The 288,358-nt window shown below is 41.5% G+C and overlaps 2 protein-coding genes across 22 annotated transcripts; one reads left to right on the top strand and one right to left on the bottom strand.

The window, feature by feature from the left end:
• Positions 1 to 27,775: 27,775 nt before the first annotated feature.
• On the top strand, positions 27,776 to 35,907 carry CCKAR (cholecystokinin A receptor). Its single transcript, XM_036278354.1, has 5 exons — positions 27,776 to 28,071; positions 28,756 to 29,007; positions 31,797 to 32,058; positions 34,138 to 34,265; positions 35,141 to 35,907. Exons 1-5 carry the CDS (start codon positions 27,897 to 27,899, stop codon positions 35,677 to 35,679), a joined length of 1,356 nt encoding a protein of 451 aa, XP_036134247.1. The 5' UTR covers positions 27,776 to 27,896; the 3' UTR covers positions 35,680 to 35,907.
• Positions 35,908 to 65,793: 29,886 nt separating this feature from the next.
• On the bottom strand, positions 65,794 to 268,178 carry RBPJ (recombination signal binding protein for immunoglobulin kappa J region). 21 transcript variants are annotated; one of them, XM_036279732.1, is made up of 16 exons: positions 141,441 to 142,211; positions 137,908 to 138,033; positions 136,369 to 136,470; positions 135,369 to 135,404; positions 120,152 to 120,334; positions 103,238 to 103,276; positions 100,390 to 100,559; positions 92,310 to 92,405; positions 85,781 to 85,946; positions 81,496 to 81,670; positions 77,368 to 77,505; positions 77,101 to 77,213; positions 72,395 to 72,535; positions 70,988 to 71,143; positions 70,529 to 70,632; positions 65,794 to 70,373 (listed from the first exon to the last, which is right to left on the bottom strand). In XM_036279732.1, exons 7-16 carry the CDS (start codon positions 100,392 to 100,394, stop codon positions 70,058 to 70,060), a joined length of 1,410 nt encoding a protein of 469 aa, XP_036135625.1. In that variant the 5' UTR covers positions 100,395 to 100,559; positions 103,238 to 103,276; positions 120,152 to 120,334; positions 135,369 to 135,404; positions 136,369 to 136,470; positions 137,908 to 138,033; positions 141,441 to 142,211; the 3' UTR covers positions 65,794 to 70,057. The 21 variants fall into 21 exon arrangements, with proteins under 21 accessions (XP_036135625.1, XP_036135628.1, XP_036135634.1 ...); XM_036279697.1 differs by lacking the exon at positions 100,390 to 100,559 and adding an exon at positions 137,195 to 137,363 and having other exon boundaries at positions 69,892 to 70,373; positions 136,360 to 136,470; XM_036279692.1 differs by lacking the exon at positions 100,390 to 100,559 and adding an exon at positions 137,195 to 137,363 and having other exon boundaries at positions 69,892 to 70,373.
• Positions 268,179 to 288,358: the final 20,180 nt, after the last annotated feature.

The raw sequence follows: 288,358 nt of genomic DNA, 5'->3' as shown, positions 1-288,358 counted from the left end.
GCCTGGTACTGGCACAAGAACAGGCATCTAGACCAGTGGAACCAAACAGAGAACCCAGAAATGGATCCAAGACATTATGCTCAATTAATATTTGACAAAGGAGGCAAGAGCATACAATGGAGTAAAGACAGCCTCTTTAATAAATGGTGTTGGGAAAATTGGATAGCTATATGCAAAAAAAATGAAACTAGACCATCGACTTATACCATACACAAAAATAAACTCAAAATGGATAAAAGACTTAAATGTGACCCATGAATCCATAATTCTAGAAGAAAATGTAGGCAAAATTTTGGACATCATGTGCAGCAGAGTTTTCACTGATACATCACCTAAGGCAACAGAAACAAAGGAAAAAATGAACACATGGGACTATATCAAACTAAAAAGCTTCTGCGCAGCAAAGGAAACAACCACCAAAATGGAAAGGCAACCCACCGGATGAGAGAGCATCATTGCCAATGATACATCAGATAAGGGGTTAATTTCCAAAATATATAGAGTTCTCATATAATTCAACAAAAGAAAGACAAAGAACCCAATTAAAAAATGGGCAGAGGAGCTGAATAGACACCTCTCCAAAGAGGACATACAAATGGCCAAGAGACATATGAAGAAATGCTCAATGTCACTAATCATCGGAGAGATGCAAATTAAAACAACAATGAGGTATCACCTCACACCTGCCAGAATAGCCACCATCAACATATCATCAAACAAGTGTTGGCAAGAGTGTGGAGGAAAGGGGACTCTAGTACACTGCTGGTGGGAATGGTGCAGCCACTATGGAAAACAATATGGTGTTACCTCAAAAAATTAAAAATTGAACTGCCATTTGACCTAGTGATCCCACTTCTAGGAATATACTCTAAGAAGCCTGAAACAACAATCAGAAAGAATATATGTACCCCCGTGTTCGTAGCAGCACTATTTACAACAGCTAAGATCTGGAAACAGCCCAAATATCCATCAGTAGACGAATGGATAAAAAAGCAGTGGTACATATACACAATGGAGTACTATGCAGCTGTAAGAAAGAAAGATCTTTTATCCTTTGAGACGACATGGAGGGACCTGGAAAGTGTTATCCTAAGCGAAACAAGCCAAGCAAAAAAGACAAATACCACATGATCTCACTTATTTGTGGAATATAATGAACCTAACAGTCTCAGGAATAGGGTAGATCCAGAGATGTGGAAGTAGGGTACAGACTGATAACCCTCAGAATAGGGGGTGGTGGAGGGAGGGAAGAGATAAACCACAGAACTTATATGCATGTACGTATAACCAATGGACATGGACAACAAAGCTGGGGATGGGGTGGGGAGAATAGGGAGGAGGGTGTCAATGGGGTAAAAAAAGAGAAACATCTGTAACAAAAATTAAATTAAAAAAATAAATAATAATAAATGTAAATATTAAAAAAAAATACCCATCTCATGACAGTCTCGAGAGGATTAAAGTAATGTAAACGAAAGCACTTGTAATTTAGAAAGCACTATTCAAATATAGGATGTGAATATCACTGCTGACCTTGAATAATAGAAAGAAAAAACCAAAATGATCAGAGAAAAAAGGCAGAGAGAAATGAACTCATCAACAGGTATGTCTTTCACAGGAGAAATGAATATGGCGGCAGAGAAAATGACCCGAGGCCACAAATTGAAAAATAAAGGAATAACATGGCAATTTGTTGAAGAATGAGTTCGGACACTGGCAGAGGAATACTCTCTCCGGAACTGAGAGCGAGAAAGGCTGTAGATCCCGCCGATGAAGAGGAGGGCTGTCTTGGCAGCCAGGGACTGGGAACAGCCGTAGCAAACAGCAATGGGACCCCCAAAAGGAGCTCCAAAGACAGATGTTAGCATTCTTCTGTAGGCAAGAAAACGTAAATGTAAATAAAGCCTTACTCTGCCTGCCTCTGTTCCTGGCTCCCTGGATGGCCTTGGGCCGGTACCACACACATTTAGAAAGATAAAGGCATTAAGGTTTGTTGTATGAAAAGCAAACATTTGCCCAACATTTAACGTGGTAAGGGCTGCGTGGGCAGGGTCATTAGATAACACTTATTTCTCCAGAGTGCACAGGCCTTTTCTCCCCAGTGAGAGAATATGGTGCCTCCACAGGGCAGCAGCTTTGCCGGCCAACATCTGGTTTAAATCGCACCTCTACCAAAACTTTGTTAAGTACTTCCAAGACCTCTCTGCTCCCTTTTCCTTATCTTTAGAATGGGCTAACACAGATACTTGCTTGATGCGTATCGTCTAACCATTCAATGCATTAACACACAAAAACTCCCAAAGTGCAAAGAACAAATATTAGCTAAGCTCATTATTATCATAACTAACCAACATCATGTGAATTTAGGGGATTGTTCATTTATGCATGTGTGAAATCAGGATTGCAATGAAATAAAAAAATGTCCCTTTGGTGGTATTATGTCCTAATCTGAAATGCCCCCTGAGATTAAGAAAGGAAGATAAGAAAACCTCTTGTTAAGATCCACAGGGCCAGGACTATATCCATCCTGTTTATTGATGCATTCCCAGCACACAGAATAGTGACAGGTACATATTAGGTGCCCAGGATGTCGTGTGTCAAACAATTCCACATGAATTGCTTTAATCATTCCTTGTGTTAAAAGGTAGATGTTCCTTGCCATTTTACACATAACCCAAATAAAACAAGACCACCTTACACGAAGCAAAAATCTAACCTGTTGGCAATGAAAGCAACATAAATCTGAACATTGTACTCAGGGAGAGCAGGGTGGGGACACACGTGATGGGAAAGAAGAAATTAAGGCCCAGCCACTGCAGACCCTCCTCCCAGAGCCCCAGCTCCACCTGCCCATCTCTCGTCTGCTCTCCACTACGGAACCTGCTCAGCCACCTCACGTTCCCGAGCTCGCCTCCCTTCTACTTCCAAACCTTTTCTCCCTGTGGCCGTCCAACAGCTTTTTCTTTCCCCAAAATATTTTTGTTTATGCATTATATCGTATCAAGTTGGTTCCAAGTGAAACAATAACATAAATCCTTAGGTTCACGGTGGATTAGGGACAAGCCCTGAGGCGTCTTCCCAGAGAACGTTGGCCCTTCCCCCCTACACGCCTTGCTCGTACTTGCTTCTCTGCACCGTTTCTGACACTAACGGAGACATTTCCCTTCCATTCCACAAATTTCCATCTTGACTCTTGTCCTCATTGGTTTTCTCCCCAGAGTCAGTTCCCATCACTACCTACTCTAACATCACAGGTTCCTCGGGCCTCCTCCTCGGCTTCTGTTTCCCCTCATCCCCAGAAATCAGCGGCCTCTCGCTGCACACCAGGACTGCTCTCGTCTGGAAGGTTTTCATTCCAGAGTAATTCATTGTTCAGTGTCTCCTCGGAGCCATTTAGAATAGACTCGTAATTTTATCCATTAGCGATGAGCTCGTTGATGATGCCTATCGTACATGTCATTAAAAGACAGCCCTTTAAAAGTGAATGTAACCAGCTTTCCTTATCATGCAGCAGTTGGCTCTCTCCTTGTTGCACTAGGACCTGAGGCCTATTTTTAACCACGGCCTCAGTTGATTTGGGCTCCAAGATGAAAATCCTCAAGATCCCTCTCTGTAAGGCTTTATTTATCAATATTCTCTGTGAACTGGTAATGAAAACTATGTATGTACATAGGTGAATGGATTGCTTCACATTTCTCATGCTTTGTTCGCTGTGTATTCAAATTACTCACTGGCCCCGTGATTTGGATTTCCCCTCCGTAAGAATTCCCTGCTTGTCAATGAATGTGAGCTACAGCAGAAGACGTTGCCGAATCCAGAGGTTTCCCACTGCTGTAAGTGTTCTGATGCTAAATCAATGATATGTATACCTAAAATAAGTTCCACTTTCATTCCCCAATATGAATTCGCCGAGATGAGTAAAAGTAGTAGCGGCTAAAGGTGTTCCCACACTCTTTATGTTTATAGGGCTTACTCAGTGTATGAATTGCCAATATCTACATTCATTACTTACATGAGGTTTCTCGTGCATGTGAATTTGGTAATGTTGAGAGTTGTTTAAGCCCAGCCCAAAGGACTTCCTACAATCATTGCATCCATATGGCTTTTCTCCAATACGAATGATCTCACCTGAGGCAAGAGTCATGGCTGAAGGCCTGGCCTTTGGTGTCACTCTGTTCATAGGTTTCATGTTTATTACTAATTCTGTGGGGTCTAGTAAGGTCGGAGCATTTGCTAAAAGCCCCACCCTCATCACACTTATGGGCTTTTCCACAATATGAGTTCTCTGACAGAGTAAACACGAGCCTGGCTCAGAAAGCCTTTCACGTTTATTATATCCACATCTTTTCTCCAGCATCTACTTCTCCTTGATGTTAAACAAAATAAGAGCCATGGCTAAAGACCTTCCCACGTTTATTAAATTCACAGATTTTGAGTCCATTATGAATTCTGTGATGTCGACAGAACTTTGAACATTGATGAAGGCCATCCCATAATGCTCCCTCTCAACAAGTTTCCTCACAGAATGTAAGTACAGCTCTTAAGCAAAAGAATTAAATCCCTCTCAAATTCACTGCACTTCAAGATTTTTTTTTCTTTTATAAGCAGTTTTATGCTTTATAAATAGCTTTCTCTTGAAATTTGGATCATGTGGATGATATTTACGTGTTTTCTTTGTGGGTAAAGGCTGCTGAACAAAAACAAACAACAGATAAAAACTAACTTCCTATGAGAACATCCCCCAAACTTGTTACATTTGTGTGTGTGCGTGTGTGTGTGTTTTCACAGAAGAAATTTTGTTCTAGCTACCTCTGTCCTTAAATTGATCGTCCTTTCCTGTTTTTACTTGAACAGAACATCGTTAGGACATGTCTTGTAAGATTTTTCCGTTGTTAACTCCCTGTGCAGTTCTTGGTAAAGGTCCAGCGTTGGAGTTCACGTCTTTGTCACACAAGCAGGCTGCTTCCCTCTCCACTGATGGCCGGCTCTGTGGGCTGCGTTTCTGCTGGGACACATCATCAGAACTGAAGACTCACAGCCACTGTGACAGGCAAACAGTGGCTCCCGAGATGTGCACGTCCTCATCCCTGAGACCTATGAATATACTGCTTTTACACAGCAAATAGGACTTTGAAGGTGTGACTAGGTTAAGGACCTTGCAATAAAAGGTTATCCTGGATGACAGGTAGGCCCAATGTAACCACAAGGGTCCCTAATAGTGGGGGGGGGGGGGGAGAGCAGAAAGGGAGGGAGAGTGACTGCAGAAGAGAGGTCAGTGAGGAATGTAAGGACTCCACCTGCTGGCTTTGAAGATGGAGGAAGGGAGCCTTGAGCCCCAGAACCTGAGGAAGACAAAGAAACAGATTCTCTCCTGGAGCCTCCAGAAAGAAGCCCAGTCCTATGATATTTGCCTTTAGCCTACAAAGACTCTTGTCAGACTTCTAATGTCCAAAACTGTAAGATAAAAATTTGGGTTGCTTTAAGCCAATGAGTTTGCAATGATTGTTACAGCAGCAATAGAATACTAACGCATCAACTGGGCAGCCGTGGCGGTGCCTAGGGTAGAGCCATCTTCACAGAGTGTCCGTGGCAGCATGGGAGCATGCTCTCTAATCTCCTTCAAGAAGAAGCTGCTGTGAGGAGTGTAGCCGCTGACAGCCTTGAGCTGGGGCACCTTTGGGACCCATCACAGATTCAACAGCAAGGACACCCTCTCCCTGGGTGGCTCCCAGCCAAAGAGGATGATGAGGGTACCAGAGCCCAGCCATTCCCACCTAAGAGGGGACTCCTCTGATGAGAAATCTTTGATCTGGGCTCCCCATCAGCCTGGCCAAGACTTCCTCAGAGCTGCACTATAGATGGACAGTCTTCTTACTCAATTCTCCTTCCTTTCCACTCTTTCTTCACAGCTGTCAGTCTTTCCTCTGGCTCCTCCTGATTTCTCTCTCTTTTATCCTACAGACATTTCCTCCAGTGAATCTCTGTATTCCTAATTCCCTCTTGGTGCCTGCGTCTTGAAAGATCAAAACTGAAACACCTAAGGCCCAGCTCCAAAGCTCCTGTGTCCTGGTAGTTAGCCATAAAAAAGGATCCCACTGCATCTTTTCTGGCTCACTACTGCCCCTTCATATTTTTCTTAAATAATGTCATCTAGCTCTCTTGGTCTCTTTAATTCCTCTCTCCACCTCTTACCTAGGATGGAACCCATCCAAAGTGTAATAATTGATTAGGCAGGTAAAGAATCCTTGCTCATGTCAGCTGTGATGTATCATGGTGTGTGTGTGTGTGTGTGTGTGTGTGTGTGTGTACAAGTGCAAATATTCATAATCTAATAGCTTTTCTTCTTTCTCTGTCACATGAAAATAAGAGACCCAAGACTCAGAAAGATTGAGTAACTTGGCCAAGGTCACACACTAGCACATGATGAAATCCCTTTCAATGACAGATCTTGCTGACAGCAAGGCCCATGCCACTTCACCCAAGCTGTGTACACTCCGTGTGTGCAAGTTTACTTGTGGAGATTCCCATGGGTGTTTACTCTAGATCCAGATGCATCTGGTAGACCAGTGGGGAGAATCATACCAAGACCTTATCTGCATGAGGAACCGAAGGTCCTCCTGGGAAAACACTCATCCCAGGCTAGAGTCAAGTGTGCAGAAGTGATCCCAGCCTGGCGGGATTAGCATGATGGGAGGGCTGGAGCCCAGCATGAGATTCCATAGTCGTGTCCACAGTCTGCCTTCTGACCCAGGCCCCACGGACTTGCACCAGAGTTCTGGGAAGAAGGATTTATAATAACAAGCTGGATTATAAAATATATATTAATAAAGATGAAAACACCCAGTGTTCGCACATCCAGTTTTAATGAGGCGAAGATTAAAGGCATCCAGAGCACAGAGTGTGGAAAGCGTTCATCACAAAGAAAGCCCGTCTCGATGCAGCCAGAAGCAAGAGCAGGCTGGTTGGTCTGCGGAGTCAGTTCCTGCGAGAGAGGCAAACTGCCAATAAGACGGCAGCAGGAGGAGGACCCCGGAATAGCGAGGGAAACATTCGCCAGAGCAGCTGCTCCCCACCCCTGCAGTGCTGACCACACGGAGGTCAGGCTCTGGAATATTCAATGCCCTGGAAATGTTCTCTATGCTCTGCAAGGGACAAGGATCGTTCCACCTCTGTGCCTTGCTCCTGCTTTACTTTGCTTCTCGTGTAAAAGGGAGGTAGTGCTTCCTAGGTTTTGAGAGCCTTGTTTTTTAACCCCTTGAGTTAGCTCAGCACAGGGCCTGACATGAGGACTGTGTTTAAGAAACAAATGAGAGTCAATTTAAAATAAAAGTGGCATGTGCGCTCTAGACAGTTTGGAAATTAGAGGAAAGGGGACCGTCCCCACTGTAAGCTCCTCCGCTGCAGGAAGTACCAAATTTTCCAGTTGGTCTGAAGGCCTGTGCACATGCTCTTGTTTCCTGGCTGAGGTCATCCCCTGGATTCTACATTGGCTGTTAAGAAGAGCTAGCTCTGCCCTGGCCGGTTTGGCTCAGTGGTTACAGCGTTGGCCCTCGAACCAAAGAGGGCCCCCACCATCCCGGTTCGATTTAGGCCAAGGGCACATACCTAGGTTGCGGGTCGTCTCCAGGGCCCCAGAGGCAACCAATCGATATGTCTTTCTCACACTGTTTCTCTTTCTCTCTCTCCCTCTCTCCCTCCAGCTCTATCTGAAGATATATGGAAAAATATCCTCGGTGAAGATTAAAAAGAAGAAGAAGAGCCAGCTCCTTGAACCATTCACCCAGGGCAGAGGCAGCATCAGCAGAGATCTGAGGAAGGACAGGGCTCCCAGAGACCTTTGGGTGATTCATTAAATCACTACTGGACTGCAGTGGTGCCTAGATTTTTCTTTTGATCCCTAGCGTCAACTTTGATCTAGGCCTCCTGGGACCACCACCTCTAATTCAGAGGACTCCAAAGTGGGTACGGGAGGCAATTCATCGATGGCTAGGAGGTTCTACTTCTTTTTTCATCTTATCCTTTAAATATTCCTACATAATTTATAAATAAATTAATAGTCCTATAGTGAGGGTACAGGCACAAAAAGTTTGGCTGATGAGGGAGTAATGACACAAGTTTGGACACCAGTTTTAATCTCTTGTATTTTGAACTTTCCAGACCCTTTAAGGTTATTCCTTTTTCAATCTTTCACTCACCATAGATTTACTGAGAGCCTACTTATGGGCGACCCCTGTTCCGGGTTTGGGAATACAATATTAAGATGGAAAATGTCGTTGCCCTTATAGAACTAACTGGGACATATAGACAGTAAAAAAGTTATTTAAAATATTTAATATTATATAGTAATAAGTACCATTTAAACATTAAGCAGGTCTAGGGGCTAGAGATAATGGGAGGTGTTATTTCAGATGAGGTGGCGGCATTTCTTCTCTGAGAAGGTGGCATTTGAATACAAATTTTAAATAAAATAAAGGCACAAGCCAAGCAAGGATGGGATACAGTGCCATGAGAGAGAGAGAGCCCACAATACAGCTTCCTAAACAAGTTCGACACTTATTTCTCTCTCACCGAACAGACTAAACAGAAAGAATTCAGAGCTGATATCACAGGAAGCTAGAATCTTTCTTTGGCTTCTCTGTCATCCCCTAGAGCAGAGGCCAGCAAACTTGGTCCACTGTCTGTTTTGGTCAATAAAGTTTTATTGCAACACAGCCATGGCCACGCCTTTACATGTTGTCTTGGCTTCCTTCGTGCTCCAGGTAGAGTAGAATAGTTGTGACAGAGAACACATGGCCCGCAAAGCCAGAAATACTCACTATGGGCAGAGACCTCATTGGTCTGTCTCTTGCTTTAACAGTATTTGGACAGGACAAACCCGGGGCGCCCCTTCTTCCAGCCTCTGATCACACTTCAACCTCTTTCCAGTCCCCACCTTTGGAACCACCTCGGCCATCCTCAGCCTCTGAGACCAGCCAACGCTGTTTTTGAACCTTAACTCCCATCGTCAAATAACCAGAGCCCCAGATTCGTCTGAATTATTCCACTGGAGTGGAGGCTGCGTCGATCACCTGGTCACCCTGCATCTGTGGCCTCTGGCACCTACCTCTCTCTGGGCTTCTGTTTCCACCACGACGAAGGCGGAGAAGAAGCACCAGGGTGCTGAGCGTCTCTTAAAGATGCACAACCAGAGCGGTGGCCACATTCTCCTCTAGGACATGCTGAAGCCTTCCCCACAGGACTGGGGTGAAACTCAGGACGCCATGGAGGCCTCCTGGCGAAGAACCTGAACCAGGCCCTTTGGGATCCGCGTGCCTGGGTTCGACCCCAACAGCCCCTCAGCTCTGTGACTTCCTGGAGAACCACGTCCTGGATGAGCAGGTGAAACTCATCAAGAAGATGGGCGGCACCTGACTCACCCCCTCGGGCCAGCCGCCCCCAGGCTGGGCCGGGCGTGTCTCTTCCACAGGCTCACCCTCAAGCACCACTCGCAGCCTTGAACCCAGAGGCCTCTGAGGGGCCCCTCTGCACCCCCTGGTGCTAGGCTTCTGCCTGCGCCTCTCCCCAAAACCAGTAGCCATCCTTTTAACTACCTCCGAGCCCTCTCCCATGCCTTGGACCAAATGGAAAGAATAATGCTTTCTGCAGCAAAATAAAAACACAAACATTTACTATGTGCCCCTTTTCTGAAAAAGCCTCCTGATAGCGCTTTAGCTCACAGTGTGGAGAACACACGTCAGTGTTACCGTGGCCCCAGGAGCAGTTATCGTGGAGCAGGAAAGAGCCAGAGAGAGGCAGGGATGCTCTCCTGGTCCTCACTGTCCAGCTCATTCAGAAACACTGAGATTCAGAGCACACCGTGGATTCTGTAGCCCGCATGCCCTCTCTCCCGCCCTCCCCAAATGGGATTTTTGTGTTGTGACCCCACCCGACTCACATCCCCAGAAACAGCCTCATCTCACACCCTGGTCCTCCCTCCTCACTGCTCTCTGGTGTGCACACCCCAGGGGAAGGCCCCACTGGGGGACAAAGGGCTCCTGATCAGTGTAGGAGGGATCATAGCACCGAGGACGCTCTGAGCTATGAATCTTTGAAAAATTGCTTCTGGAAATGAGGAAATGCCACAGGCAGCTGGGGAGGAGGGCAGAGATGGGCACGTGGGGCGACCTGAAACAGGACTTCCACTGGGCAAGCACCCCAGACCCGCCCGCGGGGCCCCCCCAGATCCACAGAGACAAACTTGTTGTGGGCTTCACTGACGGATCGCACCACCCAGGAGTTGGCCAAAGGCCCGTGAGAAGAATGTGGATCTGCAGTGTGTCAGGATTTCACAGAGAGAGAAAGACAAAAGGAGCCTCTTCTTTCCATCCCCTGTGTTTGCGGAGTTTGTCAAGATCGAAGCAACTCAAATAACATCATGATTGGTGTCCGTGAGGCTGCATCATCCTATTTCATTGCCAGGGCTGTGTTTAAATCACAGATGAAATAAGGAGCACGAGACTTGAAATACTACGTGTAGATCATTTCAAGAGGTGGTGGTGCCTCTTCCACAGTTTTAGGAGGCAGGACTGTGTTCCATCTCACAGCCTGTGTGATATCAGGACTCCCTGCCCCCCGCGTGGTGTCGAATGAAGAGGGATGCATAATTAGACCCAAAGAAAGAAGCCAGGATGTGAGATGCCAATATACTGGGGGCTTTATCGTTAGTTCAGCTAAAAGCATGAGATTGTTATGCCAATCGAACTAAGCCAGTCAGAGAAAGACAAACACCATCTGATCTCACTACTATGTGGAATCTAATGAACAAAATAGAATCAGAGGCATGGGTACATGGAACAGACTGACAGAGGTCACAGAGGAAGGGGAGGGAGAATTGGATAAAGAAGGTGACAAGCCCTGGCCGGTTTGGCTCAGCGGTTAGAGCGTCGGCCTGCGGTCCAGAGAGGCCCGGGGTTCGGTTCCCGCTAAGGGCATGTATCTCAGTTGCAGTTTGTCCCCGGCCCTGGTTGGGTTGTGTGGGTGGCAACCACTCGATGTGTCCCTTTCACATCGATGTTTCTCTCTCTCTTCCTCTCTCTCCTTCCCACTCTATCTGAACAGAAAATGGAAAAATGTCCTCAGATGAGGATAAAAAATAAATAAATAAACAAGAAGGTGATGAGAGTAGCCAAAGAACACATATACATAGCCCATGGACACAGACAACAGAGTTGTGAAGGCCAGGGTAGGGATGGGAGGGGTTGGGTGTAGGTGGGCAAAGGGGAGAAGATGGGGAAAACATAAATAAATTGGTCTCTTTTAGATTGGTTCTCTATGCTAACAGAGTGGTATGAAAGGTTGGAAGGAACCAATAGTGCTGGGTTCACCATGACAAGTGAAAAAGGTGAACCAATAGAAGTGTATAGGAGTAAGATGGAGTGGGTGGTGGGTCTCCCTGGCCCATTGCCAAGAGTCAGCGTGTAGGTGAGCAACGCTGTCCCAGGACAGACAAACCGCGTTGGGCACCCTCTGCCTTCCCCTAATTCCCTCCGGAGGCCCAACCCCTCCTGGTTGCTCCATTTCCAGCACCCAGTTCATACTTAGAAAAGCCCTAAATGTGGTTTGTGCTAAGGAGAATATAACTGAAAAGAGCCCACATGGACCCAGTCCCGACCATCTGCTTGTTAACAAGGATGGAAGATAGATTCTGGCGCTGATATTCGAAAGCGAAGAGGGAGAGGCCCGGAGGGGGCACCTGCCCATGCCGCGTACTGCACACCCGACGGACGGTTGCCCCTGGGCCCGGGAGGACAGGCAGGCACCTGGCGTCCGAAGGCTGCAGACAGGGGAGTTTGGAGGGACAGAAGCCTAGGAATGGCATCTATCCCCAGAGAGGAAATAAAGAAGAGTTTTTGGTTTTTTTTAAAAGTTGTATGGTATGAAGGCGAGAATGCTTAATATAACCGCTCTTTTTTTTTTTTATCCTTACCTGAGGACAGTTTCCCATTTTTTTGTTCAGGTAGAGTGGGAGGGAGAGAGGGGAACAGAGAGAGAGAGAGAAACATCGATGTGAAAGGAACACATCGAGTGGCTGCCACCTGCACGACCGACCAGGGCCGGGGACAAACTGCAACCGAGATAGCGCCCTTAGCGGGAACCAAACCCGGGTCTCTCAGGACCGCAGGCCGACGCTCCAACCGCTGAGCCAAACTGGCCAGGGCAATATAACCACTCTTTAAAATTTCTTTAAAGTTAAACAAATACTTCCCATAAGATTCAGCAATATCATTCCTGAGAATTTTCCCTAGAGAAATGAAAACTTAGGTTCACATAAAAACCTTACATGCGTGTTTATAACAGTTCTACTTATAATTATCCCAAATTGGAGACAACCTAAATTGTCTTCTATAGGTGAATGGATAAATGCCCTATGGTACAGCCACACAAAGGAATACTGCTCAGCAATACTAATAATTAAAAAAAAAACCACTATTGATATACACAACAATTGAGTGGATCCCAAATGCATTATACTGAGTTAAAGAAACCCGGTATGATTCCACGTATGTGACATTCTCAAAAGATGAAATGTGGAGAACAGACCAGTGGTTGCCAGTTAGGGTAGAGAAGGTTTTAACTATAAAGGGCAACATGAGGGAGGATTTTTGTTTGTTTGTTTGTCTTTTCTGATGATACAACAGTTCTATCACTTGATTGAAATAGTGAGCACACAAATCTATACATGTCCCAAAACTCATAGAAATCAATATACACACCCCCAAAATTAATTGTACTGTATGACCATTTAAGACATTAAAAGTTTTAAAATAAATCTTTAAAAAGAGTGCTTGATATGGTTTATGGAGACGTGAGTACCAATTCTTAGCAGGTATGACATCCATCCATCCATCCACCCATCTATCCGTTGTTTCATACCTGCTGGACAGGAATTAAGGATGCACACAGAGAAAGCAGAGTTTCTGCTCACAAGAAACTCATCTAGTAGAGACAGCCAAGGCTATTCTGCATGACTGAACATAGTCTGGTAGAGATGTGTGCACGGTGGGACGGCGATGCCTAGGAGGAACCCTAAGTCAGACGGAGAAGATCATGGGTGGCTTTGTCCTCAGAGCCTCTTTCCCCACTTGGAAGTTTGGAGGAAGTAGGTCTTCCTGCCTCAACTATTTTAGAGTTTTTGGGGGAGGAATCAAGTTCATAAAAAGGTCTGTAACCTGCAAAGCATGGTCATACGAAGAGTCTTACGATCACTCAGATTCAGAGGAACTGTTTGGTCTCTCAGAACTAATGTGTGGTTTTAGGAAAAATGATTTTGTAGGTGATGTTACAGGGGGAAGAGGAAGACAAGGTGTCCCTGCATCTTTGCCAGGCTGTTATGAAAATTTTTTTATAAATTTGCTTTAAAAGTTTTTTTCAATGAAAACTGAATTTTACTTCTATTCAGGCCTTCTCCTGCTGTGCTAACAATTTGATTTCTACAAAACTGGCTAGAAGTGAAAAAAAAAAAAAAAAAATAGACCTATTGTAGGAATGATAAACTAAAATCAGATGTGATGTTTTTTTCTACTAATTCATTCTTTCAGACTTTCATTTTTGTTTCCTGTAAAAAGTAGATCTATAGGCAATGGGTTTACGTTGAAGGTAGACATTATTTTGGCTCATATATGGAAAAATCTTTTAAAGATTACAACAAATAATAATTACTTTTTGAGCACTAACTATATGGCAGGCACTGGGCCAAGCATTTTATAGTCATTATCTCATTTAATTCTATTAACAACCCTAAAGGTAAATGCTTACTTTCATTTTGCACATGAGAATTCTAAAGTCCAGAGAGGTAAGTATTTATTTAAGTCTTTCAGAAAATCAAAGTTAGTGCCAGGATTCCAATACAATGTATATATTACAAGCACAAGAGATAGATTGAGAGGAAAATATATTTAACATAGTTAATAAATGTCTAGTATCAGAATATAATAGAAATCTCAGAAAATGCATGGGAAAATGAGCAAAAAATGAGTAGGTAATTCACACACAAAAAAATACAAGTGATTAACAAAATACAAAAAGATGCTCAATATGACTGGTAATAAAAAATGCAAACAAAAACAAAATGCCATTTTTCTTCCATCAGATTGGGGACAATTGGAAAGATTGATCAAAGTAATGGTTGCATGTGGATAAATATGGATCCTGCACGATGTGGGAAGAAAAAGATTGGCACTTCCATTCTCCCGGAAAATGTGGTGGTGTATTTTGTATTTTTTAAAAATGCACATATTCTGAGCATCAACCCATGCACCAAGAGGTCGCCAGTTCAATTCGCAGTCAAGGCACAAGCCCAGGTTGTGGGCCTAAACCCCAGTGGGGGGCATGCAGGAGGAGGCCAATCAAAGTTCTCTCTCATCGATGTTTCTCTCTCTCTCTCCCCCCCCATCCTCTCTGTCTAAAATCAATAAAGAAAAAATATTATAAAAATAATAAGAGCTTTTTAAAAAAAATGCTATGCTATGCTATGACCCAGCAATACCAGAGTTTTGGTGTTCTAGACAAACACCGGCTCATGGGCTTAAGAAATATATGTAAAACCACAAAAAAGTGGTTTTGTCTGCAGGAGTAAAAATCTAGAAACAAACCAAAGTCACTTAAGAAAATGGTAATAGTGTGGCATATCCCAGATACAGACTACTACACAGTAATTTAAAAGAACATGGCAGCCCTGGCCAGTTTGGCTCAGCTGTAGAGCGTCGGCCTGCGGTCCAGAGAGACCTGGGTTCGGTTCCCGCTAGGGGCACATACCTCGGTTGCAGTTTGTCCCTGACCCTGGTTGGGTCGTGCAGGCGGCAGCCACGCGATGTGTCCCTTTCACATCGATGTTTCTCTCTCTCTCTTTTCCTCTCTCTCCCTCCCACTCTATCTGAACAAAAAATGGAAAAAATGTCCTCAGGTGAGAATAAAAAATAAATAAATAAAAGAACGTGGCAGATTTGCTCTGCCGGTGTGGCTCAGTGCATTGAACATCATCCCATGGATTAACAGGTCACAGTTCCATTTCTGGTCAGGGCACATGCCCGGGTTTCGGGCTCGATTCCCAGTAGGGGAATGCAAAACAACCAATTGATGTATCTTTCTCATATCAATATTTTTCTCTCTCTCTCTTGTCCTCTCTCTCTAAAAAAAAATCAATAAAAACATTTTTTTAAAAATAAAGAACATGGCAGATCTATATGGGCTGAAAAACCTCCAAGATGATTCTTAAGTGAAAAAAAGCAAGTTGCAGGGAAAAAAGGATGCAATGCAGCATCATTTTCGTATATACAATCATACCAAATAATTTCCATAGGTAAGTAGATAGGTATTTAATGTACAGAAGAAGGATATCGCATAAACTGATAACAATGATCACTCTTAGGAACGGTCCTGGAATTCACTGGCCAAAGGGAATTTAGACATTACCTCTACTGTTTGGATTTCGCTAAAGAATATGTGCTCCTTTATTATTTAATTAATGATTAATACTTTTTAAAAAGAGAAAGAAACCAAGTATATCTGATTCCAGAGCCTCAAGACATTGTCTCATTGGTCCTAACCTATTATTTCTGGTTAGATGTCAGCAAGTCCATAGTCTTCCTGAAACTGTGTGCATAACTGTGTGTTTTGAGGAGTGTCCATTTCTTCTCAGGTGGAGAGTCATAATATTAGATACCTAAGAGGGAGTCAAGACCCAAAGAAGGTCAAGAACAGCTTCAGTGGAGCATACGTTCCTTTGTGGCCTTGGGAACTATTCAGCCTCTCTGGAAAATGAGGGTCATGGCATTTCCAGTTCACGGGTGGATGTGAGGGTTACGTGTCAATGTGTTACAAAGCTCTTGAAACAGAAGTCAGTACATTTTAGCTATCGTTATTTTGTTGTTGCTGCTGCTATTATTAATGGTTTGGAAAGAGCACGTCATTCAACAAACTTAAGTTCTCAAAAACAGTTATATCACAAGTAAAATAAGGGAGATGATTCCATCCAGTCTGGAAAATCCCACCATTTCAGACATCTAAATTTTCTTCCATCTATAAGAATGGTAAAAGGACATCCAATGACATCAATCGTCCATCTGTTCAGCCTTTTTACACAGCAAACACTTAGAGAATGTTTCTAATGCACTAGACGTTGTAGGAACAGCTGGAGCCGTAATTGCAGCAAACAGGGCTGGCGCGCCTGCCCTCCGGGACGGTGCTCAGGTGGAAACAGACCGACTGTGAATTACATCACAGAGGAAGCTCAGGCTGGCGGCTGGGTGCTGCAGTCACTCTGTGACCTGTTAGCGCCTGTCTAAGGTAACCGAATTCCAAATCAAAAATGTGATCATTGACAAGCATAGAAAGTATCATTTTGAATCCTTAAGTCTGACATTTCTCCTTCCATGTATTGGTCCGTGAAGGGGGCTGAGATCGAGTCTTGTTCTGACTCTACTTTCTGCAGTAATTAGGCCAGATCAGCATCATGGTGCTTAAACATTTCAAGGCACTTGTGCTTCCAATTGCTTCCACTTTTAGTCCAGTTAATGGATTTGGTAGCTGTTACTATCCCAAAATAGCAAGTGGACGCGGGTGGGTCAGATGCCAGTTGGGCACAGCTCTCTAAAAGGTTCCCGTAAGAGTGATGTTGCTGGTTCCCCACACCTCCAGGCATGTGAACCCCGGTTTTTTGAGTGACCTAACAGTGTGCCACAGCCTCCTCCTGGCCTAATCACAACACATTACTGAACCATGATGATAATGATGATGTAGTAGGACGTTTGGCTGGCAGAGGTGAGACCCCGACCTCTTCGACACCTCCAGAGAGGTACGTCCAGCTCCCTGCACACACTGATGTTCCTGAGGAATTTTGTCTTGCAACTTCGAGAGGAGAAAGGCACTGGCTGAGGGGGCGCAGCAGGACAGCAGGGGCACGGAGAGCCAGGTGGGCCTTTGGATGGGCTGAGGACCAGAGCCAGGGGAACTCTTCATGGGAGGCTTTCTGAGGTGCTGGCCCAAGAGCCATCTGGCTACTCGGTTCCCACCTCTGCATGCTGATGCCCATAAACTGACCATGGTGGTGAGATATGGAAACAGTGTCCTTTCCGTGGACTGTGACATTCTCACGAAGGGATTCCAGTGGTTGCAAGGGTAGCACATGTCCACGGTGGGACCCAGGGTGGGAGATAAAGTGAAAGGTGTTGCCAGGGAACCAAATGAGAGAATAGCCTGTAGGTGTGCGTGAGGCCTGCTTTGAGCTCTCCCGCACGTAACCGAGGATGCGCCCTGGTGGGGCAGCAGATCCAATTCTTGGGACTCTTAGTTTCCTCGTGGGTAAAATGGGATCACAAAAGCCACCTCATGAGGTTGCATGAGGAATAGAAACGACAGAATAAAACATCTAAGGGAGTGTTTGTGTTCAATAAACGGTGCTTTTATCACTCCCACATCTCTCTAGAGTTCAGACAGAACTTTCACACACATGCGCCATCACATTTCCCTGTGAGGTTCATATGATGACCTGTACTTCAGACAAGGAACTGGGGAGTTCCTTCCATCAGAAAGATGGAAGTCGAGGGTCACATCAGATCGTGGAGGTGGCTCATAAGGACACACACTGGTGTCTTTGCGTGTTCACCACACAGCAGTTGCCTCTTGGTGTCCTGCTCTGGGTGCTCCTTGGAGACCCTAAGAAAGAGTGGGAAAATTCTAAGCTATTCCTTTTGTCTTTCTGCTGACTCTCAAATCACTGCAGCCTCCCTCCTCCAGTGTCTCCTCCAGTGTCTGTCCTACATTATAAAGTTCCAATCTGCGATTCATGCCCTTGGGTCTTAAAGATACACACACCACCACTCCTACACTGTGCTTAGGACCAGACAGGAGTGGGAGTAAGAAAGTTGTCAATCTCTGTTCCCATCAGACTCTGGGAATAGTTATGGTGGCGTTTATGCTGCAGTGTGTAATGAAATAGGCATCGATATTGGCACCAATCTGACTTGGGTGTAAATACTGATGCTGCATTTACGGTTTCCTTAAGACTTATCTTCCTCATCTGCAAAAGGAAATTGTAATAATAAATAATATGGACATAGAGGTTTTAAGGGAATGGTGCTGGCTGCTCACATTGAGGAGTCACTACAGTAATCTGCCAAACAGACATGGCTCTTGTTTTCATGACGCTTCAGGCTCGTGGGGAGAAGATAATGACACAGCAATCACACAACTGCAACATTACAAACCACAGTAAGAGCTATGTACGTGCAGAGTTGGCGAAAGAAGAGACCTGGGAGCCATGTGAACATCCGACAGGGAAGTTTGTTCTCGTCTGGGTCCGAGGAGAGGTTTCCCTGAGAAGGTGGCATCAGCGGGTAGGGGTCAGTGAGAGCGAGAAAGCAAGCAGAACAGCCCCGGCAGAGAGAATGATGTATTCAAAGCCTCCAGGGGGTGGGCCAGGAGCAGGGGCCAGGAGCAGGGCACAGGAGGGGAGACACTATGTCTGGAACACACAAATGGGGAAGAGTGCAAGATGAAGCCATGGAGGGAGCAGGGCCCTCCAGGCAGGGCCTCCCTGGGCTGTGCGGGAGGGTTTCAGGTGGGCAGTGACATTCTGGGCTATGTTTTAAAACACCGCTTGGGCTGTTGCATGGAGAAGAGATTGGAGGAGTCAAAGGGAAAGTAGGGAGATCTGTTAAGAGGGCACAACATCTCTCCATGTGAGAGATGAGGGTCACATGGACTAGGGGTACAGCAGTGGAGATAAAATTTAAAAACTGAAGATATATATATATGTATATATATATATTTTTTAGAGAGAGAGTAGAAGGGAGGGAGGGAGGGAAAGAGAGAGAAACATCAACGTGAAAGAGACACATCGATTGGTTGCCTCCCACACTGGGATCGAACCTGCAACCCAGGTATGTGCCCTTGACGGGAATCAAACCCACGACACTTCAGTCCACAGACTGACGCTTTAACTACTGAGCCAAACCAGCCAGATTGAAGACATTTATCTTCATCGCAAGAAAAAAACAAGACATCAGTCTCGGCCACATAGCAGATGTGAACGCCAGGCAGGGCAGTGCACACTGACCTTGGAGCCGTGTGATGGCAGCCCTGACGTCACTGAAGTACACCAGATGCCAGGAAATGTGTGTACGAGGGAGTTCCGCTCAAGTTGGCCCATAGATAAACTGCACTTGGAACCTCCCACAACAACATCAAAATTACAACTAAAGTACAGAACAATCATCATTTGAAACCACCTGAAATACAGCTGAGCAGATGTCCTATAACCAAGGACATAAAGAATAGGCCACAAAGAAACTGTTGGGTGGGATGGAGACGTGGAATGGGCTGGCCCCACAGCCACATGTGGTGGTGAAAAATCAGGAGGGATATTTTAGCTGCAGAGGTCCCTGCTAAGGAGCAAGGGTTTCAGCCCCACACTACGCCCCCCAGCTTAGGGTTTCAGTGCCAAGAAGACAGGTCCCCATAACTACTAGTGGTCAAAACCAGTGGGGATTTTGGCTGAGTGAGACAGAAGTCTCTGGAGTCCCAGACATCCTCTTAAAGAGCCCATGCACTGACTTACCTGGACTCACTCTCTCTGAGCTCCAGCGCTGGAGCAGCTACTTGAAATAAACCAAGGACATACAAAGAAGAACAGAATTATCAGGCATCAGAACAAGATGTGGGGGGAGCAGCTTTCTCCCCAACAGAAGTGCTGGCAAAGTCCATTATTCCTTTGCTGAACCTCTCACCCACAACAGAAACAGCTGACAGGTGCCATATCTGAGCTTCCATCAACCTGGCTAACACCATCTGCCCTCTCCTGGTGATTCTGAGACCCTGGCTCACCCAACTTTCAGGCCCACCCAACCCGTTTCCAATGACTTTTTCCTGCAAACAGCCTGTCTTGGCTCATGATATAAACTTTCCTGAAGTCTCTCAAACAAGCAACATCTGGCCTTGGCATACCTCCTGCTAAGTGGCCCCAGGCCTGGCACTAGCAGCAGCTAGCCTTGGTTTACAGCTTGGCCTCTCCTAGGCACCTCCAAGTCCACCACAAGTAGCAGCCATCTGAAGATTGCTTCATAGTTCATGCTGGGTGGCCCCTGGTAGAACACAGGTGGCTAACCTTGTTCTGCATCTCCAGGGAAGCCCCAGAGCCAGTGTACCTGGTGGAAAACTTCAGACCACATTGAAGCACTACCCAACAACCTCCACAAGTGACACACTCAAGGGGCAGACACAGTGGGCACCAGAGTCCCACTGAAGTAAGTCCTGCTCTATGGAGTGAGCTGCTGCACAGCTGATCCTCCACGGTGGCAAGAAATATTTAAAGTGATGAAAAGCAAAGACCTAAAACCAAGATTACTCTACCCTGCAAAGCTATCATTTAGATAGGACAGTTGAAGAGTTTCCCAGACAAGAAAAATCTAAAGAAGTTCATCACCACCAAACTAGTACTATAAGAAATGTTAAAGATACATCAGATAAGGGGATAATTTCCAAAATATATAGAGTACTCATACAACTCAACAAAAGAAAGACAAAGAATCCAATTAAAAAATGGGCAGAGGACCTAAATAGACACCTCTCCAAAGAGGACATACATATGGCCAAGAGACATATGAAGAAATGCTCGATGTCACTAATCATGAGAGAGATACAAATTAAAATGACTATGAGGTATCACTCATACCTGCCAGAAGAGCCACCATCAACAAATCATCAAACAACAAGTGTTGTCGAGAGTGTGGAGGAAAGAGGACTCTAGTACACTGCTGGTGGGAATCAGACTGGTGCAGCCACTATGGAAAACACTATTGTGTTACCTCAAAAAATTAAAAATTGAACTGCCATTTGACCCAGTGATCCCACTTCTAGGAATATACTCTAAGAAGCCTGAAACACCAATTAGAAAGAATATATGTATCCCTATGTTCATAGCAACACTATTTACAATTGCTAAGATCTGGAAACAGCCCAAGCATCTATCAATAGATGAGTGGATAAAAAAAAGCTGTGGTATATATACACAATAGAATACTATGCAGCTGTAAAAAAGAAAGATCTCTTATCCTTTGAGATGACATGGAGGGACCTGGAGAGTTTTATGCTAAGCAAAATAAGCTAATCAGAGAAAGACAAATATCACATGATCTCACTCATTTGTGGAATATAATGAACAATACAAGCTGATGAACAAAATAGATCCAGAGACATAGAAGTAGGGTTCAGACTGACAAACCTCAGAAGAGGAAGATGGCGGGGAGAAAAGAGGTAAACCCCAGAACTTGTATGCATGTGTGCATAGCCAATGGACATGGACATCAATGCCAGGGGAGGGAGTAGATCGGGAGGAGGGTGTCAATGGGGGGAGAAAGGAGAAACATCTGTAACAAAAATAAATTAATAAAAATTATAAAAATAAAAATTAAAAGATCAATAGAAACATATTTTAAAAAATGTTAAAGGTCTTCTTTAAGAAGTAAAAGAAAAAATATGAATAATAAAATGGCAATAAATACATCTCTGTCAACAATTACTTTAAATGCAAATGGATTAAGTGCCCCAATCAAAAGATATACAGTGGCCAAATGGATAACAAAACAAGACCCTTACATATGCTGTCTATAGGAGACTCACTTCAGATGGAAAGACACACACAGACTGAATGGAAAGAAATGGAAAAAATATTTCATGAAAATGAAAACAAACACCCAGAAAAGCTGGGGTAGCAGTACTTAAACCAGATAAAATGAGACTTTAAAACAAAGCTTATAACAAGAGGCAAAGAAGGACTCAGCAATTCCACTTCTGGGTATTTATCCAAAGAAACCCAAAACATTAAATCAAAAGACATATACATCCATACGTTTATTGCAGCATTATGTACAATAGCCAAGATATGGAAACAACCTAAGTGTCCATCAACAGATAAATAGATAAAAAAGAAGTGGTGCATATATACAATGCAATGTGACTCAGCCATAAAAAAGAAGGAAATCTTGCCATCTGCAACAACGTGGATGGACCTATTGTGCTGAGTGAAATAAGTCAGACAGACAAAGACAAATACCATATGATTTCACTTACATGTTGAATCTTAAAAACAAAATAAATGATCAAGAAGAACAGAAACAGATACAAAGAACATTTTGATGGTTGCCAAATTGAGGGGTGGGGTTAGAGGGGGTCGGTGAAAATGGTGAAGGGAATAAGAAGTACAAATTAGTAGTTACAGAATAGTCATGAGACAGGGAATACAGTCAATATATTATAATAACCATATATGGTAGCCATGGATACTAGATTTATTAGGGTGACCGCTTAGTTAGTTAATAAATGTCTAATCATGGGGTCATACATCTAAAACTAATATGATATTGAATGTCAACTATAATTGCAAATTTGAAAAATACTTTTTAAAGAAGTGTGCACAAGTGTTCACTACAGTGTCACATAAAATCAGAGGCTAAAAAGAATGTCTAAATATCCAACTGTATAGAAGTATTTTAGTAAATTGAACTGCATACTCTTAATGAAATAACATCTGTAACAAAAATAAAATAAAAAATTAAAAATAATAATAATAGACATAACTAACATGATAGAAAAGTACTGAAATGTAATGATGAAATCATACTAAGTGAAAAAAATAACCACACAAAAGAGTACCCATGTCAAACATGTTTTAAATCCTCTGGATGATGAGGTTGTAGATGATTTTGCTTTCTTCTTTTTAAAAAAAAATAAACACTTTTTTTTCAGAATGCTGCTAAAGCTATACATCTCAGTTTGAGGGGGAAATTAACTTAAAAATACATTTTCAAAAAGTCGTAAGATAAATATCATAAATAGAGTATGATTCCAAATTTGCTTTTTTAAAAAAAAAATGTAGTTAGAGGAAAAGGCTGGAAGGATATTCACCAAACCTTTAATAAATGTTACCTTGAAGCATTGGTGTTAAGGATGATTTTAATGTTCCTATCAACATGAAACATGGTAAAGTGTCATCATCATCCTTTTCTGAGGCCGTATGACATGCCAAACCCTCCACTGGGTGCTTTACACACATCGTAACATGCACCGTCCCAGCAGCCCGCGGAGGTAGGTGGTAGGTGTTAACCCATTTCCCAGGGAAGGAACTGCAGACTGAGAGACACAGCTCCTTGCTCGAACCCAGCTGGGGCCTGCTAAGTGACAGCCTCGTCAGACAGACATGGAGCTTGCTCTCCTCTCTAGCAAGGAGGGGTTTTTTAATTAATCAGAAATAATCCATTATAATGTCTTCCAAAAGGGCAGCCAGTGGGAGAAGAACTCCAGGGGGCAATCACACACAGTCCTCCATGGGGAGCAGGGGTGCCCCAGAACCTCAGCTTGTCCCCCTCCAGAGTAACCCAGTGTGGCCAGCGCAGGGGGAGGGGGGAGGGAAGTCCCGTCGGTCACTTCCCAAAGTCTGAGGCAGTCAGAGGAAGAAAAAGAGGAAGATGCTAACAAGCCACAGTCTGGGTGAGTCTGGGAAGAGAATGGAGAATAAGGAACTTAGAGAGCAACAGTCTGAGCTGCAGATGGGGAGAAATTGCCCAGGAGGATGTTTAAAAATGTCAGGCTGCCCTGCAGTATGCAATTACTTACTAACTACCGCTGACTTGTGGACTGTGTGTCTCTGAAAATGGTGCCACATGAAGAATAAGTCACGTGCAGCATGGATGGACCCAGAGGGTATCATGCTAAGTGACATGTCAGACAGAGAAAGACAAGTACCATGTGATTACACTTATATGTGGAATCTAAGGAACAAAATAAACAAGCAAAACTGAAACAGACTCATAGATGCAGAACACAGACCAATGGTTGACAGAGAGAGGGGGTTGGGGGGGCTGGGTAAAAAAGGTGAAGGGATTAAGAAGTACAAACTGGTAGTTAGAAAATACTTACAGGAATGTAAAGTATAACGCAGGGAATTTAGTTAACAATTAATAACTATGTATGGTGCCAGCTGGGTACTGGAAACATCAGGGAAACACTTTGTAAAGTGCATGATTATCTAACTACTATGCTGTTCACCCGAAACTAATACAAACTAATATTGAATGTCAACTGTCTTTGAAAAATTAAATTAAAAAATAAGTCAAGTGGAGCCCTGAAATTTGTGTTATATTTATACTTATATACTTGTCATTTCAAAAAAAAGTTTGCAGTGAGCATGTGATTCATGTTATAATGAGGAAAACACACATACCAATCTTGTAGGTGTCTTTGAATAATTGTTTTTTAAGATGGAGAATGGTTTGAGGAGCAGCTACAAACTTCCTTCGCCAGGAACCCACTGACATTGCTTGTGTTCTGTCCTTCTAGGGTAGTAGGGGCCAAAGATGCATCCCCAACACCCAAGGGGCTTTTGTAGACTGGAGGAGGCACCGGGCTCACGCTCCACCCAGAGCTGAGTGTCCTGGAGAGAGAGGCGGCACTAACATCATTCCAACTCCATTTAGTAACTTTTTATCACTTTGCCTGGAACAGTGCCCAGTCAGAGGACAGGGCTCCGAGGCGAGAAGGGCACTTCCATGCTGCCCAGTCTACATATTGCCAGTCTCCGGCGGTGGACTGAGAATGGCATGAGGGCAAGATTTCCATCTACTTTGCTCATGGCTTACCCTGAGCACCTGGCGCCATGCCTGGCCCTAGGTGTTCGGTAAGTGTGTGCTGAGGAGTGAAATAAGTCCAACATCCCGGAAAATGCATCACCTCTTCCCTTGAAAGCCCTTGCGTTTGTCTTCGGCATTCTCTCCTTTCCACTGTAAATCTATAGTAACCCTGGCTCAGAAACTCCGTGAAAAATTTAGAGTTGGCCAGGAAAGAAAGCCAATGCAATAATGTTATAAAAGGGTATAATAAGCAATGAAATATTGGCTCTCCTAATATTTTGTCCTTTATTCATTTATATTTTCCCAACACATACCATATGCCAGACACTGTGCTAGGGTTCTTAACCTGGCCGTGATCAAGGGAGTAAACAGAGCATTCCTAGAATTAATCTTAATCCACTAAGAATAACAATTTTGTGCTGTGTTCCAGGCATAGCTGCACTTTCCCTATGTGACTTGGTGTACAGGCAGCACTGAGTTAAGTTCCAGACGTTCTGCAGATGTGCAAGCTGAGCCTCAGAAAGGTGAAGCCATTTGCTCATGTCCCATGGCTGGTGGAAAAAAACAGGCTTAGGGTCCTGCTGTCTGACACCTGTGCTCACGCTTGAATGACTTCCAGGGAGCTTCCTGAAAGGTGATCCTGCGATCACTGGCTCGAATCACGGCATCACCGGGGATGCAGGGTAAACATGCAGACTCCGTGCCTCTGGATGGGGAGCCTGGACACCCACATCCTGTAACCACTAACCGGGCATTCACATGTGCACTAATGCTTGTAAAGCAGAGCACACACATGTGCACACGCTCCTTGTGAGTCTGCAAACCTCTACCACCGCCCTCCTACATTCCCCCTCCATGCCTGCCCACCCATCAACAGAATGGAATTGGAATGTGAAGAGAGGAAAGGAATGGAGAGAAGGAGGGAGGGAGGAAAGGAGGGAGGGAGGAGGGCAGAGAAGAAAGGGAGGAAGAAACGTTCCTAATTGAGCTGTTTCAGTTCAGGGCACGGGGAGCCTGAGTCCTCTGCATCTCTGTTCTTGGACCCGCAGCAGCAGGCTCCCCACAGCTGTGGAAGCAACTGCTGATGGCTTGATGACTGTCCCTAGGAGGCCCTCTGTGGAGGTGATGGCTGCCCAGATGAAGCAGTCAGCCGCTGGGAAGGGCAGTGGGTGAAATGTAGCTGCACCTGAATGTTTATCCCTCCCCAGAGAAGGACGGTGCTGCACTGTGTCCCCTCCGAGTGGGTGGAGTCCGTATCCAGCTGCATACTGGGAAGATTCAGCCAACAGGACAAGAGGCTGGAAGGAGACACAGAGACAGGAATCCTGGCTCCAAGCTGCCTACACGATACTAGAATAATGAAGGCACCTCCACGCCGCAGGAGGTGGTGTGAGGACAGGATTGGCCAGTCCACACGGGGCATCCCCTGCTGGTTCTCACCAGCCAATCACATGGCCACTCTGAGTCTCAGTTTCCTTGTGCATAAAATAAATAATGATTACTATTAGATGGCTATTAATATTATCTGTGCCTTATTGAACACTTTCTGTGTGTCAGGCACTGCCCTGACTGAGGCCATCAATCTCCATAACAAATATCTATGAAGTCATTTTTGTCCCCATTAAATAGAAGAAGAACATGAGTCAGAGAAGTTAAGAAAGGTGCCTGGTTCCCAGCAGGTAACCAGTGAGACCTGATTTTATCACAGGCCTGTCTAACCCTACAACCTGTCCCTTAATAACCACTGACTCCTTCTCCAATGTTCCTTCCACTTCTGGTTCCCATGACTATGTGCCTGGAACATGAGATATTCATGGTTACAAAGAAAAGGGGCAACACTCTGGCTCCCAGCCCCGCATCTGAGCCTTGATGTGAAAATGTCAGTAAGTCCATCTGTGTCTAGCAGGAAATCTGATAGGGTTGTCAGTACATAAGAGGACCCAGAGGACCAAGCAAATAGACCGAGCTTCAACCCAGCCAAGCAGATGTCCACAACAGGAGTTCTACTGTTGTCTGCTTTCCCAGAGGGAACTGAGGGGCCCCTCTGTAGGATGGGCACTATGGGACTTTCAAACACCACAGAGCATCATGGAAAACCCAGACCCCTGGGTCCATCCCCCCCTCTAATCTCATCTCCCACTATTTGACCCTCATTCAATCCTATTTCTATCCCTTCCTCAAACAGGCCAAGCTTATTCCCACCTCAGGGCCTTTGCACTTGCTGTGACCTCTGCCAAAAATGCTGTTCCTCCTGCTTAGAAGATGCTTTCTCCAGATCTTCATGAGCTTCCTTCTCCTTGTCACCAGGTCTCAGATCACAGCCCTCTCCTCCAGGAGGCCTTTCCTGACCCCTCCATCTAAATTAGTACCCTCAATCCATTCTTCTCTATCACATCTTCCTGCTTTACTTCCTTTGTGGTGCTTAACACTCTCTGAAATAATCTTGTTCATTGTTTGCTTATGTGCCTAGAAAAGTGCTTGGCGAATGGTTGACTCTCAATGAATATGTGCTGAATGAATGAACCAGTAAATACATAAATAAACGAATGGGAAATCTTGCAAACTTTTTTGTAATGAGGATCCAGGAACCTATATTTAAAAGTAACCCCTCCTTTCTGTTAACAAACGCAGAGAGCGCAAGAAGTAACACTGTGGTTGGTAACGACTTAACAACCAGCCGGCAGTTATATGCACACACATTGCTGGGCATGTTTCCAAAGCTAAAAAGGCACTAATTGCTTTTCTATAAGGAGGTAGAAATGCAGTCCCTCTGTGTCCTTTAGTCTTGATGGTCTGCATTATCATATCTGTTACCCTGTTAATTGTTCCTGTCTCGCACAGCCGGTGTGGGCCTCATTCTGCCCGTGTCTGGGATGGTGACAGGTTCCTATGCAGGGAAGAGAGGGACCGGGGGAGTGTGTGTGCTTGTGTCCATGCATGTGTGTGTCCACGTGTGTGTCAAAGCAGCGACACTTGGGAAGGGTTAACTCACCGTCAGGTTGCGCTCGGGGCCCCACGGCTGGCCCAGGAACAGGAGGGGTGGGCCTGGAAGGTGGAGTGGGCTTGGCTTACATTGGCTGCCTCTTCCAAGTCAGGAGTGCAAACGCCTCGCTGGACCGAGTGCAGAGAACTCAAGTCTCCTTTAGGAATGGCTGGAAAAGCCCACACCTGGAGAACCCTCCCTCCCTGCCCCTCCACCGCAGGTCGCATCTGGGAGACGCTCCGGTCATTAGAGGAATGAGTGACAGTGAGCAATTCACCAGCTCGCCAGCACTGGGTGGAGAGCAGCAGGCAAGAATGGATGTGGGGGACAGCCTTCTCGTGAATGGAAGCGACATCCCTCCTCCCTGCGAGCTGGGCATCGAAAATGAGACGCTTTTCTGCTTCTTGGATCAGCCCCATCCGTCCAAAGGTAGGCAGCAGAGACTGTCATTTTAATTCAGAAAACTAGTAAGTTGAGGGAGAAATCAGCAAAGGCAAGGCTGCTAGAGAAAATATAACCACGTCTTCATGAGACCAGGCTGGATAGAGTCATCTGTTCAGAAGTTTGGATAAGAGATCAGAAAGCAGAACTGAGTCAAATATTCACAGTGTTCGCCCGGGGAGCATGGGGATTAACGTCCAGGACTTGGGGGAACAAAAGCAGTGGGAGGAGGCGCTGAAGTGTAGCAAGAAGGCACCACAAGCAAGTGCGGAATCCCCAACTTACCAGCAGTGCAGAAAAGGTGCTGTCACAGTCTAGCTGTCGCCTTTTCTCGGGGCAAATCCGGCATGAAGAAGTGGTTCGATAATGCTTAGCAGCTAGGAAAGAAACAATCACTACTCACTGGAGCAGCTTTGTTCTTAAGAAAAAGTGGTTCCCCGAGTGATCCTTTAACAAACCCACCTCTGAGAAGCAATGGAATCACTCTGCTCCCCTCAGTTTGTTTCTGCAGAATATTGTCAGTTTGGGAACAGTTGGGTTCAATGATTACACCTCTGTGTGTGTGGGGGGGGGGGATCAGGAGGAAATAACCGTTGGCTTCATGTGCTAAGGTTTTAACATTCTGCTCTCGTAACTTCCATCTCTCCGTCTTCTGCCTGTTACTCTTTGCAGAGTGGCAGCCAGCTGTGCAGATTCTCTTGTATTCCTTGATATTCCTGCTCAGCGTGCTGGGGAACACGCTGGTGATCACGGTGCTGATTCGAAACAAGAGGATGAGGACTGTCACCAACATCTTCCTGCTGTCCCTGGCCGTCAGCGACCTCATGCTCTGCCTCTTCTGCATGCCTTTCAACCTCATCCCCAACCTGCTCAAGGATTTCATCTTCGGCAGCGCTGTCTGCAAGACCACTGCCTACTTCATGGGTGAGTTGCTGCGGGTGGCTATATCTGCAGCTCGCCCCAGACCCCACTCGGCCCCAGACCTCCCCAAGCCCCTGGTAGCCTCAGCGGAGGGGCCCTGCTGAGTGTGAAAGACAAGACATCTGGCTGTGCAAGGCCACGTGCGAGGACATGGGTGCGGGATTTAGGGTAGTTCAATCCCCGTAACTCCCCAGAAGTTCGTCCCAGTCATACGTTTCAGAGGTCTGTTTCTCAGAGTGGAATAAGTCGATGAGAAACCACAGAAGAGGTTTGTTTTGCTGGTTTCTGGTAGAAAGAGAGATACAAGCTGCTTTGTCACTTTCTGGAAGCTGTTGATTGACCCAACCTGAGTCATGGCTTTTGGGGTTGCGAGGGAGGTAGAGAGGGGCTCTTTGTGTTGTTGCTTAAACAGGGGCTGTTTGAAAGCCGCTGTTATCACAGCTCTAGACTCCCTGGTCAGGACTCGCTTCCCAGTCCGTTCCCCCAGAGAGCGGCCTCTGCTCCTACATGGGAGCTGAATTTGCTCACAAGGGCTGTGGGGTCACTAAGTTGACCCCGATTAACTGAGATATGTGACTCTCTGCCTATGCCAATCAAAATGATGATGATGATGAATCACAAGAACTAATATTTTTAGAACATTTTTTGCACCTGATGTTATGCTAAGTACTTTTACTTCTGTGATCTTATTTTATAGACCAAACATGCTAAGTACAGTTATTTTTCACTGTCTCCCTGAGGAGGGAACAGGGGCACAGAGAGGTTCATAATGTGCCCAAGGACACACAGGTGGTAAGCCACAGAGCTGGGACTTGAACCCAGATCAGTAGGCGCCACAGGGTAAGTGAGCACACTGCCTCCCTGCCAGCTGCCTGGCCCCCCTGAGCTGCGCACACACGTCTCTGGGTCCCTTGTCTGCACAATTGCCTTGGACCCTGATGTTCTGAAAACGAATTGGGAGGAGGAGGAGAGGAGGAAAATGGGAGGGAGCTGGTTTTTGTTCTGACAGAAGCCTTGCAAAATACGCAGAACCGAGTTGGGCTGGGGCAGTCTTCAGTGACCAGAAAGCTCAAAGAGCCGTTATTTCTCCCAGTTGAGGAAGCAGGATCCGGCACTAACAAAATGATGATGAATTCCTGGCCTGCGTGCCACGGACAAGTAACCCGGAAAGTGTCACTCTGTGTCCGAGTCCTCGAAAATAAAGATAGATTACAAAGGAAAAAGATCACTGTTAAACAATGAAGCAATAATAACAACTAGCATTTCATAGCACTGTAGGCTTTAAGGGCGGTCAGTATATACCTTACAATAATATTATTTCAGAATCTTAAGCCAGAATATGTGAAAGGAAATTTAAAATGTGTTAAATGCCATAAAATGGTTAATTTTATGTTATGTGAATTTCACCTCAATAAAACATGTGTGTAAAAACAGCTGAAATAAAAAGCAAGATAATTCTGAAAGTGCTTACAATAGTGTAATGGTTTTGTTGAATTTCTGATTTCAGTGATTTCAATTCTTCCCTTAATTCTGAATTCTCTTCAAGCTACTGCTAACAGTTAACATTCGTTCAATTCCTGCTATGTAGTCAAAAGATGGAGTGCTCGCCTGGGGGTGGGTCTGTAGTCACTGTGGACCCATTGTACACACGTGACTCTGAGGACTTCGGGCTACACGCTCTAATCTAAATGTCATCGCCTTCTTAGGTCCAGGAACCACCGCAAAGCCTGTCTCCAAACGCAAGTTTTTATTTTATGGTTTGAGGATTGCAGTTTTATTTAGTTTCTAAGAAAAACTATGGCTATTCTCCCTAGGAAACGAACACTTTTATACATAGTCTCAGGTCATTTATGTCCATAAAAGGCCCCAGGCTAAGAACTTCTGCTCCCAAACTCAGATGAAGCCTTAGGCTTAAAATGTCATTGTAAAATATAATCAGAGAATTGACAGACTTCATGGGTGAAGAATTAAAGGGAATTGTAAGGGGATAAGACATTAGAATAAGTACAAAAATAAAAAACACAAAAAGTAAGGAAAATTAAGCTTTTTTTTTTACTATACCTCGGTACATCACTTTAAATGAGATGTTTTGATGTCTTCTGTATTGATGATTCATACTCATTCTACAAAATCAGAAATGCAAGAAGAATAAGAAGGAAGAAACTAGTCCTCATCCAGAGAAACCTTTAGCTATAGGATGGAGTATTTCTTCTTCATCCTATTTTATTATGGGTTTTCATCAACAAACTACATTTTGAAATTTAGAATGTTTCACTCTTACAGTCTGTACTAGATATTTTTAGAAAGAGTTTTAATGCCCTTAGCTCAGACCCCAGTGACCTCTTGGAGTCACAGTCCTTGAGAATGTGGGTGATAAGGTCAACTTAACTATGCAGGTCGTGCCCAACATTAGCGCTTTTCTGTGGGTTACTCCAAAGTCTCCTACGTGGGCTAGAAACATGCTTAATGGGCCTAGTTATTAATTAATGAGCAATGAGCACAGTCAGCCTAAGAAGAGGTTAGGTTGTAATCAAAGTCCAATATACTTATCTGAAAATTGGCAATAAGATGTATTTGCAAATACATTTCTTTAACTGCTTCCTTAAATCCTTTTTTGGAACAAAGCTGGAAATAAATCATTTTTTAAAAAAATATACATATATGAGATTGCCTTAGCCTCTGAGCAATTTCCTTTGATATCAAACGCGTGTAGATCAGATATGCTTAAGCTAATATGCAAATAAACTTTGGATTTCAGACCCGACAAAACCGACCTCTTTGTTCCTCCCCAGGCACCTCTGTGAGTGTATCCACTTTCAATCTGGTCGCCATATCGCTGGAGAGATACGGTGCGATTTGCAAACCCTTGCAGTCGCGGGTCTGGCAGACGAAATCCCATGCTTTGAAGGTGATCGCCGCTACCTGGTGCCTCTCCTTTGCCATCATGACTCCATATCCAATTTATAGCAACTTGGTGCCTTTTACCAAAAATAACAACCAGACTGCGAACATGTGCCGCTTTCTGCTGCCAAGTGATGTTATGCAGCAGTTCTGGTAAGGTTACCTCGTGTTCGTTTGTTTGATATAGCTTGACATGATTTTGAAGTTTTTATAAAATCTCAAATGTATTGTCCAGAGTGGCTGGGGGGTCTGTTTCCTGAAAACATTTGGAGAAGGATCAGTCTAAGCTCTTTCTAGGACAATAGTGATAACAGACTCCTAGAGTGCTTGTTTTCAATGCTATATGTATGTTCACTCAATGAATCCTCTCAAAACGTAAGTGCTGTTATTGTCCCCATTTTACAGATGAGGAAACCGGGACGCGGAGAGGTTAAGTAAATCGTTCAAAGTCACGAACCGAGAAGAGATAGAGCCTCTGTGTTTCCTGATGATGTAGTGCAGGTTAGGGCCAAGTGATTTGGGGGCTATGACTCTCCAAGAATTGAAGATAGAGTGAGGATGAGTCCTAGACCCCATGTGGTTTTTTGTAGAGCTGCAGCGATGATACTTGCACAGCGCACTTGACTGGAGATAAAAAGGCCAGATTCTAACACCTGTTTCTTTGCTGGGTAGTGGTAGACAAGTTCACTTAAGCTCTCTAAGGTAGAGTTCTTTATCTATACAAGGGTTTTAATACAATAGATATTTTTAATCTGCCTCACCAGGTGGCTTAAGATTCAAATGAGAGTGTGTGTATAAAAATGTCATTAAATATCTTTTAAAAGGCTGTACAAATGCAGGGTATTATGTTTACCAATTTGAAGCATGTTTTATAAGCAGGGAGCTAGACATTGAAAAATGCTCAGAACTGAGATAGTCTGCTTTCTTTGCCTTACCTTTTCTTTTTCTCTCATTTCAACCCTGTAACACACACACACACACACACACACACACACACACACACACACAGAATTATGTTGCAAGTGAGAGGAACTTGAAAAGGAATCTTATCAAAACATGTCCAATCAAAATGAGAAATGGCCCAGCCACCTTGAGCCTCTGACAATTTTATGGCCTCATTGCGTACACATCCAGGCTACAAAGTGACTTAGGGGCCAGTCTCATGAAAGAGGAGGCTGTGATGGTTCAGGACTCCGATCTGTTTAGAGAACGCATAGTTCTGCCCCACCAGGCACCGGAGTGAGCGTGCCCCTTGCCAGTGCGTCACAGGCAGCCGGAATGCCAGGCTGGGCAACACCAAGGAGGCTTGCCATGGTTTCTGCCTGTGCTTTTGATTAATCTGTTTTCACAAAGTCAACAAGTGGCATATTGATATACTTAACAACACAGGTTCTAGAATCATGTCACCTGGGTTTGAATCCCACCTTTGCCACTAGCTGTGTGACTTGAGACAAATTATTTACATCTCTTTAAGTCTCAGTTTTCTTATCTGTAAAGTAGACATTATGGTAACAGCCCCTACCTCACAGGTTATTAAGGGAGTTTAATGTAGTAATATCTATATAAAATGCTTACCCTGGCCCTGGCCAGTTTTGCTCAGCCGTTAGAGCATCAGCCCACAGACCAGAGTCCCGGGTTCGGTTCCCACTAAGGGCATGTACCTTGGTTGTGGTTTGTCCCCAACCCTGGTTGGGGTTATGTGGGTGGCAACCATTCGATGTGTCTCTCTCACATCAATGTTTCTCTCTCTCTCTCCCTTGCTCTCTCCCTCCCATTCTATCTGAAGATAAATGCGAAAATGTTCTCGGGTGAGGATAAAAAAATGCTTACCCTGGTGTATAACACATTTAATAAGTCTTCAGTGAATGTAAGCTCTTGTTTCTGTGGGGTTCTTTTTTTTTTTTTTTGAGTAACAGCTTTATTAAGATAAAGTTCACATATTCTTATTTTTAAGCTCTCATTAGTTGTATATGTAGACTTGTTTCAGGCACAGAATCATACCAAACTCGTCCTTCATAAGAGACTTCATCTGAGAGAAAAAAAAAGAAAGAAAAGAAGTAAATAACTTCTAATTGTTGAACCTCCAGACATGGAATTTCCAAGGACATTAAATGCTAGTAATTACTGTGCTTGCTCAGACCAGTTTGAATGGAGATGAACCCTATTTATTCCATCCCATCTGAGTTTGAAATACTGAATAGCTGATTATTGGATTTCTTTTTATTTTATTAGGCACACGTTCCTGTTACTCATCCTCTTTCTTATTCCTGGAATCGTGATGATGGTGGCATATGGATTAATCTCTCTGGAACTTTACCAAGGAATAAAATTTGATGCTAGCCAGAAGAAGTCTGTGAGAGGTAACTATCTTTTCACTGTATGTTTATGCCAAAGATCAAACAACTTGTTTTCTGTAACTAGATACACCCACAGTATATTGGAGATTTTTAAAAATATTATCAGACTGTGTCATGATTTCCTCATCTGTGCGATGGAGTAATCATTCCTTTCAAAAAGCTGCCGAGTAGGATAAAATGAGATGATACACACAGACCCCCGTTGGAAGGTGAGGGCCTATGTGTACCAGACTTTCTGTATTGTTGTGTTCAAAGGGACCCGCTTCAGCAACTGAAGCTAATTGCAACTCCAGTCCCTGGTCTGTCTCCCCCCTTCACTGTCACATTGCAGCTGTCACAAGGGCTCACCCCATCCCCAATCATCACAATCCACTATCCACAAAGTTTACCCCAACACCTCTGTTGACATAACTTTTTCCCTTTCTCACCCCATCTCTTCACCTGGTTCTTTATCAGGTACACAACTTAGTCCCTGCAGCTTCGTTGGTTTCTGTCCATTTTTGCTCAGTATCTCATCCTCATAGTCTGGAGCTTACCGAGCAAGCAGGAACCTGTTCCCCGGGGAGCCAGGGAAGAGAGGAAAAGCGTGTGAATATGCATGCTTTAATCATTTTTAATCCTTATAATCCACATATATACAGCGTTGTTTTATTTTTATATAGGATGTATGTCATAGAGCATACGTTACTTATTAGTTTCAGTAGCTTTTCGTTTGCAGGAAAAAGTAGCATAGGTCAGTGCTTAGCCTATGGCAGGCGGAGGCTGCCTGCCAACCCAGTCCGGGTTGGATCGAACCCCTTGCTGAGGGGGTGGCGCCCCGTGCCTTCTGTGTGGCACGGCCCGTCCTGAACAGTAAGCGATGTCGCTTGCCCTCCCAGAAAGGAAGCCGAGCACCGGCAGCGGCAGCGGCAGGTACGAGGACAGCGACGGGTGTTACCTGCAGAGGTCCCGGCACCCACGGCGGCTGGAGCTCCAGCGGCTGTCCAGCGGCGGCGGCGGCGGCGGGGCCGGCCGCATCCGGAGCAGCAGCTCCGCGGCCAACCTGATGGCCAAGAAGCGGGTGATCCGCATGCTCATGGTCATCGTGGTCCTCTTCTTCCTGTGCTGGATGCCCATCTTCAGCGCCAACGCCTGGCGGGCCTACGACACGGCCTCCGCCGAGCGCCAGCTCTCGGGGACCCCCATTTCCTTCATCCTCCTGCTCTCCTACACCTCCTCCTGCGTCAACCCCATCATCTACTGCTTCATGAACAGACGCTTCCGCCTGGGCTTCATGGCCACCTTCCCCTGCTGCCCGCACCCTGGGCCCGCGGGCGCGAGAGCAGAGGCCGGGGAGGAGGAGGAGGGCAGGACGACCGGGGCCTCTCTGTCCAGGTACTCCTACAGCCACATGGGCGCCCCGGCCCCGGCCCCCTGAGCTGCCGGCCCTGGGGCAGAAGGAAGGAGGGGGCTGAGGGAGGACAAGAGAAGAAAGCGGGAGGAAATAAGGAGCAAAGTGAGGGAGAAGAAGGCTCAGTTCCCAGCGGGAACTATTGTCTGCTGGTCGTCCTTCACGCGGGTCCCAGGAGGGCTGCCGGGGTGCGCCCCGACTTGGTTCAAGGCAGTCAGTTCAAGGCAGGACATTTTCAATAACATCCACGGTCAGAAACACCTTATCAGGCCAGTAACTGGAGTCCAGCAGGGTTCAAGCTGCAGATGGAATGGCCAAGCACATACTCCACTGGGCATGTGAGCCCTACTGTGCTTTAGAAGGGCCTGGATTGTCCAGGGTGGGCTTGCACTCCAGATGACACACTTCTGCACTCTGCTGCTGCCCATGCGGTGTTGTGGCAGCTGCCTTGCCCCTGGGGAGTCTGTCACTCAGGTAGTCGGCAGTCGCCCCCTCATTGTGACCACAAAAAGGAAGAGGAGGAAAGCCCTCTCCTGGCGATTTTCTGTAGTAAGAGAGTAGCTTGACTTTTTCTTCTTGAGGTTGGTCAAGGACATGCAGAGACATGTGTATGTCATCATCAGAATAGCATAAGAAACTGTCTCAAAGATGGAATGTGGAATTTATATTTCCAAAATAACAAAATAGCTGGAGCACATGGGACCCTACTCTAAGGAATATTAAGTGCCAGAAGGTGCACAGAAATTGTTTTTCTACTTCGATGATATATATCGCTTAACTCCGCATTTGTATGGTGATATTAAACCCCATGGCTTCTTTGCCTCAAATTAAGTTTTCATACTCATCTGGCACTTCCTGTTTTCCAGAAAAACCTCCAGGTGCAAAGGAGAATTGTAACTTACACGTACCCGGTCAGGGGTGGAAAAACTAGTAGTCGGGCCCAGAATGAAAATGGGCATACTTGGACTCAATGAACAAAATAGCTTTTGAATGTCAAAGCTGTCTATGCCTTTAAATACAATCTATGTATTTGCTAATACTTGTATTGGCTTTATGTAGATGTGTAAACCAAACATACATGTTATTTATATATAAGTATATTCTTTGATGTGTTTTCAAAAAAGAAAAGCGAATGGATGTTGGAATCCAGCAAGTGTTATCATTTCACACTTCTTTACATCAGTTGGAGTTTCCTGTCAACTTCTTGTCTTTGCAAAATGCGTGTTGAAATCTCTCCCCTCCAACCTACAAATCTCAAAAAATAAGATGTGAGCTTATTATACATTTATACATTTAGATAATGAGACATGCGTTTCTAGCCTAGAATGTATCAATCCAGTCTAGCAGTACTTCTTTCTTTTTGGGGGGAGTTGGGGATCTGCTTAAATACACGAACACAGACATTTTTGACTAAAACAAGTTTACATGCTAGTGTAGGAAATAAACCAAAACACCAAGTAAACTGTAGCTTCCATGTTTCCAAGCATCTAACAAGTGAGCTTTTCTCTTTCTTGTTTTCATGGGACAATGAGACCATGACCATGCATTGATCCAGGTCTGACACTCTTCAGAGCACATGAGGGCCAGTGGCTTCAATTTTTTAAAAAAAATTCAATGTGGAAGAGAGAAAGGGGAAGAAGAATGGCAAGAAGTGATAATGAATGGGGAAGGGACATTGTATAATTTAAGAAGATATGAATGTCACCATTTGTTTTGGGAGCTGGGAGGATGGTCACATACTAACGGAAAGACATTTGAGGACATGTCTATTTATTACAGAAGAATTTTCAAGTCAGAGGTTCGTTTTTCTAGTCCTCTGACTGCAGTATAATGTTAATATTTATAACCAGTCATCTCAAAAATTTCAAAGTAAAAAGTCAACAACTCAAATGCGCACAGTGAAAATGGTAATGATAAAAGGCATAAGAAATTGAAAATGTCTTCAATATTTGAGTAGATCCTACAAAATCTACAATTTCTCTGCTTGAAGAAGAAGCCGTCCCCTCTGACAGTGTTAGCGTATAAATGAAGATAAATTAGGCCTCTACTCTTGGGAACCTCTGGAAGTTCCAAAGGTATAATAATCTAAAGATAGATTGCCAAACTTAGCAAATAAAAACACGAGATGTCTGGTTAAATTCTGATTTCAGATAAACAACAGATTTTTTTTGGTATGAGTACTCATGTTTCATGCACTAAATACATTCCTATAAAATAATTTTTGACTCACATACAACTATAAACAAGATTTTCCAGATATAGACCAATAAAATACCTCTCTTCACTAAATTTCTTGGAAGGTCTTTCACATAATGGAAGTTTTATTTAAAAAAAAAAAAAAAAGAAGAAGAAAAATGCTATTAACTTTCAGAATCTGTGCCTGACCTTTGGGAATGTTAGTATCAACAGGAAGATTTTACTCTTAAAAAATTTTTTTTTTAAATATAAATCTATTCTAGTATTTTGTTGAGTCAACTGCCTTTATTTCATGCCAAAGTGTATTACCAATTTGAATTTGAAATCAAGTGACCAGTCGTTAGGAAAATAGCCACCAGGTTTCTGGTCTTTTCTAGTGTCTTCCGGTAACTCCCACTCACCAGCAGGTGGTAAGTTACAGCTTGAGTGTACCTTCGAGCTTTTTAACCATGTGTCCCAGTGGCTTCTCGTCGCAGTTACTGAGGAAATCTCTCACTGTACACTTGTAGTGATGAACGCACAGTGCATGCATCTATATGGCTGTCTACGCGTTTGTGTATGTTTAACGGGTGTCCCCTCCAGTCAGTTACAATGTAATCTTCACGAGGACAGTGATAATAGCTGTTAAACCTCCCCCGTGTTCCCTCCAGTGTTTTGCCCAGTACTCTGCACACCGTGAGTGCTCAATAAACCTTGTGCTGGACCTCTGCTCTGCCTCCTGTGCTTTTGGGGGACCCTCTTCCCATCCATAGTGGTGATTCTCAGCATGGAGGTCACATTCTTGGGGGAGGGGACAGTATCAGAATTTCTAGAGGGCTTTTTTCAACTTCCTTTGTATCCCCCCCGCAAGATTCGGCAGTGTGAGCCCTGGCGCCGGCTCTCCCTCCCCGTGTGTGTGTGTGTGTGTAAAGTGTTGGGGAAAAGGACAAATTCTGTATGATTCCACTCAGTCAAAATATCAGAAGTCATCAAAATCATCAAAACAAAGTGGAAAGGTGGTTTCTAAGGTCGGAGGTGGGAGGAAGAGGAAGTAGTATTTAGTGAGCGCAGAGTTTCAGTATGCAAGATGAAAAAATTCTAGAGACCTGTTGCACAACAGTGTGAGGATACTTAACACGACTGGCCTATACACTTAACATTGGCGAACATGGTCATTTTTATATTATGTTTTTTATCACAATAAAAAGGGGGGTGCTCGGGTGGGAACCACTGGTCTATAGTACCCCTCTGCTGTGCTCCTCCCTGCCCTCTTTCCCTTTGCCACAGTAAAACACCATGACCACCTCCCCGGTCCATGCTCAAGTACCCAATCACTCAGGAGTGCTGGTAAATATCACCGAAGCCCACGTGACCCGTGGCTGTTCCCGTCCTTCGCTGCCCTGTAGGACCCCTCCACCAGTCGGGGAGGTGTCTTTGCTTCCTTGGATGGGACATCTCTGGCTCCTTTGGCTTGCTGGCCACCCTCGAGTGGAACATAGATTCCAGATGTCCTAAACCAGCTTCCACAGCTGGAGGCCAGTCCCACAAGTCCACACCGCACCCTCGCTCTTAGAAGCCCAGCCTGGGAGGACTCACAGGTCCTCCTGCTTGCCCAGGAAGAGAGGTCAGACAGGTATAAATTGCTCAGCACCTGGCATTGGTCATAGCACATAGCAGGGACTCAGTAAGTGTTTGGGGACAAGTGAGGGAATGCAGGAAGACATGTGGATGGAGCTGCTCCTGAAGGCCAGGCCTTCCTGGTCCCTTTGGGGAGGGTACGCCATCCTAACCAGAGGCATCTTTCGTTGAATGTGCAGTGGTGCCGGACAAAGGGGTGCTGACAGGGCATCCCCATTCTGTTTCTGGTCACTGACCACAGACATCTCCTCTGAGGGGAACGCGGATATACTCTGGACTGAAAGCCCAGAACTCTGTGTCCCAGCCTTAGCCTTGTCACTAACTTGCTGTGTGGCTCCAGGCACGTCATACACCCTCTCTGGGTATCTCTTTCTTTATGCAAAATGAGGGGGTTTTGCTTCATCTCTGATACTGTGTGGTCAGTGGGTCAGAATTTACTCTGTCCCTTGATTATTCCAACATCCCCCTTAATTCCATTGGCTTCCCATCAACGTTGCCATCAGAGAAGCCCCCTGACAGCCAAGCACAGCGCCCTCTCTGAGGACTTGCCTTCCAGGACAGCCCCGGGAGGAGGCGGCCCGTGTGCGAAAAGCGAGCGCCCAGGAGACACCTGACGACATCAGAACCTCGGGTCACAGCCACCCAGAGCGACCTCGGGGGGCTGGTCTCCGGAACACCAGCTGCTCTCCTGTGGAAATGTAGGCAGCAACATTCACTCCCACCTTACATTTGGTCTAGGTGAGAGGTATCCACATTTATCAAAGCCTGTTTGTGTGCTGTGCCAGGCACCAGTGACAGCAGGTGACGAGAAACCCATAGAGGGGATGAATGAACGTCGGCTCTGTGTGGTTTCTGATGTAATTCTCCAAGCGCAGCATCATTTCCACATCTCACAGGTAAGGAAATTAAGGCTCAGAGAGCTGGTACTGTGCCCAAGGTCAGGTAGCTGGTAAATGACAGAGACAGGATCGGGCCCCATTCTAATGCCAGCAGGCTGCCGTCAGGGTCAGGTGGCGTTTAGTAGTCTAAGTAATCAATGGCGATGTCCCTTCCTACAGCGCTTCACAGCCCCTCGTCCTTGTGCTGCAGTGACCCCAAGGAAGAGAAATCCGCCACTGTCCCCTCCACCCCCCTCGGAGGATCTCAGGGCTGGTTTTCTGCTCTTGTGCCCTCCATGCTCCGATCTCAGTGTTTATTTTTAGAAGGAAGATAACAAACACTTTGCCACCTCACTGGGAAGCTAAGAGATCCTATCAGTCAACAAGCTTTCACCTCTTTGGCAAATTGTCGGCATTATTAAGGTGGATCTATTTCTTCCAGAATCATCAGAGAGGAGACACGTACAGGCCACCTGTGCATCGGCCTGAGGTGCACGGCTCCCTGGTCTGCCCTTCCACCTGTTACCTTTCCATCAAGTCCCCCTTCCCCATGAGATGTGCAGATTGTCATTACCTGCAGGCCACTAGGATGCCCGGATGTCCCTGCAAACCCCAAGCTCATCATATCTGAAACAGAGCTGTCATATCCCAAAGCACTGCTTGTAGCGGTACCCCCGCTCTCTCTGATGCTCAGGCTTGAAGTCTGGCTCACCTGTTGAAGGGTGGTATCAGGAGGCGGTGGAGAACACAGACTTCGGATCAGAAAGGCTTGAACCCACACCCCAGGCCCCGGGCTCGCCAGCTGCGGGTTAGCTACGATCACTCAGCCCCCTAGATTTCAAATCTTCCGCTCAGCATGCATCTCATGGGGTTTTTGTGAAAACTAAATGAAAGAATATGAAAGGATATTAATAACATTACATTTGAAGTGGTATTTTAAGGCTATTAAGGGGCCTTTCCCGGACTCAGCCTGTGTCCGTGGCCGGGTGTGGGAGCTGTGCCGCGGGAGCAGGAGCTGCCTGCAGAACGCATCGCCCGCGTCCGAAAACCGCACAGTGGAGGCCCAGCCCCGGTGGGTGCATGGCCGGGAGGGCCAGGAACACCCACAGAACTGCCCCCGGGGAAGAGCCAGCTCCAGCCCGTCCACCACCGACCCCTGAAGAGGAGCCTTCACCACTAAGCCCTCCTGCCCTCCTCAGGGGAAATGAGGCAGGACCGGGGCATCTTCCTCTGCACCGTAGCTGTCTGGATGGGGACTCTCTGACTTCCAGGAAAGAAGTAAGCTGCACACTGGATGTGAGGTAAAAGGTTTGGTTTATATCACACTAAACGCCAAAGATGAGGTGTTCTAACGGAGAGATGGAGAAGCTATGGGTCTACCCAACAGATCATCGAGGGGGCAGGAACCATCTAACAGATAAGGACTGAAGACGGAGGTGGGAGAAGAATAAAGCTGTTCCCTAATTGTTCCACATCTCTGAATGGGTGTGCTGCATGCGAACAGTGTCTGGCACACAGTGGGCACCTCGTCCATGGCAGCCCTCGTAAGCAATGCTAGTCATTAACCCAGTCTGGCTGGTCTTTTCCAGTTTTATCAGAATTTGTTTTGTTAGTGATCACCTAGAAAGTCAAAGTAGTTGGTCTCGCAACTCCCAATTCACTTCCACCTCAGTGCCCGCTGCACTCTTGTGTCAGATCGGCCTCCCCGCCCAGGAACGGAGCCATCCACTGCCCGAAAGTCCCCCTCCCTTAGCTTGGCATCGAAGTTCCCAGCCACCGGGACTCAGCCCTCCTTATGGTTCCATTTCCTCCTCCTTTCAGAACAGACGGATTTGCTGTTCCCCAAGCCCGTCCTTGCGCCCATGCCTCCCTCACCTTGGGATGTGCCCTTCTTCTCTAGCTCTTCCTGATAAAACCTCCTCGTTCTTCACGGCTCAGCTCACCTGTTAGCCTCTCCATGACCTCCCCAACCCTCCACAAGAAAGGACTTCTCCCTTCTCTGAGCGTGCATAGCACTCTTTATACTTCCCTGTGTCCACCAAAAGCTGCCCCCGCCCACTTTTCAGTGTTTGCATCATATACTGACATTCAAGGTATTATGTTTAGGAAGCAGGTGTTGGGGGGCGGGGTGGAGTTTCGATCCGAGGAGTGAATCATGGTGCGTCTGTGCTAGACATAACAATCTCATTCCCTCTTGTTAGTTTTTGGTTTTTGGATAAGTTTGTGTCCCAGTTCTAGCCAGTGATGTTCAACAGCGTGCCCTCCAATTTTTTTAAAAGCCTTAATTTGTAGAAGTTTGCTGATTTCCGTGGTGCAATTACTCCATGGCCAGCCAAGTTCCCAGTGGGACATTCCTGAATGTGGGGCTGGGGAGAGAGGCCAGTCTGCACACCATTTTATAGTATCATTTCCACCGTGCGATACAACGAGCACAAAGAGCATGGAGAGCATCAAGAATGGCTAAATGTCATAAAACAAACAGAAACTGGTGCATTTTGAATATTTATTATCAGGTTTCATAAAAATTTAGTAACTGGCTCTTACAAGCCAATAAAAGCCAACTCTAATATTGCTATACACAGATCATTGGTATCTCCTCAAAATTCGTATGTTGAAATCTAACCCACAATGTGATGGTTGAAGGGGAAACCTTTGCGGGGGTGGTGATCACACTGTGAGAGCAGCCCTCGTGAGTGGGTTAGTGCCCTTATGAAAGAAACCCCAGAGAGCTCCCCCACCCATTCGGCCACGTGAGGACACGCTGAGAATACGGCCACTTGTGATGAGCCACGAAGCAGGTTCTGACCAGACACCAAAGCTGTCAGCACCTTGATCTTGGACTCCTCAGCCTCCAGATCCGTGAGAAATAAATATCTGTTGTTTAATCCACCCAGCCTGTGGTATTTTTGTTACAACAACCCAAATGGACCAAGACACCAGTGAAATGTAAGAAGTCTGCATAGGGTTTCTGGATTGATGGGTCAGTTTTGTTTCATTCAATAATAAACAACCCCCAGATCTAGTACAGAGCAACCTACATGAAGGTTTTCAAAACCTGTTTAATGAATGAATCCTTCACCTATAAAATAAAATATTTGGATTAGACTAATGGTTTTCAAATTTTAAGACAGGGAAACCTCCTTTTCTTCCTTGTCAGCAATTCTATATGGAAGCCCAAAATGGGAAAGAGATAGTAGCATAGCTGTTCATGTTGAAGAAATGGGGGCTTTGAGACAGTTCCTTGATATCTTTGTAGAATCCCTTGGGCTATAGAACATGGCTTAGCAACCACTCACTCAGCTCCATCGCAGGACCAATCATCTGCGAGCCTGGGACCTGCAGAGTCAGCCTGCTTCCATCACAACTACCCAGGAACATGGCTTAGCAACCACTCACTCAGCTCCACTGCAGGACCAATCATCTGCGAGCCTGGGACCTGCAGAGTCAGCCTGCTTCCATCACGACTACCCAGGAACCTCAGTGAAGCTTGGCCGCACAAGTTCAGGACCTTCGTTTCCAGACTCGCTGTGCCCTTGGTTTTGAGCACTCCTCACTTTCCATTAGGTTCTCAATGACAAGAGCCCTCGTGCATCATTCAGGCTCAACCCACCAGACTCTCCCTGCGTGGTTTCCTGCCAGCAAGGCACCGGCCCAGTGAGGGCCAGCTGGAGCCAGGGGGTTGTCTCCCCTACACCCAGAATAACTCCCTGCCCCATTCTAAGAGTCAGCCTTTTCTAGACTGGCTTGTCCCAGCAGCCATGTAGGGATCCTAAAACGATCTGGGATGGCTGGAGTTTTTCAGTCTTTCCAGCTGAAAAACTGAAGTCCCTAACTGGGCTCTACCCCTGCATTAAAGGTCTGTGATTCCTAGATTCCAAATCTCCCCGAGGACGATAAGCCACCTCTAACCCGAGGTCTATCCCCAACTCCCGCCGTGGACTCCTCGGCCGTGATGGAAGCTTTCAGAAGGCCTCTTCCCACTGATTTCCGCACAGCTCAGCTCATCAGCAACAACCAGCGTGCCTTCCCAGGCTGGGTTCAGCCAGGGCCGCAGTGTACACCAGTTTATACAGCTCGCGTTTACTGCCCGGGGGGGAAGGGCCCCCTGGTCTGTCTGATGGAGGCCCTGGGGGAGGAAAGCATGAACTTCCTCCATGGACCTCAGCATCTAGCCATGAGGGGACCTGCCCAACATGTCTCGCGTTACAAATTGTGTCTCCCTAGAATTCATGTTAAACTCTAACTTCCAGTCCCTCAGGACGTGACTGTATTTGGAGATAGGACCTTTAAAGAGGTGATTAAAATGAGGCCGTTACGGGGGCCTAATTCAACATGGCAGGCATGTCCTAAGAAGAGGATGGGACACAGAGGGCCTGAGATACGAGCACAGAGGTGACCGTGTGAAGAGCCAGCAAGAGGGTGGCCGCCAGCCAAGGAGAGGCCTCAGAAAACTCCGACCCTGCCGGCACCTGGATCCTGGACCCACAGGCTGCAGACTGTGGAAAGATAAGTGTGTTGGTTAAGCCTCCTAATCTGTGGTATTTTGTTATGCGGCCCTTGCTGACACCTCCCCTCCCTGAAGGGTGCAGGGCTCAGAGGGCCACTGTCATTCCCAAGACCCGAAACCAACCCGAGCTGGTCAGAGAAGACAGAGCCCCGGAAGTGCCGCACCCATGGCATGAGCCGGATGGACTGAGAGGTGGGGACGCAAGCTGAGTCCTCCCACCTGCTCCCCATCCCTCCTCCCTCCGCTGCTTTGTCCCCCCCCACACCCCCCTCTGTCTCCAGACTCATCCCTCAAGCCCAGAGCAGCAGCTGCAGTAAGCAAACAATCAGTCAGGGAGCAAATAAATGAGATGGGCAGGTGAGAACTCGGATCGTGGCCGAAGGGGTTTCAGCTGAAAACTTCCCCCGGAGTGGGGCCAGCAGAACCCAAGACCTAATTGGGCAGGTGTTTTCCTGGGCACCTTCCAGGTATAGGGTTGCCAGATAAAATACAAGCAGCCACTTAAATTTGGATTTTAGATAAGCAATGAGTCATGTTTTCGCAGAACGTGTCCCGTGCAATGTTGTACTTTTATTGGTTAAATCTGGCCACAGCATCCCCGGGCTCAGTGGAGCAGAGCTGGGGCCAGGAAGGAAGGTCAGGAAGTGGACGGAGAGGTGAGAAGACAAATATGATCAGGAGCAGCACACACGGGACAGGGTGGGGACTGGCACACAGCAGGTGCGGAACCGGTTCGGAGAGGGAGAGGACAGCCTCTGGGTGATGTGTCTCCAGCTGGGACAGAAGGGGCTGGAGACTGTCCCCATCCCTACAGCCCCCCATTTAGAGTCAAGTCAAAGAATCCCAGTTGTCGTTGTTTCCTGTTGCTTAAAACAACACAAATGTATTCTCTTACAGTTCTGGAGGTCGGGAATCTGAAATGTGTCTCCCCGGGCTAAAATCAAGATGTTAGAAGGACTGTGTTCCTTCCGGAAATTCTAGGGGGGACCCACTTCTTCCCTTGTCCAGTGTCTTGAGGCCTCGTGGCCTTTTCATCTTCAAGGACAGCAGTGCAGCATCTTCGCATCCGTCTCCGCTCCCTTCCCCTCGCGCTTCTCTTTTTGCTTCCACCATCCCAGCTCCTTCTCTGACTCTGACCCTCCTTCTCCCTCTTGTAAGGACCACTGTACAACATTGGTCCACCTGGATAATGGTAGCTGCCCACAGGCTCTAGGGATTAGGACGTGGACACCTTTGGGAGCCATTCTTCTGTCTACCGTGGTGTTTCTCCCGTGACACCTGCCACCTAGCTAAGGCTGCAGGGAGGAAAACAGCTTGCCCGGGGTCCGTGGCTCCCATATAGACCGGGACGGTGCTGGCAAATTCAGGTGCTGACTCAGGCATGCACCTGAGGGCTGCAGGGAAGGCGGTGGTCCCAGCAGAAGGATTGTCGAACTGCAGCTGAAATAAACACACACTCAGGCCCGTCTCTTCTGAGCACGCTGCTCAGCCTACCCTGAAATACTGCTTTCAGCCACGTGCACTTGGTTTGGGCGGAGAGAGCACGACATCCTTTCTCTCAAGATCACAGCCCTGGGGAAGCCTTGGGCCCGGCGCCATCCCAGCCACAGCTTCGCTGGCAGACCCCTGGGGACAGACTCTGGTCCCTCAGAGCAGTGGCTGTGTTCATGTATGACAAAGCACCACAACTCGGAGACTTAAACAACAGACATTTACTTTCTCATGCCGTTCTGGGGGCTAGAAGCCCAAGGTCAAGGTGTGGGCAGGGTTGGTTCCTCCGGAGGCTGTGAGGGAGAACCTGCTCCGGGCCTCTCCTGGTTCTTGGTGGTTTGCTGACTGTCTTTGGCATTGCTTGGTTTGCAGACTCATCACCCCATCTCTCTGTTCGTCTTCACATGGTGTCCTCCCCGTGTTCGTGCCTCTGGGTCCAAATTTCCCCATTTTACAGAGACAGCAGACATTGAATTATGGCCCACCCAATGACCTTGTTTGAACTAATTACACCCGCAATGACCTCATCTTCAAATAAGCTCACGTTCTGAAGTACAGGGGGTTATGACTTCACATATGAATGGTGCTGGCTGCTCACATTGAGGAGTCACTACAGTAATCTGCCAAACAGACATGGCTCTTGTTTTCAGGACGCTTCAGGCTCGTGGGGAGAAGATAATGACACAGCAATCACACAACTGCAACATTACAAACCACAGTAAGAGCTGTGTACGTGCAGAGTTGGCGAAAGAAGAGACCTGGGAGCCATCTGAACATCCGACAGGGAAGTTTGTTCTAGTCTGGGTCTGAGGAGAGATTTCCCTCAGCTCACGTCAGAATGCACTTTCTGATGTGCATTTCCCACCCTCATGGCTCCTTGAGATGGGTTTTATTAACCTCATTTTATAGTTGAGATTCAAAGAGACTGAGAGACTCGCCCAGAGCCACAGCGCTCCAGAGCATGTATCCACGGGCCCCTTCAGAACAGGGCCGAGTCAGTAAGGCTCCGGAACAGGCCTCACCAAGGAATGTCCCCAGCAGAGAACTGAGTCTCCTGTAGGGAATCGAACAGGTGCCTGGGTCTGGAGGTTTCTAGCAAATTCTCTGCATTTGGTACAAGAAATGCTACCCAGCAGGGAAAAATTTACATGCATTGGTACATGGGAAATGTGAACATATGTGAGTGACAGAGGAACCTACATCTGTAATTATAGAAGGAAAATAAGGTCTCAAGACACACTGACATGGACACAAGGACTTGACATTTGCCATTCAAAGCTCCCAGATACCACTCCACCCGGCCCTTTGAAAGTGCAGGTCTTCACAACTAGATAAATAGAGCAACTCCCTCAGCCCAAAGCAGGGATGTCCTGGTAAAAAGCAAAGGAAGCAAAACCTTGTTCGCAAACAAGAGTCTGCAGGAGAACCTGGAAAGACTAGTACAAATGCAGGTTCCTGGGCCTCATCCCTAGGGTCCAGCATGGGGCTCAGGACTGTGCATCACTAATAAACACCCACAAGGTATTTTTGCAGGTGGTTCATGGGGTGCGCTTTCAGAATTTCTGTTCCGAAACTGCCTGTACTTTAGAAGGACTTATGGGGCAACAGATCTTACCACAGCCCCATGCCTGTGAGCCACTGGGGGACAACTGGGTCACAGGCTGGGACTGAGCAAGGAGCAAAGTGGTCCAGGGCAGAAAAAAGAATTTTGCACAGACCTTATGGAACAGACGAAGGAACTGTGGCATTCCCAGGGAGGGCTACGCTGGCTGCTTAGCATGTCCAGGCTAATTGAAGAGTGTTCCTGTGCGGACCGTCAGAAAGGTGGCACAGTGTCGTGTAGCAACTGCAAGCAAGACTACCAGGGTTCATCTTGGACCCTTTGCCTTGCTAGCTGTGAGCCATTGGCAAGTGGACAACCTCTCTGTGCCTCAGTGCTCTTGTCTATGAATCGGGGAAGGAGGGCAGTGTCCGCCTCGGAGGGAAGTGCCGAGAACAAAGGAGGTCATCTTTTTAAAAGCACTTACCATGTCAATGGCACTCAGAGGTGTCAGTAAACAGTTCACCAGTGAGTCTCGATGGGATTCGTTATTTGTGCTTCTGGCAAGCTCATGAAGAGGAAAGTGCACCCATGATTAGATGCTCAATAAACATGTGTTGGATTCCATGCGGGACGCACCCACCACCACCTGACCACATTGCTTTGCGAATATAAGCCTCACTCAGGTGCTGCTCCTATCTCCAGCCTTAGATCCAAAGCCGGGGAGGGCAGGCCTAATGCCCTTGATCTTCTCCAGGGTTCTCTGCCCAGGGTTTGCCCAAGGGAGGTACCCATGACGCGGACTAGCCCCCAAGTCACTTGAACAAAAGCCTAGACAGAGATGGATCCCATGGGCCAGTTACATCCTTTCCCTAACCCCTCCCCTCATCCTTCAAAAGTGGACTCACCCGGAGGCATTGCCCATGAAACCGGAAAGGCAATGCGGCTAATTCTTCATTCCGAGGCTCCTTCACTACCCTAACGACTCACTGATAAACACATGTGGCCCTCACCCGCCTTTCTCAGCCATCCCCACGTGGTGCGCACAGCTGCCCTGGGAGAGGGAGGGGGCAGGGAGTGAGCACGGAAGGCAGGTCTCCCTGGGTGATTTTTTTCCGTAACCTGACCGGGTCCTGTTGTTTCACTAGCGTCTGAGACCGGCAGCAGGCGTTCTGCTCTTGCCCACGGTAATCAGGAACCCGCACCACCTGAGGAAGAAACACGCTGCTGTCCCGCAGCCCTTGACCTTCCCAGTCCTTTGTTGACCCAGGTGGGGGCCCAGCTGTCAGCCGATTGCAAGATCAAAGCCAAAGGTGAGAGGCTCTGCGCATGCGCGCTGCCGAGCAAACAGGAAAATGCGTTGAGGTCTGCCCTTGTCAGTTCTGATCTGTCAATTTCTTATTTTTAGCTCAGCAATGACAAAATACACTGATTATGAAAATAACGATTGATAGTGAATTTCCTGTACGAAAGATCATCTCCTTAAGGTGAGTCTGAAGCTCCTGGCCCCCTTACCCCTTGTTTTTACAAGGGGAATTTAGAGAAATTTGGGCATACTGGACAATGGCTGAGTTTCTACTGGGGAGGGTAGTGTTTCCCCCCACCCCCCAGCCAAGTCTCTGAACCAGGGATATAAAGGTCCAGACAGGGAAGTGGAATCTGATTAATTTTGCCCCAAAGAAGTGAAGTGAGTGGGGCCTGGAGCCCTGAAATTTGGGGCAAGTGATGAAAAATCCTTCACAGAATAAATTATGGTGCATGAGAGGGTAACATGACCTAAAGACCCTGGTCCCATTTAAGATTGTCCTAATTCTGTAAGGACCCAATAAAACTGAAAGGGATTCATTCAATGTGAGGCACCTTGTGAGGCTGGTAAGTGTGGCCTTTGATACCCCGGCTGCCTGTGGAAGATGACATTATTGTTCAGCAAACATCCTTCCTCTTGACACCGGCACCTCTCCATGGGAGATACTGCCCGAGATACTGGGATTGATTGTGTAACTTCTTTGGCCAAAAGAATATAGAGGGGTAGAAGGTGGAAGTGATAGGGAGCAAGTTCTGAGCTGAAGAGACACTAGATGTTTCCATGCACGCCTCAGTTTACAGCTGGTCCAAGAAGAACGAGAAACACGTGGAGCAGATTGGGGACCTTACCCAGCACTTAGAACCGAGACCAGCGGAGACTAGCACGGAGCAGCTGGACCCAAGCTGACCAATAGACACTGGAGCAGGAAATAAATGCTTAATATATGTCCCTGAGTTTGTGCCTGATTTGTTACACGGCATCACTGTAGCCTTAGCTGGCTGACACACTGCCCTTTCCTCGTTTCCTATTACACCTTTTGCTTTTGGCTTCTCCCTATCAAAATCTTTCAACCTAAAGGTCTGAGGTACCCTCTTACCTCTTAGACAGAATTTCAATGACAAACTTTTCCCTCCCAAATATATGTCCTTTTTTCAAGTCATTTGTGTCTTTGCAGAAAGACAGATGTTGCTGTTAAGACTTCAGGAATCAGCAAGTGAGTGAGAAAGGCATTTATAGACTGGGGACATCATTCTTGGGTCTCCTGATTTCATATTCCTAGCAGCCTAGGGTGAGGCAGACCCCAAAATTCTGCCTCAATTTTGAGGAAGACTCAAAATTCTAACTGGCTGGAAGAAGGGCTTAGCAACAGACTTGCATCTGTTTCACTCTAACATTTGTTCTGCAAAAGTTGAAGAATGGGTTGGCAGTTCTAGCTGGATGTGTAAGAACCTCCCCTCCTCCCCACCCCTCCCTTCAAGTTTGGCCAGATCCCCAGTCCAAATAGCAGTGTGTGTTCGGGCGGATGATGAATGTTAGCAGAAGGCTCCAGAGAATCTCTCAGGGCCCTTTTGTTTATTAAATATAAAAACCCATGTTTAAATGTAATGTCAAAGGTATGACACAGACCAACACAATCCAAGACAGACTGTTGGCTCTAACCTTCAGTAACTAGATGTTCTTCAAGTTTTGACTTCTGGGCTTAAAGCCTCTAATGATTTTCTGGGAAGGCACATCCTACTCAAGGAAGAGGTCAGCAGAGGCCGACTAAGCCCATCTTTTTCTTTCCATCATCTGTCCTTAATGGCAGAGGCTGTGGCTGTCATGTTGGGGTATAGTCCATAGTTGGATCAAAATTATTCTTCATAGAAGGCAGCCATTCCTGACTGCCCGGCCTGGGCTACAGAGCATGACAGGTTTCTCCATAGAACCCTGGCTTCAGGTCATTCATTCATTCCCTGAAAGAGTCATTGAGAGCCTGCTGTATGCCAGGCTCAGCTTCAGGACCTGGGGACACATGGAGTACAGATAATGCCCAGGTCCCCTGGTTAGACTCTGGAGGTAGAGAGACCTACAATGTACAAGTAAGAACGTGAGTGGTTTGGTAACCAGGACCACGAAGAAAATAAGACAGGGTGCTGTGACATATGTGACTAGAAGGGGGTACATCACAGTTAGGTAGGGTGGCCAGGAAATAGCAAGTGGCAGCTTCCATGCTGCTATCCTGGGACAGATGCTATTCTAATACTTCATGGGTTTTACCTCATTTAATCCTTATAGAAACCCCATGGGGTGGTACTGCTATCACTCTGACACAGACGAGGAGACTGAGTCTCGAGGAGTAAAGGGACTTGCCCTGTAGCACAGCTGATGGGTAGAGACGCTGGAAGGCAGGCCCAGTGTTGGTTCCACAGTCTATACTCTTATCTGATATGCAGAATATTGCCTCAAGGAGCAGGTCACATTGGAGCTGCTGCCTGAGAAATAGGAAAGGGCCAGTCATGTAAAGATCTGGGGAAGAGTGTCCCAGACGAGGGGACACGAAGGTCATCTCAATGCTCTAGACAAGAGACCAGGGAGGCATGGACCACATGGCAGCAGCCGGCACAGTGAGAAGTGGCAGCTTTGGGGACTGCGTTTACTCTGTGGTGTTTCTCATTGAAATGTCACCTTTCCTGCTGACATACAAGCTCCGTGAGGGTCAACACCTCATCTATTTTGCTTACTTTATGTCCTAATGCCTCGTACAGTGCTTAGTTCATAGACATAGTTAATAATTCTTTTTTGGATTAATGAATTCGTTGACTAATGAATATGCATTGGACCAGTCTGATGTTGGTTTGAGTCCCCAGTGCTCCGCCTGTTACATCTTCATCCTTGGGCAACTGACCAAACCTCTCTGATCCTCATGTTCATTTTCCATACCATGGGGATAGTAAGACAATCATGAGATTGCACGTTGAAAGAATTAAATGAGATACCTCGTAAAAACTAATGTCACCATAGACTAGGTCCCACAGGAATGGTGGTGTCTGACTTTCCCTACTACATACAAACCAGAGTCGTTCCAGTGACAAGAGCCCATTGTAGAATCTAGCATCTAAAGGGACTCTGGGCCCTTGTTGCTGAAGTGTGGTCAAAGGACTAGCCCATCGGTATCCCATGGGAGCTTGTTAAACATACAGAAACTCAGGCTCCACTCCACTGAATCGGAATTTCTGTGGGAGGGTCCTTGTTATTTAATAAGCATGCCCTCCCATCCCAAGCGATTCTTATCATTAAAAAGACAATTAAGATAAGTTGAACCTGCTCTAGGCCAGGGTACCATCTATTTTATATTGTTCCAGATACATGGACCCCAACCCACTACCTAAGGTTCTTGCTGCCTGAGCCTCTGAACATCGCTGCTAGCCCGTTTCCCTGCCATGGCTCGGACACCTGCCGCTCCTACTGAGCCCCAGCGAGCCGACCACCACTAGATGTGCATGTTGGACCAGCCAGCTGAGCTTGGGAGGGTGCAGCAGCATCACACACAGCGGGAGCCTGGCCGACTGAACAGCGTCACAGCTCCGGGGAGAGGCGCCTTCTCCCCTTGGTAACCTCCCGCCTCACCTGCTGCACCTCAGGAGAGGTAATGGCACAGGATTCTGAATGGCTCTGGAAGGCAGCCTCCTTTCTGAACCATCAACCACACAAACAAACCCTAAAGACAGAAGTCCCAGAGAGGACACCTTCTTACTAGCCGATCAAACAGGTTGCAGGTCGGTCTATGCTCATGGCTCATTAATCAACTTTAAGCCCTGATGTTATAAAATTTTGTTTTTTCATTTCTAAGACATCAAACCTTCTATAAACTTTTTTTTTTTTTTTTTTTTCCTCAGTGCAGAACTCACTTTAGTAAGGTGTGGAACCTGCTTTGCGTTCTCGGTTGTGCTCATCTGGGGTTGTTAGGCAAGCTGAAATGGATGCCTTGCATAGATGCCTGCCCGGAACACCTTTGTTTTGCACCTCAACGCACTTGCTCTTAAACATCACTGAGAGACCATCTGCGTCGGGACACTGGCTGCAGAAGTCGCATACCTTCGCGAGGGTGGAGGCCCTGTCTGCTATGACCTCCCTTCCGGGCACAACGTGGGTGTTCAATCTCTGTTTCTTAATAAATGCCATAAAGCATGGAGATGTAAATGGACTTTACAAAGATCCATCCAGATGAGGACGGGAGGCCACCTACAGTTCATGTTTTCATCCTGCGCTGTTTGCCTGTGTGCCTTTTCGGGCTAGGGCTGACTGCATGCGGCCACACCAAACCGTTTCCCCGGTCACGTTCAAACTTGCTGCCATCTACTGGCCAACACGTGACATTGTCTTTCTCTCCACAGATCTCAATTTCAACTAAGCCCATGTGGAACTTAAAACATTGGTGGATAAAGGGTGGCTTTTCCTTCCTATTGTGAGGGTTTGTAGAAGAGAATCTTCTGTAAGAGGGTGTCCAGCTGACACGAAAGAAAACCAAGGACCTCGAGTGTGTCTATGTGGGTCCAGGGAAGTGTGTGTGTTTTCTCTTACATGACTGTGGGGAAACTCAGTTTCATTTTAAATTCCTCTCAACTTAGGCTCATGTGTCCTAATTACCGGCCCCTCTGTAGAGCATGGGAACTTTGTGCACCCGTGTCTCCCTGCAGGTGAGAACGTGGCAGACCGATGAAGAGGGTGAGGGGGTTCTGGGGTTCCAGAGGGTGGACAGACAGAGCCCGTGGTTTTCTTTCCCAAACGTCCCAAGACAGTGCCTGGGTCTTACTGTCTGTCTTCTCCTAGAAATCAGGGTTTCTGAGATCAGTGGCATAGTCTGTCTCACACAAATCTCCCCAGCACGGGCCCTGGCAGGCAGGCGCTCCGTAGATAGGTGTCACGCCGATATGTGATGTGTTTATTAGGATCTTCTGTTGCGAGGAGAACATTTCTGGTTTAAGCCAGAAGAAAATGTCTTGGCCGGGTGATGGAAGAACTGGGAACCTGGTTTGGCTTTCCCCCCAGCGGACCCGGGGCTCCCTGATGAACCCAGGACTCGGCGTCCCCCACGGCTGAGCTCAGGCTTCCCCGCATTCACTTCATTCCCAGCTAAGAGGGTGGCAGCAATTCGGTCCCCACCCAACCGCCCAAGTTCACACGGCTCAGAGAGGAGAAAGCCAGCTGAGCCGTTGCCAGGTCCTGGGAATCACTCTGGTTGGACCAGCTTACCTCACCTTACCATCCCCGACCCAATGTCCGTAGGCAGAAAAAGGGCTTGTTTTGATTGGCTTATATCTGGGTCATGTGCTCCACCCCAAATCCTTGAAATGCTTTCCCACGCTGACCACGAGGATGATGAGCAGAGAGGGAGGGAAATACACCTCTAAAAATTGGTTACACTATTGAGGAGAATGGGGGAGGAGTGTTGGGGGGAAACTCAAGGAGGTGGTAACAACAGTAATGATGACAAACGTGTGTACAGGACTAACTTCTCCTGGATACCACGGTAAGCACCTTGCAAGTGTTGATGCCACCCTCGTAACAGTCCTATGGATTGGTTGTATCCTCAGTCCCCACTTCACAGGTGAAGAAGCACAGAGAAGTTGAGTAATTTGCCCAAGTTTACACAGCCCCAAAATGGCAGAACCAGGAACCAGACCCAGGCATCCAACCATTAAGTTCATACTCTTTTTTTATCCACTCATGTAGAGCATATGTAAAAACTGCTGAGAAAGCCCAGAAAGGGGACAGATTAGGGGGCAGCATTGCAGCTGACACCCAGAGTCAAGCAGAACCCCGACACATAGCAAGTGTTCCATAACCATTTGTCAAATGGCATTTCTAGGAAAACACTTCACACTGCTTCGGCATCCTCCCAGGCTGGAGGTTCAGAGTAGGGGCTGCCATTTTTATTTTTAGGGGGAAATGAGTAAGTGATCATGATTGGAAGAAATGTTCTCTCCTCCCCACCTCAAGGAGAATTGTCATTCTTTCATCCACCTTAAATTTTCACCCTGGGCAGTTCTTCTAGAACCTACTTTTCTGGGTGATCTTTATAGCATTTCCTGTACCTGCTCTTCTGGGAGAGCTTTCCTCAGAGACCCAGTCTGTGCCACATGCCAGCAGTGGGCGCGGGCTGCCAGGTCCCACATGCTGCAGGCGCACAGATCCAAGTGGGCCCCTGCAGGTGAACGCCCGGGATCCCGAGGGTGTGGGCACAGAGAAAGTGGTTGGTCTGGAGCTAGTCCCTACCCCGGCCAGGGTGTCTGCTGGGCACCAGGTGGGCATTTCCCAAGCTTGAAATTCACAGCTCTGCTGGGTGATACGTCCCCTCTAAGTAAGTTCTGTGCTTGGGTCTGAGCTGGGCCGCTAAGAGTCAGAGTGGTACACACAGTTGTCCCTCATTCATTCATTCATTCATTCATTCATTCATTCATCTATTCACTCACTCACTCAGTCACTCACTCATTCCCATATCATCATTTCACGGACATTTAAGCAAGTGCTGGCCACTCTTCCGGTTGCCTGGGGCTGGAAGAGAGAGACAAGACCCTTGTTCCATAAGACACCTGCACAGTCTATGAAGCTGAGACTCTGTTGGGGGACCAGGAATTAAGTAAATAATCATGCACAGAGGGGCAGAGGACCGGCAGAGGGAGGGCTGGCACTGGGCGTGGGGGTGACAGGGAACAGCTCCCAGAAGAAGTGGTATTTGGACCGAGCTCAGCAGAGTGAGTGAGTTCAAGGTGGGGTGTGCTGAGGGGAAAGGCCCGCAGACAGAAGGAGGAGACAGGGAGAAGAGCTGAAGAGGGATTGACGAGGCAGCGTGGGCGGTGCAGAGGTTGGGGGGGGGGGGAGATGTGGCCGGACAGACGAGCAGGTCCTGACCATGAAGGGTTTTATTGGGTTTGCTGGGAATTTGTCTTTCATGCCAGGACACTGACAATCCAGCAATGACTAATGGGTTTAAGAGGAAGAGATGTGATGCCATTTCTCTTTCAGAAGGTCCGAGGGGGGAGTGGAAAACCAGAGGCTAGGAGGGAATCACTGGGAGGCGCCTGGACACGTGCCCACGGGAGACGATGGAGGCTTGGACAAGAGTGATGGGCTTGGGAAAGGGAAGCAGCAGACAGAGTCAAGGAAGGTTTCAGACACAAAAAACAAGACAGCTACATGACCAGAGCAGGTTCACCCCCATCCAACCCCGCACAACTGGGAGACTCCACGGGCCCTGGGCACCTGCTGGTCCTGGAGCCGCTCCCCCATTCATATAAAGTAGCCACACCCCACATGAAACACGGTTTTATGGTAAAACATTTTTTTGAGAAGATTTTTACAATTTTGCCTTTCAAATTAGCTACATGTGTATCTAATACATTTAATTTGCAAATGGCCAGTTTCTTGGCAATCACCAGGCATACCAAAAATTCTAAGCAAAGGAGAGAATCTAACCTACGAAGTGTTTCCAAATAGGACTGTGTCTGGACAGCCCGTCTCTGCCTCAGTCCTCCCTGCCTCCCCTCCTCCCTCTGCACGTCTCCTACAAGGACGCTTGTCGGCGATTTGGACCCACCTGTATACTCCATTACCTATGGATAGAACACATATTGTTGATTCTTCAGTCAGTTGATGAACATTCGAGTTGTTTCTAATTTGGGGACATAAATACAGCTGCTGGAAACACCCATATGACTTTGCACAGACCTACCCTCTCCTTTCTCTGGGGTGTGAGATTGGGGTTATTTCTTTACTTTGTAACACACCAGGAGCTTCAAACACTGGAAGTGGCCCAACCCCCATGTCCATCTCAGTGGCGTGGTCTGTGGATCGGTGCCCAGATGTCACCCCAGGCTGCTCTGCCTGGTGGCCCCTGTACCCTCCCCCACACCCCTGCACGTTGAGAGTCCAATACTTCTACATAATGGGCTCTCAGAGAGGAAGGGCTTGGGCAGGGAAAGGGGACCTCTCGTTTCCTGGGCCTGCTTCCCTGTGCTCCAGGCTCCAGGCTCCGACGTGGCGGTTTCTGTCACGGGCCCTGGCTCAGGAAGCCACAGATAGATGAGTTTGCTGGGGTGCGTGCCCCTGCCAACCCGCTCTAGGGTCACAGCCGGGCTGGCCCAGACAGGCTGATGGGTGACCCACTGAGACGCAATTTTATAATCATCCTGTAATTTGATTATCTCAAAAAAAAATCAATACTGCTAATCTCCCACGGACTCCCCCCGCCCAGACAGGACCTGAGCCTGGCTTGTGTTTGGCAATACATGTCCTCCTGCTGGTTCAAAGGAGTCTTCAGTTTAATGTCAACATTTGCTTTTGAACTCTTTGTGTTTTTTCCCCAATATTTGCTCCTGCTTGTCCTTGCCCAGCGTGAGAACACCCGGATGCCCGGGCCCGTGTATTCTCGCTGTGGGCATCTGTGGGACCCTGCACACCTGTGTGATGCTTAAATACCGGTTTATCTCACGCTGACTAAGGCACCTTCAAACTCCTGGAGGTAAAAAAAGCCAATGAAGTTGTTCAGAGAAATGGCTGGCTGGTGACCTCAGCTGTTCCCCAGGGAAGGCGGCCTCCTACCCTGTAGGTGAGCAGGCTCTCACCCCTGACCTGTGAGTCCTGACTCGGTTTCCGGGGCCCATTCCCGACTCAGAGGCTCCCTGAGCTCGAGGCCCTTGCCTCTGGCCACTTTGCAGCACTAAGCCTGTCCCTGCCCTGCAGAACGCGGCTGCAGGCTCCCCTCCAGGCTGCAGCCCTCCAGTAAAAAGCCCCTCTCTGGCCCTGGCTGGTTTGGCTCAGCGGTCAGAGCGTTGGCCTGCTGACCAGAGAGACCCGGGTTTGGTTCCCACTAAGGGCACGTTCCTCGGTTGTAGTGTGTCTCGGGCCCTGGTTGGGGTCGTGTGGGTGGCAACCAGTCGATGTGTCTCACGTCGATGTGTCTCACGTTGATGTGTCTCACGTCGATATTTCTCTCTCTCTCTTCCCCCCTCTCTCCCTCCCGCTCTATCAGAAGATAAATGCAAAAATGTCCTCCAGTGAGGGTAAAAAAAAAAAGCCCCTCCCTGGCCATCTGTAGATTGAAATGCCTCTGGGTTTTGCAGAAATTCAAAGTCCTAGCACGGCTTTCCTTAAGCAGAGGGTGAGCTTCTCTGGCAGGGAGGGAGAAATCTGCCTGACTTCTCCCGGCTCAACTTTCATATTCTCTGCTACGCCGGGCAACTCCTACATCTGTAGCTCCCTTCTCCACGACAGACAGTTTCTGGGAGGCTGGGAATGGTGGCGCTCCCCTTGCTCCCCTTCCTTACCAGAGAATGCAGAGCGCTGCTGACACACAGTGAGCCGCCCTCACCGCCACCTGCTGCTAAGTGCCAGTTGGCTTCAAACACAACAGGTCTGCCCTTTCCCTTCAAGCAGCCGCCTTCCTCCTAAAGCTGTGGCTGAGTCTCCACACGCCCCAAATCACACTTCGCGTGCATGGAAGCCTACTGTGTGCCAACCACTTTACATATGCAATTGACTTTTTATCTTTTTCCACAACCTCAGTGAGGCAGGTATCATTACCCACATTTTACAGATGAGGACTATTATTTAAACACTGACCAATGGTTTAGCTCTGGCAGGTCTGGCTCGGTGGTAGAGCGTCGGCCTGCGGACCAGAGTCATGGGGTTAATTCCTGGTCAAGTGCGCACACCTCAGTTGCAGGTTCAATCCCCAGCCTGGTTGGGGTCGTTTGGGAGGCAACCAATTGATGTGTCTTTCTCACATCAATGTTTTCTTTCTTTCTCTCTCTCCCCGCCTCCCTTCCACTCTATCTTAAAAAAAATCAATAGAAAAATATCTTCAGGTGAAGATTTTTAAAAATATTAATAAAAAAACAAACACTAACCAGTGGTTTAAATGAAAATTGTATTTGGAGGAAAGGAAGAGAGAAATGGGCATAAAAGTATAAACAAGCAAAATCCTCATCTACCATAGCGAGAAATTGGCAGACACTGCTCGTTGGCAAGTCAAGAAACAGAGTATACACATATCACGTACAAATACAGAGGTAAATGCCAGAAAACCGAGTTGAACATCGTTAGCTCTGGGAAGTGGAAAGACAAGGAAGGGAAGCGGGATTTTCATTTGGTTTTTAGTACTCTGTGGTCTTCTTAAACCTTATGGTGACAGTACTTTGCTAAAAAATAAAAACTTCTAAAGTGAGGGAGAAGCCCTGATTTAACTGAGTAGCAAATACTGGGTTAAACCAAAGAAATCAGTTATTCACAAGTGCAGAGGTTCCCAAACGTCCTTGAGCATCTGGTTATTTTTCATGGCTTCCCTAGGTCACAGGAAATACCTGACTGTAATGTGTATTAAGTAATTACGTAAAAACACTTACTAGCCCTGGCTGGTTTCCTCAGTAGTTAGAGCGTCAGCCCTCAGACTGCAGGGTCACATGTTCGATTCCAGTCAAGGGCACATACCTGGGTTGCAGGTTTGATCCCAGGCCCCGGTTGGGATCCTGCAGGAGGCAACCAATCGATGTGTCACATCAATGTTTCTCTCTCTCTTCCTCCCTCCCTTCCATTCTATCTAAAAATCTATGGAAAAATATCCTCAGGTGAGAAATAGCAAAAAAAGAAAAAAAAAAACCCACAAAACACGTCACTTAATAGTAGTAGCATACACGGTGTTTGACCGACATCACTGTGTTCCACAAATTTAACAGATCCCATGGTGACAGCCAGAAAAAATTCAGCTCCTGGCTTTCCCATTTATTGTCTGCGCTGAGCCTGCGTCTCATCTGAAATAGGGGAACAGCATCCTTCTTTGTATTGGTGAGGATTCAAGATGACAATCAGCCCTTAGCTGAGTGTCTGGCACATGGCACACACATACGCAGCACCATTAGGTATACAACATCCTGAATTGTCACAGGACAGGCTGTGTGATCCACCTCCTCTGAAAACAGTTACAAGTCCTACCCCCCAGATTAATTGCGAATGAGTTAATATCCTAACAAACTATCCCCTGGGTAGTGGATGGTCCTGCCCACTTTGTTTTACCTAATAACAGGAAACTTCATTGGAAAAAAAAAGACCACATTGGTTTTTCACCATCCCATGTTCTTGGCTGCCTAGAATCCCTCCACTCCCAGTGTTTATGTTCTTGTGTCTGCACTGTCTCTCTGCTCTTGCATAGTTCCTGTCTCTTCTGGATGCTCCATTCTTTACCAAGCTCCTAGATTCAAGCAGGGATCTGGCTGGCGAGGTACACTTGACACACCATTGATGGTGTGACCAGAAAACAGTCATGCATCTGGCAAGCGTTTATTGCGCTAGGGTCCGGGGGCACTGTGAGGAACAGTCCCCGGTCTCAAGGAGCTTTCAAGCTGGTTGGAGACAGAAATAAACACATGGACCAGTAAATCCACCACATGTCAGGTGGCGATAAGTGCTGCAAATAAAAGCAAAGCAGGCCGAAGAGAAAGGGGCGTGGTGGGAGCAGGAACACAAGTTGCTGGAGATGTCCAGAGATGGCAACCCACAGGAAGCAGGGGCAAAGGCCCTGAGGCGAGAGCAGGTTTGGTGAAATCATGCAGAGACAAGGAAGCCGGTGGAGCTCAGTGAGCCCGGGAGAGGAGGGAGAAGAGGACTCCGTGGTAGCAAGGCAGGTGGGGGCACAGAGGGGACTTTGGATTTTATCCAGAGCAAGATCGGGTCCATGGAGGGCTTTCGGGGGCACAAGGACACACTTCCAAAGACTCGCTCTGGCTGCTGTGGAAAATAGGCTCTACACGGGCAGGGGGAGGCTGGGGCAGTCCCAAATCTCCTGCGACAGTCACGTTCAAAGCAGTTGCTGACTGGCTTGATGGTGGGCATGTTAAGTGGGGAGACACTTGCCTGGCATGTGGAGTGAGAGCAAGATATGAATCAAAACTGCTTCTGAGTACTGTGCCCAAGCAATTGGAAGAATACAAACACCATGTGCCCAGAGGGGAAGGCTGGCTGGGTAAGGGAGCCCGAGGGGCGTAGAGCAAGGGAGGGCGGTTTCAGATCGAAGTGAGAGATACGTCTTACTCCAGATGTTGAGTAAGCAGTTCTCTCTTCAATCTGGAGTTCAGGTGAGAAGTCTGGGCAGGAAACAGGAGCTGGGGAGTCAGCCCAGGGAGCCAGGAGGTGGGGAGAGAGCCCCATGGGAGGGGTGTGGCTGGGGAAGAGCCAGGATTTTGCCCTGAGGCTGTCCAAGATTTAGAGGTGGGGAAGTGAGAAGGAACCAGAAAAGCCTACTGAGAAAAATCCGCTAGGAAGCTTGCGTCCTAGAAGCCAAATGAAAAGAGCTTCAAAAAATGGAGGAGCCATCCTGGCTGGTTTTGCCCAGCAGTTAGAGTGCTGACCCACAGACCAAAGAGTCGGAGGTTCAATTCCAGTCAAGAGCACGTACCTCAGTTGCAGTTTTGTCCCTGGGCCTGGTCGGGGTTGTGCGGGAGGCAACCAGTCGATGTGTCCCTCTAACGTCAATGTCTCTCTCTCTCTCTCTCTCTCTCTCTCTCTCTCTCTCTCTCTCTCTCTCTCCCCCCCCCCCCCCTCTCCCTCCCACTCTGAAGATAAATGGGAAAAAACATCCTCAGGCGAGGATTGAAAAAAAAAATGGGGGCACCATCGGCTGTGTCAAGTGAATGAATGGCACATGCAACATTTCAAAGCAACACTTTTATAAAGCACTCTGCATCTAGCTGGGCTTTAAACAGCCCAGAAAACAAAGTATTTCATACGCCTAAAGATGCTGCTTTGAATCTTTTAAAACACCTCCACATTTGTCACAAAGTTTAAGAAGGAAAAAAAATACCAAAGCAGAGCTTCGGGTTGTCCTGGGCTCCAGCACCTATCTACAAAGTCAAGTCTGTCCCTCTGCCTGTCAGTCAATGTGCAGAGCTTTGCTCTCTACACTCGCTTGGCTTGTCCAAATCACATGCCAGATAATGTTGAACATCACACGGTGGTGGTGGGGTCTGTGCACCTGTAACATTTCTGGGGCTCTCTCCCTTTGCGTCCCTCTGCTCGCCTCACATCCGCAATCCCACTGCCTAGAAGGCACTTGTGTGCTGTTTCATTTTGCCCCAAAATCGCAGTGAGGGAAGAAAACGCACTTCCGGTGCCAGGCCACCCCAAGTGTGTCTGCGGAGAAGCCAGGTCAGTTTGCGTGGAGTCTGGCTCCCACACAGCTCTGAGGATTGTCTGTCTGTGAAACCTCATTAGTGCCGACGCCATTTAGGTTTTGGTGATCATTTAGTCTCTCTGAATTTGTAGAATTGCTCTCATGATTGGTAAGGGAATCCAATTAAAAAGGAAGGTTTTTGTTTTTTTCCAAACCAGAGAGTTTTAAAACCCAGGAGCTATTCAATGTTCTGTAATGTCTGGGTACAGCAATTCTGTCTTGGATGCTCAAAGGCTCTGGACTTCACGCGGTTACGTAATGCAGGCCTCTGTGCGCCGTAACCGTAACTGTATGTGAACATTGTGCTTTCCAGAGAGGCCATGTTCTCGGCTTGAAAGGAGGATCCGATGCGCCCATTTGTGATTTTGTATATAAGGCCTTCTCAAGTGTAAAGAGAACTTTTAATTCTGTGCCTATAAAATAGTGAGGCTAATTCCAAAGCCATTATTACTGAGTTAGTAGTGACTTGGGAGAAACATGTTAAAAATAATCACTGATGGACTGAAGAGGCACCATTCATTTTGCCAATCACTCCCATTAGTCTGGGGACACACTAGGCCCTCGCTGCTCGATGGGGGGTCTCGGCGGCAGCATCAGTCACCTGGTCACCTGGGAGCATGTTAGAAACACAGGACATGAGGACCACACCAGCAGACCTACTGTGAGACGAAGCATTTTAACACCCTTGCCTCGGGGATCCTACACACAGCTGCGCAGGGCTCGGTCGGGGACCTCCTTTTTACCTCTTCACCTCCTTCGGTGACCTCCTGAGGCTTATGGGTGTTAATGCCATCTGTAGGCTAAGGACTCTCAGCAGATGTCACCGTGAGCTCCAGACCTGGAGGTCGAACTGCTTACTGACCATTTTTAACTTGAAGTCTAAGAGGTATCTCAAAATGAACATATCGAAAACTCTTGATTTCCTTCCCACCCCAAACTTGCTTCTCTCTCCATTTCATCTCCACTTAGTCTTCTCTATCGGTAAACGGCACCTCCTTCTCCCAGCTGGGTTCTGAGGTGGGGAGAGGCCACTCCTGAATCAGCCATGTGCTGAGCTGCCCGGGCCCCGCAGGGCTCCTGCCCGCCCTCAGCCCCACGCCCATCCTGCTTCCCGCCGGGCCAGCTCTGCTCCGAGGGCCCGCTAGACGCCCCAGATCCACCTGAGCGAGCATGGCCCTCCCAGCACTGGGACATTTCGGAGCATGATTCATTCGGGCTTCCCATCAACTCTGTTTCTGCTATTCCACAAAATCCCTTTCCCTTAACTAGTCTTGATTTCTGATTTTTAAAATGCTAATAAAGGCTACTATATTGGAGGTGTACATGTTTACATCTTTATTCAATGCAAAACGGCCATATCACTGTTTTCTGGAACGAACAAGCAAAACTCAGGCCTGAGAACTAAACTCACGTTGATCCTGGAAGGCCCAAACCATGTCAAGGCCAGACTACAGCTGAGCACAGCCAACGCAGGCATCCAAGCTTGGAGGCTGTTCAGAACCAGGATCAAGCAAAAGGTTTTTTGAGCTCCCTCCTAATACTGTGCACCCTTCACCCGAGTTACAAATGAGACGAATGAACAGTGGAGAGATGCAGAACAGCCACCCAGGTGATAAATGAATGGCACAAGGGCGTCTATGACCTGAGCATCACCACAGGTAGGAGTCGTTGCTTCACATTCTGGTCTCCCTAAAGACAGCACGTGAGGCCCAGAAACATACCTCGTTAAGACTTGGCTATGACAGTGAGGGATGAAGATCCATTATCTTCATCTGGAAGATAGAAAATGTTTTGAAGTATCTGGAATGATTCTCTCTAGAGTTGTATAATTTAGCCTTACTTATATGTAAGGCTTGGCTAGGGGTGATTAATATCAGCCAAGAGGTCAGGGGACTAAAATTATAATTTAAAAAACCCAACACCTGGCATCTGTACAAAACTTTCAGTTAATATAAGGAGATTCAAAAGGCAGGGACTACATTCATCCTGCTGGAGAGAACTTGATATGCACCTAAATTTCATACTTACCTTTAAATTTTTTTTTATACAAGAGCACACTTATTTATTTTAAATGTTTTTATTGATTTTGAGAGAGGAAGGGATACAAACATCGATGTGACAGAGAAACACCTATCAGCTGCATCCGGCACGCCCCCTCCTGGGCATCAAGCCCGCAATCCAGGCATGTGCCCTGACAGGGAATGGAACCGGACCTCTCAGTCCACAGGACGGTGCTCAAGCAACTGGGCCACATCGGCTGGGGTAGGCTAGAATAGCACATTTAATGTGCCACCTACCCAAGGTAAAAAACCCCTATAAACTCCAAGAGTTATAAAATAACCTATCTGTTTAGTATGAATGTTTCTTGTCCCCTTTCTATGTTAGAGAATATTTGTCTGCTTTTTCTATAAACCAAGATGAGTCGTGATTTATACATGTGTGCATGACACCTTTACCTAAATTACTGAACGACTATGTGCCAGGCACGCAAACAACCCTAGGCTCACAAAGAACCAGGTATATGACCGTCAGTCTCACAGGTCCTGGGAGGGCTTGTGACACACCGTCTCCTGGCCTTAAGCTTTAGGATCTAATTTACAAGTCGAGATGAACCACCTCATTGGTACTTTATACCTATCGACTCAATCTATCTTCCTCAGTGTTTTCCAGCACTATACTTCTCTTTAGGGTTTCTACTTAGTGTACTTTTCCAGTTTGTTTTTATATTTTTTGGTTTTATAGAGGAGATGACTGGAATCTTATGCAGCCTGCCCCCTCCGTCCCTGTCACCAATTACCACCTAGGGCTGCGGTTCTCAACCTGTGCGTCACGGCCACTTTGGGGGTCAAACAACCCTTTCACAGGGGTCACCTAAGACATAACAGTAGCAAAATTAGTTATAAAGTAGCAACAAAAATAATTTTATGGTTGGGGGTCACTATAACATGAGGAACTGTATTACACAGTCGTGGCATTAGGAAGGTTGAGAACCGCTGATCTAGGGGGTTAATGACCACACACACACACTTGTTAGAAAGTGATCATGTACTATTTACAGCAAGGGGTACAAGCTTATTATTCTCTTCTAAATTCTAAGCCAAGTAAACACTATCAATCTTAGCCTTTAAAGGCCTCAAAATTCTAATCCCAACTAAATTGTTTCTTATTTATTTAACAATTACTATTTTTAGAGCAAGATATCTTTAACAAAATCCTGATAACTTTATTTAATAGTTTTATCTTTGGTGGGAGGTCAGATAAAAAAATAAACTATGATTTAAAAAATACGTAACTGCCTCCTTTTACTGGGGAAGAAAAGGAGGGACATCTGTAATACTTTCAACAATAAAGATAAATTTAAAAAAAAGAAACTATGATTTAAAAAATACATAATTTCCCCCTTTTACTGTTTCCCTAGTAAACAAAATATGCGTGTTCTCTCTCTAATTAGGAGCTCCCAGCAAAAAGCACAGACCACCATCATGTTCTTTAGTACACCAGACCAAATGACAGCCTTATGTTGGAAAAGCACGCTGTTGTTATAGAATATTCTCCTATTTTGCTGAGATTAGCCTGAAATGTCCCTAAATTGGGAGATAGGCCCCTTGAGTGACAAAGTCCACTTCCCCATTTACAAGGGAGGGAAAGAACCCTATCTCATTAAAGCAGCACAGAGGAAATTAGCACAGCCAGCACTTTGACGGGATGCAGGCAGCAAGGGAAGACTGTAAAAGCACAGACTGTGTATGGAATTTAATTTTATCTTGATGAAGTATTCTGAAATAAAGACGATAATGCATGCATCAGGCACATTCGACAGAAGACTTCTACAACGGTTTACATTTCCTTTTTATTTATTCCTTGAAACTGCCCGTATTGCAGGTTTCTCATGGATGAAATATGGAACTGAGCAGATTCTTTTTTTCTACAAAATTATTGTATAAACTTGCTCAATTTTCTATCTTATTGCTAACAAACCTTACAGGCGCACAGTCTGCAAAATAAACCCCTTAAGGACTGAATGTGTAGAGCATGCTGCAAGGTACAAGAAATAAGCTAAAAATGAGCATATAAACCTACATTGGGACCAACACAGTACTGAATGCTGGCAAACATTTATCACAACACAGGGAAAAATTAATAGTAAGGGATACAGTTCAGTCCTGAAAGGGTTAAATAGAAACCCTAATATATTATTGTTTCTAACCATCCTTCCCACATTACAGTGCTTGAAAACAAAGCCAAAAGTCTGGCACAGAAAATTACACATATTTGTTCAGTACTCATCAGAAACAGCTGCTTTCAAAATCAAAAGTAAATAACTTGGTTAATAACTGAATAGGATTTTGTTTAAAAAAGAAATCCCCCCAGCCCCCATGGATTATCTGGTTAAACATAACTAGTTAATTTAGTTTTCAAAAACTGTATTGGAAATTTTCTGTGAGGGCACAGATGGTACCAGTTTCATTAGAAATATAAACAAAAGTAGCCGGTTATGATTGCAAATAAGTCTGTGCAGTAAGAGTGACAAACAGTTCACTAATTAACATGTATATGAGGCCTTCAGTTGCTACAGTTTAAGAAAGTCAGCAGCAGGCTAAATATTACACTAGTGTTCAACTCTGAAGTCATTCAAAATAGAAAGGGAATTTTACATTTAAAGCCTTTGGCTTGTCTTCCTCAATCTGTGTGATCAATTCAATGCAACTAATAAAAATATATTGGATCACCGACTCAGCTTCTATGCAGTTTTAGAAACTGCACAGAATCATGAGAGCATAAGATGTACTTCTAAAACAGAATCTGAAAAACAACAACTCAAGTGTAGTATCCTTTAACTGAAGCAGTTACCATTCTAAGATCTTCAGGAGGGAAAATGACCATCTCTAATAATGCCACCATGGGGGTGGGGAGGGGAGACCAACCTTCTATTATCAAGAGAGGACAAGGCTCCTATAAATTATATACTAAAAATGATTTACAAATCCATGAAAAATAATTTTTAAGCAGCTGACAAAAGAACTCCTTTAACAGTAACTACAACAGACAAATCATTTCAGTCTTTAGTTTGTAGTATTCAGAATGACAAAAAAAAAGCAAGGGAAATGCCTATATAAGTACATTCTTGGACTTTTTAGAAAAACAAAACAGGAAAGAGTTTACAGTCTAATAGTTCCATTACCTTATTAAAAGAAACAAAGAACCGAAATAAGATATATTTAAATAATAAGAAAGCAAAAGTTAGTTTTAATAAAGCCATAAACTTGAAGAATTACTTTGAGCTGCAAAGCTGGGTAAGGAATAGTTTTATTCTTCAAAAGTATCTCATCTGTTACCAGTTAACTTAATGTAATTTTGTAACTTAATATCAAACCTGGGAAGTGGAGGAAACTTGTGACCCATTAAAGGTAAAGCAGAACAGAAAACATTTCCACACTCGAACAAAAAGCACTGTGTGAAGGCTGCTTGTATGACGCAACAGAGAGAAGAATAAATACTACTCAGAAATAAGCAAATTTGTAAGAAAAAGCCAGTAAACAGTTAAAACAAAGAAAGATAAGGCCACAATGAATTCTGCCCTTGATCACTGAAAGAGATTGAAAGTATGAGGCAGGGTTAGCTTGTAAGAGAGAAGCTAGTGACTGGAGCAGATTTGGAGAGAAGGCTATATAGAATACAATGCAGCCTGTGGGTGATTAAAAAGGCTTGCAGTAAGAGAAAAACCACAGTAACTCTGATTTAACCACTAAACGTGTTTTTACAAATAAATGACTTCCCCCTTGAAAACTGAGGAAAAAGTGATTTAAAGATGTTAGAAATTGTATTTACAATGATGTAAACTGAGTAAAAGAATGCGCGATGAAGACAGCAAAGCTGAAACAGAAAATGCTACTAACAGCAATGTTGAAAAAGACTACCGATGGAAACATTTTCAAAGTAGCCCAGGACACCAGAAAGACAATGTTCTGTATGGAAATACTGAACTTACAGTTTGGGGTTCATAAGGTACTTTGGCTCCTGTTTTATGGGACAGTAAAAATCTTACCACAATCTAGAGGTAGTTTTTACTTAACAAGGATGATTGTATCACTAGACTGTGTCCTATAACATTACACACATGGTGCCTGCACTAAAAGTAGCCCAGAGTCTGCTACAATGTCTAAGAAACCAACACAGGCATAACCAAAGTGCAGAAACGGAAGCCATGTAACGGGTGAGCTTAGCGCAAAGGCCAGCACACAACCTGAATGCAGCCCAGTCGTAACTGAAGGGCAAAGAAATATTTTCTGAGTAGGAGACAGTTGTGGAGATGCTCAGTACTGGGAAAGAGAAGACAACAAAAAGCAGAGAGAGAAATGGAAAGATAAGTTGCATCTGCATTTTTATAATTTCACAACTATCTGTTCCTAAAGTACTGTCTTCCAGCTATTTTAGTTCATCTAGTAAGAGCATCTTGTTTTAAGGTTACAATGATATCTTGGTCTAGGCTACCAAAAAAAAAAAAAAAAGTAAATAAAAACATGCTTTTGCTGAGATTTTCCTCATTATACAATAAGGGCACCATCTACCAACAGGTAGCAAATACTTCTATGCTTTTTTTGTTGTTATATGCCAACAAGGCAAAAAACACCCTACTGAATGAAATCACTGGGAACATTACAAGTTCAAAATAAAATGTTTAACTTACACATAATACAAGTTATGTACAAGATCAGGAGGAGGAAAAACCTGAACAAATCCTGAACCATTTTTGCATGGGAAAGGAGAGAGAACACCAAATACCAACATGTTCTGTGCCATTAACTCATTAATGACTAAATGGCCACATTTAATTCCATGTAAATGTTAGAACCACTTGGATCACCATTATAAATACATTTTTAAAAAAAAAGAAAACACAGAAACCACTGCCAAACGTGTGAGAACAGAGACTAAGCCGACGTACACTGCATGTGTTGCAGGCAAGGCAGAGGCGTTTTTTAAAGCTTTTGCACAGACTTCATATAATCTTAAAAAAAATATGCAGGCCTTTACAAGATTTGACTTGCTGAAATCAAAACAATTTCAACTCATGAAAAGTCATAAGACTTCAGCTTTAAAAAAAAAATAAGAACAGTTTCAGCCTGAGACCAAAAAACCTGGAAGAGTATGGTAATTAGACTCAACAAGCATGGTCAGGCTTGGAACTTGAATGTACTTCTTAAGAGCAAAAGCTCAAAGGGGACAGGGAGAAGACAACCTATTTGGTAACAAGGTGTGCTATATACGGTGATATAAAAAAGGTATGGTGAAAATGTACCTTTTACTAAAGCTTATACAAGGTTCCTTGGTCCATAAAAACTATGTTAGATTTGTGTCTTCTAGTTTAACTTTTATTCCAGCCACATCTCTATTTCTTGCCCATTTAAACAAAACAAAACAAAAACCAACCAAAAATAACAGCTGAAAAAATTCGATTTCCAATAGTTTGTACATTTTGGTGTTCTTTCTGTTTGTTTGTTTTACTGTGGCTTCTGCACTTCACATCAGCACTTGCAGGTAATGGGCTTTCTGATAATATCAACTGGTATGAAACGTTTTCCCAAGAAACCACAAGACTGTTCACTTTTTTTGTCAACATTTCGCCGCATTCGAGTCAGTTTCAGTCCTAGCAACAAGACGGTAGTTAGGACACCACTGTTGCTGTAGATGATGTGACGTTGGTTGAATTTGTGCTGACATTTGTGTAACTTCCCTCGCTGTTTGTGTTTGATTCATTAGGGGGCACTTGGCTTGAACTGGCTCGAAGGATTGCTCCCGCTGCACTGCAATGTGGCCGTGGCCCTGGTTCTGGTGTGTAGGTAAAGGTAAGGCTGGTGGAATAAATGATTCCATCATTTCGGACCAAAGTTACCGGAACCTGGACTGGCTGCCGGACCCATCTCCAACCTTCTCGGAATGCAGAAATGTCTGGGACCACACAGAGCACACTCTCTCCACATCTGAGGAGGAAACACAAAGCACTTACACGCAAGGCAAATTTTAGAATTGAGACTTAAAACTGCATTGCTTAATATATTACAATCAGTATCAGGAAAGAGTCTCATACACCCACCCCACCCAAAACTCCAGATGATGTAAAAAATTTAACAAGTACCTGTACATGGTTTCAGCTTCTACGTCCCCAAACCACACTCGTAAATTTGGAGTGAAATTCTGTCCTGTAAGTTCAAGCATTGCGACGTCCCCACCGCCATTCAACTGCAATTCACAGAAAATTAGAACAGAGAAAACTTTTCATTTCTCATTAAAGTACACAGATTAGTTTCTCATTCAGTTATCATTTGAGAAAAATGAGTAACTAAAATGCTTCTTTTAAGTCAGAATTATGTAAGCTAAAAACATCAAGATAACATAGAAGTTGGCTTTAAATTTAAATTTTCTTCATAAAAGTAGGCTCCTATTTTTGTTTTTCTATTAACAAATAAAGTATAACAAAATACTCAAATCACAATACTTGGAGAAAAATCAATATTATTGTGAAATAAAATTATGCTAAGTCATAGCTGAGAGAAGCTACAAACAGGTAAAAGTAAACTGTGAATAGCGGTCTCACCTGAAGACTTTCTACGACAGGCACAGGTGTGACAGGGGCAAGGACAGGGCCCATCCCCTCGTAAAATGTATACTCTGCCTTATCCGTACTAATGATTGTCCAGGAAGCTCCATCATTTATCATCTCTTTATTTGGTTCTTTTGGGCATGGAGTGGCCTTATGAAGAAAGTGTAGAAATTTTTATGTGTATTGCAGTATAAGACAATTTTAACAAGTAACATTTACAGAGTGAACATGGAAAGAATTTAGTAAAAATTTATAAACTTCACAAGCATGGTGCTTTGCCAATCACTAAATAAACACAAACAAAATATTAACATGAAAACCTGACATATAGTTTTTATTATAATGTCAGATATTTCAGTGACATATTAAATAACTGATAATACCCTTCATAACAACTATTTCCTAGTACACCAACACCTGCATAATTTATTAAATAAAAGGTCAGTATCTGTGATGCAAATAGCTGTTTAAAACTCTGAAAGACCCTGCCCTGGAAGGGCAGCTCAGTTGGTTGGTGCGTCATCCTGTTCACCAAAAAGTTGTGCATTCAATCCCAGGTCAGGGCACGTACAGGAGGCAACCACTAATGTTCCTCTCTTGCATCGATGTCTCTCCATTCCTCTCTCTGGAAATCAGTGAAAACGTATCCTCAGGTGAGGATTACAAAAAAAACAAAACTCTTTACGGATCCCTAAGAAAGAGCAAGACTAGGAGACTCTCCTGCTTAGAAAACAGCTAGAAACGTATGTCCTTTCCGAGGAAGCAACCAAGATGTAAATCAGTAACATCTCACCTCTACCTTAAAACACCTAGACAGTCCACCAGTGCTGAGCTGAGGAGACGGCTGTGTGTGGCCATATCTCCAGGACAGGTCTCTAGATATTTACAAACAAGTTTCAAATAAAAGTATAACTCTTATATTAATAAGTTGCCTGTGTCATAAATGTCCCCATGAAAGACTTCTGAGTAAATGTAGTTAAAAATTAGCTTTTGAAACATGTCATCATTACTATCTTGGAAGCCCCCAATATAAATATGATTAAGAATTATGAACTCTCCCCGAAATATGCATGTATCCATACACAATGTGTGCACACAACTTCAGGGTATTTGCTGAATACCTGATATCTACTTTTGGATAATCCAAGGGGCTTTCTGTCCCCCAGAATTAGATGTTAACTGTTTCTCTGAGAACATTTTCAAGAATTTTGAGTTCTTCTTGAGGTAGGATGACCAACATGTCTGAAGACCGTGTGGGCTAAAGACCCTAGGACTTAAGATAAATATCTGAATACAGCTTCATGTATTTGGATACAATTAACATTAAACAAGAGCTTCATATTTCTGCATGCTATTGACCTAATACACATTTTAGATGTCACCAGTAATTTAAAAATATACCTGAAACTGGATTATTCTTTCTTGAGAAAGGCACAAGTACATTCTTTCTGTATCCTTAAGGTAAAATGCGCATTTATGGAGTTGTGACACAGGGTCATCTGCATCCAGTAACGCAGTCTGCTTATCAACTTTTCTAATTATCTGTATTTCAACAATGGAACAAGAAGAGGTCATCACGCATGGAGAGTTTCCACTGGGTATACTTTCAAGAGTACACAGAAAGAATAAGCTATATAATAATACATCTATTACCTATCACACACCTACTTACACAAACATTTACAAACAGTAAGACGAGGTATAGAAAATGCTTTCAGATCGCAAGCATGTTAGAATGTGGAACCTGTCCCTCCTTCGATGAGCACCTGAAACTAGGGTGGGCACTGGCTTTCCAGATCAGTGATTTCACGCTTCAATGTGCATACAAGTCACCGAAGGTTCTTGTTAAAAATACATCTTTTCTGAGCCAACAGATGTTGTGTGGGGCCTCAGATTCTGCATTTTAAACAAATTCCCTGTTGATGCTAACCCTGTTGGTCTATATTTTGAGCAGCAAGTTCAGATGACCTTTCCAATAAAATGTAGTGACAAATTTTTAAAATTTAAAAATAAATAAAATGGCAAATAACACAAATATCAAAGGAAAAACTCTCTAAAGGCTATGTGGGTATAGTAGTCAGTGTAGTCCATTATCTAATATATATAAACACCTAAAATAGGTATCATTTTTCAGATTAGAAATGAGCTCAGAAAGGTCAGGAAGTTCCTCAACATCACCTGCTTATTGGCTGAAAGACCAAAATATGATTCTTGGGCTGTCTGCCTGCCCAGCCTGAACTCTTATGCTCCACAAGATTATAATCCAAATATTCCACAAAATACATATATGGATATCTGAAAATAATCCTATCAAACCTTAGATGTCATTTGTCACATAGAAGGTAATCACTAAGTGTCTGATGATTATGAAGATCATGACTAACAGTATACAAACATTTTTAAACTATTTCTTATCTAAAATCAAAAGTAAAGAAAACTCTTCCTTGACTACATGTCCCCATGCCTCCCTCTCATCATCCACTTTCACTTTCCTCTTTTTAGAAAACTCTTCTTCCTCACCATCCAGCCCCTCCTGAAATCCTTCCAGCCCATTGTCTCAAAGTCTCTGCTACAATCGCTCTTGTCGAGGAAGGCCACAAAGGACTTCCAGATGAATGCCATGGGCACATCTGTCCTCATCTTATTAGCTTTCTCAGAAGCATCTGACACAGACATTCTCCTTTCAGAGACTGCTGCTCTAATGGCCTGTACAGTGCCCTAGGACCAAGTCCTCAGACCTCTTCTCTCTCTATACTCAATACTTTCTATACTGTTTAGAGGCTGGCAACTCCTAAATTTACATTCCAGCCCTACCCTCATTCCAGCATCAATTTGTATATTTGACTACCTAGTCAACAGTTCCACTTAAGATGTCTTATAGGCTATCTCAATCTTAATAAAACATAACTCCTCCAACCCCCAGCTCACCAAATGACACCACCACTCACTCAACAAGAAAACCTTGAAGTCATCCTTGACTCCTTGCTTTTTCTCACACCCAATCATCCAATCTCTCAGCAAATTCTGTTCGGTCTACTTTCAAATAAATCAGTCACCACTCATCACCTCAGCATTGCAATCCTAGTCTACGATACCACTGTCAACTCTTGCCTGAATTATGACAAAGACGCAATCACCTGCATCTCTGCTTCCGCTGTTAGTCATCCCTCACTACTTTGCACTTCGACTTTCGCGGCTTCACTCTATCACGGTTTTTTCCAAATACTATATTTTGAATACTATACTATATTTGAAAAAACCGTGAAGACTGAAACCATGAAAGTCAAAGCCCGAAGTGGCGACACATGACTGCATATGAATAAAGAATCCTACTTCGTGGACATTCATTTATTGCGGTACAGTCTGGAACTGATTAACTGTGATAAACGAGGGCCGACTGGACACTCCTATGTTCTCCCCTCCACAGAGCAGCCAGAATTATCCTTCTGTATATAAATCAGCCATCATTCCTTGTTTAAAACCCTCCGAGTGGCCTCCTAACACACACAGAGAATATGAAGTCCTTACACTAGATAGAGAGTAACAAGATGTTGCCCACGGCTAACCTCAGCCTGACTTCCTGCCACATGCCCTATCCACCCCTCTTGCAGCTCCAGCTGCAGCGGCTTCCATACTAGTGCTCACACCTTCCTGTCTTAAGTTCATTCTGTATGGATTCTGTCTCCCTGAAAACGCTCCTTACCAGTTTGTGGTTTCTCAACTTCAAATACCCCCACTTCAAAAATACTTCTCTGATTACTCTAAAACACTTTCCCAACTCCTATCCCTTTATCCTTTTTAAATCTGCCTTCATATCACTTATATTAACCTTTTACTTCATCGTGTGGGTATTTCTTTAGCTGATTTTTTTCTATCTCCCTATCAAAATGTAAGCTCCATGAGGACAGGAAGTCTGTCTTGATCACCTGGCACACAGAGGTTTCAGGATTATTTGTATAATGCACGTCTGCATGTAGGACTCTAATACTTTGCTCCACAATGAACATCCTTAACAGTAACTTCTCAGAGTTTCGTGAGGATTAAATGAATCAATATATGTAAAAGTGCTTAGAACAGCGCTATTAATACTATGTAGCATTGCTGACTTCCATCACTTGATTCACATCTTGTGTTCAAAGATTTTTCTTCAGCTAAGCCATGATTGTAAAAAAAGTCCTAATCTTTATGTTGACATTGTTCATATTTACACATTTTTAGCTCTGCAGTCTGTTAGAATATTTATAATTCTATTTACACCACCACTCACTCATTTTTGAGTTTAAAGAGTCAGTACATTTTTAGTAATTAAAGCTTCTAAGTCTGTAAGATTAATGAAACTTAAACAAAATGTTTCAATTCAATGCTAAAGTTTTAAAGCTATATTAAATAATACGGACCTTAGAGAAATAACGGGTTTTTGAACGATGAAGTCTAAAGCTTCCTGTAAGTCTATAAGCACTCACTCATGTATCCCCACCTGGTAAGAGTCACAACTGAGCTACACTACCATTGCTGTGTACTCCATGGTTTCTCTACTCGCTAGTAATAAGCACATTCAGGACATGAGCCATGTTTGGTTCACTTTTATTTCCCACAATAATTCTTTGGACATAGACACTGCTAAATGAGCTAGCTCTCCCCAATAAATAAATCAAAGATGTCTACTACTATTGTCTAAGTAAATGCATATTTGGCATTTAATGCCAAACCAAATAAACATTACCCTTGAAAAAGAGTGAGAATAATGAATGAAAAGAATTCGAGTAAAGGTTGACTTGGTTTATTTTCTTGTTTGCATCTTTCTTTTTTTTTTTTACACCCTTCTCTCTCTACCTTTACCCTTTTATTATAATTTGTCTCAGTTTTAAGGTTTTATAAATTAATTACTATATAGTTGAGCTTATTAAGTTGAAATGGGAAATAAAACCACCTTGTAAAACCATGACATAGAAAAATTTATAAAAACAAAAACAAGGGGAAAAAATGTTGCATTTATTTAGATAATTATAGACCCAATCCCTGCTGAAATAGTCCCAGAAAATATAAGCCAATGAAATATGTCACTAGAGATAAATATAAAGTATATTCAGGAACAGTAATACTAAATGCTCTTCCATTCACCCAACCCCTGCAACTTGTTCTTGAATCAAACTTACTCAAAGGTCCTCCCCACCTTCACTATCACTAAACTACATTCTGTTTCAGAAAAAGAGAGTATGTGGGAAGGAGTAAAAGGAGATTTTGCTTTCATTTTGGTAGGAAAAGCATTTTTACAGTTTCATGATCTCCCTAGTGAACAAAAAGCCCTAAATAATATGCCTGTCTCCTATAGTAATAAACACCAATTCTATTTAATTTTTAATACCTCTTTATTCTTGTGGGAGAATAAATTGGTAAAAATTATACATATATTTCTAAAGAAATAAAAATGCCTATGTTTTTGAAAATTTGATCCTATGTTGGGATGCAGCAGGTACCACGAAAAATGAATACAGTACAGCTGCATTAAGAAATCACAATGTAATTTTATAGCGCCCTCTATCGACCATGTTCAGATACACAACCAAAAAGGAAAAATGCTACAAAAACTTATTAAAAATAGTACAACAGGAAGTCGTTAATAATGCATTGATAAAAATTGGCTAATTTCCTTAAAGCATTTTAAACATAAACTGGGGTTTAACTGTTAATTACAAATAGCAGTGATTACTGATATCTCTTTTTAAGTAGAAAAGCATGAGCTTGCCCTGGCCAGTTTGGCTCAGTGTTCAGTGCGATGGCCCGAGGACCAGAGTCGCAGGGTCGATTCTCGTCAGGAGCACAGGCCTTGGTTGCGGTTTTGTCTGCGGCCCTGGTCAGGGTAGTGTGGAAGGCAGCCAATCGATTGTTTCTCTCTCTCCCTCACCCCCTCTCTCTCCTTTCCTCCCTCCCACTCTATCTAAAGATAAATGGAAAATTATCCTTGCATGAGGAAGAAAGGAAAGAAGGGGAGGGGAGGGGAAAAATAAAAGCATGAGCTTGAAGTATATTTTTCATTTGAATGTTGTGGCGTTTCTGTTTTCTTAATTTTTACTACACATATTACTAGAACAAAAGTGGAGCCATACCAGTCTCGGGAGTGCCATGCCAGTAACTGAGCACACAAGCTTGACTGTCTGTCCATAATGGATGTAGCCATCACGAACTGTGAACTCTTCTCCTTCTGACTCATCGTCATCCACTGAGGTGGGTGGAAAAAGAGAGAAAATTGTTATCTTTCAGAATTCATTAATCTGCTCAGGAATACAACAACACAATATATCCATATGTCTTGTTATCAAAAAGAATTTAACAATTTCAGAGTAGAAACAGCAAATGCACATTTTTATACTCACAGAGATGAATGTAAAATGCTCCCCACTGCTGAGAACTGGCATGGAAATTACCTCCTTCTACATGCAAGTATCTGGTACTAACTGTCTGGGATCGAAGCCGATTAAACAGAGCCACCTTTGTTCCTGAGGCAATGCATACTGCAGAGAAAAAAATAGCTGTTTATGTGGGGGGGGGGGGGCGCAGGGCGGGGGATTGGCAGCTGGCAAGTTATGATTGTTCTTTATTATAATTTAATATTTGTATTATATTAAATTAATATTATAATTTAACAGATTCTTTTAACAAGATTTTAACACTCCAAAGAATACAGATAATATCCCCCTAAAAGTCAAGGTAATTCTCATTAATAATTTTAAGGTACAGATATAAAATATGCCCATAAAAATCATCTTTAAATGAGAACTATACAATATGTTAATGCAGTGCTATTCATTAAAGGGAAATTATTTTTAAAATAATAAATGTCCAAAAATGGAAATTGATTAAATAAGTTATAATACCTATTACCTATTTAAATAACATGTATTAAAGGCACTGATAAGAAAATATTTATCTTTTTGGAATATCATTGAATGGAAAAACAGATGCTAAAACACTTGGTATGTGTGGTTCCATTAAGCAAATGTACATATTTTTATGTGATTGCCGGTGTGTCTCCATTGCTCATATCCAATCCTGTAGAGAATATTCATAGGGAGGGGTCTAAAAGGATGTTTACCAAAGTTGATGGTAATTGCCTCTGAATACTGTGATCACCAGAGATTTTAATTTCTTCTAAATACCTTAAAGTATATAGCATTGCATGAATTTTAAAACAACAGCCACATCTATATAAGCAGGAAAATATTCTGAAAATAAAATATGTTCTCTGCCATCAAGAAACGTATTGTGACTAGAGATACAAAGTTGGAGGTTAAATAAAATCCTGTAACTTGATTTAGAAGTAGCCCAAATACACGACATTATATACTTCCTGATGCAAGAACACTTCACCACTATAAAGTGAGCCTTGCCCTCCAGCAACAACAAAAAGACAAAAGAACAACTAACTTAAATCTGATCAAACTTCTAAACTGACTACTGACAAAGACTCTTTCCTTGACCAAATTTTAGACAGGCCCCTCTGAGCCCTCTTTTGACTAGGCCTCTTCCATGGGCCCTGCCACAGGCCCAGTTATTGCAAGAATCCTGCTAAGCCATCCTCCCACTCTGGTTATCTGATCAAGCTCCTTACCATCCCCCAAGCTTTGTATCTGATATCCGAGTCCTGTCCTCAGCAAGTTCCGTCAGACTTGTTTGTCAAAAATCCCCCTACCCATGATGTCTGCTTTTAGTAATTTTCCATGCACTGCTCCTTGCCTATAAATCCCCATTTGTCCTTGCTGTATTTGGAATTGCTCAACTGTACATTGAAGTCTCTTTTCCCCACTGCAACAAGTACTGAATAAAACCTGTCTTTACTACCTTTAACTGTCATGCTCTGTTTCTCTTTAAAACCACCAATTCACAGAGAATACGTTCAACTACACGAAGGAAATGAAATTAGCAAAATCCAGTCTGTGGAAAGCTCTCATGGCTAAATGACTCAGTCTCTTGAATAAATAAGTTGTAAGGAGAATCCACAGATTTTAAATACACAAGGATAGCTCAGCCGGTGTGATTCAGTGGACTGAGCATCATGTCCCATGGACTGAGAGAGGTCCTGGTTCGATTCCTGGTCAGAGCAAATGCCTAGGTTCCAGGCTCAAACCCCAGTGTGGGGCATGAAGGAGGCAGTCAATTGATATTTCTCTCACATTGATGTTTCCCTCTCTCCCTTCCTCTCTCTCTAAAAAATCAATAAGAACATATTAAAATACTCAAGGACATGTCAATACAATATATATTGTATTATTAGTTGGAGCTTATTTAAATTTTTATTCCAACAAAGCGCTAAATAATGACATTTTAGACCATTTTAAATTTTAACACTGACTAGATATTTAATGAAATTATTTCTTTTTAGTTATTTTATAACATGTTTGTTTTCATGTGATCATGTTGTTATGATTATTTTATAAAACAGGAGACCCTATCTTTCAGAGATATTTACAGATGAGAAGATGTCTTGGATTTGCATCAAACTAAAATGAGGGGAGAGAAAAGCCAGAGTGGGATAGGGGTACAGAATGAAGATGAAGTTAAGATCACTGCTGAAGTTAGAACACAGGAGGTTTCATTTCATTATGAAAATAACAATGACTGTGTGGACTAAAAACCATCCAATAGATATAGAAACCTATAAATTCATAATAAAACAAAACAAAACAAAATAAGAACCAAACAAAATGGAAGTCCTAAAACCTCACTGGTCACCTTCAAAGTATATTATTGTTATTCTGCAAATTAATAAATAAGCATTTATCCTGCCTTTCCTCTACTGACTACATTTGAAACAAACTGCTAACAAATGCAGAAATAATGAAAAAAAGAATTAGAAAAGTCACCATTTTGCAGCCCCTGATGAAATATTTGATTTAAGCAGCTATCATCAATGACTACTACAACCATTAGATTAGACTGCTCAGAACTGTGTAATGGATGGACTGGGCTAACAACAGCTCAATTTACTATAATCAACTTTACTATGAAAAGAAGTGGGATGATCAGATATTATATAACTTCTGATTCAATAGAAATGAACATATATAGGGCCAGCTAAATATAAAAGTCTTGAGGTCTAGCCACCAATTTATGGAAAATATGAGACAGAGAAATATGTAATCAGCCAGATCCAGAACATGGAAATTCCACATGAAAAATGATCTGTTTCTTTAACAAATTATAAGAAAGAAATAAAAGTCTGAAGGGGGGGACAGAAAAAACTATTACAGATTAGAATGCATGACCCTTGTTTGGATCCAGTTTTGAATAAGTTAATTGTTAAAGAAACAACAACACAACTGAAATAGTATTTCGGAGACAATGTAATAAATCTGCACATGGCTGGGCTTTTCCATCAAAGAACTGTCAACTTTGTTAGGTGTAACAATGTTTAAAAAGAACGTTATTTGTTAGAGAGTCACTACTACAGAAATGGTAACTGAGAGGATAGGATATCTAAGATATACATTAAAATATTTCAGCAGTTAGAGGAGAAAGAGGTGCTGGTGGTCATGGAGATGATGAAACAGACTTGATAAAAGCCTGCTGAGCCCAGGTGGAAGGTCGGTCACCTTACAGTACTTAAACCCTTTCATTAAGTTTGAAAGTTTTCATAATAAAATGTTAAAAGAAAAACAAATATAGGGATTGAAATGTTTAATTCAAACAGACAGCATTTATTTCTGAGAAATCTAAAAATCTGCTGATGAGACAGAAGTCTCTGCCAAAGCAACCATGTTAAAAATCTTGCGGAGGGTCTCCGGATGGCCTTCCAAAGCCCATTTGATGTAATAGTGTTTCTCAAAAAGGTGCCTTTTTTTTTAATCCATATCACCTGAGGACATTTTTGCATTTATCTTCAGACAGAGCAGGAGGGAGAGAGAGACACACACCAACTGGTTGCCATCCATACAACCCCAACCAGGGCCAGAACAAACTGCAACAGAGGTATGTGCTCTTAGCGGAAACCGAACCCAGGACTCTCTGGTCCAAGGGCTGATGATGCTCCAACCACTGAGCCAAACTGGCCAGGGCTCAAAAAAGGTGCTTTGGACATTCTTGGTAAATCAATTCTGTGTCGAATGAGGACATCTTGACCCAAGACATCCAATACTAACATCACTCCCTCTAGTCACAGTGCAAAAAGAAAAAACACTCCTATTTTTCTAAATGCATCTGGAAAGCAGTGAGGAACCAACTCTAGTTGGGAACCACTTCCCAGACCAGGCATTGCCCATTTTTAATTTTAAAAAAGACAAGAAAGCCCTGGCCGGTTTGGCTCAGCGGTTGGAGCGTCGGCCTGCGGTACAGAAAAAAGACAAGAAAGCAGCAACAATTAATGAATTTTTAGATAAAGTGGGGGCCACAAAAATATTAAAAATGAACTGGCTATCAAAAAGCAATTTTTTATTTTAAAAAAAGTTATATTTATCTTAATTCATGGTGGAAGTTGGGGACATAAAAGAAAACTAAAGTATACATACAGTCAGCATTTTTCAATGACTGCTTCTTTTTGGAAGGTTTGGAGATGACTTTTATCCGCTTGCTGAGGAACACACCAATGTCATCACTGTTGCCATAGAACATCTTTACAGACAACATGAAATGCTTTCTCTTGTCCGAATCAGATATGTACAATGTTTTGGCTGTGCAATAGTTCTGTAAAAGAAAAGGAAACTTTTAATAGCACCAAAAACTTGTTGGTTATGTACCTATAACTCTGTATGGTCATGGCTAGGTTTGATCAGGTTTAAATGCAATAACTTCAATGAGAACCCGAATAAAACAACTATAAAAATTACTGAAATTAATCTCTGAAGACAAAGTACAGCCTCCCTTATCAAGTCTATAAATACTAACACTGTGAACCATTTTACTCTCCCTAAAAGACCTTTAAAAAATAGTATTTTCTTGTTTTGTATAGCTCTACATCTATATCACAGAATTATCAATATAAGTGGTAATTTTTAAAGTTAGAATTTTACAGCTAAAAAAAAAAACTATATCTTTTTGTAAAGAAAATATATAAACAAGGCTATCAACATTCAATCAAATTATGTAAAAAAATTTAGCAGTGGTCCTTCCCAAAATAGTACACAAAATGGGAACAGTAGACTAACCACCTATAAAGTCTAAGGAAAACAACGCTAGTGCTAACTGGATTATTATGCCAGAAATGGCTTATTTGAGTATACTTTAAAGGACTCTTCTTAAAAAAATGTTAACTTTGCCCAATGGAATAATTCATATTACCAAAAGAACTGAATTTAAAGGTACTAGAAAAACTAAACATAGCATGACATTATGTCAGTTTACCAGAAAATGCACTCTGGTAATTAAAAATATAGTATTAAAGAGTTATAGCACTTACAAAATAGCAAAGATACTTGAAAATGCTATTATTTCAAATATATATGAGAATTCTATATATCTTTGTGAATTGGGAAAGGAACTAAATTACTGATCGCCTTTTTCAGACTAGATAAATGATGCTCAAACACAGCTTATTTAAAATATCTGAATGATATTTTTTAAAAGACCAATGTTTTACTTTAAAATTAGGCTAAGCAAGTTTCTCTGACTACCTTCTGCTGTGTGTTTCTTTTAAAAAGCAGGGCAAATGGCACTCACTTAAAGAAATGAGCTAATGTGCCCTAGGTTTTTAATCTTTAAACTTTACTCATAGGCAATTTTAGTAGAACAAATATAATGCCATAGTTTATTTTCTTTCTCAATAGCAAAGTTATATTAAAAAATTTAGATGACATCTTAAATATTTTATACTCAATTAATTACGTTTTTATAAATCCAAAAGTGGTAAAAGCTCTGAGAGACTTCTCTCTGCAGAAGACAAAATTAAGATGAAGCTAATAATAGTAACACACAGTAAGTGAAAACAACAGTAGTTTGCATTCACACAGATCCTTTCACCAAGGATCTCCAAGCATTCAGAGATGTTGTGGCAGGAACCGGGGATAAAAACCTTAAAAAGCATCAATGGTCAACTTAAGCCTCAACTATGGAATTATTCTGCAATATAAGACAAAGACTAGGAATATGGTATCAGTATACTAAAGCAGACAGTTATAGGGAACAAAAATGAAATATGTATCTAAATGAAGGCAATGACATTCTAGTGGGAAATTTTTTTAATGTTAAGATCATTAAATTGGGTGTCAACATTAAGGGATGTGATCAATATCAGAAAACAGAAACTAATGAAACCTAGCAAAAAATGGTAAGAAAGACTGGCAAACGGAAAAGGAAAAAAAGATTAGAGAAGGTTGGACCTACACACAAAGGGCTATATTATTTCTTTTTCAATAATGATAAATTATGCCATTCAATAAATAGACTGTTGAAAGAAAATAATATCACCTTAAATGAATGGAGGTTAAAACAGACAGACAGGAGCAAAGTGTCTCTTTCTGGAGCTCAGCATCCCACCGCTCTTTGCCTACCTGGGCCCAAACATACCCGTTCATATGCCTTTATGTCCCAAGCACATGATTACGTCGTTCTTTCTTCCTAGGATGCCTTCTGCTTACCCTCAACAAGTCTTATTTTATATAGACTTCTCTAATAGCATTTTTCATTGAAACTATTAACATTATTTTAGCTAAAAGGCACTGTGTTACTCTATTAGCAGGATTTTTAAATATTATTAATGCTTGAGCTCTCAGGTATTCTTTTCCTCTTCTATGAATTCCTAGGACTTAGGAAAAGGATATAATAAAAGTTGAAGGAAGATATACTAAGACATGATGATGAGAAAGGCCAGGTGGGGGCAGGGGGTGCTGTTTGTTTGGTATTACTTCCCTTAAAATTGCTGAAAGCTGGATTGGTTAACACAAGCAATAATTAACATAGGCATATACATCGGTCACCAGAATCCCTGGCTTCCTGATACCTTTCTATCTAATCTAAATATTAATTCATAGTACCAAATGTTGAGATACAGCTTGGAGACACAGAACTCTGAGGCTTTCTATGTAAGAGGAAAATAGATACGACATGGCTAAGGCCTATTAGATAAACCCACCGTTTAAATATATCCTTCACTTTGGCTCAAGAGTCATCATTTAGAAATACTTTTTACTGCTGTATTTTCTTTTAAGATAAAACAACCTTGCCCTGGCCAGTTTTGCTCAGTGGTTAGAGTCTGGAGAGACCCGGGTTCGGTTCCCGCTAAGGGCACGTACTTCGGTTGCAGTTTGTCCCCGGCCCTGGTTGGTCGTGCAGGTGGCAGCCACTCGATGTGTCCCTTCACGTCGATGTTTCTCTCTCTCTCCCTTCCTTTCTCTCCCTCCCACTCTATCTGAACAAAAAATGGAAAAATATCCTCGGGTGAGGATAAAAAAAAAAAAAAAGATAAAACAACCTTGCCCAGCCAGTGTGGCTCAGTGGTTGAGTGCTGACCCATGCACCAAGAGGTCGCTGGTTCAATTCCGTGTCAGGGCACATGCCCAGGTTGTGGGCCAAATCCCCAGTGGGGGGCATGCAGGAGACAGCCAATTGATGTTCTCTCTCGTTGATGTTTCTGTCTCTCTCTACCTCTCCCTTCCTCTCTCTCTAAAAATCAATAAAGGGGGAGGGGGGGAAGATGAAACAACCTTTGCCCTGGCCGGTTTGGCTCAGTGGTTGAAGCATCGGCCTGCGGACCAGAGAGTCCTGGGTTCGGTTCCCGCTAGGGGCACACACCAAAAAAAAAAAGGATAAAACAACCTTTATTGTAATAAGTTTTATTGTAAACCTAACTTGAATTACATAGTTGACAAGTCTTAGTGACAAAAACTATAAAGATACAAATGACATAAAAATACTCAAATCTATAAAAGGATGACATTAAGGCTTCTTATTGCTCATTATCTATAAAAGGACTAAAATTGAACCTGAAAGTACAAATTCTTTAGCTCACCACCTTCAATGTTGCCTTCTAACCCCCATCCCTAGTGCAACTATAACACAGCAAACATTAAGACATTCAATAAAAATATAATGAATTTAAAAAATAGCTTTGTATGCACTATATTAAAAGACATGTATGTGCTCACTGAGATCAGAACTAACCATTTTCGAAATTTTAATATCAAGGGAAAACAAATATTAAATGCTAAGTTAATAAGGAACTATGTTTGAATTCCAAAGGTACAAATGAAAATGGCTGCTTTCTAAATTTATAAAATACAATTAGTAAAACTAATTCATAAATTTTATTCCCTAGAACATTAATCAAAGAAAATTTCCTAAAAGTTTGAGTGAAACTAATTGTGGCTATGCTTACCTATAGCATAGATCTACTCCACACAGAGGCTAGGTAAAATATTTATGATCTTTAAAACCCAGGTAAATGCTAAAGGATAAGAATGTATCTATATCACTTCACTCTAGCACAAGACTATGATTAAGAGAGCATAGTAAAATACTATTGGACTATGTCTTTATCATTATTTAAGTATCACACCCCTGTCAGATGAGTGATTAGCCTCCTAAATATATCACTTCCAATGGAAATCTGATTCACAGTCTGGTAAAACTGCTAGCAAGCTGAGTGCCACCATTAGATATTAACAGCTTGAGCTCCATGAATCATGACTAGACCACAGCTATTTGAGAAGTTTATTTCTGGTTCTGACTTATGTATTGAAAAAATTGCTATTGGTAGCCACAGGGGGGAGGGGAGAGAGGAATCACTACCACAAAAACAAATAAGGAAACTACATTCTGGTACCATAGTGCATTTATGGGAAATCAACAGCTTTAATGTACCTTTCCTTCCAAGTTCAGCTGCTGCATTTCTTGGTCACTATTTCCTATTCCAATAAATGCACATGGTTGAGACTCTTGTTCAGAACAACCATCCCGCTCCATTTGTTCTTTTTTTTTCTTCCATCCACTGCCCATAAGATACACACAAGGAGGTGGGCAAAAAAACCTGAAACAATTAAAACAAAAACAATGCAATTAGATTTTTAAAAAGCACTTCCTTGTCTTGAACATATGAATATAAAATCATATTGAATTGTACTAAGTTCCTAAGGAAGCCTTTTATAATGTAAATAATCATGTTGATGGCACAGAAATCAAGACTTCCACTAAGACTGCATTTGTTCAGGTAAGGCTCATCTATGTTGGAGTTATGCATTCAGTTAATTCAGAATTCTGAACTAATGAAGTTCAGCAAATCCAATATGCTCTAACATATTACCAAACATGATACGCCACCACAGAGTCTGCAATTGCCAAACAAGGTCTCAAAATTATGTAATGTTAATTAATGACATTATTGTTATGATATTACACTTAACTTTATTTGATAATTAACCTAGAAAAGAATCAGAGCAATGCCCAATGTAGAAACTTTCAAAATAGTACTAAAACTAGGTAAAATTAAAAGCAAAGTGGATGATCACTAAATTACTATACTTTATACATCTTACACCCTCAACACCTGGTGGATGGAGATGAATGAAAGAATAATATACTGCATCCTTTCACCTCACAGACTACCAATAGCTTTGTTTTGCTGATTGCCAAAAACCTGCCCTCATAAATTCTTCCCATCTAGAATAATTTTCTTATAATCTTCTCTTTAGCAATTAAAAAAATATCGATTTCAAAGCCTAGCTTAAGCCCCATATTTTACATAGTTCAGACCATCAATGCAGTCCTTACATAGGTTATAATTTCCTTTTGCTCAGTTATACACACTGACTTGTACGCACTTTAAAACATTTATGCTATGTCTCATAAAGGGGCCTGAAAACTCAAATACCTACTGAAATATTAACCAAGTAAGTAATGTAAATGGTGAACCAGGTGTACAAGAAATAAGTAGGAAAATCCTTTAATTACCCAAAGAAGAAGGTTCTCTCCCTCCTTTCTTGAACCACACAGCCCTCATGGTAATTCCCACTTTTTATATAGTTACGAGTATAGGAAAATTTTTCTTAATTCTTTTAAGACCACTGTAAGAAAAACAAGAGCTTAAATACAATGATAATTAGCCAGTGATGTGTGGCTCTGATGGTAAGAAAACAACAGGGAATGGCAAGCTTGTGAGTATACACCCCATCACACTGTTGAACTACAGGTATGTGGACCCAGTATTGGTCACATCCTTCAATTTGTTCAACTGATGCCAGAAATCAAGTTTTTATATAATTTCTAACTTTATAACTTGGCCACTGATTTATGCTTTTTAACACTTTTAAGCCAATAATGTGCAGGCTTAAAAAAGAAAGCTGTACACATACAGATATGTGTAAGTACACACACAGCCACTGCAGACTGGCCTTCCTACCGGTAGTAATAGTTCTTGTTTTCTTCCCTCTTAACACCTACTACAATGCTGATTGGAATGAATCAAAATATATCATGGCACCTATTTTTTGCTCACTTTTTAAGGACTACTTCAGAGGGAATCTACATATAATTTATAAGTAGGCTGGGTTTATTTAATAATATTAATTCACCGATTTTTTAATCACATCCTTAATCTGTACCAGGAGCTAGAAATAGTTTTTTAAAAAATAAAAAATAGGACAAAAATTTCTGCCCTAATGCAACTCACATTCTAATAGAAGAGACAAACAATTTTTTAAAAAGATAAATGAGTAAAATAATGTATATGGTCTGTTAGCTGGTGACAAGTACTGAGAGAAAAGAAAATAAAGTAGGAAAGGGGTAGTTAAATTGTTGAGGACCCAGTGGCTGGGTAACGGTTCCACAGGAAGGTGACCTAGAGTCACAGCTATAGCCATGGGGATCTGAAGTCAGAGCAGCAGCAGGGGAAGAGCAAGTGCACAAGCTCTAAAGCAGGAAGGACTGCAATGATGGTAGGGAAACAAACAGACCAGGTGGCTGAACAGACAGGAGGAGGAGAGAACAATAAAGAGGTCAGGGGTAATGGGAGAGTAAACCAAGTAGGCCCTTGGGGATCAAGCTGAGTAAGGAGGGAAGCCTCGGAAGTCTCCTCATATTTATCTAACTCATCAGAGCAGCTTTCATGCCCGTACACTTTCACTGTGGCCCGGACACAGAGGTCACAGCTGAGGCAGTGGGCTCAGCTCCAGGTCACTCCAAGTTTGGAGGGATTCCTGAATTAGCTGGGCTACTCCTGGAATTGGCTCGACTCAAGTCTACACCAGGAATCTTTCTGGCCTGTAATGCTGAGAGCTACCCAATGCTCACCATGCACAGACTCAAACACCTAACTGGCATACTGTCAGGAGGCTGAGAAGACATCAATTTCTGGAAACTTGTCTTCTATTAGTATTTTACTCAATAATGGTATTAAGACTCCTTAGTAAATTGATATACCAGCTATGAAATTCAAAATGCTGTGCTTTAGTATAGTGTATCAAATATAGTAGTCACATCTCAACAAGTTTTCATAAAAAGTACTTTTATTTCACATCTGGAAAATATAAAGAGGGCAGAAACTGTAAAAGATTGGGTAGTGCTGGCTCTTTCATGTTAAAATGGCATGAAACAAGCAGGGTATAAAAATTAGACGGGAGGCAAGAAATTCTTTATCACTCAAAATATTGACCAAGGTTCTTTACTGAAAGTGGTTTTACTATCATGTAATAAACAAACAAAAAAAGTCTCTTCAACTGCCTCTGAGCTAGCCCTGTTTGTTTTTTTAATCAATTCTACAACTATTCAAAAAAGTTATAATGCAAGAAAACAGCAAATCCAACATAATCTAAAACGGATTATTTCTATAGTGTGGTGATGAATCATTTTAACAATATTTTAAACAGCCTAATATTACTACCACCCATAAACAGAGAATGAATCAAAGTTTCATTTCCAAAGACTTCAGTACTATATAATAAAATAGAAGACAGAATATGTACAAAAAAAAAAGAGGAAGAATACAGACAACAGAAAGGAAATTAAAGGAGTAGAGATAAGGAAAAAAAAAACCCTAATTAACAATAAAAATTAAAGTACACCTTTATAATGAGGTGTGAAACAGAAGAGTTTTAAAATATGAATAGGTCGCTAATATGTACCAAACACTCAGTGAGTGAAAAATCTGACCATCAAGAGGCCAGCTTAGAGGCCAGCTTAGAGTTTAACAGCAGCTATGGAAGAAAATCCTATCAAACAATGTGCCTTTATTTTCTAATCTTTCCCAGAAGCTGTAGCTAAGCAAGTATGACAAACAATGTTTTTTTCTGCCACTTGGCGGCGATATGCACACATTTATGATTTTACTCATTTCCTAGATCAGTAAGTCTTTATTTTCAGAGAATGATTCAACAACTTTTCCTTCAAATCCTGAAGTGAGATCTGAAAAATACCTTACAGATTCAAAAGACTTTTTATTCACCCCCAATATTTAAAATAGGTTAGATGAAATCTAAGCACATCATTTACATTATCTGACTACCTTTCCAGAATCATTTTCCCTTTAATAACTATCCAATTGAAAAGCAAAAAACAAACAAACATGGAACTGTCTGCACCCCCCCAGTTATCTCAATTAATACATTCTCAGAACAACTTCAGAATCATAGTCTATTTACCTAAATGGCTTTAGTCTTAACAGCATCACCATCACCTTCACCACTGCTTAACCACTTCCTTAGACAAAGTTGAAGGAATGTTAGTGTCAAATGGCATTCCCATTTCTTTAACGGAAAACATCCTCTAGACAAAATAATCTTTAAAAGTTTATTTTTCAACTTGCAAAGACCTTTTTCAATGAAAAGGTAAAACTAATCACTAACATAAATGGGATACCAGATGCACTAAGCAAACAAATTTTGTTATCAGGCACAAAAGTTAGTATCAAGAACAACTTATAATTTTAGCATAAAATTTCCTGACCAAATTTTTCTAGCATCATTCAATGAAGTTATTTTAAATGCTAAGACTGTGGTCGTGTCCGCAGGTTACTTCACGCTTTATCCCTTAGCAGCTTTTCAGAAAAGCCTGAATCTGGATCAACAAGAAAGAAGGCACATCTTCCTCTTCCCACGGGGCACTCCACCAATGAGTAAGGGACCAGACCTCTTCCAGTAAAGCTGGACTGCATGAATATTTTCTTACTACTAATACTTTAAAAAACAAGTAATTTTAACAATTTTCTACCTTTACTGTAAAACTAATATATGTCCACTCTAGAAACTTTAATACCACCAATTTTAACTTGATAAGCCACTATAGCTTCATATTCATATAATTTTAACAGTGACTAATAAACATGAACCTTATCTAGATATAGATGTAACTTATTGAGTAGCTCTTCCCTTCTGTTATCTTCTCTGGGCCTGATACCTATCATAGTACGGAACTGCATCCTCATTTTTAAAATTCCCAGTAAAGATCCTTTTGCATTACACCTGGCACCTAACAGGTTATTAGAAATAAAGAATAAATGAGTTAATGAATGAATCCAATTGAACTAAATGCATCTTCAAAAATTCAGAGAAAGGAAAGCAGCACTGCCCAAGTTGGCAGCAATACAGTCTAATCATATTTCCATCAGATCTAGCCCAGCCGCACTAGCTGATGGTAAAGGAATAATTGTAGGCAAAGTTAAGTTTATTTACAAAGTTTGTGCTCTTTAGACACACTAACCTCTTCATCCTCAAGCCCTGGTCTAAATAACCAACACTCAAACACAAAATGGAAGGCTAAGAAAATTAGGGTAATAAAAGAATAAGAAACTTGGAATTATAGCCTCAGGAGTTCTAATCCTGGCTGCACTGATTTCTAACTAAGGTGAACCTGGGCATACATAGTCTTTGATTTTTATTTTCCTCATTCACAGAATGGGAATTATAGTGTACCTATTTACAAGATTATCCTAAGAATTAAAATTTTAAAACTTTTGTAATGACATTTCCAAAACAATGCTTGGCTCATAACTGGGAAACGTTTTTTCTTGAAATTCAATATGAGATACAAGGCTAATGTGAGAATCGTCTCAAGTAATGAAAGTATTGCCTTGCACTGTTTTGCTTAGGAAAATAACATTACAAAAACCAAAAAACATATTATCAGCTATGCATCACACACTACACACACACACACTCTCTCTCTCTCTCTCTCTCAATTTCAAGTATCAACTTCATGAAAGAAAGGGCCACTGTCTTGACTTGGTTTCTATGTCCCAAACTGCAAATACCAGCTTTTTCCAATATTTAACTCTAAATCAGATGATTAAGTTCTATTAGTAAAGTAAGATAAAAATAATCAGAAATTTAGCAAGCTTGAGTAAGGATAAAAAAGAACACTTGGCAGTATGAGACCTAAATACTATTTTTACTTGTTCATCCTCTTTGAGGACAAAATTATCATTAAATAGCTTCACCTTCTTTTTAGTTCAGAGCTGGAGAGAACATTAAGAGACTCCTTAATCTTCTAGCATGCAATTTAATTATATTCTTACATTTCACTTCTTTTATACATATGCTAAGATACTCTTTATCTCACAAACTCTGCGATCCACCCTTTCCTTTCAACCCAATTCCCAAACTTGAGTTTTTGTTCCTTTTCCCACTTTAGTTTGGTGCTTTCTAGCCAATCCAAAAAATCTTCCACCTTCCCCCACAAGCAAGCCTTTTGTCCTTGAGATGCTTCACACAAAAATGCTGTCTGAAAGACAAAGACTGGAGAAGCTATTAACCAGAAAATTCTAGGAACCAAGTGAAAAAACAAAAAGCCTAAGTCCACAATTATACATCAAAAATGCTTAAATTTATAAGATTCTGTGACAAGTACTAAACACAAAGATCACTTTGTTATAATTTAATTTTGACCAATCTTATTTCTAAGTCATTTCTGTAGTACCCGTATTTACATAGTACTAACTCAGCTTTGCTGTGTTGTTGTTGTTTTTTGCTGTTTTCTTCTTAATCTGAACAGGCACAGGGTCAAGGTGGAGAGGGCTGGGAGCTATTTTCTTTATAATCACTCTATAGTTTAGCATTTTCCTTTTTAAAAGGATACTTTTGAGCCACATTTGTTTATAAAACTACATTTTCAACCAAAAGGAAGGAGCTAATAATATATCACAGAAATACTTACACAACATCATGCAGCCCAAAAGAAAAATTATAGATTATTACATTTTGTGATGATCAGGGATTCAGCCAGGTCTTTACTAAATCTGACACAATTCACTTTGTTTCTCCCTCAATAGAGACAAATCCCCTATTTTTCATTTTGTACTTGCAAATAACTCAAGAGAAACCATTCTCTTACTTGTCTATTTGCACATCATTTGCAAATTCATGAGACAGCTACAATGAACTATACACCAGAAAAATAATCTTACCTTTTTTCATTTCCATATGACTTCTGTGCAACTTTTGCGTGAAGAATAAGTACTGTTTGATCCCCTCGCTCTTTTAAATAATTCCGCATAGCTTCCCTAAAATAGAACACAAATATTACTATTACAGGGGTGAAATTTAGAATATTATTTACTATGCTCTGTAATGAGAAAAATGCTTATGAATATTTTTAAACAAGCAAATCTAAAAACAAAAACAGTAAGGCTTAAAAGAAACCCATGAACTGAGTTTAAAGAATATTATACAACGGGGGCAATAAATTCTGTTCATCTTCAACCCTATACTTTGTCTTTAAGAGAAGAAACTGTCCTTCTTTTTTGTAATTTATAATGTAACTGAATTAAACCACAATTACAATTTCTAGAACCACTATGTATATTGCTAATTTTGCTTTAAACTGTTCATAAAATTAATGGCATGCAATTCTTTATATTATTGATATAATTATCAGAACAAGTGTTTTTCATTGAATACAAAGCCATAAAAAATCACTAGATCATCCAAATTTATTACTATATTTTCTTAAAATAACAAACCTTATATAAGGACTAAGAAAGGGCTATCATTTATATACAAACACAATTACTAAATTAAATTTGGGGGGGAACAATATTAATTCTTTCAAGTACAAAGTACTCCAACTATCTATTCATTATGTATAAATTATATAAAAAGTTAAATATGTTAAATATATTTATTCACCCAATTATTTTGGTAAGCAGTACTGAGTATAAACAACACAAGGTCTACACACGAAAATTTTACAATTCTGTATCAGCAGAATCCCAATTCTAAAGATGTTTCACATATTACAAAATTAAAGTTTAAAAGACAATCATCAAGAAACACTTAAATGCTATTTTATTTAAATTATAAATAAGAAACAAATGTATTAGGATAGCTACACAACAGTAAGTTATTAAATGTGGGAATTCTAGGCTGTAGCATTTTACAGAAACTAAGTGGCCTAACCTCATCCAGCCTCAGCAATGCTGACCTAACACAAAGTGGTTGAGTGGATTGAGTGAGATAATCTAGAAGACAGCATTTATGTTTACTAACTGAAAACCTGTTAGCTGCAAGGCAGGGCAGGTAACAATGGGATCCAATATATTGAGAATTAATACCTATCCCTTAAAAGGGACTTAAAAGTTCAGTCAGTGAAGACAACTTAGAAAACAAATTGTAATGAAATACATTATCCAAATAGAAGTATGAACAGAAGTACCAATAAGGAAATGTCTATGGAAAGGAGGGGAGGGGTGATAAAAGACTACATGCTAGAAAAATTTCTTAGAAGAGGTAAATTCTGAAGTAACAGGAAGACACAGTCATGAATGACCTTGCACATTTGGGTACAGTGAGATACTCAAGCTGAGGATTAAGGTGGCCAAAATGACAAAATAGCAGCTAATATCTCGAGTACTTACTATGTGCCAGGCACATAACTAAGCACTTAAAATGCACTATTTCATTTCATCCTTGAAATACAAAAAGGTTATGTCGTGCCTAATACCTTGCAATTAAGAAGTGGCAGTTAGGAACTAGAATCTCAGATTTTACACTAAGCCATCGCAGTGAATAAAGCTGACAAGTTGGGGAGTCAAACTGTGAAAGGCATGCCAAAACCCATGGAAATCTGACATCTGTAAACTTAAATACTCAGTATGAAAGTTTAAGCTAACTCAAATATCACTCTAATAGATGAGAATCCAAATGATAGCAGTTAAGCCCAGCCAGTGTGGCTCAGTGGATTGAGTGTCATCCCATGGACTGAGAGGTCCCGGTTTGATTCTCAGTCAGGGTACATGCCCAGGTTGCAGGCTCCATCCTCAGTGGGGGGTATGCAGGAGGCAGCAGATTGATGTTTCTCCTCTCACATCAATGTTTCTATCTCTCTCTCCTTTCTACTCTCTAAAAAAAAAAAAAAAAAAACAATAAAAACATATTTTTAAAAAAATAATAGCAGTTAATAAAAATATTGACACCTAGAGAAAACTTTTTAAAAAATTTTTTAAATCCATATTTTTGACAATTGAGAAAAGATCATTTAATTTTATCTTTACCCCTTTATAGAAAAACATCATGAATGGAACTTGGATTTTTCAATCTACACAAAAGGCAATAAAAGATCCTGAAGTCTTTTAAACAATTGATTTTCCTGCTTAGTTAGTTAATTCTAGTGGTGGAATAGAGAAAGCACTAGAGAGCAGAGACAAGACTAACTTGAAAAAAGGACTAAGAAAGAGGCAATAAAAAACAGTAGAAAAGATGGAAAAGACTTAGTAACTTTTTTTTTCTTTTTTTATCCTCACCCGAGAACATTTTTTCTTTTTTTTGTTCAGATAGAGTGGGAGGGAGAGAGAGGAAGAGAGAGAGAAACATTGACGTGAAAGGTACACATCGAGTGGCTGCCACCCGCACAACCCAACCAGGGCCAGGGAGAAACTGCAACCAAGATATATTCCCTTAGCAGGAACTGAACCGGGGTCTCTCTGGACCACAGGCCAACGCTCTAACCGCTGAGCCAAAACGGCCAGGGAGACTTAGTAACTCTGTATCTTTTGTTTTGGGAGAAGTGGGTATATATTAAAAGGTTCCGTCTGACAAATGTCAACGCCGACGCACCCCAAACCTCCATGCTGGAAGTATTCAACAGGTTCTTGGAAATAACCATCTGTAGTTCCACAGAGTGGTATATAGTTGGCAAGTGAAGCCATGGAAGTGAATGAAATCTCCCAGAATGCAAATGCAGTGATAGGAGAATCAAGAACAAAATGTATAAAATGAATGAATGGAGCACAACTAGTAAGGGGCAGAACTGAGACTGTTTATTAGAGGCTACGGAAGCAAACAACCTCGAAAGAAACACGGGAACAATCAAAAGAAGAGATGCTGCAGAGATCAAAGTCACTTATAGTAAGAAGTCTTAACAAATGCCAGCTAACAAGAGAGCTTTGCAAGTTATTTATAAAACCAGAGGGGCCATTGTGATATCTATTTGGAAACACCCTCAAAGGAATGAAGACAGAAACAGAGTATGGAAGGTAAAAGGACTGAATGTCAGTATCAAAGGACCAGCTAATGATCAAATCCATAAATGATGATGCAAATTCCCACTAACAGTCCAAAAGTGGGACCAGAGAGAGCACACTGGGTCTTCAGCATCTTCTTGAGAAAGTTATTTAATCTTTGGGTAAGTTTAAACCTGCTGGGTACTGGACAAAAGGTGTAGCCTGGAAAGGATAATGATGATATGGGATTTGAGGTGTTGCTAACTATAGAGTTCAGGGTGAATAAGAAAACAAACCAAAACAAAACAAAACAAGCCAGAAGGCAATGGTCTTGACAAAACTGGCACAGATGTCTAGCCCCTAGCACAAAACTTGATAAGTCGTGGTATATTTGAAAAGAAAAAATTTTAGTGGCAAGTGTATTTCTCCACACTAAATTCTATTTGCATCTGTAGTCTCTATGGTATCAATTACTTCCTATGTTTGCTAGATTTCACGTCTTTTTTGTCTTCCCAAACAGACTATAAGTCTTTAGGACACACTATTTAGAAATGGGGGAAAAGATTAAATAACTTTCTCAAGAAGATACTGAAGACCCAGTATTCAAACTGAGGCAGTCTGGCTCTCGAGGACAAAACTATACATACTATCTTATTCTGCCATGGTTATAAATAAGCACAGCTTTGGTGAGAAGCAGATAGCAGTTTGAATCTTAATTCTTGTCACTTACTAAACCTGAGTTTTCTCACCTGTAAAAAACAAAACAAAACAGTAATATCTCAAATAGTGAAAAATAAATTTAAAGCAAGCTAGCTCCCACAAACTGGCAAATACCAAGTGTCAGTAATCTCTACCTATTATTTTCTTAGAAAGGGCATGGGAGAAGAAACAGGGAACTTTCACTAAAGTTTGAGAGCAAACTGGAAAAGAACCTGGAGGTAAATAATCAGGCATCTCACCTGACTTGCAAGGCACACATTTTGCAAGCACATCAGGTAAACTAAACACTTTATCCATCTTCCCATTAAAGATTCACTGAGAGCCTATTACATCCCAGGCACAGGTTACCATGCTAGCTGCCCATACAGGAAGTAAGTGTCCACAGTTGTGATCACGACAAATAATGTCAGATCTCAAGGTGTTTATGATGAATGCAAGATGATAGGCTCTAGTTTTCTCTCTTCCCTTCATATTTATAATGTAAGTTCTTGAAAAAGCAACAAGAACCTTAAGGTAATCATTAATAATAGCTGTCTTGTAATTTGCCAAACAGCTTCTTTCAACAGAAAAAAATATTGCTTTCTTAACAGAATATCAATTATGTTCTCTGGCAATTAAAGGTTGATGATTTACTTATGCAATTTAAGGAGCCAGAAAAAGGACAGTATACTCTAAATAAACACAATTAAATAGTAAAGCCCATGGAATGACAGTGCATGTGTGTTTCATCCAAATAGAATAGTGTTTCAATTTCTCCACTATTGGCATCCTGGCAAAAACAATTTTGTTGTGAGGTGCCTGTTAGGTGCACTACAAGGTGTTTATCAGTATATCTAGCTTCCACCCATTAGAAAATCAACAGTACCCTTCCTAGAGCTGACAACCAAAATGTCTCTTGATATTGTCCAATGCCAGGGGTTGGAGAAGGTCGCCTGAGTTGAAAACACTACATTAGGGGGAAAAAACAAAAATATTCCAACAATAAGATGTCAGAATCAGCCAATGTCTTAAGAAAGAATGAGGGAAATTTTATCACTGGAAAACATAATGTAGGGGCTGCAAGAATCTTACTTGTAGATTTACTACTTTGTATTACTGAACTGTTCAAAATAATGACAGTTAAAATTCATGATTTATTGGAAGTTTCTATTCTAACAAGTTTTGACGTATATTCTTTGTTAATTTCACTTAATGAATCCTTACAATATAAAATATCCATTCTGAATAAAGACCTATTAAAAATTATCTGAAGAACATCATGGAGCAACTACTTTTGAAAGTGTTTGCTTACTGAAAACACTAGTGTAAGTTCTTGCTGCTCCTTTTCAAGGTTTTGGCTAGTCCAGGTCATTTGCATTTCCGTATCAACTTTAGAAACAGCTTGTCAACTGCTACAAAAAAGCCTGCTGGGATTTGATTGAAATATGTTGAATCCATAGATGACTTTGAGAAGAAATGGCCTTTAAACAATACTGAGTCTTTGCCTGAAGAACATTTATTTAGGACTTCAAGTTCTATCAGCAATGTTTGGTGGTTTTCAGTATATAGTTTTTGCACATTTGTATCAGATTTTTCCCCCTAAGAATTAAATGTTTGATGCTATTGTAAATGGTATTGTTTTTCCATTTCAATTCTTCATTGCTCACAACTAGTATAAAAGACACAATTAATTTCTTGTGTATTTTGTAGGTTGATCAGGGATATCCTACAACCTTGCTAAAATCACTTATTAGTTCTAGTAGTTTTTGAAGATTCCAGAGAACCTTCTATATAGATGATCATGACATTTGCAAAGAATTTTACTTTTACTTTCCAATCTGGACACCTCTCATTTCTTTTTCTGGTCTTACTGTATGATTTAAAACCTCAAACACAATGATAAATGGAATTAGTGAGAGTGAACACCTTGCATTGTTCCTGATCTTGAGGAAACACATTTAGTCTTTCATAATTAAGTGTGGTGCTCAATGTAGTTTGATCAATGTCTTCAATGTAAGGACATTCCCTTTTAGTCCTAGTTTGATCAGAATTTTCATCAAGAATGAATGTCAAAAGGTTTTTCTAAATTTCTTGAGATGACCATATGATTTCCTTTTTTTGTTAATATATTGAATCACATTAACCAATTTCCACTTCTGAGATAAATCTCACTTAGGTCATAATATATTATTCCTTCTACATGCTGGATTCATTTTTAAAATTTGTTAAGACTTTTTGCTTCTATGCTTATAAGGAATATTGGTCTACAGTTTTATTATCTTGTAGTGTCTTTGCTGTTAGTAACATGGCAATGCTGTCCTCACCGAATAAATTGGGAAGTATGTCCTGCTCTCCAATTTTCTGGAACGATATGTATAGAACTGGCATGATTTATTTCTTAAATGTCTAGTAGAATCCAACAGTGAAATCATCTGAGCCTGTAGGTTTCTTTGTGGGAGGATATATAATTACAAATTCAATTTCTTTAGCTATAGGGCTATTCAGGGTATCAGTTTCCTTCTGAGTAAGTTTTGTTTGCTGATTTCAAGGAATTTGTATATTTCTCCAAAGGTGAATTTACTGTCGAAAAATTATTCATAATATTTGCTTGGTATCCTTTAAATATCTGTAAAATCTGCAGTGATGTCATATTTCTCATTTTTGATAGTACTAATTTGGACACGATCAGATTTCTATTAGATATGATTATTCTGCTTAAAGGAATTAACATTTCTTGCAGCTCATGTGACTAATTCTCTTTCAGCTTTTATGTCAAAAAGGTCTTAATTTGCCTTCACTGGGTAGTGAATCCTAGGTTTCTATATTTTCCCCCCTTGGGAAAACTGTCTTCTTTCTACCTAGCAAGGTTTTAGATGAAAAATCCAGTCATCTTTATCTTTGTTTCGCTGTGTATTATAATTTATCTTCTATCACTGTTGCTTTTAACGTTTTATCTTTATCATTGTCTTTAAGCAATTTGATTATGATATGCTTCAGCAGTTTGTACTTGGGGCTCACTGAGATTCTTGAAATTATGATTTTACAGTTTACCAAATTTAGAAAAATGTCAGCCATTATTTCTTCACATATTATTTTAGTCATATCCTCCCCCTTCAATAACTCTAATTACATGTATATTAGTTCACCTGAACATAAACCACAACTAAGAAACTTTTTTGTTCAGATTTTTTTTATTTTGGACAGTTTCTATTGCTGTCTTCAAGTTCAGTAATCTCTTCATCAGTATGCATAAATGCAATTAATCCCATAAAGTTATCTTTTCATCTTTAGTACTGCAGTTTTCATCTCTAAAAATCTGATTTGAGCCTCCCTTTTTATCTTCCATGTCCTCTATTTAACTTGTTCAATCTCTCCTCTAGCTCAGGGATTTGCAATTCAATCCTGTAGGATAAATGTGACCTATTGCCTGTTTTAGAAATAAAGTTATACTCCAGTATACAGACACATCCATTGGTTTATATATTATCCATGGCTCCTTTTACGCTACAACAGAGCTGAGCAGTTATAACAGAGGCCACAAAAAACTAAACTATCAACCATCTGATCCTTTAAAGAAAAATTTTATAAACTCCTGATCTAAGCATCTTGAACATATCAAAGACAAATATAACAGCTTTAATGTCTTTTTCTAATTCTATCATCTGTGTCATTTCTGGGTTGGTTTTGACTGATTTTTCTCATTATGAATCATATTTTCCTGCTTCTTTGTATGACTGGTATGTTTTGACTGAATAGTGACTCAATAAATTTCACCTTTTTGAGTGCTGGATATTTGTCTATTCCTGTAAATATTCTTGAGCTTTGTTCCGGTACACAGTTAAGTTACTTGGAAAGAGTTTGATCCTTTCAACCTTGTTTTTAAGTTGTAAGGTGAAACCAGAGCACCTTGTAGTCTAGGTCTTATTTTGCACCACTATTGAAGCAAAACCCTTCTGAGTCCTCTAGGCAATGCATGTAAATTGTTAAGATTTTTTCCACACTGGCTACTGGGAACAGGTACAATTTGTAGTACTGAGTGAGCTTTAGGAATTCTTTCCTCTAATTCTTAAGGTTGGTTTCCACCCCCAACCTTCGGCAGTTTCCTCTCACGCACATGCTGATCAATATCAGCTGAAGACCGAGGGAACTCTCTGCAGATCTCCGGAACTCTGTGCTACACTGTCCCCTCCAGTTCTCTGCCTGGAAACTCTAGCCACCTTGGCCTCCCTAGAGTCCTAGCTCCATCTCAACTCAAGGTGCTTACTAGGCTCCACCTGGATTCCCCCTCTCTACATCATGTCCTGGAAACTCTCTCCAGGCACTAAGCTGGAGCAATCATAGGGCTCACCTCATTTGTCTCCTGTCTCTCAAGGATCACTGTCCTTTCTTGCCTGCCGTCCAATATCTTGAAAATCGCTGTTTCATATATTTTGTCCAGGTTTTTAGTTGTTTCAGGCCGGAGAGTAATTCCAGTCCCTGTTACTCCATCTTGGCCAGAAGCGGAAGTCCTAAAAGCTACTAAAATTTTCCAAACAGGGAAAATTGCTTAAAGGGTAAATGGAAAATCATGATAAAGTAGACGGGACCTAACTGTATTATTGTATATATTTAAGAAAAGGAATTTTTCCTCATATTTATTATCACTGAGTTGATTGTTATTTTTACAAAGGAATTCATTCAAGTAACTAATTTATAAATCAAAATATATTTTGTTAGGAGTCACTCCAACCAACTGTTGCTGGTAATAAAATAAAAATATTTATCAATTAAATTTTAAACTGCCTATACATTTGAATTAAGCAATTCCACTTAGGATTTCTTCAAGATATATAAAAATAAGTAACTGAAAATATATTTACATGAACCTGTTAGACAAGTTGCATTTTCCCAGCCCACTTCACGTGGAATATTGATGTAATGTCTTCTTTAAAAGTTTATTTTAATATTGAAGTAATTTCAGATTTACAGAAAAGCTGCAAAAGTAGTACAAAGAGTTCCTAGTCCCCTTTCTTTCAGACTCCCCAAATGTTAACATTTTACCATATTTGTATACTATGTTTTGAAACCATTTAAGAGCATACTGTAGACATAAAATCCCTTTACCCAAAAAACTTGTGTTTATTTCCTTATACAATCAAAGTGCAACAGCACTTATACAACATTAGTATCTACAGATTTTATTCATGTTGCCATTGTTCCACTAACATCCTTTATAGAGGGGAAGGGGACAGAGCTGAGAAACTATTGCCCTCAGGCCAATTCAGGATGGCCACTGGTTTTTCTAAATTAAGTATAGCTGGAACAGACATGCCATTCATTTACATGTTTTCTATGGCTAATTTGGGGATATAAGAATAGAGTTGAGAAGTCACAACAGACTCAGTGTGGCTCAGAAAGCCAAACATGTTTGTTAACTGACTTGTTACAGAAAATGTTTGGTGATTCAAGCTTCAGATCGAAATGACAAGTTTTTTACTGGTCCAGGATTTAGCTGAATTTAGTTAGTTGTCATATCTTGTTGGTCTTCTTTAATCTGGTATTCTTCAGTCTTTGTTTTTTATGATCTTGAAAATTTGAAGAGTAAATGCCATTTATTTTATAAAACGCCTCTCATTTGCATCTGTCTGATCTTTCCTTATGCCTACATTTAGCTTACACATTTCTGTCAAGAACACCACAAAAGTAATGTTGTGTCCTTCTCAGGATGCACATAACATTTATTTGTCCATTACTGGTGGTGTTAATTTAGATCACTTAATTAAGGTGGTGTCTGCCAGGTTTCTTCATTGACATGTTACTATTTTTCGCTATAATTAATACATACTTAATAAGGACACCTTTAGAGACTATGTAGTTAGTTTCTCATCAGATTTTAAACCAGTAAATTAAACATTCATGATGATTTTTTAAATTAATGTTTTTTCTTTATTGATTTTAGAGAGAGAGGAAGGAAGAGGGATAGAGAGACAAAAACATCGATGAGAGACAACATCGACTGGCATGCCCCCCACTGGAGATCTGGGCATGTGCCCTGACCAGTAATCAAACCGGCAACCTCTTGGTGCATGGGTCGATGCTCAGCCACTGAGCTGGGTTCATTGATGATTTTTGCCTCAGACAATTATCATTGTAGTGGTTGCCAAAGCGTGAGCTCCTAATTCCATCATTCCTTCATTTATTAGGTGAATTTCTTCTGCTGCATTTATTGAACCATTTTTAAACTCAGTGTAGACTTCTAAACTGTCATTTTAGTATATAGATTTCCATCCATTACTATCATTATTTATTTTGATGATCAAAGTGTCCACGGTTTGGGCTAAAAGGAAGCCTCATCAATCTGGCTCCCTTCAAATCCTTCTGGCACATCTCCATCATTCTTTGAGTGCAACAGCTTTTTAAATAATAGCAAAAACATGGAAATTACCCAAATGGCCATTAATGTGAAAATTAAATAACAACAGTGTGAAGACAATGTTGAGAACAAGGCAGAAAATGTAAAGAACAATGGTCAAGTATGATGTCAGACTTTAAAAAGAAATAGAAAAAAAGACAGGCATGTGTTTATATATGCTTACAATTTTCTTGAAAGATTACTAACACTAACAGGATTAGCATTTATTCAAGCACTAAAACTGTGGACTGAGTGTCTTTTTATTTTACAACCACTGATTGTCAGAAATCTTTTAAACCATTTTCAAGATTAATACTTTTAAATTTAACATTTGTAATTAAAATATTATAAAATCAATTTGTATGACTAGAACACAATATATTTATGACTCATTAAAATGTTTAAAATCATGTGTTTTCTATAAAATTCTTTAATAAAAGCATTTATTAAATATCTTTCAAGTCCCACTTATAATCAACAAATTGTGACTGGCTAAATAAATGCAGCAAGATATAGGAAACTATTTTTACATTGCAGCCCTTGTTATATTAACTATATAATACCCAAGATTAATTATTCAAAGGTTTCATTTCCCCTTTGAAATATATCCTCTTATCCTGTTATTTTTATGGGTGGTGGGGTGGGAAGGGGAAGATGTGGGATTGGGAGGATAGAAATAAACATAATCTAGATACCAATATATTAATAACTTCTTTTCAAGAGCACCTAATATTGTTTCCAAAATGACAGGATCTAACACTTTTATGAAATGTCTGGGTGAAAGGCTGACTACTATAATGCTTACCTAGTAAGTCGTTTAGGTGGAGGCCGCTCACCAAATTTTCTGGAAAAAATAAGAAAAAAACTTAAATAGACTATATGACACATTCCATAATAAGCTTTTTAGGAACCATGACATCTCCTTCATAACATATACTTCAACCCTACTGACTAGCATAAAGAGAAATCCTCTGGTAACATCTATACCCAGAAATAGCAAAATTCCAAAATGGTTCCTAAACAAAAATAGCACAATCTAAGTAGGGCTTACACATCTACTCTGAGCATGTAGCACACTAATTACATGAGGATTTCAGGTACCTTTAAGAGACAGATACTTTGCAAAACAAAAAAAAACAAAAAAAAAAACCCCACTAACCAAAGACCCCCCCCCCAATCTCATACAATCTGTAGCACCCTGAAAAATCCTCACAGCCCAAGAAGTGGTATAGAGGCCACAAGTGTTTATTATGTGCTGGCACTAAGGTATACATTTTTTATTCTTTATCCTCTTTAATCATTATAAAATAATTCTGTAAGGTACATACTGGCCCATTTTCAAGATGCAAAAAGCAACTTGCTCAATGTCACCAAGTAAATACATGGCAGGCAGAGCTGAGATTTAAACCTACATGTCGACTACTTAACTAGCTTATGGTATATTCCCCTTCATAAAGAAACAGGCTAAATGGACTTACACAGAAGCATTCAAGTGGTTTACAGAGGGCAAAGATAGTTACTCAACGGTGAACTATATTACTATTTTTTAGTTATAACTGGTTAAGCCAAAATAACTAAATAAAGGAAATAAGTATGATGTCAATAAAGATAAATAAGTTTAAGAAGACACTAACTCCTATGTGATAACCTACTATTTCCTTTGAATAGAAAATGGATCTTTCTGAAAGAGACAGTTGAAGGCATAGCACTTGAAGAAAAATAACCAATAAAATTTTGTTTTTAAAGCAAGATTGCAGTTATAAACAAGTTAAAGTAGCTTTTCACAATCACAGTTAGAGTGTAGAGTATAATTTGACTTAAGATTTCTCTATATTTGTGATATTCCATGAAGTTATTAAGTTCCTGTGCAATTCTTTTTGTTGAATAATTAAATGCTATATGACACTGTCTATGAACTCAAATTTTATAAACAATGGGTGCCTGTGACTTTGAATATTTTGGTATTTTCATTAACCCTGAAATACTGAAAAGTGGCTTTAATTGAAGTAGTACCCAAAAATGAGCAAATAATCCACGCTTCTGTAAGAAGAATTATTTATTATTCTCTTCGATTTTATCCTATAGGATATACAGTTCTTTAAATTAAAAAACAAACAAGCAAACAAACAAAAACCAAACAATGTTTTAGTAGTAACACCAGCAAAGCTGCTGAAGACCATAGGTTTCAAAATACTGAACTGTTGGCTAATCCGTAAATTACAGCTATGGAATTAAAGGCAAAAATCTACTCCTAAATCTATTTTTCATAGAAAATATTTTTTTGGACACTTGAAACTGATTAAATGTAGCTTTACAGTATATGATTAAAACAAAACTGCCTCACTAGGTTGGATATAGAATATTTTACAAAATCCAAGAAGTTTAAGACCTCTTTAAAACACTTCTTTGCATATATATTTTAAGAGCAGAGTTAACTTTATAAAGAAAAACAAAGTGGGGTGTGACCAGAATCTACCTACAGCTTAAAATGTTGAAAATTTTAGAGACAGTTAACAAATGAGACAAAACGTTTCAATGATGCCACCACCATTCTCTAGTAGCTACTAATACTCCAACCATCAAGCACCCTTTGGGATCTAACACAGTACCTAACATAGGTTTATTACATGACTAGTTTATTACACTCAAAATTCAAATGTAAATTTTATCTCCTACTGCTCTGAAATGCTTTAAAAATTAGATTAACAATGTAATGTTAACAATGGTCTCCTTTGGAATACCATTACATCAAGTCAACAATTGCATAGCATGCTTGTACAACATCACTCTTGTCCCCACAGGAAACATGAGCAAGAGAACTCAATCATTTGCCTGCTGAGCTTGAATAGCATTTCAATATGATGCACTATTCTATCCAGGTATCACCCTCAGGCTAGGAACCTTATAAACATTAATAAGATTAAATTGCTTCTCCAGTATATAAAGCATCTCCAATAATCGTTGTGTGCATCCCAATCCTCTTTTTAATGTATATTCCACCACATGCCTATTTGTTTCATTAAAACTAATGGTAACTGTATCCATTGGAATGGGAGAAGAATAAGAAAATGGGTTTGCCCGGCTGGTGTGGCTCACTGATTGAGTGTAAACATGTGCACCAAGAGTTCATCGGTTCAATTCCCTGTCAGGGCACATGCCCATCCCCTCCCAAACACATATATAAAACAACACACATATACATTCTTCACACAATTATTAGTGATAATGGTAAATAGCAAAAATCCCATTTTGCTGTAGAATGCATTATATAATTTGACAGATGTTTTATTCTTTACTAGTTAAGTATGGCTTAGGTAAATAGCAAAATACAATTGCATTCTCTGGACATCAACGGAAGGCCATTCAAACACCAAGTCTAGAATACAGGTGGCTTAAAGTAAAAATAGAAAATGGCATATAGGAATTTAGCACCCTTCCCCCCAAAAACCTGAGTTGACCATATTATTGCTTATACAATTCAAAAATAGTAAAAATGCTAGGCCAATAAATGTGTACAAATGGTTATTCAAAAACATGTACATAATAACCCAAAACTAGAAAAAACCTAATGGCCACTGGCAAGGATCAGATAAACTACAGAATAAGCAGACAACACAGTGCTATTGAGCAATGAAAGTGAACCAACTATTACTGCATATGCAATGCTGATTACTAGCCAAAGAACACAGATTCTAAAGTACAAAACTGATTCTATTTACACAAAATGCAAACGTAAGCAAAACTAATCTATAGTGTTTGACAGAACACAGACTACCTTTGAGAGGGAGGTATAGAGACTAGGAGGGGCCACAAGAAGGGCTTCTGGGGAGCTAGTAATGTTTTTTTAACTCTAGAGAGAGAGGTTTTTTATTGACTCTAGAGCAGCGGTTCTCAACCTATGGGTCGAGACCCCTTTGGGAGTCGAATGACCTTTCACGGGGTTCACCTAAGACCATTGGAAAACACATATTTCCAATGGTCTTAGGAACCGAGACACCACTCCTCTATCGTCTCCAGGCGTGTCCACCCTCATGCAGGTGCACCCACATACAACATGAGGAACTGTATTAAATGGTCCCGGCATTAAGAAGGTTGAGAACCACTGCTCTAGAGAGAGAGGATGGGAGAGGAAGAGAGAGACATATATATGTGAGAGAAACATCTATGGGCGGCCCCCATCCCCAGCACACCTGCCCCATGGGGGACTGAACCCACCACTGGGAATCAAATCAGCAACCCCTGTGCATGGGACCTCATCCAACAACTACGCCACACAGACCAGGGCTGAGCCAGTAATTCTTGTCTTCATTTGTGTGGTGATCACATATGCATATTCACTCTGTGAAAATTCACTTTAGTGAACATTTTTTATTTGTGTGCTCTGCTCTTCTGTAGGTATATTACTTTAGAAATGTATTTCATATATATATATTTATAAATAAATATAAAAGTTTTTTTAATGAATGGCTGGTTTTGAAAAAAAGTTCTTTCCTGGACTTTATTACAATTTTCTTCAAATTCTACTTTAACATCAAAATTTTACAAGGTGGTGATTTCTCATCATTGCAGGATGTATATATTTCATATAAAGAAAATTTAAATATTAAGCCAATGAGGATGTATATTCTGACAAAACTGGTCCTCTTCCCTTTCCATCCAAATTTCAGATAGAAATTGCCTCCTTAGTAGGCAAAAGATTAGGATTGACTATGGTCCTCTGTTTGACAAATCATCTATCACAAGAGTATGTATTTTTTAAAAATCACTAATTATTCAGTGTCATGGATAAATACTGAATATGTGCTAGGATCAGAATGTTCCTATTGTTAATCTTAAAACTGGATTACTTTGCCTAGCTCAGTAAACTGAGATGAAGAGGAAAGAGAGAAGGGTATAATTGTTTTTGCCAAATCTGGGTCCCTTCTTCTCTCATTAACCATTTAACACACATTTAAGTGCCCACTGTGTGTTAGGCATTGTACTAGACACTTGGAACACGTAGCAATTAAGAAACATGGTCCCTATCCATGTCAAATACAATGCAATAGGAGCTACAGGAGGGCCATCATGAGGCTACATACTGTGTATGCCATCTCACTTCATACACATATTAATCTATTACACTCTATATACAGATGAGGAAATCAGCTTAGAAACTGTCTTGCTCAAGTTCACAAAATGGTGAATTTAGTTCAAAATGTAACTAGAGTATAATCTTCATGATTTTCCATATACTCTGTGTTGAGACAGAATTTAACTGCATGTGAAGAGGGTGCCCAGAGAATAAATATTTATGATACAATTATAAAATGCATTAATCAACCCTAAAACTTCCTATAATACAGCATAGATTTGGTTTGCTTAAGTGAGGAGGTCAAAAGAAAATCTGAAAGGAAAATTTTTATTGCTCTCCTAATAACTTCAGCTACTGACTAAATTTTATAACGGTAAAGGGTGAATTATTCTTTGATTACTAAAAAGTGAGAAAATGTTTTCTAAATCTATAAATACATAAAATTCAGGAAATCTAAAGACATTTGCTGTGGGAGCCATACCTTGGCTATTGCATACATATAAGCATATTGACACGTTTGCGACCACATGTATGTCATAAATTTGATAATTATTCTTGCATTTTTCCTGAATAAGGGGAGTATGTAATGACTGCAATGGAACTATGAAAGTTTCATGACTTTAGTATATACACCACCAATCATTTTCTACAAAGTACATCTTTTCTGAGTTGAAAAGGACCAGGAATCTACTCAGATATCTTCAGTTTAACAAACAGGTTTTGCAGTCTTCACTTTTCTTTTAGCAGAAATTAGAGAGACACAGTACCAGCCCAACCTCTGTCAAACCATGTTTGGCTAATCTCTTAAACAGACAAACCTCTAATTACACAGCTTGATATTCTAAAGTATTTTAATTCAGCTGTGCATCTGCCCTTTATTTTCCTTTAAAAACTGTAGATCAGAACATTTATGGATGGGATAGCCCAAATAAGGTCTAAGGCATCAAAGAAAGGTTATGATTAAGGTTTGTAAGGAGTTAAGCTATTCCAAAGAAGCATGTCCCTGAGGGGAAAAATATTAAAAAATAACAATTATTATCTTAAAACATGTGAAAAAGGACACTGAGTTAAAAGGGAGAACATTCAATAAGCAAAAATAGTAAAATGATCAAAATTTGTACATTCGGATTGGGGAAGAGCTTTCCAAAAATGTTTCTAATAACATCATTGCATAAATAAAAAAATGCCTTTCTGCTTGCGTGTTAATACTCAAAACAATATGTTTCTTTTGAATTATAATTTAGCTTTCTATTATCACAAGTCATATTATAATAATTAAACCTACATTTTTGGTAAAGCCAAAAACCTCTGAAGAAGTTGTCTTAACCACAATTCAAAGCTTAAAGAATGGCTTTCTGCCAAAGTGTATTTAAGCCATTAACCCATCACACTGCCTTCATGCACTGCTACTGCTAGGACTAAAAAAGCAGGCTCAGCAGGCAGCCTGCCTCACAGGAGGTCCTGGGGCTTACACAACAAAGGGCTCAGAGTTGACAGCCTTGGGTGGTACAGGCAGCCTGATACTTCAACCACCATTCAGGGAAGCTCTGCTCCGCACAGGCCAAGGAAAGGTTCTAAATTGAGAATCACTATGAAGTGATTAAAAGTATAGAACAGCCCTGGCCAGATGGGCTCAACGGTAGAGCCCAATGAGTCACGGATGAGTCTCAGATTCGATTCTGGCCAAGGGCATGTACCTCGGTTGCTGTTCATCCCTGGCCCTGGTCAGTATCGTGTGGGAGGCAACCAGTCGATGTGTCCCTCTCACTTTGATGTTCTCTCTCTCTCTCCCTTTCTCTCCTTCTCTCTTCCTCCCATTCTGTATGAAGATAAACAGAAAAATATCCTTGAGTGAGGATTTAAAAAAAAAAGGTCGGCCAGGTTGGTTCGAGTGCCTCCCGTGCACTGATGCATCTCAGGTATGATTCCCGGGAAGAGCACATGCCTGGGTGGTAGGTAACTCTCTCTCTCTCCCCCCTCCCTCCCTCCATCTCCCTAATCCATCACCAATGGATTTCCTGTAACCCTCCTCCTCCTTTGATTGTAATGTATAAAAATAAGGTGCAAAACTTCCCTTCTCTGGAGCATTTTCTTAACCCATTGAATTTGCTTCCAGGCAATTTTCAATTTGGCACAAATAAACTCATAAAAATTCTCTACAGGTTTAAATGTTTCTTATGTTGACATGCTCTCATGAAAAATGCCTAGCAAAGCTACAATGCCATAGGTTACTGTTGTTACTTGCTCAACAGTAGCAATGTTCATTAATGAGGCACAATGACATACCAAAGAAGTGATAATCCAGTTTCTAACAAATTCTGGTATCAAGATCAAGATGGGGCTACAAACAATACAGCTAAAAAGGAGCATTTAGAAGTTTCTATTCCTTCAGGTAGTTTTGTTAAGTCTGAAACTAACTGATAGGTGATAAGGAAAAAAAAATTCTCAGATGTTCTAACTTAAATAGTGGCTGGAGAGTGAAAGAGACAGGACTCTAACAAAAGATTTCTCACACTCCTTGTTTTGCCTGTTAGAATTCCGAATCAATTTACAGGTGGCTATTTTGGGAGATTATCTCAGCCAGGCAACATCTAACAGGAACCCCTCCTCATTTACACGTGGACTTTCTGGACTGCAACCCCCAGCCAATCTACAAAAACAGCTATTTCTTCTTCTGTAGACCCAGTTTCACCTTCCCCCACTCCTTTGCCTATAGTTTATGTAAATTCTTTCAGACAACCTCCTTCTTCTCCCTCCCTGCTATTTGACCTATAAAAAGCCTTGCAAAACTCAGGTATGGCAAACGTGCAGTTTTTTCTACCTAGCCATGCTGTTAGTGGTTTAAACTCCATGCCCTAAACTAGAGGGCCAAGCTTTGACGAAGCGTAAAAGAATGCTGCTCTCTCAAGTCACCATGTGACATCCACAGTACCCCCTTGATGCTTATAAGACCCCAGGTGTTCTTTTTTTTTTTTTAACTCCTCTGATAACCTGGATTGTGCAAGCCTACACTTTGTGGTGGTAGAAGCACACGGTTTTACGGGGGGGTGGGGGGGGTGGGGGGTGGTATTCTGTCAGGAAAGGATCTGGAAGTGGCCCCCAAAACGTGATGAGGGACTGTTCCCCCAGTGTCCCTATGGGGTGGATTCTACGTTGGCACCAGAAGGCGACAGAGGGAATTCCTCCTGCTTCATCAGACTGATGGGTTTAAAGGGAGGTCTTTAACTATCTTTGTAGTTTACCTTTGCCTGAGATCACTGAGCTCATGGTGACATCTTGTGGCTATTGCATGTAATTACTGTCTGCCCCTCCCTCCTCTCCCACCCCCCATCAATGCTATTTTATTTAAGGTTAGGTTTGGAAAATGTGAAAATGGGCTTTTCCATGTTTATAAGAGTAGTCATCGACTCACTGGGGAAGAGCCCTCACGAAGCAGCACTCTACCAACCAGAAAACAACTTCCTCAGCCTTGAAAGCAATTTAAATTATGGGAGTCAAAACTCTAAAACTTCCCCTGCCACTCCCAAAACACGGGATGGAGGGCTTTTAAAACAAACAAGTTGATATGTGCACATTTCTTTTTGTCTAAAAACTTTACTAAAAATGACAAGTTAGAATGGCTCAGAATCTTTTTCTCCCTTCTAAATTTAGACTGACAGGAGAAAATATTTGTGAAGCTAGCTTCTTGGGCCTTAAGGTATGGATATATTTTGAGAGTTATTTGTCCTAAGCTGACAAATGAGTACAAAGAAACACCCTAAATTGGACAAAAAAAAAAAAGTTATAGAAAGTATTACAAAGAGAAATCTTTAAAAAGATAAATTTTATATATGGCAAAGTTGAGTAAGATTAGAATTCATTTAAATAAGCGAATTTAAATATATCAAAGTAAGCTGATGAAAACAAGAGTTTTGTTTTTTCTCACTGGGTTAAAAAGAAAGTGTTTTTTTTTCCTGTAGGTATTTATTGTTCTGCTCCAGATAAGATATTATGAAAAAGTTTTCTACCTAGAAAGCAATGATTCTATGTTTTATTGAAATAGTTGTATTTTGCCTTGGCTGAAGTGTCATCCCGTGCACCAAATGGTCGTGAGTTTAATACCCGGTCGGGAAATGTACTGGAGGAAGCCAATCAACTCTCTCTCTCTCTCAACTCAATAAAAAATAAAATAGTTGTGTTTTATAGTGTCTTAATCAGGTACCTGATTTACTCAAGAAAACAATCATCTCAATTCTAAGAATTAAGGTTTTACTAACAATAGGTAGCCTGTATTTTTGTTTAATTATCTTTTATTGTCACTTTGGATAAACGGGCAATTTAATATTGTTTCAAATTTGCCAGGATTCAAGTTTTAAAAGGAAACTTTCTTAATTTGAAATTGGCTTTGGGTTATTTCACTAGGACCCTGGAATGCCTCCAAGATTTGTTTGCTTCTTATAAAACAGAAAATTTAAACTAATCAGGCCTATTTAATATACTAGAATTATAAGGGAAGCTTTGTCAAATAAAGAAATAATAATTATATTGTATTTCATTTATTTTTTCATTTGTTATTCTAATTATCACAAAATGTTGTTAGAGAAGAACAAATTTCTTTGTCAATTGCATTATATAATCAGATCTATAATGTCATTTTAAGTATACAGTATTTGGCATTTACAGTGACTGTTTTACTCTGATGCTTTTGCAAATTATGTTTCACCTTTGAAAAGATCCATGGACAAGACTCAGACTTATTCTAAAATAAAGGTTTCTGAGAATAAAATTTCAGATCACACCTTTAACTGGATAAATATTTATAAACTTTAAGATTTTACAAGTCTTAAATTGGCAATATTTGATAACAAATGATTTTAGAGAAAAACTGTGTTTCAATAGAAACTATAATGCATATTTATGGATATTAGATTCTAGTTCAGTTAATTGTCTTTAAAGTTTTCTTTTTCACCTGTAAACTGGACTACATTCTGAATTCTTTTTCTTTTTTTAAATGGTTGGCTATAACCCTCTAAACTAACATTACACTTTTGTAGCATCCTCTAACTTGGAATTAAAGTGCAGCTGGATGACTTGATATAACCTTCAAAGAAATCACCACAACGGCTCGTGCTTAAAAGGTCTCAGTAACTGATGCTGTGCTATGTAAGCCTGAGCACCTGAGACGTCACCAGAGACGTTCCCACTGCAGACCAGAAGGACTGTCACTGTTGCCTGCCTTCACTCCAGCAACAGAAGCTTTGTGCCTTCCACCCAGAAATCTTGCCTGATGGCCTTGCAGACCCAGTGACTACGGCACTTATCATTTGCATTAACCACTGACTTTTTTCTTTTGTTTCCACAGAAAATACATCTTATTTTAGATGCTTACAGTAACCTTTTAGTTGGTTGCCAGCAAGGATAAACCCCATTATTTAGAAAATTATTACAAGTTGGTTCAATACTTTGCCTTTTTTTTATTGTTATACCTGTTGCTTCTCTCAGTTATGTAGATCAATAAATCAAGTCCCAGCTAACATCAATGCTTGCTCAACAGACTGAACTAGCCACCTATACCTTTCCCAAAAAAGTTACTCTTCAAATAAATCAAAATCCTCATCAGTGGTTGATGACACTAAAACATCTCTCATCACCTAACCATACTCCTTGAACTTCCCTCCTCCCTGGGACAGGACCACCTAGGAATAAGCCTTCATAGCAACGTGGGACAACACCCTGAACAAAAAAGATCTTCGAAAGATCTGAATGAAAGGGGGTGAATAAGAAAATAATTCTTGATGTTCTAAATTACAGTGGCCTTTGAGTGAGAAAGCAGCAGAACTGTAACAAAAGACTTCTGGGGCACTCTCCTTCCCAGGAACACGCCTGTGCCTGCCTTTCCCTTCCTCCTCTTCTTCCCTCTCAGGTACGGATCTCCTAAACTCTTAAGGGACCCCAGGGAGCCTTGCAACCAGGGGAGCAATGGGTAGTGGCAGCTCCTCCAAGGCTAACCCCCTGAATTTGTCTCCACCGCCCCCTTTTCTCTGTCTCTCAAGTGAGCTGACAGCAGCCCCACTGTTGCTCATTGCTTCCCTATAACATTTCTGGAGAGCCGAAGCAGCCCTGCCTAGGCTCTCTCCTGTTGCTTCTTCTGTCCTAAGCCCTTTCTTGTTTCATTGTCCCCAGCTTTAATAAATGTACTCTCAAAATCAAAAACAAAAACAAAAAAAGACTTCTCACATTCCTGTTCTGCCTGTTGGAATTTAGGATTAATTTCTAGGTGGCTATTTCCACAGATTATTTTAGCCAGGCACCATCTAATTACAGAGCCTCCTCTTGTTTATGTGGGCTTTCTGGACTGCTACTCTAACCACTCCATAGGTATGGACATTCCTTTATTCAGACTCTGCTGGCCCTGCTTCACTAACCCCCCACCCTTTTGCCTATAGCTCAAATAAATTCTTTCAGACCACCTCTTTTCTTCTGCCTCCCTCCTGGTAATTTAGACTCCATGCCCTAAAACCAGTCTTTTGGCTAGTATTTTTCCCAATACAACGCAAGATTTTTAAGTTTAACGTAGGAAAACCTGCATATACCAGGTGCAGATCTCCAGCAAGTTCACCCAGGCAAATTTTTATTGTAATAACAATAATCAAATGCTAGTGTAAGACCCATTATGTGTAAGCCGCTAGTAATGATCTGGTTAACAAATTAACTCCTGAGCTTTTAAAATAGTAGTAACTCCTAAATTTAAGAAATTCTCAATGCCAAGTATAAATCTGAACTCGTCATTCTAATTGTTGATTTTTCCCCCTGGTTATCCATCAATACCTTGGTTTGGTTCTATACCTTAAGAATTAATACTAATGGTCTGGCCATTCTACCCAGGAAATCATTTTTTTGTGAAAAAGGAACACTACGTGTCCTGGGTCAGCCCTCTTCACTTTTGCACAACTTCCTAGGACCTATCTTTTATGTTATTTTCATAGCATCCTCACTCCTGGACTGTTCCATATTATTCTAAAGAAGAAGAATTTGGAGCAAATATTCTTGCTTGTTCAGGCTACATATAAACATGGACAGGGGACTGAGAGGTGGTAAGTGGAAAAAGGATGGTGTATAAGAGAGCAGTAAAAAAGACAGACGACGACTTCTTGGGAAGTGTCACAGCTACCAAGCAGAAGAGACAAGGGCAACGGCATGCTTAGAGTCTACAAAAGGGTAACTGTCCACCTTGTAACAAACCAAATCTGAAAATCCCAAACATAGAACTGTTTTAGTTCAAATAACAGCTTTGCTTTTCTTCTGTGGAATATGAGCACAGACCACAATCATTCTTGCCCTATAAGAAAATCTCACACTTGACTACCATTATGAGAAAAATCTGTTCAATAATTTCATAAACCATTTCCAAGTTTTGTCCCCCCAAAGTCCAGGTCTTTCTAACAAAACACTACAACCCTTTCAGTTATTCCAGAGCTTTAGCCCCTCCCTATCTGTGTAACACGGGGAGGTTAATTCTAACCAGCTGGAGAGACGTTGGAAGACTAAGGAGGATGTTCACTCAATGTTACCTATTACACATTCAGATTTTCTCTTTAGACTCACAAACCCCAACTCACAAAATAGCTGTGGTGACAAAATTGTAAAAATTAAGATCATTGCAAAAAATAAATTACTTCCTTAAATGTCCACTCAGTCTCTCTCACCTGTAAATTAAGAGGTAGGTAGGTAAGAGAATAGCCTGATCCTGCCAGGACAGGATAGATAGGTATCTTAAAAACCTAGTGTTATCAAAACTTCATTCATTTGACAAATATTTACTGAGTACTTCCTATCACTAATCACAGTCCCAGGGGTGGGTATATAGAAGTCAACAAAATAAAATCTGTATAGTTGAGGTGAAGGGAGTTGGGGGTGGTTGAAAATTGGGTGCAGTTGAGTCTACTTGCTCCAAGTCACCCTTGTTCAATATATATACTTATGTGACTTAGTTTTTCCACAGGAATTTCAAGAAGAGTTTTTATAAAGTTAAATTTTTACGCACACTTGATTAATCTAGCTGCTTGGCTTAAATCACCTTCATCCACCCATTGTTATAAAACACAGAACAGCATGTTTTCAGTCTATATGTTGACATGACAGTTGCTAAAGAGGACTTGAAAGCTGCTGTTATTTTATTTACACTTCCCTCTTCATCAGCTAACAAAGCCTTACAGAGCTCACGTGCTGAAATACATAAGAATCTGGCCATATGATTGACAAGGCCTCCATAATGAAAGTTGTACACCTCATTTAAGCAACAAGTTTGGCATTTTGAAGAAAGAATAAATGCAGATCTTCCTGGTCATTTGCCTACTCTCCTCATACCCCCTAACAGTTCAATAGTACACAATAAACTGACTTCATTGTATTTTTCAAAAGGAAGAGACCCTGATTTTCATGACAATTACTGACAAAGCATATTCCACTTTTAAATTAGGTTCATACTTGAGACAGGGTTCTAAAGTACTCTTCTAATAAACATCTCAGATCTCACAGACCTGCAAAATAATATTGTAATACTGCCACTTACTCAAGATTTTTAGAACGTTGTTACCTTCAGGATCTAAAAGATCTTTTTCAAATAGTCTCAAAGCAGTTCATCTTCATTCTTAAAGCGTGGTTTTGATTTGTTTTAATAATCAAAAGTATACTGAAATCGCCCAGCCGGTGTGGCTCATTGGTTGAGCGTCAACCCATACACCCAAAGGTTGCCAGGTTCAATTTCCAGTCAGGGCACATACCCAGGTTGTGGGCCTGATTCGGGGGGGGGGGGGGATGCAGGGGGCGGCCAATCAATGTTCTCTCTCATCGATGTTTCTATATATCTCTCTCCCTCTGCCTTCCTCTCTCTCTAAAAATCAATAAAGAAAAAAAAAAGTATACTGAAATCATTCTAATATGATATGCCCTTTCTTCTAATCCTAAGTGCGTGGTAGGTGCTGCCTCCGCCCATTGTTCTCACTTCTAGGCCAACTAAACTAGAAAGCATGTTTAAGTTTCCTTTTAAACTATACCTTAGGAGGAAAAATCTACCAAAGAAAAAGAGTGTAAGTTGCTCCTTTCCTGGTGATAACCAAAGAATAGGGACACAATTTTGAAACCACAAAGTGACAGCAGGAAACCCCGAACTCTCTACAGGATAAGCAACACGTGGTAGGAAATCATGAAGTCGGGAAGTAACCTGACTGAAATAATTGTGAAAAGCCAAGCAGTGCTTCGATATGAGTAGGAAGAAATATATACTCTAGAGTAGACTAGGTCAGGTGGGGATGGAGGGATGTGGGGAAACAAAGTAATAGAAAAAAGGACTTCAACTCTCCCATTCTCTGAATCCATAGGCTCTTGTGCTCTGCCTCCACCAATAAACAGCAACATATGCCTGTACACACTGGTGCAAAGACAAGCAACCACCAGGAAAGTAGTGAACCCACTGGTTGGGAGTTACTACTTTACTTTATCTTCTATAATTTCAAAACATGATTTCTAGGTTTGGTACATCTACCCAGTTCAGAGCAGGAACTTTGAGATAAACCACAGAACTTATGTGCGTGTACGCATAACCGATGGACATGGACAACAAAGCTGGGGACGGGGTGGGGGGGATGGGGAGAAGGGTGTCAGTGGTGGGGAAAAAAGGAGAAACATCTGTAACAAAAATAATTTAATAAAAAAAAAGGACTTTGTATATTTTACTCAATTTCATGAACTTGCAGAGAAAGAAGAATTGTGCTTGTTATCTTTTGACCTTTTATTCCGGCAAAGATTTCTTCCATTTTCAACTCCCAAATGTGGAAAGCTAATGTAGAAATTTTCAGTGTAATGAAACAATTTACTAGAAATTTTTATTCTGTTTTCTATGGAGAAAGAAACTGTATTTTAGACACAGTCTTAAAACATACACATCACTCTATTTGATAAAACAACTTTGGTTAATGCCATTCAAAAACCACTGCTGTTATGTTCTATTCTTCACTCCTATGATAATCTCCTGTAATAACCTCCACTTCAAACTAAAAGGATGGTGGGGAGAATCCTTGAAGGTGAAGAGACTATGGCACACCATTAGAAACTACAGACTGGAACCTATCCTGGTCACTTCTCAGCATGGCAAAACTATGAAACTAACACCACTCCTGAGGGACAACTATGACCATAGGAGGTGTACATTTAGTGGAGCTAAAACTACCCAATCAATAGACATATAAGTGCATATATTTTGTGTATTTCAGTGCTTTTTAAAATTAAAACAAGTTTTTTAAAACATACTGTTTTCTATATTCAGTACACTCTGATATTTTATTTTCTATTTTAATATACGTCCTACTGATAGTTGTGACCCACTAAATCGATTTCCTGACTCACTAACGAATGGGCTACAACCTCCGATTTGAAAATCATAGTTTTAGGAAATGCACAAATCAACCATTTTCTTTCACTGATAAGAAAAAGCGCAAAGAACTGAAAACATCAGTTGAACAGTGATTAAATTAAATTCTAGGAAGATCACAGGAGAAAGTGTAAGACTCAAGATAAAAAAAAAAATATAATAGCACTCTACCACCCCCCAAAAGAGGTTCCTATTCTGGCATTTAATAATCATCACCACTGTTAATCACTGGCTTTCTACATACACAACCCTGCACTAAGTGTATATAATTTATATACATAAAATGTAATATATAAATTATATGATTATATACTTGTTGTATTTTTAATATAAACTTTTATTTTTCCACAGATCATTCTTACAGCCTGTCAAAATAACAAAGTAAGACCCAGCTGGGTGGTTCAGTTGGTTGGAGCATCGTCCTGTAAACCAAAAGGCTGCAGGTTCGATTCCTGGTCAGGGCACATACATAGATGGGTTTGATCCCTGATCAGGGCATGTATGGGAGGCAACTGACTGACGTTTCTCTCTCTCCCTTACTCTCTCTAAATATCAAGACACACATCCTCAGATGAGGATTTTAAAAAATAATTATAACCCTGGCTGCATGGCTCAGGTGGTTGAAGCATCGTCCGGTACACAAAAAGGCTGTGGGTATGAATCCAGGGCACATGTCTAGGTCGTTGCTTCAAATCCTGGTCAGCAATCGATCAACATTTCTCTCTCATATCAATGTTTTCTTTCTTTCTTTCTCTTTCTCCCCCCGCCCCTCTTAAAGAAATCAATGAAAACATGCCCTTAGGTAAGGATTAAAATAATAATAACAACAAAGTGTTAGATATGAAACACAGCTCAGTTGGCCCCAGAGCCCAAGCTCTTAACCACTAAGTTATAAACTCTTCCAAAAAGAATAGGAGTTCCCATCTCTAGCTGGGCATCAAGAACCCTCTGTTAAAACAAAACAAATAAATAATCAAGTGCTACCCCAAAAAAGAGATTTTTAAAGTTGAATTAGCAATTATTATAAAGAAATATATCTTGTAAACAATGTATCGAATACCATAATTATGTCAGAAAATATCTTTCTGGACAGTAGATATTATTGTGTGCCATCAGACACAAAACACCTGGTTCAAATGAATGACTGCCTTGGTTAATAAGCAGCTGACTTTACCTTGAAACTTGATTAGATCACTCATTATGGACTAGAATTTAATATAAAATAGTTTTATCTTAGGTTTAATAACTAAATTCCATTAAGAATTTAATTGCTGACATGTCCACAGGATCTTAACATAAGGCAGCCTAAACTGATAAAGATTAGGAACTGCACCAGTGCATTCTATTCAATTTACCTATTTATGATTTAAACTTCTATCTTCCCAACATATTTTCCTTCATTATCTAAAAGATAAAGAATTCTGAGCTGGGTGTAACAATGAATTCAGCATTTTCCCTGAGTTGATTCACTTCTACCACCCTTGAGAAATAATTTAGTACCAAGCACACATTACAAAATTAGAAGGTTTTCAAGGTTTCAAAGAATTAAGAAATGGTTTTGCCTACATCACTGAAATAAAAGGTTATGAACCTAAAAACCTAAAAGATTTTTGACGGTTAAGTGGGTATTATAAAACCTAGAATTAGCACTACTAGCAACCACAAATAATAGTAGGACTACATACCACAAACACAGGAATGATTAACTGTATACATACAATCCCACTATTAATAAACAATTACTCATTTTTTCTCTCAGTAAAAAAATTTTGTACAAGACAAAGCAAGCACAAACTATAAATGGTCCAAGTAAGAATTATTTTGTTTGGTAAAATTAATACCTCAACTGAAGAATTTATCCCAACTACTTACTTCTCAGGCTACAATGAAATGACAGCACTACAGAGAAACTGGTCTTTGACATAAACCAGAAAGATAATTACAGACTAACATTTGAATAATCCCTAAACTACCTGGTTAAAGAAATTACAGCTCATTATTACTAAAATCTAGGGAAAATATCTACACCAGTGTCTTCTCTAACCATATCTCAAAAAAACAAAAATTTACTCATCAAGCTTATGATATATGGCTTTTTCCTAACAAAAATACTACTGCCATAAATCCATGACCATACCTATAATCTACAGATTAAAATATGAGATAATTAAACAGAGAATCATGAACGTTCATTCTATCCATGACCTTGGGGTCACTGGGAGATTTCTAAAGCATACCTTTTAATCCACGCCATGGTACTTCAAGAACATGTTAAGGTAAGTCACAGCTTGGAACACTTCGATGCACCTCAAAACACCTCAGCCAGTGTATCTGTATCATTCTCTTTTCCTTTTGAGATCATAATGGTTCCGAAGAACTATAATGCTTCCATTTGAATGATAGTCTCATAATTTCAATGACTTAAAAACAAAAACAAAAAATAAGGACTTAAATGTTGGTATGTTAAGCCACTAGTACAGTGTCAACTGCTGCCATGACTAAGAAAAACAAAGCTGCCACTACTATTAAGTAACACTGTCATTTTCATGTGAACCCTATATGAATAAGGAGTACATGCCTTGCTTTGTTGAGATCTACTAAAACCCCACAAAAACCTCTGACCCAACTGATTCAATTTTCTTTTCAGGGAATGAAAAATAACCTAAAAGACAGGTAGGTGCCAGGTCCACCTCTGATTAATCAACTACTCTGTTCTGTGTTGAACCAGAGCTGGAAATCACCCACACACCTGTATAAAAGGGAATTCACTAATAGACACAACAGCAGGAGTTCCTTCAAACAATGCCCCTCCTGGTGTTAATATTACTGAATCATTTCTAATTACATGAGAGTTATTAAATTAAAAAGACCTCCCGTTTCCAAAGCTTACTTCTATGAAGAGCATGTGTATAAACGAATAGATAGGTGGCTAACTATCAAGTTTTCCTGCTGCTCCGTGATTGTCTTGGTAGGTTCTTTCTTACCCCACCTACCTTGCTTAAATAAAAACATTAAAAACATTTCATAAAAAGGTCTGTATCACATTTTAAATCTAAGAATTCATTCTACTTCTGCCTCAAGGTTGGCATTCTATAGTTACAAGAAAGAAAGAAAACTCAAACTATATAAAAGGAAAGCTCGCCCAGCCAGTGTGGCTCAGTGGTTGAGCATTGACCCATACACCAAGAGGTCGCCGGTTCGATTCCCGGTCAGGGCACATGCCCAGGTTGTGGGCCAAATCCCCAGAGGGGGGCCTTCAGGAGGTGACTGATCAATGTTCTCGCTCATCGATGTTTCTATCTCTCTCCCTCTCCCTTCCTCTTCTAAAATCAATAAAGAAAAAATTTTTTGAGTAAAACTAATTTAAATTATCAATAATATACATATATTCATGGTATAAAGCAATTAAAATTACTTTAGGATGACTGATCAGGAAATATTTAATAAAATCAAGCTATAAAAGGGCTTTAAAGAAAAGAGGAAGCATGGAGAAGTCCTGTCACACTCTGGGTTTGTAGAATATCTCATGTAAAGGTTAACAGGCAGGAAACAGAAGATGACAAAGGCCCAGCTAGAGCTAGAAAGTGAAACTATTTCATGTTTGAAAGGGTAGATTCAAGTGATGAAAACCTTTTAAGTCCACTGTCAGAAAAATTACATATTCCTGAGATTTAGTTCTATTGTGGGTTGTGTGAAAATGTAGGTTACAAAATGTAGGTCACTCACAGAAAGCTGATTATGGTGGCAGAATTGCATCTAGGTAAGAACTCTACAAGAGTAGGCAGGAAGAAACCAATGAACAGAAACAAGGGCCCTAGCCCAATTGAAATCACTGCACCTACAGCCATCTTTTTAAACTTAACAATTTACCACATTAGTGCATCATCCTGAGTTCCTACTACAGCTTTAAACCACTTGATGGCTCTGTATTAAATATACAACTTTCTGGAAGGACATCGACATTGTTTCCTATACTCTGTGCCTCCAAATCAATGCACCCTACACACAACCATCAGGTTGATGTTCCTGAAGTGCAGCTTCAAATAAGAATAACATTAACCACTGGGAAATAAGGCAGCATATAAATATGTTAGATAATAAAGAATGAAAGCCTAAGTTTGTCACACCTTGTTTAATTTTCAGAACCCCAGTTTACAGAGGAGAGAAAACTGAGGTTCTCTGGTCAAGTGACTGGACAGAAGAGCATACGCAATAAGAGAAAAGAACTAGGAGTTAAATCTAGATCATCTAGCTGTAGTGACAGCACTTTTCTACTACAATATTGTTGTAGAGCACTGTTGGGGGAAGGAAGTGGTACTAGGACTAAATTAACATTTGTTGATATCATGCAAAGTACCATGTCAAGCACTTGATGTTATTTTATTTCATCCTGATCTACCACTCATAAGACTGACTAATTGCTTTCTTTTACAGGTGAGTAGACTGAGGCTCACTCAGAGAGATTTAAGTGATCTGCTCAACACTAAATATCAGAAACTGAAAGTGGTGGGACAAACCGTTGATCTCACATGTCCAACTCTAAAACCCACTCTTATGTTGCTATACCAACCTACCGTCCATAAGCAATAAGTAAAAAAATTCAACACTTAAGTTTATTTTTCAACCTGGATGATATAGCAATACTCTAACTTTATAAATCCTTCTTATTCAAAACCTGGTCAATGCATATCAACAGGTTTTTAGCTTTGGTTTAGCAAGAGATTATATACACATTTACTAAACCCAATAAAAAGGATTCATGTTATATTTAATCACTCAAATCAGAAAATTCATTTGATTCCTACAAATGAAATGCAGTATTTTCATTAAGTTATAGACTTAAAGATCTTTTAAAGTTGATTTGGAATTCATAGTACTGCCAAATTTCCAACTTGGCCCTGTCCCATGGGACTGCTACCAGTCAGCCTCATGGGAAAAGAAGTATTTATTAGCTGAGGTAGGTGAGGCCATTCAGTCAGGTTATCAGTAATAAAAACACAAAACAAAACAAAACAAAACAAAACAAAACAAAAAGCCAATGGGCAGCTCTCTACAATGCTTTAAAACATGATTAAACAGCCCGGCCGATGTGGCTCAGAAGTTGAATGTTGACCTATGCACCAAGAGATCCAGGTTCAATTCCTGGTCAAGGCACACGCCCAGGCTGTGGGCCCAACTCCAGTGTGAGGCATGCAAGAAGTGGCCAATCGATGTTCTCTCTCATCATGTCTCTATCTCTCTCCCTCTTCCTCTCTCTCTCAAGTCTAATAAAGAAAAATTATAAAACAAAAACATGATTAAACTAAAAGAGTAACTGAAAGCACTAAAAAATATTCCCCAAATTAAGGACAGGATACACCTAAGCAACTTCAAGATGTGAATGGAAACCATGTGTATAGCATTCCAAATTAACTGAAGAAGTGATCAACAGAACTATTATACCAATGTACTGTAACATGTTAGATGAATCAAAGAAACCATTTTTTAAATTTCTGAAACCAAATGTTGCAGAATTATACTCAAGGGTTCAAAGATGTTACAGTAAGAAAATTAACTGACCATTTAAAAATATCTTCATCAGTAACATAACTCTTCTGTATAACTCATTTTACAAGCATTAATGCCAAACAGATTAAAAGATAACACAGAAATGTTCCAGCTTTTAAAATATACCTAGGTAGACTTCTGAAGAAATTAAGTTTTGACAAGGGACAAACACAAAATTAACAAAGAAGTATGAAAGAATATAGGTTGCTAGGTTTGGTTTAACTGGACAACTGCATTCTCACAGGACCTTTCCTGACCCAGCTTCAGGTTCCCTCCCACCATACAGATATGACAGATGTTCTCGCTATCCTACACTTTGTATACTTCTTAGAATATACCATGGTGTTTCAGATCTCTGGGCCTCTGCACATGCTATTTCAGGAGCAGTGGCTGAAACAGAATTTAACATCATATAAGAACATTTAAAATAATAATATAAATAATAAAAATGTAATATAAAAAAGAATAACAGAAAAATAAGTAGGTAAGACTAGGAGTAAAAAACAATTTTTTAAATGTTTTCAGTGCCTACAAAGTATTACATACTGCATGCTGAGCCAAACTGTTTTTTTAAAACATAAATCTAAAAGATTTATTGTAAGAAATTTTTGAGAAACACACTGAAATTGAGTTGATGAGGCAGTCTTCAAATTAGATACTATACTGGGGGATGGGGGGCAGGATGGGGAGGAGGGTGTCTAGAGGAGAAAAAGGAGAAACATCTGTAACAAAACTAAACTAATAAAAATTGGGAAAAAAATAAATTAGATATTATAAATTAGGGGAAGTGTTCTACTAAAGACACTTGAATTTTAAATAATTTTTGCCAACCAAGTACTTGGAAACAGTCTTATTATATAATGACAGAAAATTAACCATTGCTATTATCAAAAGTATGAAAATGACACATTCTAGGAATTTAAACTTTAGTTTTTGTCAATGTTAATAAGGATTTCAAATAGCTACACCTGGTTTTGGGTAACTTTCAAATAATCTTTCCAAGAATCATAAACTACCTTAATTCCCATCTCACTAGTAAAACTGTTAATTCCTTTCCAATTAAACTCTGGGGACAAGGGGATATCAAGCACCTAGAGCTAAGAGACTGAACTCAGGATCAATGAGACCCACTAAAAGACACTTGTAATCTAGCAATTCTGGAAGATGAAATGTTCAGTTAATTTTACACTGAGGAACTCCCAACTGGGGAAGCTCTTTTCTTAAAATGTATATCCTAATTTTCAGTAACACTGAAAAAAACTTCTATCCAAGTGCCTGCTCTTAAAGTGGCCAACCCCAGGGTTCAATTGGGATATGCCTGCATTTATTAGCATTCTAGATGGAACAGCACAGACAAGTACAATTGAAAAATAAACACGCACATGCATGCGTGCGCGCACACACAGATACACACTCACACACACCATATTCTTTTTCAAATGGATTACTGTACCTGCTTGAAGATCAAAGCTAGAAAGAGGGTGAGGACAGTGGCGAGGAGATAGAAGAACAGAAGTCCCAAAGTGCTAAGTAAAGGATGTTAGGGAAAGAAAACTAATAATAAATGAGCTCATAAACACTACTACGCATCTATTCCAATCAAATCAACAGACGCTTCTTTCTAGTCTAGAATTTGAGAGGAAACTAAGTAAAATATGCTAGAAAGCATAAACCAAATTTACCTCTACTTTTTGTTTTCTTAAATATATTTATAAAAATGTTTATGGGTGAACTGAGGTTCTCCCTATCATTTTCCTTCTCCTTTCACTTAGTTGCTTAAGACTCTTTTTGTTTAAAATAAAATGTAAATTTTGGTGGCTTAAAAGATTATGTGTCATAAGTGATAAAGACTGCGCTAATCAAGTTCTGGAGTCATAGGTTAGAAACTTACTTGGATATTTAACTTCTGACAGTCACAACCTGTCTGTAGATAATACCACTACAAAATTGCTCGGATTGCTTAAATAATGCTGAACTGTGAAAACACCTAAAACACTGCCTGCCAGAGTAGGTATACACAGTCATTGACTTTGAAGGCACAATCTGGTAATCAGTTACTGCTAATGCCACAACCCTAAAACCAAAATAGAACATTTTCCTAGGAAAGTTTTAACTTAATTCTCAAGAAATACTTATACTTTAAGTTAAAAATTATTTTTCACACTTATTTATTCAAATTGTAAGGGTAATGATCAAATCTGTGGCTCTAATTCATGTTTTCAAGCATTCTCTCCTTTCTTTTGACAAATTCACTAGTTCAACAAATACTTGAAATTCCATATGTTAGTCCTTTATTTATTTATTATTTATTTTTGTTACAAATGTTTCTCCTTTTCCCCTCTTTGACACCCTCCTCCCATCCCTCCCCACCTCGTCCCCAGCTTTGTTGTCCATGTCCATCGGTTATCTGTTAGTTCTTCTTTTAAGCACTGAGGATACTACAGTTTATAAATCAGAACAAAATTCTTAGCAGCACAATTCACAATGTAATTGGAATGTCAGATGGTGTTAAATGCTATGGAGAAAAATAGAAGGAAAAGATAAAGAAGAAAGGATGAGGTGCAATTTTTTAAAAGCCCTCTCTGAGGTAATATTTGAGCAAAGACCTGAAGAGAGAAAGGAGGATTTCATGCAAAGGAAACAAACAGCAAGTCTATGAACCCTGAAGCAGGAGTCTTTCAGTAAGGAGATCGGTGTAGCTAGAACACAGAGATAGGTCGCAGCAGAAGGTATTGGGAGACAAGAGGCTGAGGTTGAGTTTGTGAGTACAAGTGGGAATACGCACACATGTTCTTCGGGACACCACAGACAAGGAGGGTCTTGAGCTTTTTACTCCAAAATTTTAGTCATGAAGATCAAGAGCTAAACAGAGGAAGATCAGTATGAGTCTAGCTGCTGAAAGAAGACAGTAAGGCATAAAGGAAGCAGCAGTCTATTGTGACTATGCAGGTTAAAGATGAGTCTTACACCATGATGAAAGCAGTAGAAGTGTCACAGGTGATGAAACTATGAGCATATTTTAAAGACAAAACAAACACCATTCCACTAGCACATTGGATCGTGGAGTTGAAGAAAAAAAGGAGAAGAGCAATGGTGACTCCAAGGTTTTTAGCCTAAGCAACCCAGAGCATGGACTTCTTATTGAGATGGGGAAAACTTTAGATTTAAGGAGGGTTTCAGTAATTTGGCTTGAACATAATAAGTGAATATGCTTAGATAATCGAATAGTTTATTAGAACTTTCTGCAAGGAGTAGGGAGATGTAACAAGTAAAGTTACTCTAGTTCTTGCTCGCAGCTCGATTTTTTAAAGAATGAAAGAGGTAAAAGTATTATGTATTAAACAAGTAATTTAGTAATCTTAGTATTTTAATTATGTATCCTCTGCCATATGTACCTGTGAGTGTTAAAACAGTACAGTAAGAATACTTAGGAAAATTTCTAATTACAGAGACTAATTTAAGGGAGACAGTCCATATTCAAACACTGTAAAGGTAAAACAATAAAGGCAATTTCAGCTAAGAAAAGTAACCTATTGTCTGATGCTCTCAAACCACCAAAATGCCTCTGTCTCACACCCATAGCTTAGAATAAGTTTGACATGTATGAGGTGCTTTCCACATACTAAGCATCTCATTTAAATACCAACTACTTTCTAGTAGCTTGTCTTTTATGATGAGGCTGAAAGAAATTAATTAAAGAACTATCCTTTAGCCATCCTAGAAAAAAACGAGTTTAAGAGTCTCTAGAAAATTCTTTTGATCTGCTGTTTTCTATTATCACTCTTCATTTATATTTTGTATTCTCATGCTTTTCAATTTTCCAATGCCAACTGTTACGAAAACTTGATATGTAGCAATTTGCATGGATGTATGTTTTAATAGAAAAGGAACATGAAAAAAAATTTTATGTTAATGAGTTCCAAAACAACACATTTTCCTGAGATGAAATTGTGTTTAAATGTATTAATAGCAGTACACAATTTCATGCTGTAGGCCTACAAGTACAACTGTGCTCAACAGAAATGGACTGCAGAGAACTTGGAAAGTGAATAAGTATTTTCTAGAATAATAAATAAAAAGAGAAGGGAGCTGTCCTGATATACTTATTCTCACCAAGCTATTTTAATTTTACCTTAAATTATAAAAATTACTGCCACAGGCCCCGCCAGTGTGGCTCAGTGGATTAAGTGTTGGCCCATTAACTGAGAGGTCCTAGTTCAATTCCTGGTCAGGGCCAGTAGGGGACATGCAGGAGGCAGCCAAGTGATATTTCTCTTTCACATCAATGTTTCTCACTCTCTCCCTAAAAGAAAATCAATACAAACACTAAAAATAATTACTGCCATCTGACCGGTATGGTTCAGCGGTTGAGCGTCGACCTATGCACCAAGAAGTCGCTGGTTCGATTCCCAGTCAGGACACATGCCCAGGTTGTGGGCCTGATCCCCAGTGGAGGGCATGCAGGAGGCGGCCAGTTGATGTTCTCTCTCGTCGATGTTTCTATCGCTCTCCCTCTCACTTCCTCTGTCTCTAAAATCAATAAATTAAAAAAAAAAAAAAAACACCAGAAACTTAAAGTTTAAAAAAAAAATTACTGCCAGAGAATAATCAAGATTTTGGAGATACTTTAACAATTAACAGGTAATACATACTTGATGACAACTCGATCATCCCTACTTTATGATACCCATATTGCTTGTTATTTCATCAGATACATGGGCTGTTTTATTTCATCTATCTAATATTTCAAATTCTTTCAAAAAAATTCTTCGGTCAACCAGACTAGAACATGTATTACAATACCTTCCTTGTCTTGGCCATTTCAAAGCGTACATCATTTTGTACATATTACTTAACCCTCACAATAATCCAATAATTCTATTAAGAACTCCTGGTTGCCCAGCCAGTGTGGCTCAGTTGGTTGAGGGTCGTCCCATGCACCAGGAGGTTGTCGGTTCAATTCCCAGTCAGGGCACAAAGGAGGCTCATGGGAGCAGCCAATCAATGTTTCTTTCACGAATGTTTCTACCACTCTCTCCCTCACCCTTCCACTCTCTGAAATCATTTAGGGGGAAAAAACTTTTTTTTCTTTTTTTAAATGTCTCTTGGTCCTGGCCGGTTTGGCTCAGTGGTTAGAGCGTCAGCCTGCGGACCAGAGTCCCGTGTTCGGTTCCCACTAAGGGCACATATCTCAGTTGTAGTTTGTCCCCGGCCCCAGTTGGGGTCCTGTGGGTGGCAACCAGTCGATGTGTCACTCTTACATAGATGTTTCTCTCTCTCTTCCTCCCTCTCTCCCTCCTGCTCTATCTGAAGATAAATGCAAAAATGTCCTCAGGTGAGGATAAAAAATAAATAAAATAAATAATAAAAATAAAATGTCTCTTGCCCTGGCCAGTTTGGCTCAGCAGTTAGAGCGTCGGCCCACAGACCAATGAGTCACGGGTTTAATTCCAGTCAAGAGCACATACCTCAGTTGTAGCTGTTCCCGGCCCTGGTCAGGGTTGTGCCAGAGGCAACCAGTTAATGTGTTTCTCTCACACTGATGTTTCTCTCTCCCTCTCTCCATCCTTCCCACTCGATCTGAAGATAAATAGAAAAATATCCTCAGGGGAGGATTAAAAAAAAAAAAAAAAGGTCTCTTAAAAAAAAGAATTCCAGTCCTCTAAATCCAGTTAACTTTATACTATACCCTTTAACCATTATGGTAATGCTATAATACTTTGCTTATCCTACCACAAATAGGATTAGCATTTTAGGTCATTTTACCAAAAGCTATGATATTTTTGAGTTGTATAAAGTAAGATCTTCTGTAATCATCCTTGTGGAAACAAAGCGACAGCAGATCTATACAATGGTGCAGTGTTTTGAACAATTTTACAAATTCAATTTTATTGTATTCACTCTTCAATAACTAAAAACAAACAAGAATATCCCCCCAAAAACAAACAAAAAGCATCCCAAGTGTCCATCAGCAAATGGATAGATATAAAAAATGTGGTATATATATATGCATACAATGAAAATGAAATGCTATTCTGCCTTAAAAAGAAAGGAAATTCTCATATATACTATAACCATGAATGAACCTTAAAGACATTATACTTAGTGAAATAAACCAGTCAAAGAAGAACAAATACTGTATGACTCCACTTATATGAGGTGCCTAGAGCAGTCAAATTCAGAGACAGAAAGTAGAGTGTTGGCTACCAAGGGTTCAGAGTAAGGGAAAAGGAAGAGTTATTGTTTGGTGGGTTCAGGTTTCAGTTTAGGAAGACAAAAGAGGCTCTGGAGATGGACAGTGGTGATGGCTGTACAACAATATGAACATACTTAATACCACTGAACTGTACAGTTAAAATGGTTCTAATAAAATTGGCAGTTATAAAATAGTTGCAAAGTACAACATAGGGGATATAGTTAATAATATTGTAATAATTATGGATAGTGTCACGTGGGTACTAGATTTACGGGGCATGAGGGGGCTCACATCGTAAGTTATAAAAATGTCTAACCAGTATGCTGTACACCGAAACTAATGTAATATTTAATGTCAACTGCAATTGAAAAATAAAAATAAATTTCAAAATGGTTAAAAATGGTAAATTTTATGTTACCACAATAAAAAAAAACTGAACATACCTTATGGAAATACATCAACAATGGATAATAACTTATCTTCTTCCTTATATTTTAATAAAGTTTCCCCAAACCTATTTCTCATTCTGTTTTTATCTTAGTAAAAGGCACCACCTATTCACCAGATAGCCACAACATTCAATCATTTCCTTTCTCATCCTAAGCCACCAAGTCTCTCAGATTTTCATCTCTGTATCATTGCCTGAACCTGATTTCCTTTCGTTTCTAATACCATGGCCTTCGAACGAGCAGGTGATCACTCTCACAGCCTCATAGCCAATCTCCCATCCTCAAAACCTAGCCTTCACGGTTACTGATCTAAAATAAAGCTCATGTGTCAAACTTCTCAAAAGGCCTCAATTGTCTATTCAAGTTTAAAGTTCTAACAACACATTAAAAAATACTGTTATCTGGTCCAACCTATCTCTCTGAACTCATCTTCCACAAGCTGCTATTGCTTCAATACTCTACACCAGATTCTTTACTCCCTCTTTCCTCACCATATCTATGAGGTTCTCCTGCCTCCATGCTTTTCCTATTAAAATCGTTACCTCTCATACTGCAATATGTGGATGTAAGTTAATACACGTTTTTTGGAGAACCACTGGCAACGGCTATCGAACTATAAACGTACATATCCTTGCAACCAGCAATTCCACTTCTAAGTATATGTCCTACAAAAATACTCTTGCACATAAGGCACACAAAGATATTTACTACAGTGTTGTTCCTAAAAGATAACTGCATTGCCCTCGCCGGTGTGGCTCAGTGGTATAATTTCAACCAGGTTGTGGATTTAATTTCCAGTCAAGGGCATGTATCTGGATTGCAGGTTTGATTCCAGGTCCCAGTTGGGGCGTGTGTGGGAGATAGCCAACTGATGTCTCTCTCACATCAGTGTTTTTCTTGCCTCACCCCCACTCTCTAAAAATCCATGGAAAAAATATATTTGGGTGAGGATTAAAAATAATAATAAAATAAAAGAGAACTACTTCTAGTTGTGCACCAAATGGGAATTAAGTCCTGTTGCACCTATATTATGGATATGGAATACTTCATAGATTTAGAGAGAGAAGCACTCCTAAATGCATGCTAAAAAGAAGAATGCAAGAATTATTAAATTTTAAAAGTAAACATAATACATAATATACAAATTCAACAATATAAAACCCACCCGCCCTGGAAAAAAAACCCAAACTATATTTATGTATTTTCAGTACTTTTATGTATATTTAAATACATGGAAAATTGTCTGAAAGAATATATCCAAGTTTTTAATAGTGGTTAACTCTGGGGAAAGGAGTAGAACTGGGAGTTTCTAAAACTATCATAATAATGATACAGAAATATATTCCTGTATTAATTGAATAAAATTTCAAGTGTGTTACAAACAGGCAGGAAGAGCCTACAGACAGACAACAATCTCACTCCTGACTTACTTGGCCTGCTCTACTTCCTACTCTATTCAGCCAGAACTTGACTGAATGGAGGTGGACACACAGAGCAGAAGCACATGCAGCCTCTCTTGGCACAGATTTTTCTTGGCCCAAGCTCCCTAAGGGCACTCACAGCTGTCAGGACCACACTCTCAGGTCCAAGTCCAGCACAGCTGAGAAAGCCACATTTGTACTTGGTCACTACTCAGGCTGACCATTCTACTGACTTTTTCTTCCATTTAAAGGAATGTTTACCAACACTGGCACTGCTGGTTTTTGAATAAACGTGTCTGTTTCCAACAAGAACCACATCCTGACTGGGAATGGCCAAGGACAGAGAGTCAGTACCCAGGTATTCCTGACAAAATCTCCAGCCTCCAGATTTCCAGAACTCATCTTTCTCTAGCCTAATTTAAAAGTGTAAAAATTAAGAACAGGAAGAAGAAATCCTTCATGAATCCTTCACTTCCAGTCTGCACTCATCATTCCTTTTTCTGTACCTCAACATTCTTTTGAGAAATATCTCTATTACAGGAGCCTTTGTGTTCTTCCCTACATTTATGAGCATAGCTGGATTCTCCACTAAGGCACAAACTACTGAGGACCAAACTGTCTTAACTCATCTTTTATAAAAACTTAAGGTGTTCAAAGTTCTTGCTGTAACAGGTTTTCAAGAAATGACTCCTGAATAGAATTTGTTGAAAACAGTCAATGTACACAATACCATAGAGTTCACAGACAGGAATGTGTTTAACTTTCCAATAAAAATGTCTACAGGCAGTATCAAATCAAATAAGAAGGATCAATAAGAAGTTTTAAGTGGAGTTCCATTTCAACTTATTTGGTTAAATGAAAGCTTTGAGTTGGAACAGAAAATAAACTTCAAAAACCACGTTATGTCATAGGCAAAAGTAGAAAAGTTTAAAACTTTTAATGGCATTTAAATAGAAAAAAAGTTCATCTCTATTGTAACCTAAGGTAAAGAAATCTCTTTGCATTCCCTTTACATCATGAGTCTAAATACAATCACGGCTTCTCCATATTCTGATTATTTAACCAGTTTCCTGTGTACATCTTTGCCAAATAATAAAAATACAAATATCATTTACTACATTTTGTGTATGTGATCCTTGTGACCTATATCTGACACCAAGAACAAAATCCTGCCTTCTTGTAAATATTTTACTTTAAATAAAATTGATGAGAATATAAAAATTATTTTTAAATGTTAAACTTGCTAGACAATGTTTCTTGGTAGTGGTATGTTATGTCATGCTCTGAAGAATGTTGTAAATTATGACAACTGACAACTGCAAATAAGAACTAACGTTTACTAGTAAACTCAGTGTGTAGAGAAAATTGTCTAGTAATTACCTCATTTATTTACTACCAACTCTATGGGTAGATACAGTAATTAATATTCTATCTTAGAGATACATACACTGAAGCTTAAAGAAGTCAAGTAATGCGCAGAAAGGGACATTTAAGTGACAGACCCAGAATTCAAAGGCTACTCTTTCTGATTCCAAAATTAATACCTGCCACTCATCCTATGCATTTAATAAATCAAATCAAAACAAAAGTACTCTTTGTTCACTTTTGTGAATTACTTCTTAGGCAACTGGAAACAGAATGATGCTGGTGTAAAAGTAAGTTACACTGCTTCATGCATGGGTTTTCCTAGTATATTGTTTTCAGGCAATTGGGAACAAACTTTTTTATAATTAAAGATAAAACCTTAACAAAAGATGAATCCTTTAAGAAAAAAAAAGTGAAAATCTACAACGAAAAAATGTTTTCTTCTTGTAGGTAGTAGCTGACTTGGTAGCTACAGGGACTGTTACCCTTTCAGCAGGTTAACATTTGACAAAGCTGCCTGAGCAGACGAAGAGGCTGGACAAAAAAAATCCCCCTGTATCAGAAACAATGGATTAAAGAAGAAGACTACACACTGGATTAATTTTTAATTTTAATAAACAGCCTCTTAGAAGCAATGCTCTTCCGGGACCTACAACTAGAAAGAAGAGGCTGAGCTCAGGTTATAGTTTAAGAATCCAAAGATTGATGTTTATACAAAATACAAATGTTAGTCCTTTGTTTTTTATTAGAATTGTTATTGCTTTTACTTAGTATTCAAGATCAAAGTTGCATGGATTTTTTTAGTAGTCTGTCCCCAGCCTTTTTCCCCCCAAAAGCATTATTACTTTTACTGCACGGTTTTGCAGAACTCAAAGTTTGTCAAGATATATATATGGCATTGTGGCAGAAAATTCTGTATGCATTAGACAAAACAATCCCTATGAACCTTCAGTACATAAGGACTTACTAAAACTTCATGCTAGTCTTTTGTTTAGTTTTGCTCTCAGTTTTTCAAAGATGTAAGGTAAACGCCAACCCTACAGAGAAAATAATGAATTTGTGTTAAAACTACTACCATTAGGACAAAAATGTAGAAGTGGAGATTAATGCTACTTTGAATTTAAAATAGTTTAGATGCTTTTTTGCTGATCATTAAATAAAGATCAATGTCAAGTCACAGTGATCCCAAAGTAGGCATGAGAGAAACACACACACACACACACACACACACACACACACCCCCCAAAGCAGCTCTTTGGGTATATATCCTTTTTTCTTTTTTAAACAGAACTCTTTATTTTATTTATTTATGTTTTTCTTTATTGATTTTAGAGAGAGAGGAAGTGAGAGGGAGTGATAGAAACATCAATGAGAAAGAACATCAACTGGCCGCCTCCTGCATGCCCCCGCACTGGGGATCGAGCCCACAACCTGGACATGTGTCCTGACTGGGAATCGAACCAGCAACCTCTTGGTGCATGGGTCGACGCTCAACCATTGAGCTACACAGGCTGGATGGTACATCCTTTTTTAACATTACTACTACAGAAGCTGATATTATGGAGAGTGACCCTACTGAGTAATCTATTGTATAAACTAAGGCAATGGTTCCTATCCAGCTTGCATATATTTCCAAATATATAAACACACTATCAAAACAAAGATAACTATAGTTTGTATAGAAAACAGGCCATATGAGCTGATGTTTTAATAGATACAGTTGCCCTGAATTACCTGTTCATAACATAAAGCTTTCTTGGAAGAATTCTTTCAAGTGATGCCTGGAGACCTAAGTACGTGGTTAAATGAGTTCTGGTACCAATTTCCATGTGAGAAGCAAGTTTCCCACTCCTACAAGCAATTCTCTGGACACTGGTAAGGTATCCTACAATTCAATCCAATTCTGTCACAATCTATCCAGAGATAGATCCTACTGATAAGGGTTCAGCCCCAGAAGACTGCTCTTCCCCTTCCGTTGTCTGCTGCAAGCCCAGGAGCTTTTGACAAATGAGCTATAGACTGGAGGTTCCCATGACTCCCTCCTTGGGTCCAATCAATTTGGTAGAGCAGCTCACAGAACTCAGGGAAACATTTTACTTATTAAATTACTGGTTTATAATAATAGGACATAACTCAGGAGCAGCCAAAGAGAAAAGCACTTCCATGCTCTCTCCAGGCACCCCCCACCCCCCACCCCCGATCTATTCCATGTGTTTGCCAACCTAGAAGCTCTCTGAATTCTGTCATTAGGGTTTCTATGGAGGCTTCATAATCACTGATTAAATCATTGGTCACTGGCCACTGATTCAACATACAGCCCCCTTCCACTCCCTGGAGGGGAGGTAGGACGGAAAGTTCCAAACCTCTAAGCATAGGGCTGCTGGCCCCACAGGCAACCAGTCCCCAACTTTAGGTGCTTTCCAAAAGTCACCTAATTAACTTAACAAAAGACACCTTTACTGCTGTGATGACTTACAAAATTCCAAGGGGTTTAGCAGCAGGGAGCCAGGAACTATGGACAGAAGACCAAAAATGTATGAGAGAAATATCTTTTCAAATATATACTACTTCTTATAAGTCATAGTATCATGGTAGTAAAAAAACGTATCTTTTTCCCATTAGTCGTAATATTGGACCTTTGTGACTCCCAATTTCTGTTTCTATCTAACTGATCTTAGTACTTACATTAGTCATATGTCAGGGATTACATACTAATCTATAGAGTATTATCACATTTCTTGTTTAAATCAACAGGGTTGATTCCCAGCCTGTACGGCTCAGTGGACTGGGTGTCGACCCATGGACTGAGCGGTCCAGTTCGATTCCCAGTCCGGGCACATGCTCTGGTTACTGGCTTGGTTCCCAGCGCTCTCAGTGCAGGGTGTGCAGGAGGCAGCCCACTGATGTCTCTCTTTCAGATCAATGTTTCTCTCTATCCCCCTTCCTCTCTCTCTATATAAAATCAATAAAAACATATTTGAAAAAAAAATCAACAGGGTTGGGAGAAAAGTTATGCAATTTTAATAGAATAAAGCAAAAAGTATATAAAAATACTTTTGTTTACTACAGGAAAAGCTCCTTTCCTTTATAATTACATTTGGCTTGGGCAAATAAATTAGTTCTTCTCCCCTAAATATCATCAATTTAGAGTAAAACAGTTATTCAAAATCATGATTCTTACCAAGAGTTGGCCTGCCTGACATTTTTTAATTTCACCATACAAAATCCAAAAGCAATCCAAGCAAATTATTCCTTTGCATACATCCTCATCCCATGATCTCACATCCCAATCCAGTTTCCCTTACCAAATAAGGGCAACCCTGCAATTACCACTGTTCAAGCCAAAACCCATGGAGTCATCTTTGACTCCGATCTTTACTCCATACACCATATCTAATCTGGGCACACTGCCTCAGGGACTTCACATTTGCTGTTCCTTCCTGCTGGAATATTCTTCCCCCACATACATGCCTCACATTCTCATCTTATCCTTAAGATCCTTTGCCCAAATGTCGTCACGTCAATGAGAACTTCCATAAACACTTCATTTCTTCCTGACACTCTCTATGATGATTTTCCTGTGAAGACAAGCAACTTCCTGGAGTATGTTACCTAGCAGTTACTTTTGTAAAATTAAAAACACTTAAGCCTGTCATTTAAACAATGACTTTTCAGCTATGAAAATCACTTGATTTGTATAGAAATAAAATGAACTTGGAACTAGCCCTTTGAATGACTCCATCATAAAGTCTTAACCAAGATTTAAAAAAATAATGACGTGTATCATGTATATTTTATCACAATTTTAAAAATAACAAAGTGATATTTAAAATACACTGCTCTCGCCCTGGCCGGTTTGGCTCAGCGGTTAAAGCGTTGGCCTGCGGTCCAGAGAGACCCGGATTCGGTTCCCACTAAGGGCACGTACCTTGCAGTTTGTCTCCGGCCCTGGTTGGTCGTGTGGGTGGCAACCACTCGATGTGTCCCTTTCACGTCGATGTTTCTCTCTCTCTCTCTCTCTCTCCCCCCCCCCCACTCTATCTGAACAAAATATGGAAAAATGTCCTCGGGTGAGGATAAATAAATAAAATAAAATACACTGCTCTCACTAAAAAAAAAAAAAAAAAATACTTACGAAGATAAAAAGGGTTTAAAAGTATCTTCAAAACTTTACATTTTATCACAATTTTTTTACTATTTAAAATTTCTGTACACATTCCAGTATATGTACTAGTAAAGTACAACACTTCATTATATTTTATTAATACATAATCATATATACTAGGGTACATGTTAACTTACTACTGATGGGGGTGAGCAATCACAAGTCAGGAGACTATGATGTGGTACAAACACAAAAAACACTGCTGCATGTGCTCCATAGCTATGGCAGTATATGGGTCAAGACCCCAAACAAAGGCAACCTTCTTTGGCTTCACAGGAATTAACTAAACCCACCACCTGTTAATCACTAGAAACACCAAGCAAAATTTTTTAAAGATCAGAGCATAAATATCACCTTTCCAGAATAAAACAATACCGGATATTTCCCTCATTAAAATAAAATGGTCACCCTGGCCAGTTTGGCTCAGCAGTTAGAGCGTAGGCCCGCGGACCAGAGAGTCCCAGGTTCAGGCCCCACTAAGGGGCAAGTACCTGGGTTGCAGTTTGTCCCTGGCCCCAGTTGGGGTCATGTAGATGGCAACCACTCGATGTGTCTCTTTCACGTCAATGTTTCTCTCTCTCTTCCTCCCTCTCTCCCTCCCGCTCTATCTGAAGATAAATGCAAATAAATAAATAAATAAAGGCCCTATTTCTAAAAAAAAATAAATAAAATTGTCATTGTAAAAAGACTCTGAAAAATTAAATCAAATTCATGAATGTCCTCATTGTCACAGCATTAATGACCATGTACCCCTCCTCCCCAACTAAGCCCCTTTCTTGAAGGCTTCTTAATACATAAGAAGCTATACAATGTTATGGAAAAGGCAACAATAGCAGTTTCAATCCCTTACCTCTTTATTTGTCCTTTCCTTTCCAATCAGCAAATAAACAAGACTATTCCACCTTAAAAAGCAGTATCGAAGCACCTATGACTTCACTCCCACCAAGTTCAGAGCAGTTACTTTTTTTTTTTAATCCTCACCAGAGAATATTTTTCCATTTTTATTTTCAGACACAGAGGGAGAGAGGGAGAGGGGGAGAGAGAGAAACATCAATATTAGAAAGACACATTGACTGGCTGGCTCCAGCACAACCCCAACCAGTGCCAGGGACCAAACCGAAGCAACCGAGTTATGTGCACTTGACCAGAATAGAACCAGCGACTCTTGGGTCTGTAGGCCAACGCTCTAACCACTAAGCCAAACTGGCCAGGGCCAGAGTAGTTACTCTTGAAAGAGTTGTCTCTACTTCCTCAACCCATGACAAACCACATTACAGTTCCCACCAGTTCACTGAAATTGTTCTTGCCAAGGACTTTGAAGTCCCAATCTGATGAGCTTTTGGATTTATCTCATTTGTCCTCTTCCCAGCATCTGACACAATTGAGTACTTTCCCTCCTTCTACAAAGTACTCTTCAACTCTTCATTTTTGTAACACTACACTGTCTAGGTTTTTGTCCCACCTCTTTTGTTACTACTACTTTTCTTTTACTGTTTCTACACCTCTACCCATTCCTTAAATGTTGGTACTCACCAGTGGCTTGTCTCTGCTTAACTCCAACTCTCCCCAGGATATTTTGCCCACTCCCAAAGGTTTTAATTACCATCTAATAAGTCTTCAAATACACATTGCCAAACTTGACCTTTCTGAACTCCAGAAATCAAAGACATAATATATATACATAACTGGCCACTGGATAACTTCATCTAGCCCTCTTACAAGGGCCTCAAACTCAACATCCTCAAAACAAAAAACTCTTGCCAACAGTAACTCAAGACTCCTCTACTGTGCCATGTATCTCAGTGCCAACTCATCTCCACACATGGCATCATCACCTGCACCCCAACATGTGTGAAGCACCAGAATTTTTTTGCTTGGTAATTTTTAATAGTTCTAATTCAAGATATATCCACCACAACTCTATTCACTCTTAAAACTGGCCCCAAACAGTTACAGTATTAAAGACATAAAGCCCCATGTTACCTTTCCAAAACACAACGTATCTCCAAATTATCACTGAATTGCTTTCCAATGTCATTAAAAATTGACTTCAAAAAACATTCCTTGCTGTTCCTTTCACATCGATGTTTCTCCCTCTCTCTCTGTTCCTCTCTCTCCCTCCCACTCTACCTGAACAAAAAATGGAAAAATGTCCTTGGGTGAGGATAAAAAAAAAACAACATTCCTTGCTATAGAATAAATACAGCTTACAAATGCAAAGTTTTTAGAATCTTAATAGTTGACTGTGTTTCTGAATTTCAGGAGCAGAAGTATACACATGTATCCCCAATGTGTGTTGGCATGTTTTTATATCTTCAACAGGAAAAGGAGAAGATATTTGAAAAGGGACAGATAATTGTATTAATCACAAGTAAAATCTCCACATTAGAGCTGAAAAACAGATGTGATTTTGTCACTGGAGCCCCTCCACATTGTATTCTCTGTAAATCTTCCTCATACACAACAGAAACCTATCCTTAAACCTAACAAACAGCTGCCAATGCCTCAAAGCACTGGATGAACTGGTCATCAGACCAAAGCAGAAATGAAAACAGCACACTGAGGTCAGAGCTCATGAAAAGTCAAAAAAGTGGAAATCCTTGACAGGACAGCTGAGGCATTAGTATCCACTACTAGGTGATTCCTCTCACAAGAACAGAGTACCTTTCCCAGGAGCATAGGAACTGTATGTTACATGTCCAACTTTTTAAAGTTCTTAAGTTCACTCTGTCATTTACAATCTATATCATATTCTATGACCAGGTGTGATCTTTCAAAAGTATACCAAGTTAGCGTGATCAGGAAATGATCCAACATAAACATTAATCTCAATAGGCACTGTTAGGAATCAGTGCTAGAAAAGCCATCTGTTTGATGGAAATAATATTTCTATTTCCCTAGTGATTATAGCTATCAGTGACAACTGTGAAATCCCAAGAGATGATACAAAATTTTAACTGTCTCAAAACTTTAATTATTCATATAAACTGGCAAAGAAATTAAAGTCAAATGTTACACAAAGGGCTCTCTAACCACTTAATATTTTTTGGCTAATTAGTCCATTGGTAGTCTACATCTGCTCTGTTAAAATATGGTTATAAATCAGAAGTAACTCACTGGGAATGTTTATATATCTAAAAGTGACTGGATAATACTAAATTCACAAAAATTGTTATTTTTAATATGCATAAAATCCTCCTGAAAACATGTCCTGCACAATAAAAGAACAGATGTGACTGTAAGTTTAAATTCTTTCAACCACTAGAAAGAATGAAACTAATTTAAGAACAACAACAAAAAAGTTAATTTTAACAGCATATTTAATCTGTACTTTTTAAATATCTTTAATGCTCAACTATTTATGATCAGGAAGTATGTCAGGCACTGCCTTTATGAATAAAGTGAATATATCATGATCATTTAAATACATAAATAGTTCAGAGATCTACAAATATATAATATTCTAAGACCTTCAGAAATACTGACCATAATGTCATATACACAATGGTGGGTATTTTGGTCAGAGATCTTCATTTGTTTTAACTACTTCTCTTCTTACCTGCCACCACCACCCCCTTTTTTGGGGGGGAATAAACATTTTTTAGAGTTTTTTTGAGAAATTTATCTTCTAGATTTTTACAAAAATATGTTTTTATTGATTTTAGAGAGAGAAGAAGGGAAAGGAAGAGAGAGATAGAAACATTGATGACAGAGAAACATCAATATCTATTGGCTGCCACTCACCACTGGGCCACACTGGTAGGGCTCTTCTAGATTTTTTAATAAGACACACCAGAGCTCCCTCATTTCTTGTAGCTCATCTTCAGGTGTGGTTTTTGATATCTCAGAGTAAAAATACTTTCAATAATTTATAGTTAACTATTTGGATCTACTCAATAACATATTAAAACCATATACTTCTGAAATAAAAATGAGTATATGCACAATGCCTAAAACTATATGTATGAGATAATCATACTAAATAGAAAATATTTAGTTCTAAACAACCCAACATTTATAACTTTAAACAGTAGACATAAGTAAGGAATCATCCACAAGTGCTACACACACAGTAGTTGCTGAGAGCAAAAATATCTGATGACAGAAACCATGTCTATAACATCTTAAAATTATAATTTACCTTTACACATATACAAATAATACATTTAGCAAAAGAATCATCAAAACAGTAAAGCAAAATATTACAAATTCCTTCAAAGGCATAAAAAAAAGAAAGAGCAGCAGCAGAATTAACTGCTCCAAAGATTACCAGAATAGAAACACTTCCTCAGTTTGTACTATCCTAACCCTGCCCCCTCAAAACATATTCACCCTTAGGGATTCACAAATAACAAATACAGAATTCACTGCAACTGTGGTTACCATTTGTAAGCAGCCTTTCATTGCTCCAAAAGGCTCATCACTGTAGATGCTCATCAGTTTTTAAGCCACATCCAAGCTGCTGTTGGTCAGAACAAAATTTGGAAGCAAAAACTTTAAAATGGCATTTTATAACACTTTTACATAAAACAAAATTAAAAGTATTCCAGTATAATGGAAAGAATGAAAGTTTCTGAAATACTAGAAACATGACACTCGAGTCATTATGAATAGTAACACTTGTCATTTATATGGTGGGATGTATTCAGTATCATGTTTAACTTAATTCCTAGATCAAAGAGGTATCATTTAACTCTGAAAAAAGGTGAAGCAGTGATATCACGAAATTAGTTAATGGTGAACAAAATCTGTATCATGACCCCGAGCCTGTGTCCTTTCTACAACCTTTCTTCCAAAGTTGTGTAATAAAATGCAGAGACAAAACCCCAAATAAAACTGTTCTAAAAAATAAAGTAGTTTTAAAAATATCCCACATAAACCGATTTCCTTTTCAACCTTACCCTCCTGCCTCAGATCTGCATTCTCTCTGGACTGAGGGAAGGTGCTACTCTAGGTAGTGGTACAGCTAATCATGTTCTGATGGATGACTAAGGATCAACCACAAAACTGGGGGTAGGGGTGGAGGGAGAACAGGAATGCCTAGTAGTAATATTACATACAAGATTACACAATCCCTAGATGTTCATGGCAAGTGAATTGGAATCCAGAGACGTAAGTTTGAATTCTAACACTCCCACCAGCTAGCAGGTGAACTTGGTTAAGTTTCAAGACAGTAACACTACCTTCTCCTCACAAGAAGTGGCAAACGTTAAATGCAACAGACCTCAAGGTTGCCACATTCATTTCACAAATTATATTTAAAACACATTAAATGCGGATGTATTAATACCAGGGGGTTCATAAAACTTTGTAAATATAATATATAGTAGTTAAAGTAGGATTTCAAATCACTGAGAAAAGAATAGATCTTTCAAAAAGTGACATTGTTGCCCTGGCGGGGTGGCTCAGTTGATTGGAGTACCCTCCCGTACACCAAAAGGACACTGGTTCAGTTCCCACTCAGGGCACATACCTAAATCTTGGGTTCAATCTCAGGTCAGGGCAAGTACAGGAGGCAATTGTTTGATATTTCTCTCTCATATCAATGTTTCTCTCTCTCCCTTCCCCTCTCTCTAAAATCAATAAACAAACATATCCTTGGGTGAGGATTAAAATATTTTTTTTAAAAAGCAGAAAAATATTTTTTAATAAAATAGTGATGTTTCAGAATACTTCATTCATTCATTCATTCATTCAACAAATACTGAATACCATGTACTACGTTCTAGTGGAGGAAAAACAAAATAAAAGGCAAATAAAACATATTGTTAAAAGCTGATATGTGCAAGTTAGAAAATAAAACAGGGAAGGAGCACAGAACATGGGATTAAAAAGCAGGATAAATGTGATAAAATGAGAAAGCACTAGAAAGGAGACCAAGAAAAGGTGCCAGTGAAGTAGAAAACCAGGAGTGTGGTATCCGAGAAAACAAGTGAAAAAAAAATGTTTTAGCAAGGGGATGACCCAAGATTTCAAATGCTGCTGATCAAGTCAAGTCAAATAACATCTGAATAAAACTGACTACTACATTTACCTGTGTGGAGGGAATTGGTAAACCTGAGAATTTTGTTAGAATGATACAGGCAAAAACCTGACTGAAGTAGGTTTAGGAGAACGGAGTGAGAGTAAATGGAGACAGAACTCTTCACAGAAGTTTATTGCAAAGAGGAAAAGAGAAATAAGGCAAAGAGGGGAGTGTGGAGTCCAAAGGGGAAATAACAGCCTGTTTGTATATTGTCAAGAATGCTTCAGTACAAGGGTAAAAACTGAAACCACAGAGAGGGAAAGCTAGCTGGCTAGTCCAATGTCCTAGAGTAGCTGAGAAGAGATGGGATTTAGTGCAAAGTAGAGGGGTTGCCCCGAAAGGGAAATACTTGCCCTTAAAGGGGAGTTCTCACATGACTTGCAAACTTTTCAGCAAGCATCAGAATCAGCTGATGAAACAGAATGTTGGACTCCACCTCCAGAGCTTCTGATACAGGAAGTTAGGGTGGAGTAAAATGATTTGCATTTCTAACAAGAGCTCACTGCTGCTGGTCCAAATACCTCACTAAGAATCACAGCTCTATATCAACAAAAGGGAAGACCAAAACACTAAGTGTATAAGAACAAATGCTGTACACTTGGGTTATACATTTGGAAAAATTGAGGTTAGAGCCTACACATCACATAATACTTAAAAAAAAAAAAAAATGTCCCAGAAGGGTTAAAGAGATAAATCATGTTCTAAACTATAAAACAACATATTCAAGAAAATCACACAGACAAATGCTTTCACAATCTTAGGGTGAGAAAGATAAGTACAATACAAAGACAATAAAATTGAATGATTAAAAACTAGGAGAAAATATTTCATATAAAATTAATAGAAAGTACTATCTAGAAAATAAAAAGTTCCTACACAAAATTAGAAAAAGGCGTATTTCATCAGAAAAATGCAAACTGCCAATAAACAGATGAAAAAACAGTGATTTACTTAAAAGTATCCAGGTTTTAGTTATCTTCACACATACACAGATGTGTTCATGGCAGTAATGTAAAAAATAAGAAAAGTTTACTTCCTCAAAGCAGCCATTAAGAACAAGGAGGGAAAGGGTCACACCTACTGACATCCAAAACTATGCAAGAAATACTGTCCCCACGTAGCTGAACAACAATATGATCCAATTTATGTAAGGAAGGACAGACTGAAGAACACAGAATTTTTTTAAAATCACATTTGCATGGAAATGCATTCTACAGAAGTATGGAAGAATGCTGCACATCAAACTCTGAAAAAGACCATCTCGGCCCTGGCAGGTCTGGCTTAGTGGTTAGAGTGTCGGCCCGCAAACAGGAGAGTCCCAGGTTCAGTTCCTGTTAAGGGCATGTATCTCGGTTGCGGTTTGTCCCCAACCCCGGTTGGGGTCATGTGGGTGGCAGCCAGTCGATGTTTCTCTCTCTCTCTCTTCCCCCTCTTTCTCCTGAAGATAAATGCAAAAATGTCCTCGGGTGAGGATACAAAAAACAATAAAATAAAAATAAAAAAGACCATCTTGGAGGAGAATCAAGGAGGCACACCACTCCTTATGCTCTTAAGCTCTACATTTACTCTTTGAGTTTAAACAATATATATCACTTTTTGGGGATAAACATTTTTAAAAAGAAAAACTTCTTGAAAGGTTAAATATACATTAAAATGTTGTGTTTAATTTGGTAGGATTAAGATCTTTTTTACCTTTTTCTATTTTGTTACTTTTGTTATCAAGAGAAAAAAATACATATAGCATTTAAACTATCCATAGTCAATATTAAAGATGTTGGTTCTATACTTTAATGTGAGCAAAAAAAAGGTTTCGATTTTTAAAGCATCTTTCATAAAAATAGTATGAACATAATTCAGGAAGTCAGTTTCTTTGAAGGTTCTACACAGAAAAGCCAATTTTTGCTGAATGTAGTAAGCCTTATCACTTAAATGCCACCTAGTGGCAAGTGTTATATATTATTAAATCCATACAAGTTCTAGTCACTCAGCAGATAACATTCTGGCCCATGATAGTTGCTCCATAATTATGCAAAATAAGTAAAATAATGATCCTGTCCTTACAGAACTCACTGACAGATTAGATAGATACACAGATAATCAACAGAGACATATTTATAAATTGCAGAAATGGGTTAAATGTAGAAGAAGCATGCTAAGTATTCGGCATTTATTTAAAAACTAAAAGAAACAAAACACTGTTAGGTAGGTTCTCTATATTAAACCTATTCACCTCACTCAGACTTTTCCATTTCTAATTACTTCATCACTAAGGTTTCAATTGTTCAGTTGTTTTTCCCTAATCCATCTTTATCTTTTACATTCTACTCCAGAAAGGGGAAGGAGAAGGACCTACTACTTCCAGAACTGAGCTAAGCATTTTATTTCCCCTATCTCATTTAATCCTCATATCAATACCATGAAGTACCTTCTCCAATTTTTCAGACAGGGTGAGACTTAGATTAAGTGACACGCTCATAGTCACAGATCTATTTTAGAGACAGTGTACTGATTCCAAAGTTCCCTGCACCACCCTGCCTCAAAAAGAGCTGCTTTGTTTTTCCATTTCTGGACCTACCAAGATCACACCTTGATCACATTTCTTTTATGGTGTCCATCAATTCCAATTTATTTTACTATACTGTTTATATCCAGCCTCATCTCTTCAAAAACATTCAGTAACACCCCACCCCTCATCTGCATGATTGATATTCAAATCCTTAGCTTAGCACTCAAGGTCTTCTAAGAGGCCCCAACCACTTTTCCAGTTTTATTTCCTACCACTCCCTATCAACTCTCACATTTTCTATGAACTATCCTCCAGTTAAGAGATAATCACTCTCACCTCTGTGTTCTTACCAATATTACATATGTGGTACAGCACTTATAATCTCTCCTACTATAATTATCTGTGTACTTTCCACTAAACCATGAGCTTCACCAGACCACTTCTTAGCCATCTTTATAAGACCAGTACATACCAGCGTCTTATACCTATTAAGTATCAACAACTATTTCTTTAATATAATGTTATTAAAAGAATTATAAACGAAAGCCACTAAAGCATGGTTACACTCCTCATTTCCTGTAACCCTTCCTTCATGTCTGGGACCTCAATGTTTCTGCTTCCTCCATTTGCTATATGGATCAGGAGCTTTGTATAGAAAAATATAATTTTTTGCATGAAAAATTTTCTCACACTCAAACCAAAAGTTAAATGATTTGAAAAAGAGTGTTGGGAACTATGAAGGCAATAAAAAGTTAGGTAGTTGCCAGGGGTTAGGGAAGAGAGAGGAATAAATAGGCAGCACAGAGGATTTTTAGGAAACTACTCTGAACAGCAGATATATTTGTAGATACATTACACATTTGTCCAAACCTAAAGAATATACACCAAAAGTGAACCCTAATGTAAACTATGGACTTGGGGAGATAATAATGTGTCCATGTAAGTTTATTATAACAAATGTTCAACTCTGCTGGAGGATGTTGTTAATGGAGGAGACTGTTTGTGTGTTGGGTCAGGGGATACATGGGAAATCTCTGTTACCTTCTCCTCACTTTTGTATGAACCTAAAACAGTTCCAAAAAATAAAGTCCATTAAAAAATGTATGCTGGGCCCTGACCAGTATGGCTCGGTTGGTTCAGTGTCATCTCCTGCACTGAAAGGTCCCTGGTTCGATTTCCAGTCGTCAGGGCAAATACCCAGGTTTCGGGTTCAATCCCCAGTCACCGGGGGGGGGGGGGGGGGCAACCAATTGATGTTTCTCTCTCACATCAATGTTTCTCTCCTCCTTACTCTCTCTCTAAAAGAATCGATAAAAACACATTCTTTTAAAAGAATATATTCTGGTAAAATAAAACAAGATCTTAGTGGGTCTGCAGTTTTCCAAAAAGGAAACAAATATGCAAACCAGCTTAAAACTATCATGTCCTATCTGGAGCAAGATAAGTTTCAAAATAAGTTGTTTATAATAATCATTTTTTTTTTTTTTTGGTACGTGCCCCCAGCGGGAACTGAACCCGGGACTCTCTGGTCTGCAGGCCGACACTCCAACCACTAAGCAAAACCAGCCAGGGCTAATAATAATTTTTTAAAATCCACAACATCAGTTCTATAAGTTATAAGGCAACTAATACTGTAACTTTTTTTATATATTTTTTTTTATCCTCACCCGAGGACATTTTTTCATTTTTTGTTCAGATAGAGTGGGAAGAGAGAGAGAGAGAGAAACATCGATGTGAAGGGACACATCGAGTGGCTGCCACCCTCATGACCAACCAGGGCCGGGGACAAACTGCAGCCGAGGCACATGCTCTTAGCGGGAACCGAACCCAGGTCTCTCTGCACCGCAGGCCGACGTTCCAACCGCTGAGCCAAACTGGCCAGGGCTAATACTGTAATTATATAACACAATCTTTACCATACTAATTTTAAAAACTGGGTTTTATAAAGTGATAACCATTTTTCCTAGTTATATAAACTTTTATGAGAAACTATTCTTACTTACAACTCTATAATCTAATTAATACATAATGCACACCAAAAAATTAACTCTAAGACCAAATTAAAACTATTGAACATAGAAAAGCATGGGAGGAGAATTAAAAGGGTAAACTTGACTTCCTAGTTTGTTTGTTTTTTCCCTCACCCGAGGACATTTTTCCATTTTTTGTTCAGATAGAGTGGGAAGGAGAGAGAGAGAGAAGGAGAGAAACATCAACGTGAAAGGGCCACCCGCACGACCAACCAGGGCTGGGAACAAACTGCAACCGAGGTACACGCCCTTAGCGGGAACCGAACCTGGGTCTCTCTGGACCACAGGCCGATGCTCTAACCGCTGAGCAAACTGGCCAGGGCTCTAGTATATTTCATCTCACATCCAACAGGTGCAGTATTTTCATTACAAGACTTTTGCAACTTAGGATACCTAAGAAGCAGTGGTTTCTATCTTCTCATTTTTGTAAACTTAAAACAGTGTTAACTATTCCCAAGACTTCCATGAATATGACCAATCTGACTGATAAGCTGTCATGCTTATCACCATGCATTGTCTCAACATAACAAACCTACACAGATATTTATATAGATAGGTAACTAGTACCAATTATAGAAACCAAGCCATAGAGACTTAGATACTTGTTTTTCCCCAGTAGTATGTTCAGGAAATACATTACTCTTTTAACACCATTAGGATATCATTTCATTCCCTGGAGCAGAAGCAGGCCTAATGAGGCATACGAGACACCATGATGTTGCGCCAGGCCTATAGGGCATCCAGAACTGTGGACAGGGTTTCTGAGAATGGGCAGTCAACATTCCTACATTACTATGACTGTCCAAACAAGTAAGAAAGCAGTAAGAAGTAGACCCCAAAAAGTTGGGGGTGACTCAACGACAACACCGCGGTCAAGCAGTAATTTACCAAGTATGTCTGCTCAAAACACCAAGGTACATATTTCAAGGGCTGTGGTCCTCAGCACTAAATACATTGCTGCCTTCCTAAAACATGACCCACAAACCACAGGTTGCATATAGTAAGTGCATTTTGAACCCTGACTGTGAAAGTTTACTAGGAAAAGCCAATTGTTATAATTACAATAATATATAGAGTGCTTTACTATTTATAAATAACTTATACATAGTTTTATTTGGCAATTATAATTTCACACAGTTTACTTTATTTGATGGTTCAATGTGTCTGGCAGATAAATACAACTGAACTATCATTCCCTATTTTACAGAAGTAGAGCCTGAAGCCTAGAGAAATTATCTGTAAGTCATCTGTCCTTAAGACCCAAGCCTTTTAAGATGATCAACTTATTATTTGGTTCAATGGCATGGATCCCCCAAAAAGTCATCTATAGTGTCTTAAGACTTAAAAATAATGAAACCTTTTAAGAAACACTTGACTGTCAACCATTAAAAACAAATACAAAATTAAGCCAATCAGAGAAAGACAAGTATCACATGATCTCACTTATTTGTGAAATATAATGAACAAAATAGACCCAGAGACATGGAGGTAGCGAACAGACTGACTAACCTGAGGGAAAGGGGGGGGGGGGGAGACTTATATGCAAAATGCATAACCAATGGACACAGACAATAGCTCAGTGAAGAGGGGTGGGGGGAGGAGGGTGTTAATGGAGAAAAAAGGAGGGACATCTATAATAAAAAATTATTTAATTATTTTAAAATGTGAAATTTAAGCTTATTGGTTTTGTGCAACAAAATAGTATTTTCTAATAATCCAAAACTTTTGCCTTAGAGTTTTACTATAATGTTCTCAGGGGCTATGAGACTGCCTATAGCCAAAAATATCCATTCTTTTGAGTACTTCAACAATTAAATTCCCTATAGAACCAATAAACTCCCTCAATATATCAAATTCTGCCTACATGAACCATGTTGTATCAAAGTTTCAAAGTATTCTGAGTCCTCTGTTCAAAAAACCTTTTCACTGAATCCCTATCATATGCTAGACACTCTTTGGAGTCTAAGAACATATAACTGATTAAGAAGAAAAATATAGCTGCCACCCAGTAACTAACAACCTTTGCATGTGAAAACTACAACTCAGTATGACACTTCTAAGAGAATTATGCTGGGTTCTTTAAGAACACACAGGAGGAGCACTAAACCCAACCTGGTGGGTCAGGTTAGAGTTTATTTTATTTTTTGTTAATACTCACCCGAGGACATTTTTTCATTGATTTTCTAGAGAGAATGGATGGGAAAGAAGGACAGAGAGAGAGAGACAAACATCGATGTGAGAAAGACACATCGATTGGTTGCCTCCCACACTGTGATCAAACCTGCAACCCAGGTATGTAGCCTTGATGGGGAATCGAACTCAAGACCCTCCAGTCTGCAGGCCAATGCTCTAACCACTGAGCAAAACTGGCCAGGGCTGGATCCAGTTAGAATATACTCAGACCCAAATCTTGATTAATAACCTACTAACACCAGCACTTTTCAAGCACAAGGAGTCATTAAACTGCCAATTCCATGCAGGGAACACCAAATTCTTAAATATGGTTGGAGCACCAAATATGAAGGGAGCGAAAGGCAAACAGCTCAACTAGAGAAAGGTAAATGAAACAGAGAATCCTATATGCCATGCTAGCTAACATTTTTTTGAGTACTTGCTACATGCCAGGCAAGCATCCTATTAAATGTTTTCTTGCATTTAATCCTCACAACATCCTACTGAGCTTAAAATTATCTTGCAATTGATGGAAGAGTCAAGAAGAGGTTAGGTCACTTGTCAATGTTACAGAGGTTTTAAGTGGCAGAGTCAGAACTGGAATCTAGTTCAGATTAAATCCTAAATGTGAGCTCATAAACTATCCACTCAGCTGCCTCTCTTAATGAAGGCTGCTAGGGGGAGCCATTGAAAGGTTTCGTTACTTAGGAGTGAAGTGATCAGATTTGCTCTTCAGAAAGACTGTGTGGAAGGTGGATAAAAGGTGTTGAGTCTAGAAGCAGAAAGAAGATACTGCCCATGTTTATAGTAATCCAGGTGAGAAATGATGAGAGCCTGAACTGTGGCACTGAGGATGAAGGAGACAGATTCAGCACTTTTTCATAAGACAAAATTAGTTCTCAGTGATTAAATGTAAAGGGTTAGTGAGTGAAAGAAATCCAGAAACCTGACTTGGGGAACTAGTTAGGACGTGATCTCATCTACCAGGAACAAAAATGCAACAGGTTTTGTTTGTTTTATACATACATACATATATACACAAACACACACACACAGAGACAGAAACAGCGACTCTCTCTCCCAAATGCAAAACACTTTCTTAGGCCAAGGGTCAAGCCTAAAATTATGGTCCCGGTTGTTAGAATATATTCTTGAGAACAAATAACCAAACATTCAAAACATAAGGTATATTGGCCTAGACTCTAGTGAAAACACTTTGTGCTACTATTTTTTTAAATATTACCACACACAGAAACCACCTCACTAGAAGAAAAGCATCCCATAATTTTACAATGTTATTACATTTGAGTTTGACAATCCTTCAGTTTCTTACACAACACACACACCTGTAATTTATTTTACTTCTCCCTCTCCCTCTGAGTGTATGGGGGGGGGGGGTATCTGTTTTATTGCCCAAACTATAATATATATTTGGTTTTTTTTAAATCCCACTATCACCACTGTGACTTGCCAAGAACTTAGTTCATAACCTCCTAGTTGACTTCCTATAAAATATGACCTACTTCACATCAGCTTAATTCAGTAACAGTTCCTAGACTCTAACCACACCTTTCATCCAAGGATGCTCTCTGCAAATCCTAAAGCACAGCAATCCTGTGCAGATGTGGCAAGTTGTTACAATTCCCATTTTACTACATAGTAAGAAAAGTGGCCCAGGGGAAGTAGACACTTGGAAATAATCACAAGCCCAAATGCCAAAAATAACAACTTTTAGTCAATCCATGAGAAAATACTGCCCCTAGTTGAAATAACATGAAATTCAGTATTAGGAGAAAGTGAAATGCAAAATGTTTTAAAGCCAGGTTCTAGGTTTTTAAATTTTATTTTAAAAAATAACCAAATACTAGAATGAAGACAATTTGCAAGAACTTTCAAAAACATCATTTTCCCACCTAATACCTTATCCATCTATAGTGCCAAAAATGACTTAATGAATTACAGCCGGCAAGAGTGGTTTTCCTCCCAAACTATTTTTTTTTCTTAGCCACTTAAAAGACACTGATAGAGAAATCTGTTAGTACAAGACAAGAGGTAACTTTTTAACAAACCAAACTGCTTAAAATTCTACACCTAGAAGCATGTATTAGGATAGATCTGAAAATACCGCAAGTGAGCCTCTTCTATTTTTCACTGAAAATGTACTCTCTATAGACACATTTACAATATGCATGAATAATAAATTTAAAGCTTTAATTATCAATAATCAGAAAGAAAGCCTCCCAACCACAGCTCATGCCAAGTTTCTAAACATGCTGTCATTTGATATAATTTAGTAAAAGCATTGTTTTATTTGATCATAATATACAGGTCTTACACATTTTGGAAACAAAAAACACGATTTGTAAAAAGTTGCTTTTTTGACATTGGTGTGATCATTCCTTTATGAACAAGTCCTTCCATTATTACGATTCTTAACATTTGCTTATAGTGCAAAACAACAGTATGCTCAAGGTTTTACCTTCAAAAGAATGATTACGCACTAAAAACAAGTAAGGGAGACAAATGATTATTAGTAAAAATCCACTCACGGAACCCAGACTGCAAATTTTCACAAAAGGCTCACCTATCACTCATGAAACATAATTTTCTGTTAATTAAAAGTCAAATTACTAATTCTAGTCACAGCCTTCAAGTAAAACGCTTTCCACTACACCAATATTCTTCACACTAAATCTTTTATATCCTCTACTAGTAAGTAGTACTTTATGCAGAACTTTAGTTTACAAATGAAATGACACTCTAGATTATTTTATGGATAACATATTTTCTAAAAGTAGTGATCAACTGATGAACTGATAGGGCGGAAATCCTGGTAAATTTAATTAATACATCTTATTCAGAGCACCAGAATATTCAGACTATTTAAATACACCCTACCACCCTCCCCCTACACTCCATACACAACCCCAAGCTTTTAACACTACCATAACAATAAGCACTCTGAAAATTTTAAGTTCCTTTCACATTAGAAGTGCCAGTACCTTAAGACTATTACTTAAATGTCTTTCCATTGCATTTCATTAATGCATTCCACAAACAGAAACTGCAGTCTTAAGTGCTTTCCTCATTTCAACTCCAAAGATGGAGCGGAGAGGTTGTCATAAATCTACAGAGCAAAAGCACATCACTGTAAACTATCTAATGATTGAGAAAAAGTAGAACAATCACATCAATTCACAAAGAGGATGCCTTACTTTTTCCTTACAACGCAGGAGTTACTGGTCAAACAACTAAACTCCACACCTAGAGTCTAGAAAATGCTCAAATTCTCCACCCCAACATTCACAAGTTTGTAACATCAAAATTCACTTAACTGCTACACCAAATGAGTAACTACTGTGGATATCTGAAATTATTCTCACACACTAACAGAAGCGGAAAAAAACTTTTCGCCTCTTCTAACCGTCCTACAATACCCTCAGGTAAACCAAAAGCAAAGCTACGACAGCTGCCCTTGGCCTAGGACGTCAGAAACCAAAGACCTTGGGGGGGGGGGGGGGCAAGAACCAAAGACCCGATCTTTTCCCAGGATTACGGTTTCCAGGCAAAACAACCACGGGCCCACAGAGAGACGGCAAAGAAACTGGAGACACGGTGATTCTGAGAGAAACTGGGGAAGGAGGGACGCAATCCCGAGAGAGGTGCGGAGAGGAGCGCCGTGGAGGCAAGTAAGTAACCCCACGCATCTTTCAGCCCCACAAAAACAACCAACCCCGGGATCTGTCTGCACGTACAAGCACCAAACGGAGTGCCCTGGGCTGAGACAGTTCGGCCGACAAACACAGTGGGTAGTGGATAAATCAACCGATGATGGGAGGAGAATGGGGGTGCCAGGCGAATAAGCTACTGGATGGGGAAGACAAAGCCTCGGGGGGTGATCAAGGACCAAACAGAGAAGTGAGCGGGTAACACAAGAAAAATTAAAGAGAGAAACAGGAATCTGGTGCCTGGGCTGTGGCAGGTCACGGAGGTACCGAATAGAGGGAAACAACAAAGGGGCACGAGAGGAAGGACAGCTGAGGGGAGGTGATAGAGCAGGGATGCGGGGCGCGATGGGTCGGACAAAGCGCCCAAGGCGGCGAAACAAAGGGCCGGGGGTAGAGAGTAGCAGGGGGCAACCAGGGAAGACAAAGCGCCCGGGGCCAGGGGCACTGGCCGGGCGAGGAGACGAGGACCCGAGGAACAAAGCTGCGCGAGGCTGGGAGGCAGGGCCCGCGGGCAGCGGCACGGGAGGCGCGCGGCGGGCAGTGCGCCCAGGGCCCCGCGCGCCCGCCGCACTCACGCCCGCACCCGCCGGCCTCGCTGCCGCCGCCGCCCGCCCTCGCGCGCCGGAGCCCGAGCCACAGCGGCGCAGAGCGGGCAGCGCACCGCCACACGCCGCCGTGCTCCGCGCACGCGTCACTGCCCCCGCGGCCCCCAGACGCCAAGGGCGCCGCAGTCTCCGAACCCGCCGAGAGCCACGGGCTGCGAGGCGCCCTCAACTTTCCCGGTTCCCAGCGCTCCGATTCCCCCAGACTTACCCTGTCACAACAGGCGCCATCTTCCACAAACTCTCGCCAAAACTCCAACCCTCGCGAGATCCCCCCCGACGCCTTCCCTGGTCCCTCTCCCCCGCCCCTTCCCTTTTCCTCACTCCTCGATTCCACCCAGCCCCCGCGCTCCTTTCCCCCTCGCAGCCGATGCAAAGAGCCAGACGCCTCGCGCTGCCTGCGAAGTAGGGGAGCCTGCTCACTGCCTTCCCTGGAAACCTACCCAAGCGATGGAGCATGCGCAGGCGACTCCTCCGCCGGCGAGCCCTCCGTGTGGTCCATGGGGAGCGCTCCGGTTATCCGGGTTTTGAGACGCGCCCTGAGAGACGTACGTGGAGACTGAGGAAAACCGGAGGGGATTACAACGGGGACGGGGAATAGAGGGGTCAGGAGGCGGGGCCGAGGGGTAGGTCCTGGGAAAATCTGCCGCGTTTCACAGGCCTAGATGAAACACCTCCTCAAATGGGTGTTTTCCAAGTGGCTTCCCGCTCACTCTAGTTCCCAGCCCTTTTCATTCATTCAAACGTTCATTGGACACCTCCTTTATGCTAATGTCAGCGTTTGACGCTGGAGCCACACAGGCCTGGAGTTGGGCAAGTGACAAACCAGGAACTATCTCAGTTCGTGCGCTCCCCCGTGCTAGCGGAGAGAGGGACAAGAGTACAATGTGGTTCGACCCTCCAGAACTCTGTAAATGGGAAACTTTTGCACCTAAGTTCTATCGCCTTAGCTTCTGTCTTGGGTATGAAATGAGGTCAGGCCAAGACCTCTGGCGAAGACATCCCCAATGGCCACCTCGCATATACACGCCAGAGAGCGGCGTAGTTTTCTCCGGCGGAGAAAAACGCGTTGGAATAGAATTTCACTCCCCGGCCCCGTACTCCAACCAGAGGTCCCACTTGGGCAGAGAGCTGCCTGCTGAGTGAGCCTCCCTAGAACTTCTCACAGCCGCGAGCCGTGTGTGAACCCGGGTGTATATAGGGACAGACTCTGCCCAAGTTCTCCCGTGGGCCTGGCACAGTCCACGACGCTGCTTGCTGCCTGGAATGTACTTCAGGAGACCTAAGCCTGGAAGCCCCGGAGCAAACTTGGCCCGACTGGGCATTTAACAGAAAGGAGCAGGGCCCAAACCCCGCCCCCCTACCTGCAGCACCCCTTTCTTACTCCCCCCTCCCGGAGCCCTTTCAATTCCTAGAGATTCCCAGAACCAACACTGCCTCCCGCAGGGAGCCCCAAAACCCGGAGAACTGGAATTCGCTGCCCGAGACCTGCTGAACGCGCTGCAGGATTGGCGCGGCACGCGCAAGCGACACTGCGCATGTGCCCAATGCGGGCAGCCCAGTCTCACGCTACACCTCCTTCCCACCGCCTTCCACTACTCGACTCAGACACAACACCACGGGCCGTGGGAAATTTCGTAAACCTCGCGAGAACGCGCCCACTGTTGCCTGTGCTTTCTCCCCAAATCTCGCGGAGCCCAAGCGGGACAGGTGTTTGTCTAGTGCAGCTCGGGGCACTGTTCGTGCTGCGCGTGCCGGGACGGCGGGCGGGCAGGCGGCTGGCGCGGGCGGGGTGGGAAGGGAGCCGCTCGCCAAGGAGGCGGAGCGGGTGGGCGCGTGGCTCGGAGCGCAAGAAGGAAGAAGGCCAGGATGGGGCTCGACGTCTGGCACTCACTTGCCTCCTGACACTTAGTGTCTGAAGAAAAAGGGGTCGGGGGAGGAGGGCCTTAAAGGAAGAAGGGGAAACAAGGAGATTAGAAACACCTCCTGGTGTGGATGGTGAGAGGTCAAACTCTAGGGCAGGGGGAGCCCCAGGCTGATGGCCTGGGGGAGGTTTCCTGTCCCCCTCCACGAGCCTGGTACTTTCCTAAAATGTGTTAGACGCCTCGCTCTCCCAACCTCCGGATGCTGACGGCCCCCAGTGTCGGGTTTGAGTCATGCCTCTGAGTCGTCTAGTCTGGCCACCACTTTTCCTGCTTTGAAACAAGTTCGGATTCTCTTAGCTCCTCTATTCTAGCCATTGGTTTTTTTTATTTTATTTTTATTTTTTATTACCCGCTGGCATTGTGATTTGGGGGTGGGGGCAGGGAGCGGCTCCCTGCGTTCTAGCACTGCTGCCTTGTATAGATTTTGCCTTCTATTCAGGGACACAATTTTTTAAACACCAACCCCCCCCCCCCCCCCCCGCCAATCTCTTCCTAACCTTTTAAAATGATTACTATATAACAGTTTCTGTCCTTTCTTTTTTTTTTCTCTCTTACTTCTATGACTTAAAAGACTGGTTTTGCTTTCCTTCATCTTTGTGTTCGACTAAATATTCATTCCATTTTAAGTATTGTTTCATCAGACGCTTTAGTGAAAATTGTTTTAAATCAGAAGTTTTCAACCTTCATCTCATGGCACACACAAACTACTAAAACTCTGCAGCACACCAAAACATGTATTTTTTGCTTATCCTACCAAAAAAAAAGTATAAGTTCGAGTTATTCACACCAGACTGATATTATTGTGTTAGCTGTTGTCATTTTTTTTTAATTTGTCAGTCTAAGGGGAAAGAGGTCAGTGCACCTGACTAATACTCAGATATTGTGTGTTTTACAAATTCTTGTGGCACACAAGTTGAAAATTGCTGTTTTAAATGTATCCCTCCTTTTGGATTATTTATTTGTCCAGTGAATTCCTGGTTAAATTCTCAAATCAGGCACATTTCAGATTTCCCTGGTGTAGTTTGTATACGAGCCTAGCTTAGCATTGTATAGGAGCTGGTGTCTTGGTAACATCATAGACCCACAAATGTAGAATTGAGTTCAGTTTTGATTTTTGGAAGACAGTAAGTCCTGTTCTGCTTGTTATATAGTGGACAAGAAATCAACTTTTTCAGTTGTTTTCAAGGTTGTTAGTTGTGTGTGTGCCTTTACCTTTGACTAAGTATTTCACACAGCAAAAGAATATATAAGGACATTTAATGCAATATCTTAGTGCAAGTGTGATTTGGAACAGGATAGCTCAGGAGGAGGACAATGCCCATGGGCACACATTCCTCAGAGCCTTTATCCCAAGTAGGCATTTCAATCATGGTCTAGTCTAGGCCATTAATCTAATTTGGAACCGTGGCTATCTGAGAACCCCAGCCATGAAAAGCCACAAATCAAATCACAGCTCACCTTCACCCTAAAGCATGCTCCTCTTGTATTCTTTCCCCATGACAGTAAATGACAACTCCACCCTGCCACTTATTTAAGCCAAGAACCTTGGAGTCATTATTGCTTCTTTTCTCACATCCAGCATGCAATCTAACAAAATCATGCTGGCTTCACTTTCAAAACATTCCCACAGTCCAAACAGTTCTACACCGTCATGGCTACCAGCCCAGTCTAGCCCATCTCATTTCTCAAATGGTTCATAGGAGGTCTCCTAACTGGTTCTTCTTTCATTCTTCCCTCAGTCTTTTCTCAATAGAACATTCAGAGTAACCCTCTAGAAACCTCCACTGGTTTTCCCATTTCACTATGAGGACGTACATAGTCTGGCCTGCCACCCAACCCTCCTCCCCAAGAGTCCTACCACCACTACCTCACTCACCTCTTCTTCCTCTTCCCCTTGTTCACTGAGCTCTAAGCAGCAGCCTTCCTTGCTGTTCCTAGAACATAACAACTCCTTCCTGCCTTTGCTCTTTCCCTCAGATGCCTTATGGCTTCTTTACTGTTTTCAAGTCTTTGATTAAATGTTACCTCAGTGAGACCTTGCCTGACCACCCTTCACAAAAGTGACTCCTCATTTTCCCTATTTCCTTTCCTATTTTTCCTACAGCACTTATCATAAACTAACATACCATATACCATACCTATGTATTGTGTTTACTCTCTGTCTCCTCCCATTCTAATGTAATCTAAATGAGGGCAGGGATTTTTGTCTATTTTTTTCATTGTTCAAACCTCAGTCACTAGAACAAACTCAGTAAATATTTGTAGAACGAATGGGATGTCTTCCACTTTTTAATAATTTTTATTGATTTTAGAGAGAGAGAGAGAGATTAATTTGTTGCTCCACTTATGTATGCATTCATTGCTTGCTTCCTGTATGCACCCTGACCAGATAGTGGACCTGAAACCTTGGTGTATGTTGAGGACACTAACCAACTGAGCTATCTGGCCAGGGCTTGGATGTCTTCCACTGTAGAATGCAATGGAAATTATTCTGAAAGCTCACTAAGCCTTCTAAGATTCCAAACAGTATTGGAGTTAGGTCAGCAATGAATACCCCAGTGCCAGTTTGCCTGCAGAGGGGAAAGGAGCTTATAGAGCAAACACATATGTTGACTTCCTGCCAAAAAAGTTCTTCCTCCTGGGTTAGACCAGTAGATGGGTCTACACTTACTTGAAGAATTTTTATTACTCTCCATCTTAGAACCTCAGGAAAGAAAACATTATTGGCAGGATATAAAAAAAAAAAAAAAAAGGTATTCTCATGTGTTACTAGTGAGAGTGAAAATGGGTGTAATCTTTATGAAAACCATTTTGATAAAACTTACCACTACTCATTAATCCTACATTCTATTTCTATAAATTTATCTTACAAAGATACTCACACATGTGTGAAATTACTTACATTGCAGCATCATTGATGGAAGAAAATACTGGTAACAATCTAAATGTCAACCAAGAGATGTTTTATTTTTAAAAATCATGATATATTTATACACTTGAATAGCATGCATCTGTTAATAAGCCAAGACTGCTTTTTATGTACTTATGTGGAAGGACCACAAACTTGAAAAAACAAGGTACAAAATAGTGATAGATAAATATATACTTATTTGCCTATTTGTATCTAAAATGGCTCTGGAAGAACACACTAGCAACTGTAACAGTGACTGCATAGCCCTAAGGGACTCAAAGTTGGAGGATATAGGTGAGCAGGAAACTTGTCTCACAGCCTGCTATCTTGGATCCTTTCAATTTTGTACCAATTGCATGCAATGCCGATTCGCAATATAAAACATAAAAAAGGTGTGGGGGGGTATTGTGTAAGAAGAAAAAACTAACCAAATAAAATTGTTTCCCTTCTCTCAGAAAACTGGTTGTTTTTTTGTTTTTGTTTTTTTTATCCTCACCTGAGGATATTTTTGCATTTATCTTCAGATAGAACAGGAGGGAGAGAGGGAGGACGAGAGAGAAACATCAATGTGAGAGAGACACATCGACTGGTTGCCACCCGCACAACCCCAACCGAGGCCAGGGAGGAACTGCAACCCAGGTACGTGCCCCTGGTGGGAATCGAACCCGGGACTCCCCAGTCCACAGGCCAACGCTCCAACTACTGAGCCAAACCAGCCAGGGCAAAAACTGTTTTAATAGATGTTATAGCCCTGGCCAGTTTGGCTCAGCGGTTAGAGCGTCGGCCTGCGGTCCGCAGAGACCCGGGTTCGGTTCCCGCTAAGGGCACGTACTTCGGTTGCAGTTTGTCCCCGGCCCTGGTTGGTCGTGCGGGTGGCAGCCACTCGATGTGTCCCTTCACATCGATGTTTCTCTCTCTCTCTCCCTTCCTCTCTCTCCCTCCCACTCTATCTGTACAAAAAATGGAAAAATGTCCTCGGGTGAGGATAAAAAAAAAAAAAAAAAAAAAAAAAAAAAAGCAGATGTTATGAACATGCTATACAATCTCACTAGAATTAAGAACTGTAGCCCTGGCCAGTTTGGCTCAGCGGTTAGAGCATTGGCCTGAGGTCCTGAGAGACCCGGGTTCGATTCCTGCTAAGGGCATGTACCTCGGTTGCAGTTTGTCCCCGGCCCTGGTTGGATCTTGTAGGTGGCAACCACCCGACGTGTCCCTTTAACGTCGATGTTCCCCCCTCCCCCCCCCCCATCTGAACAAAAAATGGAAAAAATGTCCTTGGGTGAGAATAAAAAAACAAACAAACTGTAGAACTGTCAGTACCTCAGTCATTTGTTAACACTGAATTCACTGTCTATTCAAACAGCAAGTTTAGAGTCTTGGTTTTTGGTGGTTTACATCAGGCAATGATCTTTGGTGGTTTACAAAGATGTATAATGTAGAGAACTCAGGGGACTTCCTGGCTAACAGTGCACAGACCAGTGGCAGTACAATTCCAGGATAGAGATATGAGTTTAATGGCATTGGGTTACAATGGAAGACACATGTAACTCTTGCCTGAAGGGCCCAGGGAAACCTTACAGAGGTGACTTTTGAACTGACTCTTAAAAGAGTGGGAGTTCAGAGACAATAAGAGGAGGAGGAAGATAAGAAGCACAGAAAGCAACTTTTTCAGGCTCTGAGGTGTGAAAGAGCATCTTTATTCAGGGGAACTCCAGGTGGGGGTTCGGTGCATGTAGAAGCTGGGATGGGGGGGTCAGGTGGGTAGGCATCCTAAGCAGGGTCTCAAGAAGGACCTGGTAGAAAGGTGGTGCTCAAAAGTTAGTGGGGTGAGCATCAGAATTACCTGGGTCCCACTCCCTAAAACTAAATAAGGAAATCTGGGCTGAAGTCAGCAACAAGCATTTATTTCTAGTGGGCTGGTCAGGGATTATGATGCAAATTGTCCATGAACCAAGCTTTGAGAATCTTTGTTGTAGGAGTTAGGTGTAATTTCTCTTCAGGAATTTTACATAAAGGGAGTGATGGTATATAGTTTTGTTTTGTTTTTTAATAATAAATGAAATATATAAATAGTAATATGGAATGAGGTTGTGAGCCCCTGAGTGTGTATCCAATGGACATGTGAAGCAGTTTGTAGCAGTGAGATAAACACTCCCGAAGGGGTCCTGTTTTGCTGTGGTTGTTAAAACACAGTGATACATTTCAACATTGCTTTCATTCTAAGATTAAGTTCTACTATCTCATATTAATAAAACCACTAAAAACATTCAAAAGCTTACTAGGCAGCCTCATGATGGAGAACACAGATGGGCTCTAGTGCCACATTGCGTGATTCTGGTATAAGACCTTAAACAATTTACTTAACCTTTCAGTGGCTTGGTTTTCTCACCTGTAAAATGGAGATAATGGCACCTAATTCACAGGGTTGTTGTGAAAATTCAAAGTGTTTATTATGCCTAACACACATAGAATACTGTAACATAATTGTTGTAGTATTGTTCGTTTTTATCATTATTTTATTTAATAAATTTGTAAGTTGCAATTTATCTGGTGAAAATTCTTGCAAAACAAGTCAGAATGTCTAAACAACTTCAAAAATCAATGTTAAATTGGTCAAATATAGTGATGATTTTATCCAGATTTGTATTCATTCATTTCTTTATCATATCCTACAAAAATGTCAATACCATTATTATTGTTATTTAATTTCTAAGAGGTTCACATGTCCAAAAAGGGTTAGGAAATTTTGTAGGTGGCTAATGAGGGCTTCTGAGGATGTAAAGATGTGATCAGATTGTGAGGCGGCTGTGCACCTAAGAAAGCCTACTGATAACTAATATTTGAAATTAGGAGCCTTTCACTCCACAGAAGTGTTTTAACCCATGGTTTTCATTCCTCTTTATGTCTCCCTTTTTAAAATAACAATATCCCTATTGTTTTCTATTATGTGTTTATCAAGGTTAATAAAATGTACAGAAGATTGAAAGAGTGGCAAGAAGGATTTCATCAGACTGTGCAATTCTGTAAGGAAAATAAGCTCTAACTGTAGCATAACAAGAAATGAAGAGAACACTAAAAATGAGTCATGGAATGGACTTCTGTAGAACTTGAAAAATAAAAATAAATATTCATCCTTTTCTTTTCCCAGTTGTGTTTGATTTTCACAGGATTCTTCGGCCCTGGGGGGGGGGGGTGTTTGTTTGTTTTGTTTCCTTTCATTTTGGCAGACCCAAGTTAAGCTTTGCTTAATTTACTAACGTATGCAGCAGTTCAAGAAAGTGAGGCTAGAAAAGACATGGGCCATTTACTCTAGTGATGTGGAATGAGAATAGAATCAAATGCACATTTCATGAGAAGAATTTGTATAAATCAAATAATTTGTCAAAAGTTTTCATAGCGAATGTAATTGGAAGAAAATGTTACCATGTGTGATTGATATATCTTGTTCTTTATATGTCATGAGCAAGATAAAGCCAGCTAACACTGACTACACAAAAAATGACAACACTATCTGAATCAAAATTCCAGTGAGTCCAGCCGGTGTGGCTCAGCAGTTGAGCATCGATTCATGGACCAGGAGGTCGCCAGTTCGATTCCTGGTCAAGACACATGCCCAGGTTGGTTGTAGGCCAAATGCCCGGTGGGAGACATGCAGGAGGCGGCCAATCTATGTTCTCTCTCATCGATGTTTCTATCTCTCTCTCTCTCCCTTCCTCTCACTCTCAAATCAATAAATAAAAAAGAAAAAATTAAAAAAAAAAAAATTCCAGTGATCTGTTTATAAAGGACTATATCTAAACTTTGATTTCCTAAACTTTTCCCTTTGCCATGTATCATAGATTGTAGTGGTTTGAATTTCTGTGTTGAGGCAATGTTGCACACCCATAGTTTAAAAAACAGCTGGGGGCCCTGGCCAGTTTTGCTCAGTGGTTAGAGCATCGACCTGCAGTCCAGAGAGACCCAGGTTCAGTTCCCGCTACCTCGGTTGCAGTTTGTCCCCGGCCCTGGTTGGGTTGTGCGGGTGGCAAACACTCGATGTGCCCCTTTCATGTCGATGTTTCTCTCTCTCTCTCTCCCTCCCATTCTATCTGAACAAAAAATGGAAAAATGTCCTTGGGTGAGGATTAAAAAAAAACAAAACAGCTGAGGTATAAAGGAAAGGGCATTAGACTAGCTCTACGGTTGAGTCCCACCTTCACCACTAGCCAGCTGGCTAACTTTGGGCTAGCTACTTTTTCCTCGTCTGCAAATGGGAAATATAAGACCTATTGCTTAGGGTCATTTTGAGAATTAGGTGAGATATTTCATGAAATAACTGAGTACACAGTAGGTACTCAGTAAATGTTACTTCTTTAGGAAATTCTCCCACCTATACTGATGTCAGTATTCTTTTCTATTTGATGGACTAACACTACCTGTCTTCAAGATTTGTTGCAAGATTAAATTAGATAATTATGTAAATAATTAAATAGAATTGTCTTCAAATAAGTTCATTGTATTTCTTTTTGGTTGACACATTTATTTGTAAACATTTTTTTTTTATCCTCACCCAAGGATGTTTTTCTATTTTTTGTTCGGATAGAGTGGGAGGGGGAGAGAGAGAGAGAGAGAGAGAGAGAGAGAGAGAGAGAGAGAGAGAGAGAGAAACATCGACGTGAAAGGGACACATTATTTGTAAACATTTGACTATGGTTATATAACAAATCAATGGAACAAAAAAAAGATTTCCTACATTTTCTCCTCTGGCCCATATTATTACCTTGGGAACTGGTGGCCTTCGTCAGTTTTTCAAACAAAGCCTACCAGAAAGGGTTCACTCCGCATCTGTACTGTTTAGTGTCACAGATAGTGTAATGATAAGCATCAACTTGTAGATGATCTTTGTGGCTAGCACCCTTGTCCAAAATAGACAAGGACTAAGAAGATCAACATTGGAACCATTCTATTCAAGCACTGACAAATACTGAGAGAGAATAAACAATTCCCATCTTGTGAAATACTTAACTCTGTCAAAAACAGCTGACTAACCAGAATCCCCTTGAATGTCAGAATCAACTTGCACATTGTAACTTTTAATATTACTATTCTGTCAGTATGTCAATATTTCTCATTTTAATTAATTTTTAAAGTTGTATTTGTCATGTCAACATATGGGGATTTTTATAAATCTTGTGAAATTACTGCAGGAAAAAAGATACTTTTAATTAAGCTATTACTAAATATTGAGAACAGACTTGGTTTTATGCAGTAGATATGTCTGAAAAGTTTCATCTCAATCTCTTAATAATGTATTTAATTTGTAAAATGCATTAGAGAAACTAAAGGAATGTTTAAAGACTCCGTGTTAGGTATTTTAATTGGTATAGTCCCATGTATACTTTTTGCTACTTAAATGATTACTTAACCAAATTCTCTCATGATTAGCATCCTGTGGAAGGTGAAATAAATTAAGGTGTTATAAATATCCCACTAGTGGAAAAAATATTTCTTAAAATCTCAACTACAAATCACCTCCCATTAAGTACTTTGGAAAAATTTGGAAATTTATGCATGCTTTTTTTTTTTTTTTTTCTCCCAGCTTTCCAAACACTGGGCTTAAATGCTACTCTCAGAATTACTTTTGGCTTTAGTGAGAGTTATAAACGATCGTCTGGGAGAAGCATTTGGCTTCTACTTTTCAAGTCTAAAGTTCTCCAGAAATGTTCTTATGAAATGTGAATCTGATTTTCATCACATAGTTTTACCTACATAGCATCATATTTTCCTTCACCGGCAAACACTAAGTATTTTATTTTTAAATAGCACAGCTATATCTGTATTTGCATGGTACTTTCCAAGTTTCCAAAATAGGCACCAAATCACATAATCTAGGCAAAAACAAAGGACTTAAGAACTGAAAAGTAACTTCTGAAAAACAGATTATAGCAGAAGTATTTAGTTTTATACAGTAGAGGGTTTCAAAAAGTATGCTGATCTAGCACACAGCAGACCTGCTTTCTATTTAAAGGGATACCATGATAAATAATTTGTGAAGCGACAATAAATATGATTGACTGTACACTATCCTAAGCCTTCCTACAAACATTCTGTCAGTCCTCCAGACAAAGCTGCAGGTAAGTAACTATCCCTGTTTTTACAGATGAGGCCCAGAGAGCATGACTTGCACAAGTTATACTTCTAGAAGTGCAATTTATGATTCAGTGAGCCCTTCATATTTTTCTATAGAAATTTAAATCATTTTATTGTTACAACCTGATAAAGAATATTTTGTGTTAAATATGCAGAGTACCAAGTTATAATTTTAATACGTTATTTACAAAAATATAAATGCTAAGGAATGCAAAATTTATTTTTAAATAGCTGATAATGATATATATATATATATATAATCTTATGAACTAGTAACAGTGGGTGGCTAAGGATGGGTGACTAAGACAAGAAAAGACCTAATAATACTTTTGTGGATTTTTTCCCATGTTTACTATTTCAAAATATAATTCACCAAAGAGATCTCAAGAAAAGAAAACTGCAGACCAATAAATATAGACACAAAAATCTTCAGCAAAATACTAGCAAACATCTAACAAACTAGGAATAGAAGGCAACTTCCTCAACCTGTTAAAGGGTAGCTATGAGTCCAGCTGGTGTGGCTCAGTGGATTAAGCATTGTCCCATGGACTGAGAGGTCCAGGTTTGATTCCAGGTCAGGGCACACGCCAGGGTTGTGGGCTCCATCCCCAGTAGGGGGCGTACAGAAGGCAGCCAATCAGTGTTTCTCTCTTACATCGGTATTTCTATTTCTCTCTCCCTCTTTAAAAAAATTAATACAAACATTTTTTAAAAATAAATAAAATAGAGGGTAGCTATGAGAAATTCAGAATTGGCATCAGATTTAAAGGTAAAAGACTGATGCTTTCCAACTAACATCAGGAATAAGGCAAGGATTTCCATTAATATCACTTCTATTGAACATTGATTTAGAGTTAAACCTGGCAACTGAGCAAAGAAGAGTTAAAACTATATTTGCAGATGACTATGATCTTACAAGTAAAAAATTTTAAGGACTCTATGAAAAATTATTAGAGCTAAGATTCAAATTCAGCAAGATTGCAGTATACAAGGTCAATATACAAAAATCAATCATATTTCTATATGTTTGTAATAGCAATTGAGAAATAAAATTAAAACAATCTCATTACAATAACGAAAACAATAAAATACTTAGAAATTAACAAAAGAAGTACAATTCCTTGTTTAAAAAATATTTTTATTGATTTTTAGAGAGCTAGGAAGGGAAAGGGAGAAAGAAATAGAAACATCAATATGAGAGAGAAATATCAATCAGCCACCTCCCACTCAACCCTACTGGGAATTGAGCCCATAATGTGGGCATGTGCCCTGACTGGGAATCGAACCAGTGACCTCTTGGTGCATGGGTCAACACTCAAGCACTGAGCCACACCAGTGGGACAAAAGCAATACAATTCTTATACTCTGAAAACTATGCAACATTCTTGAAAGAAATTTTGAAAGATTAAAATAAATGGAAAAGTGTTCCACATTCATGGGTTGAAAGATACTGTTATTAAGATATCAGCATTCCTCAAATTGATCTATAGATTCAACATAATCACCATCAAAATCCCAACTGTCCACTTTGCAGAAATTAACATACTGTTTCTAAAATTCATAGGGAAATTCAAGGAACCCAGAATAGCCAAAACAATCATGAAAAGGAACAAAGTTGGAGGATTTCAATTTACTACAAAACTGAAGTAATCAGGCCCTGGCCAGTTTGGCTCAGCGGTTAGAGCATCGACCTGCGGTCCCGAGAGCCCCGGGTTCGGTTCCCGCTAAGGGCGCGTGCCTCGGTTGCAGTTTGTCCCCAACCCTGGTTGGTCGTGCAGGTGGCAGCCACTCGATGTGTCCCTTTCACATCGATGTTTCTCTCTCTCTCTCTCTCTCTCTCTCTCTCTCTCTGCTCCTGTCTCTCCCTCCCACTCTACCAGAACAAAAAGGGAAAAATGTCCTCGGGTGAGGATAAAAAAAATTTAAAAAAATTAAAAAAAAAAACTGCAGTAATCAGGACTGTGCAGTACTGGCATAAGGACATATAGATCAATGCAATAGAATTGAGAGTCCAGACATAAACCCTCACATTTATGGTCAGTTGATTTTTAATAAGAGTCATAAAACAACTGAATGGGGAAAAAATAGTCTTCAAGAAATGGTGCTGGAACAACTGCATATCCACGTGCAAAAGAATGGAGTTGGACCTGAACTTTAAAACCTATATAAAAATGACCTTAAACTGGATCGTAGACCTAAATGTAAAAACTAAAACTGTAAAATTCTGAGAAGAAAGCATAAGGTAAATCTTCATGATCTTGGATTAGCAATAGTTTCTTAGATATGACACCAAAAGAACAAGAAACAAAAGAATAGATGTTGACTTCATCAAAACCAAACTTGTGCTTCAAAAGATACTCTCAAGAAAGTGAAAATGACACCCTACAGAATGGGAGAAGATATTTGCGAATCATATTCCTGATAAAGATCTAGTGTCCAGAATAGGTAAATATTAGAAAGACTCAATTTAAAAGTGGGCAAAGGATCTAAATAGATGTTTCTCCAAAGAAGATATGCGAATGACCAATAAGCACATGGAAAATTATTCAGCATCATTAGCCATCCAGGAAATGCAAAGCAAAACCACAATAGAGTACCATTTCACACTCACTAGGATGGCAATAATCAAAAAGACAGATAACAAGTGTTGGCAAGGATGTAGGAAATCCAAACACTCATACATTGCTAGTGAGAATGTAACCTGAAAAGGTTAAAGATAAGAGTTACCATATGACCCAGGAATCCCACTCCTAAATATATAGAGAAATGAAAAAATATGTCTACACTAAAACTTTTACATGAATATTCATGGCGGCATTAACCATGATAGTCAAAAAGTAGAAACAACCCAAATATCAATAAATTGAGGAATGGATAAGTAAAATGTGGTATAGCTAAAAAATAGGATGTTAGGTTATAAAAAGAAATGAAGTACTAATACATGTTTAATGTAGATGAACCTTGAAAACATGCTAAATGGAAGAAGTGAGTCCCAAATGGTCCCAAATTGTATGATTCTGTTTAAATTAATTTTTCAGAATACACAAATCTATAGAAAATAGATTAATGGTTGAGACTGGTGGGTACTGTGAATGCCTGCTAAAGAGTGTAGGACTTCTTTTTGGAATGATAAATATATTCTAAAATTGATTGTGGTGATGACTGCACAACGCTGTGAATATACTAAAAATCATTGAATGTATACTTTAAATGGATGAATTGTATCATATATAAAGCATAGCCCAATAAAGCTGTTAACAAGAAAAGCAGGGAAAAAATTAAATTAAATTTAACTTTATTCAAGTAGATGCTTTAAAAATCACTGTGATCATAGCCTTTATCTTAGTCATAGGTTGATATAAATGTTCAAGTGCAAGAAAAATAAGTAATAAACTCCATAGAAAATCAGGGAATAGTTAATATACCCTCTAGCTTCATAGTAAATTTATGATTATATTTCTGACAAGGATAAGATTTCTTAACATTTCAGAAGTGAACTGATTATTTTATTTTATTTTATTTTATTTTATTTTATTTTATTTTATATAACTTAAATGAAGAAGTCACAAAGCAAAATACAATGGGACCAGATGTCAAGATAAGTTTAAGAAATAGTTTTTGCCAAATACTATTCTGGATTTCCTAAGATTAGAAACAGGAAAGATAATCATTCTCTTTTAAAATGTCTGGATTTGAAAACAAAACTTTTCTCTGAAAATACAAATCATCCTTATTACATGCAAACCACAATTTAAGGGCTTGGAAAAAAAAAAAAAAAGACTTTTAAATGCATAGGTAAACTGTATCTGCCGATAAACTTAGGAATGTTTTTTTAAATTGAATTGATTGGGGTGATTGGTTAATAAAATCATATGAATTTCAGGTGTACAATTTTATAATACATTATCTGTATATTATAGAGTGTGGTCCCCATTCCGAGTAAGTGAACTGATCTTATTTTAAGATAAAAAAAAGAACAGCTGAAATTATTGAGTACCAACTTAATCCAAGGGACTTCATGTACCTGATTTTATTTGATCATCCCACACTCCTGAACAGGACTCCTAGTTCCCTTCTAACAGCTGAGGAAGCTATGGCCCAGAGAAATCAAGTAACTTCCCTTAGCTCACACAGTTGCGGGTCTAGCTAGACAGAGAATGCTAGCTTTCCTATAACCTGCCCTGTGCTGGCTGCTGAGTCACTTTATCCTTTCATAACCGTCGGTAAATTAAGAAACCAATGACCTAAGGACTTTTAAAGGAAATTGCATAATGAGTATGCAAATGTTACTTTGAGGACCCAAGAATTAGGACACCACCTCTTGTCCACTCCAGAGAGCTGATGATGGGGGTGGGGTGGAGTTGGAAACAGAATTTTCTTATTTTCAAATGTGGAGGAAAGGATGAAAAAATTGGAAAGAAAACCTCAAAGGGATCTTCCAGCTCTATAGTTTAGTCCATTTAAGGCTCCACTTTAAAGGAGCTGATGGTACCCTGGCTTTATTTATTTATTCTTCCTGTTCTGACTTAGTCTTGTCCCAGGATCCATAAGTGAAGCATCACCTTCAGGGCTGCAAGGACTACCATTCCATCAGGAGGGAAGGCCCCTGTCTGGAAGCACAGGCCAGATAAACTGAGTCTGTCTCAGTACAACCATCTAAACTTGCCATCAGGTAACTCTGTTGTCTCCTTGTAGCCTCTACTCCACCATATATGTACACCATTCAGGGCCTGATTTGAGACCAGCCATCTTTTTGCCTCCAAGTCAAGAACCGTTTTACTCACACTACCAGTTAACCTATAATTTCATGCCATGCCTACTCCTTCAAAATCCTCAGCTTAGCCTCTCCTACTTTCACCTTAGTGAATCTGTTTCTCTGTCATCCACTGATTCAAAAAGGAATATTTACTGAACACCCTTTAGCAAGCATTGTTCTAGGCACTGGGGAGACAGGTTTGAGTAAGTAAGACTGGATATCTGCCTTCAGAGGACTTGTGTTCAAAGATGCAGAGATAGATAATAAAAGGGTAAACAAATAAGACCATTTTTAATAACAATAAAAACTATGCAAAAAACTAAACAGGAGTGAAAAGTGCTAGTGGGTGAGGGAAGCAGACTTTATTTATATCCACTGCCCTCCTAATAGCAAATTCCTTTCAAAAGTATGGACTTGGGTGGTTCTACTTTTCTTTGGTAAAGTCTGCATAAGAAAGGAAAGCTCTGAGCATTCAAATTCTGAGTACCAATTATAAATGGGTGAAGTCACACACCAGTTATTCACATTTATAATCCTCAGCCCCCACCCCAGACATGGAGGCACACCTAGCATTGGGAGTTGGATGTTCATCCCTATTTTATAGGTGATGGAGGTGAGACTCACAAAGTTCAAGTGATTTGCTCGTGGAGGATGAGGTCAGAAGTGAACAAACAAGATTTGAGACCAGCCATCTTTTTGCCTCTAAGTCAAGAACCGTTTTACTTATACTACCAGTTAACCTATAATTTCATGCCATGCTTACTCCTTCAAAAACCTTGCTTCTTCATTAAGAGGGTTCTTTCTTTCTTTCTTTCTTTCTTTCTTTCTTTCTTTCTTTCTTTCTTTCTTTCTTTCTTTCTTTTTAATGACTGTGAAGGGAGTTGAAGTATATTGAGAAGTTTTGGCATAAATGTTTCAGCACTGTTAAAAAATGTATAACTTCTCCCCTCATTTTGTCTGTAAGGTCACATATTATCAGAACTAATAGTCAAAGCTAATTATATATTTGTAATGGGAATACTGAATTATTGTAAAAGCAGTCTTCTCTTCTGAGAAGCTGCTTGGTGGCCAGAATAATGCAATTCCTGTTTGTGTATTATACATTTACTACAAGTTAGACAAAGAAAGTCTTTTTCCTTTGTTCCACCCAGTGAAATGATGCATTTTCATGATGATTAAAAGCAAAACAACCTAAAATGCTATATTAGTTCAAAAAAATTTCTCAGAATGGTGTATTAAAACTGAAACTGAAACATTACGGAGGTGGTAAAATCTAGTCACATTCAATTATTTATGGGCAGAAAAATATTAGATACCATCGGTGTCTGCAGATCTCCACAATGTGTTAATACAATTAAAAAATAAGTGTGAAATTGAGGGTGAATCCGCTAGATAAAGATGGTCTTCTAGACAGGTTTAGGAGAGCTGATGAACTTAGCACATCCTTAAAATTAACTGAGGTATAAAATGAGAAACACAGAAGATATAATATTAAACTTTGCCAAGAAGAATCGTTTTGAAAAATCATTAGTTTGCAGCTTCTCACTTAACTCTCCTTTCCCTGTCCTGTTTGTAAATCTTTTATCTTTTGAGGTATAAAGTGTTTATTTCATTGCCTTGTTTTTTTTTTTTTAAAAAGTTCTTTATTTTGGAACAGGGGAGAAATGTGATGTTTCTATAGGACAGGTTGCATATTTTGAGGTACTGATAGAGGTTTCTCTGTGTTTTCTCTTGCAAGTCTAGATTTCAGACTCCTCTAAAGTGGTTAGTCTTAATTCTACATAAATTCATTTTACAGATTTAGTTCTTCTTGAAAGTGCTTTTTCAGAATATCACTTTGTATTTCAGTAACTACACCGGTCTTCCTGCCTCTAAAATTTGTACTTTCCTGACTTGATGATGTCATTTTTGGTGTTGTCCATTGTTGTCCTCCCCACGGCCCCCTCCCACCCTGAATCACTCTGCTCTGTTAATAATACCAAACAAATGTGTTAAAGAACAGACATGTTAAAGAACAAGCTTGTCAAGCACACTGCTTTGAACTTGAGTTTTATAGGAATTTCTAAGCCAGAATGTTTCCTCAAATTATGGTTATATTGAACAAATATTAGTTATTAAGAAGATCCTTTGAATACCTCTTCTTCCTCTTTATTCACTGTGAAGGATTTGGTTTCTTTTGGAGGCACATGATTTGTATGGAATTTAGCTGTGTCCGTCTCGTACGAATCCCCACAGGGTTTATAAAACTGCAACCCATAATCCTCTCTAGAAAAAACATCGATTATTTGTGCTTATGCTAGTTCCAAATATTACAATAGTTTCTGGATTTTTGCCACATTTCTCTCTAGATAGTCATTTGGGAGACTTTGTTTATAATGTGTGTTTTGAATAAAATTTAAAAATTCCAAAACCACAGGATGTACGACTCAGTTGTGGGTTAAACTTAATTTTGCATTTTTTTCAAAGAGGCTCTACTTTGATTACAATAGCAAACATTGAATAGAAAAGGTATGTTTTCCCCGAAGGATTAGTGTTTGGAAGAATATAAGAGAAAGCATGCCATTACTAAGAATTAGGGAATGTTTTCAAAATGGCCTATTTCATTCAGTGGGTGTTTAGGTGAATTAAAACATTAAGCTATATTATAGATATTGGAAAGACCATTTTCTTTAGTGATTGTACTTATGGTAATTTTTAAATCAGACACAAAACCCTGAATGAATTTAAAGTAGCCCTCTTACTGCACCCCAAAAGTAAGTAAGTTCCTGGGGATAAACAGTATAATAGCAATTTTTTAAAAGGCACCATTAAAAATATAAAAGCACCCTTGGGACTTTTTCTTCTAAGAAATTCTAGTTTTTTTTCTCATACCCTTTGATTATTTTAGAAACTGATGCTAATTAAAGAACCCTTTTAGATTTTAGAACAAAATGAAAGACTTAATGATAGACTTAATAAACCAGTGTGTCTGACTTTAGTTGTTTCATGCTCTGGCTCTTTTGCCTGTTGCCACTTGGATGTATTCTTTTACTCTCCACTGCTTATAAAACAGAAAACAGTGAACACAATAGACAACACATGTAAGCTAAGGCCAACTTCCTCTACCGACATACTCAGTCACCATAAACTGGTGGATTTCTCCTCAAAATGTTTCAGTTTACATTCTCTCTGTAAATTACACACACACACACACACACACACACACACACACACACACCAATGATTTCTATGACATAACCTGTCTGGAATTCCATAAACACAGGATATGAAACATGGGTTAACCACTTGTCCAGGAAAGAAAATAGGCAGACAGTTGCCCACTGAACACATCTTACATTTGGGCTACTACATATGCCTAGAAAGTGATCGCATTGAGTCCCTCCTGAATGATAACAGGACCTTGAAGGCACAATTGCTATTTCAAAAGGATGTTGATTATTAACAAAATGCACAATGCATTATGGCCTCTACATTGAGCTCTTTCTTTCATCGTTAACATTGATCTTCAGAGCATGTGGTAGGTAGCTAACTGCACATGTAAACCTTATCTTAGACACAAAGAAATATTGTACTTAGAAAAAATGATATAAAATAATGTGAATGGTTAAAATAAAATCATTTGTTATTCACTAAGTTAAAGAATAAGATATTACTAGATAATTCATAGCAGCTTTCTTAAAACATTTTTGAAATGGAATGAAGAAGAAATGAGTAAATAAACACCCTAAGTATTGCTCTTCTTCACTAAGCCCCTTGATTGATATTGAGCCTGATTAATACTGCCCCCAAACAGTGGCATCATTCACAGCTTTATGCTTAGCAGCTATATTCAACAGCAGAGTCTTGGGCTCAAGTCTGCTCTCAGCTACCCAGTGCTGGAAAAATAAAAATTAAACAGCATTGTTAGAGGTGGAGTGGGTAGGGATATGAATGACAGCCTTGTGTCCTTGTAATAACAGTGGGAGGTCACTGTGCTAAATATTAGCAGATTTTCTATTCTAAAGCAATGATATCAGGAAGCTATGCTACTACTACTGGGGATTACAGAAACTGCTCATTCAAAGAGTCAAATTAGTCTCTCTAAACTCCACTTAAGACAGATCCAAAGGAAGGCTCTTCAGTGGAGGCAGAGAAAATACTTTCTCTCCAATGCACACTTATGGACTCATTTGGGCTCATTAATTCAGATGCTATCAGAGCAATTCTAAATGGGAAGAATGTGTTTTCTCAATTAACTGATGTCAGATGAAAATTGCAGGAGTGAAGTGATTTACTGTGGTTATACAATTCCTTAATTTCACCCCTGGGGTAACTCTACAACAGCAAAATCTGAATGTGAACCCAGCAGAGGGGCCAGACTGTGAAGAGAGGGACTCCCTCAGGATGCTCCTTCTTTCCCCTCAAACATCCCTGAATCATGTGAGTATAACCCAGGCAGGGACCAAGCTGCTGAAGATCTACAACCATAGCGTCTCTTCCAAGCCCCAAATCAGCTCTGTGATTGATTCCTTGGTGCAGTATGGTCAAGAGGGGTGGGAAGGACCTTCAGCAGACTTGCTTTTTTTTTATATACCAATTCTTTGGGAGAGAAATTGAGTGAGGCAGGATAAAGTGTGCTTTAATAACCCCTGCACATTCTTTTACCTCTTCTACCACTATCAGAATTTGGGGTTGTTTTTCAATTTTAACTTTCTTTTATTATTATTTTTTTTTCAATTACAATTGACATCAGCATTTTCCTCTCTCATCTCATCAATGTCCCAGTCCTGTGTTCCATGACATCAAAGCCCAACTCTCCACTTTCTAAAAAGACAACTACTAACTAGATGAAGCAATTCATACTGTGAATGGGAGAAAAACACTTCTCTTCCCCATGCACACAAGCACGCAAACGCTCACACCCTTTCTTCCTGGACAGCAGCCATACTTTTCATCATCAACAAAGTCATTCTGATGGAGGAAATGTAAGCCTAATGGGAGAGGAGAAATATTATCTTGTCATTTTCCTATTTAAATATGTTGAATTATTTACAGTGATCCAAAGCCCAAAGCTAGTCAGTCTAGGGAAATGTCTAGAAGAGATCATTTGTAGGAAGGACAAAAAGCCTAGTAAACAGGGCAACACTCACTTGGGTGTTCGATGGTTCATCCTTGATTCCTCTCTTTCCGTCATCAACCCTGTCCAATCCACTGGCAAGTCCTGTTGGTTCTATTCTCCAGCTATGCCCACATCGAATCATTTTTACCATCTTCCCACTAAATCTTAGTCCAGGGCACTCTCTCCAGATACCAACCTGACCTTACCATCTTCTTACTACTTCTCCCCTACCCCTCACCCCTACAATCATTCTCTACAGAACATCCTGGAGTGATCTCTTAAATATATAAATCAGATTGTGTTACTTAAATTAAAACTTTCTATATACATGTCTACTATGTATTTTTGTTACCTCTCAAGCATTTTGCCATGATGATTAGCATGGAAAATTCTTTAACAAAACATCAGAAAGGATGGTGTCAATGGGGGAATAAAGGAGGGACATCTGTAATACTTTCAACAATAAAGATAAAAAGAAGAAAGACTGTTGCTGTCTTACAGGAAACAAAGAAGCTGGAAGCTTGAGGGCACCACCTTCCAGATGCAGGAGAAAAGGTGGGTGGTGACAGCTATCAACGAGAGGAAAGCTAGGGAGTCCTGGGGCCTTCAGGCAAAGAAGAAAGGAGACTGCTGAGAGCTGACTGGCTGGGCAGTGGAAGGGCCCCTGACTGGCTCATGAGGCCCTACAGGATGTGGCTTCTGCTCACTGTCACTCTTCCGAGTCCTGTGCTCCAGCTGTATTCAAATGTCTTTCATTCCTGATTGCAGGAATACTGGCCTGCCTTGCCATTCGCATTCTCTGCTTGGAAGGGCCTTCACTAGCTTTTCTTCCTGGAAAATATTAATTCAGTTCATACAGTTCCCCAGAGTAGATTTCCCCTAATACAACAACTTAATTTCTTTCCCTTGCTCTGAAGTTTGTACAACTGTAACCCTATTCTTTTACTCTAATGACAACTTTGTAATAATGTCTTTCAGTAGTTCTCCAACTTTTAAAAAAATATATGTTTTATTGATTTTTTAGAGAGAGAGGAAGGGAGAAATAGAAACATAGATGTGAGTAATATGGATCAGCTGCCTCCTGTATGCCCCCTACTGGGGATCGAGCCTGCAACCCAGGCATGTGCCCTGACAGGGAATCGAACCGGGACCTCTCAGTCCATAAGACGATGCTCAATCCACTGAGCAACACTGGCCGGGCTGCCTTTTTTTTTCAACTCCAGATTACTGCACATAGATCAACACTCATTTCTCTTCACTTTTAACATGCAAATTAGTTTTGTGTCTCTGGAATACTTTTCAACCAGGTATATATAGGCTTCTGCTCACTGTCACTCTTCCGAGTCCCGTGCTCCGGCTGTATTCAAATGTCTTTCATTCCTGATTGCAAGAATACATATATATTAAACTGGTAAGTGAAGACCTATTTGCTCAGGGCACATAAATAGTGTCCAAGGAGAATACTTTTAATTTTTAAAATGAAAGATTATTTACTTTATTATTTATCTACTTCCCTGGAAAAAGACAAACTGGTTTAAAACAGAAATAAAGGCTATTAGTTTTTTAGATTTTTTTTTTTATTCTCACCCAAGGACATTTTTCGATATTTTATTCAGATAGAGTGGGAGGGAGAGAGACAGAGAGAAACATCGATGTGAAAGGGACATATCGAGTGGTTGCCACCCACACGACCCAACCAGGGCGGGGGACAAACTGCAACTGAGGTACGTGCCCTTAGAGGGAACCGAACCCGGGTCTCTCCAGACTGCAGGCCGACGCTCTAACCGCTTAGCCAAACCGGCCAGGGCTATAATTCTATTTTGGAAGGAGGATTCCAATTAATAAATGGAAACATTAATAAGTACTATAACAGCTAAATAAAAGCACACTAAGTCGTCTACTATTTGGAGGATATTTAGGGTGTATTTTTCAGCTGTCTGGAGAGATCCTGACAGAACCACAGCACTTGGAAAAGGCGCATTATTACTAGAGCTAGACTTGAGTTTCTTTGTGGCAGGACTGGACAGCTGCTTGCACCTGCCTTAACTTTTTTTTAGGCTAAAGTTATCTATTCCAGGATCCTGTATCATGCAGTATAAAGCTTTGGTTTCAATCAGTCACTAACACAGGAGCTTGGATATATTTGAAATTCCTTTCAGGGGAAAAAATTGGCCAAGGCTTTTGACAGTATTGCTTCTCACACCCAGGCCCAAGTAGGCAGGCACTCCATGGGAGCGAGAATGCGTATTGGCATCTCACCCTTAAAGTCACAGAATCATTGCATTTCGGCTCCAAAAAGGATGTTAGAGTTCATGTGGTCCAACTTACACTTTTACATTTTTCTATAACAGTATATTAGCATTTCTCGCTCCCTTGTAGCAAAGATCTAAGGCCCCTAATCTAATTAACAATATAGAACATTTGTACTATAGTTGCCTGTTAGAAGATGTCAAAACAGAGAAGATTTAGCAGCTCATTCAAGGATTTATGGCTCCTGACATTTAAGAGAGACAGTCCAGCAGACAGATCAATGATCCATTCATGTATATTTTCCAAGTTTCATCCTTAATTTGGCAAAGAAATTAGAGAGCAATATGCCTGGGCCACATTTTCCTTAGCCTCTTGCTCAAATATATTCACCAAGTTAAAGATGAGATATATCTCTGTCTATACACAGGGTTGGTATGAGACTACCTTTCACACAAGCACAATTAAAGATACTGACCACTGTGTCAAGTGGTATTATCTCGATGCAGATCCATGTGATAAATTTCTTCCTGAATTTAGTTTCAGGCAATGATAACATGTCCGTTCGCTCTTGTCAGAAAGTGAAACTCCTGTGGCCTATCATGTTTCTCTTTTTACCTTCCCTGCCAGGAAAATATGAACCAAATTTATTGCCAAGTGTTGTAATCTGATCAACTCTGGTGCCTAGAAATATTTACTTCTGCTTTCTTCTTAAAGATATTATTTCTACACTGCCTCAAACAATTTTAGAAATATGTAAGAGTTGACAATAAAAATTTAATAAAATGAAGGAAACAACTGGTGGGCAGTGAGGGACAGTCAGACAAAGCCAAAGACACTTGTCTATGTGAAGGCTTTTCTGTAGGGTCGTTAAGAGGCTCTTGTGTTTTGTGTTAGAAAATCTGAGCTTAATTCCCAGCTATACAACTTACTTGCTGAATAACCTTGTAGAAGTTACCTAGCCTCCACTTCCTCATTTCTGAATGGGGATATTAATGCTGTTGATCCACTGGGTTGTTGTGACAACCAAATAAGAAAACAAGGGGAGATGCTTTCTAAACGGTGCATCACTGTAGAAATGTTTGTCGTTACAACTTACCCGCTCTGTCTGGCAGTGCTGACCCACTCTATTTTGAACAATATATGATGTTTGTGGAGGTTTTAAAATAAGTGGACAAATCCGCAAATAAGTCCATAAATTCTTTGACACTCCTCCTTTTAAGAGACGGGGCCCAATTTCTCTCCCCTAGAAGGTGGGATGTATTTAGTAACTGGTTGCTAGCAAACAGAATGTGGCAAAAGTGACAGTGTGCAGCTCAGGAGACTAGGTCGTGAAAAGCATCGTGGCTTCTTGCCCTCGCTCTTAGATCACTGTTTGTTGGTGAGGCCACCTGCCATGTGTGAAGCCAGGCAAGCAGCCCTACAGGGAGGTCCATGGGATGAGCAGCGGAAGCCTCCAGCCAATTGTCACGTGGGTGTGTCACCTTGGAAGCAGACTCTCCATCCCCAACAATTTTTCAGAAGACTGCCCTCAGCCAACTTTTTGACTAACTCCTGAGATACCCTAAGCCACAACCACTTGGCTAAGCCACTCCTGAATTCCTGATCCTCAGAAACTCTATAAGAGAATAAATGTGTATTCTTTTTGTTGTTGTTGTTATTTTTATTTATTTATTTTTTTTGGTATATGCCCCTAGCAGGAACTGAACCCAGGACTTTCTGGTCCACAGGCCGACGCTCTAACCACTAAACAAAACTGGCCAGGACTAAATGTGTATTCTTGCTTAAAGAACCTAAATTTGGGGGTAATTGTTACATAGCAATAGATAATGAATAAAATATCCCTAGTTGACCTGTTCATCCTCTTAGAGAACACTGCTAGGGACAAACAGCAAAACCTACTCTTCCCAGATATTCTAATTAAAAGAAATTAAGGTGCCAGATATCTTAGAATCTTTGCATAGGGTATCACTTCAGTCAAATGGTGGCAGTTCCTTTTTTTTTACAGGTGGGAAAACTTGAGATGAAGAGGGTAACTGAGATGTTCAAGGACACTTAAATGAATAACAAAATTTGGTCTAGACCCTTCTCTGATCTTTTTCTATTTGTTGTCATCTTTCTTTTCTTCTTTTTTTTTTAATGATATAAAAAGCTCCATTATTGCCCTGGCCTGTGTGGCTCAGTTGGTTGAACATCATCCAGTACACTGAAAGGTCTCCAGCTCAATTCCAGCTCAGGGCAAATGCCCAGGTTTCAGGTACAATCTCTGACTGGGGCAAATATGAAAGGCAACCAATCAATGTGTCTCTCTCATATTGATGTTTCTCTCTCTCTCTCTCTGTGTGAGTGTGTGTATGTGTCTCCCTGTCCCTTCCTCTCTCTCTCTAAAATCAATTTTTAAAAAATTAAAAGCTCCATTATTTTTAGCACAGATCTAACAATAGAACGATTAGAAATTAATACTCATGTTCTTTCTATTATACCATGCTATCTTTCCTTTCTTTTTTCACCTGAAAACATGACAGCCAATTGTTTTGAGTTTGTGACATCATTTTATGATTGTCCTTCAGATAAGGAAATTGCACAAAATGAATAAATGTTGATGTGAACACCTGCTGTTTCTAAGATACTGTGCAGAATCCAAGAAGATTAACTAAATCCAAATTCCGGCCCCTAAGGTTTTCACAATCTGGTAGAGACAAGATGTTCTAAGTGAAGTCAGAACAATGACTTATGGGATATTGAAGGGCAGCAATATCACATGTGGGATAGGAAAATATATATTGCCCACAGTATATGTTCTATAATCACTCTCCCAGAGTGATGTCTAAGGCTAGTCTTCAAAATTAATCATCTAGGATGAAAAAGAATATTTTAAAGAATTTTAGGTGAAACTCTTAAGTGTACTTAGTGGGTAATTTTATTCTTGTATTCAACAACTACTCTTGAACAGCAGGCTCTGTGGTAGACTCCAAGCACATACATGATGATTTACATTTAGATAGAGACGGCTTGAGAATGTCTGTGTAAAATAGGGTTAAGGAGGTCACAATCTGATTGCAAGATGGTCTGAGTACTGTCAGGAATCTGCATTTGGTGACCTGCCAGTTGTAATGGAAGTTTTAGTGAAGGATTCAGAGTTGATAGCAATCGTCAATTCTGTATGTACGGAACCACTACTATGCATGTATTAAATATGACAACAGTGCTTGTCCTTGGCACCAGATCTTACCCTTTGCCCTTCCCTTGCATTCTCTTTTTAAACTGTGGAAAGGACCAGGCTGTAATATTTATTTGCTAAAATTTCAAGGAAGAGGATCTTGGAGCAGACTCTGAAACGACTGTGAGGGTTTTACCAGCACTGATGTAGATATAGCTGTTCCTATACTGGGGATGGGTGGCTGTAGTGGGGTGGAGATAATAAATGTTTATTGTTTAAATTGCTGAGTCAGGGGGTAATTTTTTAAGAAGTAATAGGAAACAGATGCTATCAGTTCCAGATCACGAGGGCCTGGATACCACTGTGGTAGTGGTGGGAGTGTGGGGGTTTAGAACACTTGTCTGGGGATGGGGCTGCTATGCCAAAATGCAGAAATGCCTTTCCAGAGTCTAAATACTAAGATACATATTTGAAGGAACATTTAAGCTTAACTAGTTCTAGAGATGGAGACCACACAATAGGCTTTTTAATCCCAAACAAAGAAAGGAAAACTTGTGTTGATATCGACCAGATAAGATAGTTTGAGCTACTCTCTACTTAATAATGCCCATTTCTAACCAAACAATTGTTAGTTCCAAAACCAAAACTTATTTCTGCTGAAAATGAACTACAGGGCTGAAAAATCTTAATTATAGCAAGGGGTAGGTGGAAGATCATCTTTAAAATTCCAACATACCTGTTAAGGAAAGACATTATAGCTTGTTCTGATGAATGAGTGTGAGATCAGTAATTTTGTATTTTGTAGCCTTTTTTCTCTTCACCCCTTGTTTCTCACTTTTGGACTTTGTAGGTAGTGTAATTTAAGAAAAGAAAATAAATACAATTAAAAAGAACTTCCGCCCTGGCCTGTTTGGCTCAGCGGTTAGAGCGTCGGCCTGTGGACCAGAGACACCAGGGTTCGGTTCCTGCTAAGGGCACGTACCTGGGTTGCAGTTTGTCCCCGGCCCTGGTTGGGGTTGTGTGGGTGGCAACCAGTTGATGTGTCTCTCTCACATTGATGTTTCTCTCTCTCTCTTCTCCCCTCTCTCCTTCCTGCTCTACCTGAAGATAAATGCAAAAGTCCTTGGGGTGAGGATAAAATAACAAAATAAAATAAAATAAAATAGATAAATAGATAGATAGTTAGATAGATAGATAGATAGATAGATAGATAGATAGATAGATAGCCCAGCCGGTGTGGCTCAGTGGTTGAGTGTCAACCCATGCACCAAGAGGTCACCAGTTCAATTCCCAGTCAGAGCACATTCCCAGGTTGTGTGCCAAATCCCCAGTGAGGGGCATGCAGAAAGCAGCCAATCAATGTTCTCTCTCATCAATGTTTCTCTCTCTTTCTCCCTCTCTCTTCCTCTCTCTCTAAAATCAATAAGGAAAAAAATACTTAAAAAAAGATAATAATAAAATAAATAAATAAATAAATAAAATGAACTCCCAAGTTCTAGAGGCACTATCAATAATCATGGTCATATTTAATCCTGTACTTTGGGTATATCAATTAATTTGAATATTATGAGAGAATGGAGACTTGGGGGTTAGGTGACCTGCCAATATCCTTTACCTCTAACTTAATCTTCTGGATGCCGAACCATAAAAATCTTGTGTTGAAAGCTTTCAAATGTATTCGGTAGGAAAGAAGAGAAAATCAAAAGTTTTTGACCCTTTTTGCTTTAGAAAAATTTATATCTTTAATTAAAAAGTAAGAGTCTACACTTAAAAAACTAAAGGGTAATATTTTCAAGGTCTCAACTAAATATTTCCTTCTATTATAATATTTTTTAAAAATGTATTTATTGATTGATTATTTTTAGAGGAAGGGAGAGAAAGAGAGAGAGATTCGTTGGTCCACTCATTTATGCACTTGTTGGTTGATTCTTGCATGTTCCCTGACCTAGAACTAAACCCGCAACCCTGGCACATTGGGATGACGCTCCAACCAATCAAACCACTCAACCAGGGGTCTATATTAATATCAAACTATTATAAAATAGATCAATTTCACTTGCTATGTCATAATCTAACCTTAAGAGTTTATTTGAATATGAAATGTATCATTAAACTCTCTCTCTCTCTCTTTTTTTTTTTTTTTTTTGGTACGTGCCCCTAGCAGGAACTGAACCGGGGACTCTCTGGTCGGCAGGCCGGCGCTCCAACCGCTGAGCCAAACCGGCCAGGGCTCATTAAACTCTCTTGCACCAGATTTTTTTTTTTCCTCAGATGATTTTGTTCTATATTCTCATATTTAATACTAAACTGGAAATTAAAATTCAAGTGCAATCTCAGTAGTGTAGGAATTTTAAATGGTGTTGGCAGTTTATCCCAGAAGAAATACATGCACCAGACACGGTTCATTTCTTTCTCTTGGTGACCCAATCCTACTGTTCATAGCAAAATTCCCTTTTAGATGATTCATAGGCAGAATTTACATTAGCAAAAAAGAAAAGGAGGATTAAGGATGAAGGCAATGATTTGCATCTCAGAATCCCTTGAGAACAGCATAAAACTATGATGGTCTCCTGAGATAAACATGCACACATAGAGTCTGCATGAAAATTTGTGGTGGGAGGTCCTTCCAGATAGAGATAATTTGGAATGGATGAAGCACTTTCTTTGAAAGAGCTGTAAACTCAGATAGAAAAGGAGGATTAAATTAGAACAAAAGAGTTTGAAGAAATAACTAAGACAAAGAACTGTTAAATAATTCTTCTGCCCAGGCATCAAGAAATCAGAACTCCACTGTCTATGGTTGTTTACATGTAGCCAGTTGAAGATAGGGGATAAGTGTATTGAATAATTCCATCTTTTTGATTTGCCTGTTCTGAAGATAAATATACAATTTTTTGTACTATTTTTTCCATTGGCTGCTAAAAGCAACCCACAGAAAATAAATCTTTTTCAAACACTAAATATTTTTAAATGATAATAAACAAGTCAGAGAGAATTTTAAGATGATGGAGTAGAATGGTTTCAAGCTTCATTTTCTAAGCAGTGGGACTCTCAACAGATTCATAAAATACAACAGATTAAAATGGCATTTTTAGCATAAATTGTTTTTTATATGTTAAAATTAAAACAGTTCCTTATTATAATGTCATTCCAAGTGGCTGTTTTTGTTTAACACAAACATTTAGAAATAGGACCTAGTGGAAAATAGTGGCGGCCTCATCATCTAATGGGTTTTGTATTTAATTTTGGTTACTCAGTAAATGTTAAGAAAATTCTGATTCGGATATAAATGTAGTTGCATATGATAACAATTTTTAAAAAGGCAGCTTTCAGTCTTGAGATATTCAAATAAACAGAGATGGGAGGAAATGTTTTATTCAAGATCAACCTAGAAATTGGATAGCACATGGGAAGTCTTCAATTTATAAAAATTAATACAATGTATAACTCTTTTTAAGCAGAGTGTACATCTGCTTAAATTTTTATTGTGATAAAATGTATATGACATAAAATTTACCATTTTAATCATTAAGTGTATAATTCAGTGACATTAACTACGTTCTGTACAAGCCTGTATAACCATTACCAGCATCCACTTCCAGAATTTTTTTATTATCCCAAACCATTTGCTTTTTTTAAGAAAGATTTTGCAGCCCAATTAAAAAAAAAATATTTTTCTTTATTGATTTTAGAGAGAGAGTAATAGAGACGAAGAAAGAAACAGAAACATTGATGAGAGAAAACATCAATTGGCCACCTCCTGCATGCCCCCCACTCGGAATCTGGCCCACAACCTGGGCATGTGCCCTGACCAGGAATTGAACCAGCGACCTCTTGGTGCATGGGTCGACGCTTAACCACTGAGCCACACCGGCTGGACTGCAGCCCAATTTTTAAATTAATTTATTTCATTGCCCTCCTTTAGAAAGACACACATGAGAAAGGCAGGTGAATTATCAGCTGCCTAATCCACACCAGCAATGAGAAACAGCTGTCTGCAGAGTATTGGAGATATTAAGACCAGGAACACATTACATGGTTCTTCATCCCACCCCTGCCTGCCCCATCTGTGTATGGCGGCCCATCAGAGCAGGACTCCCCAGGAGGACTCTACCCTGACTGTGGGGACCACTCTCCCTGTGCTCTCTGCTAACTACAGAGACAATGAAGCAGTGAGGGGGCCTCTGAAAAATGCCTTGCCTGGCATCAATCAAACCATTTGCTTTTAATAACCAATTTTTAAATAGTAAAAAATAAAATTTGAATCAAATGTTTGCCAAGCTCCTAAAGCACCTCATAGAACAGTTTTAAAAGGATGGTCCACTCAGTTACCTGAGGCACAGAGAATTAACTGACCTGACAAGTACCACTGTCTATGGTTAGGCCAGAGAAGAAATGAGGCTCTCTTAGCCACCAAACAGTGCTTTTCATTTCGACCCTGCCACCCAGAGAACCAACATCTCTTTATGATTATGATCCTTAAAGACAATTTCAATTTCACTCACAAAAACCCTTCTACCTCTCTCTACCTAAAAATGAGAAGTTCAAATGTGGCATGCAAAAACTTGCTACCTTCTTGGGAGGTTTCACTGAAATTCATCACCACTTGTCTAGTCTGGTCTTAGAATCATCCTGAATTAAAAGCAAGTCTAAGTAACTATAGGAACTGGCATAAACATTTCAAATATCATTTGCAGAACAGCTGGCTATGCAAAACCTATCTTCTTCTGTACGTGGCCCCTCCATGTTCATGGCCAGGCTTGAATCACCACCCCCTTCCACGCCACTCACCTTTCTGTTGAATCGGGTTTAATTCGGTGATAGTTATGAACTGCCAGGTATGACAGACATTTGCACAGACAATAGCTAATATTTGCTGAGTACCTACTATGTGCCAGGCCATTTTGTATCTATATATTAGTAACTTCTTTCAGCATTCTACATTGCCTACATATACATTTGTTCTTCACGTTGTCCTTTGAACTGGTTTTAACATCTTTCTGGTTCCCTCATGAATTAATGAGTTAAAGTCTTGAGAATGTGGTTATTTTATATTTGTAAAAGGGTCATGGTTTTACCTCTTTGAAAATTATGTTTTAGCACCTTATCTTTAGATGAAAAATTGGTGAACATGAAGCATCTGTGATAAAGTAACTAAAAAGCAAAGGCAGCAGAGAGAGGGTATGGGGACGAATTAATTGAAGAGCTCCTAAGTAGAACGTCACGCCTTGGCATTCCCAGTCACACTGCACACCGTTCTTAGCACATAGTAGGTACTCAACAAATATTCATCATAAGAGCTAGTAGCTTGGAAAATAAGAGATGATAGATAGAAAGATAGATAATAGATAGATGAAATGACCAGCAACTAGGAAAAAGAACATGAAGATATCATGCACAAATAATTTGTAAAGATGCTGAATCCAATTTTTAAAAGCATAACGGAAACCTATGGGGAAAAGTAATACATTTAAAAACACTAGTCATGCCAGCAAAACCCTTCCTCTGGGCTTTTGGGGCTAAAGAAGGTCAGGAGGGCATTAAAAATGTGAGCCCACAAGTACAGACTCGCTCCCCTCTGCTAACATTGCCATTATTTCCTCCATTGCTGCCATCCAAGATAGTTTTAAATCCTGCCAAAGAGATGAACAGCACCCCCCCCACACACACACACACACACTCCTGTAAGGCTGTGTGCTTGTCACACCTCTTCCTCCACACAAATCAGATTTTCCATGGGACTGCCCCACTTTCTTGGGCACCTACAGCTCCACCAGGTTGGCCCTTGGGGGCCATGCATTGGAGAACCCGGACTCCACCACCCTCAGGATTGCCGCCTAGTCCCGGGCCCACGAATCTGGTGGTGCAGAGGCGGAGCGGAGATTCCTAAATCATAAACAAAGGAATTCCATTAATGTTGGCTTTTTCATGAGTGCTAGTCTTACAGAGAGGGAGCAGAGCCCCATTTTTCACAAGTTTGGCTTTTTTACTTATAGAAAATGATGTGGCTTGATGATTCTGTGCCAGCAAAGATAAAATACTATCTAGCCAAAGGGAAAAAAAATTCAAAACTGATTTTATAGGCTAAAGAAGGAAGATATTATTTAACTCTGTCATTGCTGCAAGGGAAACAGAGAAAAGGATTTTTTTGTGTGTGGTTAAAATAGCATTTCTCTAAAGATATAGGGACATGAAACTTTACATTAGTGGGTCTAATGTCATGGTGGAGCAACGACTTGTCTTTTTCTCTAGCATTTAAATAATTCTAAGCATTTCATATACAGCATTTAACCAGCAAACTAGTAAATAAAAAAATAATCATCAGACACAGCATTCCAACATGTAACAACAAGCTTAGAGCCCAAAGCAACTTTAGATTTTCTGTAGATTGTATTTTAGTAGACTTCTGTGGATTGTTGTCATTTCAGGGACACAGTGTCACCAGGACATGTAGCATGAATCCTCACATCCAGCCAGCCTGGCCCAAGCAGAACCCTTAGCCCCCACAGCTAATTGAGCATGCCATAAGTTCTAATGCTTTGTTTTAGTCACCTTCCAGAAAGTGTTTTAAATCAGAGACTTTAAAAATAGACACTTACATTTATAACAGCTCAAAATTAGCATGCTATCTTAATATCTCTTTTGAGCCATAAAAACTCTGTGGTTTGGAGAAGAGGTGGTGATGGTGATATGTCAAAATACCTCCTGCCCGGTGGTTTTTCTCCGGACCACTGACTTGACATGTTGCTTAACCACATGTGAGTCATATAGACTTTCTGGGTTTTAATATCTTTTTCCGGAGTTATTGATACTTACTCCTTTATGATCCCCACCCAGCCATTGGGAGGAGTAAGGAGAATCATAGATTGCTAGGTCCTACCTTTTCATTTCCTCACAGGGAGACAGGTACCCACAGGGACTCCAGAGACTGGCCTCAAGTTACAGCCAACGAGTGGCAGAGCTGGTATTTGACTGCAGGTCTGCATTTTAACGGAGTCAGCTTAGAATGCCAGACTCCCAGGCTTTTTCTCGAACAGACGTCAGGGAACCCATGACAGCACAGTGGAAAGCCCACACCTAAAGAGTCAGACCACCCTGAGGTTGTCTGCCACTTTCTCTTTGTGTAACCTTGGGTATGACCTTGGGTAAGCATGTGAACTTCTCATGCTTCTGTTTCTTCATTTAGGAAATATCAACAATGACACCTAGTTTATTGTAAACATTAAATAACAAAGTAGCCAACTCCCCATCACTTTAATGTTTAATCTTCCTCCATGTATTCTAATCTCCTACCGCCAGCCTGGCACTTTAGAAAGATTCTCCTTGATTAAAAACTGTACCTTCCCATATCTATTTTCTGGTTTCAGAAATTACTCACATTCAGTTATTATTCAACAAATATACTTAACGAGCACCTAGTATGTCCCAGGCACTGTTCTAGGTGTTAGGGGTGCAGCCATAGACAACGTAGCCCAAATTCCTGAGCTTTAAATTTTCTATTCTATAGGCTGAGGGTGTGTGTGGGGTGGGGTAGGTGGCAGAAGATAAGAAAACAAAGAAGTAATGCATGTGCAAAGTGTGTTAGGAGGAGGCAAGGGTTATGGAGGAAAATACTAAAGCAGAGAAGAGGGTAGGATTGGATTCATCTGGGGTGGGAACTACATCTGTGGTCTGGAAGTTCCTCTCTGAGAAGGTAACATCTGAGCAAAGACCCATAGGTGGCAGGCGAGTGGATCAGTAAACTCTTTCCCCCCAAACCAGAGACAACCCAGCCACTGCTGTGGGAGCCACCATGGTCCTGAATAGATTCCCAGGAAGGTGTCGATGGAGCTGGCTGCGTGCAGCTCTCAAGAAGAGGGGAAGACAGCCGGCGTCCCAGGCTCCGAGAGTGTCTGCAAGGGGCGCAGGAGAGGCTGTGGTCACCAGTGATGAAAACGACTGCCCACTTCCCCACTGCTCCCTGAAAGCTGGTGGGGGGGCAGCGGTAGTTGTGTGAACAGCTCCCTGACCAGTTCCTCTGGGCTTTTCTGAAGGAGTGTGTATATCTCTGGGCAAAATGGTCCACAGAGAGGTGCGTCCTGGCCTCGTAACATATGCCCTCCTTCTCTGAGATTCCAGAAGGGCCTTGGACTCTACATTCTCTCTGCTACCGACTCTTTTTCCAGCCCGCTGGAGCTGGAAGGGCCTGGCCCTTGCAGGGCCCTTGCAGCCGGCCAAGGCCCGGCGGCGCGCTGGGCGGCCGCTCGCCCTCCCGGAGGTCACCAGCCAGCCAGCGTTGGAAAACAGGGAGCTGGGGGAAAAGTCACTTGAGTTTTATAAAGTGGTAACTACTGTGGGGCTCTGTGTAATTAAACCTAAATGCCATTTTCCTCCTAAAACTCTCGGGTGAGGTAACAGTTTGCTTCAATGTCAACTCAGGAAGTTTTACCCAAGAAAAAGGAGGCCAGGGTGCAGGGCTGTTTGCCAAATCAGGAAATGTGAATTAACCGACGAGGAGCTGAGAAAAGAGACTGAGGCAACCCAGAAGGGAAGTGGGAGAGAGGAGAACGTAGCCCTACAAATGACTGCACTGGGGAGACAGGCCCATGCTCACTGCAAGTCGGTTCTGCTGCTCGGGCCTTCCTTCTCTGAAAACCCTGGAGGCAGAGAAAATCCCAAACTTAATGCTGTCTTCAGGGAAGGGTACGCGAAGGTATTAACAGGGGTTCCGGCCTCCGCAATGTAAACACTCACCTTGGGCATGGAAACGCTTGCTCACACAGTTTGCCCGAGTTCCCTGTTTCACACCACAGACCTAACCACAGCTCCCTGCGCAGGGCTTCAAACAATGAATACATTATGTAGATCAAACAGGACTCTCCTCCACCCCACCGCCCCTTCCCTGGTATTAGGCCTACCTCATGGTTTCAAACTTGCTTGGGACGCCCTGAGGACACAGAGAAAAGAAAGCCTTGTTTTAAAGCAGGTGTTCAGCAACTGAGAATGAATCACTTTGGAAAAAATCAAGGCAAAATGCAAGTCCATCTGTCACCAAGTCTGTAGTGAGTTTTAGAAAACATAAGTAACTTTTCATTTTCTCTTTTCTGCAAATATTTCTTGGTTTGATGTAGAAACAGAAGTCAAATGTCTGAAATACAAGGGATTTTGTCCAAAGAGTTTTTGCCCTACACAGCCCACCCCAACCCCCGGTTTGAATTTCTATCATGATTAGGGTTGCCGTAGTCAGGAGGCATTTTAAGGGACAAGTGACCCAAGGCACTGGCCCTGCAGAGACCGAAATCTACAGCAAGCATGTGTGCACATGTGTCTGTGCCTGCGTGCATGCGTGCATGTCTATGCATATGCGTCGGTGTGCACACATGTGTGTATGCAAACGCGTGTACGTGGCATGACACTGTGCAGACTGAGTGAAAGGACATCATAGTTTATTTGTTGGAGTCTCACGGGTCTTTCCAAATCGACAGAGCTGGCTTTCACATAGAAAGCCTGATCTTCGATGTAAAACGCTTCACAGTAACTGATCTTGAGCGAGATGAAGGGGAATGAAGTGCACTCCAGAAAGACTACATCCAAAGCTTGGCAAACTCTGGTACCTGAGATGCTTGTTGAAAAATCTCTGAGCTCCCATTTCCAAAGACTCCGATTCCTAGTCCAGGTGGGGCCAGGAATCGGTCTTCTAACTACCATCCCAGGAATTCTACATGCTGGGGAACGCCAGGTCAATCTTTCTCTTCCCATGCAATCTTTTCACTAGCTCTTTAGCAAGTATGTGGCTTCCTTCTGAGGGCCTGGATCCTTCTTCAAAATAAATGTTAGTTGTTGAAAGTAAGTGGGGATGCCCACTGAACTTGGCGCTCCCTTTCTTCCCTCAGGGATTCACCTTCCCTTTCTCCCGCCTCACTTTCCTCCCTTGATTTCTCCCTCTGCCTCCTTACTTCTTCCTCCTTTTCCTGAGTTTAGTTCCAAACAGTCATTTCATGAGCTTCACTAAACTTTACGGTGCTGGGATTATAAAAATGATGTAACCAGATCGTTTCAATAGGGAGAGCTGCACGTTAAGATAGCTCTAAGTGTGGGCCCCCCAGCCACAGTGAGGGGCTCACAGGAAAGGGTCTCTGAGAAAGTGCTTTGAACACCCGACTGCTCTGGTTTTCACTGAAGTGGGGAACAGTGGCAAACCCTGGGCCAAGTATCTCGGTCTCCCCCCACCCCACCACCCCCACCAAGCCAAGGCACATGTACCTGTGAATTGCCAGTTTACCAGAAGAACAGCCCAGGATGCCAAATATCAGAGAAAAAGGGCAAGACTGAGTCAAAATCGTAATTATAAAATGATACGCTGTACAAGTGTCCAGGGATTGAACACACATTTATCAACAGATTCTCTAAATTTAGATTTGTGCTTTCTTCATTTGAATCAAAAAGGCTTTGCTTCCCTAGCCAGGTGGCTCATTTGGTTGGAGCATAGTCCAGTACACCGAAAGGTTTGATTCCGGGTCAGGGCACATACCTAGGTTGTGTGTTCGATCCCTGGCGAGAGGCAACAAATCAATGTTTCTCTCTCTCTAAAATCAATGAAACATATCCTCAGATGAGGATTAAGAAAAAAAGAGCGAAAGAAAGAAAAGACAGGAAGGGAGGAAGGGAGGAAGGGAGGAAGGGAGGAAGGGAGGAAGGGAGGAAGGGAGGAAGGGAGGAAGGAAGGAAGGAAGGAAGGAAGGAAGGAAGGAAGGAAGGAAGGAAGGAAGGAAGGAAAGAAGGGTGTTGGTGTGGGGATGGAGAGGAGGAATTGGGAGACATATTTGCCACCCCCTTCCCTGCTAGGATCCCCAAGCCCCATTCACTGCTGCTCCCTCTCCTTTCAGCCCGGCTTGACCTAGGACAAGGCACTTTCTACTTCTTGGTTTCCAACTGGTAAAGTAGGCATTAAAAATCTCTTTGCCGCCCTGGCCAGTTTGGCTCAGCGGTTAGAGCGTCGGCCTGCGGTCTAGAGAGACGCGGGTTCGGTTCCCGATAAGGGCACGTACCTTGGTTGCAGTTTGTCCCCAGCCCTGGTTGGTCATGCAGGTGGCAGCCACTCCATGTGTACCTTTCCCATCGATGTTTCTCTCACTCTCTCTTCCTTTCTCTCCCTTCTATCTGAGCAAAAAAATGAAAAAAATGTCCTCAAGTGAGGATAAAAAAAAAAAAAATCTCTGCCTCCAGCTGCTTGACAATGCCGCCCGGGAGATTTATGCAGGAATTCTGGCAAAAGCACCTGAACTGGCTGAGGGAACAAACAGTGTGTGTGCCTTTGGTGAGATGGAGAAGAAGATCCACCTTTTGGTTCACTGTGCTCTTTGCTGGCTAATTAGAAGACAGATTCATTAAGGCTCCGGCCCAGAGAAAAAGTCCAAAGCGTCAAAGAAACCAAAGAGAATTACATCATTTCCTCTGTGTCTTCCCTGGTATTGGAGAGAATGACTCAGGCCACAGCAATGAAGCAAAAACAGCTCAACTTCCAATACTGATTGTTTTGGACCAGAACCTTATACAGAAGAGGATACTTTTTTAGACAAATAAAGGAGTGAGGCAAGCAGAGAGGGTGGTTTTCTGACGGGTCTGAAAATGAAGCAGAGAGGGAAACAGAAGCTAAATCATGGCATACACTGTTCCTTCTCCTCTCCATTTAAAAATCAAAACAGCGTGCAGACTTTACTCAACTAAGTTTTAGGAAATTCAGACCGATTCTTGGAATAGAAGCATTGGTTTCGAAGCTCACGCTTTAAAAATTCATTTATTATTATAAGAATGTCAGTAGTAATCGGGCAGATAAATTAAGTTGGGAGATATTTTTATTCTGACTACTGCAAGTAGCTGTTACTCTTATATTAAAACTGTAAAGTTTCCCGTCGTGAAAATACCTAATTAAATTCATTTCTTTGCCTCTGGCAATAGCATGTACTTAGAAATCTATTGTTTTTGCTCAGGTGATGATAGGATATTGACATTTACATAAAAATACAAGCTGCTTCTTTTTTTTTCCGGTTAGTTCAGTACATTCAGAGAAACCCAGGAATGATCCTTGGGCAGCGTCCACGGCAAATTCCTAAACTGGGAGTCTGTTATTCTGGCTGCTGAGCTGCATTTACTCTGGGAGGCTGGACCCAGGACAAGCCTTGTCCCATCTCCAAGCCCCTCCCCCTTCAGACTCCAAGTCTCTGGAGCACACACAAGCAAACATGACTTGGGGAAAATCAGGTCCTCTTATATTTTACAGCTTGGACTTAGAGATCCATCAAGCTCCATGAGCCCCAGTAAAAACAGGTGAAGTAAATGTTGGGCTTCTGTGTAACCCCTTCCCCTGCTCTTCCTTGAAATCAAGAAACAAGTGATTGACTATTTGTATTATCATTAAGGGCAACTTTAAGCCTATCTGAGTTTAAAAAAATAATATTATGGAAGAGAAGTAAAGCATCTCTTTAGAACTACTGCAATACAGTGATCATTAAGAGGTTCAGATTATGGAAAGAAATTTGGAAAACTTTTTTTTTTTTTTTATTTTTTTTTTATTTTTATTTTTTATCCTCATCCGAGGCCATTTTTCCATTTTTTGTACAGACAGAGTGGGAGGGAGAGAGAGGAAGAGAGAGAGAGGGAAACATCGATGTGAAAGGGACACATCGAGTGGCTGCCACCCGCACGACCAACCAGGGTCGGGGACAAACTGCAACCGAGGTACGTGCCCTTAGCGGGAACCGAACCCGGGTCTCTCCGGACCGCAGGTGGACGCTCTAACCGCTGAGCCAAACCGGCCAGGGCTGGAAAACTTTTTTGATAATTACCACTTCTAACTTGAGCAGTTTTCACTGGGAATTGTGATATGTCTACCACTGAAGCTTTCTCCACAGAAGTCACCAGTGATACCTGATCTCTGGACATTGAACCGATTCATTCATCCATCCACTCACCGGCCTTCCTCTACTCCCAGGATGTATATGATGTGCTAAGCAATGTGTTAGGTGCTGGGAGCTCTACAGGGAATGAGATGTGGCAGGACGTCTGCTGGGGGAGAAGGACTTAACTTCAGGCAAACCATAAAATACCTGCTACAGGAGGTAGAGGGCCATGGGGGCGCAGGGGAAAGGTGCTAGCATCAACCTGGAGGTTAAGGGATATCCTTAATATAGTGATGAACTAAGCTGAGAGTCAAAGGCAATGGACAGTTATCCAGGAGAAGGGCATGGTGCTTTGGGGAAAATATTTGTGTTTCAGTGTGACTAAACTGGAGAGGAAAAAAGTGAGTGTGTGTTTGTGCAAGAAAGTGAGCGTGTGTGCCTGTGTGGTGGAAGGGAATGTGGACATAGAAGAGTGATGAAAGTGAGGCTGAAAAAATGAACAGAAAGGGAATCACATGGCAAGGTAAGGAGATCTGAGAGCAACAGGGTCATTGAAGAATTTTAAAATAGAGGAAATAGAAGGATGAAATGCACAGTCGAGGAAGATCACTGTGAAGAAACTACACTATGGAGGGGCAAAGAGAGGCAGGGAGGGTGATTCAGAGGCTGCTGCAGCGCTCCAGACCAGATAGGCTCGAGATTTAGATTGGTAAGAATGTATTCATTAATTCAACCCATATTTACTGAGACTCACTGGGACCAGATTGTGAACAAAAATGCATTTTCCTTTACAGAGCTTAAACTCTGGTGGAGGAAACAGACAGTAATAATTCAATTGTATAAATAAATAGAAATGGCAATTATTATTAGTGCGATTGTGGCAAAGATTGCTTTCTCCCCAAATCTGTTGTTTGCTTTTTTGTCTAAGCAGGGCTGAACTATATTTCCCAGCCTCCCTTGCAGTGAGGGTGGGGGAGTTATGTGATGAAAGTCTAGCCAATATCTAAGGAGAAGTGATGGGGCATGGCAGAGAAAGCAGCCAAGAGGAGCTTGACCCCTAAACGTGTGGAGAAAGTTGCACTGACAACGTGAACCCTAGCTCAGAAGTGTGATGTGAGCAGGAGATGGCTCCTAAGGGCTGAATAATTGCATATTTGGGTCTGTTTGTTACATCAGCTTAGCCTGCCTTAACCAATGTATTTGTAAAAGAGAGGCACAGAGTAAAACGAAAGAGTAAAATTGGGGGATCTGACATATCTGGGGAAGGAAAGTCGGGTAGATTTCCTTGAGGAGCTCTGAGGATGAACAAGAGTTAACTGATGTGGACAATTCAAGAAATAGACAACAGGCAGACTTGGTGGGACCAGATAACTGGATGTGTAGCTGAAGGAGAAATTAAAGATAGCATCCAGGATTGTGCTTCTGGAAACTTGGTGGATGACAATGCTGGCATTAGAGCATATAGGAAGAACACATTTTAGTGAATGCCAAAAAGAGGGATGAATCTAGAAAGAGGAGTCTTCAAACAGAACAATACAAAACAAAACAAAACCCTTCAAGAGTAGCAGTCAGAGTGGTAAGAGGAGACTGGATGAGAAAGAGAACCTAAAAGCTGAGAGAAATAATGTCACACATCTATCTTTTGATTGCAATTTAAATAAAATTATAGCTAATTTTTCTCAGATCATTTTGCATTATAGGAATCAACTTAGGATGGTCATAAGACATTGCTAATTAGACAGTCTTTGAAAAGTTCTGGTTAAAATGGTTGAAACGTTCTTACTTAATGACAGAGAATTTAAACTCACGCTTTAGAAGTTTTGCCTACAATGATCCAAACTGCACAGAATTTCTGATTCAAAGCATTATGTACCTGGTCACATTCCTGGTCCTGACAGAACGTTTGATATTTCAGGGTTCTATTTGGGTCTACATTATCATTAGAACAAAGCAGAAGGTGGAAGTAACTTTAAAAGTATAGTGAAATATGCCATTGTCACAAGAAAAGTACAATCTGGACTCTTCAGTTCCTTCCATTGTGGTTTTCTTTTTCCCCTTGATTTTGCAAAGTTGTCAAAACTGATTTTGTTTGGAATCATTTTAATAACCAAAAAAAGGACCAACCACTTCCCTCTCTTCTTCCCCTTTATCTTTTATTTACTTTTCTCAGTTCTCTTACCTATGACCAAGGGATAGAGCCTTCCTCATTTCTTCTCTACTTCCCAAAGCCCAGATTAGCTCTTCTGGTTGACATAAAGCATTTTCTTCAAGAGATTATAAAAATGCTTTTTTAGCATTTTCTTCTGCCTTTATTTCCTACCTCCTCCTTTTTAAAAAACAAACAAAAAATCTCCCCTCCTCTTTCCTGCTTATCCCCCATCCCAGCCTGTCCTTCCCTCCCTGTCTCTCTGCACTCTTTTCCTGCTCACCTGATTCGTGGCCGATCTCCTCTTCTCCACCTTCACTAGTTTCTTTCTTTGCTTCTGGACCTTGGTTTATGGCCCACATAAGTCAATGCAACATTTCCCTCAATTCCCAAGTGGTGTATTTTAATTTCCTCATCTATAAAGTGGGCCCAATCATGCCTATTCTCATGCATGCCCCTCTTCTATCTTTTTAGGTCTTTTATAAGTAAGATACTGTTTTATGTGGTTTAGGGGAAAAGACAGTTGTCATTGTCTCTGCCCATGAGAAGTTTACCACAAATAAGTAAAAACATAGGGTTTCCTAAAAGTAATTACAGCAAAAGGTGTCACACATGAGCAGCACAGGCAGTGGGTAGGTGGTGAGTTCCGAGAAAACAGGGATTGACGTGCATTCAGGAAACCGAGGTGGTGTCATGGAGAAGAAGAGGAGCCTTGACCGGGGGCTGTGAAGGATTCGCATTTTGTTTTAGTCAGAGTCGGGGCCACAGGGAAGTACAAAGGAGTAACACAGTGACATTTCAATGAGGAGCACTTCGAAAATATGAAATAGTCTGCAACTGCAAGATACTATTATTTCCATCCCCTTGTAGGGCAACACCATCACCAAAACAACTTCAAAACTCACCATTCTTTGGCCACTTAAAAACATTGAATATATCAGAGCTCCTGGGTTACAAGGGAACACACAGACAACTGCTGTTTTTTTATATCCTGAGTCAAGTAAAAAATTTTTACTACAGATTCAAGAGGTAAGAGAGTTGAGAATAACGAGCATTAAAAAAAAAAAAAGTATAATGTCCAATTCTGAGTATGCCACAGCTAAAGTGGAATTCTAACTAAAATCTATAATGAGAGAACAATTAGCAACAATGTTTTATTTGTTGGTTTCTACTCTTAAGTTTAATCATTTGTTTTGAGTCAAGAGCTTTTGTCCAGATGAACACCATTTGTATTTGTACCAGACAAGCCACACAAAGTACGTGCCATGCTCAAAGTTCCTTTCTAAACATAAAGGCTCATGTTTTGTTCTACATGACTCTGCCACCTTGTCTGCAGCTAATGGACCCAGAGGCATTTCCCTTGGGGGTTGGGTGAGGCAGCCATCTACAGACTTTGAGATGACTTGTGTGAGTGTTCTGCCTAATGGTAGTATCATTTATTCAATGCACCAGTAGATCTACCCCTACACTCAATCAGATCCTCTCTTTCTCATGGAATTGATGCGCGCCCTACAGAAATAAAAAATATATAGATGATAGAGGCAGAAGTATATACAAAGCAGAGGCAGACGGAAGAGGTAGGAGAGGACAACAGAGAAATGTCAGTGAGTAGAGAGCAGGTTAAGAGACAGGAAGGAGATCAGTGGAGAGGCCAAGGGATGACTATATTGAACCACTTGAACTGCTGTTGAATGACTAGAGCTAATAATGCAAGAAAAAAAAAATGAATGATGCTTTATGAGGCCTGGCTGTGCAGCCACTGAGATCATTTTCTGTGCTTCCTCACTTCTCCATGTTCTCTTAAAACAAATTCCCGCACTAACTGACCTAACACGAGCTTGCCTCTGCTCCTTCTTGCAGAAAGAATCTAGCTCATATGATAATTTACAGGTTATATTCTCACCCAGGCCACCACGTGCAGAAAACATACTTCCATGGGCCCAAGTCATAAGCTGTTGAAGTTTGAGCATTGCTGATATGATAAAATCCTGGATTATCCAAGTTATTCAGGTTGCAGATGGCCTTGTCTTCATTTTGGTTCCTCTATCTTTAAATGTCTCTACCACCAGCTAATTTGAGAAGATAGGGAAATGCAAGGAGAAGAAGCTCAAGTTGACTACTTATTATTTCTCCTAACAGCATGGTGATGGGACAGCAGAAACTAATAAGTAAGTGGTATAGCATACGGAAGCGACCTATGCATTGGTTTAAGGGTATGTACTTGAGTTTGAACTTGAGCATGACTCCACCTGTTTATGACTCTGTTTCTTCACCTGTAAAATAGTTATAGTAATACTACTTTATAGGATCACTTTGAGGATTGAATAATTTATTAGATATAAAAGGCTTGGAAAAGTGCCCGACACATAGCAATGTGTTAGTAATGATAATTATCATTATTACCTACCCCATAGGGCTAGTTGGGGATTAAACAGGATAATACAAACAGTACACATAGTACCTGACAGGTAAACTATACAAATATTAGCAATTACTACAACAACATAACTAACACTAACTTCTCCAGTAGTTTTTCAGTAAATGGACTGACTATTTTACATTCTAATCTACCGGGTCAGCAATATGATTGAAAGTTGCAAGTAACTACAGGGTCTCGGAAAGGCAGCTTGATGTGATGAGAAAGTCACCAACCAGGAGACCAGAGGTTTAGTTCCAGCTTCAGCACTAGTGGGCTCTGTGACCTTGGCCTAGTCATTTGATCTGAATTTCAATGTCCTCATTTGTTAATGAAGGCCACAATGTCCTTCCAGCTCATACACGCTGTGATTCTCAGTCTTCGTGTGGTTTTAAAACTTGGTTTGTAGATACACATTTACAAGCAAATCAGAATCTGTCCTTGAAGCTGATATTACTTCAATTCTTCTAGCCTGCAAGAGATTCCCTTTTTCATTTCCTGAGACCATTTCTCACAGGATCTTAAACAAGTAACGGTGTAAGTTCTAGTGTGTAATGACGTTGCCATGTAATCATCACCATATTGTTTTTTAATGTGTATTTTTGGCATGTTATAAACTAAATGTCTAAAAGTTAAGCACATACAAGGACAGTCACTGCAATTAGGTATGGACAAGAAAAATTAATTTAGAAATTGTCTCTGGCAGTATCTAAAATTTCATTATCACTGTTTCTTATTATCTTTTTTTTTTTTAATCTTCACCCAAGGATATTTTTCTATTTATCTCAGATAGAGTGAGAGGGAAGAGGAGAGAGAGAGAGAGAGAAAGAAAGGGAAAGAGAGAGAAACATTGATGTAAGAGAGACACATTGACTGGTTGTCTCCCACACAACCACAACCAGGGCCAGGGAGGAACCATAACCAAGGTACGTGCCCTTGACTGGAATTCAACCTGTGACTCTTTGGTCCACGGGCCAATGCTCTAACTGCTAAGCCAAACCAGCCAGGGTTGTTTCCTACTATCTTCATGGACTTTGTTATATTAAGAAATTTTATAAAGTTGTTATCAATCCTCTCAGTTGCACCCTTATTTCTTCGGAAACATTATACAAGTTAAAATTTGTGCGTTTTTTTTTTTTTTTTTTTCCAGAAGCCAGGGATCCTCCTATTCCATTTTTATTTCCAAAGGCAGGATGGGGCTGCGGCTTGGCAGTGAAGGGTGTGGTTTTGATGGGGTTGGCTGGGCAAGGGAAAATAAACACTACAACATGTGGTCATGATGACAATTCAGTGTCCAGAGATTGTACATCCTTGAGAGGTCTGTGTTTATGCATAAAATATCTCCAACTGGTTTAGAACTATTCATGAATTTAAGGAAGTGATGCACAGAGAGAGAGACAGAGAGAGAAAGAGGGAGGGAGAGAAAGAAAGAAGAGGGAGGAAGAGGAGAAGAAATGGAGGAAAAGGGTGAAATAATACTTGAATATGAAGCATGGAAATATAACCAAAGAGCCCTTAACAAACATCTAGTCAGGTTTACTAATTATTCATAGGGGACTCTGAGGCCAAAGAGGTTCAGCATTTGTCAGAGATTACTCCATTCCATAGTAACCAACCTAGAAATAGAATGTAGGTGATGGCTGAAGTTGTCTATTCATTTATTCATTTATTTAAGTAACCCTATTGACAGACTTCTATGTGTAGGTATCACACTAGGCATTGAACAACACACTCCTGCAGCTTACATTCTAGGGGGAGCAATGTTACACCATCGGCTAGTTACCCAATAAATGGTAAAGATGAAATCAGAGTATTGAGTGCTTGAAAGAAAATAAAAGAGGGTTTTGGGTACAGAAGATGTCACAAGTAGGAAGGCATGGCTTCTCTGAGGAGTTAGGGGAACCTTGACATGAAGGAGGCAACCAAGCAAAAGTTGTGGAACTGAGGACATGGCAAGCGCTAAGACCCTAAAGAGAGAATGCATTTGGGGTATTTGCAAAAAGAAAGTCTTGATGCTGCAGCACAGAGAGCAAGGGGGTAGTGGTGTAAGTGGAGGTGGGAGAGAAGGCATGGGCCAGATAGGTAGAGCGGTAGGTACCACACCAAGGACTGGGTTGTATGCTACATGCAACAGGAACCACTGGAGAGTCTTAAGCAGGCCGTGGTCTGGTTTGACTTACAGTTAAGAAAGCCAATCTGACATACTGTATGGAGAATGGATTGGAAGGGGTTAGAGTGGAAGCAAGGAAACCAGCTGGGATGCCACTGTACCTACCTGTCTAGGGGCAGGATTATGTGGATCGGAGCGGTTACAGCAGAGGTGGGGAAAAGTAGACTCTGGTGCTCAGAGAAGACGCAGTTAGGCGTGTCCCCAACCTTGTTACTCAATGTTTATTACTAACAAGGGTGGGGGGAGATGGAATTTATAAGTACAGTAAAGTAAAATTCCAAAAGCTTTAAACAGGATTATCATCATTTTGCATCAATGTGCTTTTAGGGCATGTAACTAGTATTTAAAATATGATTACTATTTGTAAACTCAGAGCAACCAGAATCTCTACCTTCATTACGCTTCAACTTTAAAATAATAATTTTTAAAAAGTCATTCACAAGAAAGCAAGCAGATGCCAGGATTTTCATAAAATATAAAAATAAGTTTCTAGTTTATAATCTGAAATCAATGTAGATTTTGCTCAATTTCTTATATATCTTGTACATTTCCACTCATACATCCACGTTTCAATGATTTTAGTTATGAGCAGCAATGCTGAGGCAAATCCATACAATGTACTGTTGAAAAGCGGACTGACAGACTTCAGAAATATTTCAAATATTGTGGGATGAAATATCTGCTTTAAAAAATTTAACTAACAAGGAACAGTGGACAAAAATTCAATAAATGAGAACCTAACGTAAGAGTTTTATTTATTTTTTTGTATTTTTGCACCCTATAATAGCTTTGGTAAACACTATTTTGATTATATGTATAATATTGGGTTACCCAGTTTAGACTATTTTCCCAAGGGTGGAAAAAGCTTAAGCATGACATAAAGCCCCCAACTTCCAGCTCAAATGTCCCTGTAATATCAGTGGCTATCATTGAACACCCCTAATATTTCCCAGATGCTTTAAATATGTTCAGTATAATCAATCCTGACAGCAAGCATGCAAGTTTTATTATCAGTCCTTAGTTTAGAGAAGAGATAGCGGAGTTCAGATGTGGTAGAGCCTGGTCAAGAAGCAAAACCAGCCTAGCTCCAAGGCCCAGTCTTTCTGATAGGCCCATTTTCATGAATTATTCATTCTGACTTTGGAGTGGACAAACATTTCTATATAAACGCACACATTCACATTCAAAAACTGATGTTCTCCAGCCAAACATCTATTTGGCTGTTTGTGTGGACAATTTTCCATTGCAATGGCCCTGGGTTGGAAATTCTGCATCAAGTTAACTTCTAGATTAGTGTTTCTGACTTGAGCAATGTAGGAAACTCTGTGATGGAAAATAAAAATGAATTATTCTTTTTTTTTTTTTTTTTTTTTGGTACATGCCCCTAGTGGGAACTGAACCCAGGACTCTCTGGTCCGCAGGCCAATGCTCCAACTGCTGAACCAAACCGGCCAGGGCAAAAAATGTATTATTGATTTAAATTAGTTTTCAAAGAATGCATCTTTAAAACATATGAATAGAAAACTAGTTATAAACTCTTTATATTTATAGTTTTTATATATGCAATGCTAGCACACAAAGCCAATTTAAAAAATTTTTCAAACAAAACTATTAAAACCTATTGAAATTCTGTGGTCCAGATCATTGCAGCCTTTCCCCATTCACAGAGATGATGCTTTTTATTTGGCTTCTCGGTACTGTGATGACTCTCTTCTTCCAGCATTTTTCTCTATTCAGACCACTTAAAAACATGCATTTCTACAGTGCATATGATGTCATCATTCTGCTATTGGACTGAACTTATTAGGTTTGCCACAATTCATTTTGTGTTACTCCTTGAGTTGGTATCATAAACACAGCAGTAGATAAGCGTACCAACATTGGTTGGCAACACTTGTTTGGAAGCTGGTAATTCAGATGATCCAGGTAATACTTACAACTACATTTAGATCACCTCAAATATGAAAGCAAAAAATTTCATTTTATAAACAAAATGTGTGACCCTAGAAGAGTATGCCTGTGAAAACTAAGTTTGTGCTGTATTTTATTTATACAAGGTTATAAGGTAGCTAAAACTAATCTATGCTGTCTGTGATTACTCTTATGGAAGTATTGGCTAGGAGGAGGTACAAGGGGAACATCTAGGGGACTGGTGATGTTCTGATTCTTGTCAGTGGTGGTTAGATGGGGGCAATAATTTATTGAGCTGTATGATTTATGTACTTTCTGTATGCATGCTATAGTTCAGTAAGATCTTCACTTAAAAAAAAGACTTAAAAAAGTTATCTCTTTTGGAATTAGATATTGCCACCTTTCCTTTGGCTTTTGAGATACTATTGTTTTTCTCTTTATTTATTAACTCAACAAAATATTTTTTTAAATATTTTTCTTTATTGATTTTAGAGAGAGAGAGGAAGGGGGAGAGAGAGATAGAAACATCAGTGAGAGAGAACATCAAGTGGCCGCCTCCTGCATGCCCCTCACTGGGGATCAAGCCCACAACCTGGGCACGTGCCCTGACCAGGAATCGAACTGGCGCTCTTTTTGTGCATGGGCCGACGCTCCACCACTGAGCCACACCGGCCGGGCTCAACAAATTTTTTAAATGATCAACTGTATACAAGGCACTGTGCTAAGCAAATAACTCAACCACACTGATAGGAAGATCAGGCATGTTTAGAAGCTTGAAAAACTCTGTTCTAAAAGATACTTGTCAAGACTTTCTATTAATTTTCAAAATTCCTTCCTATCAGAGCTTCAGATTCCCTCATTGGCTTCTGCACAAAACTGTTTTGACACAGTGGTCACCTCCCAGCTGGTGTTTTTGGCTTTTGCCCAAGAAAATCCTGCTTTCTGATCTCTCCTTGCTTGTTCTCCCCAGCTGTTCCTAATCTTTACACTTTTAATCTGCTATCGAATATATCAGATTCTTCCTGGCTCCTCTCTCCCATCATTCCTTTAAGAATTTAAAGAATGAAAATTTCTTTCAAGTCACTATTTCTTACCCTGTGAAGACTCAGACTTCCTCTGCTCTCAGAGCACTACTCACTATCATATATCTGAAATACAATTGTTTCTATTCCAAAGGAATGTAGTTTGCTGTTCTGTTTTGGATTAAAGTTTGTATTGGCTACAAAATTTTCAAGAACAAATACTCTTGATTTTACTAACAGGTAAACAAATATTACTACTATTATTTAGCATTATTTGGGAGGCTCTAACTGTGTAATAAGACAAGAAAAGCAAATGAGAATTTTGAATATTAAAAAAGAGAAAGTCATTTTTGTTTACATGTAATAAATTTTCATGCCTAGAAATCCCAAATGACTCAATAAAAATAATAAACCAATATGGGAATTGGTCGAGTAACTGACTATAGGCTAAATATTTTTTTTAAATCAACAACTTCTCTTTATAAGTAATGTTATACATAAAACTACAAAACAAATCTTTTCAAAATGGTGTCATGAATAAATTTAACAAAGAAAGCTAGAAATTATATGAATAAAGCAGTGAAATTTTATTGAAGAAAATAAAGCATGTCTTGAATAAATAGACACGTATCAAAATCTTGACTTAGAAAAAAATCATGAAAATAAAATCCTTTCCAAATTAATAGAAACATTTTATTGAATTCAGTCAAAATGCACCTAAATAGCTCTGTAATAAAAAGGATATGAAAAATACTTGTCAAGAAACTTGACAAAAAATTCAAAACTTAGGAGAATCTTAAACAGGAATAATAAAGGACAACCTCCTACACCAGGTTTTTTTTTTTAATTCTATAAAGTGACTGCAATAAAAATAGCACAGTTTGTTACTAGATAATAGATAACATTATCATAGCCCTAAAGAGTGGTTTTTTAGATATACGGTGCTTGTAAATGAGCCACACCTGATCGCAATAGGATGCCAGGTCCCTAAGGAAGATTGCATCCCTCTGAGCTCTGCTTCCCTGAGTGGCTTCCTGCTTTTCCCTCCATTTAGTCAGACAGTCAGGCAACACCCTCATAGCAGGCACCAGCCTGGGCTTTAGACAGCCAGCTGTGCAGAAGACCCTGTCACTGCTCTCAGATTTGAAGTCTAGTGAGAGAAACTTAGCAGTTCCAATACCAAAGGACAGCACATTGGCCTGTGGGGGTCTTGCTTCTTTCCACCTACATGGGTTACTTGAGCCCACAATCTAATAGGTATGTGTTTATGGTCCCTTAGCTAATGCCAGTGGCATTTTCCCAAAGAGCCAAGCTAATGAAATTCCCAGAAAAGCTCATGTCCTGTAGTAGAATATTAGAATGTGAATTATATCTCACTAGAACAGAGCTTTTTCAAACGTCCACTTTTAAATATCATAGCAATCAGGCCCTGGCCGGTTTGGCTCAGTGGTTAGAGCGTCCGCCTGCGGTCCGGAGAGACCCGGGTTCGGTTCCCGCTAAGGGCATGTACCTTGGTTGCAGTTTGTCCCCGGCCCTGGTTGGTCGTGCGGGTGGCAGCCACTCGATGTGTCCCTTTCACATCGATGTTTCCCTCTCTCTCTCTTCCTCTCTCTCCCTCCCACTCTGTCTGTACAAAAAAAAAAATGTAAAAATGTCCTCGGATGAGGATTAAAATAAATAAATAAATAAATAAATAAATAAATAAATAAATAAATAAATAAATAAATATCATAGCAATCAGTATACCCAAATCAATTTTATTTCTATATATTAGCAATAAACAATCTTAAAATAAATTTAAGAAAACAATTTTATTTACTATAGCATTAAAAACAAGATATTTAGGAATAAGATTAACAAAAGAAGTGTAAGACTTTTGTACCAGAAATTAAAAAGCATCAGTAAAATAAATAAATGAAGGCTTAAATAAATGGAAAGATATCCCATGTTCATGAATTGAAAGACTGAATGTAATTAAGATGGCAATTCTCCCCAAACGGATCCACAGATTCCAAGCAATTCCTATCAAAACCACAGCTGGAGTTCTTGCAGAAATTGATAAGCTGGTCCTAAAATTCATGTGGAAATTCATAGAGGGGGGCCCAGCATAGGCAAAATAATCCTCAGACTTCCCCATTTTAAAACTTTTTACAAAACAACCAGAATAAAGACTGTGCTATATAGGCATGAAGATAGACATATAGATTAAGAGAATAGAATTGAGGTTGTAGAAATAAACCTCATCTGTACTCAACTGAATGGTGTGGTCAAATAAAATACAGGACACTCAGTTAAATCTGATAAACAACAAATAGTCTTTTAGTTAATGTCCTGTACAATGTTCAGAACATACTTATTCTAAAAAATTATTTGTAGTTTATCTGACACTGAAATCGAATTGGGCAGCCTATATTTTTATTTGCAAAATCTGGCAGTCTAAAACACGGAGGCAGGGCAGATCAACTTTGCCCACATTGACTTCTGCCAGGGCCCCAGGAAAGGGTATTTAGTCACTTAAATTTCTGCTCAAAGGATTGTTTTTTTTTTCAATAACAACCTCTGCAAGAAAAATACTGCAAAGTGAAAACTGCATTTTACACCCCATCAAAAAAATATCTTGGGCCCTGGCCAGTGTTGCTCAGTGGTTAGAGTCTCAGCCCAAGTACCACAGGGTCTTGGGTTCGATTCCCAGTCAAGGGCACGTAATTGGGATGCAAATTCAATTCCTAGCCTGAGTTGGGGCAAGTGTGGGAGGCAACCAATCGATGTGTCTCTCCCACATCAATATTTCTCTCTCTCTCTCTCTCTCTCTCTCTCCCTCTCCCTCCCTCCATCCTTTCTACTCTATCTAAAGTCAATGGGGCCCTGGCCAGTTTGGCTCAGCGGTTGAGTGTCGGCCTGTGGACCAGAAGAGTCCCAGGTTCGGTTCCTGCTAGGGGCACGTACCACCAAAAAAAATATATAAAGTCAATGGGGAAATATCCTCCGGTGAGGATTAACAAAACAAAAGCAAAACAAAAATCTCTTGGCTTTGAGTAAAACCATGATGAAAACAGTGAAACAGAATGTAACTAGATTCATCGTAATTACTGAAATAATTAAGGAACCCTGCCCCATTTCTCCATAAACAGTTTCTATCAAATGTGTCTCCCTCATCTCTCTGTCTCCCCACCCCCACCCCACCCCCCACGCCTCATGCACTGTGATGGGTCTGGAAATGTATCCTGGGCTCCTTGGCTGGCATTTGCTTTTAGTGCAGTCCGAGGTCACTTTGTGCAAAGTTTACAGTCTTCCTTGATTCCATTGTGCCTAAAGTGTTAACCCTGCTCGCAGTCACAGCAGCAGATTTCCTCAATGAGACTCTTATGCGCCTGACAATGTAACTATTTATTTGCAAAGTCACTACCATTGACATTTGTGCTGCCCAACTCTAAGCGCTGCCAGTGCTTTCTTTATGTCTCTGTTTTTCTTTAGGAACTAAGAAAAGCAAGACAAAGTACAAATAACTGCTTATTCAGAAAGAAATCTCTGATTGTTCCTTCAACCTGCTCCGGGCAGCACACACAGACTTTTGAGTGATCTGGAAAATATGAAAAGCACTTGGCTGGGAGACAAAACCCAAACTGATCTGCGGTGATGGCAAAAGCAGAAACAGGAGCTCAACAATAAAAATAAATGTCTGTATGACTGATGGTTTCAGGACAAGGAGAAGGTCTCAGAAGTTAAACTGTTATCAGTGCAGCCATTGTGGAGAGAAGTGGCAGGAGGGAGGGGAATGGGGTTGGCTTCAGGGCCAGCCCCTCAATTGTAGGCTAATTGATTGAAAAAGGCAAATGGGGCCGCTGTCTTCCTGCCAAGGGTTTCATTCTTCCTCAGCCTCCCTGGGTGCGCGGTGTATGGACGCTCTGTGGCCTTCACCTGCTGCTTTGTTCCGACAAAGCTGGCGTCTTGCAGCCGCCACTCATTCTTCCAAGCCCTTGTCCCGGCTGTCCTGAGTGTGTACACCCTGCCACCCCCATCTGCCCAGCCACCTGCCTCCTTGTCTTTAAATATCTTCCTGCCACCCCACCACTTCTGGGAAGCTCTCCGGAATTGTTTTCACCCACTTGTCTCCTAACTGCGGACACAAGCCTCTCCTGGCGTCACTCTGAACCTGATCACGGCTCCTTCCTGTGGGTTGTAAGTCACACGAGGGGACAGCACATGCGCTGTGAGGCAGGTGGGCGAGGGCTCATTCACTGACTTTGTCACGTACCAGCTTTGGGACCTCTGGCCACCACAGCCATGATGATACCTGACAACTCCAGAGCTCTCAAGCATGCCACGCCAGCGTGCCTCTCACGTTTCAAACGCTTCCTTTAATTTTATCCCCAGGTTGAAGCTATGAGATAGGTGCAATTATTCTCCTGGTTGTACCGACAAGAAAACTTAAGGACAGCTAAAAGAACTTGGTCAAGGTCAAGTAGCTCCTTCATGATGGAGCTGGGATCGGAACCCAAAGGGTCAAGCTTTTACTGTCAAGTCCAAGCTCTTACAGTGACCCAAATACCAAGTGAGATACCTTTATTATTTAATTTTCTCAACAGCCCTATGAAGTGTGTATTAACCCACATTATACTGATGGAATGGCTAAGGTTACAAAGTTTTAGTGGCTTATTCATGATCATGCCTCTGGGAAGTAGACAGTGCTTCCAAATAGGAGGCTTATACCTGAAGGTGGGAAAAGAAAGAAGGGGTGGGGGGGGTGGGGGGGACACATGTTGTACTCTAACAAGTTTGCAAAGTGCCGGGTCTAATCTACCTAAACGAGATTTTTTTCCTTCTCATTTTGTTATTGTTTAACCATAGGACTTCCTATTGACTTTAACATCACACAAAAGGTGCACTTTAAGTCTCACAAAAGGATTTAGTAAGCAGCCTTTTCAAATGTATTGGACCACAAACCTTTTTTCAAGATCCACCTATTAATACTCTTTTGCTGTGATGTTCCCCAGAATGCAAGTTTGGAAAACACTGCTCTTCTTAAGTAGTAACACCGCCAGGTAAGGAGAGCAATAGGGATGCCTTGCTGTTGCTGTCACTGGCTGGGAGGTCGTCACAGAGCACTCCAGGTGCCACTCGGGCTGGGTGAGCTGCCATTGGTCCTCAGGAGCCTGACCCCCAGATGTGAGTCACTGAACTGGAGTTTGCTGTTGCTGCTGTCTCTCCTGATCTCTGTGGCTTTCTGGGTTCCTCCTACTGGGTTCTAATGTGGGCTCAAGCATTTTAAAATATGCTTCTTGCTCAAATCCAAATAAAATAAAACTCAGGGCCAAGTTTATAGTCGCCACCAGCCTTAGTATAGGTTGGCATGTAGCACTTTGGACTCTTTGCAATAATAGCTACCATTTATTCAGTGTTTAGTATGTACTGTGTTTAACATGGGTTGTTTCCTTTAATCCATCCCACAACCTTTGGTGTGCATACTGTTGTGGAAGCCTCCAAAATGTCCCTTGTGTGGTCCCCTCCCACACCAAATTAGGGCCTGCCTTGGGTGACCAATAGAATATGGCAGTGGTAACGGTGTGTGAAATCTAAGGGGTGGCATAAAGCCATTGTGACTTCCACCTTGGTCTCTTGGATTGCTTGTTTTGCATTAAGCCAGCTGCTTTTATGAATACACTCAGGCAACACTGTGGAGAGGTCCACATGGGAGAGGAACCAACTTGTTCATCATAGGTTTGAGCCATATCAGAAGTGGGGCCTTCAGCCCCAGTCAGACTTTCAGATGACTGCAGACACCAGTTGACATCTGACTGCAACCTCATGAAAGACCCTCAGCAACTCCCCAGTTCCTGATCAGTAGCGATAACTATTGCTGTTTTAAGCAAACTAAGTTTGGAGTGATTTGTAACTCTGAGAAATAATGAACGGAGATACTATTACTCTCCCTCATTTTCCAACTGAAGGAACGAAAGCTGTAAGAGAGGTTAAGTTACTTACTCAAGGTCACAGGGCTTACTCACAGTCAAGGTCACAGACACAGTTTATGTGGTTGAGGTAGGATGTTGCAAAGGATTCTCCTCCTTAACCCTAAAATATTGCCCCAGAAGTACGCTACAGAATCCAGAATTCTATGTCCAGGCTCATTTATTTAGTACGGGGATATGATAATACAGAAAACTTTGGGGTCCACTCTTTACCTCTCATGCACTTCATTTCCTCAGAGAGTAATGTCAGTTAGCTGGTTGTGGATGAAACAATTTAACATATTAAAAGTTCAGACAGATTCTAGGCATTGGATATCTTAAGTTTCCTTCCCTTCCCTTGCAATTCCTTCTTTAGCATCAGGCCGCACTTCGGTGGCGAGGAAAGAGAAGGTTGGCCCAGCCAACAATCTGTCATTCCCACCCTACAGGGAATTAGCTCATCAAGATCCAGTCCTAACTGGCAGGAGACTGAGGAGAGCAAAAGACAGGAAGACAGAATTTTGAGTGTAGGTTTCTTCGGGCACAGGCAGCCGGATGGGAGCCGCAGAGGGATTTGGAACAGCTAGAGGGCATCATGCGAAGCCGGGGAGGGCAGGCCTGGGCCCAGCCACTGTGAGTGGAAAGGAACCTTTCTTCCATATTTATCTAAGGCCTGACATCCCCCAATCACATCAGTGGAGATGACCTTTGTGTAAAGTGCCAGGTTGATTATCTGCTGCCTCCGTTTCACCAGACACTAAGAAAAAGAGTGCAGTCATTCTCTACAAAGTTTTATTTAAAAAAACAACTCATTTGAGGGCAAAAGACCTTAGCCTCAGGTATAAATGTCTTCAGAGATCCACAAAAAACCCAAGTAAGGAGTCTTGGTTTATGTGACGCAGCTAAATAGAGGTAGAGTTTGGTCTGGGACCCAAAACCTGTGCTGTAATCATTAGGTTTGATCCAATCAATTTGTTTTGGGTTGAAAAGCACACATGTCATTTCTTCCAAGAAGCTTCTCATCATCATTGCTGCCAAAGGTCACTTATTTTTTTAAATTTCAGGACAAACATCTAGTCTGACATACACTATTAAATACTTTAATAATCAAAAAATTTTTTTGGAACACCTGCTATGTGTTAGGCTAGGGATTTGGCAATAAAATATCTCAGCTTTTTTGAAGGTTGCATTTAGAGGTGAGGGGAGCATTGTAAGATCGATGATAAACAAAAATTGGATAATAAGCTAAAAGGTGATGGAGAAAGTAAAAAAGAGCAGGGGCTAGAGACAGGGTTTGTGGGGTGGTTGGTGCAATTTCTATAAGAAATGCTCAGGAACGTTCTCACTGAAAAGGTGATATTCTGAGCAAGACTCGAAGGAGGCGAGGGAGCTGGCCACATGGTGATCTGGGGAAGAGCTCGCCACTAATGTACATATTACTAGGAACTTAGTCTCGACTTCCCTCACGCGCGCCACTTTATTCTTCTTCTGTCCCCTGGTAAATGCTCAGGAGTGTATATTTCATCTCCTGCTTTCTTTGGGTCTAATAGAAGTGCCTTCTGGAGAATGTTATTTGTACCACAGGCTTCTACTAAATGCTTGTTGAATATTTTGGTTAAAGTCATTTTCTCACTATTGCCCTTTTTAGGCAAGAAATGAAGGGGGAAATCTACAGTAGTTCAATACTCTGTCCAGTAGTCTAATTTACTTAGAATGTACAAACCAACATTTAGTTGTACTATCCAACATTCTGGGTTAGTATTTTTTTGTCTTCCATAAACATTACAGCTAAAAATATTTGCAAAAGTCTTGGCTTCTCCTAAATTCAAAACAGGAAGGCCCTATAGTCTCTACGCTGCCTTTATTCACCTCCAAACCTCAAAGTGGACTTTACCACCACTATTTTGTAATTATAATGGTTTTGTACAATGAGCTCTGACACTTCTTGAAAATGGTTTCCTGCCTAAGCTAGAGACATCCTGTTATTCTTAATATTCTATCCCACCCAAATATTAAAGTGTCTTGAATTCATAAGGACGGAACCATTCACAGCCAATAACTTGTTCCTCTTTGATTTTTGCAAAAAGTTACACTTCACAGAAACACTTTCCAATTTCCTTTTGAACAAGAGTCTCAGTTTTCATATCATTGATACCCAGACCTCGTTTGATCCAGTGCTTTTCATGTAGGTATATACATGGTGCTTATTTTATTTGCTCTGATTTTGTTTTGAAGAGACAGACTGAAGGTTAAAAAGGATTATAACAGTGGTGAATATCACAGTGACCCCAACAATAATGAGGTTGGGGGAAAATCAAAGTCAGAAGAGAGAGTCTGCAGTTGAATAATGAGTTAACATTACACATAGGAAAGAGAGACAAGGCAACATCTTCATGAAACTGAAGGGATTAGGGTGTCAGGGGGTATAATTCTCTAAAGGATAACTGAATTCAACCCCAACTGGGGAAGGAAAACTCGTGGTAAGAGAAACAGAAGAGCTTGCTGCTTTGATACCTGTGGACATGTAAATGCCTTTGAGAATGAATATTAGGATAACATGGATGCCATTGTTCATAGTACTTTTTTATTCCAGTATTTCAATTTGTATCTACATACAGTCTCTCATAACTGGTCCTCAAATGTACTTATGAATGCTTTCTTTACCATATGGGAAATAAAAGTTCAATCACGCACCAACTATTCTGAATCTTAATTATTTCAGGATGTCAGATATAGAAAAAAGGAATTGTCTTAATGCTTTCTACAGCACATACACTACTACTTGAACAGCCGTGAGACCTTTGGCAAATTCTTTACCATTCTGAGCTCGGCTTCCCTTAACTGTAACACTGTGACAATAGTACACAATTTCGGTGGCACTTAGGAACAGAAAGAAAATAGCCAACTTATACTAGCTAGGCTCCAGGCCCTCTTCAAAACCCTTCACATGCATAAATTTATTTAATTCCAACAGTCCTATAACATAGGTGTCATGGTTCACCAACGAGTGACACAAACACAATGAGGTCCAAGCCATGTACTCACAGCCACACAATGGTGGAACTGGTCCCAAAAACCATGTACTCAACTGCCACTCAAAAACAGTTCTCTAATGATGGATGTTAAGCACAAAGTCAGTGCTCAGTCAATGGTTATTATTGTTGCTGTTGTTACAGAGAGGAGATACAATATTTCTTACCTCAGCCAATTCAGATGATTGCTTTCCTGGATTTCCAAACCCATTCAGATGGAAAGACAATCAGAAATGATAAAACAGAGACTTTAAAAATAACTGGATCAAGTACAACGTTTCCTTTTGGACCACGTGTCCTAGATTTACAATTGGACTAAAGCAACTGGTCACCTCAAAAAAAAAAAGTGCTTTGTTAAATGAAAATAGAAGTTCAAGCTAATTTCTTGGCTAAATCAACTGTTTAGTTACATTTAAAATAATCAACCTGCCAATTCCATGAGGCCATCTCTTATGGTTTTGTAGTTCTTTTGGGTAGAAGATGGAGTCAGAATATTGATCTCGTTCCTTCAGTCAATAAATGGACTTTGTAAACAGGTCACATCATAGGAGTGGCTGTTTCTTCTACCTATGCATTTTTTATGCTCAGAATCCGTTACTTTTGCTGATGTGTATAAAACCTACTTATATATTTCCTTGTTGATATTGTCAGGGAGCCGGGGGAGGGCTTTACTCTTGCCACAATGCGGGGGGAGGTGATAAAAATGACAGTCAGGTGGAGCACTTTACTAAAGGTGTCAAACCAGATCAGTGGAGATATTTTATGATATTTTAAATGCCAGGATGCATCTTGTGGGCCATTTTGATGCTAGGACAAAAGTGTGGAAAGCTCATAACTATTTGAAGAAAAAAGAGAGGAGAGAAATGCACTGAACTTATTTGCAAGGAAATAAAAACAAACCATCAGTTGAATCAGAAATAAAGAGGATTTTATGAAACAAGAGAACTCACACAACAGACTAATTACATGTGGGCAGTAGCGTCTAGTGGTTAGAAAAGAGCTCATTTGAATAAGTCTTTCAGACGGAAACCCTGGCTCTCCACTTCCTTGCTGTATACCTCACAAGTGTTAAATGTTGCCGTTGTTATTGGTCCATCCATGTGAGTTATAATAAAAACAGAAGTTTGCCCGAAGTATGGAACCTAGTAATATAGGAAGGAGAAAGGCAAAAATCAGTCCACAGGCTGTTTGCACCTTCAGTACAGTGACCAGTGCTGCTAGTCATGTGTCAAGATGACTTTTTCGGATCCATTTTATAGGCTGCGGCATATGTAGCACAGTCATCAAGCTTGTGGTCTTCTCACTCAGACCCCGGGGTTCGAATCCTGGCTTGGTGATTTTTTTTTTTTTTATCATCTCATTTTTCTATCATCCTACTGTTCTTACCTTACTATCATTATCCTAGAACAAAGCCCAAATAGTACTGGTACTGTTATTAATCCATGTTTTATAGATGAGGGAAACTCAGCTCAGAGGGGTGAGGTTCCTTACTCAAGGACACACAGCTAGGAAGTGGCAGAGGTGGATTTGAACCCAGGTCTACTTACACCCACGCCCGTGCTGTTTGTTATTACTTTATTCTGCCTCACGTGGAGGGGAGAGTTCTGAAGGAAGATGGAAAAGTTAAGGGGGCAAGTGCTGCGGGATAGAAGTGGACGCTGGGGTGGGTGCAGTTTCTCCTAACAGCTAAGAGCCACACTGGCCAGTGGATGCCCCACCAAAGGAAGAAGCCGCAAGGATGGAGGCCACCTCTGGAAATCTTCACCCTTTTCTTAACTGTACCAGGGCTCAGCCCTGCAAAGCACACGGACCCACTCAAGACAGATTCCTCACATTTCACTCAGCAACACTGCACCCCAACTCAATCGGGGAAGCGATCTGGCCTGCCACAAGCACCCAGAGAAATTTCTGCCACATGCAGAAACATCTCCCCAAAGGGAAAGAGAAGAGAGAAAGGCATGGAGTTTATTAAGTTTCTTTTAGGCTCCCTGCCTGATTCTCTCTCCCGCTGCCTAACTTGTTTTAATTTCTCCCAAGGAAGCCCACGGGTATATGCTGATTTGCTTGGCTACAGTCAGGGCACTTTTTAGAAAAACAAAGCCAAGAAGAGCTCTAAGCCTCCCCGGTGACTCGCGCCATCAGCCAATAGTTGTTTTATTAAGTGCCGATTCCTCCTGCGGAGCTGAGTTAATGGAGGTGGGAAAAAAAGTCAGGGCCCAAACAAGGAACCATTCAGATGTAGGATTCAAAACATCAAGGTAACAGAGAGTTTCTGTACTGAGCCCTGTGGGGCCAAGTTCTATATGAATGAAAGGGGCCCGGTGGGTCCACATCAACCCAGTCAAGCTATTCATGGACCCAGGCCTGAGGAAAGACCTATTACTCATGGCCCCCACGCCTAGCCAGCTCAAAATGATTCCCTATGGGAGAGTTCCTTGCATTTTGTCCAATTTCTTTTTAAAATCCAAATCTTACCTAGAATGTTGTTGATTTAGTAACATGTTGTGTTCTTGGGTGTTGGTTTCTTCCCTTGCTTTTCAAAAAAAGAGGATTGTAGAGACTTGAAAACAAGATACAAATCAGAAAATATAGGCTCAAATTAAGAACCTTGCGAAACATGGAACAAAATGCGATTTGGAAGGGGAACTGCAAGCACTATAAATCATGGCTATCAGAACAAAACATCACTGCTAATGACACATACTTGTGGCAAGGAAATCTAGGTCTGCAACTCACTAGCTTGCTCTCCCTGGGGAGACTCCTTGTGTGCCTTCCCGCGGTGTGAGTGTGAGCGTGCGTGTGTGCGTGTGTCGTTTTGGGTTCGGTGCGTGTTTTAAAAGGAGTAGCCCAAAGAGAGAGGCAGTCGGCGAAGCGGGCAACTGGGGAAAACGGCAAAATGAGGAGTGATGGATAAAGTAGCCAAACCAAGAGTCTGCTGCTGAAATTACAACCAGATTGCCTCTGAAAAGCAAATAAACTTGAACAAATAAACCCCTGTGGCCGATTAGCTTTCACAGGCCTACCTGCAAGACAATGTCCAGACCCCTTCGTCCAGATGAAAGGCGAATGGCTAAGAGGAAGGAGGGGGTGATGCCGAGGCAGAGGCAAAGCGTTCAGTAACTGTAGGAACAGGGAAGCCCTGAGCTGTCCCCCAGAGGCCTGCTCATCACAGAGGGAATGACACGGGTGAGGACTGCCGGTGAGGCCTGGAAACAAGTAGCAGTTCAGGAAACAGAGAAACCAGAGATGTTAAGGCAAATTCCCTTGGGATACTGGGGAATGAGAATGTAAAAGCCAGCCTGAGAAGGGATAGGCTAGCAGGGAGACCGGGGGTGGGGGCGGGGGGGGGCAAATGTGCTGACATCTGACATGTATTAGCAGCACCAGATGCTCCGTGACTAAAGCGAAGGCTGCTCGGCGTTTATGGATTCCCACATCACAAGCAGATTCTGGGAGAGTGTTCTTGGAATCAGGTGGACATATGGTTGTGTACCCTGGGCCTGCTGCCTCAGATATTCTGAGATAGCAGCAACATCAAATGAAAAAGAATAGATGGAAATAAGACTGCAAAACTCCACTCCACTCTGGGTGGGGATGGTATTAATTCAACCGTGTAGATCCCTATATAGAGTCGGATCTTGGGCGCTTTTCATGAATAAGATAAATCTTAATAATGATCATAATAATAGCTAATATTTATGATCATGTCCTATGTGGCAAGCTCATTATTTGCATTTTCTTATGACACCTCACAGCTACCCTATAGGGTAGCTACTATTACCATCCATAGTACATAAAGGTTGGGTAACCAGCCAAGTTGCCATGGCCAGGACCAGGCAGAGTTGGGATCTAAACAGCAGGCCCTGCTCACTAATAGCAGGTCCTAGTCAGCTAACCACCTAGCTCAAAGCACTGAGGTCCTGAACTCAGTGAAGAGATTACCCAGGTCTCTGTTGTGGCAAAAGATACAGGGAAGGATTCAAATCTAATTACATGGCTGACAATCATGCAGGATCCAACCATCAGGTGACTCAGATGAAAAGGATTTTTATTTTCCTAATGTTGCTGCATAAACTTACTCTACTCTGCTTCTTTGAGACAGAGACACAGGTGGATACCTGGGAGTTATGCGAAAGAGCCATTTCCAGGGCTCTTCCTAATGGTCAGTGAGAATTTATCCACCTCTCTCACCCCAACATCTCTGCAGATCTGAATCAGGGAGCAGCGACATTTGGAATGACACACTGAGGCCCTGCTGGATCCTGGAGTGCCTTCCTCATCACTAAGGACTCATCATCGAATGCATTTGAATTATGTTCGGCCTAGTTTCCCCCTTAACCAGTTTTATTGCATGCATTATAATTCTTAGAAAATTGGATGACTATGTATGGTATCCATGGCAACCTTCACTTAAATAGAAGATGAAATTAACCAGACTACTCTGCCTCTGACATTCTAGATAAATGGAGTTAACCGCAGACAGAATTATGCTGGCACTCTTTTCAAGGCAGTTTTGGGAATTCTATGCCTACAGGATCCGAGACAGGGTCAGATTAGTTCCTGTGTAACCCCACTTGGGTAGACAACCATCACAGAGCCATTCTGAACCCTGGTTTCTCCATTTCAGAATTGCAGAAATTAGTTGGTTAACTCTTCTAACTGTTTCCCTATCTAGATTTGATCCAGATTTTTTATTTCCCTCCTCCCATTTAGTGGCTGTTTTAGATTTATAGAAAAATTGAGCAGAAACTACAGAGTTTCCTCCCCAATCCCTCAGTTTCTCCTATTATTACATATTGCAATGGTGTGGTTATAATTGATGAACCTGCATCAATACATTATTATTAACTGAAGTGCACCGTTTATTTTGGGGTTTACTCTTGGTGCTGTATGTTCTATGAGTTTTGACAAATGTATAATGGCATGTATCCACTACTGTAGCATCATACAGAACAGTTTCACTGTCACAAATGTCCTTGTGCTCCACCTAATCACTCTCCCCACCCCCATCCCTTGGCAACCATGAATCTTTTACTGTTTCTAGTTTTGCTTTTTCCAGAGTCATGTAGCTGTAATCAGACAGCATGTCACCTTTTCAGACAGGCTTCCTTTACTTAGTTATACACAGTTAAGTTTTCTCCTTGTCTTTTCATTGCCTTTGATTTTTAAACAAACAGGGAGACCTATAAGTTTCTACCAAAACAAAAACCTTAGTATCTATCACCCACCTTGCTTTCCTACCACAAAGCAGTACATCCACTTACTTCTGTTTCCCTTCATATCAGCAACCTCCAACCCAGGTTTGTTAACATTTTGGTTCCATATGGATATTAAATTTTTTTTATATTGCATTATCCTTTTCTATTGGACAACTCTTTTCTTAATATATGAAGCCTCACCATTCCATTGTCATCAGTTGTTTAGATTTAACCCTGTGTGTCCCTGTTATTTCACGCCTCACTGTTTCTTATGTAACACATCTTCCCTTTATGGATTCTTTGACCCGGCTCTAATTTCCAGGGTCTCTTCAGGGAGGGGTGAGCGAAGGTAGATCAGATGGGACAGGAACTTCCTTGACTGTTGGAGTTCCACTGGGGACGTAGCCGGCCTTCTAACTCTAGCACTCCTAGGACTGCCTCTGGAGAGTTGGAGAGCTCTGCTTGGCATAGATTGAGCAAGCATGTGTTATGCAACTGCTACATGCTAACTGTGCTTCAAGCGAAGCCTATGTCACTTGAATTCTGTCATTAAGAATGTTCTGTTCTTACTGGTGTGGATGGAAGAACAGGGTGGGAGGAACAGGATGATGTTAATTAATGTCTAAGACTGCTCTCTGAGTCAGAAACGAGAGAGGTCAATTCAAGATAATTAATCAATATTAATCATTCACCTTTAATGAGAATGGCAGAGATCCTTCAGAACCCTCTATTTGTCTCATTTATTTCTCATTAACAGCTCTATGAGGTGGGTCCTATTATTCACGTTAGGAAACTAAAGTGCCAAGATATCAAGTACCTGCCCAAAGGTCAGAGAGTTAGCAAGTTGTAAGGCATGGAGCCCACCTTGAACAATAGCCCCAGGTACTGGGCTACAGGGGGATTACAGGCAGTCTCTCAGTGCTAAGTCCCTCCTGGCTCCAGTCTGCCCTCTGATGCCACTCTCGCCATACCCCTGGGAAAATACTGTCCCTGGCTCTTTCTTCTCTTCTGCTGGCAAAAAGTGAAGATCATTCTGAGTGAAATATATTCTGAGTTCCAAATGAATAATATAGTCAAAAGATGCTTTAGGATTAAGGGCCAAAATATGTTTGGGCCCCACATGAATTTCCCTGCAGTGACCTAACTGCTGTAGTGCAGTGAAGTCAACACAGGACAATAGGCCAGGGGAGTTCAGCTCCTGGCTCTGCCTCTCAGCACTGGGAGGGCCGTCTGGACCCAGCACTTTAACTCTTTGCACTTCTAAGACAGGGATGTTTATACCAGCAATGCTTCTCTCCAAGGTCCTCAGAGGCTCCAAGACAGTACCAAGGCCTGTCCTTCAGAACTTAGGGAATGGTGTTCAACCCGAACCCTTTGGTTCTAAGTTTTTGAATGTGTGAGACCCAGTGAGAGGCAAGAAATGCAGAAACCAGAGTCCAAGATCTGAATCACAACAAATAATCTAAATCTACCAACATACAAACTGTCCAGGCAGAGATTTGTATCTCTTTTGTTCACTGATCTATCCCTGTGCCTACAACAGTGCCTGGTCCATTGCAAGAGCTCACTAAATAGCTGTTGAATTAAAAGAAAAGCTCATGTAGCAATGTAAAGTTGAATTTCAGTGCCTTAGAAACTGGTCTCAAACATGGTTATTGAGAGTGACTGTTGGTCCAATCTACTGAGGGGCGCGATTAGGCAGAATCTATCCAAGTTTAAAACACGTACATGTGGGAGACTTTTGCATGGCCTCCATTTTGTTGCAGTCTGCTCCGCTGTCTCCGGCCCCAGGGCGGGGTCTCTCTGAATACAGTGTCTGCATTCCTCTAGATAATTGTTTACTCCATTCTTTGCTTATCATTTGTTCCACCTGGGGTATTTACTGGAATTTGCTTCAGGTGGGATACTCGTTAACTGTTTCACCTGTTTTTCCCCTATATATTATGTGAACTCCCCCTGAATAAACGAGACTTGATCAGAATCCTGTCTTGTCTCCATTTCTCGTGTCTCTTGTCCCTCCTCATCCTCACTCCCCCTCTAGAGTCCTCGTTGCTCGACCTGCGGGACGGGTCACGTACATACAACTTCAAGTGAGATATAAATGCCTACCCTTCAGTTATTCAGTAGATATTGTTGCAACTCATCTGCTTGTCATGAAGGCCTGCATATATAGCAGTAGCTCTCATTTACTGAGCACGTAAGCAGTGCAGAGCAGTAGCTGAGAGCACACACTGAAACAGAGGGCCTGGTTTAACCCTGGGTTCTCCAAATAGCAGCTACTGTGACCTTCATAAGTTACTCACCATTTCCTCTTCCTCGCCTACAAAACACAGATGATTGCCCTGGCAGGTTTGGCTCAGCAGTTAGAGCATCTGCCCACAGACCAGAGAGTTGCGGGTTTGATTCCAGTCAAGGGCACGTACCTCGGTTGTGATTCGTCCCTGGCCCTGTCAGGGTCGTGCGGGAGGCAACCAACCGATGTGTCTTTCTTACATGGATGTTTCTCTCTCCCCTTCTCCCCCTTCCCTCCCACTCTATCTGAAGATAAATGGAAAAATATCCTTGGGTGAGGATTTCAAAAACAAACAAACACACAGATAATAACAGCACCCTTCTCATAGGGCTGTCAAAAGCACCAAAGGGATTTATATATGTAAATGCATAGAGTAGCACCTGCTGTACACAGTTAGGTACATGCTCACTTTTTATTCATGAGGACTTTGGAGGCTCATTGCAAGCCTTATAATGGGTGAAGTTTAGGGCAGTTAAATAGCAAAGGCCAGGAGAAGCCAGTCAGCTGTAGAATCAGGACTTGAACTTCTGTTTGTCCCAGTGCCCGTGGGTTTACCTGTTTCACTTCCCATGACAACAGACAGGACCTACCTATTCTCCTGGCCTTACAAAGTGGTTTTGTACCGATCCATATTTTCCAAGTGCTGTGCCTTGATTCTGGTCACAACCACCATGTCTATAGCCAAGAAAACACAAACCTCCTCTTTCCTGGACAATCTTGCTTCCCTCAACAAGGTGCCCGGGGCTTGCCGCCTGAGTGGGCAGACCTCCATCTGGTGACATAACAAGGTGTCCCAAAGGTCATCTTCTTGAAAACCAGCCCTCCCTCAGCCTGGCCTCCAAACCTGAAATTTCCACATCAGAGAATCCTATCCTTATTTTCCTTGACTCATTTTTCTTTTAAATCTACTTCATTTCCACCTCTGAAAAAAGCTTGAAATCCTTTATTGGGGACATTGTCGGCTATGAATACACTGATTACCTTTTGAGCTGGGAGTTGGGGTTGGGTGGCCTTTGCTTCAGCTCTGGAGGCATCTGGCTCTGGGGAGAAGGGCTGGAGGCAGTCGGGGAATGGACTTCTCAGAGCTGAGACCTGTTTCCCATGAGAGCTCTGGCTTTCCTCGGCTCCGTGCCCTCCCCACCTCACTCTGCCATCCGCTTCCAGGCACTGAGCACCCTGACATGACCGTTCTCAAGGGCTAACCAACTAGACATTATTAAGTGGCCACTGTGTGCCAAGAGAGGGTGGAGACCCCAGCGAGGGAGAGAGGGGCTATGGCAGAGCCTGCAGGGGTTTGTACGCCTGGCACAGACAGCAACCGTCAGCAAGGGCCACAGGAAGGGCATGGTCCAAGGGCCCTTTGTGAACCAGTGGGTCTGGCGGCCCCAGAGAGCTGGCCCCGTTCCAGCCCACAGGCTCGCCTGGTAGCACTGCCTCTTCCCTCCTGGTTTTCAAATGAAGTATCCTTCTGAGGGAAAGAGGAGAGGACCCGGGAAGAGCCACTCCTTTCCATCCTCAGGCAACAGTTCTGGAACAGACTTGTTTCTGTCATCAGAGTCGCAGCTCAGTCCTCTCTTGGTTATTTCACTGAAAATATCCTCATTCACGACAGAGAGCCCAGGTGTGCACGGCCACCGTGGGACGGATGCTGTGGCCCTGGATTGCCATGTGTGGGGTCTCCTGACCCAACTCCTCACTTGGACAAAGAGAGGGCCCTGGGCTTGCTCAAGGGTGCACAACTAGAAGGACTCTGAAGCGGGCCTTGAATCTTCTAATCCCCTGAGCAGGGCTTGTGGGAAATCAACCCCGCTTCCATCAAGATGATCTTACTGCATTTCAATAAGGCACACGTGCCCTGTTCTGTTTTGTTTTGTTTTCTCCTGTTTCCAAAACCTTTCAGCACAGATCTGCTCATCCATGAGTATGTACTGAGCACATCAACATGCCCAGCATGTGTGAGACCCTGCAGGAGCTACAGAGATTCAGAGACTTGGGTTCTGTCCCCATGGAAAACTGTGGGGACAGATCAGACCAATCCATGAGACCAAGACAGCCCAAGCCCAGGTTTGCCTCCAAGGACAGCCCCAGACACAGAATAGGCTGGATCTTGGGGTGGGAGGCATGGGGGGTGGATTTAGAAGTTTTGTATCACAGTGGAAGGAATTAGGTGAGAATACCAAGTACTGGTTCACATTTTTTTGTTGTTTTTTTCCAACTGGGCAAATTTTCCATCCACTTCTGGTTTTACATTAAATGCAAGTGACATTGCCAAGAAAGGGAGGATGTGCTACCTTCAAATCAGGAGGCCACGCCATGGTTCCGAGTGGAGGGAGGGTGCACAGCCCTGAATCTTGGGACAACTGCTTCTCACAACCTTCCAAGTTACTGGGCATTGAGATTCCTCGAGACGATAATTAGGCTTTTGGGGTCTGCTTGGGCTCTCTTGGCACCGGGATGCTGGCTGAAATAGCTCAGGCCATAAAAATACCAGAATGAAAATACTTGTAACAACCACACATCCACATATTCCATGCAAAGGCTATTAAAACCTCCAAATTACACCAGTGTTGCTCTTCAAGGCCACAGAAGTGCACAGCTAAATGGAAAAGGAAGGGATATTTTCAGGGTGAATTCAGCACCAATCATTCAAAGCATTCATTTCTCATCCTAAAAACGTCTTCTTCAAGCTCTTCAAAATAATTTATAAAGGTTGACTCCCTTTTTAAATGGTTTTACCAGGCCACAGCAAGGTGTGGTTTTTACATATTGCCTTTTTCAATATGACTAATCAAATCTCTGGTTAGGAGAGACTAGATCCAGTAAAATTTGGTGGTTGTAACCTATCCATTCCACTCTAGAATTTCTCCGCCTTCCCGTGGTCCAAACCACCGCCATGTTTTGCCTAGACTGAATTGTCTACCCCAGTTTTTCTTTCTCAGATCCATTTACCACAAGACACATGTCGAATTTTTCTCAAATGTACACCTGGCCTTGACCCTCCCCCTGCTTAATATCCTCACTGGCTCCCCATTGCCTTCAAGTCCCAACATTTTCCCAGAGTTTACCAATCCCACAGTGACTGGACCCTGCCTAATCTCTCTGGCCTCATCTTGCCCCATTTCTAACTTGGTTCACGTCCTCAAATGCTCTCTGCTCTTTCTTCAAGGTCTTTGAACCTGCCAGCTCCTCTGCATGGATGCTGTGCCTCCTCCTGTCACTCCGCTAGTGCACACTGACCTTCAGGTCTCAGGGACTATCCCACGACAAGACGGAGCAAGTCTCTCACTCATTGCTTGTAGTCAGTTGAATGGTGCCTCCCATCACCCAAATATATGTCCATCTAGTACCTGCGAATGTGACCTCAGGTGGAAAAAGGGTCTTTGCAGCTGTAATCAAGCTGAGGATCTGGAGATGAGATCATCTTGGATGATCTGGGTAAGTGTCCTTCTTAAAAAGAAAGGCAGAGGGAAATGGGAGAAGCCTCCAATTGCACAGAAGAAGCCATGGGAAGATTCAGGCAGAGACAGAGTTATGCAACTGCAAGGCAAGGAGCACTTGGAGCCACAGATGTTGGAAGAAGCAAGGAAGAATCCTCCCTCGGGCCTTGGGGGGCAATGCAGCATGCTGATTTCAGAGGTCTTGCCTCCAGAACTCAGATAATAAATCTCTGCTGTTTTAAGCCACCCAGTTAATGGGAACTTGTTAGGGGAGCCCCCAGGAATGATAAACTGCCTTACAGCTTACACAGAACACGGTGCCTGGCAATGAGGAGGTGGCCCCAAATGATGTTCTGAATGAACTAAGTACCAGAGACTGGCAAGGGGGTGAGAGGGGCCCAGGAGGGTTGGACTGGGTACATGTGCTCAGAGGAGCTACAAGCTAGCAACTTCCCGAGGCCTCTCCAATACATGGGTATCACTCTCCCCCAGCCCTGCATTCACAATACTCACAATTCTTCCAAAATCTCAGAACTGTTCCTTCAGCAAAAGTAAGTTTAATTTACTTTTCATAGGTACTTGTGAATTTAAAAACATTTCAATTAATTTGCTAATATATATTTGAGTATCTACCAGTCCCTTCAGACTTTACACGAGTTGAACAGACTCTTGATTTTCTCCTGCAGGCTATACCCTTTCCAGCCTTTCCATCTTCATAAATGTCACCGCCATTGACTGAGCTGTGAAAGCCCAAGGCTTGAGCGACACTCTTATTTTCTCCCTTGCCATCACCCTGTTAGCAAGACCTGTTCATTCTTTCTTCAGAACACACCTCCAGGCGGCCCGCCTCTGCCTCTCCAAGCTTCCAGTCCAGTTCAAGCCTACATCCTCTGGCCCCTGAACTCCTACAATGGCCTCCCCACCCAATTCACAGCTGCCTCTCTTGACCCTTACATTCTAGTCTGTACTCAATAGCCAGTATCGCCCTTTCAGATATAAATATGATCTTGACTATTCCCTGTTTGAAATCTTTCAATTGCTTTTTATTGCACTTAGAAAACAAAAGAGGGAGATTCCAAAATGGCGGCGGAGTGAACGGAGCCACACAGACCGTCTCCCAGGACCAAACTGGAATTACAACTATAACACAGACAAATCGACGGGAAAAAGCAACAGAAAAGCAGCTTGGAGGACCATATAACGAGGGACACTGACTCCATCCCGGTAGGCTTGCGAAGGCGCGAGACGGGGGCTGGTCGGCAGCTCGGCAGCGGCCTCAGCTGGGAGCAGCGCCCTCGGGTCACACTCCCAGGCGGCTCCACAGCGCAGCCGGGACAGAGGCTAAAACAGCCACAGCCACTCACCTTGGGCTCCGGCAGAGGGAGGGCAGACTGGACTGGAACTGTGTGGGGACACTCGAGATTTGGAGGGCACTCAGAGCTTTTGCTGAGTTGCTGCCACGTAGGACGGTGGCCATCTTGCTCCTTCCCAGGGCTCTGGGGAAAGGCAGCAGCCCCTCCCTCGGAGATTCAACCCCACCCTGTGGGTCATTGAAATGCTAACTGAGGCTCATTAACAACCAGCATCTGCCCCACCCTCGGGAAATCCCCTTATGCTGAGCACCTGAGGAAGTTTTTCAATCAACTGACAACCCAAAACTCTTCAAGTAACCTCCACTGCTAGCCTCCAGGCAAAAAGCTGGTGGATGACAGTACCTTTCCTGGGCTAGCAACTTTAACCAGGAAAGTAAGACTTGACAGTGGTGTTTAACGTGGGTCCTCCCTTGCTCATCTAAACCCAGGAGATGGAGCCACAAATAGCAGAACACCAACACCCACAAGAAAACTTGACAGGCTCCAAAGCCCACGGTGATAGCCAAAATGGCAAAATACAGAAACAAAAGCCAAATGAAAGAACAAGAGACAGCCACCAAAGATGAGATCAATGTGAGCAGTTAGGCAAGTTAACAGAGCTAGAATTCAGAGCATGATCTTGAGGAAGCTCAACAGCATGAGTAAGGACATAGAGATGCTGAAAATAAACCAATTGGAAATTAAAAACCACCAAGAAGAGATCAAAAATGGCATATCAGAAATGAAGAACACATTGGAAGGTCAAAAAAGCAGAGTGGAGGAAGCTGAGGACCAGATCAGTGAATTAGAAGACAGGGTAGAAAAAAAATCAACCAATCAGAAAACCAAAAGGAAAAAACGATTAAAAAACAGGAAGACAGCTTAAGAGAACTGTGGGACAACTGGAAACATAATAATATTCGCATCATAGGAGTCCCCGAAGAAGAAGAAAATGAGCAAGGGTTAGAAAATATATTCAAAGAAATAGTGACAGAAAACTTCCCTAATTTGGTGAAGGAAGAAGGCATTCAAATTCAAGAAGCACAGAGAACCCCAAGTAAGAAGAACCCAAACAGGCCCACACCAATACATATAGTAATTAAAATGCCAAAAATTAAAGACAAAGAGAGAATCCTAAAAGCAGCAAGAGATAAGCAACAGGTTACCTACAAAGGAAACCCCATAAGGCTCTCAGCTGACTTCTCACAAGAAAAACTGCAGGCCAGAAGGGAATGGCATGAAGTAATCAAGGTCATGAAAAACAAGGATCTGAATCCAAGACTACTCAACCCAACAAGGCTATCATTCAAAATAGAAGGTCAAATAAAGAGCTTCCCAGACAAAAAAAAAAAAAAAAAAGCTAAGGGAATACATTAGCACCAAACCAGCACTGCAAGAAATGTTAAAAGGACTGCTGTAATTAGTAGAGACATAGGAAGAAAAATATAACCACACTAAACAAAAATGGCAATAAACAAGTACATATCAGTAATCACCTTAAATGTAAATGGACTAAATGTTCCGATAAAAAGACACAGAGTAGCTGATTGGATAAGAAAGCATGACTCATCTATATGTTGTTTACAAGAGACCCACCTCACAACAAAAGACTCACATAGGTTGAAAGTGAAGACATGGAAAAAAATTTTCCAAGCAAACGGAAAGCAAAAACAAGCTGGGGTAGCAATACTCATATCTGATAAAATAGATTTCAAAATGAAGGCCATAACTAGAGACAAAGAAGGCCACTACATAATATTGAAAGGATTTATCCAACAGGAAGATATAACCTTGATTAACATATATGCATCCAATATAGGAGCACCAAATATATTAAAAATCTTCTGGAGGACTTCCAAGGAGAAACCGACAGCAATGCAATCATAGCAGGGGACTTCAACACCCCTTGACACCACTGGATAGATCCTCTAGACAAAAAATTAGCAAGGAAACAGAGACTCTAAATGAAGCACTAGACCAAATGGATTTAATAGATATCTACAGAGAATTACACCACAAAACTACAGAATTCACATTCTTCTCAAGTGCACATGGGACATTTTCAAAGATAGACCAAATGATAGGACACAAACTAAATCTCTACAAGTTTAAGAAGATTGAAATTATATCAAGCATCTTCTCAGATCACAATGGCATGACTCTAGAAATCAATTGCAACAAGAACATGCAAAGTCATTGGAACACATGGAGGCTAAATAGCATGTTATTAAACAATGAATGGGTTACCGAGGAGATCAAGGAAGAAATTAAAAACTTCCTGGAAACCAATGAAAATGAACACACAACAACACAAAATCTATGGGATGCAGTGAAAGCAGTTCTGAGAGGGAAGTTCATATTCATAGCACTACAGGCCTACCTCAAGAAACAAGAAAAATTTCTAATTGACAATCTAACCTCACAACTTAAAGTATTAGAAAGCAAACAAAAAGAAAACCCCAGAGCAAGTAGAAGGAAGAAAATAGTAAAGATCAGAGCAGAAATAAATGACATAGAGACCAAAAAAAACAATTCAAGGGATCAATGAAACAAAGAGCTGGTTTTTCAAAAAGATAAACAAGATTGATGGTCCCTTCGATAGACTCACCAAGAAACAAAGAGAGAGAACCCAAATAAACAAAATCAGAAATGAAAGAGGAGAAGTAACAACCGACACCACAGAAATACAAAAGATCATTAACAGCTACTATATGGCAACAAATTAGACAATCTAAGTGAAATGGACAAATTTCTAGAAACACACAGTCTCCCAAAACTGGACCAGGAAGAGACAGAAAATTTGAACAGACCAATAACAACTAAAGAAATTGAAGAGGTAATCAAGACTCTCCCAGCAAACAAAAGCCCAGGCCCAGATGGTTTCACGGGGGAGTTTTACTGAACATTCAAAAAAGAACTAACACCCATTCTCCTCAAACTATTTCAAAAAATTCAAGAAGAAGGAAGACTTCCAAACTCGTTCTATGAGGCCAGCATAATTCTAATTCCAAAACCAGATAAAGACACTACAAAGAAAGAAAACTACAGGCCAATATCCCTGATGAACATAGATGCCAAAATCCTGAACAAAATACTAGCAAATCAGATCCATCAATACATCAAAAAAAATTATTCACCCTGACCAAGTGGGATTCATTCCAGGGATGCAAGGCTGGTACAATATTCACAAATAAATTAATGTGATACACCACATAAACAAAATGAAGGATAAATACCACATGATCATATCAATAGATGCTGAAAAAGCATTCGACAAAATCCAGCATCCATTTCTGATAAAAATGCTCAGCAATGTGGAAATAGAGGGAGCATATCTAGACATTATAAAGGCCATATATGAAAGACCTACAGCCAACATCATACGCAATGGGCAGAAACTAAAAACATTTCCCTTAAGAACAGGAACAAGTAAGGGGTGTCCACTTTCGCCACTCTTATTTAACATAGTACTGGAAGTCTTAGCCACAGCAATCAGACAAGAAGAAAAAATAAAAGGGATCCAAATTGGAAAGGAGAAAGTGAAACTGTCATTATTTGCAGATGACATGATATTAAACATAAAAAACCGTGAAGACTCCATCAAAAATTTACTAGACTTAATAAATGCATTTGGCAAAGTAGCAGGATATGAAATTAACATCAAGAAATTGACGGCATTTGTATACACCAATGATGAACTCACAGAAAAAGAACCTAAAAAAAAAAATCCCATTTACCATCATGGCAAAAAAATTAAGATACCTAGGAATAAACTTAACCAAAGAAGTAAAGCACTTGTTCGCAGAAAACTACAGGACATTGAAAAAAGAAATAGAGGAAGATATAAAAAAGTGGAAGCACATACCTTGTTCATGGATTGCAAGAATTAACATCATTAAAATGTCCATACTACCCAAAACAATCTATAGATTCAATGCAATCCCCATCAAAATACCAACGACATATTTCACAGAACTAGGACAAATACTTCAAAAGTTCATATGGAACCAAAAAAGTCCCCGAATAGCCACAGCAACTTTGAAAAAGAAGGACAAAGTAGGTGGAATCACAATACCAGATATCAGGTTATACTACAAAGCGACTGTAATCAAAACAGCCTGGTACTGGCACAAGAACAGGCATATAGACCAGTGAAACAGAACTGAGAACCCAGAAATGGACCCAAGGCAGTATGCTCAATTAATATTTGACAAAGGTGGCAAGAGCATACAGTGGGGTAAAGGCAGCCTCTTTAATAAATGGTGTTGGGAAAATTGGATAGCTACATGCAAAAAAAATGAAACTAGACCATCAACTTACACCATACACAAAAATAAACTCAAAATGGATAAAAGACTTAAATGTGACCCACGAATCTATAAAAATTCTAGAAGAAAATGTAGGCATCAAAATTTCGGACATCATACACAGTAGAATTTTCACTGATACATCACCTAAGGCAACAGAAACAAAGGAAAAAATGGACACATGGGACTACATCAAACTAAAAAGCTTCTGCACAGCAAAACAAACAACCATCAAAATGGAAAGGCAACCCACTGTATGGGAGAACATCATTGCCGATGATACATCAGATAAGGGATTAATTTCCAAAATATATAGAGTACTCCTACAACTCAACAAAAGGAAGACAAAGAACCCAATTAAAAAACGGGCAGAGGCCCTGGCTGGTTTGGCTCAGCGGTTAGAGCGTCAACCTGTGGTCCGGAGAGACCCGGGTTCGGTTCCCGCTAAGGGCATGTACCTTGGTTGCAGTTTGTCCCCGGCCCTGGTTGGTCGTGTGGGTGGCAACCACTCGATGTGTCCCTTCACATCGATGTTTCTCTCTCTCTCTCTCTTCCTCTCTCTCCCTCCCACTCTGTGCAAAAAATGGAAAAATGTCCTCGGGTGAGGATAAAAAAATAAAATAAAATAAAAATAAAAAATGGGCAGAGGAGCTGAATAGACACCTCTCCAAACAGGACATACAAATGGCCAAGAGACATATGAAGAAATGCTCAGTATCACTAATCATCAGAGAGATGCAAATTAAAACAACAATGAGGTATCACCTCACACTGGTCAGAATAGCCACCATCAACAAGTCATCAAACAACAAGTGTTGGCGAGGGTGTGGAGAAAAGGGGACTCTAGTACACTGCTGGTGGGAATGCAGACTGGTGCAGCCACTATGGAAAACAATATGGTGTTACCTCAAAGAACTAAAAATTGAACTTCCATTTGACCCAGTGATCCCACTTCTAGGAATATACCTTAAGAAGCCTGAAACACCCTGGCCGGTTTGGCTCAGCGGTTAGAGCGTCAGCCTGCGGTCCGGAGAGACCCGGGTTCGGTTCCCGCTAAGGGCACGTACTTCGGTTGCAGTTTGTCCCCAGCCCTGGTTAGTCGTGCGGGTGGCAGCCACTCGATGTGTCCCTTCACGTCGATGTTTCTCACTCTCTCTCTCCCTTCCTCTCTCTCCCTCCCACTCTATCTATACAAAAAATGAAAAGAAAAAAAAAAAAAAGAAGCCTGAAACACCAATCAGGAAGAATATATGTACCCCCATGTTCATAGCAGCACTATTTACAATAGCTAAGATCTGGAAACAGCCCAAGTGTCCATCAGTAGATGAATGGATAAAAAAGCCATGGTACATATACACAATGGAGTACTATGCAGCTGTAAGAAAGAAAGACCTCTTATCCTTTGAGATGACATGGAGGGACCTGGAAAGTATTATCCTAAGTGAAATAATCCAAGCATAAAAAGACAAATACCACATGATCTCACTTATATACGGAATATAATGAACAAAACAGTCTGAGGAATACAGTAGACCCAGAAACATGGAAGTAGGGCACAGACTGACAACCCTCAGAAGAGGGGGTGGTGGGGGTGGGAAGAGATAAACCACAGAACTTATATGCATGTATGTATAACCAATGGACATGGACAACAAAGCTGGGGATGGTGCGGGGGGGATGGGAAGGGGGGTGTCAATGGGGTAAAAAAGGAGAAACATCTGTAACAAAAAATTAAAAATTAAAAAAAAAGGGAAAAAAACAAAAGAAATCCAAACCCATTATCATGTCCTTCCAAGTCATGGTGGATCTATCCCCTGCTTGCCTTTCTATTCTCATCTGGTACCTCTCACCTGTGGCCACAGTGCCAGAGCCTCACCCTCACCTTCCTGCTCTGTTCTTCTAACAGTCAGTCTCATTCCTGCCTCAGGGCATTTGCATTTGCTATATCTTCCATCAGCAGTGCTCTTTTATGATTTTCATATGGATTGCTCCTTTTCATTTCCCAACTTCTGGCTTCTCAGAGAAGCCCTCCCTGACGACCCTCTGTGCAAAGTAAAATATACACCACTTTCCCATCTATCCTATGGCCCCCTTATACTTTCCTTTGCGGGCAGATTACAAGCTAAATGAAGTTATTAGTTTGCTAGAGCTGACATAACAAAGGACCATAAACTGGTTGCCTAGAAGTTCAAGATCAGGATGTCAGCAGTATTAGCTCCTTCTGAGGGCCCTGAAGGAGAATCTGCTCCAGGCCAGGCTTCTGCCACATCACTTTGATCTTCGGCTTCAGCTTCATGTGGAGTTTTCCCTGTGTACATATCTGTTTCCAAATTTCCCTTTTTCATAAAGGGATAAGCTCCTCCCCCCAACTCCAGAATGACCTCATCTTAACTAATTACATCCTCAATGACCCTGTTTCCAAATAAGGTCATACTGTGAGGTCCCTGGTTAGGACTTCAATATATGAATTTTGGGGAGACAGAATTCAACCCATAGCAAAGTTCTTTACTTATTTATTGCCTGCTCCAGTGGAAGGTGAGTTTCTTGAGGGCAGAGGTGCCATTCATCTTGTTCCCACTGCTGTGTCCATTGCACTAAGAAGAGTACTTGGCACAAAGGCTGTCAATAACTCATCCTTATTAGATAGTAGTGATGGCCACACAACTGTGTGAATATACTAAAAACGCTGAGTTGTGTACTTTACAAGTTACCTACGGAATTTATGGTATGTGAAATACATCTCAAAAATAAGCAATCCCTTCATGAATGCATACATTAATGATTATTATTTGATAAATATTTTTTTCTGGGACTCAGTTCCTCTCTCTGTAATGCATCCTAACTCCCCAGAGGCTTAAAGACATTAACGTTTTTGAGCATCTGATGAACATTTCTCTCCAGTAAAATGCCAATAGGCACAGGCCTGAATGCCTGCACACCTGCTACAGAGCTTTCTATATCACTTCGGAGAGTTCCTGAACACCCTGAGCAAGGCTGTTCCTATGGACCAAAGTAACAATGCCTAGGTTAGAAGATCTTACCAAACACCCTTCCAGGTCTGAAAATTATGGGATTCCACACACTGTGCTCTGCAAAGCACAGGAGATCTAGGGCGGAAGTGAAATACTCTGCCTTTGCTCACAAGGAGTGTGTAGTCTATTTGGACAGAAGAAAACCATATATGACAAAACCAGGTGGAGACGTGCAAGCAGTTCACAGAAAGGCTTCATGCAGGGTCTTGGGTTGGAAGGAGCCATGACTGGGCTTTCCATTGGCATGCTGACAAAAGAAAATGTGCAGGAAAAAGGGAGAGAGCGAGTATGCACGCTTGCTTAAGGGTTTGAGAACTAGTATAATCAATAAAAAATGGATTTTGTCATAATAAATTTAATAAAAAGTCTCATCAATATTTGAAATAAAAACTCTTATTACTTTTCTTTAAAAACTTTAAAAACGTTAATGTCCTATAACTTCTTTAAAAGAGGAATACTAGCAATGGGTTTGGAGGCCATGGGACTGGTTTTGAGGCAATGTAATTGTGTTCGGCTGCTCTCCGCACCCAGGCAGGCCCCATCAGCCAAACTGTGAAGGAGCCTCTTTCTACATGTGCCTTAACCCTCCTTTGCTCAACTCAAAGCAAATAAATAACAAAGGGTTTAATAAAGAAGACAGGATGATGGTGTTATTGGGGAGGGGAGGGACCTGGCAGTTAGAATCTTTATAAATTCAGAGAAGACAATTCCAAGCTGTAGAATCTGTGAAACAGTGGGAATTGTGTTGAGGGTGAGCTCTTTGCTTCTAAAATGGTTCTGCCCAGTACAAATTCCATTAAGGACACTTTAGCAACCCTGAATACAAAGCCGAACCAGAAAAACTTTCTGGGAAGTTTTAAATTCTCCAGTGGGTTATGGCATGGGTTTAGGTGGGTGAGATCATTAGCCTTGAAAGTATTTTCTTATCCCATCAGCATCACTATAAGTTAAGAGCACAGCCTACCACTAAAAATCAAAATGGCATGAGAGTAAAGGAGATATGGTGATGGGAGAAGGAAGGGAAAGAAGAAGGAAAGGAGCAGAAAAGGAAGGCAGGAGATAGAATGTAGCTTGGTTGTTTAATTTTTATGTCCATTAATTTAAATATAAAACCTCTTCCACAACTTGACCATGGAATGACTAGGTGAGCAACTGCTACACTGTTAGGTTTGTATTTCAAATGATCATATACACACACTCAAAATTGTATATTGCAGGCAACCCTGGATACAATCTCTTGGCAAGAAAGTCTTTGTGAGCCAAAAGTCACCAGGTCAGCAAAGATCATATTTTAGGGGCAGAAACTGTAGTGTTTTAGAGCCACTTATACAAGCTTCAAAGAATTGATTGTTAAATTTTCAGGAATTTTGCAAGCCAGTTGACATCATGCTGGTAGCTTAAAATAGTCTATGGTGAGAGGATTTACACCACAGGGAAATGCTACATAACAAGGCTCCTCCACCACCCCCACCACAGTTGCTTGTTAAACATTTGCCAGCACTCTGTCTTTATATATGAATTTACAGTTCTAAGTGCAATAATATACATACACACCAAAATAAATAAATAAATAAATAACCCACAACCAAATACCCCTAGCCAACCAATATTGAACAAGCACAAATACTTCTGAAGAAGCTACTTAGAATTCACCTTAAAGACCATCATTCAAACAGTCAACAAACATTGATGGAGTACCTAGTTTAGGGCTGAAGGGCCAATGTAGGCTTCTGATATAGATCCCAGTCATTGAGGATATAATGCATTTGGGGAGACAGGCTGGGCATACAATGAATAATTATGGGTGAGTACAAAGCAAAGCATAATTATATGTAAGATTGTCTTATAAAGACTGGGTGTAGCAGAGCTCAGAGAACACAGGGCAGTTAAAGGAAATTGTGCAAATCTTAGTTTTCTGTTAATTCAAAAGAATCACAGATAAGCCAGTTTCATTTTACTGGGATATTTGGTTTGCAGCAAAGGGATCTTCAGACCATTTTAAAAAATTCTTTGAGTTTCTTTCCCTCTTACTCTATATTACTATCACTCATGAACTATATTATCAGCACAGAGATACCATTGTTCTTTGTAATAAATGGTGACATCTCTAGCCTGTAGCTATTCATTTGTTCCTGGCCATTTGATCAATGGACTAGCCTTTTCCTTCTGCACTTGAGAGAGTGCACTGCCCCTGGGCCCAGAGCTGAAGCTACCATTTGAGGAGGCTGCTTAAGCTTGAATGACCTGAGTTGGAATCCAAGCTCTGCAACTTTTTAGCTATGTGACCTTAAGCAAGTGGTTCAATTTCTCTGTATCTCAGCTCTCTCATCTGTAAGATGAGGAAAATAGATATCTATCTCATTGGAATGCTTTGAGGATTAAAATAAGTTAATTCATACAAAGCACCAAGAACAGTTCTGAGCATGTAACAAGCACCATATTTATTATTATTGCTATTATTCTGCTAAGCTTGTGCCCAGCCCTGCCACATGCGTTTTGTGACCATGTGCAAGTCACTCTTGGTCTCGAAATCCTGGTTTCCTCATATATAGGACTGGAATGATCATCCCTGCTCACCCTGTGGGGCTAGGACAGTAGGAAAGATGGTCTGTGAAAGCTCTTGGCCATTTGAAAAGTTCTGAACAAATGGGAGCTGTCGGTGCTGGTAGAACACTTCTGTGCTCAAAATTAGCCCCTGCGTTCTTGGTCTCATAAACGCTCAATGCATTTGGTGTGTTGCCATGGTTTCCAGAATTCCATAGCTGTGTCCCAGCGCAGAGTGTTGGCTTGCTGTGCCTTTCAATTGTTTCCTCTGCCTATCTTTTGTGAGAGAACATCATATAAATGTACTCAAAGCATCTCCTCTAAGAGATTAGTTCATTGTTTGTAATCTACCTGCTCCCTTCTCATTAGAGCACAAGCTTTCCAGGGCAGAGATTGCTTATCTGTTTTATTCATGGGCTGAACCCCAAGTGTCTAGACAAGGGTCTGGTATGCGATAGGCACTCAATACACATTTGTGGCTGCTTACCATCCTCAGTTCACACTTCCTCCAAATTGGAAAACTGAACTGAGAGGATCTCCATAGGAATGAATCAATATATGTAGGCATCCCCAAATGAATCATTCAATCCATTGGTCAGCCAACACCTAGCATCATGTGTGTACAAGCCACCCTGCCAGGTCCTTGGGTGAGGGTGGGGCACAGGTGAGAACAAGAAGGTATGGTCTCTGTTAACTTAAATTTTGTTTAAAGAAGCTGCCCAATTTGAGATCTCATACATCTCATTACCTGACCCTAGTTCCACATCCTAATCCTGACCTGCTTGTCACCAACACCAGCTCCCAGCAGTGGATGCTCATCTGGATCTAGAAGAACCACAAGGAACTGGTTTCTAAAGAGCCATCTGCTTGCCATTTATTGCTAAGGTTTTCCACGCTGGAATCAGATATGAACCAAAAAGGTAAGGCGAAAGATAAGAACCTCTCGCCTTACTCCAAGGGGCTTAAAAAAAGACTCGGTCATTTCCACATTAAATAAAAGTGGTGGGAAGGGAGAGGGAGGCTTGAATCTAACCTGGAAAAAGCTGAACTGATTTATGGAATCCTGCAGGCAGGTAGTCCTGAAGCAGAAAAGCAAACCCGAGCCACCTGTGCAACTGACATGCCATGATTTTCAAGAGAGGTACAAAGATGTAAGAGACTTTTACATAGATGAACCGCCTTTAAAAAATTACCAGAGTTCAGAAAAAAAAAAGACCCAAAAAATGTTTTCTTGGCTATGTTTCTTATAGTGACTGTGAAAACCCATGAAGGAGGAAAACTGGCCAGGAATTTTTCTTTTCTTTTCTTTTTTTTTTTTTTGAGGTTATGAAAGCCTCTCATTTTTATAGTTTTGGAAATCCTTAGAGTTTAACTTTGAACTTTAACCAAGAAAAATTATATCTTATAAACAATGGCATTTGTTGATTGGATGAAGGACTAGATCAATATTGGTCTTGGCAACCCATTTTGGCTGCAGTTGCCTGCAGAAATATGCTAGTTGTGGTGTTAAAAAATTATGTCAGTTCCTCACCATGTGCCTCTTTTTCTTGGAATTTTGCCTGAGAATTAGTTTCCAAAGATACTTCCAGAAGTTAACCTAGAGCCCGGCCTCAGCAGCAAAGGAAGTTACACATAAACTCTCAAAAAGCCGCCACGGTGAGCTCCTGGGAGGGACAGAGGAAGAAACCTCGACCTTTGAAGAAAGGGGATAAAGAACAACTTCTAATTCCACAAGGGTGGTCACATTCCCTGTCACTGCTAAGTTTTTCGCTTAGACTCATCACACGGAGGGAGAAAACACACCAAACTAAACAAAAATAAATCAATGTTGGTGAGTGAAAACCATTGCTTTGAAAGAAAATAATCATATTGAAGCCGCGATGGAGCTGTCTACAATAAAACATTTTAAATCCTTCCATTTTGGCGGGGAGCTGCGGCAGTTTAAGGAGGAGAGTAGGAAAGCTTTTAGTGTTTTATTTTAGAGTATCATATTATCAATTTATTTTGGGCATAAGACTCTATGCCACATGTTTACTTATGCATATATTTATAAAGAAAATATGCATATATCATATCGACTTTACTCAACTCAGCAGATTGAGTTGGGTTATTTATCCTTATTCTTTGTAACTTTGGTCTGGATTTTCACTTTAAGTGTAATAACTTGAGCAAAGCCCACTGTGAAAGGGGGGCAATAAGAAAAGCTAAAAATGAGTCCCACATCATCAATCCCGAGTCTGACTCCAGGACTGCAGCTGCTGACCCAGCCTCGCTTGCCCTCTGTCATCTGTGCTGGGTTCTTCCATACTGTGAAGAGCATGGGGCAATGTCCTCTACATTAATAGTTGGCAGTGACAGATGGCACAGCGCTGGAGCTGCCACCATGTCCCTTCTCCTTGAGAAAGATGAGTGTACACCTGCCACAGCCTAAGAAAGACTGAGCTAAGAGCTGTCACTGCATGCCCCCTCTGAAGACCTGTTGGCTAACCTCTCCCTGTGCTCCTGTGGCCAATGGGCACCCTCACTTCCCTAAGTCCCTCCCCCATGTAACTGCTACCAGAGACATCTCCTTCCAGCCACTTGGCCCCCGATGCCAAGGCCAGGACCTTGGCACGTCCCATTGGAAAGATGGCCAACTTTGCACTTACCAGATTCTCAGAGTTTTCTGACCCGTGTCTTGGTGAAATGAGAGCAGGGGGTGAGATTATTCTCAGCCCAACTCAGGGAAGGTGTGCCAGGGCACATACTAACAGTAATAAAACAGTACTACTGCCAACATTTATTGAGCACTTACTGTCTACCATGAATTGTGCTACGCACTTTGCACACTTTACTGAATCCTAACAACCATTTTTATGAGAGCAGCACTATTCACGAGATGAGAAAATTGAGGCTGGGCATCTCACAGCTAGTGACAGTGCTGCAATTTCTTCCTGGTAGGTCTCACTGCAGAGCCATGTCACTTCCAACTTGGACTAACATGCAGGTCATCTCACCTCACTATGCTACCTCTTTGCAAGGCCACATCTATCAGGGTCTCCACCAGTAGTCCCATCCCCAGCGAGCTGCCCACTCTGGGTGACTGCACAGAGCATGGGACTGTACCCACCTGCCCCAAGGACCAGGCGGGCCTGCTCCCTTTGTGAGTCATTTCCAGAACTCTTACAGTCTTTGCCGAGCAGAGCCCTCAGGACCCTTCCTGATGCCCTGTCATCAAAGGGTATCACCTTTTGCGTGGGCATGAAGACAGTTTCCTCAACTAGATTCAATATTCCTTGAGTGCAAGAAGTGCGTCCTCCATTTCTTCCATATTAAAAATCAAATCACTGACACTCAGGCTTGGAAGGGGCCCTTAAAAATCACCTGCCCGATTTCATCATTTTAAAGAGACGGAATGGAAACCCAGTGAGGTTAAACAACAGGCTGAGATCCCACCGAAGGAGAGAGGCAGCCCTGGGCCTAGAATTTCCCTCTCCTGACTGTCAGGAGCAAGAAATCCCCGTTCAGCTGATCTGCATGGATCTGCAGTGACCCCTCCCTGTCCTCGGGATATACATGGCAACATCCACAGTGGGTGCCCGAAACCTCAGACAGGACCGCATCCCAGTCAACTTCGATGCTGCCGGAGAGGTGGCAGCAGCTTCTTCAGGGGCAGATGCAGTCTCTCCAGTAATGTTTAAATTTCTCAGCCCAAACCTGCTCCTGAACCTGTGTAACCATCGCTGCCTTGCAGGAAATGGCTCGGTGTCGCTGGTGTCCGAGAACCCCGAGCGCAAGCTTCCCGGCGCAGCGCGTTGCTGTCCACCAGAACGTGTTTTCTGTTCGTGTCCTCCACGCACGACCGTGACGCCCGTTCCCTCCTAACAAGGGGCTTGGCGCGCACGCGGACGTAACCTTTGCAGCCTGGATTTCCTTTTTCTTCTTCTTCACAGTGTCGAGATGGAAGATTCATTCTTACCGTAGATCTTAGCGGCCTCAGCAGTCGATTTGTTTTTTTTTCTCTCTTTCTTCATTAAGTTGAGAACTTCCACCTTTTCACTTAAAGGGAGGACTTGACGGGTTCTCTTTGTCATATCCGGATTGTCAGCATCGCTCTTCTCGCACTGGGGGGGCACCAGTAAGTGAACCGGGGTTACTGGAACACAGCCCTGCGGGGCAGGGCACCCCGGTGAGGAGCCAGCCGCGAAGGGATTGGCGGGAGGGGAGCACTCGGCTGGGGCAGGACAAGCAAGACATCGCGAGATTTCATTACCACGCCTCAGAGCTGTGCGCAAGTTAAAACGTTCGAAGTGCTTCTTTCTGGAATTTCCCATTTAATATTTCAGACCAATGTTGACGAGGGTTAACCACAGGTAACTGATACCAGGGAAAGGGGAACAGTGGATGGGGGGGCTGCTGTATCCAGGTAGAGCGAGGAAGCGGAGAGGCTGAAGCCATTACTGAGAGGCCGACCTCACCGTCCCATCCCCGCTGCATGTCATCCCATCGCCCCAACCTACTCCTCAACGTGTGCGGTAAGCGGTACGTTTGATGGAGAGGCACTGCTGGTCTGTGAGAAGAAAAGAAATCAAAGCCGCTTTCCTGATGGGGTGAGTCCTGCAGGGCCCCACAGACACACAGCCTTGGGCCGACCCCGGCTCAGGTCTCTCTACAGCCCCAATCCAAACCCCTTGTGAGCCCTGGCCAGTTGAGCCCCCTTTCGGCGCCCACCAGCTGCCAGACCCAGCTCCCCAAAATCCTCCTGGGCAGAAGCCATTCCACGCTCCCAGAGAGTGTTCCTGGCCCGTCTGGACCTTCACCCTGGATGTCTTGACTTAGCCTGGGGAGGATGCCCTTGGGCCACACAGGCGAGCAGAATCCCCACCGAGTTCTGCTGAGTGGAGCCCTGGTGGCAGGGGCACCCTCTCAGAGGCACCTGGGGTGTGTGTCAGGCGCCCCTTGCCTGGCCCGGCTGCCTTCTCCAGCTCCGGGAGGCCTGGGCTAGCCAACCCGAGGTCTGGAGGATTGCGTATAGAAAACTTTGCAAGCTAGAATGGACACATTTAAGAAATTATTTAATTAACATAACTGATTTGTAGGTGCCCCACCCCTCACCTGCTCCCAGGCTAAAATGACTTTATATCAAGAATAGACAGACATTCATAAAGTGTGGACTTGCAGTTTGAAACTGTGCGTGGTTGTACCACCTTTGTGTTATTTAGTCTGCGCCATCTTGGCGCGTGAGAAGGGTCTGGTGAGAGTTTGGTGAAGGAATGGATTTGTTCCTCACAGCAGCCCCACAGTCATCCTCAACGCAGAGGAGGCACACCTGAGAGCTGGAGAGCCCTTCCCTCTCCAATCCTGAGTTCCCTCAATCTGCAGTTTTACTCTGTCCACCTAATGCAGTTTTAGTGAGAAATTACTTTGTTTCTGTCTTTCCCTCTTGTGCAACACCAGCTCTCGCTCTTCCTCCTTCCCTCCTCCCTTCCTTTTTCTGGTGTAGAATTCCCAGGGGAGAAAAACCCTTCCCTTCCTCCATAGCTCACCTCCCTTATGAAAGAGACCAACATTTCACCAAAACAATAATGAACACATATTTGTGCTAAGCATGATTCATCAGCTAAATTAATCCTTACAACAAACCTACTATTTTGTAGATAAGGAAACTAAGATACAGAAAGGTTAAGAAATTTGCCCCAAGCCACACAACTGTTAAGTGACCAGGATTTGGACACAAGAAGTTGACCTCTAATGTCTATTAAGTGCCCCACCCCTCACCTGCTCCCAGGCTATATTATGCGATATTGCCTCTCAGGGTTCTCCTTCCCTCCAGGGCAGAAGTAAGCAGTTTCTGTGTGTATTTGAAAGGTGGTGGTGAAGTTATAGTCTGCAAGACAGGGAGGCAGAACAGAGGGACAGAGTATGTGAGTGGCCGATAACTATGTCCTGTGCCAGTGCTGAACCATTAAGACATAATGTGAAGTGAGGATGGCTGTATGGGAAGCTTTGAGGTCTGAGAATGAAGGGCAGTGAGTGTGGGAACCTTGGCAACGATCAGCGAGGGAGAGGCTGCTGGCAGCCATTATCTTCATGTGGGTTCCACAGGCAGCAGCAGTGGCCAATCATTCATTCCCTTAACAGACTGAGCATTTAGTCTGAGCCAGATCCTGTTTCAGAGAGGAGGACAAAGCAGTGGACCAAACAGACAAAACTCCCTTTTCTCACTGGGCCTACATTTTAGAGGAGGGGGACAGACAATACAGAGATAGATGCATTCAATACAAATCTTGCTAAAGGTCACGAAGAAGAATAAAGCTGGTAAGGGGGAAGAGAGAGACAGGGGTAGGAGACACTGCTATATATAAGATGGTCAAGGAAGTCCTGGCAGGTGTGGCTCAGTGGATTAAGCATCGTCTCAAGGACTGAGAGGGCCCAGTTCGATTCCTGGTCAGGGCATATGCAGGCTTGATCCCCAGTGGGGGTCCTGCAGGAGGCAGTGATCGATGTTTCTCTCTCACACTGATGTTTCTACTTCTCTCTCCCTTCCTCTTTCTCTAACAAAAAAAAAGAAAAGAAAATCAATAAAAACATATTTAAAAAATATATATGGTCAGGGAAAGCTCCACTAAGAAGGTTGCATTTGAATTCAGATGTAAATGTGGTGAGGGAATGAACCGCATGAGTATTTGGGAAAGAATATTTCAGGCAGACAGAACCATATCATGTAAGTACTTGCAGATCATTATAAAGCTTTTGGCTTTTACTGACTGATGAGAAACTATCAGAAAGTTTGAGGTTGGAAGTGGTGTAATCTGACATTTGATTTAAAAAACTTATTTTGGCTGCTGTGTGAAAAATGGATTCACGGGATAATGATGGAAGTGAAGCAGGTAGACTCTTTATGGCAATAATCTAGAACAAGATAAATGCTGGTGACTTGGACTAGGGTAGTAGCAGTGGAGGAGGTGAGAAGTTTATATCTATCTATCTATATATATCTATATGTCTATATATATAGATATATTTTTTGTTGTTGTTGTTTGTTTCTTTTTTTTTTCTTTTTTTTTTTTTAGTACATGCCCCTAGTGGGAACTGAACCTGGGACTTTCTGGTCTGCAGGCCGATGCTCCAACCACTGAGCCAAACAGGCCAGGGCTATATTTTTAACCAAGAGACAGCCACCTTTGCTGATGGGTTGAATGTGAGATTGAGAGCAAGAAAGAAGAAGAGAGAGGTAGATAGATATGGAGGAGTCTGGAAAGGCTCCAAGGTGTGTAGCCTGAGCAAACAGTGCAATGAAGTTGTCTTTACTGAGATAGGAAAGAAGGAAGATAGAGCTGAATGGGGGAGGTGAGAGGGCTGATCAGATTTTGAACATGTTAAATTTGAGATGTCTGTTGGCCATCTAAGTGAAGATGTCAAGTAGATAGTCAACAGTGGGGGTCTAGAGTTGAAGGGAGAATTTGGAGATGGAGATTACTTTGAAAATTATCAATGCAGATTGATGGTATTTAGACCAAGGGGGAAGATAGAGAAGAGGTTTAAAGATGTAGGCTGAGAGTCCCCCAATTTTTAGGGTTAGATGAGAAGGAACCAGCAAAACCATTGAGAAGGAGTGACCACAGAAGGGGAAAGACAAGCCAGAGAAGGAGAAAGAAAATTTTTTGAGAAGAGGAAGAAATCAACTATGTCAAATGCTGCTGAGAGTTTGAATAAGATTAAGACATAAAATTACCATGGGATTTTGCTACCAACAATACATGGGTATCATTGAAACAATGGGTAAAAGACCAGGGACCTTCCCCAAATTTCTATCTTTGTAAGCCCTGAGTTTCTTGGGTAATGCAGGGAGCAATAATAAACCATGGAAATTTTCTGGGATTTGGCAACTTTTTTTTTTTAAATCCTCACCCGAGGACATTTTTGCACTTATCTTCAGATAGAGGGGGAGGGAGAGAGGGAGGAAGAGAGAGAGAGGAATGTGAGAGAGAGACTTGACTGGTTGCCACCCACATGACCCCAACTAGGGCAGGGGACAAACTGCAACCGAGGTATGTGCCCTTAGGCGGGAACTGAACTCGGGTCTCTCTGGTCCGCGGGCCGACGCTCTAACCACGGAGCAAAACCGGCCAGGGCGGATTTGGCAACTTTTGAGTGCAGGGCATGATATAAGTTTAATTTGGTTTAGAACACTAAATAAATGTGACATTTTTTGCACTCCACAGTGTCACAGAACAGTCTACACCTGTTGCATTGATGTTTACTTCAATGCACCTTTGATTCCAGAAAATGTGAATTGTAGGTGATGCCTGTTGGGGTGAAAATGGAAGAGAGAGGTAAAGGCAGGGAAGGATGGAGGCTTTTGTAATGAAGCCATGGGAGTATTAATGGAAATTGAGGGCAAAGCCCACCTGGTTCTTGGAGTCATACTGATGCCCTCTTGGGAAGGGGGGCAGAGGCATCTATAAAGGGAGCTCCATGACATGTCTTTGGCACAAAACTATCATAACAGAGCTAAAGCTCTTTAACCTTGACTACCAGAGAGAGTTAAGAAATATCTACTCAGCTATGTCATCAAAGTAAAAGTTACACCATCCTTTTTTCATCGCCAACAATTCAATTATACCACAAGCTTAGGACCACAATTAAAACCAGGAGGACAGACCCCGGGAGCAAAAGCCAGTCAACGAGTCTGAGTCACAAAATTAGAAAAGCATCAAACATTTGGAAAGAGAATCCGTTGGGGAGAGGGGAGCTTTACATTACCCACATTATCTATGATGAAGCAAAATGAATTTTCAAATATGTTTTTGGAAATTACAGAGTAGAAAGATCCTGAAAAATCTCTTGAGAGTAAGGGATTGTTAATAGAAATTCATTCATTCATTCAGTTTTGTTTTGGGAAACAATCTATATGCCAAGCCCTAAGGATAGATTAGAGAATAAGGTTGATGTGATCCCTGTGCTCACTGCTTACAATTGGTACAGGTGAGTAAATAGGCAATTATGTTCTACTGTGATCAATAATGTGAGAGGAGAAATACAGGCACTGGAGAGTTGTGGAGGAGGAGCAGCTAATCAAGCTTGGGGGACAAGGAGGCTTCTGAGATGAAACAATGTCTAAGCTAAGACCTAAAGCGGAGGAGAATAAAGTGATTTCTGGTCACCGATTACATGGCAGGAGAGAGGGTACGTGGGCACTGGGTTCCATTGCCTGGGTTAATCACCTTTCTATGCTCCAGTTTCCTCACAGGATAATAATACTACCTGTTTCAAGGAGTTGAAACGATGATTAAATAAAGTTGGCAAGCATTAAGTACAGCATCCAAACATAGCTAAATAAATGTCAATAACATCTTTTGAATGTAAAGTTTACTAACTTTGCCCAAAACTCTATTTTCCTTACAATGTTTAAGTTTCTCAACAGCAAATGTGCCCACTGTTAGGTCTACAGGCTTTGCCCTTGAGGTGGAGAAGGGAAAGTAAGAACCATCAGATTTAGAGGTAAAAAAGTTACTGGAGGGTGATGGCAGCATCCTCCATCACTGAAAGTAGAATAAATCACAGGGTACTGGCCCAGCCAGAAACATTTACAAGAGAAGAGCCAACGGAGTCACAGCAACTGAATGGTACTGGTCAGGATTTTGTGTGTGTGTGTTTTAAAATTAAGAATTATTTTTATTGAGATATAATTCACATACCATAAAATCCACCCTTTAAAAGTGTACCATTCAATGGTTTTTAGTATATTCACAAGGTTGTGCGATTATCACCATTATCTGATTCCAGAACATTTTCATCACCCTAAAAGGAAACTACTTGCCAAGTTTTTTTAAAGCTGCAAGTCTGTGCCAGGGTTGCTGATGCAGAAAGAAATGTATAAACAGCATCAGATCAGAACTGTGAAGCTCATTTCCAGGGATTTTCTGCTTACCACCTCCCCATCCCCTATAAGTTCACTCTAGACCTTCAAACTTTACTGACCTAGAAGAATTGTCACACAGCAAAGCTGTCTGTGTTCCTTTCTGACGTGTGTGCGTGTATACCTTTTATCTACCAATTAATTTGTACTCTTATCTACCTTTTCTTATCCTGTTTAACCCCCACCTACAGAAGAGGAATCATAGCAGCAGTACTTTCTTTCTCCTCTCATACTTATTGACATCTTCCCTTGGATGTTTCATAGAACCCTCATTGAATTTGTCCAAAATGGAACTGATTGACTTCCCACCCAAACCAACTTTTCTCCCACAGTCCGTTATCCCAATGAATGGGTGAATATAACCACCACCCATTCAGTTATCCAAACTGGAAGTCAGTTGTGACTCCTTTCTCTCCCCATCTCCCTGCAATCACAGAGTCCTGCCAGTTCTGCTCCCATCATCGCTACTGAACTTGTCTGCATCTCTGCAGTGGCCACTCCTGGTTCAGAGAAGCCTCATCCCTGGACTGATACACACAATCAGTTCCTACCCAGTCTCCCTGTTGCCAGTTCTGTCCCCCCTCCTTCCCTTTCTTTCTACACAGTTTCTGATGTACAAATCTCATTATGCTGCCTTCCAGCTTGATATCCTTCTATGGCTCCAAGTGGCTGTCAGGATAAGTCCATGTTCCTTCATTTGGTTTACAAGGTCCTGCCTGATCTGGTCCCTGCCCACCACTTGAGCCTCCCCCCTCTCTCTGTTCTCCCCGCATCATGCCTCACCTCCCACCCCAATTGATCACTGTGCAGTTTCTAACTTAGGTATCTTATATATAACTGTTTCCTTTTCCCTGGAATACTCTTCCTGCCTTCTCCCCACTTCTCCTCAACCACCTTCTTCCAGTTAACCCCTACTCAAACTTCAGGTCTTGGCTGAGATGTTGCTGCTTCTGGGAGGCCTTTCTTGAACTTCATGTGTTCTCAGAGTTGGAGATCTTTTCCTTGCATAGCATGGACGGTCACACTGTTTACTCTTCCAAGGTCCCCATATGCTCATCAGCGTATCTCCAGGGCTTCAGCAGTGCCTGATACATGACGGGCACTCCTCAATATTTGATGAGTGAATAAAAGATGGCAGTTCCCAGTCTAGGAAGGAAGCAAGTTTCTTAGTACTAGCCTTCCAAATTTCCCTTTGAGCTCTTCCTGGATCTCTCCACATACTTCTGTTGACAGCAGCTTGATGTCCTAACCCTCTCTTTGGACTTATGAAAACCTCAAGATCTTTAAAAACCACAAGAATGACTCCCTGATGGTAGAATGTTTGAATTCATGACTACTAACAGAGGAGCAAATTTCAAGGGCAGGAATTCTTTATTGCTCTCCCCAAATCATTCCACACAGCTAACTTCTAACTCCAGGGTCCAACCCTGGCCACATTTCTCCTTGTTAATAAATTTTAGGAATGAGGAATTGGTGTTTAATGGATACAGAGTTTTAATTGGGAAGATGAAACAGTTTTGGCAATAGATAGTGGTGATGGTTGCACAACAATGTGAATATAATTAATGCTACAGAACTGTGCACTTAAAAATGGTTACAATAGTCAATTTTGTTATGTCTATTTCACCATAATTTACAAAACTGGTGGCCTGGATTTGAATCCTGGCCCCACGGTTCTCTAGCTATAAGGGAATTGGACAAGCCACTTTTTCTCTGTGCCACAGTTTCATCATCTGGAAAGTGGAGATAGTAATTTTTACATCATAGAGTTGTTAAAAATAATTGAGTTAATGTATAAAAATATAACAATGTGTGACACAAGATTAGGTTTACTTATGATTATGATTATTATTATCACTACTATACTAATAATAATGCAACTGCTCCTCAAGTTATAGTGGGGTTACATCCAAATAAACCCATCAAAAATTGAAAATATTGTAAGTCAAAAATTAATTTATATGCTTAACTTACCAAACATCAGAGCTTAGCCTAGTTTACCTTAAACATGCTGGCATCTGACAAGCATCATAAGAGAGTGTAATACTGCATACTGCTAGCCCGGAAAAAGATCAAAATTCAAAGTACAGTTTCTACTGAATGTGTATTGCTTTTACCCCTTCATAAAGTTGAAAACTTGTAAGTTGAACTCTCATCATTAGTCAGGGACTATCTGTATTATTATTATTATTATTATTATTATTATTATTATTTTGGGTTAATGTATGAAAGTATTTAGAACAGCATCTAGTAGAAGATGAGTGTTATCTATGATTATTATGTGCTATGTCCCAGTTCTAGAAACTGGAGATATAGCAACAAGTCAAATAAAGTCTTTGTCCTTCTGAAACTGATCATTTAGTGAGGAAAAAAGCAAATGTATAGTATGGCAGAAAGCAGCTAAGATTTGCCTTACAGTGTTATAGTGAAATTACCTGAGATAATATATGTAAAATGGCTGATGGAGTCAGAATCTGGCTCATAATGAGCACTTAATAAATGTTAATTCTCCCCTCCCCTCCCCTCCCCTCTCTCTCTTTGGAGAGAAACTAGTTAGGGAGCAGGCAGCCTCTGGGCCCAGAGGAACCCATGCCCAGCAGCTGACGTGGAGGGAGCAGCTCAGGCCAGGGCATTGAAAGATTGGCAGCAATTTCAGAGGCAGGTAGTTTCTCTCTTGCTGCTTTAGAGGAAATGTGAATCATCTGTCGTTTGGCTTCCATTTCCTGGGAGGCTGCAGGCCCAGGAAATCTGTGGTTTGAGCATCGGTGCAGAGATCAAATAAAACGGCTATTGGTGGTGGAGTGTGTTGCTAGGACCACTGACAAGCATCTCTTGAGCCAATGACTCATCTTGAGCTGGCTCCTCAGCCTCCTGATTGCACTCAGCTCATGAAATGAGTCGAATTTCCAGGCAAAGGGTGATTCTTCCTTAGCTGTGCTGGGTGTAGAACACATCCGGACCAAGTTGGTGCATGGGTCACAGGGGTCCAGCCTGTGTGCTTATCTGCATTTTACAGATGATGGAGAGGAGGCCCTGGGATGCCGACCACTTGAGTGTGTGACAGCCAATGAGTGGTTGAGTTGGGAAAACTTCTCCTGATTCTTCCACCCCATGTCATATTGTTTCCCCAAGTGTTAAAAAAAGTCCAGCACAACCAAGCCAAAGGTCTCACCACAACCTCACCCACACCCTTACTTGACCCAACTATACTCCAGGATAACAGAACAATTGGGTCAATCTTGTGGAGTTCACCTTGGAAAGGCCATCCAATTTCTCAGTGTACTTATCTGTAACATGTGGATAACTCACAGGTTTGCTATGATGATCAAGCCAGGAAAAGCACTGAAAGCATTTTGTAAGTTCTGAATTATTAATAAGCATTGTGAGCGGTGATGACGATAACAACAGTAATGCGTGGCCTTCCGATGCAGTGAATGCCCCTCACTGAAAGAGTTGAGGTGGAGGGTGACCTTCAAGAAGAGGACACCTGGGCTATGAATGAGGACTCCTGTTGCCCTGCTTTGTGGGGAGGCCAGACTGGTGACATCTCTTCCAACTTTGAGATTCCGTGATGGCCTTGACCAAAAGCTGAAAACTCAAAGACCCAGGCCAAGCAGAAAACATAGTTGAATAAAGTGGGTGAAACTTGGAGTTGGGGGTAAGGGAGTGGTGGAGATTGAGGAGAATTGAAGGAAGCATGCTTCATTCAAAGGGAGCAGCCACCACTGAGAGCCAGCCAACAACTACTAGAATCCCATAGGTATGCAGGCCATGATTGCTAATATTTATATCTGTATCAATATACACATATGCACATACATGTTTTAAACAGTTCAGTGTTTTTTTTAGTACATTCACAGTTGTGCAACCATTACCACAATCAGTTCTAGAACATCTTCATCACTCCGAAAAGAAACCCCATATCCATTAGCTGTCACTCCCCATTTCTGTTTTCCCTCAACCCCATGCAATCACTATTCTACTTTCTATGTCTATTGATTTGCCTATTCTAAACATTTCATATGAATGGAATAATACAGTATTGGGCCTTTTGTGACTTGCCTTTTCACTTCACACAATGTTTTCAAGGTTCATCCATGTTGCAGCATGTATCAGTACTTCATTCCTTTTTATCATTGAATAATATTCCATTGTATAGATCAACTACATTTCATTTATTCATCAATTGAACATATATGAATAATGCTGCTATGACCATTCATCTGTAAGATTTTCTGCAGACAGATGCTTTCATTTCTCTTGGGTATATGCCTAGAGGCTGCCAGATATTTATTTTAATATTTCAACAGAACCAGGACCAGCAGAACCCGCCACCTCTCTCTCTCTCTCTCTCTCTCTCTCTCTCTCTCTCTCTCTCTCTCTCTGTCTCTGGTGTAAGCACAAAATCTAAAAATATGGACTCAAACACAAAACACATTCAGGGATCAGTTTTCAAGTTTGGGGTAGACCTTAGCTCTTTTGTCTGCAAAAAGGGAGAAGTAAACCAACTGACCTTCATGGATCCTTTTAACTTTAAAACTTTACTTTCTTCACATTTTATTAAATTGCCACATATACATACATTCATGTATAAATAAAACCCAAGATATTTTGAGGAAACTTAGAATTTTGATCTGATAGGATAGCTGAAAATCAGTTCAGAAAGAGAACTCGTACTTGTACCAGGACCCTGAGCTGAGAGGATCAGTAGGAGACTTAGATTTAGTCCTAGCTCCCTGGCCGGTGCATGAATAAATGTAGTTTGGAGGGTGTGCAAACCTAGGCAATTGATATGTTTTGGGACCACTGGTAATAGCCACTGATATAAGAAGACATTGTTTTGTGCTGCTTTTGTGAGCTCAGGTTTGAAAGATACGTTCCCTCCTCTGAGAAGCTCATGTCTAGGGAGACACAGGTCCACACAAGTAGAATCCAGTGAGATAAATGCAAAGATAACTTTGGTAGTTCAAGAAGCACTTTAAAGTACGGTGTTGGTGGCGGGGGTCCACAACGATCAGGAAAAGTGTACTGGGGATGATTGATCGACCAAGTTCTCTGAAGTCATGTGACCTCGAGGCTCTGTCGCTAAAAGGCTATATGGCATTGGACAAGTTATTCCATTTTAATGAGCTTATTTTCCACATCTGTCAATGGGCTCTAAATAGTACTACTTTACAGGTAACTTTTTTTTTTTAATTAAAGAAGCAAAGTACTTAACACAATGCCTGGCTTGCTGTACATGCTCAATAGGCATCATTTATTGTTATTATATCTATCTTCCATATCTTACCTGAGCTTGCAATTTGTACCAGGTTCATGGAAGTGAGTATTATAGTATCAATGGTCTAGTGGGAAAGGCCAAGGTGAAAAAACCAGAAAACAGAGGTTGGCAGGTCAGTATCCAGTTATAAAATTAGAGATAGATGACATAGGAAACCATAGCTCAAAGGTAAACAGGATAGATGTTCTGCACCCACATCTGTGTATCTATCATGTGCTGTTACCTGTGTCTTTGTAGGTGACACTGAGGCAATTGGATGTATCACTGAACCAATGAAGGAGTGGACAGAATTAGTCTGATGGAGAAGGGAGTGGAGGTTGCCCAGGTGAAGGAAGCAAATGTGCAGGGTACATTGAGAGAACCTGATGTATTTCAGAGCAATAAACAGCGTGGTAGGACTGGAGCATGGGAGAGTGTGGGGGAGAGAGAGCAGGTGAGGTTGGGATGTAACAGGGGTGGGGTGGGGGTGGGGGCAGAGTACAAAGGACTGTGAATATCAGGCTTAGTGGTCTGTTGTTCCTTCTGAGTGTAATAGGGATCAGGGTAGGAATTTGAGAACAGGAATGACATCCTCAGGAGTAAAAAGCTTCCTGTGGCTGCTACGTGGAGCTTGAGCTGCAGGACGACCATCTGACAGCAGAAATAGCAGTTGTGTGAGAACAGAGAAGCTGCCTACTTTGAACACAGGGTAGTTGTTACATGATTTATTATACTAGTAGTTACACTAATGCCAATGCTCTGGAGCAAATTAAATGGCAGAGTCAGAGCTCAAACCCACCGGAAAATGTTTAGAAAGGGAAAGTTTTGAAAAGTTTTCAAGTGAAAAATTGACACCAAAACAAAGAAGGGGGAAATTTCAGAAGAACCATCCAAGTCAATTTTGTAAAAGTAAAAATTAGAAAAGAGTCTCCATGGATAATCTTCACTTATTCCAAAACAGAGATAGGAGCTATCTTCATTTTCAGCATGGAAGCAAGAATCTTTGTTGCTTCTTAGCTGCTCAGATGTATTCCCTGGCTTCATTTGGGCAGCAAGCATGTTGCTGCGATTAGCTTGTGTAACATGGTTTGTGAATGCTCACGCCCTTCTCTGAGCAGTGCCTTTTCATGCTTTGATGATTGTATTAGTTTCCTGTTGCTACTGTAATAACTTGCCACAAACTTAGTGGCTTAAAACAACACGGTTTTATTATTTTACATTTTTGGAGGTCCGAAGTCTGACATAGGTTTAATGCAGCTGAACTCAAAATGTTGGCAGGACTGTGTTCCTTCCTGAATGCTCTAGTAGAGACTCTTTCCTTGCCTTTTCTAGCATCTAGAGGCTGCCTGCATCCCTTGGGGCGTGGCCCCTTCTTCCATTTTCAAAGCCAGCAATACATCACTCTGACCTCTAATTCTGTTGTCACATCTTCTTCTCTGACTCTCACTTTCCTCCTCCCCCTTCCCTTCCAAGGCCCTTTGTGATGACATTGCACCCACCTGAATAATCTAGGATATTCTCTCCATCTCAAGATCCGTAGCTTAATCACACCTGCAAAGTCCCCCTGCCATGTATTCACAGGTTCTGGAGATTAGGACATGGATATCTTTGGTGGGGGGTGGCGCTGTTCTGAAACCACAGTGGCTGTTAGTATGGAATGTTAGTGTATATTATGAAGTGGAAGTAATAAGAAATGGACTCTTGTGCCAGTGAAACAATGTGTTAAACCTGAGCTCTGGGGCCAGTACCCTGGTTTGCACAGTGCCTCCCCCAACTGCCAGTCCTATAGCCTCTAAGTATACATTTCTTCCTCTGGTCGTGGGGATGTTAATCAGACCCACCTCACAAAGTTGCTGTAAGGACCAAATAAATGCTAGTATATATCAATAACTTTGAACAGTGATAGTAAGTAAGTGCTCATTAAATATTGGCTCTTATTATCTGATAGGTAGGTATCCTATAATCCTCTTTTTCTGTGGTTGAATTTGGTTATTATTGGCTACACCTGTGGGTGTGTGTGTGTATTAGGGGAATTTGCATGTTTAAGAAAAGTCTGATTCCTCATTCCTAGGATTTAAGTGCCTGACAATAGTTGAGCTGCCCAGGCTAATTAATAATGTTAATGTTTAATAGGTGTAACTGGAATATTTTCTAGGACTACCATGAGGTACTTGAACTGATTTTATAACAGTATACATTTCCTACCTCTTATGAATAAATACTTAGTTATTTAAGTACGGCCTGATTAGTTTTAGTAGCATACAGAGATATATTGTTTTCCTATTAAATAGAAAAGTTTGAGCATTGAAGGCTAATGAAATTGATAAAATCATTTTTAATTTTTAGACGTATTTTAAAAAGACTGTTCCCAAAGCCACACATGAGAGTGAGATACACATTCAGACGGCTTAAGGAAAGAATAGCATGCTTTCTATCATATTGCTGGCTCCATAAATAATTAATTTTAGCAAAATAGTATGCCATTTTATTGCAAATCAAGTAATGAGAAACAGCATTATAATTCTGTTTTACATTGATTGAAAATTAATTATACCAGATCTACATCGTTGTAAACTTGGCTGCTTTTTAGTAATCTACTTCATATGATACATTTTATAATCTGTTTTCCAGTGGCTTTTATAATATTCTCCAAAATGAATATTTTGTTGAAAATATAACAAAATACTTTTAATAACAAGAAATGCATTTAACTTGGCTCATTGGTTTGACAATTAGATCACATGATAGAACATTTTTTATCAGTTGAATGAGCCAAATCTGAAGCTCCAAGATTTTGACAAAATTTTAGTTATGGCATGTAACAAGATAAAAGCATTAAGGGAGCTCTACTCTACAAAAAGTATGAAAATAAATATTTTGATTTGCTCAACTACAGAGATAAATTTAACAAAGTGCCTCTGAGTGAAAGGATAACAGGTAAAATATAGTAACTTCAAAGTTTTGGCCTTTTTGGTCTACTTCACAGAATAGGACAATAATGACTGAATAATCAATCCTTTCTCAAGTTAGATGGTTTCTAAAATTTTGCTTTCAACAAAATTGGAGGAAGACCTTAATCAAAGTAATAGATGTTTAAGAATCATATTTTGTTTTGAGCATACAATTCAGAAGTTCAAAGAACTGAATGTCAGTACTTTAGGAAAACTTTTTTCCTTCTCATCTACACACTGTATTTATTTGAATAAAAGTTCTTAGTGGTCACATCTATGAAAAAGATAAACAGGCTCTGGCCCGTTTGGCTCAGCGGTTAGAGCATTGGCCTGCGGTCCAGAGAGACCCGGGTTCGGTACCCGCTAAGGGCACGTACCTCGGTTGCAGTTTGTCCCCAGCCCTGGTTGGGTCATGTGGGTGGCAGCCACTCGATGTGTCCCTTTCACGTCGATATTTCTCTCTCTCTCTCTCTTCCTCCCGCTCTATCTGAACAAAAAAATGAAAAAATGTCCTTGGGTGAGGATAAAAAAAAAAAAAGAAAAAGATAAACAGGAATAGAAGTGACTCTAAACCCTGTCACTTTGTAATAGTAAGTAATAGTCATTCTTGAACATATAACTAGTAAAATAACTTCATCTCACCGAGATGCAGTAAACACTGCTTTAAATATGATTATATAAAATACACTGATGATGTTTGGATCAATTTTGTGTTGCTAATAACTTGTGATACTTAAATGTGGAAGGTTTTTTTTGTTTGTTTGTTTGTTTGTTTTTTTACATTTAGAACCTAATGGCCAGAGGAAAAAATATTTGAGTATGAAAGAAATGCATGTCTGTATATGTTTAAAATGGGTGATAGTAGCCCTGGCTGGTTTGACTCAGCAGTTAGAGCATTGGCTCGCAGACCAATGAGTCGCAGGTTTGATTGCAGTCAAGGGCACATACCTTGATTGCAGTTCATCCCGGGTCCTGGTTGGGGTCGTGTGGGAGGCAACCAATTGATGTGTCTCTCTTGCATCAATGTTTCTCTCTCTCTCCCCCTCCCATTCTTTCTGAAGAAAAATGGAAAAATATCCTTGGGTGAGGATTTAAAAAAAAAAAAAAAAGGATGATAGTAGGTGGCAAATTGTTAGGATATTGCCTGGGAAATAAATCCATGTGATTTGTTTAAAATAGCGATCCAACTGTTTTTCTTTTCCAATGTCAATTTTTATAATGTCAATTTTATAATATATAGGGAATCCTTTGCAGTTATTTAATCTGAATTTGAAATGGTAAATTAAAGTTTAGTTATATTAAGAATGTGGGCAGAGGTCCAGTTTTTGAAATTCCTTTTTAGGGAGCATGAGACTATCAGATTTTGAACTTGGCTGACTTAGTCTCTCAGTGGACATTAGCAGGTCTGTGAAAGCAAATGGCCTGGACCCGTGCACCTCACTGCCACCCCCCGGTTTGTTTCTGAAGGGCTGCTGGGCCCTGACCCCAGCGGGTCCCATTCGGGCTTACTCTCCAGGAAAGAAAGCATCCGATCCCCAGGGCGTAGTCATCGGCCAACTTCACCTGCAGATTACTCTACTTGATGTGATGACACATGACTGTTTCTCCAAGTGTATTTGCACTTACTATGTACCAGGCACTGTTCTAATCATCGTTTTACAAATATTAGCTCATGTAAGCCTCTCAGAAACCCTGTGAGGTAGGCACTATTATTACTCCCATTTTACAGATGAGGAACCTGAGGTACAGAAAGATTAAGTAACTTGCTAAAAGTCACACAGCCAATAAATAGTAGAAGCAGGACTTCTTATATGTTGATACATATTTGTATGGGAGCAGAAAGAAATGATTCTATGCTCTGTGCCATCAGACTCCTTTCCCCCCACCTTGCCTCATAGTTCATACATGCCTCATAGTTCATGCTCCTTTTTCTGTACCCAATACTTGCTTGGATTATAAGTAGATTGGATTTGCCTGTGAGGATCCAAAGAATCCAGTTTTGAGATGCAATAGAATTGAATTTGAATGGCCTGTTTATTGACACTGGCTTTCACAGCCGTGAATTATTATATAAATGTCTTATTCAGATAGGATGGCTGGTAATTAGTATTGCAGGCCACTAGTAAAAGGCCTCAAAAGCATCAAACTGCCCCAGGAAATATTTTTCCTGGCCTCCTTCATACAACCTTATAACTCCAGTTTCAGAGGCTGGGAGTGGGCAAAAGCTCTTACGGTTTCCTTCACAGCAATGAGGAAAACAAATTACCCAGACAGCACAGTCGAGGGGAGAAGCTGTTTTCCTGCCGTCCCCTGCCACGGCTTTCCAGAAGCTTCCACTGGTTTGCCGCTGGACACAGGCAGAGGGTGTCGAAAAGGTTGCGAGAACTTCTGAGGGTGAAAAATACCTAAGGAAGTCCGTCACCTTGCAAAAGGAAACTGCTTTAAAAATACAAACCCCTTCTTGTAAAAACCAATTTCCACCCTCCCCCAAACATAACTATCTAAAAAAGAGTCCAGCATTTATAGAATTAGTATCTATTACTATATTTTCTAGCAAGCTAAACTTACTTTTGGACAACTCTGGGACATTTCATTGTCCTTAATGTCATCCAGGGCACTTCAGAGCTGGGAGCCCATCCCCACTCCGAGGTGTGACAGGGATCAAAGCCTCAGAGGCTACGAGACCTGGTAAGACGGATGCGGGCATCAGCCAGTTCCTGCTCTGCCACTAACTAGCCTTAAATCTGTTAGAAAAACTTCCCAAAGCCTCCTTTTTCTCCCCCTCCAAAGAGTAAATTGCTTTCTAGTTGTCTGAGCTCTTGGGAGCATCAGGGGATGGAACTGGAGTGAAAATCCAGCCTTGGCTTTAGCAGAGCGGTGCCTGTGCCAGGTGCCATGAGTGGCACTGGAGGGACGTGTCTATATGTGGTGGGCAGACGTCATTGGCGTGACCCTGGCCCCAACTCTTCCCCTGTTCTGTAAAAAGGAATTAAACAATAACAAGTCGGGAGGTTGAGGGGAAGAGGGAGGAAGAGGATAGTCTTTGTGATCTAAGGGTGTAGAGGGAAGTATGAGCAGCTGCTCCATTGGGCATGGGAGAATTGGGGATTTCTAAGTGGTGCTAGGGGGTGATGAACTGGATCCTTTTCTCTTGACAGATGCAAATCACGGATTAAATATTTGTTTTAAATCTCCTATGGCTATTTGGACTGTGCCTCTTTGGATATGACCTTGTGCTAATACTGGGCCTGCCCTGTGGAGTCAGAGACGACAGGAAAATCAGGAGATAAATCTTAACAATAATTAATAACACATTTTTCACTGACAAGTTTTTAGGGTTCCTAAGCAGAGATGGTGATTGTTCATGTTGGGCTATTTTTGTACCGGGGAAAATACATAACATTGTTGCCATGGTCTGAATGTATGCCCCCCAATTCCTGTTAAATTGATCATAACAGGTGATGGTATTAGAAGGTGGGGATTTGGGGAGGTGATTAGGCCATTAGGGTGAATAGGATTAGTGCCCTTGTAAAAGAGACTCCCAGAGAGGCCCCTCACCCCTCTGCCATGTAAAGTTAACCGTGAAAAGAGAAGGAAGCAGGTTCTCACCAGAGATCATACCTGCTGACACCTTGACCTTGGACTCCCAGCCTCCAGAACTGTGAGACACACACTTCTGTTGTTCTGAGTGACCCAGTCGACGTATTTTGTTATAGCAGCCCAAATGAACTAAGAACATTTGAGTTCAATTCCGTACCTTGGCCTTCACCCTGAAGAATGGTCAGTTTATGTGGTCATGCTGAGCCAGCTTCCAGACCAGAATGGTTTTGAGGGCGAAATGAGATCTGGGAAACTCATCTACTCCAGCATGTTCCATATTATAGATACTCAACAAATGTTTATTAATTCAGAGTTATAGATTAGAACTGAAATGTAAATGCATTTTTTTGGTTGAAGTAGTCAGGAGCCCTAAAATATTTGAAATGGGTGTAAAACATTGCACTAATTATTTTGAACCCTTTTGAGTGCTGGTTCATAAACACATGAGGAACATTTGGCAAAAGTCTTTTTAAAAATCAGATTGATCAAATGTGCTTTTATGAAATTCTTTGGGTTCCAGTGGTGTTAAGCTCTGCCTGCTCCCCGCCCCCCCCCCCCCAGCACAGTCCTGCTAATTTATTCCTGAAGCAAGTACTTGAGGCCTTACTTCACGCAGAGTAAGTCCAACTTGACACATTGACACATTGCTAAATCTAACTACAGGATAGGGCCCTGTTGTTCACAAAGTACTTCCACAAGCATTATTTCTTTTGAGACTTACCACAACTCTTCAGTGTAGATTTATTCTGCTTAAAAAAATAAATAAATAAACAAGTGGCAAAATGCTTAAATGTCCTGTTTAAGGTCCACATCTAGTAAGTGATAGTGGCAGCATTCAAACTCAGGGCTTCTGACTTTCCAAGTTTAAGGCTCTTTTTGCATCATCATGTATTTTGGGCTGAACTGTGTTCCCCCCAGTCTATATGTTGAACTCCTAATCTCCAGCACCTCAGAATGTAACTGTGTTTAAAGACAGGGCCTTTAAAGAGGAAATTAAGTCAAAACGAGGCCATTAAGCAGTCTCTAATCTAATCCGACTGGTGTCTTTATTAGAAGAGGAAGACGCCACATAAAGGGTCATGTGGGGACACAGCAGAAGGTGGCCATCTACAAACCCAAGAGAGAGTCCTCAGGAGAAACCAAATCTTCTGATGCCTTGATCTTGGACTTCTAACCTCCAGAACTGCGAGAAAATAAATTTTCGCTGTTTAAGCCACCCAGTCTGAGGTATGTTGTTATGGCAGCCCCAGCCCTGACACACTAATGGCATGCATCTCCTCTGGTACGGGAAGTATCAATGGCTCCTACTGACCATAAATGAGGTCTAATTCCTTAGTATGGCATTTAGTACTTAGGACTCTCGTGAATGTCTCCAATGCACTTACCTCACTCCATCAGGACTTCTTTTTACAACCCCAGAATCGTCTTTCTTCCTTTGGTGATATTATTTCCTTCCTCTATTTAGGGGTTGAACTATTCCTGGGTCTTCAAGGCCCAGATCAAAAACCATCATCTCCCTGACCTTCCCGATTCACTTTGCTTCTAGTAATCTCTTCTTTGAGGTTAGGAGAACACACAGCCTCTGGAGGAAGATGACCTGGGTTTTGAATTCTAGCTCTGCTACTTATGAGCTGTGTGACCTTAAGCAAGTTACTTAATTTCTCTAAGCCTCCTCCTCTCCATACGGAGACATTGGAGGAATAAGTAAGAGAATGCCTGCAAAGCTCACGTGAGTGTTCTCCTCCCTGGCATTGTACATGTCCAGTGTACATGAATTGTCTGATTACTCAAACATTACTATTCTTAGTATTTTTCAATAATTGTTATTCTCATTTAATTCTTTTTCATATTTCTTAAAGCCTTCATAATCTTTTTATCTGTCCTAATCTAAAAGCACTTGGGTCTTTTTATAAAAAATTTTAATTTTGTTGAAAAATTCTGATTATTGAAGTAAGGCATGCTCATTGCAAAAATTTCATTACAAACAGGAAAATGAAGGAAAAGTCATTTATAAGCCTGCCATCTGGGATATTTACTGTTCACATTTTGATGTATCACCTTTTGCCTTTTTTTCTATGGGTAAATGTGTGGTTTTGAAAGAAAAATGTGATCACATGAAACACATCGCTTGTATCAAGTGCTTTTTTCCATCAGGCAGATATCTATCCATATGAACAAGCGTCGTCTGCACCAGAGATTCAGTGGTGGCTTGTCCTGAGCCAGCCTGTAAGCCTGTTTTGTTTAGTTTACATGGTGTTAAGAAAAATTCAGCCAACTTTGAAAACAATCAGGATATTTTACAGAAAAATCACATTCTCCTGCTTTGGAAAATCTGAAGCTCTCGCCGCCCCGAGCCTGTGTGGCGAAGCCGGACCCTGGCCAGAACGGAGTGCTTTTGTGTTGTCTTCCTGGCCCGTGCAGATCCCTGCCGCATTTGTAATGGCCTGGAGCAGTTTCTGCCTGTTTGCGAACAGGTTTATTCTCCTCAGTGAGAATCAGCAATTTGAAGACAGGGCCTGCTGTACTTTATCTTTTAACCCTTAGGCTCTCAGCACCGTCCACTTACTAAACTCTTAATAATTACGTTGCGTGAATACTTAAATGAACAGACTCATTTGTGACATTTCACTCAGTCACATTACTCTGGGAGTGCAAGAAGGACTCTGGACTCCACCAGAGCACTGGGCTTCTGCCCCTTACAGTGGCTCCCACAGCTGGACTCAAAGTGGGGCTCCATCCACACTGGTAACTGGGGAATCTGACATCTTTCTTACTCGGGGAGCCGTAAAAGCTTTCCAAGGGCAATGCATAGTAATCACTGCTTCCCACCCAAATGCAGCCAGCTCTCACGGAAGATGACAGCTCTCAGATAATACCATCCAGCCTTTCTCTAACCCTGTAAGAAAGTCAAGGAGAAGAAGTCTGTCGTTATCTACCAGTGGCTGCGCTTACTTTTTTATTTTGTCCTCATGGTCTTCTAAGCACCTTGAGTGCGTTCTAGGCACCGTGAAGTGCACGTGTTCTTGGTGGGTGTCGGTGCTCAAGGTAGCAGCTGGGTTTCAGGGGCAGCTGGAGCGCTGCCGGGCTCCACCCTGTAGGCAGCACGGGAAGCCTGACCATGGGCTGGGAGGCGGGCCCTTGAATCCTGCCTCCGAGCCTTGGCTTCCAAAACCTGATCCTCCAAGAGTTGAACTTATATAACTTATTTATTTTTAAGCTGGCCCGTCCAAGTTGAGAACACTTAAGACTCCCTTTTAGAGGAAATTTGGAACCCAACATTATCATTAACTAAATCAGCAAGCAATGGTTCTGTAAAAATACCAAGCAGCATAGTTCTGAGGACTTTTATCGTTATGTTCCCGGCGGAATTATATTGTGTAGTGGTTTCTCCGAAAATTGTTTCTGATGTGTTCTCTCTCTCTCTCTCCCTCTCCCTCTCTCTCTCTCTCACCATGGCCTGAGTCTAAGGCAGGGCTGGACTTTCTGCTCAGCAGGAGCACCCTTCATTTGACCACGTTCTATAATCAATCCCAGTGATTCTCCAACTAGTTTACTTGGTGGGCCTCTGGAAGACATACTGCTCTTTGAAGAGTATGGTGAAGCAGAAAACATGATAAGACACGTATCTTCGGGTCACATCAGATGCCATTTTATTAGATTTTAGACATAAGGGAGCAGGTGCCAAGGGCCTGATAAAAATGTGTGTGAAGAAGATGTTCACTGCTATGTCATTTCTACCAGGGAAAACATTGGAAAGTTTAAATGTTTAGGAAGAGCAGAATAATTAAATAAATGATGGCCATTTCCAGTTCATCCATTAAAGATTCATCAAAATCATAGAGATTATTTGAAGAGTTTTTAATGATGTGAGAGAAGTGTTTATGATTTGTCAGGTTTAAAAAAGTCACCTATGAGGTATGAGGGCAATTATCTTTATGGACAGAGATCCTTAGGAAATACATCTCAATTTTAAGAGAGGTTATGTCTCTGTGTGATGGCATTATGGGTAGTTTTATTGTTTCTTTATACTTTTCAGCATTTTCAAACTTCTTTACCATGAGTATTTATTGCTCTGATTGTCAGAAAATAAAATGACTGTAAGGCAGCCAACTATCCAGGTGGTGGCAGTTTTGGTTCCACACTTTCTTTTGATACCAGTCTCCTAGCCCTCACTACTCGCCACCCTCCCGAGGCTTCTCAGTGCGGATCTGGAGGGAAGGGCTGAGACTTACGATGTTCCCGGCTCGCCAGAGCCACAGCAGTTTCCCTTGGGACCTGGAGGATTGTGGGTATCTGTGAACTGCATGTGTGCCAGCCAGACCCCTGCGTGCAGATTCATAGAGCTTCACAGATTGAAGAGGGGAACCAGGCTGAAGGAACTCGTATCTACTGACTGATCCCATCTTCGGGGGAGATCGAGTTGTAGCAGGACACCCCTTTCTTCTTCCCATCCCCACCTCCTTTGCTCCCCCAAAACTGTTGACTAAAGTGCACATAGGTATTTTCAAGTTCTGGTGAGGTAGCCTAGTTCAAGCAAGGTGACTAGGCTGTCCACGCTGAGCTCTGAAGACTGTCCAGCCCAGAGAAGTCTGGCTTATTCCTTGGGCCAGCGAATTCCTCCGGTCCTGTGGGTTTCCTCCATGTGTTAAATGGAGGTAACATGACTCAAAGCTTCCCTTGGAGCTGTGTCCCATTACCTCATCCACCACTGTGAAGTGCTCTTCAAGCGTTAAAGGATAGTGTCAAAGGGGGACCTCAGCTAGGAGTGAGGAACCAGTCTTTTCTTAAGAATGTTTATAGGAAAGGAGCCGTCTTTTAGCTAACAAGCATGGTGATAATTCATTCACATCCACCAATTATTTACTGCGTGAGTACCTACATTTTGAAGAAGGCATCCAAGAATCCGCCCAAACTCCTTGGAGAATGCCCAGCTTCCTCCAGTTGCATACCATGTATCCTTTTCCTTTAAGGCTTAGATCCCTGTGTGGTGTCCTGGAACCTGTATCGCTCTTGAAATCAGTGGGTCTGGGTTGAAAATCTTATCTCTACTCTGTCACTCACAAGCATTGTGGCTTCGGGCAAGTCACTTAGTCTCTAAAACAGGAATAACTACGCCACCCTCATGGAGTTGTTCTTGAGTAGGGTTGTTGGATTTAGCAAATAAAAACACAGATGCCCTCCCCCCAGTTAAATTGGAATATCAGACAAACAAAAATAACTTTTTAGTATAAGTATGTCCTAAATATTGCATGTGATATACGGATACTGAAATTTTTGTCATTGTTTATCTGACATTCCAATTTAACTGGGTGTACCTGATAATCCAGTTCTTGAGGCTGAAATAAAGGAATTTATCTGAAAGTCCTTGCCCATGGCTCAGTGAGTGCTCTCCCAGGGTGGGTCCCATGAAGTGACTAGTTGCTTGCCTCTTTCAGGAAAGAGGGATGAGGACTCTGACCAAATGGGCAGAGGGGAGGGGAGGCTGCCTAGGGGAAGACACGCCACAGGAGGAGTAAGAGAACCCAAGACACACAGGCTGGTAGGAGCTAAACCTCTGTGTAAGGGACACTTTAAGGACCCTAGCAAATAGTGTCCCTGGTCTCATGCGCTTTTAACATACTGCCCTATAGGAGCCCGTCAGTGTGGGTGACACCACAGGCCTAGGAGGAGCCCAGGTGGGGGTACCAACCACAGACAATTCCCATACAGGCATCACCATTCCATGGGCTTCAAAGGTCAACTGTTGTGTTAGATGGAGGGACTTTCCTGGAGGTAGTTTTTTACAAAGAAGGGGTAAGGGTGACTAGTGCCCCAGAGACCGTACTACAACTTAGGGGAAACCCAGGATGTGTGCTGTCCCAGGCCTGTCCTGCTCCTTCCTTGTGTCTCACTGGATCCTCCCGGCTTGTGGGGTGGAGGTAGACAGGTGCCAGGTCCACTCTCTGGCCTTTGTGTGCACCACAGGCTGCTCGGGTGCCCCCAGAACCTAAGCTCAGGGTATACTTTTCCTTTTCTGATCATCTGAATCCCAGGCGAGGAGCTCAGCTGTCGTCGACTTCAGGGAATTTTTTCCACCAGGATGGAAATCGGGCCAAGAAAGCGCGGGCATGCAGAAGGCATTCTTTTCTGCTGTTCAGCTGCATTTTCCCTTTAGTTCGGGCATTAGAAACCAGTGCCTTTATCCAGAGTCAGAGATGAGAGTTTTGAATTTCATTACAGTGAGAAAACACATGAAGGAAAACTATCATTGCTACATTTCTTACTTGTCATGTTTTTCTCCATATCGCCCCCCTTTTAAAAGTAATCTCTATTTTCATATATATTTAAAGTTAAGAAAAAAACTATTTCAAGCCATGCCCATTCCAAAAAAAGAAGAAGAAAAAAAAAAAAAGAAGAAAAATTTAAAGTGATACCTCTACTGTTCTAGTCTCCCCTTAAGTATCATAGTCAGCTTGTCACTTTTATTTTGGAAGAGAAGATGTAAACATCTGATTGTTATTTACTAAATACTTTTCTCTAAGTAAATTTACTTTCTAATGTTTTTATTCATCCTAAGGGATACTATTTTTAAAATCTAGGGTTTGATGTGCTATATATATATTTATTTCCTTTCTGGTATGTGAAAAAAAAATGCTGTTACAATTTTAAAATGCTTATCTGTGTGTCACTTAAAACTCTTTCGGAGACACAGCTCTTCCTCACGGAGTTCTTTGGAGCTGGGGTTCCTGTCTACAGTCCAGTTTGAGTGAGGCGTTTTCTCCCTTTGGGGCACTGGACTTTGCACGCATTAGCTCAAAGTCTTCCCGGGAATTCTATAAGAAGGTCTTTTCATTGGCCCCATTTTACAGATAAAGAAACGGAGACCGAGAGAGGTAAAGAAAAGCTTATCTTGCTAGTAAACGAAAGTCCGACTCAAATTACAACAGTCTTGAGTTCAGAGTCCATGCAATCACCTCTCTAACCTCTTAGAAAAACACATAGGCATTGTTTCCACCACTTGCCAGGGAAAAAGGAGAAAACAGTGCTGTTGAAGAATGAGTTCATTCCGCACTAAGTGGAAAGTGCGCTCTTCCTGTAAGTTCTAACGCATCCCGTGCAGTTCCCAACCTGCACAGGGGTTGGGTTCCAAAAGCTGTTTAAAGGCAACCTCCCCACCCCTTCCTCTGTGCTCCGAGGTGCTTCACACAGACCTCTCCTGCTGCACTCCGCACAGTCTCTCAGTGCCTTACATCTCTGCCCACAGGGCTGCAGGCCGCTCAAGGGCAGGGACTTTGCCTTACATTTATTTACTTTGGTATTCCCAGCACTTAGCAGAGTGCCCGGGCCGTGGAGGCACAAAGTATACATTCATTGTATTAAATGACAAATCATTTGTTTGGAACTCAGCACACATTTCCCCAAAGAAATACATTACACATGAAGTAGAAGTGGAATGCTGCCAACCAGCCTTTAAGCTATCTTGTAGTCTACCATTAAGTTGTCTGGAACTGTGGGCATAGGGTCAGACCTAGATAAAATTTCACACGGTCAGAGTTCATTTTTGACTCCCTTTGTCTACAACTGCCATCCAAGGGTATCATTGTCTCTAAGCTTTCTACTCAATATCCAGGTGTGACCCCTTGCTCAGGTCTTCCCTGCTCTTACCCCAAATAGCCTATTGGCCCGCCTCACTAGTAGAAGCTCTCATTTGATGAATGTAGCCCAACTCAGGTGATTCTTAGTAGAAAAAGAATCTGATTGAATGAATTCTTGCTAATGTGTGAATGATTGCCCTAATCTCCCTCCACCTTCACCTACTCCCCTAGCCCCCAATGCCAAGCATATGACTGTTTATATCACAATAGTTAAAAATACAGGATTTGGAGATAGATCTCAATTTGAATCCTGGTTCTAACTCTAAGTTATGTGGCCTAGGTAGAGTACCCTCCATAAACCTCAGTTCTCTCATCTGTGAAATGGGAATAATCGTAGTTATAAAGAAAGCTAATAGTTTTATTATACTTGTCAGTATATATCACATATTGGGCACAGTTCTAAGAACTTTTTATTTATTGATTCACTTTATCTTCACAAGAACCCCACGAGGCAGGTACTCATTATTAATTACTATTAAAAGGTTTCTAATAGTAAATTAATTATTATTTGTTCCCTGCCTTCCTTCAAAAAAGGGTTTGAGACATAATGCTACATTGGTAAAGTTCCTGGCAGCGTGGATGGGAGAGGACAGTCCTTGCCAGGAGGACATGATCCCAGGAAAAGAGAGCAGGGGCTGCTTCAGATCACCTGGGGCTGAATTCAGCCTGAGTCCGTTCCCTTGAGCTGTTCCTGCTTCCACAGCTTATTCCTTTCCTCTGCCTTTCAATGTGCCGATTCTGCAAGTGGTCCAAGTTTTTTTTCTATCCCCTTTCTTTCTTTTTTAATTTTTTCACACAGCCCATGGCAGCTGCAAGGTGGTGGGGGCCGGGCAGACGGCAGCTGTTGGTATGTATGGGACCTCTGTAGTCTTTCTTTGTGAGTCAGGGGCTGTCTGTATATATCACAGGCTACCACCTGGCAAGACATTTAGTTCCATCTATGTTGTTTAAATGTTTCCTAGATGATATCATAAATGTATAAGCATGGGAGGAACTCCAACATGTCGACTTCCAGTCCCTCACTGCCCTCCAGCCTTATGCTGAAACATTCTAGGGCAAATTTATCCTCTAGCTTAGCAGATTCTCCAGTCCTTCCCGCTTGCCCGATGCAGAGGTTTTTAAGCCAGTGGGGTATGCATTTCAGCAGAAGTAAACAGTGTAGTCATGGAAAACACTGAGCAGAAGCCGAGGCCCAGGCAGGTGGCAGGCTTGCCACTCAGGCCCCCCGCAGTGGTATCCTTGTCTCTGGGCCTCAGTTTCCTCTTCTGTCAAACAAGGCAGGTGGGCTAAACTATCTCTGCTCCCCCCCCCCCCCGCCACCACCAACCCCCCCCCCCCCCTCCCCTTGCTTTAGGACTCTGATTCTCTGATAAACTAATCAGGGCAGATGGCTGTTCATCCTTGATGATATCACCTCAGGGAAGGACAGTTCATCATGATCCTTATGAGCCTTTTCGAATGTTTCCTTGTCCTTAAAATTGAGAAATTTCCCCTTATGTAACTAAAAATTTCCTGTAATTTGAGGGGTTTTTTTTGTTATTGTTATTAGGACTTCTGAAAAATATGAATAGAATTTTACCCTGTGTTCCTGTTACAGTGGCACTTTTGTACACATACAATGACGTGTCTGTTTCAACCTAGACGATTCGTTTTCAAAGACTTCGAAGCAATGATATTCTACTTGATATTTATGTTTCAGAGCTCTTTGACATGCACCATTTCATTTGAACCTCAAGCTAAAAATTGGAAGGGAAACTGTACTCAATTTTACAGTGAAGAGATTCAGGATGAATAAATCTAAATACCTTCAACAGATATCTTACCTACAGTTACTAAAGGGAAGAGTCAGGACCCAAACCCACGTCTTTTGACTCAAAGTCTAGTGCTCAGGCCACGAGAACACATTAATTTAGCAGCTCCTCACATTACCGGACACACCAGCTCCCCCTGCCTGAGTGTCTGCTATATCCTGCGTACCTTGGCGGGTACTTTGCATATAACACCTTGAATCTTTGAAACCATGGTGCAAGGAAAGTATTATCATACTCAGTTTAGAGCTGGAATAAATCAAAGTCCAGAGGGATTAAGTATTAAGTAGTTGTCTGATGGCTAATGTATGTTTCATGAAGGCAAAATCAAACCCAAACCTGTTCTTTTGACGGTGCTGCCTTCCACTTAAATAGACATCACTCAAAATGAGATCCCATGTACTTTAATCTTCAGGATTGTTGGGGCCACATGAATTATTGTTCTATGAAAGTACGGTCAACAGAATTACTGGTTAGTGGAATCCCATTCGGCCAACTCCAGCCTCACTCAGTTGCCCTTATGCTTTCCTATTGTGCTTCATTCTACTTCTTGGACTTTCTTTTCTACACTTTATTTTCCAGTCTTTCAAAAATGTTTTTTGTTGCTTTTTTTCCCCAGGGTCTTATTAACATGCCTGTACTTATATTTTAGAAGATTGGCATTGCCCTGGCCACTTTGGCTTAGTGATTAGAGAGTCAGCCTGCTGACTGAAGGGTCACAGGTTTGATTCCCGGTCAAGGCCACTTACCTGGGTTGTAGGTTCGATCCCCAGCCCCAGTCGGGGTTGTGTGGGAGGAAACCAGCTGATGTGTGTCTCTCTCTCCCCCTTTCACTTTATCTAAAAATCAATGGGAAAACCTCGGGTGAGGATTAACAAAAAAATAAAATAAAATAAAACATTTCTAAAAATATAAAAAATTAAAAGATTGGCATTTAAAGTGAGCATGGTATTCTTAGTTAGAAGTCAAATGATGGCCAGTAGAAAAATGGGGTTCTAACTTACTTCCTCCTCCCTAAATTCCAGATTGAACATCCCAGGATCATTTTATGGTTATTCATAATCCATTTTCCTGACCACTTTACCTAGTTAGCCCTTGTCCATCTTGTATCTGTACAATTCATTGCCTATTCTTAAGCACACTAACTCTATCTTGAAATGGGGATAGTAATTCCTGTCCTTTCCACACTCATAGTTTTGATGATGTTCAGTCAAATGATGTGTAGAGAAAGCTCTTGGAAAAGTAGGAAGAACCATGAACACAGAAGATCACAGTATATTTGCTTTTGCAAAACCTAAACTATAGAATTGAAGTTAAATAATTAGGATTGTTCAATAAGGCTAAGATTTGGATAGTCTGAATTTATCTGTTTATTTGTTTATTTATTTATTAATTAATCCTTACCAAAGGATATTTTCCCATTGACTTTTAGATAGAATGGAAGAGAGGGAGGGAGAGAGAGAGAGAAACATGTGAGAGAGACACATTGTTTGGCTACCTCCTGCACGACCCCAACTGGGCCAGGGGATTGAACCTGCAACCCAGGGATGTACCCGTGACCCTTTGGTCCATGGCCAACGCTCTAACTGCTGAGCCAAACCATCCAGGGCTGGATTTATTGAATATTTATCATGTATAATATATAATCATTATATAAAATAATTTCATTTGTCATTACATTATTTTAAAAGAAAGAACTTATGTGGTTTATTTCGAGCAATGTCCTTTTCATACCATAGCTAAGGTTGGTTAACTACAGTATTGGTGCTTCTCCTCGTGTGTTTTTTGACCTGTAGACTCCTTGGCTGTTCTCCTACGAAGCCCCACCCCTTCTGGTGTTGTTACAGACCCTGCATTCGCCTTTTCCTGTAGAAGCCCCCACATTTTCAGAGTAAGAGCACATTTTTTACATGTTAAATCTTTTTGTGTAGTTCCACGATGATAATGAACTTCTGCATCCACTGACTGTGAAAATGCGCAATGACAAAAGGACATTACAAACAGCAAAACTTTTAAATGGCCTCGTACTTCATCAGTCATGGCTGCATCCAAATGCTTTGGGAAAATACGCAGACATGACTGAGACATTATCCCACCAGGCATGTTTATAAACACTCCGTAAATATTTGTCAAATGAAAGCATGAATAAGAAGAGAATGAATATTTGCAGGCAATGCTTGTGGCATGCGGGACATGTGGCCTTTTGTCATAACTCCATTCCCCGACCCCTGCCCTGGGGTCAGAGCTCAGAACCACTTGTATGGTTTCCCAAATACCTAGTATACAGTAGGTCCTCGATAACTGTGCACTGAATGCCTGTATGAAAGAATGAATGCTACTCTGGTCTCCCAATTAGATTGCGTTTTTGAGGACAGCAAGTATGTTACAGGCCCTTCTGCATCACCTTCAGAACCCAGCATCATGCTGAGAAAAAGCAGGCTTCTTTCAGATAAGCAACTAATTTGATTAGTATTACCTATGAGCAGATGTATTTCTGGAGGAGCTTATTAAAAAAGAAACATCTAAAATTTAAAATATCTAAAGGGAACATAGATACTTCGATTCTAGAACACCCTTTGTGTTTCTCTGCAAGAGTAAGTGAAAGAAAGTATTGAGTTAGGAAAACATGAGGAGATGTGCGGGTTCCTAAGGAAAAGCAGTATTGTTGGCCCCCGGGAAGGGAGAGCGCCTTGCTAGTGGAATAGAAGCCTCCTCCAGGAAGCCTGCCCAGTCTTCTGCTGGGTGATCTGAGGCCTCAGCAGAGAGGAGGCCCTGCGACCAGAACAGTCTGGCAGAGACTGAAGTGGTGGAGGAGATGGTTAGCTTATTACACCATGAAGCGGCAGTGGCCAAGAGCAAATTACTTATTCATAAATCACGAACTAAGGCATATTCAGTATTTTCATGGCAATGTGACATAGAGAATGTGTTAGAGGGCTCACTCACCTCAACAATGCGGGTGAGAGCAGTCCGATCATCTTGAAGACGAGCTCACAATGTGGGTTCTTCTCAGAGGCTCCAGAGTCATGAAACGCCGTAGGAAGCTCTTGCACAAAGCCGGGTGGTTACTTCACCTTGTAGCTAAGGAAGTGAAAGTGTCAAGATGAAGAGGACTTGAAAGTCAACATTCCCTCTAAGGGGAAAAAGTGCAGACACAAGCCCCCCCCTTTTATTTTGGGGGGAAGGTTCCGCAGTGCTTTGATTGTAAAGAAGATCTGTAAAGACAAACAAGAAATAACCTTTCTTACTTCTTGTTTCTCCTCAGCTTATCCTGAAATCTTAGGCCTGATTGTTATATATGAGCAGCCTAGAAAACAAATGACCAAAGGAAAAAAGGAGAGAAATGATGTTACTGTTGCTTTTGGTTAATTTGATGTTTTTTTCATGTTTTATGGTGCCTTGTTATTCCTAACCTCAGTTATTTCCGTTGAGTTGAAATTGCTAGGTGGATGGGATTCCCTGAGTCCTAGACAGGACCTTGACCATGGTTTGGTCCAGATTCCCAGTTTTGTACCTGTGGGAGCTGAGGTACGGTGACGTAATGCACCATGTCACAGGTCTGTCTAATCCATACCATCACACTCACCATGGCACAGTGCCCCCCAAATTAATCTCTTGAACAGAAGTTCAACCCAGATGCAACATAGCTGTGACCTTATTCATCTCCCTCTCTGTCCCTCTTCAATGAGACATGTCAGCCAGATGGGCTATTTTATCCGGAGTGCGGGGCCCGGGTGGGATCTGTTGGTTTTGCAGTGGATGGATTTGGGCTGGAATGCAACCAGGCCATGCACCCTAAGATGAGTACTAGACAGTACAGTGTATGACAAAGGACATATGCACTGGAGCCTGACTGCCCAAGATGTCCTGGTCCTGCCACTTAGTAACTATAACACAGTCAGTTTATCTGTGAAATGGGAATAATATTGGTATCTCTTTCCTGTGACTATAGTAAAGATTAAATAGATTCATATGTATGAAGTGCCTAGAACTGTGCTGGATAGATGATAGGCATTTGGTAAAGACTGTTGTTATTATTATTATTAATGTATATTATGACTACATCTTTAACTGTAGAACGATAGCCATGTCACAGGATTGTACCACTTAAGAGATATTGAATGTGTGACCAATAGAAGTAAAGGGATGGATGAAGTAGCAGTGTGATCTTGGGCGACACTTGGCCTTTCTGGCTCCTCTTAAGTAGCATCATGCAGATCAGGGACTAATTGGTCTTGCCACAGGATGACCAATCTGTCCTGTGTGTCCCTGGCTTTGTCGGTTTCTGCGTGGAAAGTTTCATATCCTGGAAAGCACTCGGTGCAGATAGACCGGGACAGTCGTGACCCTGGCCCTCTGTGACCCTTGCTATGTTGCAAGGTACACTAATGCTTAACCACTTGGGCCTTGAGGTACCCTGTCCTGTGTCCCCCACCCCGTCTTATCACTGGGGAGTAGATTGAGGGGTGTATCGCAGACACTATTGATTATTTATGCTAATTCACCTTCCCTCATCACTGTCTTCTTTACTGGCAGATCCTGATTTTATTTCTTTGTTCACTCACTGAATGGCTGTGTGCCCAGAAGAAGTGACAACCCCAGTTCACCAAGGTGGGGTTGGCTTTTGATTAATCTAAGCGAAGCATGCAACGCTAGTCTCCTTACCAGTGACTAAGTTTGTACGGGAAAGTTGTATGCACTGATATTATATTATTAGTTGTTCAAACACTGAAATGCTCTGTAATGGTTGGTAAAGATATATTTGCCCAAGTGCCCTGTCTCCTGCTCCAGGATCCCTGTGTTAAACCTCCCCCATTCAGCTGCTAAAGGGTTAATGTCTAGCAACATTGGGGGCTTCCTGGGCCCTGGCCCACTCTTTCTTCCTCCTGCCTTGTTGGCTCAGTGCCCTTGTCTTTGTGTGTGTTACTTATTTTGTAGAATATCTTGCCTGTATGTGACCTAATTTTGGGACAGGTGGCAGCAGTAATAGCTCTATTAGTTTCCTGAGAACAGTGGTCTCAGTGGCAGCTACCAGGGTCCAGGGTCATGGTGCTAGTGTCCATAGCAGCAGATGCAGTGGTTCTGGCCAGGCCGGTTCTGTGATGTGATTCTAGGTAGGGCCTCTAAGCCTCACAGTGCCCTGGCTTTTTAGAGGATACAGCCTTTTAATACATCCCTTTTCTGCTCAAAATAACTGTGCCACTTAGCTTTTGCATGTACCATGCCACCTAAAACTTAGTGGTGTAAAACTATAACCATTTATTAAATAAGTCTTCTTAAAGGTCACAAGAAAAAACATTAAATCCCTTTTGGACTGTGGGTTACTTAGAAGGAGAAGTGGCTTTTAGTTAATCTTTTAAGGATCTGAATGGCCTTAGGCAAGTAGTGAAGAATCTGATTGGCTTGTGGGTTTTCCAGGCAGAGGCAAGAAAGACACATGATCTTAAAATTCAAGTTAATTAGAAATAATTCAGTCATACTGACTTGGTAGAACTCTCTTTAGTTGCCAGGTCTGCAAATCAAGGAAAAGAGCAGGCAGAAAATTGAGTCAGGAGGAGTCTTACATTGGAAACTCCCTGAGGGTAAGGCTAGTGCCTCCCCTTCACTCTTTCTTCCTCTGTCGAGGCCAACATGGTGCTCTGTGCATAAGGCACATTCAAACATACCAGCTACCCTTTCCTCATCTGGAAGGTCAAACTCTTTGAAGGGGACTTTTATTTATTAAGAATTTTGGGTGTACAAGCAACAGAAACCAACTCTAGACATCTGAAGAGAAATGGAATTGATCTGAAAGATACCAGGGAAGTTCATCAGATCTGAGGAATAGTAGAACAACCAGGCCTCGAGATGAGCAGAACCTGGGCAACCCTAGAAGCCTCAGCAATGACAATTATTGGCCCAGCCATCTAGGGCAATGACATAATATGAGAGGGAATATGACTGGTCATGCCTCAGACAGGGTTCACCTTGACCAAGCAACTGTGGCCAAGGGAGCAGTGCTGCTGGCAGCCCACACCTGTGACCCAAAGGATAATACCTAGAAATTTCAGCAGCCACCCACAGAACTGCCTGTTAAAGACTTTGTGCATCAGTTATCTTTTGTGCATAAAAAACTATCCCCAAACTGGTTTGAAACAACAACCATTTCCTTGTTCATGATTCTGTGGGTCAGCAATTTGGGCTGGGCTCAGCTGGATGGTTCATCTGTTGATTTCATTTGGGGTCATTCTTATGGCTGCAACTATCTGGTAGCTCAGCTGAGGCTGGATGGTCCAAAATGGTTTCACTCATGTGTCTGAAATTTGGTGCTTGTTACCACCTGAGAAATCCTGCTACTACTCCATGTGACTTCTCATCCTGTACTGGCTAACCCGAGCTTCTTCATGTGCTTCTCTCAGGGAAGCAAGAGAGGGCAGGTCCAGTGTGCCTCTGTCTATATCACATTTGCTATTGATCTGCTAGTTAAAGTGAATCACACAGCCACACTTAGAGTCAACAGGTCGAGAAATAAATCATACTACAATGAAAAATGCATACAAGGATTGCAGAAATTGATCACCATTTTTTAAAAAAATCTACTCCACCTTATATTGACTTCCATCTCTACATATTTCCTAGAGCAGTATAATTAATTTTTTTTTGTGGTACGTGCCCCTAGGTGGGAACCGAACCCAGGACTCTCTGGTCCGCAGGCCGACGCTCAACCGCTAAGCCAAACTGGCCAGGGCAGTATAATTAATTTTTAAAAATATCTTTATTTTTCTTGAAAAGTATTTTCAAGAAAAAAATAGACTGCTCACAGTAATAAAATTGATCTATAAGAAGATTCCATTTTAACCAGAAATTGCAACTCTATATTTTTCTGAGTAAATCCAAAATGCAGGAATAGCTAAAAAAACAAAAAAACAAAAAAACTGAATAAGTCTTTAGCCTGATGCTTGACATTAATCTGATTTTTTTAACTTATCTTTATTGTTGAATGTATTACAGATGTCCCCCATTCGTGCCCCCGTTGACCCCTCCTCCCTGCTCCCACCCCTCTTCTACCTTCCCCACACTATTGTCTGTGTCCATTGGTTATGCATAGATACATATATAAGTTCTTTGGTTTATCTCTTTCCCCACTCCTTCCCCCTTTCCTTTGAGGTTCATCAATCTAACAACCAATTTGTACTTCTTAATCCCTTCACTTTTTTCACTCATTCCCCTAACCCCTCTCCCATCTGGCAATCAACAAAAAGTTCTCTGTATCTATGAGTCTGTTTCTGTTCTGCTTGTTCATTTGGTTTGTAGATTCAATTGTTAATCAATATGTAATTATTGCCATTTTATTGTTTATATTTTTGATCTTCAAGGAGACCCTTCAACATTTCATATAATACTGCTTTGGTAGTGATGAACTCCGTTAACTTTTTTTTGTGTGGGAAACTGTCCATCAATTCCAAATGATAGCTTTGCAGGATAGAGTAATGTTGGTTGTAGGTCCTTGCTTTTCATCACTTTGAATGTTTCTTTCCACTCCCTTCTGGCCTGCAAAGTTTCTTTTGAGAAATTGGCTGACAGTCTTATGACTTGTAGGTAACTAACTGCCTTTTTCTCACTGCTTTTAAGATTCTCTCTTTGTCTTGAACCTTTTGCATTTTTATTATGATGTATCTTGGTGTTGGCCTCTTGGGATTCATCTTGTTTGGGACTCTCTGTGCTTCCTGGACTTGTATGTCTGTTCCTTCACCAGGTTAGGGAAGTTTTCTGACATTATTTTTTCAAACAGGTTTTCAATTTCTTGCTCTCTCTCTTCTCCGTCTGGCACCCCAATGATGCAACTGTTGGTACTCTTGAAGTTGTCCCAGAGATTCCTTACACTATCCTCATTTTTTTGGATTCTTTTTACTTTTCGCTATTCTGATTGGGTGTTTTTTGCTTCCTTATGTTCCACATTGATGGTTTGCTTTTTGTCTTTACCTGCTCTACTATTGATTCCCTGTAAATTATTCTTTATTTCAGTTAGTGCTCCCTTCAATCCTGACTGGTCTTTTTTTATGTTGTTGATGTTCTCACTAAGTTCCTTGGAGTTTTTCTTAAGTTCCTTGAAGTTCTCATTAACTTCTTTGAAGTGCTCACTAACTTTTTTGAGCATCCTTATGAGCAGTGTTTTGAACTCTGAATCAGATTGATCGCTTATCTTCATCTCATTTACTTATTTTCCTGGAGTTTTGTCCTGTTCTTTCATTTGGGACATGTTTCTTTGTCTCCTCATTTTGGCTGCCTCCTTGTGATTGTTTCTATGTATTAGGTAGAGTTGCTATGTCTCCTAGGCTTACTAGGGTGGCCTATTATAGTTAGGTGTCCTATAGGGTCCAGTGGCACAGCCTCCCTGATCACCCCAGCTGGGCCCTTGAGGTGCACTCCTCATGTGGTCTGTACACCCTTCTGTTATAATTGAGTCTTGATTGCTGTTGGTGCATCAATGGGAGAGACTTACTCAGGCTGATTAGCTGTAAGGACTGGCTATGCCCACTGACCACTGACTACCTTGGAGGATCAGCTATGCAGGTACATAACCCACAGAGCAAAACTTACTTCAGCAGGGCTCTGGTACCCACTGAGTCCATTCCTTGAATGTGTCACCTGTAGAGGTGGTTGGGTGGTGGTGCTTCGCAGTGTTCTGAAGCTGTCCACTGGGTGTGCTGGCTCTGGGGCAAGGTCAGCCACTGCCTGTGTTCTACCCAGGGCCACCAGGCATAAGCTACAAAGCAGTCCGCAGATGGCTGCTTCTTGTGCTGGGCTTGGAGGTACTCAAGTAAAGTCAAGCTGTGAACCAAGGCTGGCACTTCTACTGCCAGGCCTGGGGCACGTAGTGAGAGGTATGGGCTTACTGAGGCCAGATGCTGTTTATCTGAGAGCATTTAGGGAAATCTGAAGCAGGATCCAAGACAGGTCAATGCTATGGTAAAGCCACTGGAAACAGCTTGGGTGGGCCTGAAATTTGGGTGGGGCAGGGCCTCAGGAAATCACTAGGGTGGGGCAACAGTGTGAGCCAGGTTGCAGGAGTCCCAGATATGGCCCTGGTCTGCAGCCCCAGGGAAGGGCTCACCTAAAGAACAACAACCTCCGCCAGCACATCTGCTCAGGAGAAAGCTGCCCCTCCAGCTCTTGGCCCAATTCCAAACAACTCAGTTCTTCCCTGTTTGTCTCTGTTGCGTTTCAAGCTGCCTCCCCCATGCTGGAGCCTGGAGGGAGGGAGTCCAGGTAAGTCTGTGCATTGGCCCTCTATGAGGAACTGCCTGGGGCTCCAGCAGTTGCAGCCTCCCTCAGTCTCAATTACCACTGGTTTTTACAGCCAGAAGTGATGGGGACCTTCTCTTCCTGGCACTGGAACCCTGAGCTGGGGGCCTGGTGTGGGAAGGGGACCCCTCACTCCTCAGGGAGGACCTTCATAGCTGAGGTATCCTCTCGATTTTTATCTGCCACATGTGTGCAGATAAAACATACCCGCCTGCATCTCTGCTCCTCCTACCAGTCTCCATGTGGCTTCTTTTTTAATTCCGTAGTTGTAGGACTTCCATTTGGATCAGTTTCAGGAGGTTCTGAATGATGGCTGTTCTGTAGTTTAGTTGTAATTTTGATGTGGTTGTGAGAGGAGGTGAATACCACATTTACCTGTACAACCATGCTGACCGGAAGTCCCCATTTGATTGGTTTTTGAAATGCAGTTCTTGATCAGCTGATTTTCTTCACACCAAATTGCCAATTTGACTTTAGATTCCATTGATGATGAAAGTAGTCTTCTCTTTTAAATTCTTTTTCATCACCATTTATTCCCCCATTCCCTCCATTTCTCAAGTACTTATTATATACTAGGTGTTTTTGTCAATATCTTTAATTCTTTCAATACTCTGTAAAGTAGGAATTATTATTCCCATTTTAAGGTTGAGGACCTGAAGCCCAAGGTGAAACTTCCTGCCCCCACTGCAGAAGCTGTTCATGTCAGACACAGGATTTGACCCCAGGTCTGTCTGACTCCTTGGGCTCTGTCACTGCCCCACTTGGCCTCTCAGTGATATTTTTTTTCCTCCAGAAGGCATATGAATTGCATGGATAGCAAGTCAAAGAAACACACACCATGCTTTCTTCTCAACTTGGTCAATTTTGTGAATAGAGGGAAAATTTCAGCGTGCTAATGGTCAAATAAAATTTCTTAACTCTGCGTCTTCATTGAAGAAACTAGAGGTTTGCCAGCTCCAAGCTTCAGCCTTGCACTGTGGAAGAAGTTCCGTGTTTGGAAAGCCTTCTTACCCTGAGGTTATTAACTGAAAGGTCAGGTGCTCAGTGACCTGGAGGGCATGGGCCGGAGGTCGTTGGAAATGGTTAAATATGTTTGTTGTTTAATGATTGGAATAAACACACACACATAAATGACTGGTAAAATACATGCACATGTATTTACCTCTCCCTCCCAAAGGCTCGTGATCCACAAGTTTGCTGGGAGCCACGTATTTGGAACTTGGTTTGCACTATCCCCTGTAAATGATAGTTCTAAAAATAATTAGTTTCACCTGAGGATATGTTTAAACAGAGGAAGGGAGAGGGAGAGAGACAGACAGACCGACAGAGACATCAGTGTGAGAGAGAAACATTGATCGCTTGCCTCCTACACATGCCCCAAACAGTAATCGAACCCACAACCTAGGTATGTGCCCTGATTGGGAATCAAACCCACAACTCTTTGGTGTATGGGACAATGCTCCATCTAGCTGAGCCATCCGGCCAGGGCTATTTATGGCTTTTTTCCCCCTTCAAACTCTTAATGTTCTTAAGCCCAGCCCAGTTTTTAAGCCACCAAACCACATTTTTGGGATGAAGATTTGTGTTCAGGTGCAAATCAGATCAGAGAGCACATTTATCCTGGACCCAGTGGCTCCTTCGGATTCAGCGTAGAAGGAACAGGGAGGTTAGGAGCAAATGGCAAGAGCAGGCTGGAAAGCAGATGGCTCTACACACGTGTTTGGGTAAATTCCGAAGGGAACTAACATTCATCAAGTACCTATTATACGGCACACCCTGGCCAAGGCACTTGTCAGAAAGATCCTATTTTTCCCCCAGTTGTCCAGTGAGGCAGACTTCACTATCTTATTTATCCCGTTTTACAGATGCAGAAGGGAAGCAACTTGCCCAAATTCTCAAATCCGGTTAAGTGGCAAAGTCAGAATCTGAACTCAGATCTGTTTGCTTTCAGAGTCTTTGTCGTTTCTGTTCCCCGTGCTGCTGTTGACTCCATCCTTTGAGTGTGCGGTAGCTCTTGTATCTTTGTCCTGGGATAAGGGAGAGAGTAGGCACTCTGGGTCAGTAGCTGAGCAGCTCTCTGAACTGAAGAAGGAATTAAGCAGGAATGGAGGGGTTTCAAAATAGCCCCAAATACTTCCACCTCTTTTGTTCACACAGAGTGTTCATTAGATAACTGTTCATAAATTGGGGCAGTGACATTATTCTTTTTTTTTTTTTTAATCTTTATTGTTGAATGTAGAATGTATTATAGATGTTCCACATTTTTTTCCCCATTGACTCCCTCCTCCCCACTCCCGCCTCCCTCCCACCTTTTCCCACACTATTGTCTGTGTCCATTGGTTATGCATATAAGTTCTTTGGTTTATTTCTTCCCACCCCCCCAGCCCCTTTCCCTTTGAGGTTTGTCAGTTTAGCAACCAATTTGTACTTCTTAATCCCTTCACCTTTTTCACCCATTCCCCCAACCCCCCCTCCCAACTGGCAACCAACAAAATGTTCTCTGTATCTATGAGAATGTTTCTGTTCTCTCTGTTCATTTTGTTTGTAGATTCCATTGTTGATAGATATGTATTCATTGCCATTTTGTTTGTTCATATATTTTATCTTTTTCTTCAAAAAGACCCTTCATCATTTCATATAATAATGGTTTGGTGGTGAAGAACTCTAACTTTTTCTTGTCTGGGAAAGTCTTTATATGGCCATCGATTCTAAATGACAGCTTTGCAGGATAGAGTAATCTTGGTTGAAGGTTCTTGCTTTCCATCACTTTGAATATTTCTTGCCACTCCCTTCTGGTCTGCAAAGTTTCTTTTGAGAAATCAGCTGACAGTCTTATGGGAACTCCCTTGTAGGTAACTAGCTGCCTTTCTCTTGCTGCTTTTAAGATTCTCTCTTTGTCTTGAACCTTTTGCATTTTGATGATGATGTGTCTTGGTGTGGGCCTCTTGGGGTTCATCTTGTTTGGGACTCTCTGTGCTTCCTGGACTTGTATGTCTGTTTCCTTCACCAACTTAGGAAAGTTTTCTGCCATTATTGTTTCAAACAGGTTTTTGATTTCTTGTTCTCTCTCTTCTCCTTCTGGCACCCCCAAGATGCGAATGTTGGCACACTTGAGGTTGTCCCAGAGGCTCCTTACACTATCCTCATTTTTTTGGATTCTTTTTTCTTTTTGCTGTTCTGATTGGGCATTTTTTGCTTCCTTATATTCCAAATCGATGGTTTGCTCCTTGGATTTACGTACTCTAGTATTGAAGCTGTGTAAATTATTCTTTATTTCAGTTAAAGCCTCCTTCGTTTCTAACTGTGCATCGATCATTTCTGACTGGTTCTTTTTTATGCTCTTGAGGCCCTCACTGAGTTCATTGAGCATCCTTATAAGCAATATTTTGAACTCAGCATCTGTTAGGTTGCTTATCTCCATTTCGCTTAGTTCTTTTCTTGGGGTTTTGTTCTGTTCTTTCATTTGGGACCTGTTTCTTTGTCTCCTCATTTTGGCTGCCTCCCTGTGTTTGTTTCTGTGTATTACTTAACGAGAGGTATGGGGCTAGCTGAGACCAGATGCTGCTCATTTGAAAAAATTTAGGAAAACCTGAAGCAGGATCCAAGTCAGGCCAATCCTATGGTTAAGCAAGTGCCAACAGCTTGGGTGGGCCTGCAAGTTGGGTGGGGCAGGGCGGGGCCTCAGGGAGTCAGCAGGGCGGGGCTACCAGTGTGAGCCAGGTTGCTGGAGTCCCAGATATGGCCGCTGTCTGCCGTCCCCAGGGAAGGGCTCACCAAAGGAACAAAGGCCTCTGACAGCACATTTGTCCCGGAGAAAGCCCCTTCTCCAGCCCTCACTCCAGTGCCAAACAGCTCAGTTCTTCCCTGTGTGTCTCTGGCGCCCCTCGAGCTGCCTCCCCTCCGAGCTTAGAGGGAGAGAGTCCGATAAGTCCGTGCGCGGGCCCTTTAAGGAGCTGCCTGGGGCTCCAGCCGCTTCAGCTTCCCTGAGCCTCAGTTCCCACTGGTTTTTCCAGCCAGAAGTTATGGGGATTCTCTTCCTGGCACTGGAACCCTGAGCAGGGCACCTGGTGTGGGACGAGGACCCCTCAGTCCTCAGGAAGGACCTTCCCAGCCGAGGTGTCCTCCTGATTTTTATCCGCCACACGTGGGTGTGGGACCAGCCCGTCGCGCCGCCGCCCCTCCTACCAGTCTCGATGCAGCTTCTTTAATTCCGTAGTTGTAGGACTTTCATTCAGCTTGATTTCAGGCGGTTTTGAATGGTGGTTGTTCTGTAGTTTTGTTGTAACTTGGATGTGGTTGTGGGAGGACGCGATACTGCGTTTACCTACCCGCCATCTTGACTGGAAGTCCTATTCTTTTGACTTTATAAGTGCATGAGTACCATCCAACAGTCTGATGGTGGTTGGCAAATTCATCCCCCTCTTCAATTTTTCAAGCTCTGTGTCCTCAAGAAGTGAACAAGGATACAATATGGGTTAGCGACAAGATTGGGATATGAATTAAGGGCAATCTCCATTCAAGTCCTGGCTCTGCTCTTTACAAGCTCTGTGAGCTGAAATGTTCTTGAATGCAACATGGGGATAAGCACTATATCCCTATAACATAACAATATGTTACTTAACTATATTGTTAAGTAAATATGGAGCATTGTGAGGACCAAGGCAGTAATGCATTTAGTAGGCATTCATCAAATGCTGGAGAAGAACTATGGCTCAATCACATACTGGCTGTGGGATCTTATGCAAGTTTATCAGTCAGGAGAGGCTAGACCATGCTGCTGTAACAACAGTCTGAAAATATCAGTGGCTTACCACACAGCAGAGAAATAGTGCTTGCTCACACATGTGGCCATTGTGTATTCGCTGAAGCTTAGCTTCTCTACCCAACTCTGGGACCCAGGGCGGCCACCGTCTGGAACACTGCCAGTCTGCGTGGCAGATGGAAGAGAGAGAAGGCACACCAGGAGCTGGAAGACGTGTGTTGCCTCTATCTACTTTTCAATGGCCAGCACAAATCATATAGGCACTCCTGAGTTCAGCAGTACAGGGGTGGAAAATCCTCCTACCTGGAGGGAAATTGAAGGGAAGAAAATTGTAAAATGTTATCATGTAATTGTATAATTTACCAGCGATTTATCCTGAGTCCCAGCTCTCTGTAAAGTGATGCATAGTAGGCATTCTTGAGAAGAATACTGTCTTTACTTTCTCAAGTGCTCTTGGGGCCCCTTCTCCTTCCAGTTTGGCCTAAAGACGTGTCAGACCCAAAAAGTCCAAGTTGTGCCTTATTTAGCTCAACATCTGGAGAGACTCAGCTGTACCACATATTTGTTCCTAAATCACTGACTTGCTTACTGAATTGGCCGCAGAGCCACCTTTTCCAGACAGGAGAAGAGGAAAAACTTACTTGCGAAGAAAAAGAGAAGGCTCCTCTTGGCCAGGCTGAGGCCTCTCCTGGAGCTGGGCCATAATAAACAGATCCGATTTATGACAAGGAGGATACCCCAAACAGAGTGAGATGGAATTTCAGGGGATCAGCAGGGTGGAGCCAGGAGGGCTTGTCACAAGGCTGTCCTCTGCCGGCAGTGTGATCTCAGACAAGCTCGCCCACCTCTCTGTGCCTCAGTATCTTCATCTGTAAAAGAGGGTGGTGGTGGGATACTGACTACCTCTCACTGAGTGAGAGGAGAGTAAAAGGAAATAAAATATATGACGAGTTTTACAAACGATATAAACCATTGCACAGTCGTTTGACAAAATGGCTAAATTTAATAAAAACAACTAAATTTAACAAAGATAGAACAGTGTATAAAATATATCTGATGATAACAACAATCTGGTAATAAATATGGACGTGGTTATTGAGTCCAAAAGCACAGAACATATTTCCAGTCCTGAAGGATCGTCAAAGGGTGGCAAAGAAGAGAAAGTTACAGTATTTAGGTATTCAGTATGCTGGCAGCCGTTTTTGTTATAATTCAGCATTAGTCATGGTTGACTGCAGTTTTTCCTCTAGAAAGTTAGATGGAGCATGCAAACGCAAAGACACAGCGTGGCCTCCTGGAACAAAACACTGTGTGCAGTCTTGGGGCAGGATCGAGAGATCAGAAGCCAGGTGGGCTGCTTGCTTTGCTGTCCGGGTGCCATTTGGTATCATTTCCGTATTTCACTCAGTCAGCATTGCTCAACTTCCACTCTCTCCATCATCAAAAAGTATTTTTAGTCCCTTTCATTACAGGAAACCTTTGGCATTGTTCTCAGGGCTGATCGGATGGGGGAACATGGGTTTTCCATTGTTAGTACATCTGTAAACAAGGACTAGCAAATGCATCTGTCCATCTTAGGGGTGGGGATGTTTACTCTTCCCTGAGGTTGCATTTCATAGTTGACCATTGGGCCAGAGTGGAGGTGTGAGAAGCTCATTCACTAGTGTGAATCTGGCTCAGCTCTCCACAGAATAGGTGGCTTCCTAGGAACTTTTGCGTCACCCTCCAAGATTGGGGTATGAGCCTGTGTTCCTGTGTCCATCATTGTCCTTGTGGCCGTTATTTACATCACAGATACTTAATGACGCAGTGCTCACAATGTGCCATGTACTGTTCTCAGTGCTTTAAGTGTGTTAACTCGTGAGACTGTCACAACAACCCTATGAGGTAGGTACTTTTTGGACTTCTGTTTTCAGAAGGGGAAACTGAGATACCCAAAGCTGGCACCAGATGAGGATGAAATGAGTTAATGCCTGTAAAGTACTGCACAGTGCCTGGCACATAGTAAGTGCTCTGTACCTGCTTGTTAAGTAACTATGCAGGGTCGAGGCCAAGCCGACTTCATGGGGCTGAATATGTTTGCAGTGCCTTGGGGCCAGAGGCCTCAGTTCGCCACTCTCCTGTGGTGGGATCTTGGCCAGGTTGCTCATTCCCGTTTAGGACCTGTGGTCCTCACCTGTAGGATACGTCTGATGATGGAGTAAATGCTACCCAGGACAAAATGTTGCTGGCTGTGTAACACATGACAGAAACTGCAGTTGTAGGGAAGGTGGCTAGAGAGTTTGCCATCAACATCTGGTTGTTTGGAAGAGCCCCTGGGATGGCTTATATGTGTCATGGAAGATTCTCCCCACTGAATTCAGAAATCTATCTGATAGAAAGAAGCTCATTTGCGAGACTTGTGAGTCCCTAGAACCTCATAACCAGAGGTGGTGGTAACATCAGAGGCATAGTTCAAGGGTGCAGAGAGCAGAGTGAGTGTGGAAAGCTCTTAAATGTTAACGGCAATAGCATTTGAGGGACTCTGTCTCTTGGGGTCCTGGGACAAAGCTGATAATGGAGGAGGTTGTCGAAGTGGGCAGACCTGGTGGGAATGTGGGGAGGAATGTGGAGGAGGGAGAGCTAGCTACCAGAGTGGCAGAGGCGTGGATTTCCCACTCAGCCATTTCTTGGGTGTGACATTTATTATTACTATTACTCATGACAATAGATGATAGTGAGTCCACCCAGCCCTTCTACCATCATCTGACTTGGCCAAGGGCATGACAGATTAATTGCTCCCACCCTTGGATGGCTGAAGGGAGGCTCAGAGAGGCTAAGTGACTCACCCACCTTATCACAACCTTGAAGTTGGGGAGTATTTGAACTTCAAAGTCTGAGTCTCTCATAAAGATAGTCCAAGTGTCTCTGCCTTCCACAGATTCATGTGATGTGAACTCTTCCATTTCCCTTCTGACTTTGGAAAAACTGATTTTCACTTCCTTCTTAAACCCGACTCTACAAATATCAGTCCTTAAAGCACTTCCATGGCGGGGGGCATGAAGGGAATGTGTTCCTTACTCCTCCTGTTTCCGTGGAGGGCGTCCACTCCACTTCCAGAGAGAAATATATGGGAGAAACATGTCTGCCACCCTCCACTCTTTCCTCTCCTCCTTGAAAGAGAAGTAACTGGCTGGTGGGACTGGGGAGGGCTCTTCTCACGGGGCTGCAGCAGCCTTTTCATCACTGTCCTTCAGGGCCACCTGGCCTCAGGAAGCAGCCATCCTTGGCTCTCCCGTAGAAGCAGACCTTTAGGTCGGGGCTCTGACCCATGTCTGGGAGGTGGTTTATCCTAAGGTTTTCAATCAGAAGATATTTGGAATTCCAAAAGGGTCTTGGATAGAAGCCTCCACCTTCTCCAGCTTGACTACCAGAAGCAATGCTGCTTTTGCACTGCTCCTGACAGTGTCCTCTGACTCTTTCTCATTCATTTGGATCGGAACCCAGATCAGCTTGTGGTTCATTGTTACCATCGTTGTCCCCAATAGCAGGTGCCTCCATTTCCACAAGGGGTGGTATGCTTCTTCTCTTTGGATACCTATGTGTGTGTACATGCATGTAGCAGGCATGTGTCCTTGATGACCATTTTCCTACTGATTTTAAGAGTAGTCCTTAAGTAATATCCAATTTTGTTGAATTCCTTTGTCCTGCATGTAATAATTTATTAGTTTATTTAGTCAACAAACATCTGCTGGGTACTTGCATTGCAAGTTCTGTTCAAGGAGCCAGGGATGCAAAAATGAGAAGACCCATTCCGTTCTGTGGAGGACCTCTTGCTCTGGTGGGGAGACAAACAGGCAAACAAGAAATGTAACATTCTCATTGTAGTGGAGACACAGAGGGTGCAGCAGAAGTATAAAAAGAGGGTTACAAAGAGTGAGGGGGCAAGAGGCCTGCATGGAACAACTTTGAACTGGAAGGTGAAAAATGAGGAGGAATTGGTTAGGTGGCCAAGTGAAGAGAGGGCACCCTTCCAGACAGAGAGGCATATCCTAAATCAGGAGGCACAAGGAGGAATGGGGTACCCAGAACCACAAGTGATTTCCGAGGGCTGGATTTGGAGTGCTAGGAGGGGAGTGCCAGGGAGCTGGAGAGAAAGACTGGGGTCAGTTTATTAAGCCCTATTGTGTCCTGCTAAGGATCTTGAACTTTGAGCAGTGTTTCCCAAACTTCCTTGATGATAAGCATCCTTTGGTTGACACTTGATAAAAGCCTGGATGCCCCAGACTCAATCCAGAACTGCATGGAGGATCTGCCTATTTAACAAGCACTCTGGTGATTCTTATAATCAGTCACATTTTGGAAACACTGATGAATATGGGGTTGGGAGCAAAGGAAGGGCATAGAGAGAATAGCCTTTTCATCAAGTCAGTCTTGTGTATGGAAGATGCACTGGAGGAAGGGGGGTAAAATCGGAGATCTGGGGTCAGGTGAGGACTCTGCCTGCATGTGAGATGATGAGAACCTGAAGAAGGGAAGGGTGGAATGGATGAGGAGAGGGTTTGAGAGTACTAATGTGACAGTGTTGCAGGAGGCTGAGGACTCAAGCACCCTCCACTCACACGAGCAAAGAAAAGGTATCTTCTTAATATTACACAACTGAATGTACTGAATCAGGCCTCTCCTGCGCCTCCTAATTCATACACTGAAGCTCTAACTCCGAGTGTGTTGGTATTTGGAGATGTGCCTTTGGGAGATAATTAGGTTTCGAAGAATGGTGACCTCATGATAGGATTAGTGCCCTTTAAAAAAAATTTTTCTTTCTTTCTTTCTTCCTTTCTTTCTTTCTTCCTTTCTTCCTTTCTTCCTTTCTTCCTTTCTTCCTTTCTTCCTTTCTTCCTTTCTTCCTTTCTTCCTTTCTTCCTTTCTTCCTTTCTTCCTTTCTTCCTTTCCTCCTTTCCTCCTTTCCTCCTTTCCTCCTTTCCTCCTTTCCTCCTTTCCTCCTTTCCTCCTTTCCTCCTTTCCTCCTTTCCTTCTTTCCTTCTTTCTTTCTTTCTTTATTTATTTTAATCCTCACCCGAGGACATTTTTCCATTTTTTGTTTAGGTAGAGTGGGAAGGAGAGAGAGGAACAGAGAGAGAGAGAAACATCGACATGAAAGGGACACATCGAGTGGCTGCCACCCGCACAACCAACCAGGGCCAGGGACAAACTGCAACCGAGGTACATGCCCTTAGCGGGAACTGAACCCGGGTCTCTCTGGACCGCAGGCCGATGCTCTAACTGCTGAGCCAAACCGGCCAGGGCTTTTTCTTTATTTTTAGAGAGAGAGAAACATCGGTGAGAGAGAAACATCGATTGGCCACCTCCTTCATGCCCCCCACTGGGGGTTTGACCCACAACCTGGGTTTGTGCCCTGACCAGGAATCAAACCGGTGACCTCTTGGTGCATGGGTTGATGCTCAACCACTGAGTCACACCAGCCAGGTGGGATTAGTGCCCTCTTAAGAAGAGGCACCAGATAAATCTAGTACACATCTGATACCATACATACTTATTACAATATTATTGACTATATTTCTTATGCTGTACTTGACATTCCCATGACTATTTAGTAAGTACCAATTTGTACTTCTTAATCCCTTCACCTTTTTCACCCAGTCCCCCAACCCCCTGCCATCTATCTGGCAACCATCAAAATGTCCTCTGTATCTATGAGTCTGTTTCTGTTTGGCTTATTTATTTACTTTGTGTGTGTGTGTGTGTGTGTGTGGTGTTTGTTTGTTTGTTTGTTTTTCAGATTATACATGTAAATGAAATCATATGGTATTTGTCTTCCTTTGTCTGACTTATTTCACTCAGCACAATACCTTCACTCCTTTAGCTTTTCCTTGTCTGGGAAGCTCTTTATCTGCCCTTCAATTCTAAATGATAGCTTTGCTGGGTAGAGTAATCTTGGTTGCAGGTTCTTGTTTTTTATCACTTTGAAAAACCAGCTATATAATAAAATGTAATTGCCATCTCAAAAAAAAAATATATAGCCCTGGCTGGCTTGGCTCAGCAGCTAGAGCATCGGCCTACAGACCAAAAGGTTGCGAGTTTGATTCCCAGTCAAGGGCACATATGTGGGTCACAGGTTCTATCCCCGGGTCTGGTCGGGGTTGTGCAGGAGGCAACCAGTCCATTTGTCTCTCTCACATATTTCTCTCTCTCTCCTAAAAGAGAGAGAGAGAGAGAGAGAGAGAGAGAGAGACCGAGACCAGAGAGCTTGTTCTCTCTCTCTGCCAGGAGGTGAGAAGGTGGCTAAACTTTGCAAGCCAGGAAGAGAACTCTCATCAGAACTCAACCATGCTGGCACCCTGATATTCAAATTCCAGCCCCTAGAACTGTGAGAAAATAAAATTTTAAGCCACACAATAAATGGTATTTTGTATGGCAGCCCAAGCTGACTAAATAAATTATCTAATCTTCCTCATTAGCTCCCCATCTCTTTGAGTATCAAAATCATAAAGATAATACATTTACCAAAAAAATCTTGTAATTTCCATATGAGTCCCCAAAACTCCATGTTGCCAAATCCAGAGGTCACTCTCTTCTTACCTTTCTTGACCTTCCAGTAGCATCCAGCAGAGTAGACCATACTATTTTTCTGAAAGCAATTTTTTCTTGCTTTTTATGACACACATTTTATAAGAGTTGTCTACCATGCTCATGTCCACCATTGATCCTCCATCTAAATCTCTTTGGCTGAATTCTCTTCCCACACTTGACCTTGACTTCTAAAGTCTGTCTTAGATTCTATTTTCATTTATATCCTTTCTTAGTGACTTCATTGGTGTTTGCTTTAATTCTATTTAAACGTAGATCTTTTTGTATCTGATTCTTCCTCACCGACCTCTCCCAAATACTTCAGACTCATAGCCAACTGCTTACTTGACATAGCCTTTGCAGCCTAACAAACTCTGCATGTCCATAGAGAATTCCCCAGTCTTTGTTTCCTCAGCCAGTTGTCTCACAGTCTCTCTATCTTGGGAAAAGGAACTACGTTCTTTCTCCACTCAGGTAAAATCTATTGGTTTCCCTTGATTCCACTCTCTCCTTTAAATTTCATATCAAGTCCATCAAAAAGTTCTGCAGACTGCTACTGAATATTTCTCTTCTCTCCATGTCCTATACCAGTGGTTCTCAAACTCGAGTGTGCATGAGAATCACTTGGAGGCTTGTTGAAAACAAAATTGCTACGTCTCACTGCTTCACTCAGCCTCAGAGTTTCAGATTCAGTAAGTTCAGGGTGGGTCCTGAAATTTGCATTGCTAACAAAATTCTCAGAAAATGCTGCTGGCCATGGGCCATACCTTGAGAATCACAATCCTATAACATATTGTCAGCATATCCAGTACCCCCTTATTTTTCACCTGAACTACTGTAGTGGTCTCCATATTTGTACTCTCATTTTTTGTGTTTTCTGACTTCCCAGTACTTTAAAAAATAGATATCTCCTTCTTATCTATCTGGGGAAGTTCCAGCCTTGAAAGTTTTACTTCCTAAAGCTAGAATCTAGAAAACTCCAATTCCTGGCTGCTTTGGAACTGGGATGTAAGCTGGTGACTCAGGCTCTGCCATTCTGCTCGAAAGACTATTGATTCAGTGGTAAATAGATTGAAAAAGAAAAAGGGAGGTTTACACAACCTTTTTTTTTTTGGTAATAGAAGCAGCAAAGTCAACTGGCTTTGGGGGTGGCAAGGATGCCGGAGTTGATGATCCTCCCAGAAGGATCTTCCCTCCTTGTGGCTTTAGGAATTGTCTCTGGACCTCTAACCCTGACCTTGTTTTTCAGGTCCTCCAAAAAAGTCTATGAGCTGCTCAATATTCTTTTAAAAGAAAAAAATGTAAAATAAAGAAAATTCAAATAAATTTCTGTGAAACCAGCCAGAGTCAGCTTTGTTATTTGCAATGAAGAACTCTGGGTGATACACCCTTTTGGAATCCATCTCTGTTCAGGAGAATTGCACAGTGATCTGATTCGATCACATTTGAGGACAGACCACCTCCTCGGTTCCGCTCACAAAGCTGTCTGGGAGCAGGCATCCTCCGAAGGCTCCCCCCTCTTCCGGTATCACTCTCCTTCTTGCCTACTTTGACTAGACACCACCAACCATTGTTTATTTCCACAAATGTGCCAAGGTTGTGCCCACCTTAGGGCCCTTGCACATGCTCTTGCTTCTGCCTGGCGGTGCTCCCTTTGGATCCTCACACGACTGACTGTTTATTGTTCAGAGCTCAAATTTCTCAGTATAAATGACATCTCAGCAGAGAACTCCTTCCTGACTACACAATCTAACATGGCCAACATCCAACAGAAATCTCAGTGGTTTTCTTTTCTGCAGAGCACTAATCACTATTTGATATTTTTCTTATTTGTTCATTTATTTATTGTGTGCCCCCTACACCCTCAAAAGGAGATCAGCTCTGTTAGAGTAGAAGTTGTGTTGTGTTTGCAAATATACTTTCCCAGTCTGTTGCTCATCTTTTCATGTTCCTAATAGTGTCTTCTGAAGTGCAAAAGTTTTTAAGTTTGATGAAGTTCAATTTATCAATTTATTCTTTTATGGATCACATTTGTGGCATATTTAGAAAAGCTTGGCCTAACCCAAGGTCTTTAAGATTTTCTCCTATGTTATCTTTAAATGTCTTATTATTTGAACTCTTACATTTAAGTCTATGGTAGAATTTGAGTTAAATTTTATGTATACTGCGAGGTAAGGGTCTAAGCTGATCCTTTTGCCTGTGGCTGTCCAGTTGTCCCAACACCATCTGTTACAAAGGCTGTCCTTCCCCCAGTGCATTGCGTTGGCACCTTTGCTGAAAAAGCAATTGACCATAAATGTAAGAATAAACATAAGGATTTATTTCTGAACCCTCAATTCAGTTCCATTGATCTATATATCTATTTAATAATTTACTTTTTTTCATTGAATTTATTGGAGCGACATTAGTTAATAAAATTATATAGGTTTTAAGTGTACCATTCTATGATATGTCATAGTATATTTCACTGTGTGCCCATCCAGTGTCAAATCTTCTCTCACCATATATCTGACCCTTTACCCTTTACTACCCTAACATTCCTTCCCTCTGGTAACCAT

This window comes from Molossus molossus, unplaced genomic scaffold, assembly GCF_014108415.1.
Source record: "Molossus molossus isolate mMolMol1 unplaced genomic scaffold, mMolMol1.p scaffold_m16_p_1, whole genome shotgun sequence".
NCBI classification, from domain to species: domain Eukaryota; kingdom Metazoa; phylum Chordata; class Mammalia; order Chiroptera; family Molossidae; genus Molossus; species Molossus molossus.
Note: the sequence above shows the minus strand (reverse complement) of the source record. Positions and strands in the feature narration are given on the sequence as shown.

Coding starts and splice junctions, on each gene's coding strand:
- CCKAR (XM_036278354.1), top strand. CDS start 27,897: ATGAGTGACAGTGAGCAATTCACCAGCTCGCCAGCACTGGGTGGAGAG. Junction 29,008..31,796: donor GACCACTGCCTACTTCATGG/GTGAGTTGCTGC, acceptor GTTCCTCCCCAG/GCACCTCTGTGAGTGTATCC. Junction 34,266..35,140: donor CCAGAAGAAGTCTGTGAGAG/GTAACTATCTTT, acceptor TTGCCCTCCCAG/AAAGGAAGCCGAGCACCGGC.
- RBPJ (XM_036279681.1), bottom strand. CDS start 154,351: ATGGCGCCTGTTGTGACAGG. Junction 81,671..85,780: donor AGCTGAACTTGGAAGGAAAG/GTACATTAAAGC, acceptor TTTCTTTTACAG/AACTATTGCACAGCCAAAAC. Junction 77,214..77,367: donor AGCATTTTACATTCATCTCT/GTGAGTATAAAA, acceptor CACCCACCTCAG/TGGATGACGATGAGTCAGAA.